General features: G+C 42.6%; 18 protein-coding genes, 1 long non-coding RNA gene, 2 other non-coding genes and 1 pseudogene across 35 annotated transcripts in view; 15 read left to right on the top strand and 7 right to left on the bottom strand.

The window, feature by feature from the left end:
* The window catches only part of LOC112227111 (septin-2), a 16936-nt gene extending 4669 nt beyond the window's left edge, over positions 1-12267 (bottom strand). For 2 of the 3 annotated variants that reach the window (XM_024391952.2, XM_024391954.2), the window contains exons 1-7: positions 12123-12267; positions 9867-9909; positions 7140-7254; positions 5681-5767; positions 5366-5489; positions 4844-4978; positions 249-366 (exon numbers count right to left, since the gene is read on the bottom strand). In XM_024391952.2, the coding sequence (XP_024247720.1) occupies positions 249-366; positions 4844-4978; positions 5366-5489; positions 5681-5767; positions 7140-7254; positions 9867-9890 (603 nt within the window). In that variant the 5' untranslated portion in view covers positions 9891-9909; positions 12123-12267. Of the gene's footprint in view, positions 1-248; positions 367-4843; positions 4979-5365; positions 5490-5680; positions 5768-7139; positions 7255-8809; positions 8901-9866; positions 9910-12122 lie in introns of those variants that run through there. The other variant, XM_024391955.2, reaches the window with a different exon arrangement.
* Positions 12268-15093: 2826 nt separating this feature from the next.
* trnap-ugg lies at positions 15094-15165 on the top strand. Its single transcript has one exon. It is a non-coding gene; the product is annotated as a tRNA-Pro (tRNA).
* An 11542-nt stretch (positions 15166-26707) lies between these two features.
* LOC112226494 (transcription factor Sox-14-like) lies at positions 26708-28984 on the top strand. Its single transcript, XM_024390851.2, has one exon. It carries the CDS (start codon positions 27000-27002, stop codon positions 27732-27734), a length of 735 nt encoding a protein of 244 aa, XP_024246619.1. The 5' UTR covers positions 26708-26999; the 3' UTR covers positions 27735-28984.
* A 1031-nt stretch (positions 28985-30015) lies between these two features.
* On the top strand, positions 30016-32527 carry cldn18 (claudin 18). Its single transcript, XM_024391951.2, has 5 exons — positions 30016-30325; positions 31203-31367; positions 31673-31805; positions 31904-32014; positions 32159-32527. The coding sequence occupies exons 1-5, from the start codon at positions 30109-30111 to the stop codon at positions 32259-32261; spliced, it is 729 nt and encodes a 242-aa protein (XP_024247719.1). The 5' UTR covers positions 30016-30108; the 3' UTR covers positions 32262-32527.
* Positions 32528-33221: 694 nt separating this feature from the next.
* LOC112227110 lies at positions 33222-44954 on the bottom strand (annotated as a pseudogene).
* A 377-nt stretch (positions 44955-45331) lies between these two features.
* Positions 45332-68291, top strand: LOC112227107 (heparan sulfate 2-O-sulfotransferase 1). The gene is made up of 7 exons (XM_024391950.2): positions 45332-45772; positions 62475-62719; positions 63106-63191; positions 64765-64903; positions 65115-65212; positions 65552-65709; positions 66162-68291. The coding sequence occupies exons 1-7, from the start codon at positions 45649-45651 to the stop codon at positions 66386-66388; spliced, it is 1077 nt and encodes a 358-aa protein (XP_024247718.1). The 5' UTR covers positions 45332-45648; the 3' UTR covers positions 66389-68291.
* Positions 68292-72185: 3894 nt separating this feature from the next.
* Positions 72186-111225, top strand: LOC112227106 (serine/threonine-protein kinase N2). Of its 2 annotated transcripts, none has more exons than XM_024391949.2 (22): positions 72186-72567; positions 87022-87322; positions 91842-91996; positions 93353-93482; positions 93735-93880; positions 94324-94537; positions 94833-95018; positions 95455-95564; positions 95841-95984; positions 96211-96286; positions 96640-96781; positions 96981-97107; positions 97400-97533; positions 98061-98136; positions 99191-99282; positions 100252-100428; positions 101299-101361; positions 101453-101529; positions 103249-103391; positions 108500-108607; positions 108762-108842; positions 109062-111225. In XM_024391949.2, the coding sequence occupies exons 1-22, from the start codon at positions 72547-72549 to the stop codon at positions 109263-109265; spliced, it is 2907 nt and encodes a 968-aa protein (XP_024247717.1). In that variant the 5' UTR covers positions 72186-72546; the 3' UTR covers positions 109266-111225. The 2 variants fall into 2 exon arrangements, with proteins under 2 accessions (XP_024247717.1, XP_042163776.1); XM_042307842.1 differs by lacking the exon at positions 72186-72567 and adding an exon at positions 75036-75148.
* Positions 111226-113149: 1924 nt separating this feature from the next.
* Positions 113150-123010, bottom strand: gtf2b (general transcription factor IIB). The gene is made up of 7 exons (XM_024391948.2): positions 122883-123010; positions 121438-121550; positions 119978-120111; positions 119361-119507; positions 118742-118871; positions 116235-116516; positions 113150-113717 (listed from the first exon to the last, which is right to left on the bottom strand). The coding sequence occupies exons 1-7, from the start codon at positions 122897-122899 to the stop codon at positions 113584-113586; spliced, it is 957 nt and encodes a 318-aa protein (XP_024247716.1). The 5' UTR covers positions 122900-123010; the 3' UTR covers positions 113150-113583.
* Positions 123011-125474: 2464 nt separating this feature from the next.
* LOC112227104 (volume-regulated anion channel subunit LRRC8D) lies at positions 125475-132744 on the top strand. Its single transcript, XM_024391947.2, has 2 exons — positions 125475-126089; positions 129051-132744. The coding sequence occupies exon 2, from the start codon at positions 129053-129055 to the stop codon at positions 131597-131599; it is 2547 nt and encodes an 848-aa protein (XP_024247715.1). The 5' UTR covers positions 125475-126089; positions 129051-129052; the 3' UTR covers positions 131600-132744.
* A 920-nt stretch (positions 132745-133664) lies between these two features.
* znf326 (zinc finger protein 326) lies at positions 133665-137726 on the top strand. Its single transcript, XM_024391946.2, has 11 exons — positions 133665-133876; positions 134174-134199; positions 134323-134398; positions 134819-135056; positions 135170-135248; positions 135505-135577; positions 135880-136027; positions 136126-136189; positions 136503-136633; positions 136899-136988; positions 137151-137726. Exons 1-11 carry the CDS (start codon positions 133809-133811, stop codon positions 137178-137180), a joined length of 1023 nt encoding a protein of 340 aa, XP_024247714.1. The 5' UTR covers positions 133665-133808; the 3' UTR covers positions 137181-137726.
* A 520-nt stretch (positions 137727-138246) lies between these two features.
* LOC112227102 (zinc finger protein 644) lies at positions 138247-145733 on the bottom strand. The gene is made up of 6 exons (XM_024391945.2): positions 145680-145733; positions 141607-144148; positions 140205-140774; positions 139914-140039; positions 139595-139700; positions 138247-139329 (listed from the first exon to the last, which is right to left on the bottom strand). The coding sequence occupies exons 2-6, from the start codon at positions 144131-144133 to the stop codon at positions 139134-139136; spliced, it is 3525 nt and encodes a 1174-aa protein (XP_024247713.1). The 5' UTR covers positions 144134-144148; positions 145680-145733; the 3' UTR covers positions 138247-139133.
* A 1023-nt stretch (positions 145734-146756) lies between these two features.
* On the top strand, positions 146757-169356 carry LOC112226381 (probable ATP-dependent DNA helicase HFM1). Its single transcript, XM_042307868.1, has 40 exons — positions 146757-147072; positions 147553-147647; positions 147774-147886; positions 148101-148389; positions 148697-148965; positions 150699-150740; positions 150856-150926; positions 151017-151149; positions 151388-151539; positions 151880-151957; positions 152185-152340; positions 153332-153532; positions 153641-153729; positions 153837-153880; positions 154019-154120; positions 156175-156320; positions 157791-157885; positions 158946-159079; positions 159410-159457; positions 159579-159659; positions 159885-159976; positions 160135-160241; positions 160333-160380; positions 160526-160623; positions 160749-160883; positions 161277-161362; positions 161592-161675; positions 161886-162043; positions 164464-164567; positions 164750-164956; positions 165087-165164; positions 165285-165409; positions 165663-165745; positions 165861-165967; positions 166096-166185; positions 166390-167076; positions 167191-167263; positions 167485-167590; positions 168664-168803; positions 168926-169356. The coding sequence occupies exons 2-40, from the start codon at positions 147577-147579 to the stop codon at positions 168990-168992; spliced, it is 4989 nt and encodes a 1662-aa protein (XP_042163802.1). The 5' UTR covers positions 146757-147072; positions 147553-147576; the 3' UTR covers positions 168993-169356.
* Positions 169357-169488: 132 nt separating this feature from the next.
* On the top strand, positions 169489-180650 carry cdc7 (cell division cycle 7 homolog (S. cerevisiae)). Of its 4 annotated transcripts, none has more exons than XM_024391943.2 (11): positions 169489-169627; positions 173673-173776; positions 173878-173964; positions 174109-174244; positions 174662-174755; positions 174853-174995; positions 175267-175561; positions 175828-175929; positions 176231-176504; positions 176666-176815; positions 180128-180650. In XM_024391943.2, exons 2-11 carry the CDS (start codon positions 173686-173688, stop codon positions 180490-180492), a joined length of 1737 nt encoding a protein of 578 aa, XP_024247711.1. In that variant the 5' UTR covers positions 169489-169627; positions 173673-173685; the 3' UTR covers positions 180493-180650. The 4 variants fall into 4 exon arrangements, with proteins under 4 accessions (XP_024247711.1, XP_024247710.1, XP_024247712.1 ...); XM_024391942.1 differs by lacking the exon at positions 169489-169627 and adding an exon at positions 172090-172270; XM_024391944.1 differs by lacking the exon at positions 169489-169627 and adding an exon at positions 173082-173104 and having other exon boundaries at positions 175267-175330.
* Positions 180651-180681: 31 nt separating this feature from the next.
* glmna (glomulin, FKBP associated protein a) lies at positions 180682-190237 on the bottom strand. 2 transcript variants are annotated; one of them, XM_024391939.2, is made up of 19 exons: positions 190118-190237; positions 189525-189615; positions 188595-188720; positions 188068-188184; positions 187644-187752; positions 187168-187402; positions 186759-186858; positions 186098-186279; positions 185866-185919; positions 185686-185716; positions 185491-185580; positions 185308-185349; positions 183894-183967; positions 183731-183815; positions 183467-183576; positions 183241-183304; positions 182938-183076; positions 181284-181366; positions 180682-181150 (listed from the first exon to the last, which is right to left on the bottom strand). In XM_024391939.2, exons 2-19 carry the CDS (start codon positions 189561-189563, stop codon positions 181061-181063), a joined length of 1770 nt encoding a protein of 589 aa, XP_024247707.1. In that variant the 5' UTR covers positions 189564-189615; positions 190118-190237; the 3' UTR covers positions 180682-181060. The 2 variants fall into 2 exon arrangements, with proteins under 2 accessions (XP_024247707.1, XP_024247708.1); XM_024391940.2 differs by having other exon boundaries at positions 186759-186855.
* LOC112227100 lies at positions 190204-196060 on the top strand. Of its 3 annotated transcripts, none has more exons than XR_002949819.2 (7): positions 190204-190271; positions 190533-190666; positions 190929-191025; positions 191126-191191; positions 191294-191381; positions 191543-191570; positions 191819-196060. It is a non-coding gene; the product is annotated as an uncharacterized LOC112227100 (long non-coding RNA). The 3 variants fall into 3 exon arrangements; XR_002949818.2 differs by having other exon boundaries at positions 190216-190301; XR_002949820.2 differs by having other exon boundaries at positions 190253-190351.
* Positions 196061-199539: 3479 nt separating this feature from the next.
* Positions 199540-206951, bottom strand: LOC112227097 (zinc finger protein Gfi-1). 2 transcript variants are annotated; one of them, XM_024391938.2, is made up of 8 exons: positions 206866-206951; positions 206062-206215; positions 203879-204072; positions 203447-203638; positions 202819-203225; positions 202562-202699; positions 202218-202383; positions 199540-201886 (listed from the first exon to the last, which is right to left on the bottom strand). In XM_024391938.2, the coding sequence occupies exons 3-8, from the start codon at positions 203988-203990 to the stop codon at positions 201708-201710; spliced, it is 1194 nt and encodes a 397-aa protein (XP_024247706.1). In that variant the 5' UTR covers positions 203991-204072; positions 206062-206215; positions 206866-206951; the 3' UTR covers positions 199540-201707. The 2 variants fall into 2 exon arrangements, with proteins under 2 accessions (XP_024247706.1, XP_024247705.1); XM_024391937.2 differs by lacking the exons at positions 206062-206215; positions 206866-206951 and adding an exon at positions 205453-205980.
* Positions 206952-219248: 12297 nt separating this feature from the next.
* On the top strand, positions 219249-223390 carry LOC112227096 (60S ribosomal protein L5). Its single transcript, XM_024391935.2, has 8 exons — positions 219249-219392; positions 219897-219966; positions 220288-220403; positions 220515-220649; positions 221321-221523; positions 222348-222525; positions 222870-222958; positions 223218-223390. The coding sequence occupies exons 1-8, from the start codon at positions 219390-219392 to the stop codon at positions 223318-223320; spliced, it is 897 nt and encodes a 298-aa protein (XP_024247703.1). The 5' UTR covers positions 219249-219389; the 3' UTR covers positions 223321-223390.
* LOC112227397 lies at positions 222031-222154 on the top strand. Its single transcript, XR_002949862.1, has one exon. It is a non-coding gene; the product is annotated as a small nucleolar RNA SNORA26 (small nucleolar RNA).
* Positions 223391-223590: 200 nt separating the features above from the next.
* LOC112227095 (divergent protein kinase domain 1A) lies at positions 223591-235859 on the bottom strand. The gene is made up of 6 exons (XM_024391934.2): positions 235570-235859; positions 235377-235460; positions 229766-229900; positions 228455-228562; positions 225663-225839; positions 223591-225448 (listed from the first exon to the last, which is right to left on the bottom strand). Exons 2-6 carry the CDS (start codon positions 235428-235430, stop codon positions 224636-224638), a joined length of 1287 nt encoding a protein of 428 aa, XP_024247702.1. The 5' UTR covers positions 235431-235460; positions 235570-235859; the 3' UTR covers positions 223591-224635.
* Positions 235860-237010: 1151 nt separating this feature from the next.
* On the top strand, positions 237011-250476 carry LOC112227094 (metal-response element-binding transcription factor 2). The gene is given in 16 exon segments (XM_024391932.2): positions 237011-237292; positions 237570-237786; positions 237899-237980; positions 240420-240515; positions 241089-241186; positions 242235-242359; positions 242455-242550; positions 242659-242727; positions 243014-243137; positions 246565-246632; positions 246710-246883; positions 247397-247505; positions 247628-247671; positions 247758-247865; positions 248958-249048; positions 249051-250476. Coding segments are annotated over 16 exon segments (1785 nt in total). The 5' UTR covers positions 237011-237284; the 3' UTR covers positions 249327-250476.
* Positions 250477-251920: 1444 nt separating this feature from the next.
* On the top strand, positions 251921-258792 carry LOC112227093. 3 transcript variants are annotated; one of them, XM_024391931.2, is made up of 10 exons: positions 251921-252521; positions 253440-253527; positions 253663-253732; positions 253899-253997; positions 254219-254279; positions 254386-254713; positions 255716-257507; positions 257657-257729; positions 257825-258558; positions 258683-258792. In XM_024391931.2, exons 2-9 carry the CDS (start codon positions 253457-253459, stop codon positions 257968-257970), a joined length of 2640 nt encoding a protein of 879 aa, XP_024247699.1. In that variant the 5' UTR covers positions 251921-252521; positions 253440-253456; the 3' UTR covers positions 257971-258558; positions 258683-258792. The 3 variants fall into 3 exon arrangements, with proteins under 3 accessions (XP_024247699.1, XP_042163754.1, XP_042163755.1); XM_042307820.1 differs by having other exon boundaries at positions 253663-253741; XM_042307821.1 differs by having other exon boundaries at positions 253663-253741; positions 257825-258792.
* A 20084-nt stretch (positions 258793-278876) lies between these two features.
* LOC112227092 (coiled-coil domain-containing protein 18-like) overlaps positions 278877-285516 on the top strand; it is a 13622-nt gene continuing 6982 nt past the window's right edge. The window contains exons 1-5 of one of the 3 annotated variants that reach the window (XR_006080175.1): positions 278877-279168; positions 279258-279421; positions 280182-280395; positions 280654-282399; positions 284936-285311. Coding sequence is in view for 2 of the 3 variants with exons in the window: in XM_024391930.2 (XP_024247698.1) it covers positions 279110-279168; positions 279258-279421; positions 280182-280395; positions 280651-280717 (504 nt within the window). In the remaining variant the exon portion in view is untranslated. Of the gene's footprint in view, positions 279169-279257; positions 279422-280181; positions 280396-280650; positions 283473-284935; positions 285312-285516 lie in introns of those variants that run through there. The other 2 variants (XM_042307822.1, XM_024391930.2) reach the window with 2 other exon arrangements.

Raw genomic sequence — 285516 nt, 5'->3', positions numbered from 1 at the left:
ATCAAAAGTAAATGGCCAAAATACATATATACACACACACACACCTTTGTTTCAGAGGGATTACTTAATAAAATACAGGCACATGGTGCAGTTGTGTCTTAAGTACGATAGCAACATCCACAGTACGATAGCTACATCCACATACCTTGTTTGACAACACTTAACCTGTTCTCCTATCGTATACTTTTGAGAGTCAAGAGCTATAATATGTGTCCTACCCTGACATTGAGCTATACTGTGTTTCCTACCCTGCGCTTGAGCCGCTCCCTCTCTCGCAGGGTGAGTGTGTCAGCCTTAGCGATGACAGGGACCACGTTGACTTTGTTGTGGATGGCCTTCATGAACTGTACATCCAGAGGCTTCAGCCTGAGAGAGAAAGGGAGAGCAGGAGGGTGTAAGAACAGGAAATTCCACAGGGGGGTGCTCATGTAAAGTCAAGGTAAACTAAAATGTTGAAAATGTGATGGTTAGTATTACAAGGTCAAGACTGGCATTGATATGGAACTACTATTGGTGTGTGTGTCTTAGGGTTGGGCGACATCAACCTTTGTCCTATTGTGATAAAGCATTGGCACCCATAAAATCTTGGTATACGATATTATCGCCCCCTATTGGCCAACCCCCAAAAAAAAAATGTAAAGAGCTAAAAGAAACAAGAGGACTCATGACAAAATATATTTAAGCCAAATATTTCTTCTGTAGCCTATTCCTCTATTAGAGCGGTGGCACGAAAGAGGTGTGTGTGCCAACGAGCAAGTGACAGTTAATGAGCCTCGGTGGCTGTGCGCCGTGTGATGGGTTGTGAATCATCAAGGGCCCGGCTACAGCCACGCAACTCTGCTGTCCCCAGAACTGAGTAATTATTCAATGATTCGTGTTTTTGCCTAATCTTCCTCTTATTATTAGGCTTTTATACATTGTAGGTAGGCTTACATACAGTGCATTCGCAAAGTATTCAGATCCCTTGACTTTCCACATTGTTACATTACAGTCTTGTTATAAAATGGTTTCAATTAAATGTTTTCCCTCATCAAGCTACACAAAATTACCCAATAACGACAAAGCAAAAACAGGTTCAGAATTGTTTTGCTATTTTATAAAAAAATAAACAGAAATACCTTACTTAAGTATTTAGACCCTTTGCTAGGCGACTCGAAATTGAGCTCAGGTGCATTCGGTTTCCATTGGTGATCCTTGAGCTCTTTCTATAATTTGATTTGGAGTCCGAGGTAAATTCAATTGATTGGACCTGATTTGGAAAGGCACACACCTGTCGAGATAAGGTCCCACAGTTGACAGTGTATGTCAGAGCATAAACCAAGCCATGAGGTCAAAGGAATTGTCCCTAGAGCTCCGAGACACAATTGTGTCGCACCGATCTGGGGAAGGGTACCAAAACATTTCTGCAGCAAGAGCACAGTGGCCTCCATTATTCTTAAATGGAAGATGTTTGGAACCACCAAGACTCTTCCTAGAGCTGGCTGCCTGGCCAAACAGCAATCGGGGGAAGAAAGGCCTTGGTCAGGGAGGTGACCAAGAACCAAATGTTCATCTCACAGAGCTCCAGAGTTCCTCTGTGGAGAACCTTCCAGAAGGACAACCATCTCTGCAGCACTCCCCCAATCAGGTCTTTATGGTCGAGTGGCCTGACAGAAGCCACTCCTCAGTAATAAGCCCACTTGGGCACCTAAAGGACTCAGACCATGACAATTCTCTGGTCTGATGAAACCAAGATTGACCTCTTTGGTCTGAATGACAAGCGTCATGTCTGGAGGAAACCTGGCACCATCCCTACGGTGAAGCATGGTGGTGGCAGAATCATGCTGTTCAGATGGTTTTCAGCAGCAGGGATTGAGAGACTAATCCGGATCGAGGGAAAGATGAACGGAGCAAAGTACAGAGAGATGCTTGATTTAAACCTGCTCAGGATCTCAGACTGGGGCGATGGTTCACCTTCCAACAGGACAACAACCCTAAGCACACAGCTAAGACAACGCAGGAGTGGCTTTGGAACAAGTCAATGTCCTCGATTGACCCAGCCAGAGCCCGGATTTGAACCCCATCTAACATCTCTGGAGGGACCTTAAAATATCTGTGCAGCGACACTCCCCATCAAACCTGACAAAGCTTGAGAAGATCTGCAGCGAAAAATGGGAGAAACTCCCCAAATAAAGGTGTGCCAAGCTTATAGAATCATACCCAAGAAGACTAGGCTGTAACTGCACTTCAACAAAGTACTGTGTAAAGGGTCTGAATACTTATGTAAACTGTGAGAGTTCTTTACTTTTAATACATTTGAAAAAATGAATAAAAACCTGTTTTTACCATGTCATTATGGGGTATTGTGTGTGGATTGATTAGGAAAAAACATTTTTTTTAGAACAAGGCTGTAACGTAACAAAATGTGGAAAAAGTCATGTGGTCTGAACACTTTCCAAATGCACTGTATATGCCAGTTAGGCTATACACCCCTTTTAAAGCGGATTAACGTGGTTAAAATTAAGAATCGACTTGGCCACTTTAGTTGTGAGACAAAACCTTAAAGCATATATGCCTATAGGCTAGGCTACATTTAAAAAATGCTTTGTTTCTTATGCTGGGCATCATTCACAAGTGATAATATATCATCCACAAGTGATAAGTTAATATTGTCACCCATCAGACTACTCTTGATTTAATCTGGTCTTTACCTGTATACTAAATAGTGTGTGTGATATTTGTTTTGCTTTAGACTGGACCATTGTCATGCACCTGTATGGAAACATGGGCAGTGGGAAACAATGTCATCCATGCACTTAAACGGCGAATGGAGGAGGCTTTTCCCTGTGATTTATTTTCATGCCAGGTAGGCTGTCCTCCTGCTGTACAGAGAAGCAATGTGCTTAAATATTAGGAAAGTTGATCAATAAAAGTAGGCCTAGCCTATAGAAAGCTGATGGGATCCTCGTTTTCAGAGGCCATCACTCGGTTTTCTCACACAATTGCAGTCTATAGAAATGTTGCGCAACATGAGCTCTCATGAATTGTTTGATTAGATTTTCTAATAAATTTGCATTGATGTCAGAGTGATTAGAGGGAGAATAGAGTGCTGAGTACCAGGCAGTTAGCAAGTTTGGTAAGCTATTAATGACCAGCAGAAACATCAGAGCTTGGACAAGCCTAATTACAGTGACTAAACAGTCATGTGGAACTTAACAGCCGTCATAATTCGTGACCGGTGGTGTGGGGGTAATATGGTCACCGCAACAACCCTAGACGGAGCTAAGCTTTTCACCAAAGCAGCGCAAAATGTCCAGTCTCAATATCAGAAGATCTAGGACATATAGCCAAAGCCTATATTGTTTTTTATAGCGGTGTCAAATTATTTTAACTTCTCTAGGATAAGTGGCAGCATTTTGAATTTTGGATGAAAAGCATGCCCAAATTCAACTGCCTGCTACTCATCCCCAGAAGATATGCATATTATTAGTAGATGTGGATAGAAAACTCTGAAGTTTCAAAAACTGTTTGAATCATGTCTGTGAGTATAACAGAAGTTATGTAAGCAGGCGAAACCCAGAGGACAAACCATTCACATTTTTTTTATTTTAGGTCACCCTCTTTTCAATGCGTTTTCATTGGGAATCCAGATTTCTGCTTCAGTTTGTTTTCTTCCTGTATTGAACACAGATCATCCAGTCTTCAATTTTATTGATTATTTACTTAAAATACCTAAAGGTGTATTACAAAAGTAGTTTGAAATGTTTTGGCAAATTTTACAGGTAACTTTTGAGATATTTTGTAGGTCACGTTGCGCAAGTTGGAACCGGTGTTTTTCTGGATCAAACGCACCAAATGAAATGGACATTTTGGATATAGGGACAGAATTAATCAAACAAAAGGACCATTGATGTTTATGGGACATATTGGAGTGCCAACAGAAGAAGCTCGTCAAAGGTAAAGCATGATTTATATTTTTATTTCTGCGTTTTGTGTCACGCCTGCAGGGTTGAAATGTTCTCCCTTTTGTTTATGGAGGTGCCATCCTCAGATAATAGCATTGTTTACTTTCGCCGAAAAGCCTTTTTGAAATCTGACATGTTGGCTGGATTCACAACACATGTAGCTTTAATTTGGTATCTTACATGTGTGATTTCATGAAAGTTTGATTTTATAGGAATTTATTTGAATTTGGCGCTCTGCATTTTCTCTGGCTTTTGGCCAAGTGGGACGCTACAGTCCCACATATCCCAGAGAGCTTAAAAGCACAATTTGGTATTTTCTCTCCATTTTGATGTGAATATTATTTCAGATTTTGTGCATACTTGCTTTTCTCCTGCCACGCTACTTCATATTAAAACAATACATTTTTGCTATTATTTTCTTCTGAAATAGACATTTTCTCCATATCATGCTTCTTTAGACCTGTCTAAAATAAATAATTGATTTTGAAGGTGTAGGTTAGATTACATAGATTTATTAGACTTTTTAAAATGGCTTTTAGGCTGTGTGGAAGTCAGGAGATGCTAAATGTGTTTATGTTAATTAACAGTCAATTACTGAGACCGACAGTTATTTGCGTGACAATCATCAGCTGATGAAACTTCGTGACCGCCACAGCCCTGTCTACAGTGTTCTTACATTCTATGACTTGTTTAAAATAAATGTACTGAAAAAGGTTACGCAGGCTATAGCATGGCCCTGCTATGGGTTGCCCGGTCAGCTCTATACTGTCTGGTGCCAGTCAAGTTGAAATAGGCTATGCATTGTCGGTTACATCACCATCGACGATGGCTGTCAATCAGCTTCAAAATCCAATACTATCACCCAACCCTAGTGTGTGTGTGTGTGTGTGTGTGTGTACCCATGGCCCAGCGGGGAGATGAAATAGAAGCAGCAGTGAACACGGTTGTCCACGATGTGCCGGCGGTTCAGACCGCTCTCGTCGTGGAGGTATCTCTCAAACTGGTCGTCAATGTAGGCGATGATGGTGCTGAAACTGCGGGAGAACAAAGGAAGCAGCACGGTGGTGGGACCATGTAGTTACACACCTTGTGTGACATCGTCGTCGCTTGTTACCACAGCAACAAAGTCTAAATATATCATACAACTTTATGAAAACAAACCTTTGATTTTTCTTTAATTTAAAGATATGGTTAGGTATAAGGTCAGAAGTGTGTTTACGGTTAAAATCAATTCTATAGATAGGAGCGGTTGAGCCATAATTAGGACTTTGTGGCAACCATATGACATGGTTACAAAATACATCAACGGTACTCCAGCAATAACATATTTGTCCATGCACAAACAGATCATGGAGAAATAAAGTTATTACATTTGAATGGACAGGATCAGGTCCCCTGTCTATACAACCATAGCGGCGTACCAGTCCTGGCTGTTGATGGCGTCACCGTATCCGGGCGTGTCCACCACGGTGAGGCGGAGCTTCACCCCTCGCTCCTCGATCTCAACCGTAGATGCTTCGATCTGAACCGTGCGCTCAATCTTCTCTGTGGATTACAATTAAGAGATAAAAAAAGGTTAGGCTTTTACTTTCCAGACACTCTTGAGGCCACTGAATAAATGAGGGGTGATTTGGCATAATTGGTTTTAAAATGTATTCCCATTAGGTTATGCAGGAACAAATTACATTTTGGAGTAATAGCTGGGAGTGTGGCCGTGGTGTGTGTGTACGTCATACCTGCTGCTCCAGGGATGATTCTCTCTGGGTAGAGATCAGTGAGGAACAAGCTGTTGATGAGTGTGGACTTCCCCAGACCAGACTCACCTAAACACAACACACAGAATCAATAGATAAACTATCATTCTGTTCCAAAAAAAAAGGAACCAAATTAAAAACAGAATAGATTATATTGTGCCTGCATGGCAAAACAGCCAATAAAGGTAAAGGCAATATACCTGATTACCTTTAGTCTACAAACCACAAATACTACAAGAATCTACAAAATGTGTGCAGTTTTTTTATTATTTATACACAAAATAGCCAATATAGCCCGCTAGTTGGCAGACATCCAGCCTGGACTCTGTATATTAGCCAAGCACTAACCAATGATACACATTAGGCCTCTCATAGCCTGGGAAATGCATTAAGCTGGCAGTAAAACCAGATTTATCTAAAACACACAGTCACACACAGACACTTTCCAGCAGCAGAGGCCTGTCCAGCACACAGGGCCACATTCCAGTCTGGTTTATTTTAAGGCAGAGGGGATAAGTGTACAATAGGGCTCTCCTCCTCCCCTACACCACACAGACAAATAGGGAGATGAGAGAAAGGAAAACCATTTCACACAGCTAAACTAGAGGACCCAGAGAAACCCTGCCTCCATCCGTTTACATAGTTGAGTCCGCAGCTGGACTCCAACTTTGACCTAAACCAGGACCTCTGACATCATCCCTGACACATCCCACTCTCAGACACACACACACTCTCAGACACACACACAAAAACACTAAAGGAAGCCATGAGATTTGGAACAGTGGTTACTGACAGATGTGGGGAGGGTGGGAAATGTGAAAATGGTGAGGCGAGGCTATGAGAAGAGGAAATGAATGCGTTTGTCAACTAGCTAACAACTGTCTGGGCTTACAGTCAAAGAAGTCACATTCCATTCTGTCAACAGCATGAACTGACACCTAACTGCTTAGCACAAACTAGGCCTAATCCCAGATGTATTTTTTACAGAAAAATAAATCTAATAAATAAAAAACCACTTAAAAAAGCCTGTACACAGTTCATATGTTTCGTAAGGGAGAGATGCTATCCACCCACTCCAAATGGAGAGGAAAAAGGAAAAGTATATCCAAAATGTTAATTGATTTCTGTTGCAATCCCATTCCTAAAACACTTATGATATGCCAAAACTGTGTGAACATGATCATTTAGGCACACATTCCCCATTCGAAGGCCAAGGCTCCTAATCTCTACTGAACTGAGGAAAGAACTAAAGCAAGAAAATGTCTGACTCACCAACAACCAAAGACCAGTTGTTTTGAGCTTTGCACAAAACCACTGAGTATCCATTCTGTCTAAGGCCAAACTAAGGCAACTATAGCTAGCGACTTCATACAAACAATTACAACCCTCTCCATACAAAAATACCAGACATTATTTAGGTTACAAATATTGTGACACTCACCAACTACCATGAGGGTGAACTCGAAGCCCTTTTTGACCGACTTGCGGTGCACCTGGTTGGGAAGGTTGGCAAAGCCCACATACCCCGGGGTCTCTGGATTGGTAAACTGACCCTGCTGTAAAACATGAGACCACCACATGTTCATTAGAACCCAAGTCATTCAACCCAGGAATACCATCATTTTTACTGACATTTCCAGAGACATGGGTTGTCGTTGCTAGGGTTGGGCGTTATGCAGATTTTCATATCATACGTCCTGCCCTCAATTCGGTTTAGTACACAAGGGGGCGCTAAAACACGCTAGGAATTTAATTGGGCGTCTACCAGAATGCTAACAAAATTAGCGCAAGTAATAGCGAATTTCCATGGAGGCTGCTAGCTAAACTAGGCTAACGAGCACAAACAAAAATAAGCTAATTACAATGACAGGGAATCCGGCTCATAAAGTTATACATATATAGGTAGGCGCTACCGAATGTTTTTTTGTTGGAGAGTTTGTACATTTACAAGCGAATGTGAACGAGAGACATTGAACAAAGTTGACGCATGCAGTACTGGCTCTCCAGAAGCGTTCACACACTGTCTGTGTAGTAGTCTGGAGCCACTACCGCAACCGGCCTGCCTGCTAGAAGAAGAGTGGGAGGTTCAGAAAGCCGAGAACAGGGGGGAAAAAACGTAAGGAAATCAAGATCGCAGTGGCAGCTGTACAAATACCTAATCAAAAAGACCGTTGCATTCTTAAACAGGCAGAAAGCTAACACAAAATGACGCCCCCGTCACCTAATTAATTGAGCCATTTTACTTAGATAGCAAGTTAAACGAAGAATTGTGTTAACAGACCCCTAGTTTTTCACACAGGATCTTTTTTTTTTAAATAAAAAGCATCATAAATATCGTGCTACGTTTTGTAAACGGATCTAAAATGCTTCTTATTGTAATTTCTGCTCGGCATCAGAAACATTTTGTGCTTCAGTTGCACTTCTAAACTCGGATGAGAACTCAGGAACGGGTATCAGCAGACAGCGCTCTGATGTGCAGCTACTTTTCTCCAATACTTTTCTCAGTGTAGCAAGCCTATTTTTCTCCAGTAAAATACAAGATTAACTTTAAGCAAAACATAAGGAAAAGTAGCTGGCTACATTATTCCTATGATAGGCCTAGACGTTAGAAATATGATGGCCATGCATCATTTTTGCTTTTTTATTATAAGCACATTTACTTGTGCGGCTGCCAGCAGCTTCGCACTTTTTCATCAAATGACAGCAATTAAGCTACTTTATGCCGAATGTGTTGCGCTAATGGATGTATTTTCTGTGAAGGAAAACTATAGCTGCACGTCCCTGATCACTCTACTGAAGAAAAAAAAACACGATTTCAATGTTAAACACATTTGACGGCGGTTATTTAGTTCAATTGCTACAAAAATTCAAATGTATTGAAAAACATCGTCACTATTTCTAAATACCCCGGTATACCGCCCATGCCTAGGTTGCCTAACAGACTGATACCTCCGATTCGCAGTCCGAAATTAATGCCATACATTTGTTTGGAACATTTCCTCAAACTCTACAAGCCAGAATGTTGACTAAAAGTATATTTTGACTTTACCTGTTGTCCATGCAGTTGGTCGTTTCGGAGACAATATATCCATAGGAAAGTAAGTAACTCACCTTTTCAATGAGATGGTATTGCGTTCAGACTTCGATCACCTGAAGCATGCGGAGAACCATGTAAACACGTGCACGAGCTCAGCAAGTGTGCACGCGTCCCGTTTCATCAGGTGATTAGAAATCTGAACGCACTACCAGCGCTTTAAAAAGTTGATTTAATTGCACTTTCCTATGGACAGGTTCTCACATTCCTTCCAGCAAAAGGACCAACCGGTAGAGTAAGTAAACATTACATTTTATTCAACATTCTGCCTTGTAAATTAGAGCTTTTGAGATTAAACCTTCCTTATCCAGACGCTCATTGATGCCCGACATATAATTCAATGCAATTCAACTTCGGGTTTTCAGGCTAGGATGGACCTACAGTATATTATAGTAATCATATCTGTGGGTTGTGCAAATCACAGCAAACATTACAACCAGCAATTAGGCAGCTACTCAAGAATCAGCTGTACACAAATTAACTGTCTTGTCTCTGGAATGCATTATTGCATTCCAGTGTTTATGGCCTTAACATAACCAGGGAGAATGTGCAGTCTAGCTAAAGGGTTTAAAGTTAGACCTAGGCCGATCTTTACATCTTATGAACAGATGTAAGGAAGGGATTATTACACTAGCTTTCTATAATATAGCTAGACTAAGCTCATACATTGGAAATGCAATACAGCCATTACTGTTCACGGCTTTGTATAACTATAACCCTCTGAACAAGGGGCAGCGTTCTCATGGAGCCTTGACACAAGTCAAGGCACAACTGTGAGTCACGAGGAAGGAAGTAGCTGCCTGGACGTTGGCAGCATCTGCTTGAGTGGCCATGCATTCTGCAATTAAGACCCCAAATTGCTTTAGGCCCGATGGTTTAATTCTAATAAATCCTAATTTGCCAAAGCATATCCCATCGCGTTAGTGTAGGCCAATTACAAATAGGCAGAGGTAATTATTGGACGATTATGAGGGAACTTGTTTTTTTGTTTTTATTTAACTGCCTGACAGTATTACATTAAAATGAGCTGTGGGGATGCAAGTATCCTCTAATTGTACTCGGTTGGGAACTTACTTTCATTTTTTCCGCCTGAGACATGTTGCGCTCTTTCAACCTGCTAGAGAACAGAAAACATAAAAACAAATGTCAAATGTCAGGTACATTACATGATCAAAAGTATATGGACACCCGCTCGTCAAACATCTCATTCCAAAATCATGGTCATTAATATGGAGTTGGTCCCCCCTTTGCTGCTATAACAGCCTCCACTCATCTGGGAAGGCTTTGCACTAGATGTTGGAACATTGCTGCAGAGACTTGCTTCCATTCATCCACAAGAGCATTAAGTGAGGTCGGACACTGATGTTGGACACTGATGTTGGGCGATTAGGCCTCGCTCACAGTGGACGTTCCAATTCAACCCAAAGGTGTTTGATGGGGTTGAGGTCAGTGCTCTGTGCAGGCCAGTCAAGTTCTCGACTGGCCTGCAGTCGGCAAAACATGTCTGTATGGACCTCGCTTTGTACACAGCATGGTCATGCTGAAATAGGAAAAGGCCTTCCCAAACTGTTGAAAGCATAGAATCGTCTAGAATGTCATTGTATGCTTCACTGGAACTAAGAGGCCTAGCCCAAACCATGAAAAACAGCCCTAGAGCATTATTCCTCCACCAAACTTCACAATTGGAACTATGCATTGGGGTAGGTAGCGTTCTCCGGGCAACCGCCAAACCCAGATTCATCTGGTGGACTGCCAGATAGTGAAGTCACTACAAAGAACGCATTTCCACTGCTCCAGAGCACAATGGCAGCGAGCTTTACACCATACCAGCCGACACTTGGAATTGCGCATGGTGAACTTAGGGCTGTGTGCAGCTGCTCAGCCATGGAAATCCATTTCATGAAGCTCCCAGTGAACAGTTATTGTGCTGATGTAGCTTCCAGAGGTAGTATGGAACCTGGTAGTGAGTGAGGACAGACAACTTATTTAACTAGGCAAGCCAGTTAAGAACAAATTCTTATTTACAATGAAGGCCTTTTGCGGGGACAGGGGCCTGGGATTAAACTTTTACACACTTCAGCGGTCCCGTTCTGGGAGCTGTTGCGCCTAGAGATTTCACTTCACAATAACAGCACTTAGTTGACCAGGGCAGAAATTGTACAAACTGACTTGTTAGGAAGGTGGCATCCTATGAAAGTGCCACATTGAAAGTCACTGAGCTATTCAGTAAGCTGCCAATATTTGTCTATGGAGAATGCATGGACGTGTGCTCGATTTTATACACCTGTCAGCAACCGTGTGTCTGAAACAGCCAAAACCACTAGTTTGAACGGGTGTCCACATACTTTTGTATATAAAGTGTACTTCTGTTTTCAGTAGAAGATTCAGTACTATATCAATAGGCCTATTTATTACTTCAAGAGAATGACAACTGTGTACACTAACAAAATGGAGGATGGCATAGCCTACATGATTTAGGGGACTGTGAGAGACAGGAAGTCTGCTCTCTGCTCAGAATGACTTTTCAAAAGAATGTCTCACCACAAAAACAGCAGCCATCCCGTACAACTGACACTCACGTCACAAATACATTTGTTTGCTCAAGCTGGTTTTGCCTCCAATTCAACGCTGTACTTTTATTTATCTAGCTAGTGACTTTTCTATAACTAAGTAACATGTTCAAACTGGAAGTGAAATTAAAACACTAAGCCATTTCGTCCTACAGTTAGCGGAAAGTGTGACTTAACCACAAGTCAGATGACAGACTGAAGAGGCCAGAGAAATTGACTCGAAATAGTGCCGGGCATCTTTCTTTCAAAACTACTGAGACTGGGTTATGAAAGCGCTGTCTCAATGAATGAAATTACAACTAAATTAAATTGTAGTTACGTCAAAGAATGGCTATAAATAAAACAAAACACGAGTCTACCCAGACATTGAATCGTGCTTGAGATGCCTTGAACGTTTAAATTAGTTAGCTAGCTTCTTAGCGAGCTAGCAATACACAGAGCCATGTATTTATTAAATATGGCTCTGACAATACCTAGCCAGCGAACACGCATTTCAAGTCGGGCTGTGTAGATATAATTTATGTCATTTGTGATACATTATGATATCCAATGGTGGCTAGCTCACAATGACTCTCCGGCAAGGTGTCTAAAAGCAAGCGTTGAAAGCTAGCTAACGTTAACTTAGCTAGCCAACCACTTTGCTAAAGTAAAGGCTAGCTAACAAGCTACTTGGGATGCGACAGGAAGTTAAAGCGACGTACCTAATTCGACGAGGCAGTGAAATATTACAACTTGCTAATAAATACAATGCAATATTTACCTTTTCGATTGTCAGTGAATGAAAACCGAGTGATTCTGGAGGCTGGATGGACACCTCAAATTCCTGTAGACACCGAACCGTTTCTTCTGCACAGGGACCAGAATGCATTGGGCGTTGACTGTCCTCTAATAATGCAGTGCCTTTCCAAAGATACTGATACCTAATCGGTGTCCTTTTTATAAATAAAATATATGACACAAATGTAATACTACTAGCTACCAAACTTTACAATTCGTACTAATATTCCTCTTTATCACCATCTTCGTCGTTGTCATACTTCAAATCACAAGTGTAATAACATATTAACAAACACAAGTTACAACGTATTGGTCAGTCTGATCCAAAGTCCTTCAACTTTAATCATATAGAAAGCAATTTACCTAAAGTTTGCATAAATATGTAGAGTACGCTACGATGATTATTAATATTATTGATTATATTAAGCCTATTTATAATAACAATCATATTTAAAAAATAATATACTATTTTAAATAGGGTAACAAAGCATTTTATAAAACAGCCCAGTGCAAAATATGACAATGTAAAACTCAATCATCTGCCTCACCATAATCTGTAAAGGTCTGCAGCAGACACCCAACCATGACATCCAACCACTGGGTTGGCTCGAGTAACCTGGATGACTGCACTGGAGGGGCATTTTCAAGGCTGTGAATGTAAAGAATGAGGTAGTCTACGATTGAGCCAGAAATATTGTGTGGGACTGCGTTTATTGTCCCATATGGACAAAATTAGCCAACAGACTAGGTCTAGCTGTTATAAACACTATCTTCACCACCCATGCCACCACTTGAAGTGCCACATCCTCATACAGTATGCCTAAATTCATTTGATAATGATGAACAGTATAGTCTCAAAGCCTCAGACATGGTATGCTCAGGCTAGTCTGGCAGGAGGGCCGGTCATGGCTAGAAAGTTGTTTTTTTGTGCATTTTAGCTAACCCGCCAAACCCCTTTCCTAACCTACTAGTTAATTCTCATAACCTGCTGCGTAAATCTTCCAAACCGGCTCCGATTTTTTTTTACAAAAGCAGTAGCATTTCTAGTCAAAACCAGATGGGCCTTGGGCTCATGGCATAGCCAGAATTTCGTTGGTGGGTGGGCCTGCAGAAACGTGGTTTTAATGATTTTGTTGGGGGGTAGCAGCTAACTTCCTGGAATGTTACACATTCATGCGGCAAAGAGAAAGTTGAACCAAACAACACAACAGCATTGTATTTATTTCTGCACAGGCCTACTACTAGATATATATTTTAAACAACATTGTGATAATGTATTTCATCTTCAACCATCCTTATAATATAGCACTCTTGCTCCCGGTAGAATTTGTGCAAGACCAAACATTTTTTAACAAGAATATTAGCTAAATTAAGGCAAGTTGGATGAAATGGTAGCCCGTAAAGCGTTTTCTTCAAAATGAAAAGGTACATTTTGTATTTTCAAGTTATGAGTTTGCCGCCAACAACCAGATAACTGTTTAAAAGAAAACGACAGCTACAAATTCATCCTGGACAGCAACGATTTTGTGTCTTCATGATTGGTATGTAGTTATTTATACGTCGACATCTGCGGCTTTATCAAGCGTCTTGTTGGTCGAGACAAGGGATCATCAACTAAATTCTGTTGCGGGCCTATTTTTTTCTTGAGTGGGTGGTCAGGGGACCGGAACATAATTACAAATCATTTGTGGACTTCAAATTGACCTCAAGAAGTCCAAACAGATATGTTATTTGACTAAAACATAATCATTTCAAACCTTGCTTACATTTGTATATGATCACATCGTATTATGCGTGGGAATAGTTGGGAAGAGATTTCCAAAATTAAAATCATTTGAAGCTTATTTCCTGGTGTTTTTACAGCGTTTTTGTCCCACAATGAAAATGTCTTGCTCAGAAAACTCAAAACCACCCGTGGGCCAAATTCGTCCAAGTCGACCCACAGGCTGCCAGTTGAGGAACCCTGGTCACGAGACTGGGGTATGATTCTCATCTTTTTTTTATTTTGTATTTTTAGGGGCTAGATAAGCTTTAATATTGCAAACATATTTTGGGTTCTAACAATGTAATTGTCTGCATAATTTTCAATCCCCCATTTATAAATATTTGTATATGTTTTCCTTCTGTATTATTTTCCCTTAACCCTACCACCCCTCCCACAATAGGAGTAATCTAATGGACAACACTAGTTAGGCTTCTACTTCCAGTTTATACACACTATATACATTTTACGGAAACGCAATATTTTACATTAGTTATATATTTGTATTTGTTTTTAGTCCCACCTTTCAGCTACCCTCAACCCCTCCCATCTATCTCTGAATACCACCCAGTTTTGATTTCTAATTGCCATATATTTTTCAACTGTGCTTAATGTTTCACAAATGTTCTGAACCTTTCTATTCTCATAGTTTCTACAGATTGGAAATTAAAGATGACATTTTTTTACTGAGAGTATTTATTATTGCTAGATTGACTATGGCTAGATTGACTCAAGTCACCCAGCAGTGCTATTTGGAGAGTTAGCTCCAGATAAAAGTTGCAATTCTTCAGCCATTCCTGAACCAGCGACCAAAAACAAGCTACTGTACATGGCAGTACCAAAACAAGCTACTGTACATGGCAGTACCAAAACAAGTGATCTAGCTAATGATTCGGGTCTCTTGGCAGCAAAGTCTGCAGAGCTGGAATGGTTGTATCCCCCATATACATAACATTATTTTGGTTGCAATCATTTTTTATAATAATTTTAATTGAAAAACTCAACGTATTTAATTCGTCATTATTTTGTGTATCAGTTCATAAACCATGTGCAAGTTATGAATTTCTCGCCAACAACCAGATAACTGTTTTCACAAAAATTACGACTATAAATTAATTCTGGAATACGAAGATTTCGTATCGTTATGGCTAGTTTTATTACATATACTTTCATATCTCTAGTTTTTGCAAGCGGCTCGTTGGTCTAGGGGTATGATTCTCGCTTTGGGTGCGAGAGGTCCCGGGTTCAAATCCCGGACGAGCCCGTATTTTTGTCACCATAGTTCCAGAGTTTCATCACAGACAGAAGGAGATTAGTTACAAATGTCTTTTGTTTAATCTTTGATAGTTTTCACATTTAATTCAACACTTCCGGTACGTTGTAGCAAATCCATTTAAACTTTTCGACCGTCTAACATACAGTACCAGTCAAAAGTTTGGACACACCTACTCACACCAGGGGTTTTCTTTATTTTTACTATTTTCTACATTGTAGAATAATAGTGAAGACATCAAAACTATGAAATAACACATGGAATCATGTAGTAACCAAAAAAGTTGGAACTGAAAAAGGGGTAATACAAGATAAAGCAAAGCAGTGCGACACAAACAGTAACACAGAGTTACACATGGAATGAACAAATGTACAGTCAATAACACAATAGAAAAAAATCTATATACAGTGTGTTCAAATGAGGTAAGATTAGGGAGGTAAGGCAATAAATAGGCCGTAGTGGTGAAGTAATTACAATTGAGCAGTTAAACACTGGAGTGATAGATGTGCAGAAGATGAATGTGCAAGTAGAGGTACTGGGGTGCAAAGGAGAAAATAAATATATGGGGATGAGGTAGTTGGATGGGCTATTTACAGATGGGCTATGTACAGGTGCAATGATCTGTGAGCTGCTCTGACAGCTGATGCTTAAATTTAGTGAGGGAGATATGAGTCTCCAGCTTCAGTGATATTTGCCATTCGTTCCAGTCATTGACAGCAGAGAACTGGAAGGAAAGGTGGCCAAAGGAGGAATTGGCTTTGGGGGTGACCAGTGAAATATACCTGCTGGAGAGCGTGCCGCGGGTGGGTGCTGCTATGGTGACCAGTGAGCTGAGATAATTTCTGTTTGAAAAAGCTAGCCTTTGCTTTCCTAACTGCCTGTGTATATTGGTTCCAAACTTCCCTGAAAAGTTGCATAACGCGGGGGCTATTTGATGCTAATGCAGTACGCCACAGGATGTTTTTGTGCTGGTCAAGGGCAGTAAGGTCTGGAGTGAACCAAGGGCTATATCTGTTCCTGGTTCTACATTTTTTGAATGGGGCATGCTTATTTAAGATGGTGAGGAAAGCACTTTTAAAGAATAACCAGGCATCCTATACTGAAGGAATGAGGTCAATATACTTCAGGATACCCGGGCCAGGTCGATTAGAAAAGCTTGCTCACTGAAGTGTTTTAGGGAGCGTGTGAAAGTGATGAGGGGTGGTCGTTTGAGTGCAGACCCATTACGGACGCAGGCAATGAGGCAGTGATCGCTGAGATCCTGGTTGATGACAGCAGAGGTGTATTTAGAGGGCAGGTTGGTCAGGATGATATCTATGAGGGTGCCCGTGTTTACGGATTTGGGGTTATACCTGGTAGGTTCATTGATAATTTGTGTGAGATTGAGGGCATCTAGTTTAGATTGTAGGACGGTCGGGGTGTTCAGCATGTCCCAGTTTAGGTCACCTAACAGTACGAGCTTTGAAGATAGATGGGGGGCAGTCAATTCACATATGGTGTCCAGGGCACAGCTGGGGGCAGAAGGTGGTCTATAACAAGCTGCAACGGTAAGAGACTTGTTTCTGGAAAGGTGGATTTTTAGAAGAAGAACCTCTAATTGTTTGGGCACAGACCTGGATAGTATGACAGAACTCTGCAGGCTATCTCTGCAGTAGATTTCAACTCCACCCCCTTTGGCAGTTCTATCTTGTCGGAAAATGTTATATTTAGGGATGGAAATTTCAGTTTTTTTTTGGCCTTCCTAAGCCAGGATTCAGACACGGCTAGGACATCCGGGTTGACAGAGTGTGCTAAAGCAGTGGATAAAACAAACTTAGGGAGGAGGCTTCTAATGTTATCATGCATGAAACCAAGGCTTTTACGGTTACAGAAGTCAACAAATGAGAGCACCTGGGGAATAGGAGTGGAGCATGGCGCTGCAAGGCCTGTATTAACCTCTACATCACCAGAGGAACAGAGAAGGAGTAGGATAAGGGTACGGCTAAAGGCTATAAGAACTGGTTGTCTAGTGCATTCGGAACAGAGAGTAAAAGGAGCAGGTTTCTGGACACGGAAGATTAGATTCAAGGCATAATGTACAGACAAGGGTATGGTAGGATGTGAATACAGTGGAGGTAAACTTAGGCATTGAGTGATGATGAGAGAGGCATTGTCTCTAGAGACATCATTTAGACCAGGTGAGGTCCCCGTGTAACAGGTTAAAGGAAATATTCATAGCCTGTTATACATTAAAAAGTATTAGTAAGTTCATAGTATGTGAGGATCTTAAAACATCTAAGGTTAAGAAGATGCATTCAGTATTAGTTGATAGAGATTGATAACATTCATATAATTGTGTTAAAGTTAAAATCTGTCAAAGGGTATGAACGTTATATTGATTACTTTATTTTGTGGTGCCTAAAAGTGTTCATCTGTCATCTACGAAATGCTCTTAATCTATGAGCCGGAGATCGATTGCTCTGGTCTCCACCCATATTCCTGGGGAAAATCTAGGTCTTTTCTCATTACACTAAACGTTGAATTGAGAATACAACACCGTATCACTCTCGTGATTATTTCTCCCCTGTTTTCAGGTACTTTATTGATGATAAAAATAGTAATTTAAATGTTATAACTCGCTAACATGTCAAGAGTGTTTAATTAAGGTGTGTCTTAGTAACGTCTTGAGGAAGTTAGAGTTAAGTTTGAAGAGAGTAATATTAGCCCTGCTCGGTTAAAGTGAAGAATAGCATCATACTGAGAGTAGCTGCCATTTTATGTCGATTGTGAATGAACATGTACGTTGTTAATAAGATATTTTGCTGTGTTAGTTGTATAATGGGTTTTCTGTTGTTTTGTAATGTGTTACTTTTGTGAAATGTTTACACTAAACGTTGAATTGAGAATACAACACCGTATCACTCTCGTGATTATTTCTCCCCTGTTCTCAGGGGCGTAACATTTTTGGAGGCACCGCTGAGATAGCTGCTCAGATGTCCAGTTTCCACACCCTGGTCGCTGAATTCCGAGCCAGCTAAATCTCCACATAACTCAGGCAGGCTGCAGTGAGGAAAGTGTTGCTGTTCGAGGGAAGTTGGAAGTTAGTGGTTAAGTACGTGTCAACTGAGACCATTGATCGACCATCAGAGACAGTAAGGACCATCTAATTCAGAGTCAACTCCTGCACAGTAAAAGTTCCTCCTGTTCTGTCAACATGACAAGCGCCTTGGAAGAACTACAGGAGGAGGTAGTAGGAGAATTGCACACCCTGACTAAAGACAAATTACTAGAGATATGTGATTTCCTTGAAATATTAGGCGAACAGAGAAGAGATGTTAAAGACAAATCCCGCATAGCATTAATGACTCGCATTATGATGTTCCTTGAAAGAGAGGAAGTCGCAGAGTTAGAAGATGGCAGCATGTGGGGGGTGTAACAAAAGGGTTAGCTACGGCATATTGAGCAGAGCTGGAGGCTCTACAGTGAAATAAGACAATAATCACTAACCAAAACAGAAATGGACAAGGCATATTGACATTAGGGAGAGGCATGCGTAGCCGAGTGATTATAGGGACCCGTGGGTAGCTAGGCGAGATGGAGACACGGTGATTCAGACAGCTAGCGGGCCAGGGCTAGCAGGTTAGCAGAAGGGCATTAAGGGGAACGTCGCGACTGAAGAATCTGCTGGTAGCCCCCTCGGACGGTTACTTAGGATTCTTCAAAGTAGCCACCCTTTGCCTTGAGGAGAGCTTTGCACACTCTTGGCATGTTAGGTCTCAGAAATAACACAGGGATGGGTCTAAACTCACTTTTTCCAATTTGATTTTAACAAATTACAAGCTCCTTGCTGGAGCATAGGCCAATTATTGATTGTTGTTATACTGATCTCTTGTGGCCTTCTTCAGTACTACCATTGTGTGCAGTTAAACCAATACACTGTCATGCCTGGTGCTGCTGGTCCTTAACACCTTGCATGTCATTGTATTGTCAGTACTAACCTCAGTGTGTGCATTGCAGGGTAGCCTAGTGGTTAGAGCATTGGACTAGTAACCGAAAGGTTGCAAGTTCAAATATCTGAGCTGACAAGGTTCAAATCTGTCGTTCTGCCCCTGAACAGGCAGTTAACCCACTGTTCCTAGGCCGTCATTGAAAATAAGAATTTGTTCTTAACTGACTTGCCTAGTAAAATAAAATAAACTGATTTGACTTGGTGTGCTTCTCCAACTTGCATTTGTTTTCAGATTGACTTTCAGTCGTGTCTTAGCATTTTTGATCATGTCTCCTGTCTTGTTGTTTAACATTGCTCAGTGTTTACAAGGGAATCAGTGGGAAATGCAACCGAGTAAGACAAGAACGATGAGACAGAGGGAGGTTTGATGAAGAGGATTATCAAGATTCTCCAGTCCCATATATTTTGCCTGTGTTGTGCTATGCTCTACCCAGCCCACCTCAGAAACAAGCGCAATTAATCTGTCATGTCCTGATTCCCAAGAGCTCTGAGGTGCCCACAGATAATCAGTCCTTGTAACCAAATCCACCTACCTACAGTACACTCACTGCCATCCCATTGGTTGAGCAGGAACATTCCGAAAAGACTTAAAAACCTCCACTTTCATGCCTGTCTATCTGCCTGTCCTCTCCCGGTAGGGGTTTATCTAAGCATACTGTTGTCATGGGGTCTCCCTACTCCCTCTCTTCTGGCTCAGTATGGTGCTTAACACGAGTACAGGCAATCTCAGTAAATACAAATCTCTCCTTACTGTCACAGCTAGCATATCATAGCTGGGGGGAACACTGTTTTCATTATATCATAAGCCTCTTAGAAGCACCACACTGTCATTTTAGGGGGTCATATTATGAATATCCGTATGGATATTGCCTCATTCGCCTGTATTTGAAGTGGCTCTCCTCATACAGTACATGGCAACACAAATTCCTGTTCCACTCAGAATATATAAGCGCTACTATTTCCAGTGATTTTAACTGGCCACTTATATAATCCCATTCCTTAAAGAGGAGTCTCACCTCTAAAGGGGGTAACCAGGCTGCTTAGAGGAGAGGGGTAGAGAGGAGAGGTAAAGCTGCCAGGCTCAGGCTGGTACCTGGAGGGCAGATTGTTTCTGTTCCCCCCTGTGTGTCCTAAAGGAAGAGGAAGATGGTAGATAAATGTCTGCCTAGAAGTAACAGACAAACAAGGTCAGTTGGGGGTCCTCCTATCTCCCCACACCCTCAACCTTGATCTTCCTCTTCATTCCCTTTTCTTCTTCAGAGGGAATGGTGCTCTCTTTCTCTCTCTAACTCTCTCACACATGAACACACTGATTAAAGGAATTGCTTGTATATTGCTTTCAATACCTTCTTCCAATACTGTGGAATTCTGTCTTAAACAAACATTGTCTTCTCTTGCATCTTTTCCCCTCACTCTTCTCCTCTGGAAATAAATCCTGTAACTTTAAGCAGAGTTTAATCAGCTGAAAACACACTGCTCCCCTGCTAAGCTCTCCTGGCTGCTGATAACGTTTTACCAGCTCATTTGCATACAGTAAAAGCTTGTCTTTATTCGTAGCGTCTAATAACTGTAGGTATTAATGATTTTCTTCAGTGAGCATCCTAACAGTTGATCCCTTAGTGATCATCTTGCATGTTGGAGTCCCTTTTCGTGTTACTGGCATTATTCTAAACCTCTGTCATCTCGATTCAGCATGTAATTAATCCAACCAAAGTGGGCAAATCACTCTGTATGTAAAACACTTGTCTAGTAAGAGATTATTTTCCTTATTGGCTATCCCTCGGTACGTCCCTGTTTCAAATACAGTAGGTCATAAATGATGGAGTTGGTCAAGGATGCCCTATTACAAAACTGATAGCCATTCATGAGAAAGATTGATATCACTTTCACTCCTTACTTTTCTTCAAAAAATTTGAGGGTTAAATTAAGTTGAGGTAAATATAAAAGCAACTACAGGTAAATTTAACATTGATCCCACTGGGCACACACTAGTAGAATCAACGTTGTTTCCACGTAATTTCAATTCAATTACATTGAACCAACGTGGAATAGATGTTGAATTGACGTCTGTGCCCAGTGAGATATCAGTTGTGCTAGTTTGAAGGTCATGAAACATGCTAAAGAGTTGTGACTCTTTCGTTCGCTCAGATCTACGGTTCCGCGACTGAATGTTCACCAAGAAGGATACAAAATGAACTGGACTCCAACTGAGGAGCACTTTCACCCCCTAAACCACTCTGCCATGTAAAGTAAAGCATCATCCTGCTTAGCTGGCCCCTTTCACTTTCAAGCAGCACTTAATTTACTGCAGGACATTTTAAAATCTTTAGCCTGCATGACGCTGAGTCGCTGACAAATGCCTGGTTGTCTCTCATTGACTGCTGACTAAGTGCTATTTCAAGCTTGCAGATAGGCCCCACTGTAATATGGCCTTCAGGTTTATCCTGAGATGGTGGAAGTGTATTAATTTAGTCGGGCGGACTGCGAGAGCATGCAGGAGTAGATCTCTCAACCCCCTGCGGGATTGGAGCTGTCGACCACAGACCCCAAGCATATTCCGCCATCAATGTGTCAGGGGGAAGCTATTAAAACCGCTTTACTTTTCCTAAGTATCATGAGAATAAGCACAAGATTTAGTGAAATCCCCTCCAGGGTCTGGAAAATCTGAGGGATTTTCCCCCTGAAATGTTCCCTAATGTACTCCTCGGAAGTGTCAGAAACTGTTGTTGGATTTAAAACGCCCCCCCCTCAAGATACCCAGAAGTCTTGCATTGTTGGGAATTTCTGTGTATTTACTGTACGAGTAGCTGAAATGACACAATTTAAAGTGAGGTTGATGCTGAACTTTCTTCACACTCAGCTAGTGCCAAATGTCCTCTGCATACATGGTCACAATATAGGTTTGGGATTTTGAAAAAAAAATCCTTGGGTTTTTCAAAATCCAATCCAATTTTAATTGTCACATGCTTCGAAAACAACAGGTGTAGACTAACAGTGAAATGTTTACTGAAGGGCCCCTCCAAACAATGCAGAGAGAAAAAAAATAGAAATTGAAAAACTGAAAAATAATAACACAAGGAATATTAATTTGTGATGTGGAAGTATTCAAAAGTAAGTATTCAGGAACTTTAAAGAACAAACTATTTATGCTTACATCACATGCCTCAAGCAGAACTCTCCCAAAGTCCATGTCATTAAGGTCTACATACATTTCTACTAACATAACCACATTTGATGTATGCTTTTGATAGATCAACTACATTAAATGTATTTTATAAGGTTATTCAATTAATTGAAAATATTGTGTAGGTTGGCATTGGGTCCCACATCAGGAGGGCACTCAGTTTTTCCCAAACACATGACCAGACTTGGAAAACCTCTGCGTGGTCAGAAAAAACAATGGCCTCCCTATCTTCAGGTCTTTTCTTCTGTCGCCATTACATAAATGATTCGGGGAGACAGGCGCAGGAATGCGTAATGTTTTTTTTTATTAAGCCCAAATTACGGCATGCCATGTAAAGGCACGGGGACAAAGACCATACAAACACATAACAAAACACAGGGTAGAAACCCAAAACAAAAGAGCGAGGAGTACTTTGAATAAATAACACACGCGCACAATGATTAACACATGGGACAAGACCCGTAATCATTTGCTCAATCCACAATGACACGAAAGCCAAAACACACAGCACAGGTACTCACACGCACCAACGGACATTGTAACAATAATTGACAGGAAAATGTTAAACCAAGGACACACTTATACAAGTACTGATCACTGGGAATAGGGGCCAGGTGTGCGTAATGAAAGTTCCGGAGGGATCCGTGACATCTTCCTGTTCTCAAGGTTTTATCGATCTCTTAGGTATAGCTCTTTTGTGTTTGATTCCCTGCCTGACCCTGGCTAATCCAGCACTACAGACTTGATGTAGAGAGAGAAGGATGCCTGCTGCCGATGTTAGAAAAATGGCAACTCTAAAATGCAGGGGGATAGAGACACACTGAACTAATGGATTGAGTCAGACAGGAATGGCCACATGGCATCAATCATTTCACTCTCGATAAGCAAAAGGGATCATACCGCGCAGGTTTGTTAAAGCCTGGGCTCATAGCTCAAGCACTGTTAGGGTAGGTAACCTGCTTCCATACGTGTGTCAAGAAAGGAGATCCAAATGAGTCACAGGAGCTGGACAAGAAAGTAGCAATGAGAAGTAAATGTCCGCACACTGATTGCATTGCAGCTCAGGTACACCTACTGTACCTTCACAACTCCTTATCATTCGTCAATGTGCTTGACAGTACATTGACGAACAGTGTGGCGAAGATATACAAGTCGGTTGATTGTTTTTCTAATGTCAACAGAATTGAGCTGCAGGTATTCAACACAAACATTAGCAGGACTTATTTACCTTTTGCACTCTGTGGAGTTACCAACAGAAAGTTAGTGCCCTGAGGTACAACTATTCCTCCTTCCTTCTCCTCTTTCATTTCCTTTCTTCCCCCAGGTCTTCTGTACCTGTCAATCTCTCTCTCCAGCGTGACTTCTTCTTAATCCACCTGAGTGCATGGAGGACAGTTTTGACATAAGAAGAAAAAGATAGACTCCTGAGGACCAGTATCTTTAGAGCTCGGAGGATAACCGGATTATGACGGGCATTTTGTGCTGCAGGCAGTTTTTCTTATTACCCAGGGTTTTGTCGAACTGTAGAGAGGAAACGCCGTCCTCACAGAACATAGTCACACCCAACACTGATTTACACAAACAGACTGTACAGAAAACTACGTATAAATTGCCATCATGTAGTTAAACTTCTCAGCGCTTTTCTCAAACAGAGGAAATATTTCGGAGGACAGCATTATTGGAAAGAATGACAGGAGTGTTGTCATTATCTACACACTCTCACCAGAGAAATACCAGAATTTTTGTTTACACACTTTGCTATATTAATCCATTAGCTGATTCCTTCAAACTGGCATCTTCTTAGAGCAAACAAACAGGATGTTTACCCTGTACTGTAGAAGCAATCAGCCTCGCTGCATGGTCAACGCCTCCTGTGTCTGAATCTCTGAACTAAACCCCCATAGTAGATAGAGAACATGTCTGTTGGGTTACTGTTGATCCACTGAGCCCTGCTGCCAGGCAGTTTATCCACACAGCCCTCGGCGAGGCCCAGTTTGGACCCCAATGGTGGTTTAACATCTTTATAATCTCTGCCGCTGTATCGACGTGCACCGTTGGATTCCCTTCTGTCCATTTGTCTGCCTTTGAAATGGCTTTGGCCTGCAGTGCCTCTGATGTACAGAGTTGAGGTAATCCTGTTTACCTCTGGCAGCACCTATTCCGGGTAGGCTATGTGTACATGTACTTGGTGGAAATAGTGCTTCTGATTCTGATTAGTTGGCGCTGGGTTGAAATAAAGAAGGCCTCCACTCTGGTCATCTGTGCTTATACCCACCACTCCCAACTCTGAACCACTGGTACCAAGTCTATCAACTCTGAACCACTGGTACCAAGCCTATCAACTCTGAACCACTGGTACCAAGCCTATCAGTGTAAAAAACACATAATCTGCCTGTCATGGTGATAATCTGTTTGGTTCAAGCCCCTTTGCACATTTCAGGGTTTGTAGGATGGCCCAGGGGCTTCCACTTCTTTTGAGGCCTCCCCAAGAGGGGTGTATTTTCCTTATCCCCCTCAAAAATGGTGTCCTTCATGGTACAAGATTTTCAGAATGTTTAATCCTAATCAAAATGATGTGTTACGTACAAATCTTCTCCCCACTTCAGATGAGGTCCCTTCCCTGCTTCAGATGAGGTCCCTTCCCTGCTTCAGATGAGGTCCCTTCCCTCCTTCAGATGAGGTCCCTTCCCTGCTTCAGATGAGGTCCCTTCCCTGCTTCAGATGAGGTCCCTTCCCTGCTTCAGATGAGGTCCCTTCCCTGCTTCAGATGAGGTCCCTTCCCTGCTTCAGATGAGGTCCCTTCCCTGCTTCAGATGAGGTCCCTTCCCTGCTTCAGATGAGGTCCCTTCCCTGCTTCAGATGAGGTCCCTTCCCTGCTTCAGATGAGGTCCCTTCCCTGCTTCAGATGAGGTCCCTTCCCTGCTTCAGATGAGGTCCCTTCCCTGCTTCAGATGAGGTCCCTTCCCTGCTTCAGATGAGGTCCCTTCCCTGCTTCAGATGAGGTCCCTTCACTGCTTCAGATGAGGTCCTTTCCCTGCTTCAGATGAGGTCCCTTCACTGCTTCAGATGAGGTCCCTTCACTGCTTCAGATGAGGTCCCTTCCCTGCTTCAGATGAGGTCCCTTCGCCGGCTTTTTGAGGAAACTTCAAGACAAAACTATATGATCTCATGACACTTGTTTGTAAAAATATTGCTTTTTGTTTCTTTAAAGATTGAATGGGGAACACAATCTAAAGAGGGAACAAATTTAAGAAAACACTTTGTACAGTTTGTTGTCATATAAGTGTTCTGGCAAGGACATTCAGACATTTGGCCCTGTCTTATCAATGTCATTTCAATATCAAGGAAAATAGCTTAAATATATATTTGATCAGATAAGGGATAGTAATTACCAGCACCTCACAATCAATGGAATCATCCAGGACTATTGAATTATTTCTGTGATTATTATTGATTACACTGGGGTGTGAAAGATGGCTGGGTCAGGTGAGACACACTGACGCATATTAAGTCATTGAGGGTGCAGTTGAGCATTTCTATGAACCTGTCAACTTTTAAGGGCAGTTTGAGAACTGTAGAAAGTGTGGGCTTAAGTAATGATTAGGTTTGATAGGCCATGCCAAGTCTTTTCAGGTAGCCTATCAGTCACCTAAGGACAGCAAGTATCCTAGCAGTTAAGCATGCTGGGCCAGTAACAGAAAGGTCACTGGTTTGAATACCTGAGCTGACAAGGTGAAAAATGTGTTGATATGGCCACGTACTACTGTAAAACAACATATTTCACTGCATCTATCCGGTGTGTGTGACAATAAAAATATATATTTTTGACAACACGTATTTTATTTTATTAAATGTTTTACTAATGTGGCCCTACTGTTATTTAAAAAATATATATAAACAAGGTTACACTTTCTTTAACAGTGTTTCCTGTTTCTTTTCAGAGTCTCTGTTTGAGGGAAGAAGTCCATGGTAATTGCTACACATTTTAGTTGGAGATGTCATAACGCCTCTCGCTTCAAATTGGCATTTCAGGACCATGGACAAGTAGGTAATACTTGTCCACTCCAGTAAAATGGCCACGAGAGATTAACTCCAGATACGTTTCCAAATTCAGAATACATTATCTGCTGGTGGTGAAAAACTCTAAACAAAAGGAACGCAAAAAAGGATACAAAAAAAGAGAGTGCTTTCCTCCCCCCCACATTGCCGGTTGCATAGGTTACATTTTTAGGAAAGGGATTACAATGCTTTCTATCCTCCGATTGGCTTGCCTGAGTATGACACTTCTATGATGTTGTCAGGTTGCGCACAGACCTACACAGCTCGATCCATACCTTTGAACTTGGCTACGTTTGGCTCCCATTCACGCGCCTCTTCACATTCTTGAGTTTGCATTGCTGGCAGCTTTCTTTTCTGGAGAAACACACAAGTGATTCAACTCGCATTGGAGCACCAGTTGCCACCGGGTTTAGTCGTGTTTTTTTAACAGAGGCATTTGTATGAACTTTTATCTTTAAACTCTGTTAATTATCCTACCCAATTTGGATAGGCTACGTTTTCTCTCCTGTGCCACATCTCCACACTAAAGGAGCATGAGCAGTTGGTGAGCTGAATACCAACAACTAAATCTATAGATCTTTATAACTTTGGTTGATGTTGATGCGCATTTCACCGTGCGCTATTGAGATGGCAAAACCTTTGGATCACATAAAGAGGCCCATGAACGCTTTCATGGTGTGGTCTCGCGGTCAGAGACGAAAGATGTCACTGGAGAATCCCAAAATGCACAACTCTGAAATCAGCAAAAGACTTGGCGCGGAATGGAAGTTGCTTTCCGAATCAGAGAAGCGACCATACATTGATGAAGCCAAGAGATTGCGCGCGCAACACATGAAAGATCACCCCAACTACAAGTACAGACCTCGGCGCAAACCCAAGAGCTTGCTAAAGAAGGAGCGGTTCCTTTTCCCCTTTCCCTTCCTCGGGGACGCAGAACATTTGAAAGGATTTTCCACGGAGTCCATTTTGGCTTCCGCTGAGAAAGCTAGAGCCCTTTTGCCGCCGACATCATCACCATACTCGCTCCTTGACTCAGGTCAATTCAGCACCGGTGCTGTCCAGAGGATCTCAGAAATTCCCCACGCTCTGGCTGCCAACGGCTTGTCCTATGCGCCCTCTTTGGGATACCAGACTGGCGCGTTTGGAAGTTTGGGATGCCCCAGCCAGCACACTCATACTCACCCGTCCTCCACGAACCCGGGGTACGCCTTGCCCTGTAACTGTGGCACCTGGTCGGCGACGGGTTTACAGCCTCAGGTTGCATACATCCTTTTTCCAGGTATGGCCGGCATAGACCCGTACTCCTGTTCACCACATTCAAGTGTGTGACCACATAAAGAAAAAACGCATGTGAATAAAATACATGAATGTTCACATCATAACTGTCAAAATAGTTTTGCTGTTGTCTCACATCAAGGTGAGCAATGGGCTATATCTACCACGCACGCGCAACGAGGACCGATTCTGATCATGGTAAAACTGAATATATCTATTTATTTACTGTAGATAGGTCTAAATGAATTTACATTTTTATTCTTGATTGGTTTTCCTTATTAAGATGGATTTTTCGTTCTGTATTTATGTTGTGTTTACTTCATTAACTTTATGATGATATGGCAATATCTGGGGAAATATGATTTAGGTTATTTTGGCATTTCAAAAAAGGCTGTTACCAAACTTTAAATCTCAATTGTCAATATGCCTTCAAAAATCAAAGTTTGTTTTTAACAGATCAGACCATATTCCTTGGCAGCTGTTCCTAGCCAGCTACTAATAAGTCAGTTTATCAGAAGATGCATAGTAAACGTACCAAGTCAGATAGACCCCAATGAGTCACCTTTGTCTTATGAAATTACCTCATAAATAAGACTGCATCAAAGTATAATTTTGCAAATGTCATCTCACATGTTCAACCAGTGGCCAGAGGAGGGCAGGATAAACCTGTGAATCAGTGATGATTTCTAACAGAAACAGACTCTTAGTGATGTAAAATGGATGCTTTATGTTAAACTCTAATACAAAAGAATAAAGCAGTCAATCGATGTCTCTATGATTACTCATTAAACAAGGATCTGCAACATAATTGAGCAGTTTATTACAATATAATCAATGAATACCATGATGACCACTGCTACTGTGTTTTGTTGACATGGACATGATCATCTGCATTCAAATTCATCTAGTTGATGTTTGTTTATATTCAGTTTCACATTTTACCTCCATAATGGTTAAGGAGGATTGGGGTTGAGTTAACTGATCTTAGAACAGTGTTTGAGGTCAACCTCTACCTAGCTTTTAGTTTGTTGATGATTTTCATTGGACCACATTTACATTCAAATTCAAATTCTGAAGCAAGTGAAGTTATTTGTTAAACCACTTATAAAATTTTAATTCCCTGCCCACCAAAGACGATTAGCAAAAGCTCTCAAGATTGTGTTACCATGGTATTTTTATCAATAATGTTATTGGTCCATAATGGTCTACCAGTATTGCTTGATGGAATCCAGACTGTTTGGTTTCACTGTATAAAAACTTTCAGTGTGTATATGTCTGTGTGTGTGTATGTATGTATGTGTGTGTGTGTGTGTGTGTGTGTGTGTATGTGTGTGTGTGTGTGTATGTGTGTGTGTGTGTGTGTGTGTGTGTGTGTGTGTGTGTGTGTGTATGTATGTGTGTGTGTCTGTGTGTGTGTGTGTGTGTGTATGTGTGTGTGTGTGTGTGTGTGTGTGTGTGTGTGTGTGTGTGTGTGTGTGTGTGTGTGTGTGTGTTTATGTGTGTGTGTGTGTGTGTGTGTGTGTGTATGTGTGTGTGTGTGTGTGTGTGTGTGTGTGTGTGTGTGTGTGTGTGTGTGTGTGTGTGTGCTCTCACTGCTTGAGAGAGGCTTGCGATAAGAGAAGAATGGAAAGCCTCTCCTGCCCAGTTGGATTGTTGACAAAATGATCATGTGATTAAAATGAGTTTCTGCTTGTTCTGAGTGTGAAAAGGAATGAGTCTTACTAAGCATCATATTAAAAGAATTGATGCGGTTACATCAACAAATCATCAACACTAACGTCTGGGTGCCTATACACTCTGGGACTTACTTACCTGATGTCATTACAGGTTGCTGTTCACTCTGAATCATTCGAGTCTCACCTAAAATCACGTCTATAAATCATCTCCATCACCTGTCTGTGAAGTGGGTGCCTCTTAATATGCCATTCTGTCTATCTATCCACCTACCTACCTACCTGCCTACCTGTCTGTCTGTCTGTCTGTCTGTCTGTCTATCTGGTCTGTCTGCCTGCCTGCCCGTGTTCTCTTAATCTATCTCTGTCTCACTAGCTTTATTTGTCAGGGTATATAGACATTACACATGCTCGCCATGCCGTGCTGTTATTGGGTTGTCTTAGCTAAAGTGATTCAGACCTCTTTATTTACTCCTGCCCAACAACGGTTGGCTCAGATGAAAGGTACCTGGTGCACCTATCTCCACTGTGCTCACATCTCTGATGAGAAACCAAGCAGGAGCGTGCACGTGAGCGTGAACGTGCACATGGTCAACCGCCCACGCCACATCACACGCGGGGCGAAACCTCAGCAACCCAACCCTACTCCACATTAGTTCGACCACCGCCCTTCCGCCTTCCCCCTCTCTCAGCCTTCTACATCCCTTTCCTACACACACACACACATTTCACTCACACTTCACACTCAGTAAAGTATGGCCACTGCACTCCAGACGGGTGGATTCGTCCTGGGCTTGCTCGGCGGGGCTGCCATCATCGCCGCCACGGGGATGAACAACTGGAGTGTCAAGGATCGTCAGGGGGACGTGGTGACCTCGGTGTACACCTATAAGGGCCTGTGGCAGAACTGTGAGGTGGGCACCTCAGGCTTCACTGAGTGCCGGCCCCTCTACGGCCTCCTGGGCTTCTCAGGTAAATAATGTGGAATTTATGAAACTCTTTTCCAAGTGCTTTACATTGAAGGTTTCGGAGATATTGGTTCAGGGTTCAAATTACAGATTGACTTGTATGGGGGAGTTGGAGAAGAATTGGTGTGGCCATTAGTTCCTCAAAAGGTTGATGAACAATGTGTTTTCTCTGAAAGTAATTACCTAATTACCACCAAATTGTGTCAAGGTTCTTAAATGTACCACTAAACTAGAGCAAGAGTTGTAGTTCTATTTCAACTCTGTAGTAGCCTAGTGGTCTTTTGTGTCCAAACTCACACTGACACCTGGGTTGGACTTGAAACGGGGCATCACTTGAACATTTCTGACCTTGATATTGTCAAAATAATCAAGTAGATTCCTCTCATTTCAATTCTTAAGGAATGGAACATGGAACATTTGACCTGTATAACAACAATGGATCATGGTTTACGAAAAAATATATACTTATTTACTTGCAGAATCGGCTCAATCATTAGTGACATTTGAAGAAAAAGAAAACGGAAGCCCAAAGTTTTTTAAACTTATTTGACAGGACATTTTGGAGTCTTTCTGCTTCTAAGTTTCAGTCCTCTCCTCTCCCCAAATGAACTCCCGCCCGTTTCCCTGGCCTGCTCCTATCAGTATTGACTTTAGCCCCAGTGCATTATGGTTCCATAGCCAGACTCATGTTAGGTCAACACCATTATCACAGGCAAAAAAAATGACAAAGAATCCCGATTCAAATTTCAAATACCAACAGAATACATTGAAGCTTGTTATTCACATTGGAGCCTCTATCCCTGGCAATATGACTTGTAAACTCATGGGTACTAAAACAATGTGTGGCTTGAATATACATAATGATTTGTGTTGTCTTCCAGGTACCTTTCAGGCAGTGAGAGCACTGATGATTGTGGGCATTGTTCTGGGTGTAATAGGGGCCATGATAGCCCTGTTCTCCCTCAAGTGCCTTAAAATGGGCAGCATGGAAGATTCCTCCAAAGCCAAGATGACCCTTACAGCGGGGGTCATGTTCATCATTGCAGGTATAGGGACGAAAAGGTTTATATTAACACATTTTAAAATGTTGCCTTTATTTAACTAAGCAAGTCAGTTAAACAAATTCTTATTTACAATGGCGGCTTATTTGCATGTTGCTTGGAGAACAGCAATTCAATCACTTATTTCTACATGTCACTCTCTGAACGTATGTCTTTGGTGATAATGTGTAACCACCCAAGTCCTCAATCAATGAATTGTTAAAATAAACGTACAATTCCAGTTTCAGCGGCTTGCTTTTGTTACAATCTCTTATTGCCACTGAGCAATGAATTTCCTTCCTCTCTGTCAGGCATTTGTGCTATTGCTGGAGCTTCAATCTATGCTAACCAAATTGTGGCTAGTTTCATGATGACCACCTACAACCCCAATTATGGAGGAGGGATGGGACAGGGCATAGAGAATGGAGGAAATATGATGCCGAGGTAAGAGTGAACCTCATGCATCTCTATTTCCATATTTGGTCATGGTATCGCTATAGACAGGTGAGTCAGTTACTGACTGTGCTTTTTCTCTGTGACAGGTACACGTTTGGCCCCGCCCTCTTTGTTGCCTGGATAGGTGCAGCTTTGCTCTTATTGGGCGGGATTCTGAAGTGTGTTGCCTTCAGGGGACTACAGCCAGACAAGTCAACGTAGGTTATCAATTTTACATCATTTTCTAGCTATATTCAGGTAGGCCCAAAAATGAACAATGTGATGAAGGCAATTTTTTTTTACACATATGTAAATGTAAGTGAATATGCAAAATTGTAATTTTCTTGCATTTTTCCCCCCAGCTACACAGGAGTTGCTTACAAAGCCTCCCAAGCCCAGAACAGGCCCGTCTATGATGACCACCATGCAGAGGATGGGAAGAGAGACAACCAAAAATATGTATAATTTCTGTTATATTCTGCATTAAGAAGCATGTATTTAAATGTTGCTTCGGAATATAGTGCTTCATTTTCATATACGCTTCCTAGAGTTTCAATACATTTTACTGCATGTTATTTAAAAATTTGTATTCTGTTGCGGTTGATAGTGGGCTCCATTTTATACTGCCAGTAACTGTTTTAGTTTCATGTGGTCTTGGGTAATGTGTTATTGCTATTTTGTCAATAAACCATTAATGTAAAGCTTTCATTTGTACAATGAAATGCACCAAATACATTGTCAAAATGCTCTCCATTTCTCAAATGTCCTACCATAACATTCAGTCAGAGTACACAATACACAGAGCCTATATTTGAAAACTCTTGTGGTACATACCTGGAAACTGACATTTTATTCCACTAGATGGCAAGAACACTACAACTTTTGGCAAATCAAAGCTCCTCTCCATGTTGGACCTACACTGTGTACAAAACATTTAACACCTGCTCCTGCCATGACAGACTGACCAGGTGAATCCCTTATTGATGTCACTTGATAAATCCACTTCAATCAGTGTAGATGAAGGGGCAACGGGTTAAAGAAGGATTGTCAATTCTTTGAGCATGTCAATAACTGCACCGCTGCTGGGGTTTTTCACACAAGTGTTCCGTGTGTATCAACAATGGTCCACCACCCAAATGGCATCCGGCCAACTTGAGGAAAGCATTGGCGTCAACATGGGCCAGCATCCCTGTGGAACGCTTTCAACACCTTGTAGAGTCCATGCCCCGACAAAATTGAGGCTGTTCTGAGGGCAGAAAAGGGTGCAACTTAATATTAGGAAGGTGTTTCTAATGTTTTGTACACTCAGTGTAGACCGGCCCCTTTTTGCTTTTAGTGAAAGTGGTACTCAGAAGTATGCACCACAGCACAGTTGATTAAATTAAGGGTACGCACAAAGAGAAGACAGATACCATTAGAAATAAATACCGTGAAAGACATTTTATTAATTGCGGCGTTTTTCCTCCTCCCCATACTCATTCACACACTGGGGAATCCAGTCCCTCTCCACAGCAAGACGCCCAGAGAAACACACAGGACCATCAGGTCTCACATCCCAAACTGTGGTTTACTGTGAGGCCTTCATTAATGTGTGCCTCCCCAGAACATTCTCATGAGGTGAGACACTTAGATCCCCCACCCTAAGATCCTCCTGCTGACACCATTAGCAACATTTAAAAAACTACACAGGGACAACTGACAAGACTGGAGGAGGAAAAAAAACATTCAAAAATAAAATGTAACAAGCACTGAAAATCTTTACACTCTCTTTGGATAATTCATTCCAATCATTTAAAAGTTAACAGCAGGTATTTTGATATGTTCACAAATCTACAAAACAGCCGTTTTACATCCTGGCACAAAATGTAATTAGGAAAAACTACAGATTGATTTTCAGGTAAAAAAAAAAAAAAATTTTAACAGTGCAGTACTTCAACATACAATTAGAAAATCAAATCCAAATGGTGTACAGATTTGTAGCAGGGAAAAAGGTTATGATGCACTATGAATCAGTATTATATACTTCCAACTTCTCGCTCAGGAATTCCTCCACGCTATCCGTGTTCCACTTGAGGATGCTGAGTTCTTCAGCGATGTTCCCGTTATCGTCCAGCAGCTTTAGTATAGGGTCTGCGCCTCTCACATACTGAAACCAAACACACAGGCAAGAGGACTATCAGGACTACGGGCAAGCCAGTAAACCCTTTCAATTCAACAGCCATTGAAATGCCAATAAGATTATAAAAACTCTATATACTGTGAAACTTTATGTTGGTGCGTGGGCTTCATGATTTTCCATACCGACAGAAGATTATGTTCCAAGACAATTTGGTTATTTTAATTCCAAAGTTGTGAAAAAGCTGAGAGAATCAACTACTTTACAGCATTTGACACTTAACTAATCGCAATAGGCAAGATTATCTCCAATTCATTTGTACCTTAATTTGAAGACCCTTGAACATCTTCGGCTTGTCAGACCTGACAAAAGCTGTGGACAGAAAACAAGGTTAACTCATTATCGCAGGTCTAATGAATCTGTCGAATGAATCGATGGACAGTTCATATTTTTACACAAAGGTTGTAAACAGAAACCATTGGAAAACATTCTTCGGTAATCAAGTTAACGGGACCACAGTTGTGAACGAAACAGTACAGCTGTCCTAAACACAAACAGTGCCACAGAGCTCCAAGGCCAAACCCCAGGGTTTCCTAACTGGATTTATTTGCCCCCCACCCAAGTTTTCTGAGCAAAATTATATATATATATATATATTTTTTTAAATTTATTGTTGGATATAATTGTTTGTTTTTTTATACCCGGAAAATCAGCTCCATGTGATTTCAATTGGGAAAATCTGTTCAAGTATTCCCACGCATAACAATAGAGATACACATGTTAGCAAGATTTGAACTGCTTATGTTGTAGTCAAATGTTATGCGTTTGGGCTACTTGTGGTAAATTTGCACGCTACAAATTATTGTAATTATCTTCCGGCCCCCCATCCATCCTCAAAAGAAAAAAAATTAGCCCATGGCTGAATCTCGTTGATGATCCCTGTTCAACCCCAACAAGCTGGCAACAGTAACAGCCCCCTCAGAACAAACTGACACCAATTAGCTTTGCAAGATTGGTGATTACAAAACATTACCACACAACTCACCTTGGACTTGAGGGAACCTCCCCAACTTTCATCCACACACTTCCAGGATGGCCCCAGGGTAGAGCTGTGGAGGGGAAAGTACTGCATTAAGTCCTGTAGTGTGTACAAGCAGACGGTCAGGGTGCGGCGCAGGATGACCACGTTGTTCTACTGGAGGTCACCTAACTGACTAACACACAGCTCCTAACATCCGCTCATTACTAAAACTAGCAAAACAAATACAGGTCTCAAGGGCCACAAGCTATGCTGGTTCTCCTTACATTTTTACCAGACTTGACTATGGCGTGGAGGCCAGCAATCGCTGGCCAGTCAATGACCTTAACTGATTAATTAATTGCCAGGTAAAAAGGAAAACCAGCAGGACTACGGCCATCGAGAGTTGTACACCACTGCTCTACACCAATGCAGAGGTTTATCTTGACAATCTTTTGGCCCAAAAAAATATGCAGTCTTAGAAAAATCCAACTTCCTTCCTGACGACACATTTTTACACACTGACACCCACACAAAGGGAAGCTCCTGGCGGTGAATTGATGTGATTCTGGACAGTCTGGTTCATGAATGTGGTAGACAGGCTGTTCCTCAGGGTCATTAAACTGTGAACCTGCATATGCTCTGATGGAAGGCAGCTTTGTGACTCACAGGTAATCAAAGCTCCACACCTCTACGCGATAACTAACAGGAAATTGGAGTGTCACAGCAGTATTTCCCAGGCACGCTGTTACTGGGAACACAAATACAATTACAAAAGCCAGCTTCCTTTACCCTTTTTTCACATACTGCATGGGAGGAAGTCACAGTTTTGTTGATTACAGGGGCACGTCGACAAAGGCTTGAACACAGGGGTGGCGATGATTCCTACCATGATGGCCTTTTTACAAGTGTTAATCAATCCCTCACACTTACAGCAAACTTTAGTTTTACACACAATAATTTGTCCATTTCTATTATTTTCGTCCTCTGAACTAACCAAGATGTCGTTGCCAGTTTCAGTGCTTTTCTAAAACGCTTAGAGTAAAAACTCATTAGAATGGGCCAAAACCCTAAAGGCCATCGCTGGCTTGCTCCACTGAGCGACAGTAATATTAGCCTGCAGAGAGGCAGCAGGGCCAGAGGTGCAGCTGAAGGAGCATTTCTGGACACACACACACAGATGTCCTCCATGCTCATCGAGCCTCACATTAAACTATAAAAAGTCTTTTTTACAAATGTTTCATTTTGCAGCAGAATGTAAATCGTGAATAGAACATTCTACAGTCAGACGAATGACTGCGCTTAGCGAGCGCCCTCTCCCAGGTCTCCTAAGGGTTAAGAAGAGGGGCAGCAGCCGCCGCCTTGTAGTACACGTGGTCCTTTGTGACACAGTTGGTAAGAGTGGGGCACTCTTGAGAGATCACAAAGGCAATTCCACAGGAACGGAATTGCACCGACTCTCAGATATTTCACTTAACATATATGCCAAACAAAAACAATTGGATTTCAAAGTTTAATAAACCATAGAACTTTATGCACAAGGACTACATAACAATGTACACTGAACATTTTACAAAAACACATTTACTGGAAGAAATGTACAGTTTGGTAACAGAATTTTGATATAACATGACACATCGACCAAATCTATTTTGGTTATTGAACTATAGAAAGTGAAGTGGATTTACACCCAGTAACAGAATTTCATCATGTGTCTGATCTGTACAACACAGAAATGCATGGATATGATATCCACGACTGGCGACTTGCCGGCGCTGAGGTCCAGTGTGACGATTCAATCTCAATTTATGGCATTGTTTGGATGGCTGACCATCTGCGGGCTATCAAGGTCAAACACACCTTAACTGTGGCTTTCTCCGGGGAGGGGCGTTCCCACAGAAACCTGGGAGCACGGACACCGTAGGAGGTGTGAAGACAGATGAAAACGTGAAATCGACTAAATGAATGTTACTGTGTGAATGAAATTGTCATGTTTCAAGAGTTCACAAAAGAGCTATGAATTTTAGATACGTTCTATTGTACTGTAAGTAGGGTTGAGTGGTATCGAGATTTTTATATCATACTGTCCTTCACACCATTACCGGCATAGTACAAAAAACACAAGAAAGCCCATTCAGCGTCTATTACCAGAATGCTAACAAAATGAGCACAAGTAATAGCGAATTTCCACGAGGCTGCTAGCTAAATATGCTAATGAGCAGCAAACAAAAATAAACAAATTGAAAAGAAAGGCAATCCCACTCATTAAGTTATAGCCTACATGTATAGGTAGGAGCTACGGAACGTCATTTTTGGTCAGTTTGGACATTTACAAGCGAATGTGAACGAGAGACGTGCAAATAAACAAAGTTGACTCATGCTTGTCTGAAGGAAGAACAGTACTGGTTCTCCAGCAGCATGTCTACATGCTGTGTCTGTGTGGAATCTGGAGTCACTAGGGCAACTGGTGTGCCTGCTCTGCTTGGAGAAGAGGGGGGAGGAGCAGACAGGCCAAGACCGGAGAGGAGAAAGCAACACAAGGAAATGAAGAGGAAATGAACGCCCTTACTTTATTAACTGAGCCACTTACTTAGATAACAGACCCCTAGTTTAACTTGCTAACACATAATTCAGAGTTTTTCACGCAGGAAAAATATATATAAAATGGCATAAATATCTTGCTGCGTTTTGTAAACGGATCTAAAATGCTTCTTATTGTAATTTCTGCTCGGCATCAGAAACATTTTACGCTTCAGTTGCACTTCTAAACTCGAATGAGAACTCAGGAACGGGTATTCATTCAGCAAACAGCGCTCTGACTGATATGTAGCTATTTTTCTCAGGTAAAATGCAAGATTAACTTTAAGCTACACATTAGGAAATAAATCTGGCTACATTCTTTCTATGATGGGCCTAAACATTAGAAATATTTTTTGCTGCCAGCCAAATAGCGTTGCACTTTTGTCATCTGATGAAAATTGAGCTATTTTATGTTGAACGTGTTGCACTAATGTATGTATTTTCTGTGAAGGAAAACTATAGTTGCACGTCCCTGATCCCTCTATTGAAGCAAAAAATGCTTGACTTTCAATATAAAATAAAAACCCTGTCCATACACTGCTGGACTCACCTGTTCCCATTTTCTCCCTTTGTGCCATTTACAAACAAGCACGTGACTGGCTCAACTGTTCTGGAGAACTCCATGAGCTTCATAATGTAAAATAATGTGATGGGTGAAATGAAGAACGCAAGCGCTTTTCTCTCTTAACGCATTGCACAAGTTAACTGCAGTTATTTACCCCAAAAATTACCACATACATTTTTTTCCCCCTCTTCATTTGAGTCATTTATCAGACGCTCTTATCCAGAGTGACTTACAGGAGCAATTAGGGTTAAGTGCCTTGCTCAACGGCACAACAGATTTTTCACCTAGTTGGCTTGGGGAGTTGAACCAGCGACCTTTCGGTTACTGGCCCAACTCTCTTAAACGCTACGCTACCTGCCTACACCCTACAAATATGTATGGAAAACTTAATTTGTTCGTTGGATGGCATCTAGTTCAAAGAGGGAGAGACACAGGAGTGCACACCTCTCATTTAAAATGGAGTTGATTAGAATCTGAGTGTTTTCCTGTCTACTGTTTTAACGAGCAAAGTGTAAAACCGCGGTAAGTCTTAGCCTATTGGTGATAGTCATTTACTCTGTTAGTCTAATGTATCATGTATATCATGCATCACTGGAATGGTTTGAGTGTTAATTCTTTGACTAATCCATTAGTTTAATTCATGAAATGCATTCCTCGTTTTACAGAGTAATTCTTTGGACTATAGACTTATACTTGAGTAGACCTATTGGTAGTTATTAACACTATACACAGCACATTCTTGGGTACCACCTTGATATCGCTGATCTGCTTGCCTCAAATCAATTCTAGAACATTGGTTGCCAGGATTAGCCATTTGTATTTAGTCTCAAAAACTGCATAACGGTACAAGTTAGACATGTTCATTATAGTTATACTGAGAGGTGATGCGAGGCTCGCTGCCTGCACTAGACTCCTCCAGAGACGTACAGGGCCTGTTGCATTTATTTACATAATATTGAAGTCAGATTGAGAAATTACATTTATATGTGTGTGTAATTTCCATCCACTAATGGATATTGCATACATATGCAATATCCTGCCTTGCATATTTGGGTATTATTCTACATACTGGTTATTATTTTAATGAGCGCTGCCCCCAAACGAGACCTAATTTGGTTGGTCCAGACCGGACCAAATCTGAACCAATCATAGAAGTGTCTTTCACAAGTTTGGATATCAAAGCACAGCACAGTAGAGTACAGTGGGTGTCATTTGTCACGATCCTATGAACTTGTTACGTTGGTGCTCATGGGTCCTATTACATGTAAGCACTCACTGTAAGTCACTTTGGTCAAAGAGTATGCTAAGTGGCATATTACGATATATTACAGGACGGAGGTAATAATCAAGATGTGAAATGAGCTGCTGCTTACACCTCTCTGTAGGCTTACTCTCCTAGGTAGTGTTGCTAGGATACCACAGCGCTCGGGTGGCATGGGGGGGTGGCATGGGGGGGCTGCTTAGTTTAATCAAGCAGAAATGACAGTTCTGTACTCCACCACTTGAGCCAACTTTGCATCTATTTGAGTAGTTGAACACATGTTAAGTAGGGCTGGGACGATACAAGTATCGCAGTATGTTTTTGATGGATTTAAATCTCTATATATATTTTTTTACACAAAGCAGACTTTAAAAACCTACTGTATGTAAAATATTGTGTGCTATACAGTAGCTTGGAAAATAAATAAATGTGACTACGCAATTCAGTTAAGAACACATTCTTATTTTACAATGACAGCCTACCCCAGCCAAACCCTTCCATAACACAGACAACGCTGGGCCAATTGTGCCAATCCCGCCCTACGGGACTCCCGATCCCGGACGCTGGTGATACAGCCCGGGATCAAACCAGGGTCTGTAGTGACGCCTCTAGCAATGAGATGCAGTGCCTTAGACTGCTAATAACACTAATAACATCTACACCTAATAACATCACACCTAATAACATCTACACCTAATAACACTAATAACATCACACCTAATAACACTAACATCTACACCTAATAACATCTACACCTAATAACATCTAATAACATCTACACCTAATAACATCTACACCTAATAACACTAGTAACATCTACACCTAATAACACTAGTAACATCTACACCTAATAACATCTACACCTAATAACATCTACACCTAATAACATCTACACCTAATAACATCTAATAACACACTAATATCTAACAACTAATAATATCTATAGCGCTAACACTCAATATCGAATAACCCATATCTAACAACTAATAACATCTATTCCACTAACCCAATATCTAATAACTAATATCTAATAACAACGAATATTTAACTAATAACATCTATAGCACTAACACCAAATATCTAACAACTAATATCTAATAACTAATAATATCTATAGCACTAACACCCAATATCTAATAACTCATATCTAATAACTCATATCTAACAACTAATATCTAATAACATCTATAGCACTAACACCCAATATCTAATAACTCACATCTAATAACTCACATCTAATAACTCATATCTAATAACTCATATCTAATAACTCATATCTAATAACTCATATCTAATAACTCATATCTAATAACTCATATCTAATAACTCATCTCTAATAACTAATAATATCTATAGCGCTAACACTCAATATCGAATAACCCATATCTAACAACTAATAACATCTATTCCACTAACCCAATATCTAATAACTAATATCTAATAACAACGAATATTTAACTAATAACATCTATAGCACTAACACCAAATATCTAACAACTAATAATATCTATAGCACTAACACCCAATATCTAATAACTCATATCTAATAACTCATATCTAACAACTAATATCTAATAACATCTATAACACCCAATATCTAATAACTCATATCTAATAACTCATATCTAATTACTCATATCTAATAACTCATATCTAATAACTCATATCTAATAACTCATATCTAATAACTCATATCTAATAACTCATATCTAATAACTCATATCTAATAACTCATATCTAATAACTCATATCTAATAACATCTATAGTACTAACACCCAATATCTAATAACTCATATCTAATAACTAATATCGAACAACTAATATCTAATAACTAATAACATCTATAGCACTAACACCCAATATCTAATAACTCATATCTAATTACTCATATCTAACAACTAATATCTAATAACATCTATAGCACTAACACCCAATATCTAATAACTCATATCTAACACCTAATATCTAATAACATCTATAGCACTAACACCCAATATCTAATAACTAATATCTAATAACATCTATAGCACTAACACCTAATATCTAATAACATCTATAGCACTAACACCTAATATCTAATAACATCTATAGCACTAACACCTAATAACATCTATAGCACTAACACCTAATATCTAATAACATCTATAGCACTAACACCTAATATCTAATAACATCTATAGCACTAACACCTAATATCTAATAACATCTATAGCACTAACATGCATCGAGGTACGTTTTCCGACCCGTATTTCACGCTGGACCCATGATTGCGTTCCGCGTAACGGTGGGGTCAGCATCTTCAGCTCACTACATCCTCTCCTCGCCTCTCATCTGGACTGGTCTGAGAAGAACTGACCGGCTGAAAGTCAGCCTATTGATGAGCTTCCTGCACATTATTTTCACCAGGCAAGTCCTTCTAATCAGTGCAGATGGATGGACTGAGACAACGAGGATAATTGATTCGATTAAATTAGGGCAGATTTCAAGTTTTCATAACAAATCTGTAATCAGCATTTTTTTGGGATGCCGATTATGGTCGACTACACTGCACTCCACGAGGAGACTGCGTGGCAGGCTGACCACCTGTTACACGAGTGCAGCAAGGAGCCAAGGTAAGTTGCTAGCTAGGATTAAACTTATCTTATAAAAACAACTATGAATCTTAACATAATCACTACTTAAACTAGTAATATCATCAACCATGTGTAGTTAACTAGCTTGTCCTGCATTGCAAATAATCAATGCGGTGCCTGTTCATTTATCATTGAATCACAGCCATCTTCGCCAAACGGGTGATGATTTAACAAGCGAATTCGCGGAAAAAAAAGTACTGTCGTTGCGCCAAACAATGCCTTTCTTAAAAACAATACACAAGTATATATTTTGAAACCTGCATATTTAATTCAAAGAAATTCATGTTAACAAGCAATATTAACTAGGGAAATTGTTCACTTCTCTTGCGTTCTGCGCAAGCAGAGTCAGGGTATATGTAGCAGTTTGGGTCGCCTGGCTGCTTGCGAACTGTGTGAAGACCAATTCTTCCTAACAAAGACAGTAATTAATTATGCAGAATTTTACATAATGATGACATAACATTGAAGGCTGTGCAATGTAACAGCAATATTTAGACTTATGGATGCCACCTGTTCGATAAAATAGGGAACGGTTCCGTATTTCACTGAAAGAATAAACGTTTTGTTTTTGAAATGATAGTTTCCGGATTTGACCATATTAATGACCTAAGGCTCGTATTTCTGTGTGTTTATATTATAATTAAGACTATGAATTGATATTTGGTAGAACAGTCTGAGCGGTGGTAGGCAGCAGCAGACTCATAAGCATTCATTCAAACAGCACTTTCCTCCATTTGCCAGCAGCTTTTCGCAATGCTTGAAGCACAGCGCTGTTTATGACTTCAAGCCCATCAACTCCCGAGATTAGGCTGGCAATACTATAGTGCCTATAAGAACATCCAATAGTCAAAAGGTATATGAAATACAAATGGTATAGAGAGAAATAGTCCTACAATAACGACAACCTAACAGTTCTTAACTGGGAACATTGAAGGCTCATGTTAAAAGGAACCACCAGCTTTCATATGTTCTCATGTTCTGAGCAAGGAACTTAAACATTAGCTTTTTTACATGGCACTTTTACATTCTTCTCCAACACTTTGTTTTTGCATTAATAAAACCAAATTGAACACGTTTCATTATTTATTTGAGACCAAATGGATTTTTATGTATTATATTAATTTAAAATAAAAGTGTTCATTCAGTATTGTTGTAATTGTCATTAATACAAATATATATATAAAAAAAAATTGGCCGATTAATCAGAAACAGCTTTTTTTGGTCCTCCAATAATAGGTATCGGCGTTAAAATCATAATTGGTCAACCTCTAATTGATACACCCGTTATAGTTATTTAGATACTCTAAATGCGGTCAGACGTCTTACCTTCCTGGACTCCATCTGGGCCTCCTGCTGGCAGCACTGTCTACAGACAGGCTGGATCTGGCCCAGGCTGAACTCTCCCAGCAGGTCACAGGAGCTGCACAGGAGGTTGCTGGAGAAGCCCAGCTCCCTGCATGCCTCTGAGGACAGGTCGGCTCCATAGGCAGAAAGCTGAGCAGGAAAGAATGCAGAGACATTAGATTGGTTGTCACTTAATGTTTTCAGGGGCCACCCGAGTGGCGCAGCAGTCTAAGGCTCTGCATCGCAGTACAAGAGGCGTAACTATAGACCCGGGTTCGATCCCGGGCTGTATCACAACCGGCCGTGATTGGGAGTCCCATAGGGCAGTGCAATATTGGCCAAGCGTTGTCCGGGTTAGGAGAGGGGTTGGCCGGGGGGGCTTAACATGGCTCATCGTGCTCTAGCGACTCCTTGTGGTGGGCTGGGCGCCTGCAGGCTGACCTCAGTCGTACGGTGTCTCCTACACATTTGTGCGGCTGGCTTCCGGGTTAAGGGGGCGGGTGTTAAGAAGCGCGGTTTGGGGGGGGTGAAATTCATCCACTGGTACACCTCCAATTGACTCAAATGATGTCAATTAGCCTATCAGAAGCTTCTAAAGCCATGCCATCATTTTCTGGAATGTTCCAAGCTGTTTAAAGGCACAGTCAACATAGTGTATTTAAACTTCTGACCCACTGGAATTGTGATAGTGAATTATAAGTGAAATAATCTGTAAACAATCGGTTAGGACATGTAATTTTCCAACAACTTGCCAAAACTATAATTGGTTAACAAGAAATTTGTGGAGTGGTTGAAAAACGAGATTTAATAACGCCAACCTAAGTATATAAACTTCCGACTTCAACTTTATATATTATGCTTACTTAGTGTTCCTCACATTTTAATTTATCGCGTTTTTTTCTAGTATAACATTGTTATTGATTATTGCATTGTTGGTTTTTAAATTAGCGAGAACGTGATTTCACTGTAGCTGTGCATTGACTAGAAAGAAAGTTGCAAGTTGAAACAATTAAATAAGTACTAAATAAAACACAAGATGTGATTATATATCATTGGGTGGTGGATATGTAACCATTTTTAATACTTAATTTATCGTCATACACTCAAATACTCAAACAATCGGGCTAGGTAACATGTTCTCCCCATGACTTGAACGTTTTGAAGAATCGCAGCCGCTGTCTCGTCGTGATTGGCTCTTTACTTTGTCACCTGCCACTTCAGTGAACGCGAGCAGTTTCCGTTTGTTTGAAGTACAGTATGAGTGGTAAAGTTTAAGATTTATTACAATGTAATTAAATATCAGTTTTACCAAAGTTGGATAGCTGGCTAACTTAACGTTAAACTTTGTAAACCGGTGCAATTGTTTTAAGCCACGTCATTCGGTTTAATACCGGTTGCGAATGTCGCAGCAAAGAAGTGGTTATAAATCGAGTGTAGCAAAATAAAACCTGCAATCCGATACAAGCTGAGCCATAGGCAACAAAGCAACAAACGCATACGTGTGGCTTAGTTTATTTTTGTTAATAAACCTACCGTTTGTATGAGAGAAAGAAGCCACAGAATATACACCTCCCCCGACATTTTGGCGATTGCTTTGTTACGGAAGAAAACTGAGGACCCCTTAAAAAGTAGGAAGTAGTAGCTACTGGCAAGTGCCTAATGTCCTGTAAATTGTAACATACACCGTTGTTTAGTAATTATCTTTATATTTAAAAAAAAAACGAGATCATAAATTCGCAAAAATGATATCTGGTTGTTTATGTTATTTGTCTAATACAAATTTGTAATTTGTATTCCTATTTTCAGATGGCAAACAGAAGGGCACCTTTAACTTCTCTTCTGTTATCGGTCACTCACAGTTACATTCCATTCGGATGTGGACAGTGCCCCCCGTGGCCAAATTCAAGAACTGTTTAAAATGTGTCCAATCGTATTTTAACAGACTTGACTGTTGACGAATGAAAAGCCTATTCCGTTTCGTGGATTGTTGGTTTCACCAATAGGGGGTTTGTAGTAATAAGTCCTCCGATGAAGGTAGGCGTGTTAAGTGAACTGAACGGGACAGCTCTACAGAGAAAGACTCGCCGAGACCGAGAAACACAAACCCGCTTCTGTTGACACCCTTGGGGGGGGACATCTCAACATCAAGAATACGGCATTGAGGTTGCATGCAGAGTATATTATAGTATGAAACATCATTTGGATCTGAGTGTGTTTCCTACTGCACAACCAGGGTTTTAACAGACACTCGTTCGCTCTGTAATTGACAATTCCATTACCTTTTTATGTAGTATTTTCTAAACCTGGAATGACCTGTTCTTACTGGATTGTTTGATGGGGCTTCTAAGAATCATGATACCGCCCAAGTTTCAGCTTCTGGCGCTGTTGGCATTCGCAGTGGCCATGTTCTTCTTGGAGAACCAAATCCAGAAGCTGGAGGAGTCTCGGGGAAAGCTAGGTAAGACTGCGGTCAAGCTGTCCTTATTCATCATGCAGTAGGTAAATGTGTCCGTGAGATGCAGTAGGGGTTGAACCATTGCTGAACATCTTGTCAGCTTGGTTGCCAATTTGCGGTTGACTTGTGACGACATCATTCGCGCTCCCCTTGGGAAGTGACAAACTGGCATTTTGAGGACAACGTGCAACTCGGGAACATCAACTACATTTTCAGTCAGGTTTAGTAAACGATTTGACAAACCTATTGTATAATGAGTTTACCCTCTTTTACCATATGGTTGACCAGATCATGTGTGAACAGCAGGTAGAACCTGTGGCACCATTATCCCTCCAGTGGGTTAATGATTGATAGTGTAGTGATTGGGGGGGAACAACTAGGCTTGAACCATCAACCCAGCAGTTTTAGAGCTGGCGCAGTACAGCTTTTTGCCATGGAGAAGGTCCAGACCTCTTGGTAAACAGAGGTCATTACACTTTAAAATAAAAAGCAAACCTTGCATAATGCCTTTCAGGGCTGCATGGTTATCCCACCGCTGCCACCAAGATAGCAATTGAGAGTAAACTGGAGCCAGGCTTGGACCAAAGACCATGTGGTTACGGCAGAAGGGCTCTACCTCCTATTTCATTAAGCTTCAGATACCTCTTTACAGAACATGCAAGGATACAACAATAGCTGTGTGGAGAGAGACTTAAAATTTGAATGATGGCCATTCCAAGGTGATTTCATGTAAACATGCACTACGTGGGAATTAGAAAATTTCACTATTTCAGCCCATTCAATGTGCATTCTATGTATGCATTATTATTTTCAACAACCATTTGCATGGTGGAATTGATCGTTCCGAGAAATGTCCTTGCTGTAGTGTGCTGTGCCACAGAAACCTTTATTAATGTAAACATGAGTTCCAATTATATCCCGCATAGTCAAATAGCCTAGGTTTGAGGCAGGGCAACATGATGGACACCACTTGCTGTCCGACCAGGTGCTGATGCATTTCTCCCGTTTATATTGAGAAAACAAGCTGTATATTTATTACACGCTCCAATATTGCCCATTTCCAACTTATTTTCTTATCTGCTTGTTACTTCACTCAGACGCTGAATCACTTTTCCTACTAGAAGTCTTCAGCACAGAAGCCACTGTGATTTGCTTCCAGGCTAATTGTGAGTGGTTTGGTAGTCTCGGCATGGATTGAAATCACCCCATAACGATCCATGTGTCTTGTAGCTAGCTTCATCTGTGTTATCTGGTGACATACAGTGCATTCGGAAAGTATTCAGACCCCTTGACTTTTTCCACACGTTGTTACGTTACAGCCTTATTCCTTCTGGAAGGCTCATCCCATCTCCACAGAGGAATTCTGGAGCTCTGTCAGAGTGACCATCGCGTTCTTGGTCACCTCCCTGACCAAGGCCCTTCTCCCCGATTGCTCAGGTTGGCCGGGCAGCCAGCTCTTGAAGGAGTCTTGGTGGTTCCAAACTTCTTCCATTTAAGAATGATGGAGGCCACTGTGTTCTTGGGGAACTTCAATGCTGCAGACATGTTTTGGTACCCTTCCCCAAATCTGTTCCTCGACACAATACTGGCTCTGAGCTCTAGGGACAATTCCTTCGACCTCATGACTTGGTTTATACTCTGACATGCACTGTCAACTGTGGGATCTTATGTGGACAGGTGTGTGTTGAGTCTCATAGCAAAGGGTCTGAATACTTATGTAAATTAGGTATCCATTTAAAAAACAATTTTTTATTTATTTTTATACATTTGCAAAAAAGATGTATACCTCTTTTTGCTTTGTCACTATGGGGTATTGTGTGAGTATATTGTTGAGGGACATTTTTTATTTAATCAATTTTAGAATAAGGTAATAATGTAACCTGTGGAAAAGGGGAAGGGGTCTCAATACTTTCTGAATGCACTGTATTTCCTGTAGCGTACTCTTATGCTAGGTACATTTTGTAGAAACGTCAAGTTTAACATTAGCACGTGGAGGTGGGGCTGACGGTGTGCTTTCCTCATTGGCCGTAACTCTAGATGGGAGTATATGCTATACTTGCTAAGAGCAGTGTAAATTGAAGCGTTGTTTATAAACCTGTCACCTCATGGCCCATGTAACTAACTATGTATCTACATTTAACCGCCACACCAGTCTCTACAACATTTACATTTTTAGTCATTTAGCAGACATTCTTATCCAGAGCGACTTACAGGAGCAATTAGGGTTAAGTGCCTTGCTCAACGGCACAACAGATTTTTCACCTAGTCTGCCCAGGGATTCCACCCAGCGACTTTTTGAGTTACTGGCCCAACACGCTTAACCGCCAGGCTACCTGCCGCTCCATGAGGAGCAATCAGCTAAGTAAGTTCCCACTCGCCGCGATGTTACCGCAAGCGTTGTACCGGAGTGAAACATCCTAAGTGAGGTTTTGTCTTTTATTTCTTACACTGCTTTAATAATTCATGAAAGAGAGGCCTTTTAATGCAAATGAGAAAGGGTACTGTCCATGCATTGTGAATGTGTTTGGAGGGAGTGACACAATGATGTAGGAATGCCTTCTGCTCAACATTCATTCATTGCCTGCGCTGCGACTTCATAAAGAGTCAGACCTGAATTATCTTCCATTTCCATACTGGGCACCAACCTCCTTACTGCTCAGTGCCCTGGACAGGAATTAGCTCATGAAAAGATCTTGCCATCCACAGACTGGCATCAAGTACTTTGAAAAGAGTTATACTATTTGATGTGATTGACAGTAGCTTTGAGCATGGCTTTGAAAAGTCCATATCAATGCAGCGCTAGGGGGACCAGTATATCTTCGCTGATGTGGTCAAGTTCCTAGTTCACATCTTGGACGTTTGAATGCTTTCAATTATAATAATGAATCTGAACATTATAAAAAGTCAAAATCCTGATACACTAATCAGATCAAACTTTGTCACATGTGCCGAATACAACAAGTGTAGACTTCACTGTGAAATGCTTACTTACAAGCCCTTAACCAACAGTGCAGTTCAAGAAGAGTTAAGAAAATATTTACCAAGTAGACTAAAATAAAAAGTAATAATAAAAAGTAACACAATAAGAATAACAATAATGAGGTTGTATACAGGGGCCACCGGTACCGAGTCAGTGTGCGGGGGTACCGGTTAGTTGAGGTAATTTGTACATGTAGGTGGGGGTGAAGTAACTATGCATACATAATTAACAGCGAGTAGCAGCAGTGTACAAAAGGGAGGGGGGTCAATGTAAATTGTCCCGTGGCGATTTTATTAATTGTTCAGCAGTCTTATGGCTTGGGGGTAGAAACTGTTGAGGAGCCTCGTGGTCCTAGACTTGGCCCTCCGGTACTGCTTGCCGTGCGGTAGCAGAGAGAACAGTCTATAACTGGAGTCTGGAGTCTCTGACAATTTTATGGGCTTTCCTCTGACCACCTATTATATAGGTCCTGGATGGCAGTGATGTACTGGGCCGTTCGCACTTCCTTCTGTAGCGCCGTACGGTCAGATGCCGAGCAGTTGCCATAGCGGTGATGACCAGGCGGTGATGAAACCGGTCAGGATGCTCTCCATGGTACAGCTGTAGAACCTTTTGAGGATTTAGGGACCCATGTCAAATCTTTTCAGTCTCCTTAGGGGGAAAGATTTTGTCATGCTCTCTTTATGACTGTCTTGGTATGTTTGGACTGGAGGTCGACCGATTTAATTGGAATGGCCGATTTGAATTAGGGACGATTTTCAAGTTTTCATAATCGGGATTTTTGGACACCGATCATGGCCGATTACATTGCACTCCACGAGGAGACTGCGTGGCAGGCTGACCACCTGATACGCGAGTGTAGCAAGGAGCCATGGTAAGTTGCTAGCTAGCATTAAACTTATCTTATTAAAAAAAATCAATCTTAACATAATCACTAGTTAATTACACATGGTTGATGATATTACTAGTTTATATGCAAAGCAGGACAAGCTAGTTAATCAAAATCAAATCAAATTTATTTATATAGCCCTTCGTACATCAGCTGATATCTCAAAGTGCTGTACAGAAACCCAGCCTAAAGCCCCAAACAGCAAGCAATGCAGGTGTTGAAGCACGTTGGCTAGGAAAAACTCCCTAGAAAGGCCAAAACCTAGGAAGAAACCTAGAGAGGAACCAGGCTATAAGGGGTGGCCAGTCCTCTTCTGTCTGTGCCGGGTGGAGATAATAACAGAACATGGCCAAGATGTTCAAATGTTCATAAATGACCACCATGGTCAAATAATAGTTGTGGGACAGGTAGCACGTCCGGTGAACAGGTCAGGATTCCATAGCCGCAGGCAGAACAGTTGAAACTGGAGCAGCAGCACGGCCAGGTGGACTGGGGACAGCAAGGAGTCATCATGCCAGGTAGTCCTGAGGCATGGTCCTAGGGCTCAGGTCCTCCAAGAGAGAGAAAGAAAGAGAGAATTAGAGAGAGCATACGTAAATTCACACAGGACACCGGATAAGACAGGAGAAGTACTCCAGATATAACAAACTGACCCTAGCCCCCCGACACACAAACTACTGCAGCATAAATACTGGAGGCTGAGACAGGAGGGGTAAGGAGACACTGTGGCCCCATCCGATGATACCCCCGGACAGGGCCAAACAGGAAGGATATAACCCCACCCACTTTACCAAAGCACAGCCCCCACACCACTAGAGGGATATCTTCAACCACCAACTTACCATCCTGAGACAAGGCCGAGTATTGCCCACAAAGATCTCCGCCACGGCACAACCCAAGGGGGGGGCGCCAACCCAGACAGGAAGATCACATCAGTGATCACACCAACTTGACTCCCTCTGATCAAACTCTTGCATCACCAAGTTCACACCTCAGCCACCTCCTCACTTTCAACTCCTCTTTCTTTCTCTCGCTCTCTCTTTTTCACCATTATCCGGAGCACTCCTTTTGACACCATGGAGCTGTTTTTAGCCTCCCCAGGGTTATTAAATGGAGTCATACACTGGCAGTCTGCTGGTATTCACTAAATAGTGGTTACTGTACATCTCTATGTGTCTCAGCACTCTGAAACATGCCATTTGAGTGCCTAATGGATTGGATACCACTGTGGAAACACAGGTGTCAGGAATGGATTTGGTGTGGGCAGAGTACTAATGGCCCTAAGCTCGAGCAGTTAGGGCCCTGATTGGTGTATTTATGGGCATTGGCTTGCACTTTAAAGAAGAATGTTTTCCCTTGAAGTTCTGTGCTACATTTCCGTGCACAGTTGCGGATGACTGACAGGCTAATCACGGTGCTATGAACTGTTTCGCACCCCGGAGTGTAATTGAGACCGCTCTTCTCGCGCCGCAGTGTTCCCTTGTCGGGTTTCCAAGGGGTTTGACGAACGATGCGGTCGGTGTGGTTAAGCATGCGTGAAAGCAGGTGGATGACTTATCGCTTTTATAACACTGATCAACATCCCTCTGAGAGACCCAGCTGGAACAGAGCTTCTGTAGACGTATTGTAAGAATACCAAGCGTCATTATAACTGATAATCATGTTACTTTTCATCAGAGTCCTTCCTTTGCTAATCAATAATCATAAACAGCCTCTTTATCTGGAGCCTGGGATGCTACTGTAGTGCAAGATGATAATCCCCTGTGGCCAAACAGGCCTTTCCCAATTTCCAAGTTACATCCAAAAGCTATCTTCCTCTTCAAAGCTATGGGGGGAGGGGTGGGGTTTGGTGAGATTTAATTTTCATCTCAACACAGGAATATTTAAAACCCCTGGCTGCTCACATCATAAGCCTTAACAAAAGGAGGGGAGAGAAACATGCCTGCAGCATTTTAAAACCAATTTCATCAGAGAATAGAGGGATAAGGCAGTCTGGCTGAACTGTTCCGCTCCTCTTGCCTTGCATATAACTTCCATCTTGTTTACAGCAGCTGAATAGAGCCTCACAGTGGAGGTGTCATAACCAGTAAATATACAGCAGCTGTATAGAGCCTCACAGTGGAGGTGTCATAACCAGTAAATATACAGCAGCTGAATAGAGCCTCACAGTGGAGGTGTCATAACCAGTAAATATACAGCAGCTGAATAGAGCCTCACAGTGGAGGTGTCATAACCAGTAAATATACAGCAGCTGAATAGAGCCTCACAGTGGAGGTGTCATAACCAGTAAATATACAGCAGCTGAATAGAGCCTCACAGTGGAGGTGTCATAACCAGTAAATATACAGCAGCTGAATAGAGCCTCACAGTGGAGGTGTCATAACCAGTAAATATACAGCAGCTGAATAGAGCCTCACAGTGGAGGTGTCATAACCAGTAAATATACAGCAGCTGAATAGAGCCTCACAGTGGAGGTGTCATAACCAGTAAATATACAGCAGCTGAATAGAGCCTCACAGTGGAGGTGTCATAACCAGTAAATATACAGCAGCTGAATAGAGCCTCACAGTGGAGGTGTCATAACCAGTAAAGGTGACTTTTATCAATATATTCGTCTCTATTTACTTTGATTCGAAAATGCTAATTTGCGTCAAAGTAGACATCATGCAAAGCTACAAATCCCTGCAAGTTCCTGCACGTCATCTCGAGCTGACAGTTTTGCTAATAGGTATTGTGTCCATTTAAAACTTACACGACTGTTCACATAATTGTAATTTTAAAGAAATGTAGCCAATTTATTAATTTAGCTAACATTAGATAGTTAAATCAAGAGATTCTTACCTTTGCCTCGATTCGGCAGTCTCGTTGTCACGTTCTGACCTTAGTTCTTTTGTTATGTCTTTGTTTGAGTATGGTCAGGGCGTGAATTGGGTGGGTTGTCTATGTTAGTTTGTCTATGATTTTCTATTTCTGTGTTTGGCCTGGTATGGTTCTCAATCAGAGGCAGCTGTCAATCGTTGTCCCTGATTGAGAATCATACTTAGGTAGCCTGGTTTCACCTTTGAGTTGTGGGTGATTATTTTCTGTTATGTGTCTGTCACCTTTCAGAACTGTTTTGTTTTGTTTCTCCTTTGTTATTTTGTTTAGTGTTCTCGGTTTAATAAATATATGATGAACACTTACCACGCTGCGTCCTCACCTCATTCCAACGACGATCGTGACAGAATCACCCACCACAACCGGACCAAGCAGCGTGCTACCCAGGAGCAGCGGGTTCAAGACTCCTGGACCTGGGAGGAGATCTTGGATGGCAAGGGACCCTGGGTACAGCCGGGAGAATATCGCCGCCCAAAGGCAGAGCTGGAGGCAGCGAAAGCCGAGAGGCGGTGGTATGAGGAGGCAGCACGGCAGCGTGGCTGGGACGAGAGGCATCCCCAAAAATGTTTTGGGGGGGGGCACACGGGGAGTGTGGCTAAGTCAGGTAGGAGACCTGAGCTAACTCCCCGTGCTTACCGTGGAGAGCGGTGGACCGGGCAGGCACCGTGTTATGCCGTGACGCGCACGGTGTCCCCGGTGCGCAGGCATAGCCCGGTGCGCTACATAGCAGCGCCTCGTATCGGCCGGGGCTAGAGTGGGCATCGAGCCAGGTGCCATGAAGCCGGCTCAGTGCATCTGGTCTCCAGTGCGTCTCCTCGGGGCGGGGTACATGGCACCAGCCCTGCGCATGGTGTCCCCGGTTCGCCAGCACAGCCCAGTGCGGTCTATTCCACCTCGCCGCACTGGCCTGGCTACGGGGAGTATCCAACCAGGTAGGGTTGTACAGGCTCGATGCTCAAGACCTCCAGTGCGCCTCCTGTCTATCCGGTGCCTCCTCCACGCACCAGGCCTCCGGTGGCAGCCCCCCGCACCAGGCTGTCTTCGTCTCCTCCCTACAGGTGCTCCCGACTGCTCAGCGCTGCCAGAGTCTCCCGTCTGTCCTGAGCTGCCAGGAGACTCCCGTCTGTCCTGAGCTGCCAGGAGACTCCCGTCTGTCCTGAGCTGCCAGGAGTCTCCCGTCTGTCCTGAGCTGCCAGGAGTCTCCCGTCTGTCCTGAGCTGCCAGGAGTCTCCCGTCTGTCCTGAGCTGCCAGGAGTCTCCCGTCTGTCCTGAGCTGCCAGGAGTCTCCCGTCCATTCGGGACCCGTGGCTAGGGTCCCCAGTCCGAGGTTGGCGGTGAGGGTCGCCGCTCTAAAGAGGCCACAGAGGCAGGTTAAGAGGCGGACAAAGACTATGGTGGAGTGGGGTCCACGTCCCGCGCCAGAGCCGCCACCGCGGACATACGCCCACCCAGACCCTCCCCTATAGGTTCAGGTTTTGCGCCCGGAGTCCGCACCTTTTGGGGGGGGGTGGGGGTACTGTCACGTTCTGACCTTAGTTCCTTTGTTTTGTCTTTGTTTTAGTATGGTCAGGGCGTGAGTTGGGGTGGGCAGTCTGTTCTTTTTTCTATTATTTCTATTTCTGTGTTTGGCCTGGTATGGTTCTCAATCAGAGGCAGCTGTCAATCGTTGTCCCTGATTGAGAACCATGCTTAGGTAGCCTGGTTTCACCTTTGAGTTGTGGGTGATTATTTTTCCGTTTCAGTGTTTGTACCATTCGGGACTGTTTCGGTTTTCATTTTGATTCTCTTGTTCTTTTGAATTTTGTATTCATTTTCCATTAAATTACATTATGGATACATACCACGCTGCATTTTGGTCCTCCGATCCTTGCGACTACTCCTCCTCAGAGGAGGAAGAAGAAACCTGTTACCCTCATCAAGATCATCATGGCATTTGTAGTTCTTTATGATAGCCACATTAGCAGATAATTAGCATTTCATTTTTGGGGGATAAATACAGACGAATATATTGATAAAAGTCACCTTGTCAAAACGTCACGCCAGGGTAAGACTACATGAAACACAGCCCTTATTTTAAGTGTTTCTAAAATCCCCTTTGGGAAAAATGTACAGTGGGGAAAAGATTGGAAACATTTCCTGTTTGATCGCTATGTTTTATGGGTATTATGACTCATACTGTGGTACTCTATCCTGGCTTGGCTTTCATCTGCTGTGGTACAGTGCATCTTGTACTATCAGCTGTGGGGGGGAACTGAAAGTTTCTCTGCTGCTGTGGCCCACTCTCCTTGTCAGACTTTCTCTTCCGCATTGCATTGCACTGTGAGTGCTGGCAGTCTCGCACACAGTGTGCCGAGACTCTGGGGAGTGGGGACAGCCTCTCACCACAGAGGTGGTATGTCACAGAAAGGCCAGTTGGAACACTTGAGATGTTCTTGTTCATGAATGATCTTAATCAATTAATTAACTGCTGCCATAGTTCATGTAGCCTGGTTAAACCAGACTGAACGCTGCGCTGGTTTAACCAGGCTATAGTACTTGAGGAGTAGTATTGAGAACCGCTTGTGACCATAGAGGAACATTTTTGGTGTCCGTTTCCTTCCTCCTACTTGGTTGCTATGACAGCCGATGATGGATCTGATCTCACAATTGACACCGGAGTTCTCTGTTGGGCTTCCTCTGTGGAGCTTTGGGTCCTATTAACCTATTAGCCACTCCTCATCTGTCCTATAAATAGCTGCCCTCAGAATTGCCCGAACATTTGTGGAGTTTTCCCTGGACTCCTGCCTATGCATTATTAACACTTATGGGGGAGAGAATCACATTTCTGTGTTGTACAATAACTAGCCTACACCTGCATTGTTATGTAAGCTGTTTATTTCTGTGATGTTATTTTTAAAACATTTGGACAGTAATACAGTTTCTCACGTGAACAGTTTGCCGTACCATTTCTTAAGTGGTGGTGGACATGGAGAAATGGCTGCAGTCTCTCTTCCTGTGATTCTGGAGAGATGGTGTTATTGACAGAACCTGATATTTCCCCCCTATTTCAAGCAGTAGACTAATTACCCTGCTTAGTCAATGACAAGTCCTGCCAAGAGATCCAGACAAATCAATTGTCCACTCCACAGAGCAGCCCTTGCCAAGGCATAGAATTATTAGGCTGTAAAGCCTGCCATCTGTGTAAATTATCATCTCAAATAACTGCCAGTTTTTGATGGGCGGAACTGAAGCTCTTTTTTCCCCCGATTATCATATAAACTCACCTTGTCAGATAGAATGAGCTTTGATTGCAGGAAATTGCAGGGTTAATTTAACTATGATTATTACCTTATGTTAGCGGTAAGGTATCAGTGTCTGTGCTAAGCTTGCAGTGATACAGTAGCTTGGTACCATACATAATGTATCCTACTATTGACACTAACTACACCAGCATTTCTCATCCTTTTCTGTACCAGGGACTGGCAGTGTTTCCCCCATATTCATGCACACTGAAAAAAATATATAAATGCATCATGTAAAGTGTTGGTCCCATGTTTCATGAGCTTAAATAAAAAGATCCCAGAAATGTTCAATACGCACAATAAGCTTATGTCTGAAATGTTGTGCGCAAATGTGTTTACATCCCTGTTAGTGATCATTTCTCCTTTGTCAAGATAATCCATCCACCTGACAGGTGTAGCATATCAAGAAGCTGATTAAACTGCATGATCATTACACCGGTGCACCAATAAAAGGCCACTCTAAAATGTGCAGTTCTGTCACACAACACAATGCCACAGGTGTCTCAAGTTGAGGGAGGGTGCAATTGGCATGCTGCCTGCAGGAATGTCCACCAGAGCTGTTGCCAGAGAATACAATGTTATTTTCTCCAGCATAAGCTGCCTCCAATGTTATTTTAGTGAATTTGGCCGTACGTCCAACCGGCCTCACAACTACAGACAATGTGTAACCACCCCAGCCCAGGACCTCCACATCCTGCTTCTTCACCTGCGGGATCATCTGAGACCAGCCCCCCTGACAGCTGATGAAACTGTGGGTTTGCACAACCGAAGAATTTCTGCACAAACTATCAGAAACCGTCTCAGGGAAGCTCATCTAAATCCTGGTTTCAACTGTACCGGTCAGATGGCAGACAGTGTTTATGGTGTCGTGTGGGCGAGCGGGTTGCTAATTTCAATTGTTGTGAACAGAGTGCCCCATGGTAGCGGTGGGGTTATGGAATGGACAACAAACACATGTGCTTTTTATCAATGACAATTTGAATGCAAAGAGATACCGTAACAAGATCCTGAGGCCCATTGTCGGGCCATTTATCCGCCGCCATCACCTCATGTTTCAGCATGATAATGTCCCAAGGATCTGTACAGAAAATGTCCCAGTTCTTCCATGGCCTGCATGCTCACTAGACCCGTTGACCATGTTTGGGATGCAATGGATCGACGTGTATGACAGCGTGCTCCAGTTCCCGTCAATATCCAGCAACTTCACACAGCCATTGAAGAGGAGTCCGACAACATTCCACAGGCCACAATCAACAGCCTGATCAACTCTATGTGAAGGAGATGTGTCGCGCTGCATGAGGCAAATGGTGGTCACACCAGATACTGACTGGTGTTCTGATCCACGCCCCTACATTTTGTTTACTAAGGTTTCTGTGACCAACAGACTCATATCTGTATTCCCAGTCATGTGAAATCCATAGACTAGGGACTAATGAATTTAATTTAATTGACTGATTTTCTTATATGAACTGTAACTCTTTTAAAAATGGTTGCATGTTGTGTTTTATATTTTTGTTCAGTGTAGCATAAACTAACGCTAATAATTTTTGGGATGGTAAAAACTAAAAACCAGATGTAAAGTATGTAGAAAATAAAATGGAACAATATATATTTTTTATTAAGATCATCTTTGAGAACTAACAATCACCACCAGACGGGAGAATCTACAATTCCAAAAATGCCACGGCATGGGGCCCCCATGGATGTTTGTTATGTTTGAGTCACTCAGATAGCATACGCCCGTGGTCGGCAACCTTTTCTGAGTGAAGATCACTTTCGCAGTCAAAAAGCAAGCAGAGATTTACCACTCAGATTTAAAAAAATACTAATAACAATTAAAAACCTGACTTAAAAAATGTAAGCCTATGCAACATGAATAAACTTAGTTGTCACAGCATATTGGCTTTGTGCTTGGCCTGCTAATATTGTTCTGCTAAGACCATATTATATTTCACAACGAGCTTTGATAACAGAATATATCAGTTGGTGTATCACTTGCGATGCACAGCTTTGCATAAATTGAAATTAATGAGCTTTTTTATTTGACTGGAATGATGGTACCTGCAGCTGATGGTCAGTCTCAGCGAAGGGAGGGAGAGGGCAGTAGAGGGTCTGCCTCTCCCTGTCCCCGTTCACTCCTTTCCTCCGGTGAGACTGACCAGAGAGGGGACACCTTCCTTCCCCTGAAGGCAACTGGAATTGCACCACATTACTTCTACCTCAGGCACAAATTCATGTTGTTCCTTTGACTAAAGAAAGTGAAATATTCCTCGATATTAAAATACACATGACGAGCTGCTAATAATAAAAACACAAGCCTATCGATACACTTGGCTACTAATTATTTGCAGCTGCGGTGCAAGAAGAGGTAGTGAGAGGCGAGTGTTATGCTTTGTGAAAGTGTTGGAGAAAAGAAAGTGTTGACAGTGCTGAATAAAAACAAATAACTCACTCATAAAAACAGCAGCTCTAATGCTTTTTTTCTTTGGCAGTTTCTCTCTGGTCATGGTTTAAAAGTTGTGAAGTCTCATGCAGGCTAGTATCCAACTGTGGGTTCTTGGAAGCTATAGGTATGGTGATTGGAGCCATCCGATTGGCCAGCGCAGTAGGCGCACTTGATTTAACTACAGCTCTCCTGGTCCGCCGGGTAGGTGGAGCTTGTCCCTTCAGACAAATGAAATGGTTAAAAATGGGAGCACTTTGCCTACCCGGCGCAGGGCTTCTGAATCAAGTGCACCTTCTGGCAAAAGTGCAAAGTCAAATAAAAAATCAAGGAGCCTTTATCGTTTGCTTTTCTACAGACATTTTGGTGATCGACTAGGAGTGCCTAGAAGATGGACCAGTCGATCTCGACCAGTTGGTGACCACTGGCATAAGCCATGGCAAAATGTGTAGAATTGCAGGAAATTTGTTTTTAAAACCCCAACATTTTGCCAAGAGGGCTTCTAAAACCGTGCCATTGGTCAGGTCCACTACCATGGGGCGTGACCAATGGCACTCTATTGTGATACTCGTATTGATGCTGTAATAAGGTTCTAGTCAGTCCCAAGCAAGAACCTCCCTAAAAACTGACTGCAGAGGGCATGTTTTGTCTGCTGACAAGATTTTTGGTCTGGTTTCACTGACCATATAGGCTTGTGTTTTCTCCCATGAGGAAAATAGGCTACTTAACAAGATACCTTGCCTGTTAGAAATGGGCTGCTTCCACACACAGATTTATATTGGCATGTGGAAATAGAGCATGTGAGTGCTTAGTTATTCAGTTTCCACTGCACCTCTGTTGATGCCAGCGAAATAGCTCCACTTGCTTGGGCTAAACTGTACTAACCAGCCGAGTGTCGTTTCTCATTTTCTGCCTTGTGTCTTCACCGGGCTCGGCCCAGCCGCCTCTCTCCCAGCTGTCTACACCTTAGCCGCCAGGCTAGACGTGAATGAGAGCTTTCATGGGCCATGAATGCAGCAGTTGTCTCCAAGCCAGGAACCCCCCCCCCAGCTACGGTAATCTGTCCTAAAAAGAGCACTTAAGGAATTAAATTGTAACTCATGGTGCCTCCGTCATTTATTTGCAAACACTGCAAGATTGTGATGAGGTGTCTGTGTCATACATTAGTTTGAACCAGTAGTTCTGTACAGTCGTTGATTTAAGCATTTAGTTGAACAGGCTTCTTTTGAATCCCCTGTTCCTGCAGCTGTGAACGGCTAGCCCAAGGGTCTCTTGTACAATATGCTTGAAATTACTAATCACACACTCCTATTACCACCTGGCTGTGTTTGCACTCTGGTAAACAAATATTGCAGGTGCCACAGGCCACATCAAAGCTTACTGTATTTAAATAAATAAAAAATACCACTTCATATTTATTTTTTTCCAGCAGCAACCTAGATCTCCTCCCTGTCGTACTCCATTGATTTGGCAATCCAGCGCTACTGAAGCAGAACCATACAAGGCTTCTAACTCTCAGGCTCTCTATTACCCCTCAGCCTAGGCTTGTGCGCGAGAGGCTAACCCGCTCAGGGATGAAGAGCTGCGGAGTATGATGGATGTATGAGCTGCCTGGAGAAGGGATCATCTTCTCCCCTGTTTTTATTATCCCATAAGATCGTATGAGACACCATAACACACGACAAACTGTCATATTCACGGATTTCCCGCCGAAGACGAATGATGATTGGAAATGGGCAATTCTAATCTAGCGTGAAATTGTTTTAGTAAATATTGCTATCTCGGGTGGCGTTCTAGAATATGTATTCAGAACAATGAGCATCGGCTTAGTTGTTGTAGTGTTTAAGACTGTTGCCAGTTCCACCATAGGTCATAATTAGCTGGAAATGGCGAGGGGGGAACCAACGGAAATGGTGACTGAATGGAAGCACACTGTGTGGCCAGAGTGATTCATCAATACAGAGCGGGTCTTTGTCCACTAATTAAATGACCTCAGACTCGACCATTAGCTTAAGTGTGTGTGTGTGTGGCGCCCTCTGCTTGGACACAGTGGGGTTTTAACTAAGCTTGTTCAACACATTGGACTACAATAAACTGTACCTCCCTGTTAATTGTTGGCACTGAACACAATACCCTGAACTAGTGGCTTGGGGCCTGTTTAAGTTCAGCTCATTTTGTTTTAGGGCTAGGGAGTGCTGATTCTGATTCAGTTGTTACAGACCTTGACTACTGTCTCCAATGTTAGGACGCTGTGTGGGAATACGCTAAGGTCTAGGCCTAGAGATCTGGGCTTCACATAAGGCTGCGTTCAGACTGGCAGCCCAATTTTTTGGGATCATTTTCGGAGCTGATCTGATTGATCAAAATACCAATTGTTTAAAAAAAATCTGAATTTGGCTGGCTGTCTAAACGCAGCCTTAGCATCTGAGTGGGACTGCTGATCTAGGAACAGGTCTCCAACTGTCCATAAAATCTAATTCATTATGATCTAAAAGGTGAAACCGATCCTAGATCAACACTCGTACTGATATGAAAATGACAACTGCTCTTTTATGTCTTTGTGCTTTAGGTGACGTGTGGATAGAAGTCTCTCCTAGCTATACATTCTGGGTGTTACTTATGACCATATTTATCTATGTTCATCATGACGACAGACGACCATAGACTGCCACCTGTCACAGCCCAGTATCGTGGCTAGCACCGGTTGCTAGCACGGTTGGTTAGCGCTAGCTTTGATCAGTGGGACATTAGCAGCTGCCTGGGAGGGTGTAAAAAGGGAGGGGGGGGTGGTGTGTGGTGTATGTGGGGATGGCAAAGGAGGTTTGGGGGTTGGGAGTGCAGTGTGATCACAGATGACACCTTATTCTCTGTACCAGCTGCCAGCACGGCTAGGTATGGCCTGGCATGGCTTGGCATGGCCTGGCATGGCCTGGCATGGCCTGGCATTCCCATAAGTATTAGATGCTGGAGTGTTCAGATCTGAGCCAATGTCACCACTAGTCAATCTGAGACTGATTTAGACCTGGGATAGGAAAGCCAAACGGAAATGGCTCAGGCCTACAGCGTTCTCTGTTTATTCACAGTTAGTCACATACATTTCTATCTGATACAGCTACTGTAAGGTCAGCATGTAGCCTAGTGTTTAAGAGCTTTGGGCCAGTAACCTAAAGGTCGCTGGTTCGAATCCCCAAGTCGTTTAGGTGAAAAATCTGTCAATGTGACCTTGAGCAAGGCACTTAACCCAAATTGCCCCTGTAATTTGCTAAATGACTCAAATCTAAATGATATATAGAGAGGACATGGTTCTCTATTCCCATTCCCAGAAAGAGGAGAGTATTTAGGCCATGCATACTCAGACACATCTGTTAAGTTACACAGAGGTGAGATATAACAGGGACAGACTCCAGGCTGTGGTGTGATACAAAGGACTCCACCTCCAAAAACTACAAGAAAGTGGAGTCCGACACCCACCATCTCCGATTTGTTCTGAAATATTCTCTGTAGTTAGAAACATAAGATTAGCATTCCTGAAATTGTATTTTCTTGAAAGATTATTTGAACACTGAGGAACTAAGCTAGTTGATTGCAACCAAATTGACCATTCCCCCCCGAGCAATTTGAGTTCTAGACAATGGGCTTCAGCCCCTACCCATTTGAGTGACTGCTAGCAAGATGCAGACACTTTAGCAAGAGAGGGAACAATGATGTGGTTGGGGACCGCTTTTGGCTCGTGAGCTCTACTTTTAAAACTACTGGCTAAAAAGTATTCAAAAGTACAGGCAAATCTGTTTAACAGTGAGTAAGACATGAGGGATCTAAATGAATGGTCAAACCCCACACTGAGCGCACCCCAAAGGCCAGTACACAGTGTCACTTCACTCTGTTTGACAGGTATAAAGAAGCTTTGGAGTATTATTTATACAATGTAATGTATTCTCAGTCAATTTGGTGATCGTTCATTTTTTTCTGTTCTTTATATTATGTTCAGAAGGCTGGTAAAAGGATAGTTTGCCTAAGTTACAAGTACACCCCATTTTATAGATATAAAGTGGCCTATTTACAGTATATACCCAAGATATGTCGGGTTTATTTGCCACTGTGCGGTATTGGCGTAGTTGAGCCTGAGACAATGGAAGCGGTAAGACCACTGTTAGCACACTGTTGCTAACAGAATATAGGTCCTCATGTGGGTGAACTATCCCTTTAGCTCATCTTCCTCCTCTTCCTCTGTACAGAGCGGGCCATCGCGAGGCACGAGGTGCGTGAGATCGAGCAGCGGCACACACAGGATGGCCTACGGGAGCGGGAGGCCCCCTCGGTGGCCGACAGCGAGGACGTGGTGGTTATCTACAACCGCGTACCCAAGACGGCCAGTACCTCCTTCACCAACATCGCCTACGACCTGTGTGGCAAGAACCACTACCACGTGCTGCACATCAACACCACCAAGAACAACCCGGTCATGTCCATGCAGGATCAGGTGAGAGGGTGAGGCCAGAGGCAAATCTCAACGGTCAATGGCACTCGTAGCTGATTTAGAGAAAATGTTGCACACAGTGGAGGCTGGTGGGTGGAGAAATTGTAGGACAGGCTCATTGAAATGACTGGAATGGAATGAATATAAAGATATCAAACAATGGGGTTCTTCCATTCCAGCCATTAAAATGAGCCAGTCCTCTGTTTTAGTGTCACACCAGCCGTCACTGATCGCACACTAATGTGGCAATGTTTGACCTCTGTGGAAGAGGGCGAGACGGAGAGACAGGGAGAGATAGCGAGTGGGAGGGGGGAAAGTGGGAGGGTGATATTGAAGAAGGGATTGCATTGGCCCATATCATGTATCAATTGTCTTGTCTATCTGCTCAGGTGCGGTTTGTGAAAAACGTGACAGAGTGGAGGGAGATGAAGCCGGCGTTCTACCACGGTCACGTTTCTTTCCTGGACTTTACAAAGTGAGTGCCCCCTCTCCACTGCAGAACACATCTTACCAGATAGACTTTTGCTGCTGTCTCCCCCTTGTGGTCTTATAGAGTACTACATTAATACAACATTAGAGTGCAACATTCAGAACAGATAGAATGCAACTCTCTATAGAAGGGATATGTCTTTAAATCATGTGAAAATGAACCTGTCATGGCAGGTCGAAGCTTTACATCTGCAACACTGTCCTATTGAACAGGGCTCAGATTCACATCTTGATATAATGTCATTAAAGGATCTCTCTAGGTTAAATCAAATGTACTGTATTCTTATCTCTCTCTTTTGATCCAGGTCCTATTGAATAGGCCCCAGATTAACATCTTGTCTATTCATAGATCATCTTCGATTTAATGACACATGATCTTTGTGATATGCATAACGTGCTGGTGGCGCATCGTAACGTGCGGGTGGGGCATCGTAACGTGTGGGTGGGGCATCGTAACGTGCTGGTGGGATATCGTAACGTGCTGGTGGGACATCGTAACGTACTGGTGGGACATCGTAACGTGCTGGTGGGACATCATAACGTACTGGTGGGGCATCGTAACGTACTGGTGGGACATCGTAACGTGCTGGTGGGACATCATAACGTACTGGTGGGGCATCGTAACGTGCTGGTGGGACATCGTAACGTGCCGGTGGGACATCGTAACGTGCTGGTGGGACATCGTAACGTGCCGGTGGGGCATCGTAACGTGTGGGTGGGGCATGTAACGTGCTGGTGGGGCATCGTAACGTGTGGGTGGGGCATGTAACGTGTGGGTGGGGCATCGTAACGTGCTGGTGGGGCATCGTAACGTGCTGGTTGCGCATCGTAACGTGCTGGTGGTGTAACGTGCTGGTTGCGCATCGTAACGTGCTGGTGGGGCATCGTAACGTGCTGGTGGTGCTGTGCTGGGGCATCGTAACGTGCTGGTGGGGCATGCTGGTGGGGCAACGTGCGTGTGGGTGGGGCATCGTAACGTGCGTGCTGGTGGGGCATCGTAACGTGCTGGTGGGGGCGTGCTGGGGTGGGGGCATCGTAACGTGCTGGTGGGGCATCGTAACGTGCTCGTAACGTGCTGGTGGGGCATCGTAACGTGCTGGTGGGGCATCGTAACGTGCTGGTGGCGCATCGTAACGTGCTGGTGGGGCATCGTAACGTGCTGGTGGGGCATCGTAACGTGCGGGGGCATCGTAACGTGCTGGTGGGGCATCGTAACGTGCTGGTGGGGCGTAACGTGCTGGTGGGGCATCGTAACGTGCTGCTGGTGGGGTGGGGCAACGTAACGTGCTGGTGGGGCATCGTAACGTGCTGGTGGGGCATCGTAACGTGCTGGTGGTGGGGCATCGTAACGTGCTGGTGGGGCATCGTAACGTGCTGGTGGGGCATCGTAACGTGCTGGTGGGTGCTGGTCGTAACGTGCTGGTGGGGCATCGTAACGTGCTGGTGGGGCATCGTAACGTGCTGGTGGGGCATCGTAACGTGCTGGTTGCGTATCGTAACGTGCTGGTGGCATTTCATTATACCATCTATTCTTACACTCGCTCTCTGTTTTGACACAGGTTTGGAGTAAAGAAGAAGCCCGTCTACATCAATGTGATCCGCGACCCCATCGAGCGCCTGGTGTCCTACTACTACTTCCTGCGTTTTGGGGACGACTACCGGCCCGGCCTGCGGCGCCGGAAACAGGGGGATAAGAAGGTCAGTCTGCAATCCTCCTGATTATTTTGTACCAACTAGTGTATTAGTGATTAAAACTGTAAAATGTTGTTAAAATTATGCCTACGCTAAAGCTACAATCTGGGAGAGAGAAAAAAATCCCGCAAACTATTATTATATATACAATGTATTTGAACAGTAGAACACGCTTCCATAGGCAATTCTGTCTTTGATTGTCATGGATGTGTTTCAGACCTTTGATGAGTGTGTGTCGGCGGGAGGCTCAGACTGCGCCCCGGAAAAGCTGTGGCTGCAGATCCCCTTCTTCTGTGGTCACTACTCTGAGTGCTGGTATGTACCCCTCCTTACGTTTCATCCACAACATGCATTCTTAACCTATAACCCCATTACACACTTCTTAATGGGCTGATATATGAACAGTAGAACACCAAACATGAACCCCTTTAAAATATAACTTACATGCTATATTGCATGTCTTTCTTTTCTAGAGGCGTTTATTTGCTTTTTCTCTCTTGTGATATGTATCATTCTCTTCTCTCTAGCTCATCTGTTGAGAATGCGAGACTAGCCTATTTTGCTCGATCTAAACAACATCTGTTGTACAGGTGATGAAAAATAACTTTATAAATGCATTTAATTGACAACATGATTGATTGACATCTCTTGTAGGAACGTGGGCAGTCACTGGGCCCTGGAGCAGGCCAAGTATAACCTGGTCAATGAGTACCTGCTGGTGGGGGTGACAGAGGAACTGGAGGACTTTGTTATGATGCTGGAGGCGGCGCTGCCACGCTTCTTCAGGGGCGCCACAGAGCTCTACAGAACAGGTACTGTACCAGAGACGCCACCATGCCTCTTGAGATGACCTTTGACATTGACTTTATTCATTACTTTGTCAACTAAGCAGAAATTGATTTCTTTGTTTTCTGTCTTTTTAAAGCTTTTTAAAGAAAAGTTATAGTGTCAGCATACCCAAATAGATTCATATGTATTTTGAGTCTTTGTAAATCGTATGTGGAATGATTACGTACCTATTTCTGAAAGTGCACTTAGCTGTAGCTTTGCACATGAGAGGTGATTTGCTGTGCAAACAAAACAACATTTTCACTTGTTATTCCCCTGAGCAATTCTCACCTTTTTAACAGCTCTAAAAATAAATATGCAAGTGCCTCTACATTTATTACATTAGATCTTTTTTTTTAATATACCATTTTTAACTAAACAAAAATCCAAGGGCCACCTGGATTGGTAGTGATGCCATATGCCCCTTCCCCCACAGGGAAGAAATCCCATCTGAGGAAGACAAGTGAGAAGAAGCCGCCGACCAAGGAGTCCATCGCCAAGCTGCAGCAGTCGGCCATCTGGAAGATGGAGAACGAGTTCTACGAGTTTGCCCTGGAGCAGTTCCAATTTGTCCGGGCTCACGCCGTCCGGGAGAAGGACGGGGAACTCTACCTGCTGGCCCAGAACTTCTTCTACGAGAAGATCTACCCCAAAACGAACTAACTAATGCACATGGAAGATGGACCATTCATCTAGGCTTCATCCCGTAGTCACATACACTGGACAGAGGAGAAGAGGAAGACTAATATAATCAGTGGGTCTGTGGAACTGTCTGTGTTGGACGTTAGTCAGCAGTCTCTGAATGTCGCCCACTTAACTAACTGACTCCTCCTCGTCTCCATAGTAGCCGACAGAACTAGGAAGTGGCCTCTTCCTGGTGCGAGATCATGCCAATAGGTCATGTTCCCACCAGCATCCCAGGTCCAGGACTCCCTTTATTCTTCCAGGTGAAAGGTCACAGGAGTGGTATGCTCGACGGACACATGACAGGAGACGAGTCTACTTGGCAGCTGCCCATGTTCTCTTTCTTCTGATCACATGATTTATATTTTCCGTCCAGGGGGAGGGGTTTTATTGGCTGTGTTCCGTTTGGTTTCGTTTTTGTGGTTTATTCTACTTTACTATCATCGTCTATGGGAACATTGTCGACCCTGTTTTATACGTTAAGAGGGTGTAATTTTTTATGTTGTAACCCTCCCACTAATAAGATAAAAGTTGACTACTATGTTATCTTGGAGTTTACCTATATGAACTGCAGACATTTTTCCAAAATCTAAATCATGTGACCTCCATAGACTTGAGTGACAGATGCACCCTGTTCACTACTGTGGTACTACTATTCAGTGTTTGATACTATACTATACTTATTTAGTTGTTTTCTGACTCTTTCACCCGGTTGGAATATTGCTAGGAGGAATGTGAAGTGTTTGCACATGATTTAATTAAACTATGGAAGAAGACAGACAACTGACCATTTAGCTGCTGTACATAATACTAATTTCAATCTGGATCAAACAGTTAATCTATATCAAGAGGACTTACTATTAATACCTTATTTCAGCTCTGGTATAACACATTTAGTTAATGAGCCATTTATAGATTTTTCTCTCAACTTTTGTTATTTTCTCTATATTGGCAAGACACCATTTAATTTTTGTGCTTTTACTGTCATAACCCAAAGATCTCCCAAATCTGTTGTTTTACTGCTTTAAACTCATGAACTTGCTGAATTTCTTGACACGATATTTGATGACTGAATTTAGATGTTATTTTGCTATTCCCCTTAGGATCATAACTTGCAACCCATTTTCATTCAATGTGTATGGTTATTATGTAAGACTATAACCTAACCTAACCCATGCGTGCACTGCTAACTGCTGACACTGCTAATGACAATTTCGGTTCATCTATTGATGGCCTGCTAATACAGACACTGATCAGATCATCTCTGTGACTCAGCCCAGCAACAGTGACTGCAGTGCTGGAGCACTAGAACAGCCTACAACAGTGTTGTGAAGAAGTGACTTTCCCAACTAATCAGGCCCCATCCCAGACGTTGAGGCAGCAGAAGTACTAAAAGCAAAGGGATTTTGTTCACAGGGACTATAAAAGAGAGGTCGACTCCCCGAGGGGAGTTGTAATGTTGGCATGGTAGGCAGGCAGTAAAAACCAAACATTGAGATCATGTCAGACACATTGCTTGTGTTCTCATGTCATTAAAGAGGCACTTCACCATGTGACATCAGGAGTCATTTTCTTAGTCATCTTCTTTTTTTACTACAGAACGCTGTTACTGTACTGTGCTAGAGGTAATGAATATTTGAGGTTCAAAAGTAGTGAAGCGTCCCTTTTTAAGGTCTGTTAAACAGAAAGTATTGTAGTTTTTGTTACATGGCATATTGTGTATTCCTCCCTAGACACCCCAAAACATTCTCTCCCTCTCTCTGTTGCAGATTTATCTGCTGGAATGTCAACCTCACAATGTTTTTGTTATTCTATCGTTCTCATGTTTTTATTGTTTATATATATCACACACACATTTAAAAACTGAAATGCCCATGACTGAGTGCTTTTAATGTCATTCTTCATTAGTAAATTGATCGATGAAAATGTTAAAGGCTGCTGTTCTTGCTGCATACTGTAGAGGGAGCTCATTCGCTATCGTGTCTTCACTCTGCCTGGAGTGAAGACATCTACGGGAGACATTATCCAGTCCATGGTGATGTGGTATGTGTGATGGAAACAGCAAATTAACACTTGGATACTGTAAGTTTAAAGAGATGAATCAGGCTCGGTGCTCCCCCCACCCCCCCAGCTATTCAAAATAGCTTTAGCCTCATCAAATCTTTGTTCCATAGGTTGAAGTCATGACTGCACCACTGCAACACTTGTATTGTTAGTGTAGACCAGATCCAACCCTCCCTATACCATCACTGGCAACTGCCAATAGTGTTATGAGGTATGCATGCAATTGTGTATGTACAGTGCTGTGAAAAAAGTATGTCTTTGATATATTTGGACACATGGATAGTTCATGTTAATTTCAAACCATTGACAAATAGAGTTAACCTAATTGAACATTTTAACAGTGACAAATAACACTTTGCAATTCAAATAAACAGAAATCCAATTTTCCTTGTGTGGAAAAAGTTAGTACACCCCTTCATGTATCATCCCATCAAATGGCTCAAATTAGAACCCGGTGCACCAAAACAGGTGCAAATGATTAGAACCCCATCAGAGTAACTTGGAGGGTACATAAAGATCAGAAACGTGGTCTGGTTTGGTCTTAACCATACAGGTATGTGATAGACTTGCCTAATTAAATACATAAATAAATAGGCCAAGATCAAAAGAGCTCTCTCCTAGGCCCTCCGAAGAAAGATTGTTGATGACTAGAGTCTGGGAGGAGTTACAAAGCTTGTTCCAAGCAATTTGAAGTCAATCATTCCACAGTCCGACAGATCATCTACAAATGGAGAAAATTCCAGACCACTGGCAATCTATCTAGGACAGGCCGTCCCACCAAATTCAGCGCAAGAGCCGACCGAAAGATGCTCAAAGAAGTCTCTAAGAACCCCAGGGCAACATCAAGGGATCTACAGGCATCTTGCAACAATCAATGTCGAAGTGCATGAGTCAACTGTCAGAAAGAGACTGCACAAACTTGGCCTACATGGGAGGTCAGGAAGGAAGAAGCCTCGGCTTTCAAAGAAATGATAGAAATGGACGACTGAAGTTTACCAGGCAGCACCTGGGTGAAGAACAAGACTACTGGAACAATGTGCTCTGGACAGACAAGTCAATGGTGGAGTTGTTTGGGCGCAATGCCAGGCGTCATGTTTGGCGAAAACAAAACACTGCCTTTGAACAGAAGAACCGTATACCAACCATAAAGCATGGTGGAGGGGGCATTATGGTTTAGGGCTGCTTTGCTGCTTCAGTGCCTGGCAAACTTGCCATCATTGGCAGCTGGGTAGAGTTTAGTGCCACGCTGGGCCAGGCTGGGTAGAGTTTAGTGGAACCCTGGCCCAGCGTGGCACTAAACTCTACCCAGCCTGACATCAGCGTGCCACTAAACTCTACCCAGCCTGGCCCAGCGTGGCACTAAACTCTACCCAGCCTGGCCCAGGGTTCCACTAAACTCTACCCAGCCTGGCCCAGGGTTCCACTAAACTCTACCCAGGCAGGCCCAGGTAATCTTATGCTAGTCATCAGTTACTGAACCAATCTCCCATTAATCCCATCGTTAGGTCGCCTACAACAGATTCCTGGATTTGCCAATGTGACACAATAAAAATGGTTGCCCTACCCTCTGTCCAAGCCACAATTAGGCCGGATGGAATTCTTGTAGAACCCCCTTTTCTTTCGTAAAAGGTTCTTTGATGGTTCTTCGTAGGGTGGAAAGGTTCTGCCTGGAACCTTTTACGTTTCTAGTTAACATCTTTTATTTCTAAGAGTTACTTGCCTGTTTTTCCCATAACTGTCTCAACAGGTAATGCCCTGGGGTGTATTCATTCCAACAATTCTGTTTCACAATGGAACATTTTGAAACTGTTTGGAGTTTCTCTTGGACAAATTCAGGTAAACCCCTCCCCGTCTTGTTCTGCTTGCTTCAGTTTAAGAAATGTTTTGCAACAGAATCAGCAGAATGGAAACACCCCTGTTGAGTGCCATTATGCTTTCTCCCTTTGTGCTACTTCCCAGACTGATCTGGGCCCTGCTTCATGAGATTAAATAGTGTGCTCTCTCTTGTCATTTGTGAAATGACCAAATTGATCCAGGACCTGTAATGAAGGCTCTAGTCTACAGTGTCATCTATGAGACTGAGAGAAGTCTGATGTAACTTCAACTTTTCAATGTTCAGGTTAGTTCAGGTTATTTGTACATGTAGGTAGGGGTGACGTGACTATGCTAAGATAATAAACAGCGAGTAGCAGCAGTTTACTAAATAAATGGAGGGGGGTCAATGTAATAGTCCCCATGGCCATTTGATTAATTGTTCAGCAGTCTTGTGGCTTGGGGGTAGAAGCTGTTAAGGAGCCTTTTGGTCCTATTCTTGGTGCTCTGGCACCGCTTGCCATGCGGTAGCAGAGAAAACAGTCTATGACTTGGTTGACTGGAGTCTCTGACAATTTTATGGGCTTTCCTCTGACACCACCTATTATATAGGTCCTGGATGGCAGGAATCTTGGCCGCAGTGATGTACTGGGCTGTACGCACTACCCTCTGTAAGCGCCTTACGGTCAGATGCTGAGCAGTTGCCATAGCGGGGATGACCAGGCGGTGATGCAACCGGTCAGGATGCTCTCGATGGTGCAGCTGAAGAACTTTTTGAGGATCTGGGGACCCATGCCAAATCTTTTCAGCCTCCTGCGGGGGTAAAGGTTTTGTCATGCCCTCTTCACGACTCTTCGTGCCCTCTTAGTTCCCTCTTCTTGAGCTTACACATGGACTTGCTTCTTTCTGTCTTGTTGCAGCTATTTCTGTAGAAGGCCTGCCTGCTCACGGTGCCATTGGTAAGTAGTGCAGTCGGTTGACAGCTATTTTATTTTTGTAACCGATTCTGCCCAGTTTCTGAAGACAATGGAGAGAGTCATTCTCTGTAACTGCTACTACTGTACTACTACAGTGTATTAGGCTACCCCTATATACTATACTACAGCCTCTTTAAAAATTAAAAAAATTTAATTTGTTTAGGCATCCTATTATGATGGATGATGATGATGATGATGATGAAGATGTCAATCAGAGGTGAAACCTCTATGACCCAATTGTCATACTTGATTAAAGTAAAATACTACTCGAGTAAAAGTCTAAAAGTATTTGGTTTTAAATATACTTAAGTTTCAAAAGTAAATATAATAGCTAAAATATAAATGTAAAAGTATAAATCAACTCAGATTCCTTATATTAAGCAACCAAGGCAGAACGATTTTCTTGTATTTTTTAATTTACTTATAGCCAGGGGCACACTTCAACAGGCAGACATAATTTAGAAAAAAAGAATCTCTGTTTAGTGAGTGCCAGGTCAGAGGCAGTAGGGATGACCAGGGATGTTCTCTTGATAAGTGCGTGAATTAGACAACTTCCCTGACCTGCTAAGCATTCAAAATATAACGAGTAATTTTGGGTGTCAGGGAAAATGTAAGGAGTAAAAAGTACATAATTTTCTTTAGGAATGTAGTGGAGTAAAAGTAGTTAAAAATATAAATAGTAAAATACAGATACACCAAAAAACTACTTAAGGAAGTACTTTAAAGTATTTCTACTTAAATAATTTACACCACTAAGTTTCAACTATAGAATAACCTGGAACAAGTAGTATCCAGCTCATAATCTTCATCATTTTAGTGCACTTCTAGAATTGTCACACGCTAATATATTGTGTAAACATGATTTCTTACAGGAGAGTGCGATGCTCGTGCGTGTGAGAAGTTTATGATCACGTGAGAGAGTGTGAATAGAATCTGGCTGAGAGAATGGGCTCTGGGTTGAGTTGGTGCATAGCTCCTATGGGCGGACGCTGATGTGTTTCCACACAAACCACAGCCTTTCGCTCCCAAAGTGAAAGCAGTGGGACATTTATTTATGTTGCTGCTTCATATATGTGGACTACAGAACAACTTTTCTTCCCTCAGCGAAAAAAGACGAAAGGACTCAAGGAAAGCCATGGAAAGTCAAGTATTTCCAATATGACCTATGGTTTGGTCACTGAGTAGGTTATTTTTGACGCACGAGAGGGAAACTTAAAACAAGGCTGTTTTTGGAGTTCCACCTCCCCTGTCTCCGTACAGTTTGATTCAAAGTCAAAAGCCAAGATGGCCGCCGATTCCGTGCAGGTATGAAAAGTTGACAACTGTTGCAATAAATGCGTAAAGTTGATGTAAAGTGCGCTTTCCAAGTTGGTATAAAGTTATTTACCATTTGCAGTGGATTCAAATATTTTGAGGTTAATACATTTCTTAGGGATTTTGTCCCCCTCTTCAGAAGGATTGGGAATTATAGATTGAGGCCTGGAAAACAATTATCAAAATATCAAAAGTTTTGTGTAATTTTGCACTTGAGCGCCCACCAGCTGAACTACTGAATTAATCGGTTGTATATTTTAATGACAAAAAAGCAATTGAATATCGACTGATAGTAAAATGTTCAGCGTTTTGGAAGAAAAATAGCGTAGTTTCGAACGCATGGAAAAACATTTTCCATTTTAAGGTCCTTTGTAAACAGTGACCCAGTCAAGTGGGCGCGTGTTAAAGCCCAAAGCTGTTTATTAAAAGAAAAACATGTGTTACTAGGCTACAATACTAAGTTAGTTGAAAATAATGTTCCAAGACATGCAAGTATAATCATTTTCAATTCCAAAAGGTTGAGCATTCCCTGATACATGATTCAGTTTGAAAATGGTAACTGTAATGATATTACATTTTGAAACTTCACATCCTGTGAAGTTTTTTCCTTAATCTCAACCGCAACATAACTCCGAAAAAAAGTTTGGTCACTGCTGACTCTGGGGTGACGTCAGCTGTCAAATCTGGTAATTTTTATATTGGGGAGAGAAAAAAAGGCTATCGAACAACAATGTAGCGTGGACGCATAATGATGTGATCTGACCATAACTTTGTATCCTGCGGAACATGTATCTACATTTTTTTTCTCTCTCAAACTTCTGTATTCGAGGACACTAACCTGTGAACATATTGCCTTTGTTTGCAGTTTCAGTGATTAGATTAGAGGTAGGTCACTCTTTGGAACCTTATTTGTACACACTCAGCCTCACTCATGAATTCAGACTTGTCTTTTTGCAGACATGGTTTCACAAGACTCGTGTGTTTTGTTGGGTGATCGCTGAGATTGTTTGGACAGTGAGTGGAAGACTATATCTGGTATTTGTCAAATTGATTATGTTGCTGTTGACGACTAGACAAAGGATGTATAGGAGTGACGAAGTGGTGTTATTGCCCATAACCTTTTGGTCATCAGTAGTTTGTGTCTTGTGTTGTAATTCTGCAAAGAAAAATATCACTGCCCTTGGCCTGTGATGTAAGAGTGACACGTCCAGTTGAACTGACCAGGGCTGTAATTATACTGAACAAAAATATAAATGCAACAATTTCAAAGAATTGAATGAGTTACAGTTCATAAAAGGAAATCAGTCAATTTAAATAAATTCATTAGGCTCTAATCTATGGATTTGACAACTGGGCAGGGGTGCAGCAATGGATGTGCCTGGGAGGGCATAGGCCCACCCACTTGGGAGCCAGGTTCAGCCAATCAGAATTAGTTTTTCTAACAGACAGAATACTGCTTACCACCTACCCCCGCCACCTCAGACAATCCCGCAGGTGAAGAAGCCGGATGTTGAGTTCCTGGGCTTGCATGGTTACTTGTGGCCTGCTGTTGTAAGGCCAGGTGGATGTACTGCCAAATTCTCTAAAATGCTTATGGTAGAGAAATAATGGTAACTGTAATGATATTACATTTTGAAACTTCACATCCTGGCAACAGCTCTGGTGGTCCATGGCTTTGAATCGTATTCACACTGGTAGTCAAACACAGCTACAGAACCAATTGGGTTGAACTGTCTTTTTACTTCTTCCAGCAGTTGTGACGTCCATTTTACCTGTGAGTCATACAGGGAGGCGGAGCCTCTCTCCCTCTGGACTGAGACGCAGGCCTAATTGGCCAACACATACTTCCTCTGTAAAGGTTTAGCCACTAGTCACCCAGAACAGGGAACCACCGTGCAGTCTAATCTCAAATACACACTAAGCATAGGTGTCAATAAGAGTATAGCAGTTAGGGAGAAATAAACGTAGGCAACTTTGACTCAAATGCAACAGCTCCAAAGCGCCGTATATATTATTCCGTTGGTTGAAATGTGGCGCTTGCTTGCTTCACCGAAGTAGTGGATTAGATTATTTCATTGGCCAAATACTGATTCATTAACTGTACTAAAATATGTATACAGTGTTGGGAAACCAACAAGGCAAAAAATGTTTTTACGTTAAACTCTTTCCGAGGCTCCCAATCTCAACCTTAGAAGTATTAATTTACATGTAGCTGTACACAACTGATCCTCCTCTTACTCCCATACACGTCACTCCACAGGGGAGGCCATTGGAACTCTGGCGTTTTTTACATGTTTTTTTTTAACCAAAGTTTATTTTTAAGACTCCACTCGCTCCCCGGAGTGAGATTAGGTCCCTTTCTCGTCTCATGTGACCTCACTGAGCGAGAGGCTAACAGGATTTGGCTGCCCCTTCCTCAGACGGTTTAGACCAAACTCTGTTTTTAGAAAAAGGGAGAACTTTTTGTTTTTGTTGTGAGAGGAAGAACAAAGCAGAACTTAAAAACATACATGGGCGGGCATCTGAAGCAGATGCAATGGAGACGAGGTTGATGGAAATTGATGATGTGATGGTAAGGAACATAGATTTGTGTAGCCAGTAGCCACTGTAGCAATTGTAAAACATCCATGTTTGGATTACGGTACAGTGTTTGCTGAATGCAACAAGGGCTGAATGCAACATGGGGTGTAGATAGGCGTAACATGTTGTGGGCTCATTGTGCCTTGTCTATGAATGGAGCAGTAGGCTAAGCTCAGTTCAAGTGCCTTAAGCTTTTAATGGTTTCATTATGTCGGGGAGCTTACTTTTATTTTCGGCTACAATTTGAAATAAATATTATACACAAGTTCTAGCAATGGGGTCATCCCGAGTGGAATGGAATGAAATTGTCAATTGTATGCCCATTCTATTTTCCCTAAAGTTTTTGAATGGAGAAGTGTGACATAAGCCAGTATTTGTATCAAGTTATAATTTAAAGTATCGTTTAGAGATATTTGTAGGCCTGACAGGCTTTGGTGTTTACCTGCTGTTACCTGCTATTTGTACGCTTGAAAAGCTTTGGTGTTTACCTGCTGTTACCTGCTATTTGTACGCCTGACATACTTTGGTGTGTTTACCTGCTGTTACCTGCTATTTGTAGGCCTGACAGGCTTTGGTGTTTTTACCTGCTGTTACCTGCTATTTGTAGGCCTGACAGGCTTTGGTGTTTTTACCTGCTGTTACCTGCTATTTGTAGGCCTGACAGGCTTTGGTGTTTTTACCTGCTGTTACCTGCTATTTGTAGGCCTGACATGCTTTGGTGTTTTTACCTGCTGTTACCTGCTATTTGTAGGCCTGACATACTTAGGTGTTTTTACCTGCTGTTACCTGCTATTTGTAGGCCTGACATACTTTGGTGTTTTTACCTGCTGTTACCTGCTATTTGTACGCCTGGCAGGCTTTGGTGTTTACCTACTCGGCATTTCTTCCTGTTGCGCCTCAAATGGTGCTACAGGCTGACACAATTAAATGTCTCACTGTATACAAACTACAACTTTTTAATAAAAACGTTATAAAGCATTAACCTCTACAGGATGGATGGGTCCCCCACAGGTCGGTTGAGCTAACATAGCCTTATGCGATTAGCATGAGGTTGTAAGTAACAAGAACATTTCCCAGGACATAGACATATCTGATATTGGCAGAAAGCTTAAATTCTTGTTAATTTAACTGCACTGTCCAATTTACAGTAGATATTACAGTGGAAGAATACTATGCTGCTGTTTGAGGAGAGTGCACAGTTTTGAACTTAAAGTTATTAATAAACCATTTGGGCAGTCTTGATATAACATTTTGAACAGAAATATGACGATTCATTGGATGAGTCTAAAACTTTGCACATACACTGCCATCTAGTGGACATAATCTAAATTGCGCCTGTGCAGGAATAATACATTATGGCCTTTCTCTTGCAATTCAAAGATGGTACAAAAACAAATACAAAAAATATTTTATTTTCTTTGCATTATTTTTTACCAGATCTAATGTGTTATATACTCCTACATTCATTTCACATTTCCACAAATTTCAAATTGTTTCCTTTCAAATGGTATCAAGAATATGCATATCCTTGCTTCAGGTCCTGAGCTACAGGCAGTTAGATTTGGGTATGTCATTTTAGGAGAAAATTGAAAAAAAAGGGCAGATCCTTTTAATGTATTCCGGAATTCTTTATCGATGCTTCAATCATTTGTTAGCAACGTCTTGCTAACTAGCCTGCATAAAGGCTGATCATGATACAAAGGGTCCTTATCTGGTGCTTTGCCAAATGTGGTATAACCTTTTGTCCTCCAGATCCTTTTATATAGCAATCTCCATGACATTTCTTTAGGCCTGACTCCATTTAGTCGACTGGTTAACGAGATTTCTTTAGTCGAGCTGTAGTCAAAAACAAATATATATATATATATTTTGCCCCAAAAAATAAAGGGAACACTAAAGTAACACATCCTAGATCTGAATGAATGAAATATTATTATTAAATACTTTTTTCTTTACATAGTTGAATGTGCTGACAACAAAATCACACACATTGTCAATGGAAATCAAATTGATCAACCCATGGAGGTCTGGACTACAGGCTGATCCAACTTTGATGTAATGTCCTTAAAACAAGTAAATATGAGGTTCAGTAGTGTGCGTGGCCTCCGTGCCTGTATTACCTCCCTACAACGCCTGTGCATGCTCCTGATGAGGTGGCGGATGGTCTCCTGAGGGATCTCCTCCCAGATCTGGACTAAAGCATCCACCAACTCCTGGACAGTCTGTGGTGCAACATGGCGTTGGTGGATGGAGCGAGACATTATGTCCCAGATGTGCTCAATTGGATTCAGGTCTGGGGAACGAGCGGGCCAGTCCATAGCATCAATGCCTTCCTCTTGCAGGAACTGCTGACACACTCCAGCCACATGAGGTCTAGCATTGTCTTGCATTAGGAGGAACCCAGGGCCAACCGCACCAGCATATGGTCTCACAAGGGGTCTGAGGATCTCATCTCGGTACCTAATGGCAGTCAGGCTACCTCTGGCGAGCACATGGAGGGCTGTGCGGCCCCCCAAAGAAAAGCCACCCCACACCATGACTGAACCACCGCCAAACCGGTCATGCTGGAGGATGTTGCAGGCAGCAGAACGTTCTCCACGGCGTCTCCAGACTCTGTCACATGTGCTCAGTGTGAACCTGCTTTCATCTGTGAAGAGCACAGGGCGTCAGTGGCGAATTTACCAATCTTGGTGTTCTCTGGCAAATGCCAAACGTCCTGCACGGTGTTGGGCTGTAAGCACAACCCCCACCTGTGGATGTCGGGCCCTCATACCACCCTCATGGAGTCTGTTTCTGACCGTTTGAACAGACACATGCACATTTGTGGCCTGCTGGAGGTAATTTTGCAGGGCTCTGGCAGTGCTTCTCCCGCTCCTCTTTGCACAAAGGCGGAGGTAGCGGTCCTGCTGCTGGGTTGTTGCCCTCCTACGGCCTCCTCCACGTCTCCTGATGTACTGGCCTGTCTCCTGGTAGCGCCTCCATGCTCTGGACACTACGCTGACAGACACAGCAAACCTTCTTGCCACAGCTCGCATTGATGTGCCATCCTGGATGAGCTGCACTACCTGAGCCACTTGTGTGGGTTGTAGACTCTGTCTCATGCTACCACTTGAGTGAAAGCACCGCCAGCATTCAAAAGTGACCAAAACATCAGCCAGGAAGCATAGGAACTGAGAAGTGGTCTGTGGTCACCACCTGCAGAACCACTCCTTTATTGGGGGTGTCTTGCTAATTGCCTATAATTTCCACCTGTTGTCTATACCATTTGCACAACAGCATGTGAAATTTATTGTCAATCAGTGTTGCTTCCTAAGTGGACAGTTTGATTTCACAGTAGAGTGAATGACTTGGAGTTACATTGTGTTGTTCAAATGTTCCCTTTTATTTTTTTTGAGCAGTGTGTACCAGTCAAGTTTTTTTTTTACTGTTTTCTACATTGTAGAATAATAAAGACATCAACTATGAAGTAACACATGGAATCATGTAGCAACCAAAAAAGTTTTAAACAAATCAAAATCTTTTATTTTTGAGATTCTTCAAAGTAGCCCCCCTTTGCCTTGATGACAGCTTTGCACACTTGACAGTCTCTCAAGCAACTTCATGAGGTAGTCACCTGGAATGCATTTAACCCACTGTTCCTAGGCCATCATTGAAAATAAGAATTTGTTCTTAACTGACTTGCCTAGTTAAATAAAGGTAAAAAGAAATAGCCCTATTTGGTGAAAGACCAGTAAGGCTAAAACGATCATCAAAGACAACAACCACCCGAGCCACTGCCTGTTCACACCGCTACCATCCAGAAGGTGAGGTCAGTACAGGTGCATCAAAGCTGGGACCGAGAGCCTGAAAAACAGCTTTTATCTCAAGGCCATCGGACTGCTAAACAGCAATCACTAACTCAGAGAGGCTGCTGCCTACATTGAGACCCAATCACTGGCTAATTTAATAAATGGATCACTAGTCACTTTAAACAATGTCACTTCAAACAATGCTACTTAATAATGTTTACATATCTTACATTACTCATACCATATGTATAGACGGTATAAAATACAATCTATTGCACCTTGCCTATGCCGCTCGGCCATCGCTCATCCATCTATTTATATGTACATATTCTCATTCACCCTTTTAGATTTGTGTGTATTAGGTAGTTGTTGGGGAATTGTTAGATATTACTGCACAAGCATTTCGCTGCACTCGCATTAACAGCTTCTAACCATGTGTATGTGACCAATAAAATTGGATTTGATTTTGATTTGACCAAGTCCATATTAGGGCAAGAAGAACTCAAATAAGCAAAGAGAAATGACAGGTCATTACTTTAAGACATGAAGATCAGTCAATCTGGAAAAAGTTCAGTCAAGTGTAGTTGCAAAAACCATGAAGTGCTATGATGAAACTGGCTCTCACAAGGACTGCCACAGGAAAGGAAGACCCAGAGTTACTTCTGCTGCAGAGGATAAGTTCATCAGAGTTAACTGCACCTCAGATTTTAGCCCAAATAAATGCTTTACAGAGTTTAAGTAATAGACCCATCTCAACATCAACTGTTCAGAGGAAACTGTGTGAATCAGGCCATCATGGTCGAATTGTTGTGAAGAAACCACTCCTAGTGGACACCAATAATAAGATGAGACATTCTTGGGCCAAGAAACACGAGCAGTTGACATTCGACTGGTGGAAATCTGTCCTTTGGTCTGAGGAGTCCAAAGTTTAGATTTTTGGTTCCAACCGCCGTGTCTTTGTGAGACACAGAGTAGGTGAATGGATGATATCCGCATGTGTGGTTCCCACCGTGAAGCATCGAGGAGGAGATGTGGGGGCGTTTTGCTGGTGACACTGTCAGTGATTTATTTAGAATTAAAGGCGCACTTAACCAGCATGGCTACCACATCATTCTGCAGCGATACGTCATCCCATCTGGTTTGTGCTTTGTGGGACATGTTTTTCAACAGGACAATGACCCGACACACCTCCAGGCTGTGTAAGGGCTATTTGACCAAAAAGGAGAGTGATGGAGTGCTGCATCAGATGACATGGCCTCCACAATCACTCTACCTCAACCCAATTGAGATGTTTGGGATGAGTTGGAGCGCAGAGTGAAGGAAAAGCAGCCAACAAGTGCTCAGCATATGTGGGAACTCCTTCAAGACTGTTGGAAAAGCATTCCTCATGAAGCTGGTTCAGAGAATGCCAAGAGTGTGCAAAGCTGTCATCAAGGCTTTTAGGGTGGTTACTTTGAAAAATAAACTAATCAAAATATATTTTAGAACACCTTTTTGGTTACTACATGATTTCATATGTGTTATTTCATTAGTTTTGATGTCTTCACTATTATTCTACAATATAGTAAAAATAAAGAAAAACCCTTGAATGAGTAGGTGTGTCCAAACTTTTGACTGGTACTGTATATGTGTACAAGACACCTGTCAGATTTTCACATGTCTGAGTGGGTTAATCGAGTGTGGAGGCCGTAGGGATGGATGGCACAGTCCATCACTCTAAGAAGTTCTTCTGAACTTGTATATGGTTATATTACATAAGAACAATGGTGCAACACTAATAAAATAAAGTATTTTATAACAAATGCACTTTCTCCCGCATAGGATAGGAGTCGCTGGTTTCAGAACCGTCGACAATCTGGGCTCCTTTTCCTAGACCATGTTATGTGCATAATAGCAAAGTTAACCAGCATATTGGTGTTGAGAACAATGTATTGGAGGCAGCAGTAGAATGAGGAGATCTTGCCTTAATGTCTAAGAAAGGTGAGGAGAGAGGAAATCCCAACGTAATTGTCTAATCAATAGCCTAACTGTTAAAAATGCCTGTCTTTGTAAGTCATCCATGTATAGTGGGTAGAACAAGTATTTGATACACTGCCGATTTTGCAGGTTTTCCTACTTACAAAGCATGTAGAGGTCTGTAATTATTATCATAGGTACACTTCAACTGTGAGAGACGGAATCTAAAACAAAAATCCAGAAAATCACATTGTATGATTTTTAAGTAATTAATTAGCATTTTATTGCATGACATAAGTATTTGATCACCTACCAACCAGTAAGAATTCCGTCTCTCACAGAGCTGTTAGTTTTTCTTTAAGAAACCCTCCTGTTCTCCACTCATTACCTGTATTAACTGCACCTGTTTGAACTCGTTACCTGTATAAAAGACACCTGTCCACACACTCAATCAAACAGACTCCAACCTCTCCACAATGGCTAAGACCAGAGAGCTGTGTAAGGACATCAGGAATAAAATTGTAGACCTGCACGAGGCTGGGATGGGCTACAGGACAATAGGCAAGCAGCTTGGTGAGAAGGCAACAACTGTTGGTGCAATTATTAGAAAATGGAAGAAGTTCAAGATGACGGTCAAACACCCTCGGTCTGGGGCTCCATGCAAGATCTCACCTCGTGGGGCATCAATGATCATGAGGAAGGTGAGGGATCAGCCCAGAACTACACAGCAGGACCTGGTCAATGACCTGAAGAGAGCTGGGACCACAGTCTCAAAGAAAACCATTAGTAGCACACTACGCCGTCATGGATTAAAATCCTGCAGCGCACGCAAGGTCCCCCTGCTCAAGCCAGTGCATGTCCAGGCCCGTCTGAAGTTTGCCAATGACCATCTGGATGATCCAGAGGAGGAATGGGAGAAGGTCATGTGGTCTGAGACAAAAAGCAAGCTTTTTGGTTTAAACTTCACTCGCTGTGTTTGGAGGAAGAAGAAGAAGGATGAGTACAACCCCAAGAACACCATCCCAACCATGAAGCATGGAGGTGGAAACATCATTCTTTGGGGATGCTTTTCTGCAAAGGGGACAGGATGACTGCACCGTATTGAGGGGAGGATGGATGGGGCCATGTATCGCAAGATCTTTGCCAACAACCTCCTTCCCTCAGTAAGAGCATTGAAGATGGGTCGTGGCTGGGTCTTCCAGCATGACCGCGACCAGAAACACACAGCCAGGGCAACTAAGGAGTGACTCCGTAAGAAGCATCTCAAGGTCCTGGAGTGGCCTAGCCAGTCTCTAGACCTAAACCCAATAGAACATCTTTGGAGGGAGCTGAAAGTCTGTATTGCCCAGCGACAGCCCCGAAACCTGAAGGATCTGGAGAAGGTCTGTATGGAGGAGTGGGCCAAAATCCCTGCTGCAGTGTGCAAATCTGGTCAAGAACTACAGGAAACGTATGATCTCTGTAATTGCAAACAGGTTTCTGTACCAAATATTAAGTTATGTTTTTCTGATGTATCAAATACTTATGTCATGCAATAAAATGTATTTAATTACTTAAAAATCATACAATGTGATTTTCTGGATTTTTGTTTTAGATTCCGTCTCTCACAGTTGAAGTGTACCTATGATAAAAATGACAGACCTCTACATGCTTTGTAAGTAGGAAACAAAAATGGTTAAAGAAAATTGTGAAAAATAAAAATGTATATACCAATTTCATTTAAGGATAAGAAAATTGACAGCTGTGCCAGATAGATTGCAAAATAGTTGGGAAGAGATTTTCGATGTACCAATTCCACGGCACATGGTTAATGAATTGACACGCAAAATGACGCCGGATTCAAAACTTTACATTTTTCAATTTAAATTATTATACAAAATTCTTGCAACCAATAGAATGATATAGGGGATACAATCTTCTCAGCTCTGCAGATTTTACTGCGAGATCATTTATTTTGGTACTGCCCATACGTTTTTGGACACAGGTCCAGGTATGGCTGAAGAATTGCAACATTTACCTAGAACTAATGCTGCCGATAGCAATACTGGGTGATGTGAAAAGTCAGTCAATTGATCAATAATATAATTATTTGAGGAAAAATGTTTATTTTTAATTTACAATCTGCATCATAGCACAGTTGGAAAATATGGCAAATAGAAATCCAAAATGGATGGTGTTAAGAGATAGATGGGAGGGGAGCTGAAGGGTGGGACTTATAACACATCTAAAACATACAGGGTCTGTAAAATGTGTATAGGATCAGCAATGTTGTGAAATAGCACAGTTACAAATAGAAATCAAACTGGATGGACATCAGAAATAGAGGAAAGACTAAAAACAAAATATACCTATTGTAAAATAGATTGTCTGTAAAATGTGTACAATATGTATAAACTGAAGGTAGAAGCCTAAGTGTTATTGTTTATTAGTTTACTCCAATTGGGGGAAGAGTGGTAGGGTTTGCAGGGAATAATAAAAGTGTGTGTGTGTGTATATATATATATATATTATATTTTATATTTTTTATATATATTTTTATATAGCCTGACTGCCATTAGGTACTGAGATGAGATCCTCCGACCCCTTGTGAGACCATATGCTGGTGCGGTTGGCCCTGGGTTCCTCCTAATGCAAGACAATGCTAGACCTCATGTGGCTGGAGTGTGTCAGCAGTTCCTGCAAGAGGAAGGCATTGCTGCTATAGACTGGCCTGCCCATACCCCAGACCTGAATCCAATTGAGCACATCTGGGACATCATGTATCGCTCCATCCACCAACGCCACGTTGCACCACAGACTGTCCAGGAGTTGGCGGATGCTTTAGTCCAGGTCTGGGAGGAGATCCCTCAGGAGACCATCCGCCACCTCATCAGGAACATGCCCAGGCGTTGTAGGGAGGTCATACAGGCACGTGGAGGCCACACACACTACTGAGCCTCATTTTGACTTGTTTTAAGGACATTACATCAAAGTTGGACCAGCCTGTAGTGTGACTCCAAATCCAGACCTCCATGGGTTGATCAATTTGATTTCCATTGATAATTTTTGCGTGATTTTTGTTGTCAGCACATTCAACTATGTACAGAAAAAAGTATTTAATGAGAATATTTCATTCATTCAGATCTAGGATGTGTTATTTTAGTGTTCCCTTTATTTTTTGAGCAGTGTATGTGTGTATGTATGTATATATAATTTCTATATTATATTTATTTATTTGACCCAAAAATATATTTATTTACCTGAAAAATATGGTGAGTTGGAAATGATGCAGACAATTACATTGATGGAAGCAACAATCTATCCTCAATATTAAAGCTGATCCACCCCCTGGAAAAAAAATATATTTGAAAGAATTCACATTTGGCTGTTTTTAATCTTTACTTTGTTAGAACAGCCTTTCTGGTAATATTTATTTAGTGTTTACACTGTTCAAAATTGTCCAATTTATTTCAATTTTTTTTTTTAAAGTAATTTAAAAAAATATATTATTACCGCTCCTTTTTCTTGATCTCTTTCATATTGTTACTACTACTACTACTAATAATAATAATAATAATAATAAGTGATGTCATTATCATTAGTAGTGTTAGTATAGCAGCCTTGTATAACCACCATCCAGCTGTAGACCTAAGAGCGCATCATGTTTAGTCTTAATACCGTAACTTCCTGATGCCTATATTTCAATACTTATATAGGCTACTGTATCAATCATATGAGTCATTCATGATATGAAATGCAGTCAAGCATTTTAGTTTTAAAAGAAAGTGACTCTTAAATAATTAGCTTAAACAATAAATAAACCGTTCCATTTCGGAAATTGCATTAACGAATGAATGCGACTGTTTTTAGTCTTCGCTGTTATAAAGGCTTTAAAAAAAACGTTACCACAAAAAACATTACCACTGGTATGCGTATAATTCATTTAGTGTTTACATTGTTCCAAACGGTCAGAATTTTTTTATTGTAATCTAACAGCACCTGTTAGGCACACACAATATGCACTCAGTGCTTGCTCCTTTTATTTTTCTTCATATCCAGTATTTTCCAAAACTAGTCAAATGTATTCCATAAATCTGACTTCCCCTTTACCTCATGAGCAACCAGTAAACATTTCCCCGTTTCGAGTTTATTTGTCACGTCCTCTACATCCATTTTGCTGTTACGGTGTTTGGAGTTTATAACCATTTTATTGATGCGATTATAGGTCAGGCCCTATTGGTCACGTGCATGCCATGCATACATGTCACGTAAAGAGAGCAAGGGTTTAGGAAATCGGGAATGTTTTTCCAAAAGGAAATGAGGGATTATGGTAACGGAGCTTTTCAGTCAGAAGTGAATTATGTTGCAGCTTCAGCAACGCGTACAGCGTGATAACTGCTGGTCGCTGCGGCAGGGAGGAGAAAGCGGGACAACAGGTGTTTGTCAGTCACTCGCCATCTTTTTTTTTTTTCTTCTTTTTTTTTTACACAGCGCTGCAAGTTTGAGCCCAGCACAATCAAATCCATTGCTGGTCGGACACCCTCTAGTCATTTGTGTGTCTTAATTATTTAATCAAACAGTGTGCTTAAAGAATGAGACATGCTCAGTGAATATAAACTCAGCAAAAAAAGAAACGTCCCCTTTTCAGGTCCCTGTCTTTCAAAGATAATTCGTAAAATTCCAAATATCTTCATAGATCTTCTCTGTAAAGGGTTTAAACACTATTTCCCATGCTTGTTCGATGAACCATAAACAATTGATGAACATGCACCTGTGGAACAGTCGTTAAGACACTTACAGCTTACAGACAGTAGGCAATTAAGGTCACAGTTCTGATAACTTAGGACACTAAAGAGGCCTTTCTATGGACTCTGAAAAACACCAAAAGAAAGATGCCCTGCTCATCTGCGTGAATGTGCCTTATGCTACAGGAGGCATGAGAACTGCAGATGTGGCCAGGGCAATAAATTGCAATGTCTGTACTGTGAGACGCCTAAGACGGCGCTACAGGGGGATAGGACAGACAGCTGATCGTCCTCACAGTGGCAGACCACGTGTAGAACACCTGCACAGGATCGGTACATCTGAACATAGCACCCGCGGGACAGGTACAGGCATGGCAACAACAACTGCCCGAGCTACACCAGGAATGCACAATCCCTCCATCAGTGCTCAGACTGTCTGCAATGGGCTGAGAGAGGCTAGACTGAGGTCTTGTAGGTCTGTTGTAAGGCAGGTCCTCACATCACCGGCAACAATGTCGCCTATGGGCACAAACCCACTGTCGCTGGACCAGACAGGACTGGCAAAAAGTGCTCTTCATTGACGAGTCGCAGTTTTGTCTCATCAGGGGAGATGGTCAGATTCGTGTTTATCGTCGAAGGAATGAGCGTTACACCGAGGCATGTACTCTGGAGTGGGATTGATTTGGAGGTGGAGGGTCTGTCATGGTCTGGGGCGGTGTGTCACAACCTCATCAGACTGAGCTTGTTGTCATTGCAGGCAATCTCAACGCTGTGCGTTACAGGGAAGACATCCTCCTCCCTCATGTGGTACCCTTCCTGCAGGCTCATCCTGACATGACCCTCCAGCATGACAATGCCACCACGCACAGAACGAGCAATATGGCTGATTTCCTGCAAGACAGGAATGTCAGTGTTCTGCCATGGCCAGTGAAGAGCCCAGATCTCAATCCCATTGAGCACGTCTGGGACCTGTTGGATCGGAGTGTGAGGGCTAGGGCCATTCCCTCCAGAAATGTCCGGGAACTTGCAGGTGCCTTGGTGGAAGAGTGGGGTAACATCTCACAGCAAGAACTGTCAAATCTGGTGCAGTTCATGAGGAGGAGATGCACTGCAGTACTTAATGCAGCTGGTGGCCACACCAGATACTTACTGTTACTTTTGATTTGGACCCCCCCCCCTTTGTTCAGGGACACATTTTTTTTCCTGAGTTTAATTGATTTGATTAAAATACATATCATATGTCTATATGGAAAAATACACATTTTAACATTTCAACCAATCGATTGGTCGAAAGAACAGATTACTCTTGGTCTTCCAAGATTTTGTTTTTAGTTGGGGACAGCCCTACATTTCCTTATGAATCTTAACCCCAATCTATTCTCTCTGTTGTCCACCAGGGCGACGCCAGGGGCCAGCTGGTGTCGGAGCGGCTGGGCCTGGGCCACAACCTGGACCTGTCGGACACCATGGTGCAGCAGAAGCTGGATGAGATCAAGGAGCAAATCCGCCGCGAGATCCGCAAAGAGCTGAAGATCAAGGAGGGTGCGGAGAACCTGCGCAAGGTCACCACGGACAAGAAGAGCCTGGCCTATGTGGACAACATGCTGAAGAAGTCCAACAAGAAGGTGGAGGAGCTCCACCAGGAGCTCCAGGAGCTCAACGCCCACATTGTGGTCAAGGACCCCGATGACCTGCTGGGTATGGCTATTTTTCATGGGGCGTGGGAGTAACTAGGGTTGCCAAACTCTTTAAACTTTCCACAGGTTTTTCAGAAATCCCTAGTTGGAGGATTCACTCGCTGCTTATTCCCTCCAGATTTCAGGAATCCTTCAACAGGGATTTTTGAAAAGCCTGGAAACTTCAGGGGATGTAGCCTTTCTTTTGATATGAGGTGTATGTACTGAATGCTTTCTCTCCTCTATCCTGTTTCACATAGGCTAAACGGAATTTAGTGGAATACAATACTATGCTCTCTTCAGGTGTGGTATTTCTTGGTATAAGGACACACAATACATGATACAGCACATAATACACAAATAGGACCCACACATAACGAATGCCCTCTGTTGTGGTGCCTCATCTTCTAGGAGCTGACACGGGCATATTCCTTATTGTTTTACAATAGGGCTCCGTTTAGTTATTTTCGAGGCTGTTGAAACCTGTTACCGTGAATTTGTGAACAAAAATGGGTTTTTAGCACGTTACCTAAACATGGGTAAATGTTTCAGTGGATGTGCAGGGAATAGTTGATCTTATTAATAATGGGTGGAGAGAGAGAAGGACTGAGTTTGTCTGTCTGCTGCTATGCCATTTCTTACTCCCTAGTTGTAGACATTGGAAATGAGGACTGCCTTTCTGTATGTAAAGGTAGTCCTAAAGCTATTGAATGGCATCTAAAGCACTTACAAATTTGTAACATATTGCACGAATTAGAGCATTTTTCAGGACAAAACATAGCATGCGAAATGGATTACATTGTGCATAATTTTCACGCTACCTTCAAAACTACTGGCTGAAATTATACAAAACCTTTTTTATAATGCATCTTTAAGTGGGAACAAATTTATCCTGACTCTTTGGTATCTGACGAGATCTGTGTTTTGTTCAATGATGCATGGCCAGTGGTATGTAGCGGAACTGGGAACTGACCTCAGGCCAAGTTCTAGAGCAACGGGGGGGATTCTGTCCTCCACAACTGATGTCATATCACCTCCCCCTTTTTTCACACCCAACCTTAACCAGCAATATGACAAAACACTAAAGTCTTAGGTCAGTTGTTAAATGACGATGTAACTATGTGTCGCGTTCTACCCTGTCGGTGGCTGACCTGGGATCAGACGTTGGGCTGGTTCCCCTGTCAGCGCTCCAGGAGTGATATCACCCTGCTTGATATTAATTTACTTTTTGTTGTTGTAATTTTAGCAGATGCTCTTATCCAGAGGGAGTTACAATAGGGAGTGCATACATGTTGGTTCTTTTTCGTACTGGTCGCCGTGGGAAACATGAACCCACAACCCTGCCCGTTGTAAGCACCATGCTCTACCAGCTGAGCCACACGGGACCATGTTCAATGGCCCAGCATGGGCTGTGTAGAGGAGGGGGTCCTTGACTGGTCCTGACCCCGACCAAACCCCTCTCTTCTGGAGGGAAGCCCTGGGACACAGGCACACACACACACGGATAGACACACGCGGATACATACGCACACACACACACGGATAGACACACGCGGATACATACGCACACACACACACGGATAGACACACGCGGATACATACGCACACACACACACGGATAGACACACGCGGATACATACGCACACACACACACGGATAGACACACGCGGATACATACGCACACACACACACACGGATAGACACACGCGGATACATACGCACACACACACACACGGATAGACACACGCGGATACATACGCGCACACACACACACGGATAGACACACGCGGATACATACGCACACACACACACACGGATAGACACACGCGGATACATACGCACACACACACACGGATAGACACACGCGGATACATACGCACACACACACACGGATAGACACACGCGGATACATACGCACACACACACACGGATAGACACACGCGGATACATACGCACACACACACACGGATAGACACACGCGGATACATACGACACACACACACACACACGGATAGACACACGCGGATACATACGCACACACACACACACGGATAGACACACGCGGATACATACGCACACACACACACGGATAGACACACGCGGATACATACGCACGCACACACACACACGGATAGACACACGCGGATACATACGCACACACACACACGGATAGACACACGCGGATACATACGCACACACACACACGGATAGACACACGCGGATACATACGCACACACACACACGGATAGACACACGCGGATACATACGCACACACACACACGGATAGACACACGCGGATACATACGCACACACACACACGGATAGACACACGCGGATACATACGCACACACACACACGGATAGACACACGCGGGATACATACGCACACACACACACGGATAGACACACGCGGATACATACGCACACACACACACGGATAGACACACGCGGATACATACGCACACACACACACGGATAGACACACGCGGATACATACGCACACACACACACGGATAGACACACGCACACACACACACGGATACGGATACATACGCACACACACACACGGATAGACACACGCGGATACATACACACACACACGGATAGACACACGGATAGACACACGCGGATACATACGATACATACACACACACACACGGATAGACACACGCGGATACATACACACACACGGATAGACACACGGATAGACACACGCGGATACATACGCACACACACACACGGATAGACACACGCGGATACATACGCACACACACACACGGATAGACACACGCGGATACATACGCACACACACACAGATAATAGAATGCCAGTTAGGACTGCAATACAGTCTGCACACACACAACATAGCTGAGTAGCCAACGTTTATATTTGAATCTGCTTTACACTCAGTCTGAGCTTGAACACAGATCAAACATATTGTCGGAGGAATCTTGCGAACCCATAATCATTCTCGTTAGTGCTAATTTAGTGGACAACTTTATGACTCTGGTGCTGCCTAGCAACCTGACGTTCTCCTTCATATGCATTGCCAGGTTATTGGCTGATTAAATGACTTATTACTCTGTTAGAATGAATTGGCGACCTCCTGAGGTGTCTCCAGAGACGCCAATGTTTAACAGGATGTGCTTCTCATACTAAAGCGGTGTGTGTGATATTTGAATACTAACTGTGGTTAGCGCTGTTGACTGGGTATAGGCCTAGAGCTAGTTAGCGGTAGGGATATGTTGGTCGGCTGTGAAGCCATTTGAGCACAGGAGGTTGGTAGCACCTTTTAATTGGGGAAGACAGACTCGTGGTAATGGCTGGAGCGGAATATTTATTTCTGTTCCTGTGTAACTGTAAATTGAAATTAAATCTAACCATCAAACACCGTACAGTTTACCTCACTGTCACCAAGATGATGGTAAGAGAGAGTAGAAGTCAGTCAGGCAGGTTTTTGCCCACCTGTGTGTGAAGAAGCGAGCATTTGCTCAGCACTCGTCTCGGGGTGCCGTGGAGAGGAGGGGTGCCGTGGAGAGGAGGGGTGCCGTGGAGAGGAGGGGTGCCGTGGAGAGGAGGGGTGCCGTGGAGAGGAGGGGTTCTGCCCAGGCATGAAAACCAGTGAGCTCATCCCTCAGCACCGCAGCTTGACTGAAATGATAGAGGACACTTTTGTTTTTGGAGGGAAGGAAGGAGAGTACTTGAGGTGTGCACAGCACCAGACCCAACAGCCCCTGGGGCAGGACAAGAGCACGGAGTACCTGGGTGGCAAAACTCTAGTGAATCGCTTTGCAACAGAAGATGAACTTGAGCGTTTCTTATTGGTCACCTTCAGGTAGCCCCTCCGTGTTTGTCCATTCTTCTGTTTTGTTCCTAATGAACACAACCCCGGCTTTTAGCAACAAGGGCCTGTCAGTCATACCATATATTTGCATGTACAGTAACGTCACATCTTGTCTTGAGCAAGTTTGTGCTTGTTTTTCTCCAGAGACCGCTACAGGGTTCCCCTAACTTCTGTGCTGTTTGGAACAGAAATCCCAACTCTTCAGGGAATTTTAGTAAAGAATCTAAGTGTACATACAAGAATTCCCCGTCATCAGTAGTTTTCATACCAGCAGACAGGGATGGAAATGACTTTTCAGACCGGGCTGGTAGAAAATGTGCCCAACTAGCCCGCGGGATAGTGACATTTAGTATTTTGAAATATTGCATGGAACAGATATTCGACCCGGGCTACTAAAGATTTCAGTCTGATTCCCCGGCTGGCCAGTGTCCAAAATCCTTCAATTCCATCCCTGCCAAAAGGCTTTCTGTTTTTACACAAATTGCTTTGTTGTAGATGGTAAACAACAACCTGGTGAATATGGCTGCGTTGAACAAGATAAGAAATGCATTATGGCCAACTCTAAGACCTTCCATACAAGCCTTTGAATGTTGTAGCTAATGAACATGCAAACGTTATTGTTATATTGTAAGCGCTTTAATGGATTTTAATATACAAGCTTCATATCTTCCCTTCCGATCTTCCACCTTGGTTTTTAGAGTGCCCTTTGACCCCGGACACCCCAGCTAGCGAGGCGAGGATGTGCACCAGCAACAGCCGCTTGGCCGCCCTGAAGAAGCAGAACGACATTGAGCTGAAGGTCAAACAGGGGGCAGAGAACATGATCCAGATGTACTCCAACGGCTCTTCCAAGGTATGCCCTCTGACCTCTTGCCCTTCAGAAACAGTCATTTTTAGTTTGTGACCTCTGGATCATGTTCATTAGGGCACTTAACTCTACAGAAAACGAAAATGAGCGTGTCCTATTGGTTAATTCCAGGTAGTCCCTCCTTGCAGTCTCTTGTTCACTTGGCCCTTCTTGGAAATAGGTAGGGTTTTTCCAAAGTGTCACAGTATGATGCAACACATATCTGTATTTTGAAAGTTCTATATTTTTGAAAACTTGATTGCTGACATGCAAAACATTTTTGGACTGTATCAACAGTGGAATAATGGAGCAAATACCAAATGATAGTTTTTTTAAGTGGTATTTTCTTTTTAAGAGACCACAAAATCCATTATTCAAAATGGTGAGCTCAGTTAGCATCATTATAAATATGGTGTATAGTAGGACTAACCTACAAGATGGTGTCCCTGGAAGTGACACCAGACATGGTTTTAACAGACCTAGCTAGTACTCCCTGTGCAGAATCATGTTAAGTATCCCCAGCCATATTAACAGAGCATTATCAGGCCTTATTTAGCTCTGCACTGGTTGCTACGGTGTAGAATGCTGATGAATTCAGCTAAAATCATACGGCACTAATACAGTAGGGATATTAACGCTAAAATGTGGAACGATAGCGACCTCCGTGCTAACTACTAACCACAGCATTTTATGCAAGATGTGGCGTATTAGCTTCGTTCTATTTGCGAAGGTGCCCTTTGCTAAAAATCAGCCATAGCTGACTCTGTGAGCACGGTATAATATCAAGGTGTGGAATGTTGGCAATCCCCGGTCAGCGCTCCCCTGCTGGAGCGCCTGGAGAAAGTGGCACCATCCTGTGGGAAATGGCATGGCCTGATGATGTCAGCCAGGAAATGCCTGTCAGACTGGAAGCCTTTCCTGCCCTCTACGCCGGCACGGCATAGCATAGTGCGCTCTTCCACCAAAGGAATTCTGGGTGGAGCCGACTAGTTTACTCCACGGGCCAGTGTGTGCGTCAACTCGAGGGTCACCGATAACACAACAACACAATGACATTCTACTTTCGCCTGCGGTGAACAACTTTTTCCATGCGTTCATTGAAAACTTTTGCTCCACTTAAGGTCATGATTTGACGAGACCGTGTTCCGATTGGGTAACCCACGCACGCACGCACACACACATTCTGTCTGAAGTATGATGTGGAATTTGTGTCAGGTGTTTTGGGTTATTTTACTTATGAAGAAATGCTGTTTAGATCAGATGTTGATCAATATCACACAGTTCAGTGAGTTACTTTCTGTTATAGATGCCTCAGTGTACCTGTTGGTGATGGTGTGAGTGTTGTATTTATTTTCTGCCCAGGACCGGAAATTGCTAGCGACTGCTCAACAGATGCTCCAGGACAGCAAGACAAAGATTGAGTTCATCAGGATGCAGATCCTCAAAGGCAGCCAGGCCAGCGAGTTGAGCTTCGATAACAACGACGTGATGGGTGAGACACACACACCTGCTTGTGACTCATTCTGGCCGTGGCTTCCTGTCCTGTGTTATCCCCTTTGACACATATGGATACACAAGCACACACAGTGGATTCACTACATGGAATCACTGATCTAGAGATTACCTTCCATCCTAAATATTTACTCATCGTGTGATCCAGATGAGTGATTCTGCGCCTCCTCTTGCTCAGACTGATCCCCTCAAACGCCCTGATAGTCTCTCTAACAAGGTCCTCTTCCTCCAGCCAAGCCCATCATCAGCCCGCTGGATCTGCGGGTAGAGGAGCTGTGTCACCATGCCAGGATAGAGTCAGCCGTGGCCGAGGGCGCCAAGAACGTAATGAAGCTCCTGGGCTCTGGCAAAGTCACAGAGAAGAGGGCACACTCAGAGGTACAGACGACAGCCATAGTTGAGTAGGAGTGCTGATTTAGGATCGGGTCCCATAGTCTATATAATTATGATCTAAAAGGCTAAACTGATCCTAGGTCAGCACTCATACCATGGCCCCAAAAACAACTAGACAAAAAAAAAATGTTTTTGAAAGCTATTCCTAAACCCTTAGTCAACTCACTGCTCAACAAACTTGTGCCGAAAATGGGAGCACTGGGAACACTTTCAAAAATGTTTGGGCATGCCTGTTGGACAAACTCTATACAAAATACCCATTCTGTTTGTGAACTTGTTTTTCCTGGACCACATTCTATAGAACCCGTATGAGAGCAAACACATTTTGAAATGAAAAACAAACAAAATTGTACATTCTGAGTTTTCCCCCATTTAGTGCCAACTGAAGATGCCCCTGTTTTGACCCTTGACCTTGCTGTTCTCCCCAGGCCCAGGCCCGATTCAACGAGTCCAGTCAAAAGCTGGACCTGCTCAAGTACTCCCTGGAGCAGAGGCTGAGTGAGCTGCCCAAGAACCACCCTCGCAGCACCAACATCGTGGAGGAGCTGTCCCTCATGTCCTCGCCCGCCCTCAGCCCGCGCTCCAGCATCATCTCCACCCAGAACCAATACAGCACCGTGGCCAAGCCTGCTGCACTCACAGGTAAAAGGGCTTATATCCCACAGCAGTGGTCATCAGTTGCATGCGGTTAACCTCTGAATGTAGAGCTGAATCTTAACTTGAGATATGCGCCTGTTAATCTTGTCAAGGGAAGATTTGTGCGAAAACTCGGTTTATAAAGATCTGAAGTTCTAGCCTTTTATGTACTGGCATTTTGGGATTTCGGTCTTTAAAGTCTGTAGTTACCAATATATCATAACAATAGTGCTGTAGCGCTGTGCTTAGCCTGGCCTCATAAAATCTATCACTTTATGATAAAACATCTGGTCTCCCACAGGCACGTTAGATGTCAGGCTCATGGGCTGCCAGGACCTGCTGGAGAACGTTCCGGGTCGTTCCAAAGTCGGTGCTGTGCTGCTGCCTGGCTGGAGCCCCAGCGAGACGCGCTCCTCCTTCATGAGCCGGGGGAATCGCAACCGAGGTGCCAGCGCACGGAACCTCTCCAAGAGTGAAGACCTCTCAAGTGAGTCTCCAAACACCAACAGTCTCTCCTACTAGCCCTCCATCGATAACTTAATCCATTGATAGCTTTTTTGTCACCATCAGAAATCCAGGAATTTACAATGTACAATATTTATACATAGTTGTCTGAAATGGCACCCTGTTCCCTATATAGGGCCCATTTCAGACACCGCCATATACACACTTTACAAAAGCACATTGGAGAAACCTGAAACCTGTCGAGTGACTGATTACGGCTGCCATCATCCCCTCCGCTTGAGAGCATGAGTTGTAGCAGAAGTATAAATATACAGAAACCATAGCACTCTATATGAGGTGTATCCTAAAGGAAGATCATCGTGTTCATTTAAATGTCATGTCATTTGAACAACACATGTATGAACTATAATATGTACATTTTTGGCAGGAAATGGTATTAAATCTTTGTTACTCTCCAGATGAAATCAGTGCTGTGCTGAAGCTGGACAATACAGTGGTGGGACAGACCAACTGGAGACCTGTCAGTAACCAGTCCTGGGATCAGAAGTTTACATTGGAGCTGGACAGGGTATGACACACACACAGTTAACTTATAAGCATATTGCAAACCTCATTATCTGACAGCCAGTTTAATTTTGGTATTTTCTACAACAGTATTTGTTATGAGGAGAAGACTAGTGGATTCCTCAGTTCACTAGACGCTAGTTAAATAATCTCCTCCTTGTATGGAAGAAAGGTTGCAAATGAAATCACAGTGCACCACGTTAATGTTGCCCTATGAATACTTGACTTTGCCTTGTGTGTGTGTGTGCGCTTGACCTTGTGTGCATTGTTTAACCTGCAGTCTCGTGAGCTAGAGATATCGGTGTACTGGAGAGACTGGCGCTCGCTGTGTGCTGTCAAGTTCCTGCGACTGGAGGACTTCCTGGACAACCAGCGTCACGGCATGTGTCTCTACCTGGAGCCTCAGGGAACCCTGTTTGCAGAGGTATCCCACAGTGACACTACACCAGGGTTGTGGTAAATTAACTGAAAGGGACTACCTGGAACTGTCCAATAAGAAACGCTCATTTTAGTTTTCGGGTGCTAGCGTTTTTAAATATTTTCCGTGTTTGCCCTAATGAACACCACCCAGTTATCAATACCTTCCTATGATGAAGCCTGTTTGCTTGGGTGTCCTGTATGTCTCCTCCAAACTATGAATTTTTGTTCAGGTCACATTTTTCACCCCTGTCATTGAGCGGCGACCCAAACTGCAGAGACAAAAAAAGATCTTCTCAAAGCAGCAAGGTAACTCGTCATTTTCTGAGAAGCAGAATACAAGTTACTTCATACTCAACAAGAGGTCCACAGAAAAAAACTATGTTTTTAATGGAAAATATTAATTACATCTAAATTTGTCTGAGAAATTACACAGTTGCTTTGGTTTTCAGGACACTATTTATTGTCCTCTTTTGGACGGCTTAATTCAGTCTCTTACACTAAATATTGGTAATCAAATAATGGTGAGGTGATGATTTCCACAGTCACCCCCGGTCATAGGTTCTGTAGGGGTGTTGTGAGGACTAGTGTTCCCTGTCCGGCTTTGTGACCGCTGTTAAGGAAGTTAGTGTGTCACTGACCTATCCTGTGACCCTCCTCAGGGAAGACGTTCCTGCGTGCTCCTCAGATGAACATAAACATTGCCACCTGGGGCCGCCTGGTCAGAAGGGCCTTACCCACAGTCAGCCCACAGGTGGCTGAGACCGGGACCAGCAGTCTGCCAGGATCTCCAACACCCACCAGGTGTGTGTGTGTGTGTGTGTGTGTGTGTGTGTATATATATATATATATATATATATATAACAGGCATGAATTCACACGGGCGTTTGTGTGCTCATGCACACACACACACACACTGTCACAAATGCCAGAGACCTTCATAACATCTTCACACATACAGTCTGTAGACTCTCTCATTAAGATGTGGCACCTTTCCTTCCAGTCCCATCAGTGAACCGTTGGTGACCAAGCTGGACTTTGACAAAGAGCCCAAGCACTACCCTGTACCCGCTGGCATCAGAGAACCACTGGCACAGGACAACAAACTGCCCGACAAGGAGGAAGTACAGGTACGGATATGGGGTTACCATGGAGATGCCTGATAGAGGAAGTAGTGCACCTGTAGTCACATATGATAATGGTTATGATAGTGGGAATGGTCATCCCAGCTCAAGCAAATTAAAACATTAAAAAACTGTCAATGGAAACCTGGGTCTTGCTCAATGAAAACGTTTTGAAACTGGGCTGTACTACCTGAATCCGAACAAACTTTTTCTGTTGCAAAACATTTTGTTACAGTGTGTCACACTGAACACAACCACGCTGCCCCATCCTCCTAAAAAGTGTGTTATGCTGTTGCAGGACGCCCTGGCATCGTTTGATTTCCTGAACAAGAGGAACAGCATAGCTGTGAAGTCGTCAGACCTAGACAAGGTAGCAGAGCAGGAGATCCAGCCTCCAGGCCTTGAGCTCACAGCCATACAGAAGGAGATAAGGTAGAGCTCACTGACGACTACATTGCAGTTGAACTGCGCAGAGTCACTGATTTTACAAATCCTAAATAATTACTCATTATGTGTTCAAGAGCAGCGATTCTTTGACTCTCAAATAGGGTGAATATCTGTGACTCAACTGTTGTTTTAACTGTTTGAGGACATTTTTGTAAGAAACTGATTCATTCATGACGTACTTTTTAATAGGTGTTTGTTTTTGTTTGATTGGTTATAATTAATTTATTGGGGGCAGTGTATTGCTCCCAACTTCCATGAGGAAGTGCATGTTTTTACCTCTTAATTGATTGGTTATTTATTTTCTTATTGAAAGCAATAAATAAAAAAGTTTTGCATTTTAGTCATTTAGCAGATGCTCTTATCCAGAACGACTTACAGTAGATGTCCTCTGTGGGAATCAAACCCACAACCCTAGTATGCAAGCACCATGCTCTACCAACTGAGCCACACAGGACACCATTAGTTTGTCTGTATTTTTCCATTGAATATATGATATCTACCTCCATTTCCAGGGAAGAAGAACAATTTCGGTTTAGTCTCAGAGACTTTAAATGTGTTGCAGTCCTTGGTCGTGGTCATTTCGGAAAGGTACGTGGCACACACTCAACCCACACTCAACCCATTTCACGATCCCAGGGCACTCCAACCCTGTTCCAGGAGAGCTACCCTTCTGTAGGTTTTCACACCAACCCTGTTCCAGGAGAGCTACCCTTCTGTAGGTTTTCACACCAACCCTGTTCCAGGAGAGCTACCCTTCTGTAGGTTTTCACACCAACCCTGTTCCAGGAGAGCTACCCTTCTGTAGGTTTTCACACCAACCCTGTTCCAGGAGAGCTACCCTTCTGTAGGTTTTCACACCAACCCTGTTCCAGGAGAGCTACCCTTCTGTAGGTTTTCACACCAACCCCAGTTGTAACTTCTGACTCATCTTATCAACCAGCTTATTAGAATCAGGTGTGCAAGATTATGGTTGGAGTGAACCTACAGGTGGGTAGCTATCCAGGAGCAGGTTTGGAGTGAACCTACAGGAGGGTAGCTCTCCAGGAACAGGGTTGGAGTGAACCTACAGGAGGGTAGCTCTCCAGGAACAGGGTTGGAGTGAACCTACAGGAGGGTAGCTCTCCAGGAACAGGGTTGGAGTGAACCTACAGGAGGGTAGCTCTCCAGGAACAGGGTTGGAGAGCCCTGCTCTTCCCTTTTTCTCAACCCTTCTGCTCCAGTCCTCGGGGGCCAGGGGGGTCTCTCACTTTTTTCTCCATCCCTAGCAAACACAGCTGATTTAAACTAATTGCGTTCTAAACTGAAGATCATGATTAGTTGATTATTGGAGTCAATCGAAACCCGGAGGACTGAAGTTACTTGTCCCTGTTCTAGAGGTCCTAGGACCCTCCCTAGGTGCATGTTTAGTTTTCCCCTAGTACTACACAGCTGATTTTAAAATAACCAACTCATCATCAATCTGATTTAGTTTTATCAGCTGTGTAGTGCTAGGTCAAAAAAACAAAACGTGCACTCGGATGTGTGCATGTGCACATGCCTAGGACTGAGTTTAGGAAACCCTGCTCTAGAGAGAGGTGCTCTTACTGAAAATCTCAACCCAGCCTTCCTAAAATGCCTCCTCCTCTCTTCCCTCCTCTCACAGGTATTGTTAGCCGAGTATAAAAGCACAGGAGAGATGTTCGCCATCAAAGCCCTGAAGAAAGGAGACATTGTGGCTCGTGACGAGGTGGACAGGTAAGGGGCTCAACCAAGGGGCTCAACCTGTGCACTTCAACCAAGATACTGATGTCTTTTGAATTGTTTGTTTGATGAGCTGAACAGTTTACCTTTGTTTAGCCACGTAAATCAATTCAGAGTTGACTACGAGCAAAAAGAAAGTCCATTGATATGGGCGCAATATGTAGCTTTGTACGCAAACTGACCAAATTCACAAAGAAAGGTGAGCTATAGACCTGTCATTCTCATGGAAAGCAAGCCTGGTAAGTGGTAGGTCCGTTTTATGTCCTTTTAGTGTCATATTTTTTGTGTCTTTTTATTTTTGTTTTGTATACCAGATATTTTTGGTTATTGAAGACATTTCAAGGGGGTTTAGATGGTACAAGGATTCTCTAAAACAGGTCTCTCCGGCCCTGTACCCAGGGTGCTACCCTCCTGTAGGTTTTCAATTCAGCCCTGTACCCAGAGAGCTACCCTCCTGTAGGTTTTCAATCCAACCTAGTTAAAACTAAACTGATGTGGTTTATCAACCAGCTAACTATTATAAATCAGCTGCACTAGATTAGGGTTGGAGTGAAAACCTACAGGATGGTAGCTCTCCAGGAACAGGGTTGGAGTGAAAACCTATAGGATGGTAGCTCTCAAGGAACAGGGTTGGAGTGTGAACCTACAGGAGGGTAGCTCTCCAGGAACCGGGTTGGTAAATGCTCTACGCTATATATTGGTTGTTTTGTCAAATAAACTGAAATTAAGTGAATATTTTTTTTTAAATGCTTTTCAATCAGACACTGGCAGAACGATTTCTACATATTAATCCTTTAACAGTTGTTGCTGGGAAAAATATTAGCTCAGCTCAGACAAGTTTGGTCTGATTTCCTTTCATTTCAGGAATTAATTTACACATGGATTTTAAGTAGCATTAAATAGATTTTCTTGCCCAGGCATCAGTGGCCTACATCTTTGTCTCTCGGTCTCTCTCCCCCCCAGTCTGATGTGTGAGAAGCGTATATTTGAGGCGGTGAACAGCGTGCGCCACCCGTTCCTGGTCAACCTCTTTGCCTGCTTCCAAACTTTGGAGCACGTGTGCTTCGTCATGGAGTATGCTGCCGGGGGAGACCTGATGATGCACATCCACGCTGACGTCTTCTCTGAGCCCAGGGCCATGTGAGTGACATTTTTTATATTTATATGCTTTAAAGCTGAAATCAATAACAAAGCCCCTCCTGCCCCTGTTTTGCTAAAAAGCTATGGGATGGGGCTTGAGAAATGTAATCACTCTCAAATTCATAGACCTACCTATACAAGGACTGACCATCCATTATATCAAAATGATAGTTTTAACCATGTTGAGGTTTTATAATGTTTGTTTTACATTTACTTTGTTTTACAAACATTGGGGTAAAACAATCTTATATTTTGGGTTCTGATGGGATATTACAGTTTAACTAAGTTCATGAGGCATTTATATGTTATATTCTGGAAGAATCAATCAGTACATATAATTCAATTATAAGTCCAAAAATGGATGGAGCAACTGCAGATTTCCCCTTTAAAAAAAAAGAATGAAACTGCCACGTCTGTTTGTGATATTACAACAACAGAAGTTACTGCAAGCCACAGTTGTTTTTTCCCCCTCTGACATCATTGCACACGTGATAGAACAGCAGCATATGTACTGCCATTTTTTTTCTTCTACTGCGATGCTCCCCAGCTCTGCTTTGTCAACAAAACAAAAACCTTAATGGCCATGGGGCAGATAGTGGGGCGATTTCCCCTACTGTGAATTTAATCTTTAACGTATTTTTGTCTAGTAGTAATATGAAGGTTCACTTCCTTTGTGAGCACCAAAGCGTTTGTTTCTGTGTCAAGATTATTTTCTGGTGCAATTTGCTTTGAAATAGTATCTTAAGTGCTCACCTCCTATATCCACAGTCTTGTTTTAAGTGAAATGCTAAATCATGAAGTGAAAAAAGTCGTTGAATTTTTCTCTGATTTCTTGCTGCAATCCACTCTTCTTCTTTTTCTCTCTTGTAGATTTTATGCAGCTTGTGTCGTATTGGGATTACAGTTTTTACACGAACATAAGATTGTGTACAGGTACGAATAATTCCATTCACTGGGTGAATATATACTCTTATATATATTGATACGGATTCTCATGATTTATTTATTTTTGTTTTACTTTCAGAGATCTGAAGCTTGACAATCTGCTCTTGGACACTGAGGGCTATGTAAAAATAGCTGACTTTGGCCTTTGCAAAGAGGGTAAATAGGACAAAAACCACTCAACCTCAACTTAATGCCATCTCTCACTGTTCCAACACCATTCAATGTCAAATAAATGTATAATATCCTTACCCTGACTCTATATAAGGTCTACAGTGCATTTGGAAAGTATTCAGACCCCTTGACTTTATCCACATTTTGTTACGTTACAGGCATATTTTTAAATGGATTAAATAAACAAAGGTCCTCATCAATATAAGCACAATACCCCATAATGACAAAGCAAAAGCAGGTATTTAGAAGATTTAACAAATGTATTAAAAATTAAAAATATTTTATTTACATAATTATACAGACCCTTTGCTATGAGACTCGAAATTGAGTTCAGGTGCATTCTGTTTCCATTGGTCATCCTGAGCTCTTTCTACAATTTGATTTGGAGTCTGAGGGTAAATTCAATTGATTGGACATGATTTGGGAAGGCGCACACCAGTCTATATAAGGTCCCACAGTTGGCAGTGCATGTCAGAGCATAAACTAAGCCATGAGGTCAAATGAATTGTCCCTAGAGCTCCGAGACAGAATTGTGTCGCACCGATCTGGGGAAGGGTACCAAAACATTTCTGCAGCAAGAACACAGTGACCTCCATCATTCTTAAATGGAAGATGTTTGGAACCACCAAGACTCTTTCTAGAGCTGGCTGCCTGGCCAAACAGCAATCGGGGGAAGAAAGGCCTTGGTCAGGGAGGTGACCAAGAACCAAATGTTCATCTCACAGAGCTCCAGAGTTCCTCTGTGGAGATGGGAGAACCTTCCAGAAGGACAACCATCTCTGCAGCACTCCCCCAATCAGGTCTTTATGGCAGAGTGGCCACTCCTCAGTAAACGGCACATGACAGCCCTCTTGGATTTTGCCAAAAGGCACCTAAAGGACTCTGACCTGATGAAACCAAGGTTAAACTCTTTGACATGAATGCCAAGTGTCGTGTCTTGAGGAAACCTGGCACCATCCCTACGGTGAATCATGGTGGTGGCAGCATCATGCTGTGGGTATGTTTTTCAGTGGCAGGGAGACTAGTCAGGAAAGATGATCGGAGCAAAGTACAGAGAGATACTTGATGAAAACCTGCTCCAGAGCACTCAGGACCTCTGACTAAGGCTCACCTTCCAACAGGACAACGACCCTAAGCACACAGCCAAGACAACGCAGTAGTGGCTTTGGGACACGTTTTTGAATGTCCTTGAGTGGCCCAGCCTGAGCATGGACTTACACCTGATCTAATATCTCTGGAGAGACCTGAAAATAGCTACGCAGCAATGCTCCCCATCCAACCTGACAGAGTTTGAGAGGATCTGCAGAGAAGAATTGGAGAAACTCCCCAAGTACAGGTGTGCCAACATGAATCATCATACCCAAGAAGACTCGAGGCTGTAATCGCTGCCAAAGAAGCTTCAACAATGTACCTATTTAAAGGGTCTGAATACTTAAAGAAATGTGATATTTCTGGGTTTTTCGTTACCAATTTTTTGTTGCTTTGTCATTATGGGGTACTATGTGTAGGTTGAGGGGGGGAAACTATTTAATCCATTTCAGAAAAGGGCTGTAAACATAACAAAATGTGGAAAAAGTCAAGGGGTCTAAATACCTTCTGAATGCACAATATGCTGATCTGAAACGTATGTGGGTGTCAGATTTCCATGTCTGGCTGGACGGTAAAGTCTCCATACATGTATCATGGTTATGTGTATTCTGGCAGGAATGGGGTTCAGGGACCGCACCAGCACGTTTTGTGGTACTCCTGAGTTCCTGGCCCCAGAGGTTCTGACGGAGACATCATACACGCGTGCTGTGGACTGGTGGGGTCTGGGGGTCCTCGTCTTTGAGATGCTGGTTGGAGAGGTTAGTGGTTCTCACTTGTCATATGGATGCATACCTACTCAATACTACGGCTCTTAAAGCTGGCCAATATTTGGTCAACTCCAATATATATATATATACAGTACCAGTCAAAAGTTTTAGAACACCTACTCAATCCAGAGTTTTTTTTAATTTTTACTATTTTCTACATTGTAGAATAATAGTGAAGACATCAAAACTATGAAATAACACATGGAATATTTTAGATTCTTCAAAGTAGCCACCCTTTGCCTTGATGACAGCTTTGCACACTCTTGGCATTCTCTCAACCAGCTTCATGAGGTAGTCACCTGGAATGCATTTCAATTAACAGGTGTGCTTTGTCAAAGTTAATTTGTGGAATTTCTTTCTTTCTTAATGCGTTTGAGCCAGTCAGTTGTGTTGTGACAAGGTAGGGGTGGTATACCGATTATAGCCCTATTTGGTAAAATACCAAGTCCATGTTATGGCAAGAACAGCTCAAATAAACAAAGCGAAAAGATAGTCAGCCCATCATTACTTTAAGACATGAAGGTCAGTCAATCGCAAAAACTATCAGGCGCTATGATGAAACTGGCTCTCATAAGGACTGCCACAGGAAAGGAATACTCAGTTACCTCTGCTGCAGAGGATACGTTCATTAGAGTTAACTGCACATCAGATTGCAGCCCAAATAAAGGCTTCACAGAGTTCAAGGAACAGATACATCTCAACATGAAGTGTTCAGAGGAGACTATGTTAATTTAGTTTTTTATTTAACTAGGCAAGTCAGTTAAGAACAAATTCTTATTTACAATGACTGCCTAACCCGGACGCAGGGCCAATTAATGCGCTGCCCTATGGGACTCCTGATCACGGTCGGTTGTGATACAGCCCTGGATCGAACTAGCGTCTGTAGTGACGCCTCTTGCACTGAGATGCAGTGCCTTAGACCGCTGCACCAATCGGGAGCCCCATCAGGCCTTCATGGTTGAATTGCTGCAAAGAAATCACTACTAAAGGACACTAATAATAAGAAGACTTGCTTGGGCCAAGAATCATGAGCAATGGACATTAGACTGGTGGAAATATGTCCTTTGGTCTGATGAGTCCAAATTTGAGATTTTTGGTTCTGACTGTCGTGTCTTTGTGAGAACCAGAGTAGGTGAAAGGATGAACTCTGCATGTGTGGTTCCCACCGTGAAGCATGGAGGAGGAGGCGTGTTGGTGCTTTGCTGGTGACACGTCAGTGATTTATTTAGAATTCAAGGCACTCTTAACCAGCATGGCTACCACAGCATTCTGCAGTGATATCCCATCTGGTTTATGCTTAGGGGGACTATCATTTGTTTTTCAACAGGACAATGACCCAACACACCTCCAGGCTGTGTAAGGGCTATTTGACCAAGAAGGAGAGTAATGGAGTGCTGCATCAGATGACCTGGCCTCCACAATCACCCTGACCTCAACCCAATTGAGTGTTGGGATGAGTTGGACTGCAGAGTGAAGGAAAAGCAGCCAACAAGTGCTCAGCATATGTGGGAACTCCTTCAAGACTGTTGGAAAAGCATTCCTCATTAAGCTGATTGAGAGAATGCCAAGAGTGTGCAAAGCTGTCATCAAGGCAAAGGGTGGCTACTTTGAAGAATATAAAATAGTGTTTTTGGTTACTACATGATTCCATATGTGTTATTTCATAGTTTATTATTCCACAATGTAGAAAATGAAGAAGCCCTTGAAATGAGTAGGTGTCTAAACATTTGACTGATAATGTGTATTATACTGTTTTTACATTTTTAGAATTGAATTGACAAGATGATAATGGCAAAAAAAACTATCACAAAACTACAATTGTCATGACTATTCTAACATTAAATACAGTTGAAGTCGGAAGTTTACATACACCTTAGCCAAATACATTTAAACTCACTTTTTCACAATTCCTGACATTGAAACCTAGTAAAAATTCCCTGTCTTAGGTCAGTTAGGATCGCCACTTTATTTTCAGAATGTGAAATGTCAGAATAATAGTAGAGTGATTTATTTCAGCTTTTATTTCTTTCATCACATTCCCAGTGGGTCAGAAGTTTACATACACTCAATTAGTATTTGGTAGCGTTGCCTTTAAATTATTTAGCTTGGGTCAAACGTTTCAGGTAGCCTTCCACAAGCTTCCCACAATAAGTTGGGTGAATTTTGGCCCATTCCTCCTGACACAGCTGGTGTAACCAAGTCAGGTTTGTAGGCCTCCTTGCTCGCACAGACTAATTCAGTTCTTCCCACAAATGTTCTATAGGATTGAGGTCAGGTCTGTGTGATGGCCACTCCAATATCTTGACTTTGTTGTCCTTAAGCCATTTTGCCACCACTTTGGAAGTATGCTTGGGGTCATTGTCCATTTAGAAGACCCATTTGTGACCAAGCTTTAACTTCCTGACTGATGTCTTGAGATGTTGCTTTAATTTATCGACAGAATTTCCCTTCCTCATGATGCCATCTATTTTGTGAAGTACACCAGTTCCTCCTACAGCAAAGCATCCCCACAACATGTTGCTGCCACCCCCGTGTTTCACGGTTGGGATAGTGTTCTTCGGCTTGCAAGCGTTCCCCTTTTTCCTCCAAACATAACGATGGTCATTATGGCCAAACAGTTCTATTTTTGTTTCATCAGACCAGAGGACATTTCTCCAAAAAGTACAATCTTTGTCACCATGTGCAGTTGCAAACTGTAGTCTGGCTTTTTTATGGTGGTTTTGGAGCAGTGGCTTCTTCCTTGCTAAGCGGCCTTTCAGGTTAAGTTGATATAGAACTCGTTTTACTGTGGATATAGATACTTTTGTACCTGTTTCCTCCATCTTCACAAGGTCCTTTGCTGTTGTTCTGGGATTGATTTGCACTTTTCGCACCAAAGTACGTTAATCTCTTGGAGACAGAATGCGTCTCCTTTCTGAGCGGTATGATGGCTGCGTGGTCCTGTGGTGTTTATACTTGCATACTATTGTTTATACAGATGAATGTGGTACCTTCAGGCATTTGGAAATTGTTCCCAAGGATGAACCAGACTTGCGGAGGTCTACAATTGTTTTTGTCTTGTTTGATTTTTTTCCCATGATGTCAAGCAAGGAGGCACTGAGTTTGAAGGTAGGCCTTGAAATACATGGACTCAAATGATGTCAATTAGCCAATCAGAAGCTTCTAAAGCATTAACATAATTTTCTGGAATTTTCCAGGCTGTTTAAAGGCACAGTAAACTTGGTGTATGTAAACCTCTGACCCACTGGAATTGTGATACAGTGAAATAATCTGTCTGTAAACAATTGTTAGAGAAATTACTTGTGTCATGCATAAAGTAGATGTCCTAACCGACTTGCCCAAACTATAGTTTGTTAACAAGGAATTTGTGGAGTGATTGGAGTGGAAAAACAAGTTTTAATGACTCCAACCTAAGTGTATGTAAACTTCTGACTTGAACTGTACATACAGTGGGGCAAAAAAGTATTTAGTCAGCCACCAATTGTGCATGTTATCCCACTTAAAAAGATGAGAAGCCTGTAATTTTCATCATAGGTACACTTCAACTATGACAGACAAAATTAGAAAAAAAATCCAGAAAATCACATTGTAGAATTTTTTAATGAATTTATTAGCAAATTATGTTGGAAAATAAGTATTTGGTCAATAACAAAAGTTTATTTCAATACTCTTTTTTTGGCAATGACAGAGGTCAAATGTTTTCTGTAAGTCTTCACAAGTTTTTCACACACTGTTGCTGGTATTTTGGCCCATTCCTCCATGCAGATCTCCTCTAGAGCAGTGACGTTTTGGGGCTGTTGCTGGGCAACACAGACTTTCAACTCCCTCCAAAGATTTTCTATGGGGTTGAGATCTGGAGACTGGCTAGGCCACTCCAGGACCTTGAAATGCTTCTTACGAAGCCACTCCTTCGTTGCCCGGGTGGTGTGTTTGGGATCATTGTCATGCTGAAAGACCCAGCCACGTTTCATCTTCAATGCCCTTGCTGATGGAAGGTTTTCACTCAAAATCTCACGATACATGGCCCCATTCATTCTTTCCTTTACACGGATCAGTCGCCCTGGTCCCTTTGCAGAAAAACAGCCCCAAAGCATGATGTTTCCACCCCCATGCTTCACAGTAGGTATGGTGTTCTTTGGATGCAACTCAGCATTCTTTGTCCTCCAAACATGACGAGTTGAGTTTTTACCAAAAAGTTATATTTTGGTTTCATCTGATCATATGACATTCTCCCAATCTTCTCCTGGATCATCCAAATGCTCTCTAGAAAACTTCAGACGGGCCTGGACATGTACTGGCTTAAGCAGGGGGACACGTCTGGCACTGCAGGATTTGAGTCCCTGGCGGCGTAGTGTGTTACTGATGGTAGGCTTTGTTACTTTGGTCCCAGCTCTCTGCAGGTCATTCACTAGGTCCCCCCGTGTGGTTCTGGGATTTTTGCTCACCGCTCTTGTGAGATCTTGCGTGGAGCCCCAGATCGAGGGAGATTATCAGTGGTCTTGTATGTCTTCCATTTCCTAATAATTGCTCCCACAGTTGATTTCTTCAAACCAAGCTGCATAACTATTGCAGATTCAGTCTTCCCAGCCTGGTGCAGGTCTACAATTTTGTTTCTGGTGTCCTTTGACAGCTCTTTGGTCTTGGCCATAGTAGAGTTTGGAGTGTGACTGTTTGAGGTTGTGGACAGGTGTCTTTTATACTGATAACAAGTTCAAACAGGTGCCATTAATACAGATAATGAGTGGAGGACAGAGGCGCCTCTTAAAGAAGAAGTTACAGGTCTGTGAGAGCCAGAAATCTTGCTTGTTTGTAGGTGACCAAATACTTATTTTCCACCATAATTTGCAAATAAATTCACACAATGTGATTTTCTGGATTTTTTTTCTCATTTTTTTGTCTGTCATAGTTGAAGTGTACCTATGATGAACATTACAGGCCTCTCATCTTTTTAAGTGGGAGAACTTGCACAATTGGTGGCTGACTAAATACTTTTTTGTCCCATTGTAGCTGACCTGGTCAGTACTTGTCCATATAAAAGAAAATAGCATTTTCAATCATTGACTGTATGTGCAAAAATCTGTGTTTTTCCCCCGTCCCAGTCTCCATTCCCTGGGGACGATGAGGAGGAGGTGTTTGACAGCATCGTCAACGATGAAGTCCGCTACCCAAGGTTCCTCTCAACAGAGGCCATCTCCATCATGAGAAGGGTGGGTTCTGGTGAAGTTCTACTACTAACTTCAAATGGTGCAGTCACTTCAGATTGACCTTTACACAACACCTCAAATGACTGCTATCAGCTGTCAAAAGTGTGAACACAGCTTTAATGTTTACTCTGCTTTGTTATGGTCTTTTTGTTTGTAGCTTTTGAGGAGGAGTCCAGAAAGACGTCTTGGGGCAGGAGAACGAGACGCAGAAGAAGTAAAGAAACATCTGTTCTTCAGAGTAAGTTGAAAGTGGTTTTTATTTAAATTGTATATATTTGATCTGTTTTGATATTGTAAACCAAAACAGCCTTGATTACAGGTAATGTGGACTGTGTCTACTTATCTTGGTTGTCATTAGCTTTTTTTCCCTCAAGGTAGACGATTCAATACATGTCTGTCATGATAGTTGACCTAAGTTCCCTCTTTCATAAATTTTCTCCTTCCTTTCTCCCCCCAGAATATGGATTGGAACGGACTACTGTCCAAGAAGGTGAAGCCTCCGTTTGTGCCGACCATCCAGAACTCCAACGACGTCAGCAACTTCGACAACGAATTTACCTCAGAAGCACCCATCCTGACCCCGCCCAGAGAACCCAGGGCGCTCAGCAAGAATGAGCAGGACATGTTCTCAGACTTTGACTACATCGCAGACTGGTGTTAGCCCCCCTTCTCCCTCCTCCTAACACGTTGAACAAACACACACAGTGAACCAAACAACACAGCGCTGACTGACTGTAGCTCACATTTGAAAAAAAGGCTTTTTTCCAAACAAATGTTGAGGGAGGCGAAACATCGCTCTTCCAGCCTTCGGGCGCACTCTGTGTCATTGAAAGACCCCCCCGACTCCACAACCCAGCACCCTTGTTTATTTTTTAACAAAATGAAGAACTTTTTTTTTAACAAGAAGAGATTATATTTTGCTTTTCTTCTGAGAATTTTGAGAGAAGAGGGAGGAGGAGGCCTCCAGCGCATGTTGTCTATTGTCTGACCACTGAGGTTTTCATATGAACTATGTCAAAGGAAACACCGGCAACATCATGTTATTCATAGTCAGTCTTTTATTTTTTATCATGTACAGAATATTATTCATCCGTATTAACGAGTCATTTCTCAAGCCATAACTAAATGACTTCTCTCTGTAAGGTCTGCCATATTGTATTATAAGTGTTTTAAGCATTTATCACTGAACTCTCACGTGAGGTTAAAGACGACACATCTTGACTACTACTGCCTTTTGACTTGAAAGCCAAAGTAAGGGCTCCCTTCTAACTGATCCTTGTCATCTCCCCCACCCACACTTATTTGTCACATGCTTCGTAAACAACCGGTGTGGACTAACAGTGAAATGCTTAGTTACGGGCCTAGTTACGGGCCCTTTGCAACAATGCAGGGAGAACCCTCCCACCGTTTTTAAAGAATGCCTTCCTGTTTCTGCTAGCAAAGCTAAGAGCTGGCTCACTCTCAAAGAATAGAGTGCAGAAATGTTTTATTTTAAAACAGATGATCATTAGACAAAGTAGTGCACCCAGTGTTAGCCCTCAAGGTACTGCAACTATCCCTCATTTACTAGCATACAGGGCCGTGTTTCACTATGTAATGCTATAAGGATGTTGGAGGGAAAATAATTAAGCAGTAGAGCAAAGTTCTAGAGACAAAGGCGACTGCCGCTTTAAACGTTGTCATTTGTAAGGTGCACACAATATGGAGACTTGTCCGACATGGCTCCCTCTGGCGGGTTCCTAGCACCATTAAGCATATGAATCAAGTGTCTGACTTAGGATCAGTTATGCCTTTTAGATCACAATGAAAAGGATTACATGAACAGGGGAACCTGATCCTGGATCAGCACTCGTACTCAGCGCTATACAGCCCCAGATTTAGTTATTGGGGGATAACAATGCATTCAGCTAGCAATATTGTGCTCTTGTGGATAGAATCAATTATTCTAGCATTTCTAACAGAGTGGGTCAGTTCCATTATAATTCAATTCGATGTATAAAATCTGTTGAACTTCCATTCGCTACCTGAATTAACTGATTTGAAATGGAATTGATTCCAACCTCGATACCTCAATTCTTTTAACTGAATATACCAGAGCCTGCAATGATTAGAGTTGGACAAATGGTGGATCTGAAGTGACTGATACAGCTGATTACCAAAACTCATCCATTCAGTCCTGACAGTGGGACTATGGAAACAGTAATGGATGTATGATCAAACTAATGTGTAGGATGAAGTTGCCTCCAGGTTAGGAGGATTGGGGAAGCTGGCCCTAGATCTTTACCCAGGAGCTTAAACTTAGTGCCAGTTTGTGCAGACTATGTAAATGAATCACTACAGGAGAGGGCATATGTATATACACACAATTAAGCTGATAGCACTATCAATAGGTATTTTTTTATGATCTATGTTTAGTGTAATTATGAAAATAGGTTGTACAAAGTTATTTGTCCCAGTGTTTGAATGGCCGCTCGTCTGTTTTTGCAACACGCTCAAGCTTTTTTGAATGGTACACCACATTGAAGTTACACGACTGTTGGTCCTGGTGTAAAGAAGCATTTTGCTTGTTGGGGTTTGTCGCCTATCATGAATGCACAAATTAAATGTTTTTAATAGTTGTGCTACCTTTTGCATATTGTATTCTATTGGCGTGAGCACATCACTTTCAAGCCCATGTTATGTCCTGGTCTCTTTGCTTTGAGAATCTCTTCCATGGTGTGAAGAGCAACATGCCCAATAGAACTGTCCATGAACATACTACAGCAGTCCACTGTTCATCCATGACCCAGAGTGCATCTTACTGAAGTCAGCAAGGAGTGATCTGGCTTTGAGGTAAGTGGATAACTAAAACCTCAGAAGTATAGTAAAGAGACTAAGTTACCTTTAATGAAGGTGAAGCATTGAGCACAAGTTCCCCTTGTTAAGCTACAGCATAACATTGCAAATAAACAGCAACAAAAAAAACGTCCCTTTTTCAGGACCCTGTCTTTCAAAGATAATTTGTAAAAATCCAAATAACTTCAGATCTTCATTGTAAAGGGTTTAAACACTGTTTTCCCATGCTTGTTCAATGTACCTGTGGAACGGTCATTAAGACGCTTACAGACGGTAGACAATTAAGGTCACAGTTATGCCTCTAGTGTCTTAAAATGTTATTTTCTACGGACTCTGGAAAACACCAAAAGAAAGATGCCCAGGGTCCCTTCTCATCTGCGTGAACGTGCCTTAGGCATGCTGCAAGGAGGCATGAGGACTGTAGATGCGGCCAGGGCAATAAATTGCAATGTCCGTAGCGGTGGCACGCCTAAGACAGCGCTACAGGGAGACAGGACGGACAGCTGATCGTCCTCGCAGTGGCAGACCACGTAACCACCTGCAAAGGATTGGTACATCTGAACATCATACCTGCGGGACAGGTACAGGATGGCAACAACTGCCCGAGTTACACCAGGAACGCACAACCCCTCCATCAGTGCTCAGACTGTCCGCAATAGGCTGAGAGCGGCCTACAAGCCCTCAGTCCAGCCTGTTGTAAGGCTGGTCCTCACCAGACATCACCGGCAACAACGTCGCCTACGGGCACAAACCCACCGTCGCTGGACCAGACAGGACTGGCAAAATGCTCTTCACTGACGAGTCGCGGTTTTGGTCGGATTAGCGTTTATCGAAGGAATGAGCGTTACACCAAGGCCTGTAGTCTGGAGCGGGATCGATTTGGAGGTGGAGAATCCATCATGGTCTGGGGCGGTGCGTCAACATCGGACTGAGCTAGTTATTGCAGCCAATCTCAACGCTGTGCGTTACAGGGAAGACATCCTCCTCCCTCATGTGGTACCCTTCCTGCAGGCTCATCCTGACATGACCCTCGAGCATGACAATGCCACCAGCCATACTGCTCGCTCTGCGTGATTTCCTGCAAGACAGGAATGTCAGTGTTCTGCCATGGCCAGCGAAGAGCCTGGATCTCAATCCAACTGAGCATTTGGATCGGAGTGTGGGGGCTAGGGCCATTCCCCCAGAAATGTCTGGGAAGTTGCAGGTGCATTGGTGAAGAGTGGGGTAACATCTCACAGCAAGAACTGGCTAATCTGGTGCAGTCCAGGAGGAGATGTACTGCAGTACTTAGTATCTGGTGTGGCCCCCAGCTGCATTGTTACTTTTGATTTTGACCCCCCTTTGTTCAAGGACACATTATTTCATTTCTGTTAGTCACATGTCTGTGGAACTTGTTCAGTTGTTGAATATTATGTTCATACAAATATTTAGACGTTAAGTTTGCTGAAAATAAACAGTTGACAGTGAAATTATTTTTTGCTGAGTTTACTTCTTGTATTGACTTTTGACCCTTAAATGGCATATTTTCAAAACGAAAGCAATTGTTGAACTTATGCTTCTATTGCTACACTAGGCCCACAACTGTACACCCGGCAGGAGGGATGAGACAAGCTATAACTTGTCTGACTGTCCGTAAAGGGCAAAGACTTACTGATCAATGTAGTAACACAAAAAAATGAACACTTCAAATGATAATTTAAAAAAGCAGTATTAGTCACACACATTCCATACAAAGTTTAATGTTATTCAATGCATGTGTTCAACGTGCTTTTCAGAAAAGCATTTAAATTTACTTTAATACATTGCCAATAAGCTAACAAAATGTAACCTGCTAATTTCCTACAAAAGTAGGTGTATACAGTATAAAACCAGCCTAATATTGCAAGCACCAATTACATTCTCACTTGGACATATATACAGTATATATACACACAAATGAAATACTGTATGTACAGTTTGCAATCTAATTCTTATAGCAATGGAATGTGTGTCCTGTACTTGTCTGTATTCCTGCAAAGAAGTGCCTTGACAAGGTGCCCGAAGGCTTAATTAACAAGGGAACGGAGGAAAGAAAAAAAATAATAGAAATTCAATTTAAAAAAAGAACCCAGTAGAGCAGAATGTGTTGTTGGGGCGGCAGGTCATCACAGCTGGGGCAGTTTGTCCACGGGGGTGTCAAATTTGAAGTCTGGGGGAAAGAGGTCGGCAGCGCGGGGGTAGATGAGTCTGTACGACTGTCTGATTGTGACGTCCGCCACACCAGCGATGTCTCCAATCTCTGTCGAAGGATTTGAACAATTGACTACTGGTGTTTTAAGAGTCTTCAGAACATTTGGTGCTGCACTTGTTCTCAGAACTATCAGAAATAAGAGTTCCTGAACCTTTGTCAGTTATTCATGCCTGAAATGTACTGAAGCAGGTTGTAAAGCTTGCAGACAAACACATACTACATATATAGTGCAATGAAAAAGTATTTGCCCCTTAATGATACTGATTGTTAACAGATTTTCACCCAAAACCTATTATAAAAAGGGAACCTGAATTTTATTTATTTCTTTAAAGCCAACATCCAATGCCCTTGTGTGAAAGTATTTTCCCCCTTACACTACTTGGTTGTGCCACCTTTAGCTGGAATGACTCAACCAAACACTTCCTGTAGTTGTTGATCAGTCTTTCACGTCACTGTGGAGGAATATTGGTCCCCTCTTCCATGCAGAACGGCTTTAACTCACTGCATGACCCAGCTGCGCTTCAGCTCAGACAGATGGCCTGACATTCTCCTGTAGGATTCTCTGATGCAGAATTCATGGTTCCTTCTATTAAGGCAAGTCGTCCAGGTCCTGAGGCAGCAAAGCATCACACTATCACCATGCTGACCTTTGGTCTGCGGTTGTTACTGTGGAATGCAGTATTTGGTTTTTGACAGACATAAATGGGACCCATCTCATCCAAAGTGGACTATAGTTTGCCAAAAAAAGCACCTGGATGATCATCCAGACTCCTGGAAGAATGTTCTATGGAAAAATGATTCAAAGGTATAACATGGGTCCCACTGCATTCCACAGTAAGAAACTCCTACCAACGGTCAAGCATGGTGGTGGTAGTCTGATGCTTTGCTGCCTCAGGACCTGGACGACTTGCCCTAATAGAAGGAACCATGTATACTGCCCTGTATCAGAGAATTCTACAGGAGAATGTCAGGCCATCGGTCTGAGCTGAAGCGCAGCTGGGTCATGCAACAAGACAATGAACACTTTTTAGTTTTAGAATGGCCTAGCCAAATGTCCTAATCCCAATAGAGTTGTGGTAGGACTTGAAACCCACAAATGTCACAGAGCTGCTTTAACTCTGCATGGAAGAGTGGGCCAACATTCCTCCACAGCGATGAGAGACTGATCTTATTTATGAATAATTAAATATGTAATTGTGTTATTTGTTCACTCAGGTTCCCTTTATCTAATATTTGGTTTTGTTTGAAAATGGATAATTCCATATCAAAAATATGCATAAGTGATTACAATTTGAAAGGGGGCAAATGCTTTTGTATATAAAGTGCTGTGAAAAAGTATGTGGACACCCCTTCAAACTAGTGGATTTGGCCATTTCAGCCACACCCGTTGCTGACTGGTGTATAAAAATTGAGCATACCGCCATGCAATCTCCATAGACAAACATTGGCAGTAGAAAGGCCTAACTGAAGAGCTCAGTGACTTTCAACGTGGCACCGTCATAAGAAGCCACCTTTCCAATAAGTCAGGTCGTCACATTTCTGCCCCGGGTCAACTGTAAGTGCTGTTATTGTGAAGTGGAAAAGTCTAGGAGCAACAATGGCTCAGCCACAAAGTGGTAGGTCACACAGGCTCACAAAACTGGACCACTAAGTGCTGAAGCGTGTAAAAATCGTCTGTCCTCAGTTGCAACACTCACTACCGAGATCCAAAACGCCTCTGGAAGCCAAGTCAGCACAATAACTGTTCCTCACGATCTTCATGAAATGGGTTTCCATGGCCAAGCAGCCACACACAAGCCTAAGATCAACATGCGTAATACCAAGCGTTTGCTGGAGTGGTGTAAAGCTCGCCGCCATTGGACTCTGGAGCAGTGGAAACGTCTTCCCTGGATTGATGAATCATGCATCTCCATCTGGCAGTCAGAGGGACAAATCTGGATTTGGCAGTTGCCATGACAACACTACCTACCCAAAATGCATAGTACCAACTATAAAGCTTGGTGGAGAAATAATGGTCTGGGGCTGTTTTCCATGGTTCGTGCTAGGCCCCTTAGTTCCAGTGAAGCATATAATGACATTCTAGACAATTCTGTGCTTCCAACTTTGTGGCAACAGTTTGGGGAAGGCCCTTTCCTGTTGCAGCATGACAACGCCCCCATGCACAAAGCGAGGTCCATACAGAAATAATTTGTCAAGATTGGTGTGGAAGAACTTGACTGGCCTGCAGAGCCCTGACCTCGACCCCATCGAACACCTTTGGGATGAATTGGAACTCTGACTGCGAGCCAGGCCTAATCGCCCAACATCAGTGCCCAACCTCACGAATTCACTTGTGCTGAATGTTAGCAACTACCCACAGCAATGTCTCAACATTTAATGGAAAGCCTTCCCAGAAGAGTTATAACAGCAAAGAGGAGACCAACTGCATATTAATGCCCATGATTTTGGAATGAGATGTTCGACAAGCAGGTGTCCACATACTTCTGGTTGTGTAGTGTAGTTCAGATTCAGCCAATAAAGAACTAAGTGATGACCACCTGAAAAAGCCTATCCCCCCCACCTCACCTTTCTGGGTCTTCTTCTCGGCAGAGGCCTGGGAGGCCATGTAGATGGCGGCGGCAGCCACAGAAATGGGGCTCCTGCCGGGCACCAGGTCCAGCTCCACGGCCTTCCGGGCAATGTAGGTGGCTGCCATCTGCACCTGCTTCGGCAGGCCTAGGTTGGAGCAGAAGCGGGACATGAAGTCTCCGGTGGTGATGAGGTCCACGCTGGTCTCCAGGGCCTTGAGGATCAGCTTGAAGCAGCGGCCGATCTCCTTCTTGGAGATACGGGACACGGCGCAGATCTCTGCAAGGGATAGGTGACAAGGGAGTCATTAGTGATACACCATCAGGATCGTTCTAATAAGTTATGCAACAGAGGACATTTTAAAATGTAGGATGAAAATAAGCTTTTCTTATTGGACCATTCCAGGTGGCAGCTACCTCAGTTTGTCCATTTTCTTCCCTTTTGTGCCTAACGAACAACCCAGGAATATAAACTCGGCAGAAAAAGAAATGTCCTCTCACTGTCAACTGCGTTTATTTTCAGCAAACTTAACATGTGTAAATATTTGTAACATAAGATTCAACAACTGAGACAAACTGAACAAGTTCCACAGACATGTGACTAACAGAAATTGAATGTGTCCCTGAACAAAGGGGGGTCAAAATCAAAAGAAAATGCAGCTGGTGGCCACACCAGATACTAAGTACTGCAGTGAATCTCCTCCTCATGGACTGAACCAGATTTGTCAGTTCTTGCTGTGAGATGTTACCCTACTCTTCCACCAAGGCACCTGCAAGTTCCCAGACATTTCTGTGGGGAATGGCCTTAACCCTCACCCTCCGATCCAACAGGTCCCAGACATGCTCAATGGGATTGAGATCCAGGCTCTTCGCTGGCCATGGCAGGACACTGACATTCTTGTCTTGCAGGAAATCACGCACAGAACGAGCTGATGGCATTGTCATGCTGGAGGGTCATGTCAGGGTGAGCCTGCGGGAAGGGTACCACATGAGGGAAGAGGATGTGTTCCCTGTAACGCACAGCATTGAGATTGCCTGCAATGACAACAAGCTCAGTCCGATGTTGTGACATACCGCCCCAGACAATGATGGACCCTCCACCTCCAAATCGATCCCACTCCAGAGTACAGGACTCGGTGTAATGCTCATTCCTTTGACGATAAACGCAAATCCGACCATCACCCATGGTGAGACAAAACCGCGACTCATCAGTGAAGAGCACTTTTTGCCAGTCCTGTCTGGTCCAGCGACAGTGGGTTTGTGCCTATAGGCGACGTTGTTGCCGGTGATGTCTGGTGAGGACCTGCCTTACAACAGGCCTACAAGCCCTCAGTCCAGCCTCTCTCAGCCTATTGCAGACAGTCTGAGCACTGATGGAGGGATTGTGCGTTCCTGGTGTAAACCGGGCAGTTGTTGCCATCCTGTACCTGTCCCGCAGGTGTGATGTTCGTATGTACCGATCCTGTGCAGGTGTTGTTACAGGTGGTCTGCCACTGCGAGGACGATCAGCTGTCCATCCTGTCTCCCTGTAACGCTGTCTTAGGCGTCTCACAGTACAGACATCGCAATTTATTTCCCTGGCCACATCTGCAGTCCTCATGCCTCCTTGCAGCATGCCTAAGGCACGTTCACGCAGATGAGCAGGGACCCTGGGCATCTTTCTTTTGGTGTTTTTCAGAGTCAGTAGAAAGGCCTCTTTAGTGTCTTAAGTTATCAGAACTGTGACCTTATTTGCCTACCGTCTAAGCTGGTACTGTCTTAACGACCATTCCACAGGTGCATGTTCATTAATTGTTTATGGTTCATTGAACAAGCATGGGAAACAATGTTTAAACCCTTTACAATGAAGAACTGTGATCTTTTTACGAATTATCTTTGAAAGACAGGGTTCTAAAAAAGGACGTTTCTTTTTTTTGTTTATTGTAACCATGTAGTCTTGGTTTTCATTTGTAGCATCCACACACTCATTCCAAGGTGTTGCATTAAATATTTGTTCATCCTAATATGAGCTCTAAACATTCTCTTCAGGTTTTTTGTTGTTTTGTACTTTTTTACTCCTTTGTCTCTCCAGTTGCAGTCTTGTCCCATCACTGCAACTCCCATACGGACTCGGAAGAGGCGAAAGTCGAGAGCCATGCGTCCTCCGAAACACAACCCTGCCAGGCCGCACTGCTTCTTGACATACTGCCTGCTTAACCCGGAAGCCAGCCGCAACAATGTGCTGGAGGAAACACTGTACAGCGGTCGACCGAAGTCAGTGTGCATGTGACCTGCCGTCACAAGTCGTCGCTAGAGCGCGATGGGACAAGGACATCCCATGAGGCTAAACCCTCCCCTAATCCGGACGACACTGGGCCAATTGTGCGCTGACTCATGGGTCTCCTGGTCGTGGCCGGCTGCGACACAGCCCGGGATCGAACCCGGATCTGTAGTGACGCCTCCAGCGCTGCCTTAAACCACTGCTCCACTCGGGAGGCCCTAAACATCCTCTTTATAAGAACTCACCTTTAAATGTCCGAGGCACACCTTCTTGTCTGCAGGCGATGTAGAGGCAGGCTGATGCGATGGCGTCGTTGGCCCGCCCCTTCAGGCTCTTCTGTTCGTACACTTGCTTAAATAAGTTATTTGTTCGGTCCTGCAGGTCAAATACAACATTTAGGTCAGTGCAAAATATCTTAAAATGCTTTAGACATTTATAATTTGGTTAAAGCTGCAATATGTACCTTTTTGGGCAACCTGACAAATTCACCTAAATGGGAGTTATAGATCTAATTATCATTGAACGCAAGTATCAGAAGCAGTAGTAGATCTGTTCTTTGTGCGCTGTCTATGCTTCCTGTTCTCAAGTTTTGTTCTTTTACTTTCGGGTTTGTTCTCTACACTATGCATTGCTTGTTTTGTCTCAAACTGAAATTAGGCGACCTGTTAGAATTTTAGCAACCAGGAAATGACAGAATGATTACTGCATATTGCACCTTTATTCAGAGAGAACCCTATATTTAAAGTAACCTGCTAAATAACTTCAGTTTTGGAAATATATTAATCCTATGTAGGTAGAAATGAGCAGCTAGCTAGCTACTAGGTTCCACAACGCTAAACAATTGGAAGAGAGTACAGGACTCACTATGATGTTCCTTGGTAGGTTGATCCGGTCAGCCATGGTGGTAATCTCTTTGAAGGCGTTTAGCATGGCGCGGTCTGAACTGCTCATGGTCCGCCGGTTCTGGTACTTGGAGTTGCCAAACTCATCAAAACTTGCCGCGCCTGTTCCCTATGGTGACAGAATGGTTGGCACCAACAGATGCGATAAATACTTTTTATTTAACCTTTGTTTTTCACAGGGAGCCCTGCAGCAGAAAATACAAGCTACATAACAAGGAATGAATGATACAACAAGACGGTATCATGAGAAATAAAACCATACAGAAAAGCTATTATAAAAAAATAAACAATTAGACACATTTGCAATGCCTGATCCCTTAACTAGCATAATCCATTTACTACCAGTAAATCTTATGACAATGAAGTCTATTTTATGGAGAACAGAGGAACCTGATAAAGACCATGTCACACAAAAAGGGGTGCAGAGATTTTCTTGTCATCGCATTTCTTTGTCTGGCTCCCCGGGCCACATTTAGATGTTATCCTTCTCTTGCCAGGCATTAACATCTAGCCACTGACCACAAACATAAAAATAGTTTTAGAGCATCTTTCCCTGTAAGTGGTAACTTGTGTACTTACCTTGCTGATCATGGTGCTCAAGTCTCCCCCGTTGAGGAGTGGATTCTGGGCGTCGCCCACTCTGGACGGGTCTTGGGTGGCTTTCTCATTGGTGAAGGTCCTCCACTCTGAACCCACATCAATCACTCTGTCACCTGAGGAACCAGATACATTACCACATGGGGCCATGTTCCAATATGTTAAATCTCTTCCTTTCCTTTTGTCATTTACTCTATTTTGTCTCCTTGAGCAGTGAGCACTGACAGTGACATGAATGGATAAAGGAGGTAAAAGTGATTATCAAGCACCCATTGTATTGATTTTACCATCATAGTATAATGCTTTCACCAAGTGAGTCCTTCCTTTTGTGATAAAAGGAGACGAGGGAAATCGTTATTAAGAAAGTAAGCCGTATTGAGGGTCAGTGGGACCCAGGCCACCATTTTTAACATGTTTATGTAAATGAGAACAGTAACTAGGTCTAATGATACAACCAGGACACATTCAACCAAATGTGTCTCATCTCTCCATTGTTCCGGTCACAGATTTGATTACACCCTGCACTTCCCAGACCAGGCCACAAGATGGCATTCTCACTCAGGAACTAGACACTTTCCTTTGTCCAATATTTTCTCTCATTTATCGCCACTTCCTGGAAACTAGCAGGGTCAGGGATTAGATTTTTCACCTTAATCCCATAAGCCCTTCCCATAGATAAATCACACTAATATTGAGTACTAATATGACGTTAATCTGCTTATGGAAAAGCTATGGGATGCAATCTAGCTTTGCATCACTGAATCCACCCACTTACCCACTATACCCCCATATGATTAGCTAAGTGTTTCCTTTGGGACTCATTATGGGAGACCTGCTATGTTACGTTCAGATAGAGCCCTGTAATTTAATCTGTTGCTGTAACTAGGGTGGCTTTCCAAGGCTGTCTAAGGAAGGCGTGGACAGATTTGATTCTATTGCATCTTTGCGAGGATGTTGTCATTTCTAGAATTTCATGGTTTCATGTTACATATTATTATGCACTCTAGCCATGTGGCAGGTCTGACATGATATCTCACTGCTCGAGTCCCATAATACCAGCACAAACACTGTCACATCACTCCCTCCCTCCCTCCCTCTGAACTAAGGGTTGGTATTTTGAGTATGTGTCTATAGAAGTGTCGGTTTATGTTAAGTTCTGCTATTTACCTAATGGAAAGCCTTCTCATCCCTACACAAGGCTTTATGTCAGTCTGTTGACAGGTAATGTGTGCGCGCTTGTTTTACTATACTGAACCAGAAGTGCTCACAACTATGTTAAACCAAGGCCAATTCAGAGAAGTGAGGACATTTGGCCGGTCCTAACTTCTAAAAAGGCTATTTTAGGCTTAAGGGTTAGGTTGAGTTAGAATTAGGTTTAGGGTAAAAAGTTAAAGTATAGTAATACAAAGAGTAACACAAAGCTGTGCGTGGCCTGTCCTCACCCACTACAAGGCCACACTCGGGGCAGATCATGTCCCCTGCTCTGTAGTCTTCCACCAGCATGGCATCTGGGTGGTTGGGGCACTGCACCTTGGGAAGGGCCAGGACATCTCCGCTGCAAGGAGAGAAGAAATCCCATAGGTCAGCTGACTGTGACCTCGAAGCTCTGACCCCGGAATTGGGTGTGACTGTACTTATAACCATAAAGCTAGTTTACTGTCAAGTTTGTGGTATTAGTTCACTTATTCTATACACCAGTTAACTTCAGTTAAAGCCGATTGTTTACTGTGACATTTGAATTGGCAAATTATGATAATGACAAATCTAAAAGGCCTTTGTTCAAATTCTGCTCAAATTGTTTAACATGTCAGTCTTCCCCTGGATCAGGGAAATATTAGGAAAATAGCTAGCTACCTTTAATATTGTTAAAACAAAAGGCACTTATGAAAATTACAAGTTACAATGTTTTACATTTTCACAAGCAAATGCATATACACATGATATATCTATCTATCAACAAGAACTGGACTGGGAAGTACTGCAAACCTAGCTAGTACAGAAGACACCAAAGATTGTGTTAACTTGTACCCAGATTAATTTCCAACTGAAATTATGCTGATGTGGCCAAAAGCGCTTCGAAACTGTCCTACGTGGGACCACCGGACCCATTAAATGGGCATCCAGCGGTTTGGAAATTATCCTCGACACCAATTCGATTCTATAACGTTAATACCAAAACCGATACATACCCCATATAGCCATCTATCCGAGATTCTGGCACAAACTATTCTTCCAATCCCCTGTCTTTCTGTCCTTTGACAAAGGCGTTATGCCTACTGATACTTGGGTACGTCAACATTCGGTTTCTCTTCGTTTAGGCAAGCGAAAACAAGCCATTTATTTTGAGCTAGTTAGTTAACAGCTGACGGTAGAATAAATCGGTGGTAAAATCACCAAATAAACTTGTAGTGTCCTCATAGTTATCATCAATGGCTTAATAACTTGTCATGATTAGATCACTGTCAATGTGTCATGCGTTGACACTGCTACTGTAAAAATATATTAGATAACGTTAGCTAGAGTAATTTGAGTTAGCCAGCTGTGATGGCCTGACAACATCAGCCATCCCTTTAAAAAACATTACATCGCTCATCGACAATCGCATGTGCGAGGACGACGTCCTACACGAGCAATATGATCAAGTTAACATGATATACGATCGATACAATGTGTCAAACTGATTTGAGAGTTTTCTGATAGGCTAACGTTAGTTAAGGTTATTAAGTAGTATGGACATTCCGGCGGCTATAATGAAAAACACGGAGAGTCGCGTTAGAAACAAACGTCTCTATGTATTGATGGCCACCCCCACCCTTTGATCAATAATCGTACCCCACATGAAAACATAATAATCCCAAACACAGTTTAGAAAAGATGGTTTACACACCGGCTCGTCGACGCCATGTTAATTACTTCTTTATACTTCTGCCAGTGGTGAACAGTTTCGAACAATGGCGTCTTCTACCTCTATATATGGCTTTTTTAGCCCACGTGTTTACATGACAACGGAACGGCAAAAGGCTCAAACTAGATCTTCAAAAAGCGATTGACATATGAGGACAGAGGACGTAGGCTACTTGTAAAAGAGTAATGTACTTACAAGTCACAGAACAATGCTTTTGACATTTATTACTCATTATATATTATATTATCATACGTATCTAATTAAATCAGATGACTTCCTGACCGTGTCACCTTTAGACACATAATTACATGTAAGTGAATACAATTACGCAAATGATCAAGTGTTAAACCAAAACTAGTGAAAAGGGAGAACAAAATGTGTGGATTTCGTTTTATTTGTGTCACTCAAACTTTTTTTTTACATGCTTATTGCTGCAATGGATCCTAGCCAACACCCCTGCAAGCAGAGCAGCTGGAACATCACATGGTTGGTAATATTTCCACCTGCCAGCTACTAAAGAAAAATAGCATGTTTGGTTATGTGTAGCCTACATAAGAAAACATGTTAAATGGCAAGTGGAAGCATAATCCTACTTAACCCCATTCAAAAAACTGGCTCAACTCTGAGTAGCCAATATAGCAGTCTCACTGTAAGAGCCAGAGCAGACAGGCCTGTTTATGAAACTGTCAGGGATGGCATTGTCTCTGTGTGCCAGTCTGTGCCCTATCCTTGTGCCAATCTCGGACTGTATTGCCTTGATTGCCCCTCGCCCACACACACACTGTACCACTGACCTCAACAGCTCTGGTTCGACAACCACCAAACAATGAGTCATTTCACTTGGCCAGACATCCTTTGATAGAGAATTTCAAGAGAAATCCAATATTTAACAAATAATTTATGGCTGAATTACATCGACTGTGGCAAGCACCTAGAGCTGTTTGGATTTCACTGATTACAATTAATGAACACGCCTTGTCAGCAGCACATATTTTATTAAATTGCACAATGACATTGAACACTAGTAGGTAAATAGAATGCCATGTCCATGTACAACAGCAGGTAGAGCTAAATCCCAATATGTCAGATAAGGCCATCATCTATCATGCTTTCAAATGCTAAATAATCATTCATATTATAATTGTACTAAAGTCTCATGATGAATCAACCTACGTAATTTATTTATATCAATAATATAAAGATGAATTCCCTCTGAATGCTTGAGATTTTCAAAGGAATTTTAATCAAACTAATCAGTTTCAACAAAATCTTCAGCTAGGCCAAAGTCATAGCTAGTCACACACTAATGACAATGTCATGATTTGACCTTGTTTTTTCCCCCGAGTTCCCAATTGTCTTGAAAGCACCATATTCTGCCAGCACTGTGTGGTGTGAGTCTCCGAGCCCCAGCTGAGGGACCTGTATTTGATCCACTGCCTGCAGTAGCAGCACCACAGGGGTTATTATCTCATCTGCACTGATAAACACAAACAACACTCTCAATGAGTCACACAGAACACCATAAACACAATGTGTAGCCTACGGGTAGGCAGTATGTCTTCCTACATTAGCCTATATATCACCTGTCTGTTCCTCACCCGAGCCCCCTAAGGCGCTAGACAAGATTACTGATTCAGACCGTCTCAGGCAGCCTCATTCGAAAAACATGAAAATGCATAGACATACAGTATCAGTGACTGTGAATATAAGGCTGTAGCTGTAGTCAGTTGGTGTTATTATTACTCATATTACAATCTGGTATACTGGGATTGGGGACACGTGATGCTTACTAGTCATTAATTGTCATGGAAACAGGTGTGTCTGTCTGGGATTGGATTTGCATTTACTGTGTTCAGACCTTCTTCAATACAATGACCTGGTTGCTAAGTACATGTGGGGGTTACCTCTGTATGTCTGCTTCAGCCCCCGTAGACAGGCCCTAATTACACAACGGATCCACCTATTCCCCATTGCTGTGACCACGACCACAACCCTGTACACCGCTCTTGCCCTCACACCCAACCATATGACCCATTGTCAGATTTCTCTTCTGTGTGTCTGCCGCCATCTACAGGTCTGTAATCAGATCTCTACTGTTACACAATCACAATCCGTATCAGGTCACCATATTCTCCCTTTAGGAAGTGTATAATATGTATATGTTATAACAGTGTACTGTGTAATAAACAATAATTTCATTGATTATAATGAATCGTTTTTAAAGAATCACTGACTAAAGTGGTTTGGCCTCATGAACCTGGCCTGGCTGTTATTTTGATTCAGTTCTCTGGTTACATTGAGCAGAGTGTGGCCAACTATTTTTATATTATCTAGCCTGGACCAGTTGGAACCTGTACCAAACTCAAGAGACACTTCCTCAAGAGTGTACTGTGTGCAACCAAATCCAGACATCTGAGGTAGCGAGCCCTCACCAAGGGCTCTACATATATTCCTATGTCTTCATTTTCACAATTAGGCTATATAGCGTAGCTACAGACAAACAGGAAGAGAGATTGCGAGAATGTACATTACATTGTGTAGCCTACAATCTACAGGTGCAGCAGATATGATGTGCCGGATACAATGTATTAATTTATAACCTTAATATTAGGAGTTACTTATTATATAGTTACTGAATAGATGGTTACAGTTGAAAGCTTCCGAATGAGTTATATTAATATGTAACAGAATGCGCACATTCGATCAAGTCGTAGTACAGTATGCGGAAGACACATTCGATCAAGTCGTAGTACAGTATGCGGTCGGTGGTGCCCCAGTTATCATCATTATTTCCAATTTGGTGGCATCTGAGTGAGACCTAGCTGGAAAGAACTGGGAAGCTGTTTGAGATAGATAAGAATGATGTGTCTTTAGTACGTTGATCTGTGGCGTCCACCAATAAGAAACTCCGGTAATAGCGGAGTCATGTTCAAATTGGACCACCCTTTTCTTCAAATTACATGCGTACAGTGGTCGACGTTATGCGCATATTCTCCACGACGCTCAGGTATGCAGAACCGCTGCTATTGAGGATGGTGCCGACATTCGCATTGTCACGAACAAATGTTCTTGGTCACAAGCTTTGTTCCATAGTTTAATGGATTGAGCTGAATCGTCAGAAGGAATTGTCTGGAGCGCAAAAGTGGAAATGGAGTACAGAACATCTAATTAGATAAGGTCACCAAGATAGTAAGTATGCTCGTTTTCCTCGGACTTACCACGCTTTAAAAACTGTAAAATCATAATTTACATTTATTTGATGTTGATTTTCATAATGTGCGGTAATCCCAGGGCAGTTTATTTAACGCAAGTAGCCAGATAATACATTGTTACTGCACTGTAAATGTTCAACTCCGGGCACATGTTGTAGTTGAGTTACAGACAATAAAAAAAAGTTACAGTTACAGCAAGTCACCTGACCTCAGAGTCAGACAACAACAGAGTAATACGCAAGAAATAACATGTATCTAATATTTCCTATAAATTAAATGACTGTAAATGTGTTTAATCAGTAGCCTAGGTTTATTCCACAACTGGTCTCTTTGTTAGAACCAGTGTTGTCTACAAGCTGCATCTGCAGATTCTCGTCCCACTTCGATTTGGCCTATATGCAAAGCGTCATTGATGATGGCTTGTTGGGATGTTATCTTAAAGCGTGTTTTAATAATATCATACCTATAAATATAGCCAATAGGCTAGAGCCTATAATATCAAAAGTATATTACTGTAATTATTTACTTCAACTATGAACGGAAATTATTGATGAAAGCAAATATCATCTAAAGTTTTATTGGTGATAAATCAAGTGTCCATATCTGTGGCAAGGAAAAAGAGTATGGAATAAAAGCACTCTTAAGGCCAGGCACCACACCCTAATAGGTATTTTTTTTCTCTTAATCATATCACAATCAACTTTTAAATATAATGCCTTTTTATATTAAAATGTTTCTGAAATATTGTATACGTTATGCAAATGAGGTGGTCTCATTTACATATTTTCATAGAACGCAAATACATTTTTCTGGACACTGGATGCAGTCAGCCTAAATATATATTTTTTCATTTTGTTAAGACACTCCAGAACCGAACTTTCTTTGACCATATTATGAATAAATACTTTAAAAAAAAACTTTATCAGTTAAATAAAGACATGTACATAAAATTAATTTTTAGCAAATTTAACCAAGAAAATTTGATCAATACTGAACAAAAATATAAACGCAACATGCAACAATTTAAAAGATTTTACTGAGTTACAGTTTATAGAAGGAAATCAGTCAATTGAAATAAATAAATTCGGCCCTAATTGATGGATTTCACATGACTGGAAGGGGCATACTTGAGACATCTGTGGCATTGTGTGGTGTGACAAAACTGCACATTTTAGAGTGGCCTTTTATTGTTCCCAGCACAATGATCATGCTGTTTAATCAGATTCTTGATATGCCACACCTGTCAGGTGGATGGATTATCGTTGGCAAATGAGAAATGGTCATTAACAGGGATGTCATCACATTTCTGCACAACATTTGAGAGAAATAAGCTTTTTGTGCATATGGAACATTTCTGGAATCTTTTATTTCAGCTCATGAAACATGGGACCCACACTTTACATGTTGAATTTATATTTTATTTCAGTATAGAATACAATTTTGACAACACATCAACAATTCCCTCTGAGTATGTCTGGAGAATATATCTAAGGATAACTACACAAACTTTGGGGAATGTAGATTCTTCTGAAGCTGAGAAAAATTAGTTGGCTGGTGGGAAGAGTCTTACTTTCAGGATTATTATTTAACTAGGCAAGTCAGTTAAGAACAAATTCGTATTTTCAATGACGGCCTAGGAACAGTAGGTTAACTGCCTGTTCAGGGGCAGAACGACAGATTTGTACCTTGTCAGCTCGGGTGTTTGAACTTGCAACCTTCCGGTTACTAGTCGAACGCTCTAACCACTAGGCTACCTACCCTGCCGCCCCTCTATATTGACCCAATCACCATCTCTTCAAAGTAAATTACTACATACAGTCCAGTTTGTAACATTCACTATGAAATGGGCTTTACAATTATGTGTGATTCAATGTAGTGAGCTTTGAAATTATGGATGTCCATTTAAAAGTGGTTAAAAATTCATAAAATGTTGATGATGGTAGTATGATAAATTTCTATCACGTTTCTTTACATTTCAGCCTGTGGGGCCTGGCCTTAAGAGTGTAGTAACAGTAATAATCATATTATTAACAGTAGTGTTCATTATGTACCTAGTTTGGGCAATGTGACACACGTGTATTTTCATTGTTGTTTTAAATAACTCTCATAAAAACATTTCAAACTATTATTTATTGCCCTGGAGGAAAAGGAACAGAGAGGAGAACAGAGTTAGTTAGTTACAACACTGGCAAATAGAGGAAGTGAGCCCACATGTTGAAACTGGGCATACTTACCATTCATTGCTTCACAAAATGGCACACCAACATGCTAAACTTCTCAAATCAAATCTTAGTTGTCACATGCTTCTTAAACAACAGGTGTAGACTAACAGTCAGATGCTTACTTATGGGTCCTTTTTCTACAAGGCAATTAAAGATTTTTATGTATATAAATAGTGACACGAAGAATAAATACACAGTGAATAATTAACAATAACGAGTAAAAATAACAAGCCTGAAGATGGCAATATTGTGCCTCAATCACTCACAATAGGTAGAGACTAACATCAAAGGGAACCTTTGCCATTCCAGTATCCACATGTCTTAACTAGTCTTGATGTGAGGGAAAACCAATTAACCCCCAGTGGGGAATTCTTTGCACTAGATCAGACATAGACTTTTGGCTTTGTCATCAGATGTTTTCAAAATCTAAAGAGAGGTGCAATATGAAACAAATATAATAAGCCTACATTACTAATGCTGCATTGTCTTTCATGAGACACTTTGACATGGAGAGCCATTCAAATTATTTATCAAAATAAATGGATCAATCTTTATTACCTTTTTAACCATACCAAGTACAAACATCTACCAACAAAAATATATTTACTGAACAAAAAAACATTTAAAAAGTGCCTTTTTAAAATCATTTGATTTGAAAATCATTTGAAATAAGTGCTCTCATTATTAGCTAAATTCCCTGTCTCCTTCCATTGCAGGAATGTTTACCATCACAGAGTTAGCGTCGCTGAACGACATCCAGCCGACCTACCGCATCCTAAAACCATGGTGGGACGTCTTCATGGACTACCTGGGGGTGGTCATGCTCATGTTGTCCATCTTCGCCATGACGATGCAGATCACAAAGGACCAGGTGGCGTGCCTTCCATGCCTGGAGGAAGCGGTGGCAGGGCCAAACTCTTGGACATCCCAAAGTCCACAAGAAACCGCCTCATCAGCAGTTGGCATAACGACAGTGCTTGCTACACCAATGGCCACTGAAGATCTACCAGACAGTGCAGTACACGAGGTCCACAACACCCAGCCCATCGTTGTGAAGCGAGAGAGCAAAATGCAGCAACCCAGGCCCACAGGGATCCAAACCAACTTAGATTATCAGCAGTATGTCTTTGTCAACCAAATGTGTTACCATATTGCCTTGCCCTGGTACTCAAAGTACTTCCCGTACCTCTCCCTCATCCACACCCTTGTGCTTATGGTCAGTAGTAACTTCTGGTTCAAATACCCCAAGACAAGCTCAAAGATTGAACACTTTGTGTCCATTCTCGGACGGTGCTTTGAGTCTCCGTGGACTACAAAGGCTTTGTCCGAGACAGCCTGTGAGGATTCTGAGGAGAACAAGCAGAGACTGACTGGCACCACTTCAGCACAGAGAGAGTTATCACAGGAAACTAAAGATGAAAATGCTGCAAACTCATCTACCCCTATGCTTGGGAATACAGGAGTCAAGTTCTCAGCAGATAAGCCTGTTGCTGAAGCCCCAAGTATGACTATCCTGGACAAGAAAGATGGGGAGCAGGCCAAGGCTCTATTTGAGAAGGTGCGGAAATTCCGCGCCCATGTGGAGGACAGCGATTTCATCTACAAGCTCTATGTAGCTCAGACTGTGGTCAAAACGGTCAAGTTTATTTTGATTCTGTCCTATACGTCAACATTTATTGCTGCCATCGAGTTTCATCACATATGTGAACCCAAAATCAAACACTTAACCGGATATGAGCAGTTCTTTTGTACCCACAACATGGCTTTCATGTTGAGAAAGCTCCTCCTCAGCTACATGGCCCTCATATTGATCTATGGGATGGTCTGCTTGTATTCCCTCCACTGGCTGTTCAGGCGCCCCCTTAAAGAGTACTCATTTGAGAAAGTCAGAGAGGAGAGTAGCTTCAGTGACATTCCTGATGTGAAGAACGACTTTGCGTTCCTTCTGCACATGGTCGATCAGTACGACCAGCTGTATTCCAAACGGTTTGGTGTCTTCCTCTCGGAGGTCAGCGAGAACAAGCTGAGGGAGATCAGTCTAAACCACGAGTGGACATTTGAGAAGCTCAGACAGCTTGTGACCCGAAATCCCCAAGACCAGCAGGAGCTCCACCTCTTCATGCTTTCTGGTCTCCCTAATGCAGTGTTTGACCTCACCGACCTGGAAATACTTAAACTAGAGCTAATTCCTGAGGTCAGGTTTTCGGCAAAGGTTTCCCAAATGACCAGTCTGCAGGAGCTGCACCTTTGCCACTGCCCTGCCAAAGTTGAGCAGACTGCCTTTGTCTTTCTCCGTGACCACCTCCGCTGCCTTCATGTCAAGTTCACAGACGTCGCTGAGATCCCAGCATGGGTTTATTTGTTGAGGAGTTTGAGGGAGCTAAACTTAGTAGGGAATTTAAGCTCAGAAAACAACAAAATGATAGGACTAGAGTGCATGCGTGATTTGAAACATCTTAAGACATTATATCTGAAGAGCAACCTCACCAAGATCCCCTCAAACCTCACTGAGCTGTCCCCACACCTGATCAAACTGGTGGTGCATAACGATGGTACTAAACTACTTGTACTGAACAGCCTCAAGAAGATGACAAACCTCGCCGATCTGGAGCTGCACAACTGTGAGCTGGAGAGGATCCCCCATGCTATTTTCAGCTTAACCAACCTTCAAGAGCTGGACCTCAAATCCAACAACATTCGCACCATCGAAGAGGTCATCAGCTTTCAGCACCTCAAGAGGTTGACCTGCCTCAAATTGTGGCACAACAAAATCATCACCATTCCAGCCTCAATAGGCCAGGTCAAGTCTTTGGAGTCACTTCACCTTTCACACAACAAACTGGAGACGCTCCCGCCGGCACTGTTCCACCTCCCCAAGCTGAGGCACTTGGATGTCAGTCACAACTCCATCACAGTGATCCCGCCGGACTTGGGTCTCCTGCAGAACCTCCAGCACTTCGCAATCAATGCAAACAAGGTGGAGGTGCTGCCCAAGCAGCTGTTCAGGTGCACCAAGCTAAAGTTCCTGTGTCTGAGCAATAATGTCCTCACCAACCTGCCTGAGACTGTGGGTCAGTTGGTGCATCTTGCTCAGCTGGAGCTGAGGGGGAACTGTCTGGACCGCCTTCCCTCACTGCTGGGGAACTGTCGCCTTCTACGTAAAAACAGCCTCATTGTAGAGGACCACCTTTTTGACACTTTGCCTGTAGAGGTAAAGGAGAGCATTAGTCGGGAGACCAATGTGTCCTTTGCGAGTGGCTTATAGTTGATCATTTCTGATACCTTAAACCCTTATGGTACATTGATTAACTGAAATGTATATTACTCACTGAAGCAATACGCTATGAAAGTAACACGTTATTTACCAGGAACTAGCCTTGTAGTTTTTTATAACTTTTGTAGGCTTTTTGAATCCTCTTCAATGGGCAAAAACGTAGCGCAATGGTCTTGAAGCCAAATACTTTGTAAAGGCACATGGCAGAAGTACATTCAAACACAAATATAATTTTATATACAGGTATATCTTAAACGATCACGTTTTCAAGAATTTGATGATGTAACTTCAAGCACATTCAAAAGATTAGGGGAAATGACCCGGAAGTAAAACAGGCGGTTGCTTTCACAGGATACTGAACCACGTTTCATTGATTATCAATGCCCTATATGGGTAGTTCCTATACATTTTTTTGCTTAATAAAGTGTGAGAGAATGCTTCTCCTCAACAAAGACTGTATAGCTCTATAAATAATGTAATATCATTTCAAAGTATAATTTCATTAAGTATTTAAGAATGTTCAAGATAAAAAAAAGCTTTTAGTTACTTCATAGGGTATTATGACATAATATTGTTAGCAGTAATAGATTTTTAGACTTAATAACAAATATTGTTTTAGCTACTCAGGTATAATGTTAACCCTGGGGACCATCATTTTGCCTTAACTGCTGCTATTTCTCAGTGAGGGCGTTCATAAGAAAAGACTAAACAGCTCTCAAGTTTGTTGATACACTACCTGTCATTATTCACAACACCATTCAGTAAAATAACAAATGCTATTTTCAGTAGTAATTCACTTTTGGGGATTACGATTGAAATTGGAAGTACTTTGCCCAACCAATATTTGCTTTGCTTTTTGTTATATTGTTGAATGTTTACTATTGTTTTACACTTCTCTATCACAGACCATGCTAAGCATTTGTGTGTGATTGAAAATAAAGGTGGGTTGACAAAAGGGAGGCGATGTTTTACACCAAAACAAGTTTTTAAATTAAGCAACAATAGCATCAATTAAGTGTACACATGGGACAAGATTGTTATATTGCCTTTTTCCAATGTATTTCTGTACTGTACATGAACTGTTCACATTTACAAGCATACCATTTCTGGCACAATAAAACTAGATCTTAGATACACTTTTCTTATTGTTTTTATTCTCTCTGTTTCCATGCCTTTCTCAATGGTCATTGGTCATTACCGTACATTGCTGCATTTATATGTGTATAAAGAATAACATAATTGGTAAGCTGCTGTACAAAAGTATTTATTTGTTGAGGGTTTGTTATATGTAAAATGTATGCTAGCATGATTAAGTTGCTTTGGATAAAAGCATCTGCTAATTTTTTATTTATTCCACCATTATTTAACCAGGCAGGCCAGTTGAGAACAAGTTCTCATTTACAACTGTGACCTATATTATATTGTTATAACCTGTGCATTACATTAACTGAGGGGAAGGATCAAGCAAGGTACAACTTACACTACATCTTTAGGGAGGATGTCATGCCACAACAATAGGGCAATTGAAGACAACTTTTGAAATACAATCTGGAAGTCAATGCCTGTAACTGACACACAGACAGATGAGATACATTTGTCACAGACATTTCAGGCTTTGCAGAGAACATTATCTTGCCAGTACTTTAGTAATTCTATAACATATAGTCAAGTTGAGATATGTGTGTGACTTTCTGTATTTCTCTTCAAAGATGATGGTATAAATTCCAGCACGTGGGGCATGTTGGCACTTGCTTTCTGCTCCTAGTTACACATTACAAGAAAGTCAGGAAAGCCACAAATATCTGCTTGGCATGTGGAGATCTCTGTCATTTTAAACCATATAGCTATAATTCATAGTGTACATACATTTTATTCAACATTGCAACTTGCAAGTTGAATCATCAATAAAAAGCTGTTGTTTAGAAATTCATTACAGAGTAGTCTTCATACTCCAGTACGATAGGTGGCAGTTATCATACATTTTGAGACCCTAGAAGCAGCTTCTTCGTTGACTACTGTCACAGTAGGAAAATGCTGCCCCCTGCAGGTAAAAATAGAAACTTGTGTTCTGTAGCCTATTTGTAGTATGATGACCGCTTGCTAGCCTTATAGGTAGCCGCAGTCACGTAAACGAGACAGTAATTTAACAAAACATATGAACGTTCGTTAGGTATTAATAGTGAATTACCCGAGGAAGAGAATGAGTCGACGAAATAATCACTCTTTTTCTGATTATGGACCGCCGAATACATACACTGCTCATGGAAGGTAGGCTAGCCACTAACTTCATAGCCACTGTAGCCAGCAAGCTAGCTAGTTGCTAAGTTACATGATTAAGCTGTTTACTAGCTAGTCGTTGAGAGTTGTTAGTTAGCTAATCAAATAATGTATTGTGGTTGATTATAAACATACAGATCGTTTGCTGTTTTTTTTTTTTTTTTGTTGAAAAGAGAAAGCATGTCAGAAAAATAATGAATGCGATAAATTAACGTTAGCTATACTCAGTTAGCAATTATGTGTTGTGTTGAGTGGATCGGTCCTAATCTCTTCTTTATTCGAGTGCAGCGTCACACCAACCCAGGGAAGTGCAGGTAGGTCTGCTTCCCTTTGGCCTAATATTTGCAATACCTGTCTGATAGGGATAGGAAACCCATTTCTTACATTCTGTTTATGTTTTTCATTTCAATGAACAAAGTTTATTTTATTCCACACAGGAACAACCCACCACACAAGACACTCGACCGTAAACCCAGGATCCTACAACTCTCAGCAAACAAGCAACTCAGAAAAGTAAGACATACAGTTTTGCTTTTGATTTATCCATTCTAAATGTATCAAGCAGAGGATTTCCCGCAAAATGTGATTTAGACTTGTTTGGAACATCGCTTAGCACGTTATGTGGCTATTTAAGACATGGCCTAGTCCTAGTGCAAGGTTTCCCCTAGCTTATATAGCCACAAAGTCAGATTCCACAGCCACAAAGTCAAAATGAGCTTTTTGGTCTAAATGTAAGGTTAGAGTTAGGCATAAGTTTAGCATTGTGGTTGGGTTAGGTTTAAAATCACATTTTAACAAGAGAAATTGTAGAACTGGGCAGGGTTTATGAATTTGTGGCTATAGAAGCTAGCGATGACCCAAGTGTAAGGCCTGTTTAAAAATGATACTATAGAAATGTGGACCTGGCTGAAATGCTCTTGTTTTTTTCTCCAGAGCCGAGCTCTACGACCCATATGATCCTAATCCTGGCTCATCATCTGACTCTGAAGTGGAGCCTTCCAAAGGCAGGGAAGACCATCACAGACACAGAGTTAGTGGAGGGAGCAGCCGCCTGAGTAGTGGATATCAAGGCTCTGCTTCAGTAGCTGGGCATCGTGATGGCTTCAACTGGGATTTGTTATCCTCTCGGCCCAGTACCAGACATGAGCAGTCCAGCCATGATCACTCAGAAGTAAGAGGTTCACCGCAGTCAGGTTACTATTTTGGTGGAAAAAGGTAGATAGATGTTGCTGAGGCTTTCATTAGTGCAGCGTTGTAATGGTGATGTTTCTCTGTTGTCTGCAGAGAAGGAATCCACCAGGGTTTACCCGGTCCCACTGGGATACCAACCCCATTCATGGCCAATCAGAATCTAGTGGAAGAGGTAGGATTGTAACTGTGTTGTTTTGCTAATGGCCTGGCAGAGTTGTAAAGGGATAGAGAAAGTGTGTGATTTGTTAAGTCCTGTTCCAGTCTCCTGGGGGGGGGGCGGGTTCTCTATTGTTACTCAAGCAAGGGGGAGGCCAATGACATCACGAAGTCATCATCAGACCAACTCATTGAATGTCCTACTTGAAGTATTCAGTGTGTCAAAAAAATCCACAAATCACCATAGGATGTCTTTAAATGTCAATTTTTAGGTGGGGACCTAACCAAGTCACGCTCAGAGGTCACAAAGAAGAGAAGCAGAAGCCCAAATGAGGACATATCGAGGTAAAGAAATGATTGGAGGGACTTATCATGTTTTTTTGGAAGGACCTTACTAAAATGCACAATAATATTGACACCATTATATGTATATATATTTATATTCTGGTCTCTGACAGCCTTTTCTGATATGTAAAAATTTTCTGGATTATGTGTATAATGTTTTAATACAATTTTTATTACTAGGTATTACTGCGCTGCTGGAGCTAGAAACATAAGCATTTCGCTGCACCTGCGATAACATCTGCAAACGCGACCAATAAACTTTGATATGAGTTGACACAAATCCCCTTCTATTGTCTTTTCAGTGATTTTTTCACCTGTGACTTGTGTAACTTGGATCTCCATAAAGCGAGCACCCTTGAGGTGCATCTGAAGTGCAATAGTCACTGGGAGACCCTGGAGCACATCCAAAATCAAAACAACTACGACGACACGGCAATCGCCTTTTTGCATGTACGTCAAGCAAATACATTCTCTCTCAGATGGAATTAAATGAAGGATTATCAATCTGTATGACAATTAAGGGAAATGTAATTCTCTTTACGTTTCAGGAGGCCATGTTAACCAAAGTCCGGCACGGTGATAGACTGCAGATGAACAGACAAAGCCTTAGAGGTAGCTTAACGCGCAAAGCCTGGGGTCTCTCGCTAATGCTCCTGGCTAGTCACACATACTGTTCCCGACCAGATTCATTCCCGCGTCCATCCCTCCTACTATTCTCCCACTTGTCCGACTCCCCCTCTGTGTCCAACTGTAAAGGTGGCTAAATTTAAACTCACCAATGTTGAGGTATTGTTTCTTTCCTCAATAGAAACGGAACGTATTGATTCTAAATGTACTTGTATGCTTTGGACAACGTATCACTACCTGGTGTCATTAAGCCTACACTTGTGATTTGACCTCTGTATCTCACCCCTATCATTTTCAGCATTGCAGGACAAGGATTACATGACAAAGTTAGATATTTTCCACTGTGCTCCTTGCCAAGTCTACGTCTCCGTACATCCATCGTCACTGCAGGATCACCTGAGCTCCAAAGACCACCTGAGGAACAAAATGGTGAGGCAGTCGTTGTGCTGCTTACAGCAGATCTCACACCTCATATCATGTGTTCCATTATTCACTGATTAGATATCTTACAAAAAGCAATGGTCATTGTAGTGTTAGCTGAGATGCAACATGAAATTGGCCTATTGTGTTTGATTTAGAATTGTCAATTCAATTGTTTAAAGAAACCAACATCAAATCTGTTCTTTCACTGCAACAGACAAGTGGGTGTACTTATTATTTCATGTTTATGACTTCACTGTGTTTACCACTGAAGGAATTTAGAGCCAAACAGTTGTGGGAAAGTGTGAACTTTGCAAAGGCCACCATGAAACGAATGAATACCGAGTATGCAAGCTTCTGTGAGGTAAATCATCTGAACAGGCATTTGCTATACATTACACTAATGCTATTTATCTACAGAATACCAAAGTTTCGTATTACTTTTTAAAGTGTGATAATTCTATACATTGTAGACAAAAACTAATTTCATTTGAATGGAAATGACAAATAATTGGTTGTATTTCAGGGCAAGGATCCTTTTGAACAGTCATCATGAGGGCCATGAAGAATAGACCAACAGTTGATGTGAACTGCTAGCTACTGGCTGTGGACAGCCAACAACCACCAATCAAAATCAACTAGACAAAGACCAAATGGACATAGTCTGTGCCCTTAGTGTTGATGTTCAGTCGTATGTATCTCTAAACTAATACAGGATCATCTTAACTAATACAGAATCCCGGTTTTCCTTGAGTGTGGAGCATACATTAGCTAGATATCACGTAGTTGAGAACTTGTAGTCATTTTGTGTTTGATGTAGACATTTTTCACATAAGAACATCCATTTGTAATTTTGGACCTTTTTTATTTTTCAGTTGGTAATTGATTTAATTTCAATAGATATTGAAGCACATTTTGCAATGTTTTTCCCACAATTATCTTTTTCCATTAGAACACCTGCTTTGATTCATTGAGATTTAAGGATAGAAATACTGTAATGTTTGGTTTCCTTGAAGAAATATGGTCTTTACAGGCTATCCAACTTTAATTTCTTACAATCATTTAAAAATAATACCCAAACAATAAATGTTTTAAAGAATAATGAATTGTTGATGTGTGACTGATATTCACAGGAATATAAAACAGCCTTTTATAAACAGTAACAGAGAGTTGACCCATTTTCAAATATTGTCAAGGTTACCATTGTGATATTAATCTGGTACAACAGTTAATCTACAGTATATGCAAACCAGCCATTTGAGATACCAACTATCACTTAAGGTTAAAATTGTGCAGTCTTGAAAAGGAACTATTTTCTGTTTCTTTAGAATATCAGTGCCCTTTATCCTGTGAATATAGATTCCTTTTATTGAGTTGGAACTTCATGAAGGAGTCTGTGGTCCAGATCAAGTAGCTGAGGGGTTCATCATATTAAGGCATTAGTCTCCCACACATGTACACTCCTGCGGTATCTCACTGTAGAATGTATTCACCAGATGACGTATCGTAAAATTACTGAACAAGTGTAGTTTCAGGTATGATATGAATTAGTGGATGAAAGCAAATCGGTCCATCCTTAAAACTAATGGTGGGACACTGCTAAAGAAAACACCACAGGTCAATCCAGTTGACTAAACTGTTTTTATTTTTTAGAACATCACAAAAATGGTTTCAGCATCATATCTGTATGATATACATTTAAACATAAATTATTTAAAAAGACAAACAGCAATTTTTTTTAAACAGTTAAAAAACATTAAATATAGGCAACAGTTATTCATGAAAGGCAGCAACAATAAGCGCTGTGACTGCATCATTGAGAACAAAAACTGACTGATAAACCCTATTCATTTAGGAGTTTGAGTTAATATGCAGATAACCGCAGTATGAAACCCCACCACACCACCACCAAACTGGCATCCATGTTTTTAACCTTTTTGTTCTGTGATTAACTTGCAAGCCACACTTACCCATATTGATAGGAAATCTACCTAAAGATTAGTTGACTATCAATTTATTTTCTTACCCAGAACCCCCTCCCTACAAACACAAATCGTAGCAATATGATCATGATTTCAATACATGTTAAAAATACAGAATTGTATTTGTCCCATTTTTGTTTTCATGTGTAGCATAAATGTAAATATCAACATACAGAGAAAAGGTGCTCCAAACTTGACCAAATGGACAGAGAATTTTAGGAATCTGAGGTAAGAGTTGTCTCTATTGGAAATGGGTTCCACACTAATCACTGCATAAACACAAGAAAACAGTCAGCCCACATGGAATCATATTCGTAACATGGGACATTTAAAATGTAACAATATCCAAAATGTTTAATGTGTTTTAAGAGATTAGGTAGTCATACTCCTCTGAAATTGTGTGTTGTAATAGTGGCAAGCATTTTTCAATTATGACTGTATAAAATTGTGAAGGAACATCTAATGTACAAACACATACACGCACAGGACCAAAATAGTGATTTTTTTTTTAACTAGGTCCCCTTGGCTTAGGAGGCAGTGTGAGTTGCCAGTGATGGGGTCTGTCTTTCAGTGGTGGTGAAGGAGGGGTCCTTGGGCAATGAGGTGACCTCCCTCATGCCTGCCCCTGTGTGGGGGACACTGGTATTCATAATGTGCCTTTGTAGATGCTTTATCCAGTCCTCCTGGACTGACAAGGGGCCCTGGAAAACTAGGTCACAGAATCTGCAAAGAGGATCCAAGCACAGTAAGACCCCCAATCAGAAGTGGCCCTCAAAGACAATATAAACTAAAACCCATGTCTTAAATCTCTTTGAATGCAAATATTGTTGGTCAACTTAACATTCATTTGAAAGCGTCACTACAAATACATTGATTAGATCTTTGCCACAACTTAAATCTTAGTGTTTATTATCATCAGAAAAATGTAAATGAATAATACAATAATTTACACCAACAGCATAGACAGTGTGGTATGTGGTCAGAGTACCTGCAGGTTAGTCTATACATCTCCTCGGGTGCGTGTGGAGTAGTAGGGGATGTCTTCTTCTTGGAACCAGGCCTCGATCTCTGCCTCCTTTGTTTACAGTCATACGCTGAAACATTAAGAACAGGGCAAGCCAGAACAATAGGCTCAGGTAAGTTTGGTATTGACTGGTGACCATGTGTATACTGAAGCAGTGGGTCTGTGTGAGGCAGTGACACTGAGGAAATCATTGTGTTCACTTTACAGTAGTGAGGCTGTAAGCAGTGTGAAGTATTGATATTACTTTGTGAACATGTGCCATTGATGATGGGAAGGCACTTACTTGTTCCCTCCAACAAGGCAGTCCTCTTTCGTTTTGCGTATGCCCGCAAGTGATTGGACAGACTAACACCGCTGTGGAAGGTTGCATTGCAATGGACACACACCTTCCTGTTGAATTCACCTTTCTCTGTGAAACAATATTGACAAAAATCAATCACACTTTTGACCACATCAGCCACGGTTTTGCATGCATACAGGCACCCTCCATTTGTGATTCATAACCTTCATGCTAACATTTTGTCTTTGGTTAAATTCCCATCATAGCATACTTTAAATTGACCCTTGGTCTTACCTGATGTAGAGTTTGAGAGTGTTGAGTTTACTTGTGCTCCTCTACTGTGCTCTGTACTGGGGGGAACTGCCAGGGCGTTTCTTGCCGTTAGAGAGGAAGTCCTCAACTTTGAGTCCACCTGACACTTCCTCTTCTTCAGAATTCCTATCAAGGCACTCGAGAGTGAACCTTTCACCTCCAACTTAGTCTCTGCCTGTTTCTTATCCAATGTTTCCCCTGGTAGAGAATACATGGGCACCAGTGATTTGGCATTGTTGTAGAGGTTCTGGATGGGATTCCATTTAGGAGGTGTCAGATGATTAGATATGGCCTGCTTTGAGGGGATTCTGGAATGGGAGGGGATCCGTTTTTTGCCCAGAATCTGCAGAGCTCTCTGGAACTCTCTCTTGTCACGCATCAGCTCCCGGAGCAACAACATTGGGGATTTGGACTTAGTGGCGATGGTTTTGCCGAGCCGTTTCAGATGGCCCCGAACATGGTTGGACAGCCCAGTCTTATTATCAAAAGAGTCCCCACATAATGGACAGGAGTGCCCTCGGACCGGAGAGTCCTCGGACCCCAACTTGGGCGCTGAAATAATAGCAACACAGCAGAAATAATTAGTCAAAGCATTCTTTGTATGCCAAAGAAATTAGTTCCCCATCCCCACTCAAAATTAAAAACAAATGTTTGAGAACTTAGTGTACCCAATCCCGCCGACTACGCCAAAATGTGTCATGGCGAGGCTAGTACTACAGTAATAACTTCAAGGTGTGGTATTTCACACATGAGTGTGATACATTAACACATCATGAACACATTAGCAACCTACAAATTATTTCAAATGTTGAATAATGTAAACTTCTCCAATCAAACCAGGTGTGTCATTTTTTTTCTTACAATACTATATTTAGTTTCCTTCATTTACACCCCAACCGAGCACTACCTTCTACCACTTCTGGTCTTTTGGCCCTCTCACCCAAGCTCTTCTCTTTCCTGGCACACCAATGGTGGAACAGGCTTTTCCCTGAAGCTAGGACAGCAGAGTCTCTGCCCATCTTCTGAAAACTTCTGAAACCCTACCTCTTCAAAGTTAATAATCCCACAGCACCCCCCCAAAAAAAAAGCCTTTTGTGAAGTAAACACTTGCACATTACCTTTTCCCCCCTTACTAGCTCTGACTTTGCTATAGCTAATTTGAGCGTCTGCTAAATTACTAATATGTAAATGTAGCTAATAAAAACCATATGCATCTCTATTTAGAGGAGGTTTCTGTGAAGCCATATGGTTGACCACTGGCTCATCTGTATAACAACATGAACATGCACTGTTGAACATTATATTGAAGGATCAGAATATAGCCATCCATGCAACACATGCACAACAAAATATAATATAAGATAGAAAAAAAGGAAATGAGTACCTTTTTTCAGTCGTTGCATTGCTACCATCTTTCGACGGATGCGGGGCTTCCGATCTTGAGAAGCCACTTGCTCCCTTGATACCACATGGCGTGCATTGTAACTCAGTCCAACCCGATGAAGATGCCCTCTGACGTGATTGGATAATCCCACACCTGACTCAAACACTGCAGGACAGTAAGGGCAGGTCTTCCGCTCCCCACCACCTTCCGAATCAGGATCTAAAAAGGATTCACTTAGAGGTACTGAGTTAGGCGCAATGGTCTCTCCAAAAATATGTGTTTCGATGCACTCTTCCTTGACAACAAGCTTCTGCTGAGACTGCCCGTCTTGACCTTTATCAATCATGTCTTCAGAGGTTTCAAGGACTCCCCTCATAGACATTCTTCTGCTAAAGGAATTAACAATGTACGCTTTATCTTGCTTGATTTCACTTTTATCAAGAAGTTTAGTGTTTGCATCTGTGGCATAGTCACTATACTGGAACATATCCTTATCATCATGGTCTTCCTCTTCCATCATATTTAGCATCTTTGGACTTTGCAAATTTTTGGGTAAAATGAAGCAAGAGTCCTGGTCAACAGTATTGCGATAAGGGGTGGACATTTTTCTTTTGGAGGGGTACTTTTTCAGAACGGGCTTTTCACAGACAGAATTTAATGTATTATTCTCCAACTTAGATGCCAATAAATATTTGTGGGTATTAGAGGAAGAATTTGGATTTTCTGAAATTCCTGACAATGTTCTTCCAAAATCATGATCATTTGTGTCCCCGTTTCTGTCCTCGATAAAAGAAAAACCTGTGGTGACATCAACTTTTTCATTCCTCTGCTTGTCACTTCTTTGTCGAGACAGCAGATTATTTATTGACTTGTCAAGTTTTGACTCTGTGGGTTGAGACTTGAATCCCCTTTGTGCTCTGTGAACCATTTTATCCTTTTTGAAAAGATCGGAAATGTCATTTGAATCACAAGGGGAATCTGTTCTTTTTCTGAAAGCCTGTTTTTTTACAGAGAATTTGGATGTCAGCTCTGAAGTAAAAGAATCTACTACTGGGGATTTCCTAATGGGGAGGTGCTTCTCAGAGGGTGGTTGTGCATACTCCTTTCTTTCTCTACACTGCAAAGCTTCATATTCTTCGTATGTCTGATTATGACGAATCGCAAGATGATTTTTGAATACGTTTTTGCTTGAGGTGCCATAAGAACAACAGTTACAGGAGTAAGAATGATGTGTTTTATCCTCTTCCTTTGACTTTAAAACGCTGGGTTTCTCCGGCGGCTCTTCCTGGTTTTTACAGAGGCCGTGCTCTTTGTTCACGTGTCTCTCAAGTTCAAACACTGTCACAGCCATGTAGTTACACTTCTTACAGTCGTAGTACCGCTTGTCCTTCTCATGAGTCTTAGCATGTTGAATAAAAGTATTTGGACAATTTGTTCCAAAAGCGCACTGGGGGCACTGTAGCCTTGCATCTGTGCCCTCATCCTTCAATTCATTCATGCCCTTGATCTCCTCCATGAGTCTCTCTCTTCTCTCCTGGTGTATGGTCATATGCCGAAGAAGGGCGTTGCGAAAGCGGAACGACTGTCCACACTCCCTGCATATAAAAGGCTTTGGCATGTTGATAGGACTGGGCGGATCTGTGTGAGTCCTCATGTGCCGGTGCAAATGGTTCTTCTCCTTGAAATTGATGTTGCATTTTGTGCAAGGAAAAAACAATGGCTCTTCCTCTGAACAAGGGTCTGTCTGCGGTTTCCCATTCAATGGCGTAAGCTTGTGAGCCACGCTTTGCTCATGTGGATTTCTTTCTGGCGCACTGAAAATCAGTTGCTTGATGGCATCTACAGTTCCATTGGGATACTGTGCTTTCTTCGCTGTCGGTGATTGAGGTTTGGAGCTTTTTCTTAATAATTGGACCTTGTTGATGGGAACAGGGTCTTCTTGATCCTCCTCATCAAATATGTCTTTTGTTGACTTGAGGCTCAAATCAGAGTAAAGTTCCTCTGAGGGATCCACCATGACCACCATGTCCATTTTGCGTTTCCTCCTCCTTTGGCTATTTGGGGGAGGATCTGCCTTTGGTGGCTCCTCCACAGGAGAATCATCATGGTTGTCCCATAGAAACTGCATGAATTCTCTCTGAGGGTCCCAGCTTAGGGGACCCTCATAATTATCCATTGAGTTTTCAGAAGATTCCACATCGAAACCCCATATCCCTGTAGTGTCAATGTCCTGCACATTCTTCAACTGAGTAATACTCTTTTCCTCCTCCTTTTCTGTTGACAAGCTGTTGAACTCATCTGATTCGAAGATCTGGTGTGAAGAAGGTCCATTCACAGACAACACATTTGTGTTTGAGAGAACATCAAGGACACTGCTATTTTCTCTCATTGGAGAAGTCTGAGGTCTGTCCAACATTTCCATAAACAATGGCATCTGATTTCTCATTGGATCCTGAAGGAGATCTAAGGGGTCCATCATAGGATCTGCATCTTTTTCCTCTTCATCAATACCAGTCAGATCAGACATTTCAGTAGCTGAACCCTAGGAAAGAAAAGAAAACATCAGAAAGATGTTGTCTTTGCCCATCTATCATCTGAGTTGGCTACTCTTGCCAGATATGGTACCACTCCTTTAAAAACTCTCTACTACCACAAGTGGTGTCTGCTAATAGTTCACAACAATAACCAAAAAAGCAGTCCAACATTACTTCTGAGAGCTACTGCAAAATATGATCTCAACTGTATTTATGTAATGAGTAGAATTTGTGTAGTTAAAGATCACTTTGTCATTTGTTAACACTTACAACAGGGAAGAAATCTGATGTTATTTAGCCTAGGTGTAAAAAAAAAACTTGAAAAAACTTTGCAGTAATTTCTTTACACTAACACTTTTAGATGAAATTTTTAAAATATTAAAAAAATAAAACAAGGATGTTGATGGGGCCCTTGCTGGTTAATTCTGTTTAATTCCATTTGCTTTGAACCAAACAGAACAAAACAAGTGGGGGATTTGTCCAATAGAAACCTGGTTTTGCTTTGTATGGTTCTTAAATGGTAAACGGTTTCCGTAATGATTTTCCCCCAGGTGAGCACCCATCAGAATGTCTGTTTTCACATGTGTACAGAGAAAATATGGACATGAAGCTACTATACTACTGAGATTCACCCCTCGGGCTCACTTCAATTTAGTATTTAAAATAACATACATAGGTAAAAACCCATGAGGATTTGAATCCCCACAACACTATATGAAGAAAAAAAATTTTAATAGAAAAGATGAGAATTTTCATCAACGTGACCAATGAGTGGGCTATGGGTATAACAATTTAAAGACAACTGTCAAGCATGCCATAAATGCATGCATGTCTGATCAGAATATGCTTTACAATAAAATGTTAGTCGATCACCGATGGGTAACGTTATGACTATTGATGAGCAGTAGACAGACGGTCGTCACTAGCTGGCACAGCCACAAAGTCATAAACCCCGCCTATTTTTAAAATGTATCTTCTTAAAATCTGATTTTAAACCTAAAGTTAACCACACACTGCTAACCTTATGCCTAACCTGAAATTAAACTTGTGCCTAATCCTAACATTACATTTTGACCAAAAGCTAATTGTTGAATTTTTACGATATAGTCAATTTTGAGTTTGTGGCTGTGCCAGCTAGTGGAAACCGCAGTAGACAGTTCTGTATTCGATGGTAGCTACAAACTTTCTAGCTATGTGATGCAGCACTGCCCACCTATGCAAAAACAAATCGAAACGCAATCTTTGATTTCAAAAGCACAAACATAGCGAGCTAATTGTGGTCTTCCTCGAGCCCCCAAAAGCTCCAAAGGTGCTTTTACTTCTCGTTAAATCATCCTGTTGTTGGATGCTTTGCAATAGCCTACTACAGTGCATACTGTTCCATACCAAAACCCCCACCAAGACCACACAAAAAAAACGGATATGTTTCAACAATACCGAAAGATGACAATGTCGTAAGATAAGATGTTAAACGTTACCGAAGAACGACGCAAATGCAAACGATATGCACTTTAATCGTTGCATTGAATTATTGCTCACTTTCGTCTTCCAGCCATTCCACAGTCGCCATTTTCCTTGATGGTCTACGTAAGTTGAACCATTTTTGTGAGAGGGAACACAATAACAAAACAACTGCATTAATGCAAATGCACATTTTAATTGCTCAACATTTTTCCAGTTTAGGACAACTAACATATTACATAATTCACAGTGTAATTAATGATTTCAATATACGTCCGTGAGCTTTCCTTGACTTTGTGTCACCGTGATAAGCTTCCCCTACAAGAAAAAGTGGTTTGTCCCAGATAGACGGCATAAAAAATCCCGAGTTGATGATCATCTACCTAGTTATCTGCGGAAGATTGGGTGAATGATACTGATAGTCGGCTTTAAATTGAATTATATATAATAAATTGACATGTTAGATGGTAATTTCCATTCGATGTAGATATGTCTTTCTTTCTTTCTTTTTTCCTCTGTCTGGATCACCTTGGTGTTTGGGAACACCTTGGGGGTCATACAGTTAGTTACTCCTCAATATAATAGCACAAGATTACTAGCAATACCGACGAGTCTATTTTCTCGTTTTATTTTTTAGATGTAGCAACTTCATAATGCGTACAAGCAGACTGTCATATTTGCCATTTAAGTCATTAAAACTACAGCCTGCGTTTTGTACATCCATTTATGGACATGATATAAAGGCCTATAACAATGCCTTATGAGCTTAGTTCAACTGTTGAACACAACCAGAACCCAAAATAAAAGCTTGTTTTACTCCATTGTCTGTAAACAAATGCTGTATACCTCAAAACAGGATAATGTTGATCATGATGGATGGCCCTGGCAGCCTATGAATTTGAAAGTGGTTACAATTCTTCACCCCATTCCTCCGCTGTTTAACAAGACAAGTGGCGGGGCGTAGATTTAATTGTTTTTCCGAATCCCAGACTGTGGCTTTAATGTTACAGTCAGTTGTGTCTGAGTGTACTCTTTCTTACCTGTTCAACATTTTGCCCCCCCACACACACACACAGATGTTTCAATCATAATCTTATAGGATATTGAAATACCATACACATGTTAATGTACCTCATGTGTAGGTTATATCTGACAGCAGGTTGTTTTGAAACCTGTCCGTCGTTTTGGCGTCAAGAGGCAGCCGCAGCACATCAATCAAGCTGACAATCACCAGCTGGCTAGCTCAAAGCCTAGCTTAAGTTTAGCTAGTTGTCAGATACATAAACGAACTGTCTAGCTAGCTATCGTACATTATTGAGCGGCTTGATTATAATTCAATCCTTACGATATATGAATTATAATGACTAGTTAGGCATCGTTTGAATCCTCTGAGCGGTCCTAACTCCCGGACGGAGAGAAGAGCATTGGGAGTCAAGGCTCAAGACTAGTTAGCTAGCCCACATCGAAATTGGTAGGCTAAAATGTACTTTACTTAGCTAGCAACCGGAATTATATATTTCCACACCACTAGTCAGTTTGAAATGGAATACGAATGAACATATTGTCATCCGTATGGTCATAATAAACTGTTATTTTGTCAAATAAGTCGCTTACATGAAAGCGAGCGAACTAGCCTGCCTAGTTGGCTACCGTTAGCTTGCTAGCTAGTGAACTGTTAGGTCCATTACAAGACTGCCATCTTGCGTTGATCTGATGTAGTGTCTTCAACACCTTTTGAAAACAACCTGAGGCCTTAGCACAAAAACGATTTATGGTTTAAAGTATGACGATATTTTACGAGGTCTAGTCAGGCTACTGATTCAATCCCTCCCAGTTACTGCAAACCTAGGCAGAACCTACAAAGACTCATGTTGTGGCAACATCTCCCTGAAATGGCTGTCAGGTGTCAGCTGCATATACCATGATTACATCTAACTTTGTAATTCTATAGATGACTGTTACATGAACTGGCAAGATGTTGGACTCAGAAGAGTGTACTTTGTCCCTGGATAACTTGTTCTTTGAGAGGCCAGTTGTCCACAAAGTGTGAGTTGTCAGAAACAACCTGCATCCCACAGTCATGCCCTCCAAAATGCATATTTAGCTAGGACCGGTGCTCTTGTTATGGAGGACGCTTGCTCAACCCTTTTCCTGCTTTGGTCCTGTCTCCAGAAAGCCACTTTGTCAAGAGCAGAGTTCTTGGCAGTTGGAACCCCCTCCATCCCTCTCCCAGATTCCAGCCACTCAGGACATCCAAAAAGAGGCAGAGGATCTTTCATCATTCAGTAAGTTACATTTGAGGTGATTCAATCTGGGCCAGATTCCCGGAGCCAGATTAAGCATAGTCCTAGACTAAAATCCATTTACCATAATTTTTTTTCTTTAAGACTAGGCTTAATCTGGGTCTGACACCGGCCCTAGGAGTCAGGATTTTGCTTCAAGTCATGTCAGTCCCTGTCAGTCATTACATCATCATGTCTTCTATCACCTCCAATGCAGATTTCTCTCAGAGGTCCAAGAAATTCATTCCCCCTTTGAAAAGAACAGTCGGCAGTGATGGTTTCATACAAAAGAACACAGATTTTAATCAAATTACCAGTGATGGAGGAAAAGAACCTGAGGGCCAGGGCGGGTGTGCTCTCTGGTCTCAGGAAGACTTCATGAACAAGTCCCAGTGTTCCACAATGGTCAGCAGAGGTCGAACTGAAACCCCACAGGAGTCTGGTCATGCGCTAGAGCAGAAACATTTTCCTCTGGACTTCAGCCAAAGCCCACCTGTACGGAGAAGGTAAACCATTCAAATTAAGCTAATGAGTGTGTATACTTTGCATTCAGAATACATAGTAAATGTCAGTTGCTGTCTTTTTTTTTCTCCAATCATGTGTCTTATTCAGATACTATTGTTTTGCAATGTAATGAGTGTAAAAAAATAATTAATAATAATCCTTTATCGAACATTTGGCAAAGCCCGTCTGAAATGTAATCTTCTTTATCAAAGATATGGCTGTACGAGTTACATCATGATATGTGGGATATTACTGCAAGCACTTATGATCTATCTGCCCGTTAATGAAATCATCTCGTTCTCGTTACAGTTTGTTCAAACCTCTCATTGGTCAGGTGTTGAACAGTGGCGCAGACTTGAACACCCGCCACAGCCAGACAAGACCCAGAGAGCAGCAAACCTTCAACCAGGTTTCCATGGCGACAGAGCCTCGACTGGCAAGACAGTCAGCAGCAGGCCCCAGCCCCCTCAGCGGGCTGGGTCCGGCTGCAGCACGGGGACCCCCACCGCATACACCGGACAAGGGCACCAAGAGGGCTAACGTCCTCCCCATGACACCCCAGCCCCTTCAGATACAAGGTAGTACAGCACAGACAGAAATATATATATATATTATATTATATTTATATATATATATATATATATATATATATATATTATATATATATATATTATATATTTATTTATTTATTTATTTATTTATTTTGGGGTCACTTAGAAATGTCCTTGTTTTTGAAAGAAAAGCAAGTTTTTTTGTCCATTAAAATAACATCAAATTGATCAGAAATACATTGTTAATGTTGTAAATGACTATTGTAGCTGGAAACGGCTGATTTTTAATGGAATATCTACATAGGCGTACAGAGGCCCATTATCAGCAACCATCACTCCTGTGTTCCAATGGCATGTTGTGTTAGCTAATCCAAGTTTATCATTTTAAAAGGCTAATTGATCATTAGAAAACCCTTTTGCAATTATGTTAACACGGCTGAAAACTGTTGTTCTGATTTAAAGAAGCAATTAAACTGGCCTTCTTTAGACTAGTTGAGTATCTGGAGCATCAGCGTTTGTGGGTTTGATTACAGGGTCAAAATGGCCAGAAACAAAGAACTTGTCAGTCTACTCTTGTTCTGAGAAATGAAGGCTATTCCATATGAGAAATTGCCAAGAACCTGAAGATCTCGTACAACGCTGTGTAAAAACTCCCTTCACAGAACAATGCAAACTGGCTCTAACCAGACAGAAAGAGGAGTGGGAGGCCCCGGTGCACAACTGAGCAAGAGGACAAGAACATTAGTGTCTAGTTTGAGAAACAGACGCCTCACAAGTCCTCAACCTGCAAAACACCAGTCTCAACGTCAACAGTGAAGAGGCAACTCCGGGATGCTGGCCTTCTAAGCAGAGTTGCAAAGAAAAAGCCATATCTCAGACTGGCCAATAAAAAGATTAAGATGGGCAAGAGAACACAGACACCAGACAGAGGAACTCTGCCTAGAAGACCAGCATCCCGGAGTCGCCTCTTCACTGTTGACGTTGAGACTGGTGTTTTGCAGGTACTATTTAATGAAGCTGCCAGTTGAGAACTTGTGAGGTATCTTTTTCTCAAACTAGACACGCTAATGTTCTTGCTCAGTTGTGCACCAGGGCCTCCCCCTCCTCCATTTCTTAGAACAAGAATAAATGAGTTTCAGAAGAAAGGTATTTGTTTCTGGCCAGTTTGAGCTTGTAATTGAACCCACAAATGCCCAGATACTCAACTAGTCTAAAGAAGGCCAGTTTTATTGCTTCTTTAATCAGAACAACAGTTTTCATCCATGCTAAAATAATTGCAAAAGGGTTTTCTAATGATCAATTGGAACACAGGAGTGATGGTTGCTGATAATGGGCCTCTGTACGCCTATGTAGTCGGCCGTTTTCAGCTACAATAGTCATTTACAACATTAACAATGTCTACACTATTCCTGATCAAATTGATGTTATTTTAATGGGCAAAAAGATTGCTTTTCTTTCAAGGACATTTCTAAGTGACCCCAAACTTTCGAACAGTAGTTATATATATATTTATTTATATTATATTGCCATGATGTGTTGTAGCTGAAGAATGTACTCAGGTTTAATGGTCATGGCAGCAGCTGTCACTGTTCTTTAGGGCTTGATGAGGTGAAACGAGGTGAGCCCTACCCAATGCCCTCTTGGCTGTAATAGCACACAATTACCACTAGGGGTGGCCAATAATCTCCCACTTTGACTGGAATTTGGTTTGGATATTGAAATATAAATTCATTTATACAGATTTATTGTTTTCATATCAGGTACTTCTGGGCCTGGGATACTCCGACCAGTCTCTGAAATCCGTATCCTTTCTCACCCTTAGCCCAAGTAATTGCTGCTGAAATACATTAATCTTAACGAAATCTACAAATCTATTTTAGTTGGAATATGTTTGTATACTTAATCAAAGTAACACAGATGCAAAATTCAGATCTGTCTTCAAAGAGTTCCCTTACTTCAACTACGTCCAATCCAAAGCCCTGGATGATGTAAGTGCAACTACACTTTATTCCATCTTCAACCTTAATCATCAAAACGATATCTGTGATTGATTTCTTGGAACAAAATGCTTTTTGCAGGTTCTTTACACAGGAAAGAACGTTGTGGCTTGTGCTCCTACTGGTTCTGGTAAGACAGTGCTCTTTGAGTTGGCCATCATCCGCCTACTGATGGAAACCACAGAGCCCTGGAGAAACGTCAAAGCTGTTTATAGTAAGTAATGTCACATCAGGACCACCCGTTTCTTAGTATCTTTTTAAAAAGCAATAAATTACATGTACTAAGACATCAACAGCCAATCTAAAACACCAAGAGCCAGTTAAAGCTACTGTATGGGTTAAGCTAGCTAACCTATGTCATTTTTGACCTGATTACATTCACACTTTCAAAGTGTTCAAAATGTATATGTTGTATTTTAAGTATTTATTAAATGTAGTGTTATTCTCATCAGTGGCCCCCATCAAAGCTCTATGCAGCCAGCGCTTTGAGGACTGGAAGAAGAAATTCGAGCCTCTGGGCCTGAGCTGCAAGGAGCTGACCGGAGACACAGAGATCGATGACTTCTTTGAGATTCAGGACGCCCATATCATCATGACCACACCTGTAAGTGACAATGTATCCCAGTGTACATGTCGCATTAAAGCACGTCACTAGCAGCCATTTTGTTTCTGTGTGATATGTAGCAGAATGATGTGGCTGATCCTGTGACCATAGCAACCATCCATTGAAGAATAAGCAGACAGGATTCCCATGTTTGTCATGCAAACAGTGCTTGGGTATACGAGAATAGATACATTTTTGTTTTGTGGATGCATTGTGTTATATCAAGATAATTAATTAGAATATTCATTTTTTTTTAAACAATAACTGACCAACTGTTAATTTAACACTTCATTTAACAAGTTCTCGATAAAGCTCAGACGCATTTCTCTGTTCCTCCCAGGAAAAATGGGACAGCATGACCAGGAAGTGGAGGGATAACTGCCTGCTGCAGTTGGTCCGGCTTTTCCTTATTGACGAGGTCAGTGTTTATGTCTAAGTAGCTACTTCATGTTCTGTTAAAAATTCCCTCAGGTATCACTGCAACCGTAGACCTGGTCAAATAACACTCCGAAACAGCTTGGACAGACTGATTGTGTTCTATTGTTTTTTAAATTTGTCATTGAACTTAGTGGTACATATCTGTCTAGTATTATGTTATGTGTTTAATTGACAACTAAATACACTCAAATTTGGCTGTGTTTCTAGGTGCACGTGGTGAAAGACACTACGCGTGGAGCGACACTAGAGGTGGTGGTGAGCAGGATGAAGGCGGTCCATGCCTTCCGTGCAGCAGAGAACCCCCAGGAGGATGTCTCCATGAGATTTGTGGCTGTCTCTGCCACCATCCCCAATATCAAGGATGTAAGTGGATGAGGGGCCAAGAGGGGTCATGGCACACTTTGGTGATATTCTAATACTCTAAAGAGGTTTCCTTCACTATAGTCCTTCTTTCCCTTTCTGATAAATGCATCTCTATCAGTGGTGGAAAAAGTACCCAACTCTCATACTTGAGTAAAAGTAAAGATACCTTAATAGAAAATGGCTCAAGTAAAAGACACCCAGTAAAATACTATTTGAGTAAAAGTCTAAAAGTATTTGGTTTAAAATATATTTAAGTGTCAAAAGTAAATGTATAAATAATTTCAAATTCCTTATTTTAAGCAAACCAGGTGGCACCATTTTATTTTTTAAATATTTTTTTATGGAAATCCAGGGGCACACCAACCTTCAGCCCTAATTTACAAACGAAGCATGTGTGTTTAGTGAGTCCACAAGATCAGAGGCAGTAGGGATAACCAGCGATGTTTGGTTGATAAGTGAGTGAATTTGACTATTTTCCTGTCCTGCTAAGCATTCAAAATGTAACGAGTACTTTTGGGTGTCAAGGAAAATGTATGAAGTAGAATATTTTCTTAAGGAATGTAGTGAAGTAAAAGAGTCAAAATATAAATAGTAAAGTACAGATAGTAGTGCTTTAAAGTATTTTTACTTAAGTACTTTACACCACTGATTTCCATCAGTGGAGGCTGCTGAGGGGAGGACGGCTCATAGCAACGGCTGGAATGGAGTCAATGGAATGGTATCAACCACATGGAAACCATATTTGATACCATTCCATTGACTCCATTTCAGCCATTATTATGAGCTGTCCTTTCCTCAGCCTCCACTGATCTCCATATGTTGTTCTTATCTGTCCTGTCCTGTCTCCTTCAGAAAGAGTAAGGGAATAGTAAATAGCGAAGGAGAGGAGGAGGCGTCTTGGAAGTATTGCTATTTACCAATTATCATTAAACAGAGCATTTATTTTAAGAAATTCCCTCTCTTCACTGTGTTCAATGGTTTGACATGGCAGATTGCAGACTGGCTGTGTGACAACAGAGGCCCTGCTACTTGTCTGGAGATGGATGAGAGTCACAGACCTGTGAAACTGAGGAAGGTAGTGCTGGGTTTCCCCTGCAGCAGCAACCAGACTGAGTTCAAGTTCGACCTGTCACTCAACTACAAGATGGCCAACATCATCCAGACCTACTCGGACCAGAAACCAACCCTTGTTGTGAGGAACTCTCTTTGTGTGTCTGAAATGTAGACATGACCAGCACCATATTTGTAAGTATTGCCATTGTTAATAGCTCACACATGGGATTTTCTTTTTTTTAAACAGTTTTGCTCAACAAGGAAAGGAGTCCAGCAGTCAGCTGCTGTTCTGGCCAAGGATGCCAGGTTCATCATGAGGATTGAGCACAAACAACGGTTTGAGCTACTTACTTTTTTATTCTCTACAGATGTACAGGTACTCAATACAAATGTCTTACTGTTTAGTTAGATCTGATTGAATTGTTGGAATCTTCTGTTTGCAGGTTGATGAAGTATGCAAACTCTCTCCTGGACTCAAAACTCAGAGGTTGGTGGATAATTTAGGGTTAATAATTTATATTCCTTCTCTTCTGTATCATGTAGGCAAACATTTCTCATTGATTTGAATATAACTATTATTGCATTAGAATGTGAAATCACTAGCCCGGCGTTTTCTCTATTCCAGACCTGGTGACGTTTGGGGTTGGTTTCCACCACGCCGGGGTAGACGTGTCAGACAGGAAGGTGATTGAAGAGGCCTTCACCATGGGAGACCTGCCTGTACTGTGTAAGCATTAGGACCGTCACCATGGGAGACCTGCCTGTACTGTGTAAAGGCACTCGCACATTGCAACGTTATGTGGATCTAGCGTTCGTCTGCCCGTCGTTCAGCGCGATGCGTTTTACAATATAAGCGTTTTGCAAAATAAAGGTACACATACATGTTATTCAATCATTGCACACACACTGCTCGAGCGTCATCGGGCGTCTGCTTAGCCAGGAGCTAAAATAGAACTTGGTTCTATTTTTGACGCTTGATGCGCTGCAAGTCCTGCCTCTCCCATCTCATTGGTTTTTAGGAGCATCTAAACCAACGTGGGTGATTGAAAGATGAACTGAGGTCCACACTCCAGTCCAGTCGGTAGTGCACCTTAAAGTTGGTTGCCGAACGCCATATAAAGTCCAAAGAAGAAGCCTGAAGGAGGAGAGATTACTAGAAACAAACTTTTACCCTTTTATCTGTGGATTCATTGTCAGAGTAGAGGATCTTGTGGTAAAATAACAACCCAATGTTTCAGGTAAAATAACAACCCAATGTTTATATCCCAGGACAAATTAGCTAGCGACAGCAAGCTAGCTAGCTAAATTGCCATAAAAGTTTAATGCTTTTCGACCTGTCCCCAAATTAATATAGTTTGTTCAGAGTTTGTTTTGATATTTCAACCTGCGTGTCATGACCGCGTCTGGTTTGGGTGGACAAAATCAACATGCGCACGAGCGGTCTGGTCAGCATGTTGGACCACACACTGTAGACGTCTGACTGCTGACATTTCTCACAGTTCGCAAATCAAGTTTAGAGGGGCTAAGTACGCTCGTCCAGCAAATGCTGTTGGTGTATCTGAGCCCTAACATGCTGACCAAACCATCATCATGCACAAGTAGATTTTGTTCACCCACACCAGATGCGATCAGGACACACGCAGGTTGAAATGCATAAGGTCCTTTACTCTGTCAATTAATCTACAGATAAAACGGTAAATCAAATTTGTTTCTCGCCATCTCTCCTCCTTCCTTCAGGCTTCTTTTTCTTCTTTGGACTTTATATGGCAACTATCTTTAAGGTGCATTACAACTACCGATGGGACTGGAGTGTGGACCTCAGTTCAGCTTTCAATCACCCACGTGGGTATATGCTCCTAAAAACCAATGAGGAGATGGGAGAGGCAGGACTTGCAGCGCATTGAGCTTCTCAAATAAAACCAAGTTCTATTTTAGCGCCTGGCTATGCAGTCGCTCGAGCAGTGTGTGTGCAATGATTTAATAACATGTATGTATACATTTATTTTGCAATGCACGCGACGCAAGCGGTGTGTTCAGCATGTAAAGGCGTCTGCATGCTTCCCAGCCAAAACAGTTTGTGCATAAATTGTGATGACATTTTGTGGCGATTTGTTCGTTTTGGACTTCAGCTAGGGTTTTTTCAGCTATTCGAACAAACATTTTTTTCTTGAGGCAAGCCGAGGTCGGTAGCTGAAGTCTACGACCCCTCGTCGGCAATTGGTCAACAGTAGGGCTTCTTCAATTAAATGCCTGTTGTCATTCAATGAGAGACGACTCGTCCTCATGCCCATTTTTTCACTTGAGAAATACTGCACCAAACATCCTAGACAGTTGCAAAAAGTCCAAATTAATGACAGATTTCTTGAGTTATCTAAGGTCTTACTTGCCTATTTTTAGTAAATACAAATTAAAATTATTAATTTCAACTGCATCAATCAACCCTTCATCGATTCCCGCTATCTAAATCTACTCATTGATCTTTGTGTCCACGAGCATTAGTGAGGTCGGGCACTGATGTTGGGCGATTAGGCCTGGCTCGCAGTTGGTGTTCCAATTCATCACAAAGGTGTTCGTTGAGGTCAGGGCTCTGTGCAGGCCAGTCAAGTTCTTCCACACCGATCTCGACAAACCATTTCTGTATGGACCTCGCTTTGTGCAGGAGGGCATTGCCATTGTGTGTAGATGGGTGAGAGGGGATTTAAAAAATAAAACAAATCATTTTGAATTCAGGCTGTCAAGAGATATGAATACTTTCTGAAGGCAGTGTATGTGGTTTCTTAGTTACAACCAGTACTCTGGCGATGGGGGTGAACCTGCCAGCCCACCTGGTGGTGATCAAGTCCACCATGCACTACATCGGTGGAGCCTGCAAGGAGTACAGCGACGCCGACATGCTGCAGATGATTGGCCGAGCAGGCCGGCCACAGGTACAGATTGCAGACACGCACTCTAGTCCCAGCATCCTTAGCACCACAGGTTACAAATCATAGTCCAAAACCAGCTCCTATTTTTATATTTTACCTTTATTTAACTAGGCAAGTCAGTTAAGAACAAATTCTTATTTACAATGATGGCCTAGTGGGTTAACTGTCTTGTTCAGGGGTAGAACAACACATTTGTCGATCTAGCAACCTTTCGGTTACTGGCCAATACTCTAACCACTAGGCTACCTGCCGCCCCAGCAAAACTAGTTGCCCGCTATGCAGTGGGAAAAACTATTTGAAATTAGGTAATTACAAAGTGTTCTATTCATTATGACGTTTCAACTACCTTTGCCTGATTTGTAGCCAGTGCCCATTCTGTATTTTCAAATCTGAATGCGGTGTAAAGCAAAACACCATTCTCAACGTCAACAGTGGAGAGGCGACTGTGGGACGCAGGCCTTCTAGGCAGAGTTGCAAAGAAAAAGCCATATCTCAGACTGGCCAATAAAAATAAAAGATGAAGATGGGCAAAAGAACACAGCCACTGGACAGAGGAACTCTTCACTGTTGACATTGTTTTGCGGGTACTATTTAATGAAGCTGCCAGTTGAGAACTTGTGAAGCGTCTGTTTCTCAAACTAGACACTCTAATTAATGTGCTTGTCCTCTTGCTCAGTTGTGCACCGGGGCCTCCCACTCCTCTTTCTATTATGGTTAGGGCCAGTTTGAGTTCTGTGAAGGAACTAGTACACAGCGTTGTGTGAGATCTTCAGTTTCTTGGCAATTTCTCACATGGAATAGTCTTCATTAATCAGAACAAGAATAGACTGACGAGTTTCAGAAGAAAGGTCTTTGTTTCTGGTCATTTTGAGCCTGTAATCGAACCCACAAATGCTGATGTCCAGATACTCAACTAGTCTAAAGAAGGCCAATTTTATTGCTTCTTTAATCAGAACAACAGCTAAAATAATTGCAAAAGGGTTTTCTAATGATCAATTAGTCTTTTAAAATAATCAACTTGGATTAGCTAACACAACGTGCCATTGGAACACAGGAGTGATGGTTGCTGATAATGGGCCTCTGTACGCCTATGTAGATATTCCATTAAAAATCAGTCGTTTCCAGCTACAATAGTCATTTACATCATTAACAACGTCTGCGCTGTATTTCTGATCAATTTGATGTTATTTTAATGGACAATAAAAATGGCTTTTCTTTCAAAAACAAAGACATTTCTAAGTGACCCAAACATTTTGAACAGTAGTGTAAATGTTTTCTTCCACTTTTACATTACAGAGTATTTTGTGTAGATTTTTGACAAAAATGACAATTAAATCGATTTTAATCCCACTTTGTAACCAAGGGATCTGAATACTTTTGCAAGGCACTGTATCCATGGCAGCAGTGTCACTGAAAGTGGACGGTCCATTGATTTGATGTAAGGCTTTGACTCTGAATTATTTTCCTCTCCAGTTTGATACGTCAGCAACCGCAGTGATCATGACCAAGACTCACACCAAAGACAAGTACATGCAGTTCATGAATGGGGCAGAAATTATTGAGAGCAGGTATAGTGATGGATTACTTCTACAGTCAAATGTACATTTTCACAAATCATCAGGGACAGACTGATATTCTGCAAAAGGTACAGGGATTGAACTGCTGAGGACTGGGGTAAAGTCATTTTCTCTGATGAATCCCCTTTCCCATCGTTTGGGGCATCCGGAAAAAAGCTTGTCCGGAGAAGACAAGGTGAGCGCTACCATCAGTCCTGTGTCATGCCAACAGTAAAGCATCCTGAGACCATTCATGTGTGGGGTTGCTTCTCAGCCAAGGGAGTAGGATCACTCACAATTTTGCCTAAGAACATAGCCATGAATAAAGAATGGTACCAACACATCCTCCGAGAGAAACTTCTCCCAACCATCCAGGAACAGTTTGGTGATGAACAATGCCTTTTCATGCATAATGGAGTACCTTGCCATAGGGCAAAAGTGATAACTAAGTGGCTCGGGGAACAAAACATAGATATTTTGGGTCCATGGACAGGAAACTCCCCAGACCTTAATCCCATTGAGAACTTGTGGTCAATCCTCAAGAGGCGGGTGAACAAACAAAAACCCACAAATTCTGACAAACTCCAAGCATTGATTATGCAAGACTGGGCTGCCATCCGTCAGAATGTGGCCCAGAGGTTAATTGACAGCATGACAGCATTGCAGAGGTCTTGAAAAAGAAGGGTCAACACTGCAAATATTGTCTCTTTGCATCAACTTCATGTAATTGTCAATAAAAGCCTTTGGCACTTATGAAATGCTTGTAATTATACTTCAGTATACCATAGTAACATCTGACAAAAATATCTAAAGACACTGAAGCAGCAAACTTTGTGGAAATTAATATTTGTCATTCTCAAAACTTTTCACCACGACTGTAGTGTCAAAGTTCCTCAACACTTGTTTCAGAGTGTAGCTTATGATTTGGTTTTACATTAATTTGTATGATACAGTACATTGTGGTGATGATTGTTCGACTACATAGACCGGTACCTTTCTTTAAATCTCTGTTTGATATCATACACTTTTGTGGTTCACATTGAGGTTGAAGTATTTTTGTCCTCCTCCTCAGTCTGCACACCCACCTTGTGGAGCACCTGAACGCTGAGATCGTCCTCCACACCATCTCAGACGTCAACATGGCCCTGGACTGGATCCGCTCCACCTTCCTCTACATCAGAGCACTGAAGAACCCCAAACACTACGGTAAGTACACATCACCCTGTCATTATTAGCGATAGCCAGCATCATTAGCATGGATGCTAGTCTATTTCTGCACCCGTCAGTCAGCTACATCGTTAGCATGGATGCTCGGCTATTTCAGTATGAACGAGTTAGCCTAGCACCCATGCTAACAATCTATTTCAGCAGTAGTCAACAGTTAGATTGTTAACATGGATGCTAACTTATTATAGTTCAGTTAATAGCATGTACTTAGAATATCTCACTACATCCTTACAACAGTTTCTCAAATGTCACAGACATACATTGGCAGATCATACGTGAGAAAACACCTGTCTATACTTTTTGTTGCAGGTTTTTCCACCGACTTGGACCGATGTGGGATCGAAGCCAAATTGCAAGGTGTGGCATTCCTGTGTTTTCTTTGTTAATATGGACTTCGTATCTGAAAACACAGAATATCTCTATCATGTGTTTGTGTAGTAACTAACTGTATTATGTCTCTCTATACTCTCTGCTCCAGAGCTCTGTCTGAAGAACCTGAACTCCCTGGCCTCCATTGGTCTGGTCTCCATGGATGAGGATGTCAACATCAAAGCTACAGGTTGAGAGCAGCAACCCATTTTGTTTTTTGCGTGGCTTCTATGGCCTTTTACTGTTTGTTTCATTAATTATAATCAGTGTGAGGTGTACAACAACTAACAAACCCTGTACATGTTTGGTTTTATTCAATACAGATATCTCCTACATTTGCTTTCCAGCATCGAAAAGTCGTTGTACTCAAGTCTGTTCTCTTCTTGACATGTGTAATTGTGCTCATCCCCTACAGAGGCAGGCAGGTTGATGGCCAGGTACTGTGTGGCATTTGACACCATGAAGCAGTTCAGCAAGGTGACTGGCACTGAGACCTTACCTGAGCTGGTAGGTATACAGTAATAATGTAACACTGTAGCATGTCTCATATGCACATACACTGTTTTTATTGAGTTTCTGTATTGTGTTGTTTGTTACATAGGAAATGATAAAAGATGCATTGAGTAGAATCCCACTGAAATGGAAGCTGGCTCTTCTTCACACAGATAGAATTGATGGCGAAGGGCAGAGAGTTCACTGACGTGCAGCTGAGAGTGAACGAGAAGAGAACCCTGAACACGTTGAACAAGGACAAGAACAGGATCACCATCAGGTTAGAGTACAATTCAATGATACATTGGAAGAAGAGGTGAAGTGACATATACAACAAATGTAAATGCTCTTATCTGGGCTTTTTTCTCCAGGTATCCCATGGAGGGAAAGATCAAAAACAATGAGATGAAGGTGAACTGGTAAGTCGAGCAGTGGCCCGTACAGTGTACCAACATGAGAAGATGGAGGATGACATTGACGCCACCATGTATTCTCTTTGGGTGAATCTCAAAAGAATTTTCTTGAACTTCGTCTCTTTCCCACAATACCCGTCTTCCACCTCAGCTTGATTCAGGCCCAGTTTGGCTCCATTCCAATTCAAGAGTTTGGACTCACACAAGACACCGGTAGAATCTTCCGGAATGGAGTCCGAATCAGCAGATGTAAGTCATCAATCACTTAACATTTTGATAGTAGAAGATGATTTGCATTGAGCCTTGTCTGATAAGCAAGCTTTCTTTGAAAAAAAACACTCTTTGATCCAAGATGTGTTTTGATTACGAACCAGGTTTGGCAGAGTTTCTAAACCAGCGCTCCAAGACAGGCTTCTCTGCTCTGCTCAACTCCCTGATACTGGCCAAGTGCTTCAGTGCCAAGCTGTGGGAGAACTCTCCTTACGTCTCAAAGCAGCTGGAGAAAATAGGTAGGAAGACATTGAAACATGTCAAAAAATACTGTCAATGCTTGTTGAAAATGTGTAGTTAATAGTTACTATGCTGTTACTTTGTTCAGAGACCCTTTTTAAGAAATCCATTGACCAAATGATTTATTCCTAGACAAATTAAAGTAGTATAGTTGCTGTGAGCATAGAAATATAGTGGTCCTGTGTAGCTCAGTTGGTAGAGCCCGGTGCTTGTAACGCCAAGGTTGTGGGTTCAATTCCCGCAGGGGACCAGTATGAAAGTGTATGCACCCACTGTAAGTCTGCTAAATTAGAAATGTAATAATGAGGCTGATTTTAAAATGATAAATGAGATTGTATTTATAGTATAACTATATATATGTCTGTAAAGGCACAGATGACTATCTGTTCCAGGGTTGACTCTTTCAGCCGCCATGGTGAACGCTGGGCTCACCACCTTCAGTAAGATAGAGAAGACCAACGCCAGGGAACTGGAGCTGGTGAGCATGCAGCCTCTATAGATGACTATAACAAACAAAGTAATTAATTTAAACACCCTGTTGTTTCAATTTCTCCATGGTTTATTGACATACCCACTGAAACAAAAATGCCGTTTCATGGCTTTCAATTAAATCAGTCTTTCAAATGTTGTTCATAAAGCCCCTTTCTACGTCAAGAGTCGTCACAAAGTGCTTTCACATACAATAAATGCAAATATTTGCTGTCTAGATCGTCAACAGACATCCTCCATTCGGAAACCAAATCAGAGAGGCTATCATCAATCTACCCAAGTATGAAGCTTGTTTGGAGCAGGTAAAAACCTTTGCTTTGGTTGACTTTTTGTTAGAACGGAAAAGGTGATCAAGATTAATCACTGTAGCAATATTTGGTGTCGGGACAAAACCAATTTTTTTTTCCACACATATCATTTAATATTACAGCTGAGTATTTTTTTCAATTACTGATCAATTAATACATCTCCCCAACAACCTGTGATTAAATTTTTTATTTCTCGTGTTTTAGCTTCCAAGATACAACGTCGCCACCGCAGAGATTGTCGTGACTGTGAACGTGAAGAACCACGAACAGCTGCTGTCAAAGAGAACTGCTCCTGACCACCACTATGTCACCATGATCCTCGGGGACTGTGACAACAACGTGGTCTTCCTGCAAAAACTCACGTAAGATAAGGAGGATGCACATTTCGAGTCACACGGAGACACACACACACAGACTGATACATGTATAGAGACACACTTTATCTAAAGCTTGCCTGTAGAGACAACTTGTTAAAAGCGTATTGTAAGTTGTTTTAAAGGTTCATACATGATAACAAGTTATAAAGCATTATACCTGCAGGCAGGGTTCTCCAACGGGCTGAAATTGGCCCATGGGGTTTTATTTGGCCCCCAAGTTTGAGCAAAAAATAAATACTAATATTCATTCAAGGGTTTTTCTTTATTTTTACTATTTTCTACATTGTAGAATAATAGTGAAGACATCAAAACTATGAAATAACACATGTAATATTTTAGATTCTTCAAAGTAGCCACCCTTTGCCTTGGTGACAGCTTTGCACACTCTTGGTATTCTCTCAACCAGCTTCATGAGGTAGTCACCTGAAATGCATTTCAATTAACAGGTGTGCCTTGTTAAAAGTTAAATAGTGGAATTTATTTCCTTCTTAATGCGTTTGAGCCAATCAGTTGTGTTGTGACAAGGTAGGGGGGTATACAGAAGATGGCCCTATTTGGTAAAAGACCAAGTCCATATTATGGCAAGAACAACTCAAATAAGCAAAGAGAAACGACAGTCCATCGTTACTTTAAGACATGAAGGTCAGTCAATGCGGAAAATGTTAAGAACTTTGAAAGTGCCGTCTCAAAAACCATCAAGAGCTATGATGAAACTGGCTCTCATGAGGACCGCCACAGGAAAGGAAGACCCAGAGTTACCTCTGTTGCAGAGGATAAGTTCATTAGAGTTACCAGCCTCAGAAATTGCTGCCCAAATAAATGCTTCAGAGTTCAAGTAACAGACACATCAACGTCAACTGTTCTGAGGAGACTGCGTGAATCAGGCCTTCATGGTCGAATTGCTGAAAAGAAACCACTACTGAAGGACACCAAAATTAAGAAGAGACTTGCTTAGGCCAAGAAACACGAGAAATGGACATTAGACCGGTGGAAATCTGTCCTTTGGTCTGATGAGTCCAAATGTTAGATTTTTGATTCCAACCGCCGTGTCTTTGTGAGACGCAGAGTAGGTAAACAGATGATCTCTGCATGTGTGGTTCCCACTTTGAAGCATGGAAGAGATGGTGTGATGGTGTGGGGGTGCTTTGCTGGTGACACTGTCTATGGTTTATTTAGAATTCAAGGCACCCTTAACCAGCATGGCTACTACAGCATTCTGCAGCGATACGCCATCACATCTGGTTTGTGCTTAGTGGGACTATCATTTGTTTTTCAACAGGACAATGACCCAACACACCTCCAGGCTGTGTAAGGGCTATTTGACCAAGAAGCAGAGTGAGGGAGTGCTGCATCAGATGACATGGCCTTCACAATCACCTGACCTCAACCCAATTGATATGGTTTGGGATGAGTTGGACCACAGTGAAGGAAAAGCAGCCAACAAGTGCTCAGCGTATATAGAAACTCCTTCAAGACTGTTGGAAAAGCATTCCAGGTGAAGCTGGTTGAGCGAAAGTGTGCAAAGCTGTCATCAAGGCAAAGGTTGGTTACTTTGAAGAATCTCAAATATAAAATAAAAATGTTTGGTTACTACATGATTTCATATGTGTTATTTCATAGTTGATGTCTTCACCATTATTCTACAATGTAGAAAATAGTAAAAAATTATGAAAAACCCTTGAATGAGTAGGTGTGTCCAAACTTTTGACTGGTACTATTTATTAATATCTGTTAATTTTGCTGTGAGTTTTCACAGTAAAAACACCAAGAAATAGCTGCAAGTGGTTTTAATTTAAGGAATCCTTTCCAGGTATTCCCACCCATAAAAGGGAGACACGTGATCTTATACAAATGTAAACAGGGTTTGAAATGATTATGTTTTAATCAAACATTATATTTGTTTGGGATTCTTGCAGTCAATATGTGGTCTAAAAATGATTTGTAATTATAAAGTGGGTGGTTCGAGGCCTGCCTGAATGCTGATTGGCTAACAGCCGCGGTATATCAGACCGTATACCACGGGTATGACAAAAGCTATTTTTATTGCTAATTTTGTTGGTGACCAGGTTAGAATAGCAACAAGGCACCTCAGAGGTTTGTGGTATATGGTCAATATACCACGGCAAAGGGCTGTATCCAGGCACTCTGCGTTGCCACGGTATATTGGCCATATGCCACACCCCCTTTGGGCCTTATTGCTTAATTATGTTCTGGACCCCTGGCCATCCGCTCAAGAAAGAAAATCGTCCCGCGGCTGAATCTAGTTGATGATTCCTGCCTGCAGGCTTTAGGTAAAGTGTTATCGTCATACACTCAGACAGGGAAAACAGTGAAAGAAAGAGAGCAAGACCAAGAAAGGGAAAGAGTGATGAAATGGAGAGTGACTGTGTTGTGTGTTCGTCCAGAGACTTGATGCTGTTGAAGTCGGGAAGCTGGTCAAAAAAGATCGAAGTGGCGAAAGCCTCCAAAGGAGAGGAGATCAATGTGAATCTGGTCAGCTCAGAATACGGTCAGGCAGCTAACTATCAGGACATTTTTCTCTCACTTTTATTATAGATTTGTGATCAAATACATTTCTACAAACTGCTTCAAACTTGTAAAAGGCAGTTTAAGTAGAGTGGAATTGTTTAATTGAGATTTATGAAAAGTAAGAATATATTCTATTAACTACATTGATCTTCCTCTCTTCAGTGGGGTTGGACATTCAACAGAAGTTTAGTCCCTTCTTCTCTGGACCGAAGAGGTACGGAGCTGAATCACTCGCACCTGAGCAACATAACACCGTGCAGCAAGCACAGGCTAATGCTCAGAGATCACAGGGTGCAACACAGAGAACACAGCCAACAGCTCAGCAAACACAGAAGAGAAACTCCACATCCACATGTGCCACAGAAAAGGGTAGACTTATTCAATACCTTACATTTGTATACTTTGAGCTATTGCTAAGTTGTATTGCGGACTCACAAGGACTGTTGTTGTTTTTTTAACCCAACTTCCGATATCTTTTTTTTCCCTCACTGAAATACAGATTCCTCACAATCAGATCCAGGCAAAAGACAATGTAACCACTTATGCAAAAACAAGGATCAATGTGGCCACGACTGCTGTGAGTCAAGTTTTTTGTCCTCAAACTCTCCATTGCTCAATTGACACTTAGAATCATTCAAATTGTTTATTCACAAATGATTACATTTGTTTTTTCAATTTCCTCCTATCTGTTTCCCAGGTAAAAATGGAGGGTCGGGGGTCCTGAAAAGGCAGATGAATCAGCATTCGAGTTTCACCTCCTACCTCCAAGACCTGAAGACCAGGAGTGACACACTGACGGAGACACCAGTCAAACGCCTCAAGGTGGGAGAACAACTGACAACAGCTGCAGCGGTTGTTTAAAATATAACCCCTTTGGGCTAAAATTCTAATTTGAGAGAGAGAGTGTGAGAGGCTCAGAACAAAATACTTATTCATACCGTCACATAAATCATGCATTGAAGTTAGTGACGAGTGACACGTGTTTCATGATCATTTGCTGATTTGTCATCGACTAACTGAACGAGGAACTTTTACCTGAATTAATGTTTCATCTCCCTGTTGCTGGTTCCTTTAGATGAGAATGAATGGCGGGATGGGAGCTGCGAACATGCAACAGTTCTCTTATTCACCTAAGCCAATCCTACCTGCTTCTTCTAGGTACGTACCCTCCTTTACCCAAAACATAGATGCAGTTAATTAGCTTGGAGTTAATTGATTACTAATCCAAACTGTATCTGACACATTCCAAATCTTTTCTTAACTTGTTTTGAAGGTATGAAGGTAACCAGTATGGCGCTTTAGCAAGACCACAGAGTGTAGATTCAGCTGAGGACTTTGCAACACCCAAAGAGATGGCTTATGTTGTGACCTATGGCCATGGTATGTTTAGTATCGAAATGCTTCTAGAGGCTTCTAACTCCATTCACCTTCAATACAGCAGTGTGGTAGTGAAAGGGTGCTAAATGGACACTTGAGAGGAGTAACTGAACATATGTGTGTGTCTACAGAGTATAATGACTACCTGGAAGACATATCTCAGACAACGGGAGATTTGAAACCACCACCTGTTCAACTTCCGACCCTTACGGAGTCACAAAGTAGGACGTCTCAGTTACAAAAAAAAACTGTCATACTGTTGTTTTTGAACTGTTATATCCCACGATTCCATGAAATAGACCTATTGTAGATTCAATAAAATGTACACACAGATTATTTTCGAGTAGACTACTTCCTTCAAATTTACTGCAAACAGACAATAACGTGTTCTCATAATCATAACCAATCCATATTTTTGTTTTAAGGCACTTTAATATGGAGGAAGCCCAATGCCTACGATGGAAGATCCGTCTGCCACAGCACCCCCCAGAGCCAGAGCAGCCACAGCACCCCCAGAGCCAGAGCAGGGGTTACCCTCAGAGCCACAGCACCCCCAGAGCCAGAGCAGGAGTTACCCTCAGAGCCACAGCACCCCCAGAGCCAGTGCAGGAGTTACCCTCAGAGCCACAGCACCCCCAGAGCCAGAGCAGGAGTTACCCTCAGAGCCACAGCACCCCCAGAGCCAGAGCAGGGTTACCCTCAGAGTCACAGCACACCCCAAAGCAGGGGTTACTCCCAAAGTATCTCTCAGAACCAGAGCAGATGTTACCCACAGAGTCACTGCACCCCCCAAAGCAGGAGTTACCCTCAGAGCCACAGCACCCCCCAGAGCCAGTGCAGGAGTTACCCTCTGAGTCAAAGCACCGCCCAAACCCAGAGCAGGGGTAACAGTACCCCCCAAAACCAGAGCAGGTCTTTTTCTCAGAGTTCCATTGTAGACTTGACCGACGACAGTGGTTTCTTCTCATCGTCAATCACCCCCAGCGTGACCTTTGACCTGGGAGACGAGTGGGATGATTTTGACGATGACAACTTGGTGCATGCCAACGAGAAGCCATGCACCACTGTTGCTAAAACTAAAGGGGTGGACCTGGACTGTGATAGGCCAAAAGGTATTCTAACAGGGAGCCATTTTTGAACATATCAATGTTAAAAATGTAATTTCTTTGTTCATGCTTTTTCAGTGGGGCAAATGATTTAATAGTTCAATGTATTGATGTTTTCAGGAAACTCCACACCACTACCATCCATTTCCTTACTGCCCAAACCCCGCTTCACTACATCCAATTCCCCACTCAGGTGAGCTCAGCTCGTAACAAACTAGGACTTCACAGTTCCACAAGCTGTCAAACCCCTGTCATTTCACTGAATTAAACATCTATCGTCTATCCCAGCGGGCAAAACTGGTTTCTGGTTGAAGAGACGTCAGTAGGAAGGAACTTGGTACTGTTGCAAATACTTGATAAATGTGACCCTGATCAATTGATTAGCAATGTTATGTAATGATTTGTGTGTCTCAGGTCAACCTCCCCAGTTGTTTCTCAGATACCAGTTACTACTCTCCCAGTCAGACCACACAACTCCCAGGCTACTGCTAGCTGGAGCCACTCTGACAACAAGGCCACAGTGAGTTACTATCTACCCATAGTGTCAGTTAACTTTATTTCAATGCTGGATCTGAGGTCAACATGAAATTGACAGCAGACAAAGCCAAGGCTTCTGTTCTTATATACAGTCAGTGTCCAGTTTATTAGGTACACCACCCTGTTCACAAAAATGGTTTGCTCCTACAGACTGTGAGTCACGTGGCCGTGGCTTGCTATATAAAGCAGAAAGACCGGCATCAAGGCATTCAGTTACTGTTTGACTGAACGTTAGTGTCCAAAACAAGTGACCTAAGCGACTTTGAGAGTGGTAGGATCGTCGGTGCCAGGCTCGCCGGTTCCAGTATTAGAAACAGTCGGCCTCCTTGGCTTTTCACACACGACAGTGTCTAGGGTTTACCGAGAATGGTGAAACCAACATAAAACATCCAGTCAGCGGCAGTCCTGTGGGTGAAAACAGCTTGTTTATGAGAGGTCGAAGGAGAATGGCAAGAATCAGCAAATAACGGCATCTCGGAACACACAACTCGGCTGTACTTGTCACGGATGGGCTATTGCAGCAGACAACCACACCGGGTTACACTCCTATCAGCTAAAAATAAGAGGAAGCGGCTCAAGTTGATGTGTGATCACCAACACTGGACAATTGACGAGTGGAAAAATATTGTCTGGTTCGACAAATCCTGGTTCTTGTTGCGTCGTACTGATGGCAGAGTCAGGATTTGGCGTAAGCAGCATGAGTCCATGGACCCATCCTCCCCAATTGTGAAATAGTGTGGGGAATGTTTTCCTGGCACACCTTCGGTCCCTTGATACCAATTGAGCAAAGATTGAATGCAATACCTTGTAGAATCCATGCCCCAAAGAATTCCGTCTGTTCTGGAGTAAAAGAGTGGTCCTGCCCATTGAGATGGTTGTACCTAATAAACTGGCCACTGAGTGTAGAAGGAAAAGTTACCTTTCATCACACAATTCACATGCTTTGAAATCAAAGATAGCAGGGCATAGCAATGTTATGTTTTTAGGTTTAGCAGCCCATTTGTTTCAGTACACATTTGAAAAGTAGTCTAAAACACACATCTTTGCCCTCTGCAGAGGACATTCAGTGAACCCCCCATGAAAGCACCACCCTCCTTCCCAAAACAGACTGACACTAGCTTGCCCCCCCTGGGACAACGGTTTGATTTCTTCTCAAAGACGACTACCCCAAACAATGACACTGTGACTGGCAAAAGGTAAGGAGGGACTATAGAGAAATAATATTTAATTTTCTTAACTTTTTTAATACATACTAATTTAAATCATGATTATGAATGAACTTTATATCATTGACAGACAGCATTCATCTTCATTGCAGGCTCCAGGGAGAGGATTACAGCAAGGAAGTGGAGGCATTCATGGGGATATTTGATGGACTATTTTAGTAGTGTTTGTAGTTGTATGCACTATTTCCATGATAATGTTTCATGGTGATTTGTCATGTTATTGTGTATGTAATTTTGTTATACTGTTATTTATACTGTTTGTTGTTTGGGATTCACTGTTAGATTTACTGTTGGTCCTATTTGAAAATGTTTATCTAGGAGTATGAACTTTCAATCTTCTTTAGCAGGATTCCAAAAATGTAATATTTTGTGTACTTTATTAAATGAACACAATATTTATTCAGAGGAAGTCTGAGGGTGTAGAGAGCAATAGTAATGGTGTCATGGACCATATAATGGTGTTTTATTCCCTTTAGTGGACTGTCTTTAAATTGCAGCTTGTAGCTGCACTTCCTGTGCTCACAAGGGGAGAAGACAGTAGGGGATGTAACTCTGAGCTGGATGTAACATGCAGTATAGCATCCAGCTCAGAGTTACATCCAGTATCCATATCAGTTACATCAAGCTCACAGTTACATCCAGGATCTGACTCATAGTTTCATCCAGCATCCTGCTGCACTTCCTGTGCTTGCGATGGGAGAAGATGAAGAATCCAGAAAGCAGTTGGTTGTTGTTACCTAAAAGTTCCCACCTTCTTCATCCTGTATTTGATAGCCCTTATGCTGGCACCATCTGTAAGTATTTACATTTCTGTATGTTTTTATATGCTTACATGTTATCAAGTAATTTCCTACTTTTCGCCTCATCAAATATTGCTAGCCAAACAGTCCTAACCGTTAGCGGTCAACCATTAGCCATTGCCATAGAGATGTATTGTTTAGCCCAGCTGTTCACTAGCCCCATTCAAATGTGCAGTGCATTCGGAAAGTATTTAGACCCCTTGACTTTTTCCACATTTTGTTACATTTTGTTACATTCTTATTCTAAAATTGATTAAATTGCTTTTTTTCCTTCATCAATCTACACACAATACCCCATAATGACAAAGCAAAAACAGGTTTTTAGATAAAAACTTTTTGAAATGTCACATTTGCACACAGGCACAAGTTCTAACTGTAGACAAAAAAGATCCCACACCAGAAAGTGGGAAACAGGGCTCTGGAGCAGGTTTTCATCTAAATATGATCCCCAATCAGAGACAACGATAAACAGCTGTCTCTGATTGGGAACCATATCAGGCCAACATAGAAATACAAAAACCCCTAGACCCACAACAATCCTAGACCTACAAAACCCTAGAAATTCAACACTAGAGTACACACCCCGACCTAACCAAAATATATAGAAAACAGAGATATCTAAGGTCAGGGCGTGACATATGGTTTCTCCACAGAAAGTTGAAAGCATCTGGTCTATCTCCTTGCTTATTTTACTGTCAAGATATAAAGATAGAGCGCCATGTGTTAGTCTAGAGATACCTTCAGCCTTGGTTATTAGGACTCTACCTTTTAAAGATAAGTCCCTCTGTAGCCATTGATTTAGCTTCTTCTGGGGGTTTTTAATAAGAGGGTTAAAATTTAGTAAGCCTCTAGACTCCTGATCCTTTGAAATGGTTATGCTTAAATATGTAAGTTCTTCTTTTACTGGAATAACATAATATGAAGGTGTCACACAATCTTTGACAGCCATGAGTTCACATTTATTAATGTTAAGATATAGACCAGATGTTTTGGAAAAGGATTGTATCACATTGATCGATATGGGAACTTGGTTAGCAGCTTTCAGTAGTATCGTCAGCCAGCTGGCTTATAATAATTTCTTTACCAGTTATGGAAATACCTTGTACAGGACTATTATTTAAAACATTTGTAAGAAGTTGGGTGATTAATAAAAACAAGTATGGAGAGATAGGACAACCTTCCCTAATTCCTCTCTTTTAACTCCAATCTAGGTGAGGTGCCATATTTCAGTTTGATAGAGCTGTTACCATTTGTATAGAGAGTCTTAATAGCCTTAAAGAAAAAATCCCTCAAAGCCAAGTCTCTCAAGGGAGTGGAAGAGGAACTGATGCTCTTCTGTGTCAAATGCTTTTTAAAAATCTGAAAATAATATGAATCTATCCTCAGTTATTAGGTCTGAGTAGTCAAGTATGTCTTATACTAGTCTGATATTGTTAGAAATATGTCTGTTCCTCATGAAGCCAGACTGTGTTTCATCAATGACTGCATCCAAGACTTCTTTGATTATTTTTGCAAATAGTAAGGCTATTATCTTATAGTCATTATTAAGAAGACAAATTGGACGCCAGTTATCGATGAGCAGCACTTCTTTTTTAGGCTTAGGTATCAGTGTTATTAACCCCGGACTCGTTGTAGGAGGGAGAACATTGTTTTAATACCCTCTAAAAAGACTTCACATTGGAAGGGAGCTACTTGTTCAGAAAATAATATGTAAAATGCTGAGGTAATTCCATCAACACCTGGTGATTTATTGTTCTTTAGATGTTTGCTTTGATGGGTTTATCACACTGTTTACATTCTATATCACTGATAGAGTGAACATTATTCAGTGAGTCAAAAAACATATCTGTGGATTCCTGACAGTGTGTAGAGCTATACAATGTTTTGTTATGTTCAGTGTTCCCGGGAGCCGAAGACGTGGATTTCGATTAAGGCAGCCCCCTGTACCTCGCTGATTGAGGTGTTGGGTTAAATGCGGAAGACACATTTCAGTTGAATTCATACAGTTGTACAACTGACTAGGTGTCCCCATTTTCTTTCAACCATTTCTATGGGCAAAATGAATGGGGAAAGAATAGGGTTTTGGAATAAATGCCGAAAATAAGGTCTGAGGTTAACACAGGTTTATGAGATCGAATAAGTGTTGTTCTATAGAACAGTCAGTTAGCCTGACCATTATGAATTATGAAGCCTTTATGTGCGTTTGTTTTATTTATTACATAATTCACAAAAAGTGACGTTAGCTGATTGAGATCTCCTAAGCCTGTGTTTACCACAGACCTTATTTTCGGCGTTTATCAAAAAACGTTACAAGAACTCCATACATTTCCATGGGCTTTGTTCAAAGAACCATGGAGCAGTTCGTGCATACAAAAAAGACGCCATTACTAGGAAAATATATAAAACCTGAAAAACGTGTGTGCGTATCACGTCAAACGTCATTTGACGTACATTTTTAGCGCGGAGTTTGTTGTTTGCGGAAAAGGACAGGGGGAAGAGCACTTCTGGATTTGTTTGTCTTTTATAAAGTTCTGCTTTGTAATATTCCAGGATATCTTTATTTTTTTTTGAAGTAGTCTCAGAGAGTATTCAATTAGTATCATCGGCTATCCTTTACAAGCGATTTGTACAATAAAGGTAAAATAAAGTTTTGTAACGTCAAATCGATTTGAAAAGAACTTTGCTTGCTAGCTCAGCTCGTTAGCCTAGGTTGATGATGGGATATATTTTGAACCTAGACATTAACTAAGTTAGCTAAACAGCAAGTAGCTTGGTAGTTCAAAGCAGTCTTCTAATATATACTGAACAAAAATATACAAATATATGAGTTACTGTTCGTATAAGGAAATCGGTCAATTGAAATAAATTCATCAGGCCCTAATCTATGGATTTCACATGACTGGGCAGTGGCGCGTCCATAGTAGGGCCAGGGAGGGCATCGGCCCACTCATTTGGGAGCCAGGCCCAGCCAATGAGTCCCCCCAAAAAAGGCTTTATTACAGACTGAAATACTCCCCAGCACCCCACCTCCCCCTCTGACCATCCTGCAGGTGAAGGGCCTTGGCTGGCGTGGTTATACATGGTCTGCGGTTGTGAGGCCAGTTGGACCTACTGCCAAATTCTCTAAAATAATATTGGAGCCAGTTTATGGTAGAGAAATTATCCTAAAATTCTCAGGAAACAGCTCTGGTGGACATTCCTGCACTCAGCATGCCAATTGCACGCTCCCTCAAAACTTTAGACATTTGTGGCGTTGTGTTGCGTGACAGAAATGTACATTTTAGTGGCCTTTTATTGTCCACAGCACAAGGTGCACCTGTGTAATGATCATGCTGTTTAATCAGCTTCTTGATTAGCCACACCTGTCAGGTGGATGGATTATCTTGACAAAGGATAAAATGCTCATTAAGGGATGTAAACAAATTTGTTTAAAACATTTGCGAGAAATACGCTTTTTGTGCATATGGAAAAGTTCTGTAATCTTTTATTTTAGCTCATGCAACATGGGACCAGCACTTTACATGTTGTGTTTATATTTTTGTTCAGTGTACATTCTCCAAACTAGAAGCTAGCTAGTTGAGCTTGTAGCTAGTTGTTCAGGTCTATGTTGTTTGAAGTGTGTACAATTGAGTAATATCAGCATAAAGTACTTTTTTTTTTTGTATCTGCTTGTTTCCTTATTAAACACCTTGTTTCAACATAGTTATCTAGTCAAACCGGAGTTAGCAGATTGCTAAAAGTCAGCTAACTTGTCAGCTATCCCATCCACAGTAACTTGGTTAGCTGACCGTTGCTCTGCAGAATAATCCGTGTGTACTCGGTCATTGTGCCTCTAGTCAACCCACATCTTGACTGTCACAAACAAGGAACACAGGAAGATGTGTATTACAGAAACTGGACATATGCTAAACATGATGTTGATCACTCTAAACTAAATATTAACTTTAGTCAACTTACATTTCCCAATTACATGTTAACATTTCATCACATTCATCATTTCAGAATTGTCACTGGTTTAAATGCTCATCTGTATTTCTAGATCCACAGAACAAATGGAGGTCATTCCCTCTGTCTGCGATGACAGTAACCGCACAGAAAGTCACGTCAAAGCCGACAAGCACATTGGAAGGAGAAAACTATCACGTGAGTTTGATCGTGCAACAGGAAGTAGAGCCATTGTTTCGGTGATATTGTCTTTACCAATTATGTTATGCCTTCTGTATGGTAACTCTATTTTTCTCCAGTGGATGTGGAGAATGACATTGAGTACCTCTACGAAGCTGTTCCTCAGCTGTCCACAGTTTTCCACATTTTAGACAAAATTGGGGAAGGTATGTAGTAGTACTCTGTATGTCTTCATATGCAGACGACTGCGGGTTAGCCACAGTTTGGCAATTAACAAATATCAGTTTAAAAAAGGGTTATCCTATATCAGTTGTTTTTGGCAAAACAAAAACATACTTTGTTTTATGTAGGTACTTTCAGTTCAGTGTACCTGGGTGAGGCTCTGATGGCCAATGGGACGAAAGAGAAATTTGCCCTGAAGCACCTCATCCCCACCAGTCACCCTGTGAGGATCGCTGCAGAGCTCCAGTGCCTCACTGTGGCTGGGTAAGTCTCACACTTTACCTGCTCTGGGTGTAGGAGCAATATTACCACAAGCACTAATATTTTCATGGACTGATCCACTTGTAGAGGAACATTCTCTCAAGAGATGCATGAATAGGATTGCACTGCATTAGTTTACAGTGATCTCCAACAAGTCAATCACACAGATTTTATAGGGCCCCCCTTAGTAGTTTATTAACCATTATTTTACCAGGTATATTGGCAGTAAAAACAGTGCACTACTTTCTCTTGTACACTGATGTTCCCGGGGGAGAGGAGGAGAATGGGACTATTTGAAAGCTAGAAAATGGAGCTTGTGACATGTTTGAGTTTTTAAAAGTATCTCTCATGCTAGAAAAAGTTGGGAGACCCCAGGTTTAGACAACACAATGTTCTCAATGTTTTTCTTCCCTCTTTAAGTGGAAAAGAAAACGTCATGGGTGTGACCTACTGCTTCAGAAAGGATGATCACTGTGTGATTGTTATGCCTTATATGGAGCATCAAACCTTTGTGGTGAGTCAATACTGTGTAGTTGGTTACCTGGTTTGTGTGTTTATACCTTGTTTGTGGCATAACACTAGCAAAGTGACGGAAATCTTTCTCCTATCAGGATATCATTGGCCTGCTGAGTTTCGAGGAGGTGCGTCAGTATATCTACCACCTGCTGAAAGCTCTCCGACATGTCCACCAGTTTGGCATCATCCACCGTGACATCAAGCCCACCAACTTCCTTTACAACCGGCAGGAGAAGATGTGAGTACTGAATACCTCTGTATCACTGGAGCTAACCTTCAGCTCTATATGACACTCTGGAATACTTGACTCAGTTAGTCAGGTCCAGAGATCATGTCTTCTGGTCTGACGTCCACATTTTGGACTGAGATCATTAATCTCCTGTCTTGAATGGTCTCTAGTCCAAAATTCAAGCATTTATAAACCCATTAAATGTTTGCTACCTGCAACTCCCCCACATTTTGTTGGGGTGCGTATTCCTACCATATATTGTTTTCGTGGTGGTTTGCAGGTTTGCCCTGGTGGACTTTGGGCTGGCACAGGGCACGACCGACACCCAGATCGAGCTGTTGAAGGTGGTGAAGCAGAAGACCCAAAAGGGCGGGGGCTCCACGGGGAAACCGGAGACATCACAGGGGAAACGGGCACCAACCTCCCTAGCCCCACCTCTACAATCACTTTCACACCCCAGGACCTCAGCACCTCACTCTTCCTCCTCCACCTCTTCTTCCACTTCCTCAAAACCACCAGATAAGAGGGTCTCGGTCTCCACATTTTCCTCCACCACCCGCTCTAAACACACCAAGGTTGTCTGCACTGGATCTATCTCTTGCTCTTCATTTGGTTACAGTGGTGTTATGGTATTTGTCTATAGGCTTAGTTTTTATTAACTCATTGACCTTGTAGTTATTGGACCATAAAGTGTTGTGATACTCTGAAGATGTTTTGAGCTGAAAACACACTTCAGGGATGTTGTAATGTATACGGTGACATGTAGTTATCTTGCTTTATGTACTTTGACTGCGGTGTTCATTAGTGACATGATGTGACTTAGTTTGCTTTTTTTAACCAGGAGTTCTCAGGTCTGTGTAAAGCACCGCGGGCTGTATTTGGAGAGAGGAACCTGAATAGCTTTACCTCCATCCCCACCAAAACCACTGACCCCAAGTTAGAGGTAGGAAATGCTTGCCTTCTCTCCTGTTACATTCAATCCATAGCTACTCTGTTGTCCAGTGTGTATTTAACACATTTGATTGACAGACATATTGCCGCACAAGTTTGGTATACTTTTCAGTTCTATCTTAGCTAGCTGTAACTCTGTTTTAGTCTTTTGGAGTTGTCACCAACAAATACATGTTTCTGGATACTCAGTCAGACTGCCCTCCAGCAGTAACAAACCAGACGATGAACTGTAGATTTTTTTTGGAAAGACTTTCCTTGGATCATAACAATCCTTTGTCTCTATGTTGGGCCAGCTGGTGAAGCCCACTAAAACAGAGGACCCTGCCACACGCAAGTTTATCTCTGCCCACCGGCGCCCAGTACCTGTCAGGACCCCTGTCAGCAACCAGAGACCCAACCAGAGGATGACCCCTGCTGCGGTCAACCTGGGCTTCACCTGCAGCTGCTACTCCACCGACAGAGTCTGTAACATCTGTATGTCCAGGAAACAGCAGGTGGCTCCCAGGGCCGGAACCCCTGGCTTCAGAGCACCAGAGGTCCTGACCAAGTGTCCCAACCAGGGAACAGGTAAGGCTAACAGATACCATCCTCAGCAGTACTACACCTCACATCTCTACTAATACTCCTCTCCACTGCAATGTCGCTCTCTGCATTGTAAATTAGAATGCGTTCTCAATCATATTTCACAGATGTCAACTTGTTTATTTTTCACTCCTGTCTCCCTGCAGCCATAGACATTTGGTCAGCTGGTGTGATCCTGCTTTCCCTGCTGAGTGGCAGGTACCCCTTCTTCAAAGCCAGTGACGACCTCATTGCCCTCACACAGATCATGACCATCCGAGGCTCCAGAGAAACCATCCAGGCTGCCATGACTTTCGGTGTGTATTTCGTCTTATCGACCATGTTTGACAGCCATTGTCGGTGGTGACGACGTCTTGATGTCACAAACGATGGTTTAGCATATTTGAACTTGACTTTAATGCTGGAATCTGGCAACGCACAAAGTGGGGCAACATGCCAAATGGCCTATTCCCCATAGCCTAAATGTTTAATATGTATGTGGTAGTTTGACTATTAACATAATGCAAGTGAACAATGTGCATTGTAGAAAGAGAGGAGAGCATCAAAGCAGCTGAATGTCACATGGTGTCCAAGGTGTTTTCCTCCGTCTGATTGGCCTTTTGCAGCGGACACGTCGTTGTCTGGCTTGTTGTTTTAAAATCTTCGGTTTTTAAAATATATTTTCTCTTTTTTTTTCCCAATTCCCTTTCGATTTGAATTACTTTTTGACCTAGGCATATCCTATTCTTTCATGATCAAACATTGAACTCTGTTAGGCCTATAGATTAATACAATCTCAGAATAGCCTGAATAAAAACATAGTATAGTAATAATGAGAGAGAGAGAGAACAAACAATTGCAAGATAGACTAATCGAATAGGAAGTCGACTAACCGAACAGGAAGTCCTGAACAGGAAGTCCACATTTAGTTTTTGCTTTACTTTATCAAAGTGCTGGCAAAATAAATTGTGCCGTCGGAAAATCCCTCCTCGCAAACCAAACAGCCAGTAATATAGGCTTACACTAGGGTACAGTCAATAAAAGTTGCATTAAGTGTTACTTTGACAAGTTAAACTTATAAACTAACATTTTATAATATTGTCAGTGTTTATTCATGTCCTTGAATTGTGCAACGGGCAATCGGGCATAAGCTCCAGCAGTAGCATTTTCAATAAATGGGAACAAAAATATTTAACCAGGTAGGCTAGTTGAGAACAAGCTCTCATTTGCAACTGCGACCTGGCCAAGATAAAGCATAGCAGTGTGACACAGACAACAACACAGAGTTACACATGGAGTAGACAATAAACAAGCCAATAACACAAACAAATTAATGACACAGTAGAAAAAATAGTCTATATACAGTGTGTGCAAAAGGAATGATGAGTTAGGCAATAAATAGGCCATAGGAGCGAATAGTTACAATTTAGCAGATTAACACTGGAGTGATAAATGAGCAGATGATGATGTGCAAGTAGAGATACTGGTGTGCAAAAGAGCAGAAAAGTAAATCAAATAAAAACAGTATGGGGTTGAGTTAGGTAGATTGGGTGGGCTATTTACAGATGGACTATGTACAGCTGCAGCGATCGGTTAGCTGCTCAGATAGTTGATGTTTAAAGTTGGTGAGGGAAATAAAAGTCTCCAACTTCAGCGATTTTTGCAATTCGTTCCAGTCACTGGCAACAGAGAACTGGAAGGAAATGCGGCCAAATGAGGTGTTGGCTTTGGGGATGATCAGTGAGATATACCTGCTGGAACGTGTGCTACGGGTGGGTGTTATCGTGACCAGCGACCTGAGAAGGCGGAGCTTTACCGCGGAGCTTTAATGATGAGTCGGTCGGAATTGTCTTGCAAACAACTTTATTTTGAATAGCTTACAAATTGTACATATAAAAGTCAACAACAATCAGATAAAAGAAATGTATTATTTAGCCTATAATTAAGCAACGAGGCCTGAGGGGGCGTGGTATATGGCCAACATACCTCGCTAAGGGTTGTTCTTCGGCATGACGCAATGAGGTGCCTTATTGCTATTATAAACTGGTTACCAATGTATTTGGAGTAGTAAAAATACATGTTTTGTCATACCCGTGGTATACTGTCTAATATACCACGGCTGTCAGCCAATTAGCATTCAGGGCTCGACCCATCCAGTTTATAACATTCTTTAATGAGCCTTGGCTTAGGCGAAGCCTTTTGCCTATCGAACTGTAAAAATCCTAAATATACAATCAGATAACCATTGTATTATTTAACACTTAAAAATGAATAAACATTGGCTTAGGCTAAAAACAAATAGGAAAAAGGGCTATGTAAACTGTACAAAATCTAAATGTAACCTAAACAAAATAAGTACGGAAATATTTTAGCCTGTGTCTTTCAAATAAGATGCAATTGGAAACTTAGCTTAGCGAACTTGTAAATGTTGAGAGGTTTGTAGTCTGTCCATCCTTTGCCCTGATTATCGTTTTGCATATTCTGCAAGTGACTTCGATCAGGTCTTCTGGCTCACCTTGATAATTCCTCCTGAAACCGAATAACTGCCAAACAGGCGAAGACGTTTCTTTCCCAACCCAGTCAGCCATTTTATTTTATTTCTAATTTAGTGCCAGGCAGACTATACTGACCACCACTACTACAAATGGTTATCTGTACCGGTGTACAAGTAAAGTAACCAAGGTGAAACATAGCAACGTCAGAACGTTGCTAGGGAAATTACCCAAGTTGCGCTGTGATTGATGCTAAATATCATATACATTTTTTTTTTAAATGCTGCCATGTGGACAGCCAATAGGGTCTTCCCCGGCAGTAAGGAGACACTGCATCTGACCAGCCAGAGAAAGTGTCAGCTCCTGCTGGATGAAGGAGGGCAGGTAGCCCCAGGGCTGGGAAGCCTCCCATCCATCTAGGAGAAGTGGTCTCAGTCGGATTATTGATTTTCTTTTTCATGTCCTCCCTGGAGGGGAAGAGGGTGTGGTCAACTCTACCACTCTGCCCCCTTTTCTGCAGGGCCACACCCCAGGTGCCCCCAACCAACTCAGACAAGCGGTCTCTCACATCTCCTTGGACCCTCAACTACTCCTCAATCTTCATACAGACCTTTTTGTCTGTCATTTCCTCTCCTTCCTCCATGGTATTTTTGTTGTTGCTCTTCAGACTCTTCTGTGCCCTAGGATGCTTGAAGAGGCCACAGAAATATATCTTGGTTGTATCTCTGTTGCTTGATGAAGCAACACTGAGCACCAGATTGAGTCACAAGCCATTGTAATTTGCAAAGTTGTCACTGACATCACTTCACCTATGTCATGGAAAGAAAGTCCTGTATCTTGATGTCGTAATGGGCCTACCAAAGACCTGTTACTGTTATCAATGTAATTGTTTGGATAATCTCATTTCCTCTTAGTCATGTCACTTAAAAAAACAGCAATAAGAGGCTCCAATTAATGATGTAGCTTAGTTCATAACTTCATAAAAAGCCATTTACAAAAAAGGCTAAACTTTTTTAAATGCTTTAATTGAGTTGAATTACAAGAGTAAGGGCAGGATGCCACTGGTAATATTAAAAACGGTAAACCCATAGTAAAGTACAGCAGTCTGACCATAACATGACCATTATTCAACCACAGGTAAATCAGTGGTGTGCAGCCGTGAGCTCCCCCGGCAGGACCTGAGGACCCTGTGTGAAACCCTCAGAGGAAGGAGACCATCCCCGGACGATGAGGCAACACCACATCCCCACAGAGACACTACCACACGCCACCACCGTACCCATGACTCCCCCATTTCCACTCATCCCCCTGGGGAGCCCTCTAGACAGCACCACCCAGAGGAGGACCAGACCCTAGCAGAGCCTGAGGCCCAGGATGAGAGGGGATGGGACAGCGTGCCTGACGAGGCCTACGACCTGCTGGATAAACTGCTGGACCTGAATCCAGCCAAACGCATCACAGCTGCACAGGCACTGCAGCATCCACTTTTTACTGACCTCTGAGATTACTGTTTTCACTCATCTTTGCCAAGGAAGTGTATGAATTTCAAATGTGAAAATGTGCTATTGACTTGAATTGTTCTTTGTTACCATATAATTTATGATTGCCTTGTTAAATATAAAATTGTACTTACATTCTCAGAATAAAATGTATTAAAGCACTCTTGGGAACTGATAAAGACATTTGCAAAGCATGATTAGAAAGCATAGTTTATTAACTATCTAACAAAAATCCAGCAACATGATTTAACTTAGTGGCATTTGAGTAACTAAATAAATGGCCACGGCAGACATTTAAAAGGATAAACTGCCATTGAGCATTTAGTCTGGTCGAGTTGAAGACTGAACATGCTTTATTACAAGTATTCAAGAAGCTGGTCTTGGTGTCATTATGCCTGAACCTGACATATTTAGGTAACGATGTCAGAATCCAAAGAAAGTTCACCAGAAACAAGTGATCCAAAGTGCTTTGCTTAATGACCCAAATCGCTTATCTAGGCAACAGGGAGGGAGTTTCAATTATGAGGCCTCAATACAACATGGTGAAATTGTAACCCAGATCCACTGCTGCTCAGGGTTCCTCTTTCACTTCCATGATTTCCTCTATTCTCGCCAGGACGCTCTCCATCATGTCAAACGTGTGCAGTGCTGAGTGCAGAACCTACAATGACAAGCATGAGATTAAAAATACATTTACATACAAAGTAGGCAGAGATGTATAAATCATGCTAATTCTCAAATGACCCAAAGACAGAAACAATATTTTTTTATACAGATGTATCTAAATGTTTTACCTGAAGCTGCATCTCTGGCGTCATGTTTGGCATCTTCTCGTTCCCGACTGTCAGAGAGCACACTGACTCCTGGGTCTGGGACTCTGCTCAGACAAACAGAAGTTACTATCACATGAAGAAAACATGGATCGAAAGCCAATTCGTTCCCTAAGACGCCAGGGAGCCAAAATAGACACCACAGAAGTAAACTCGGCAAAAAAAGAAATGTCCTCGCATTGTCAACTACGTTTATTTTCAGCAAACTTAACGTGTAAATATTTGTATGAACATAAGTTTTAACTGAACAAGTTTCACAGACGTGGCTATGAGAAATTGAATGTGTCCCTGAATAAAAGGGGGGGGGGGTCAACATCAAAAGTAATAGTATCTGGTGAGGCCACCAGCTGCATTAAGTACTGCAGTGCATCTCCACATGAGCTGCACCAGATTTGCTGTGAAATGTTACCCTACTTTTCCACCAAGGCACCTGCAAGTTCCCGGACATTTCTGGGGGGGGAAATGGCCCTAGCCCTCACCTTCCAATCCAACAGGTCCCAGACGTGCTCAATGGGATTGAGATCCGGGCTCTTTGCTGGCCATGGCCGAACACTGACATTCCTGTCTTACAGGAAATCACGCACAGAATGAGCAATATGGCTGGTGGCATTGTCATTGTCATGCTGGAGTGTCATGTCAGAATGAGCCTGCAGGAAGGGTACCACATGAGGGAAGAGGATGTCTTCCCTGTAACGCACAGCTTTGAGATTGCCTGCGATGATGCTGTGACAAACCGCCCCAGGCCATGACGGACCCTCCACCTCCAAATTGATCCCGCTCCAAGGTACAGGCCTCGGAGTAACGCTCATTCTTTCAACGATAAATGCGAATCCGACCATCACCCCTGGTGAGACAAAACCACAACTTGTCAGTGAAGAGCACTTTTTGGCAGTCCTGTCTGGTCCAGCGACGGTGGGTTTGTGCCCGTAGGCGAGGTTGTTGCCGGTGATGTCTGGTGAGGACCTGCCTTACAACAGGCCTACAAGCCCTCAGTCCAGCCTCTCTCAGCCTATTGCGGACAGTCTGAGCACTGATGGGATTGTGCATTCCTGGTGTAACCCGGGCAGTTGTTGCCATCCTGTACCTGTCCCGCATGTGTGATGTCCGAATGTACCGATCCTGTACAGGTGTTGTTACACGTGGTCTGCCACTGCGAGGACGATCAGCTGTCTGTCCGGTCTTCCTGTAGCGCTGTCTTAGGCGTCTCACAGTAAGGACATTGCAATTTATTGCCCTGTCCACTTCTGCAGTCCTTATGCCTCCTTGCAGCATGCCTAAGGCACATTCACGCAGATGAGCAGGGATCCTGGGCATCTTTCTTTTGGTGTTTTTCAGAGTCAGTAGAAAGGCCTCTTTAGTGTCCTAGTTTTCATAACTGTGACCTTAATTGCCTACCGTCTGTAAGCTGTTAGTGTTTTAAAGACCGTTCCACAGGTACATTGAACAAGCATGGGAAACAGTGTTTAAACCCTTTACAATGAAGGTCTGTGCAGTTATTTGGATTTTTACAAATTATCTTTGAAAGACAGGGTCCTGAAAAAGGGACGTTTCTTTTTTTGCTGAGTTTAGGAAGGTATACCAGCTGGCACCTAGACGAGACTAAGTGGTTGTGTCTCACCTTTAGCATTGGTCTTCTTGCTGTTGTCTTTGGTGTTCTGGAGCTCAGCCTCATAGTGGGCTTTGGACATGTTCAACCCTGTGCGTAGTGGCTTCATGTAGTAGTCCTCAATCTTATACAGCTCAGTCCAGATCCCCGTCTGGACACCAGAGAATGATTAGTGTGTGCATTCAATTAACCCAAAGAAGACCAGGCAATAGTGTAAACATCCTCAGTCATCCTCACTATATCAAAATGTCACTTTTTGTGTTCATAAACATCCCTTCTGCAATACGGATGTGTTGTGGTTGAGGCAGTAGCTACCTGGTTCCTCCACGCTTTGTCTCTGATGAGTAAATAGCGCAGCAGGTTCAGAGACTCCATCACCCTGTCAGAAAGACCAAGGCGTTAAGTCTCACTACACCCTACTACTGCTCACTGGGCTAAACTTGTTTGAATCGATCAATTATTGTAGTGAATATTGCCTGGATGGTGGGTGGAAAACATTGCATCAATCAACTACTGGTAGTTGGGTGTGGAGTGGACTGACCTGTCCAGGTTCTGTAGGAGGTCGGTCTCAGGACCCTGGGGGAGACACAGCACCTGACGCAGGAGAGGGAACAGGTGTGCCCCCATGAACCACTCGTTACCCTTGTCCGGCTGACGAGGAAAGATATGTACATTTACATAGGTAATATAGCACCATTGGTAAAGGTATAGTTCATTTTTTTGAAGTTTTAGCCCAAAAATTTAAAATCATTTACATTTGCAATCCGTGTAAATCTGAAAAGGCGCAAAACCATGAGCGCCGTACCTTAAAGGCAAAGTCGATCTGGTTTTTGATGTTCTTGATGATGTAGCCCTCTACTCCTGCATGGTGACTTGTCTTCAGCATGCACCTAAAACGACGTGAAAAGTTATCAGAAAGGTGTCGGAACAAAAGAGCGGCCATATTGTTCTACAGGGGTGAACTTAACTGGAAGAATTTGTATTTGGCTTCCGTGTCAAATTTATCGATGCTCAACTGCAGCACTTTTAGTCCTTTAATTCTCTGTGAACAGAAAATAACATTTGACCGCTAATGTTAGTAATACAGTGGGGCAAAAAAGTATTTAGTCAGCCACCAATTGTGCAAGTTCTCCCACTTAAAAAGATGAGAGAGGCCTGTAATTTTCATCATAGGTACACTTCAACTATGACAGACAAAATGAGAAGAAAAATCCAGAAAATCACATTGTAGGATTTTTTATGAATTTATTTGCAAATTATAGTGGAAAATAAGTATTTGGTCAATAACAAAGGTTTCTCTCAATACTTTGTTATATACCCTTTGTTGGCAATGACAGAGGTCAAACGTTTTCTGTAAGTCTTCACAAGGTTTTCACACACTGTTGCTGGTATTTTGGCCCATTCCTCCATGCAGATCTCCTCTAGAGCAGTGATGTTTTGGGGCTGTTGCTGGGCAACATGGACTTTCAACTCCCTCCAAAGATTTTCTATGGGGTTGAGATCTGGAGACTGGCTAGGCCACTCCAGGACCTTGAAATGCTTCTTACGAAGCCACTCCTTCGTTGCCCGGGCGGTGTGTTTGGGATCATTGTCATGCTCAAAGATCCAGCCACGTTTCATCTTCAATGCCCTTGCTGATGGTAGGCTTTGTTACTTTGGTCCCAGCTCTCTGCAGGTCATTCACTAGGTCCCCCAGTGTGGTTCTAGGATTTTTGCTCACCGTTCTTGTGATCATTTTGACCACACGGGGTGAGATCTTGCGTGGAGCCCCAGATTGAGGGATATTATCAGTGGCCTTGTATGTCTTCCATTTCCTAATAATTGCTCCCACAGCTGATTTCTTCAAACCAAGCTGCTTAACTATTGCAGATTCAGTCTTCCCAGCCTGGTGCAGGTCTACAATTTTGTTTCTGGTGTCCTTTGACAGCTCTTTGGTCTTGGCCATAGTGGAGTTTGGAGTGTGACTGTTTGAGGTTGTGGACAGGTGTCTTTTATACTGATAACAAGTTCAAACAGGTGCCATTAATACAGGTAATGAGTGGAGGACAGAGGAGCCTCTTAAAGAAGAAGTTACAGGTCTGTGAGAGCCAGAAATCTTGCTTGTTTGTAGGTGACCAAATACTTATTTTCCACCATAATTTGCAAATAAATTCATTTAAAAAATCCTACAATGTGATTTTCTGGATGTTTTTTTCTCATTTTGTCTGTCATAGTTGAAGTGTACCTACGATGAAAATTACAGGGCTCTCATCTTTTTAAGTGGGAGAACTTGCACAATTGGTGGCTGACTAAATACTTTTTTGCCCCACTGTATATATATGTGTTATAAATCCAACCTCCAGAGGACAAAGTAGTCATAGTATATGTATACAGGTTACTTACCAAATGCTGAATTGGACACAATGTCATGACTTTCACCAAGTTCTAAAATGTAAAGGAAGGATAAAATGTCATTGTGATTCACACAGTGAGATGGGATGAAGCAATTCCTCTCTACTGATTGATAAAACACAAACTATCGCAAGTATTTGCGGCATTACATCAATATTGGATGTTTTGTTTTACCTGAGGGACACTGAAGAAAGATTTGAGCTCCATTAGCTGGACTGGGAGACTGTTGTCCTCAACCCTAACCAGGCTCTTTTCATACAGGTCCTTAGGAAAGGACAAACAAGCAATTAAGAGTTGTAGAAAGTCAATGAGAAAGTTTTACTTGTACAGAATTGCTAGTCTTCCGACTTTTAAACAGAGGGTCCTTACCAGTCCTTTCTGCAGTCTGGATTCTTCCGTTCTGGGTAGGGGGGGGGGCACCAAATATATTGTTTGGATTTAGACACACAATCAAAACCAATTTTCAATACTTTACAGAAGTCTATAAAATGCTATACTTTGTCATTTACATAAATTGGAAAAGAAAGTCAAAAGTAAATGAATATGTACCTGCTCAAGAAGAGGTTGATATATTCCATATTACACTGAAGAATAAACACTGAGCTGAAAGAAGAAAAGAGTGTTAGGACAATCAACACTGTTTTAGCACTTACATTAAGAGCCAACCAACCCCAATACCACCGAGGCATACAATACAAATTGAATAAAAAACTTCTTAGCCAGGTGCAAACAGTACTTTCAGAGTAATATGAACTGAAAACACACAGTCTTTATTCCCTACCTGAAGACTGTGGGGAAAGTATCCATGGCAATGTGCTGTACGAACAGCAGGTAGGCCAGGCAGGCCAGAGACTCTTTGGGGTAGCACACCTCTTCCTCCAGGAACCCAGGCACCTCTCTCCTCCTCAGCAGGCTGTGAGACAGTAGGTCAGGGAGGGACTCCCCGATGTCTGACAGGATGCCCTGCAAAACACACACACACACAGGAGGAGCAGGGTTAACCTAAGTATAGAGAGGGTTAGCCCTTTATTAGTTAGTTACCCCTATACAGGATGAAGTTTCACCTAGCTGTATGAGAACTCAGGTAGCCTAGCGGTTAAGAGCATTGAGTCAGTAACCGAAAGGTCACTGGATCGAATCCCCAAGCCGACTAGGTAAAAATAAATCTGTTGATGTGACCTTGAGCAAGGCACTTAACTCTGATTGCTCCTGTAAGTCCAGAGCGTCTGCAAAATGACTAATGTAAACACTTAAATGGAAGTGAAATATAATCTTCATGAATAGTATAAAAAGAGCTAGCCTGTTGCCAGAGCTGCTTGTGCTGTATTAACAGTCTCCTATAGTCGTTGTCAATGCCCATAGGATTTAGATATACAACACAAACAGATCTGGAACCAGGCTAGCTCTAGGAGCAATGGTCACAATCTGAGCAGGCATCTTACCAGAATCTCTGTGGCAAAGTTCCTGAGGGGAGATTCTGCTAGGGTTTCAGGATCCTTCAGCTGCACCTCCAGAAGAGGCTCACAAAGACTCTTCATACTGCTAGGGTGACAACACACACACACACACACACACTCTATACACACGTTATAGACACACTCTATTCATGCACCTAGACACTTAATGCACCGTACTTTAACGTTGGAGCTCGGAGCCAAAGATTTCACTGTACCCTGCAATCACACCTGCAACCCTGTACATGTGACTATTAAACAATCAGAATCCAATTCTCATCTGCTAAGCTACAGTATGATGGTGTATTGTATCTGTCCCTATGTAAAAAAAAAAAATACAAATTAAAAAAATACACATGCTAACTCAATAACTCCCCAATAAAACATGTAGACCTACAACTTGAGCAGCTCAGTCCTCAGCTCATCCTCTTTGGGCGTCCTGCTCTGCTTGGCCTCCTCCACGAAGGGCCTGACAAAGACCAGCAGGGCCGAGCAGCAGCGGCACAGGCTGAACACGTCGTCCTCCTCCTGCTCCTTGGTCTGGGGCACGGGCAGCCTGGCCACCTGGTCCAGCAGAGTGGAGAGAGCCATGCCCACCGAGGAGGCCTTCCGGCTGCCCAGCCGCAACAATACTGAGGGGGAGGGTGGAGACAGTAAGGGAGAGGTTCAGTGTGGGGGAAAGGGTGGGAGTAGAGGAAGTGGGTGGGAAGGTGGTAAGAGAGTGGATAGGTGATAAGGGGTGTGTAGATTGAGAGAGTGGTAGCAGAGAGTAGGCATTAAGGCATGGGAAAGGGATACAGAAACTTCTTAATGGTCAAGAATGTCAAACAATATTGAGGGTTTTCCATTCAGCGGTGGAAAGGTGTTCCTCACCTTTCTGTAGTGGCTGCAGCAGGAGGATGACGGTCTCTGCGATGGAGTCAGGGTGAGCCTCCTCAACCTGCTCCAGCAAGCCAACCAGTAGCTCCTTGGGACTGCAAACCTGACCAATCACACACAAGAATATAGGGTTCCTTTTTCTGTGTCAATGCACTTCCGTGTCTGGACATGCAAACATGTAGCCTAATCTCAGATCTGTTTGTAATATCTTGCCAACTCCTATGGCGATCTGGGGCCAGACTAGCAAACATTTACATTTTATAACCAAAACAACAATATGGCTGCGTTTAGACAGGCAGCCCATTTCAATCAGATCAGCTCGGAAAAAGAGCTTATGTGAAAAGTTCTGATATGATTGGTCAAAACGCAGAGTATTAGACCTGTAATAACGTATAATAATTAGAACATGTCAACAGACCTCCAGCAGGTGTGTGAGGATGACGAGGCAGTGAGGAGGAAGATTATTTTCCTCCTTCTTCAGCAGAATCTGAACCAGAGGACCCAGCAGGTTCCAGCCCATACATTTCACTATGTTCTACAGAAAAACAGGGGGAGAAGTAGTATTACTTCACTATGTAATAACTAACATATACCATCATTATGACCCAGAGGTTTTCCTGGTCAGATCATGTGGTTAGGAAAACCTCAGGTTCCAACCATACATCCCTATAAAAGTACATATATAGGCTACTTTAAGAGAGAGAGCCTTTCAGCTGAGAAGCAGCACACCACATCCAAATGACCATCTGTTGATGTGCAAGGCACTTCACCCTAATTTGCTCCCTGGGCGCCGTACTACTATGACTGACCCTGTAAAACAACACAGCGAGCGACTCTTTTTCAACACATTTCACTGCACCTATCCAGTGTATATGTGATAATACAACTTGTATTTATTTTTTACTATACACTTGGTATAGATGTCTGGTACAATCTTTAGTTCACCTTATTTTCCTCATCTAGGACGATACTCAGAACCTGAGCACTCTCTCCATCCTCTAGACAGGTACGTCCAGCTATCTGGAACACGGAATAATCCTCAGTCGTATAGTTGTCATCCTGGATGGCTTGCTGCATGAGAAAGGGGTAGAGAAAAAGAGAGAGAGGGAAAGGGGGGTTGGTAGGTCTGTCCTTTACTAACCTTGTCCCCAAGCTACTGCGCACATGCTATACTAAGCATCTGAGCTTTGGGAGGACGCCTGGGTGAGCGAGACCAGCTTGGGGAGGACGCCTGGGTGAGCGAGACCAGCTTGGGGAGGACGCCTGGGTGAGCGAGACCAGCTTGGGGAGGACGCCTGGGTGAGCGAGACCAGCTTGGGGAGGACGCCTGGGTGAGCGAGACCAGCTTGGGGAGGACGCCTGGGTGAGCGAGACCAGATTGGGGAGGACGCCTGGGTGAGCGAGACCAGATTGGGGAGGACGCCTGGTGAGCGAGACCAGCTTGGGGAGGACGCCTGGTGAGCGAGACCAGCTTGGGGAGGACGCCTGGTGAGCGAGACCAGCTTGGGGAGGACGTCTGGTGAGCGAGACCAGCTTGGGGAGGACGTCTGGTGAGCGAGACCAGCTTGGGGAGGACGTCTGGTGAGCGAGACCAGCTTGGGGAGGACGTCTGGTGAGCGAGACCAGCTTGGGGAGGACGTCTGGTGAACTCAGTTGTCATAGGGACACGTGTCAAACTCATTCCATGCAGGGCTGAGTGTCTGTGTGTTGCTCCTCCCTTGTACTTGATTGATACATTAAAGGTCACTAATTAATTTGGTACTCTCCTCGCCTGGTTGTCTAGGTCTTAATTGAAAGGAAAAAACAAAAACCAGCAGACACTAAGCCCGAAATGGAATTTCACACCCCTGTCTTATGTGTACTCTTATAACTTACACATCTCTGGACGACATCACTCAGTTGTTCTAGAGCCATCCTCGTTGTCTCGGCTGTTCTCCAACAGAGGGTATCTCTTCACTAAACACTCCTGTGAGGGGGAAAAAATGTGTGTTCAGTAGTACGGGTTATTAAATAACACGCTTCGAATGCAGTCATCACAGTTTTGTTTTATGTATGAAACCGTGGCACACAAAACAGAGAGTCAAGGCAAAGTAGGACTATTTAGCATGCACCAGCTGATTTGCTGTGAGTGAGTGGCACACATAATGGATGTAACGTCAGAAATGTATCTTGGTTTAACTCCATCATTAGTGATTTGATAAAACTGTATTTTGTTTGTTTATACTAGTGGCGTAGCTAGCCTTGTCTAAAACGCACATGATTAGGAAATAAGCAAGAACGGAATAGTCAAATCACTTCATTATTGTGGCTGCTTTGCCTTGAGGCGAGAAATCGAGGTAACAATAGACTCTAAGTGTAATCGTTTCATAAAGCTACATAGGATCTACAGCTTAATTTCCAAGATAAAGAATATAAGGCCATAGTTAAAGTATTAATCGGTTTAATTTATTAGAGGAATTGCTACTTACATGTCAATTATCGGAGACACTGTCAGTCGCGTGGATTCGGAAGTGTTTCGGCAGCGTTGACCCTGATGCATTGCCGTAGATGTAATACGTCACAGGTCAAAGTTGAAATTAGTACAAAACATTGGACCAGCATGAAGAAGGAGCAATGTAAAAGGTTTCGTTTTTATAAGGCATCATCAGACCGGTATTAACATTGTGTTTGGATATTGTTGGGTCTCTGTAGGTCCTCAAAAAGTAATGAAAATGGAGATATCAATCTTGCAGCTACAGTTGTGTTTACATATAGTTAGCTAACATGTTTCATAGCTAACCATACAACGTTAGCCTTTAATACTTAATTACAGTATAAGTTACAGCTAACTGTCTTATTACGTTCTGTCATGAGCACGGACACCTAATGTCACTTATTCGACAGATGGGAAGAGCGACAAAGCACAGACCTCTGCAGAGGAAGCAAGAATGTATTTTCACCCCCTGGAGAAGAGACCTCTGCAGTTGGTAGAGAGTCTCTTGGAGGATAGCGTACTGGAGGACTTCCTGGTTGACTGTGTGAGTACCATAAAGATTGAGGTCTAGAAATACACTGATCCAAATACAAGATTGCTCTTTTTATCTGTGGTTGGTGGCTAAGATGGTGACATGCGGATTTGGAACGGTTCCACTTTTGAGTATTAGAAGAGGATCTATGACCTCATGGAAAGATTTTACAGTTTCTGTCAATAGATATCAGTTGATCGAGGAGCACCACATCGCTATTTCAGGTAGTGTGGGGTATCTGTCATGTATTCATGATGTTGTCCTTGATTTGCAGGAAAGCTTGATCACTTCTGCCAATTACAAAGACAGTTGAGGAGAGATCTATTGTGAAGCTGTGTGGCTATCCTGTCTGTTCAAATAAACTGGGCTAGGTAACGTTTCATTTATTTATAAAAGGCCTCCCTTTTTTACTTGCCTTTGAGTAAATAGTGTTTTGTCAAAACCAACTCATTCTGATATGTATTTTCATAGGTCCCCACTCAACAGTTAAACATTTCCACCAACACCAATAAAGTCAATGACATTACAGAACGCAAGGTCAGTGTACAGAATCAGATATTCTGTTGTGTTATGACCAGCACCATTTAAGAACGTGACTGATGTAAGACTGAAACAATGCCCTTTTCGTCTCTGACCTAGTCCTTCTGCAGTAATTCTGCTACAAAGCCTCCAAGTCATTTGAGCTGCAGATTTCAAAGAGCCATCTATGATTGAGGCAGCACGAGAGGTAATTATGTTCCGTTTCACGTTACATTGAGTCATGGTTAACCGCAGATATAGCCGTGCTCAGGTAGGCCACCATTTTCCTTTAGGTCCAGATATGACCTAAATGTTGACTCTCCTCCTCTTATGACCATGTTTTTCCTCTTTTTGTTTGCAACCCCCCAGATGTAAACTTAATGAATAAAGGAGATTGGTATGTACATTCGTTTTTTTTTATTTTTACAATTTCATATAGTCTCGATTAATTGATAAGATGTGTAGCTATCATTCAACTGATTTATAAGGGTTGGAGGGATGGATCCATTTATCAATCATTATGGCATAATAACTAAATAATTCACAGACTGTATACATCAAATTAAATTATAGATCCATTGATTTATTGATTGATTGGTGGCTTGACTGACTGACTTCCCCCTGATTCCCTCTGTCTGTCTGTAGCGGTAGCACTGGAGAGGAGGAGAGGCTGACTGAGGTGTTTCAGAGAGGAGGATGTGAGGAACCTTCCCCTGTACTCTGTGGCCCCAGAGAACCCCAGATGATCCCGTACAGCCGGTCACAGCGACACAGAACAGCACTTTGTTTCCAGCGTAGTCTCCCAGCAACAGTTACCCAGGGTGCACTGGGGCAGTCTGCCCAAGCACACCAACGAAGGTGAGGGGGGGAGGGGAGGGAACGAGAAGAGGGAGAGAAGGTCGGGAGGGAAGGACACAAAGATGCCAAAACAAACAAACAAGGCTGAAGACAAGAAAGAGGAGAATACAGAAGAATCACAGAAAGAACCAACAAAGACAATCAATGACATAGGTGGACCCCAACAACACACAACAGGTACAAACCACCCCAGTGAGCAGTAGCCTTTCCTGGAAGAGAGAGGCTCACCAGAGGGCCGGTCTATGGAGGATGCCGCAGCACTACTGAGCCAAGTCACAATGCAGGATAGAGATCCAGTCACGGTTACATCTTCTGTACTAACAACCGTCAACACAGTGCGTGTACAGAATCAAGATCCAGCTCCAACTCCCAACCCTCAGTGGGACTCAACCCCAGCACAGCCCACCCAGCCGGGCCTCAGGATCACCCAGGTGGGCATGAGCAGGAGGGGGGCCCAGGGGCTCCTCAAGGGCCACGAAACTACTCCAAAACCTGGCTCGGTCTGACTGAACCTTCTAGAAGTCCTATGGAGTTCCTTCGACGAATGGTGGACTGAGGAGACTATGAAGTTCCTATATGGCCCAGACCACTTTAATAAAACAACAGTAGAAACGAAGAAGAAAAAGGAGGAGGAGGAAGAAGAACTGGATGAAGATAAGCTGGAGGATGTTGTAGAAGGGGTTGGGGATGGAGGGGACGGCGGGTCCCCAGAGGGTCAGGGAGTTCTACAAAGGGGAGCCCACTGGGTGTCAGGGAAATGGGCCCTGAGACTCAGAGGTGAGTGGGGGATAAGTGTAGTGTAGTAACCGTCAGTGTCCAGATGGGGGCACTATGTATAAGCATTGGAGATGTTAAGTGTGATGATGATGATGGTCTTGTTTTTGAGGTTGGCTTTTACCATGAATATGTTTTTTTGTCTCACTTCACTTCTTTCCCTCACTCTGTGTCTCCTCTCCTTTCCCATCTATGCTCTCTCTCCTTTCACACTCTTTCTCCTGTTTCACGCTCTTTCTCTCATGCTCTCTCTCCACCCCACCCCCCCACCCAGGACCAGGGTGGTTGGTTGATTCCCATGCCTAGCACCTCATACAGAAACACATAATGGTTGAGAAGCTCACTAGAGGGTGTGTGTGTCTGTATGAAAATGCTGCTACGGTTTTCAAAGTTCAAAAAACTGTTTTATGCAATGGAAATGTGGTCACTGATGTGCTGATAGTTGACAACCAGCAATATTACAGAAGCATTGGTAAGTACTAGCTCGGTCTTGTTGAACTTCGCATCTCAGCAACTTAAGAAATTAAATCAAGTTCTGTGTATATGTGTGTGTATTTATATGTCCGGTTTTCCTCATCTGGGGAAACGTCTCACCATGACTGACATCTCCAGTGACCACATCAGCCTGGTCAGGACCTTCAGGTCAGTGCCAATGTCAACTCTGAGAGTTAAAGGGCCAATCCTTAATTGAAACAATAAAAAATGCCTCCCCACCTCTGTTTTGGTAAAAAGCTGAAGGATGGGCCTGGAGAAATGTAACTCTTCTCAAATTCATAGACAGAGCTATGGATGCAAGGCCTGAGCGTCCTAGATTAGAGTTTCAAGCATGTTTTGAGGCAATACAGTGTTTGTTTATATTTGAAATCTAATTGTATTGGTCGCATACACATATTTAGCAGATGCTACTGAAGATGTAGCTAAATGCTTGTTTACTAACATTGGAGTGAAACAAGCTTATATTTTGGGTTCTGATGGGGTATGACATTTGAACTTAGCTAATAAAGCAATTTCTAAGTTATATTCTTCAAGAATCAATGGGTATGTATCATTAATTTATAAGTACAAAAATGGATGTATTACACCGCAGACTGCTGTTTTAACACACCATTTCCTACTACAGTGTCCAATACTGTCTGGGAGAGAAACTGGACATTTTACACTCTTATTTCAGTCAATATTTACCTGGTCCCGTAGTCATAAACCATCTTATCTGAAGTGCTGATCTAGAATCAGTATTGGCTTTTTGATCATAGTGAATAAGATTACATGGACGGGAGACGAGGACACACATGATCCTAGATCAGAACTACTACTCTGAGATACTATGAATACATGCTCTGGTATTTATGGAGAAGTTATGTGGCGACAAGGCTTCCACGAACTGAGTGAACTTTTCAGGGTAGCCCCAAACTGCCAGAGGTGAACTCTGTTCCTGTCATGGGCACTAACTGGGCTGTGATTGGCTGATAGAGGTGCAGTCAACAGGAAGTAGTGATTGGCAGAGTGCTATTGACTTCCTGTAGCTCTGATTTAAAAGTGAGGCACTTGAGTCACACCTTCAGCAAGAGGCCTGTTTCCAGGAATTATCTGCTAGCTACTAAGGCCTGCTGGAACAGCAGCCAGACATTACACTGCAAACTGTCAAATAAAAACCTATAATTGTTCAATCTATATGATGAGGTGTCTCTGATATGGTTGGACATTAGGCTAATATGATTTAGAGATTTTCAGTGCCAAGTTGAAGCAAAGGACAGAGACTGTTGTGTTTTCTCTTTCATGGAAAATCAGCAATGTCTGGCCTGGTGGCAGTGCAATGTCTGGCCTGGTGGCAGTGCAATGTCTGGCCTGGTGGCAGTGCAATGTCAGGCCTGGTGGCAGTGCAATGTCTGGCCTGGTGGCAGTGCAATGTCTGGCCTGGTGGCAGTGCAATGTCTGGCCTGGTGGCAGTGCAATGTCTGGCCTGGTGGCAGTGCATAGTCTGGCCTGGTGGCAGTGCAATGTCTGGCCTGGTGGCAGTGCAATGTCTGGCCTGGTGGCAGTGCAATGTCTGGCCTGGTGGCAGTGCAATGTCTGGCCTGGTGGCAGTGCAATGTCTGGCCTGGTGGCAGTGCAATGTCTGGCCTGGTGGCAGTGCGATGTCAGGCCTGGTGGCAGTGCGATGTCAGGCCTGGTGGCAGTGCGATGTCAGGCCTGGTGGCAGTGCGATGTCCAGCCTGGTGGCAGTGCGATATCAGACCTGTGCCATTTTTTTACTATACAGTGTCTTTTTTTCCATGGCAGGTTCACAAACACCAACATTATCCACAAAGGCCCAGAGGGGACCATGATCGTTATGGTGCTCCTCAATCTGTAAGTGTGTGTGTGTGTGTGTGTGTGTGTGTGTTTGTGTGTGTGTGTCATGTGCTGTTGCAGGAACAGCTGGAGAGCCTGTGCTTCAGTAGGATCCGTCAGGGATCAGCAGAGGAAATCAGAGAACATTGTTTTACCTGGGGGAACACCCTCTCAACAAACTTAACCTCGTGATTTATCTCTACTTGTGTGTATCCAGGGTGCACTGCAGTGTGTGTGTGTGCACACGTGTGTGTGTGTGTGTGTGTGTGTGTGTGTGTGTGTGTGTGTGTGTGTGTGTTCTTTTGGATGCTCTCTTTGGTACATTTTAAACATCAAAAAAGTGAATGCCAACCTGTTAAAATTCATGATTTCATTAAGATATGCATAGAATTAGAAATTGTATATTCATTGTTATGAAAAATGCATATACATAACCACAGGCACAGCAACTCAAAGGTTTCCTTATGTTTTATGTTGCCCTGTGAAATATCCAGTGGTGTGTGTGTGTGTGTGTGGCATCTCCAATCTGCATTGTGTGCTTGCCCTTGCATTGTTTGACCTGTGCCAGATGGCGTGTGTGTGGTGTGTGTGTGCACTACTTCCCCAGGCAGGTCGGTGGCAGGGCGTGAGCCTAGCAGGCGCTGTGTGGGACAGTTCCGTGCTGCTCCCGTCTGTGTACACACAGACGCCTCTCGGGCCTTATCTCCTCCACCTGATTACCCCCCCAACCCTCTCTAGATCCGTGATGCAGCAGCCCGGGGCGACACACACGCCCTGGGAAACATTCCATTTGGTCCCTAACTGATCCACTGTGTACACCACCCCAGAGAGGAAACCAGAGACATAACTTCAGCTCTGATTTATAGCTGTCTAAATAAATGGGAGATGACGCTTTCTTGAGCTGATATCACCTTATCAAGGCTACAGATGTTGTCTTCATCCAATCTGATAAGTAGATGGTAAAGAACATGCCTTATTGAGTGAGGTGCTCAACAAATAATTGAACGTTGTACCTGGCTGTTGGCTGCAGTATGGTTTCAACTAACTCAAAATGTCTCGTATTTAGTCCTGCTCATAATGTTTATTATAAGAAATGATAAATTAGTCTTATGACAAGTCTTACATTGCATTATAAGCACATCATAAAGCATACATACTTATCTGAAGTGTTATCTTTTTTTTTTTTTTTTTTAACTTACTAACAATATATCTGCAGGACCACAGAACAGCACCAAGCCATTAGCATTTGAGTCAACTATCCAACTATCCATCTCATGAATAATTTGCAGTTGAGGCCTACCTACTGCATGGCAGCTGTGTAATTAGTCAGGCCTCTGTTGTTGTTGTTAGGTGAATCATGTGAATAATGGATGGGCCTCATGCAACACTAGACCCAGGTAGCAGCATTGCTCCAGGAGACATACTCACTGTGCTCCTGTATTCCTAAAACGTATTTACCAGCCCTCTGGTTAGCCTATTTCCGAGATACTTTTCCCATCACCAAAGGCAAATATATAATCTGGAATGCCTTACCCATCCCTACTGACTATACAAAATAAAGTGTTCCCTTAAACACACAGCTTTGTAAACTTTACAAACATGTGCATTGTGCTGCTGAGGAGATTAGTCATATTGCCACCCAGAAATCATATACATATTTACAATAGATGCCTGCGGAGATCTGCATGTCACGTGGGGGGCGATGAAACAACAGAAGCACGTTTATTTTCAATGACAGAGCGAAATGGGCGGTACCGTTGGGCAATAAGAACGTGGGCTAGTGACTTGAAAAGGGCGGGACCAAAGTTGGGGAATGTGGAACTTTATGCAAATACTCAGCGACATCTCGTTACTGTTGGCCAATCGAAGCTCATTAGTTTCCAGCCCCTTCTGGATTGTCTGTTGATACCTAGTCTGCTTGCTACCACCAAAGGTAATTTACTATTGAGCCGACAGATGTATCATTTATGGAATGCGGTCTCAGCAAACGTGGGAACATTGCCTTTAATGTTTTTATTATTTAACCTTTGTTTAACTAGGCAAGTCAGTTAAGAACAAATTATTATTTACAATAACGGCCTACCCCGGCCAAACCCTAACCCGGACGAGGCTGGGCCAATTGTGTGCCGCCCTATGGGACTCCCAATCACGGCCAGTTGTGATACAGCCTGGAATCGAACCGCGGTCTGTAGTGACGCCTCTAGACCGCTGCGCCACTCGAGAGCTTAAGAGAGATCACTTTAAAGTCATTTGCCTTGTTGCAAAAGTTGACCCATCACTTTAGAGTGGATTGCAGTCAAGAAGATTCAGTTGAAATTTAGACCGCTGTGCCACTCGGGAGCCCAAAGGGTGCATAGCCGACAAGGTGCGATCTGCTAGAATCCAGGGGGGAATCCTATGAAGCAAGCTAGATCTACTCAGGGTTTTCTAAAGCTAATCAGCTTCAATTTAGCTTCGCATTTCATAGGCTTCGCCCGTACTATGACGGTGGATATTGCTCCTCCGTCTGCTGCTAACTCTAGCAGGCTTGTAACTACGCGTGCATGTATAGCACATGGTTAGTCGGACGATAAAACTCTTCAGTGACTTAATACTGAAACGTCAATATATGGGCGAGTAAGTGCCACATTTTCATTTGTGCTGAAATCAAAATTAAATCATATTTTTCTTGCAAATTCAGCAAGCTATGGCGTGAAATAGGATTTTCGAAGTGCCTTCTGTATTTTATGATTGTTAATGCCGACTTTGGTTTGCTTTGGTGTGCTTATCAATGCACAAACACATTTCCCACCACTCTGGTCGATAAAATAATTGTATTAAGTCATACAAAAGTGTTACTGTGCGTGAAGTTTAAAATGCTTTGTGTCATTACTAAATGGGTAATGTGATATATTTTAACATTTTTATTTTTTAACACAGACATTTTAATAAAATATTTAATCAGTTGTCTTCCTCAAATGAAGGAGGGAATCTGATTTCATTGGTCCTCAACTCGTGGCTCAGTCATTTCATTCAGGGTAAGTGGCATTGGCCGTGAGTTGCTCTTCCCTGGAGCAGGTTATAGTTCTGATGGATTCGTTGCATATAAATTTACCAGGCTTAAAAGGTGAGCCACTTTTGAATGACGGTTATCCCGAGTTGAACTCAAGAGTTGACCAAAGTTACCTCGCTAACTCCTCAAACCTGCTTTGTAGGATAACCCTTGGTTTTTCCTGACCATGTTGTGTTTGTGTGTGGCAGGTTATCAGTGGTGTACGGGAGGCCCTGAAGAGCCCGACCTCAGTCGAATACCTCTCTATTCTGATGTAGCAGCTGTCACTTCAGGACCTACAGAGCCTAGTCTAGCTACTCACAACCATAGCCATCCAGTATCCTCTACTATATACTACTTTCTTTACTGTTACAGCCAAATCTTTACATGTTTCCTATCAGAACGGCAAGGGCTGGAGGTAATCGCGCTTCTGATATCGTTGATTTACTTTTATTTGAAATCACTATTGGAGAACCTTGCCTTGCCTTTTTTGTATTACTATGGTTTGGTTGATTTTTCAGTTTTATTGATACAACTATTGAGAATTGAGAGAAATTACTTTTCATCTTCTCTCAGGATATGGACAGTGCTTGTTGAGGCTTTAGTGCTCTGAAATGAAGACGGTAATTTCCAAGAAGATTGTGCAGATGTACTGTATCATCGAATAGGCTTGTTATTACACAGGTGCATAGTGTACAGCTTCATGGCGGAAATGTATAGTCGTATTATGTCTCTCCTAATTTTCAAACAAACACTGATATACTGAATCTGATGATACTGTAAATGTCTAAATCAAATCTTCAAAGTTACAAGCCTCCCAATGTTTAACCCCATGCTTCTATAAAACCAAATAAATCACACTCAGGTTTTCCACTGTGTATAAAAATGTCATGTGATCGACTATATTGCCATGCTGGAAGAGGATGGTGCAATAAATGTGTCGCTGTTTATCCCGGGTTCCTTCACGGGAAGTTTATGGTGTTGTAATCTCGTTTGTTCCAAGTGTGACAAGAAAGTTGTGTCTGAAAATATTTGTTTTGGACCAGGTGGCTCGCGCGAATTGAAACATTATCTGAGGAGCATTTTGGAGGGGATAAAAATATTTTATCGTGATTCTTTATGGATATTTTGTGTATTTTATTATTCAAACATTTTAGGACGATACGGTTACAGATATAACCATAGTATATTATTTCTAAAGCTTTTCGCTTGAAGCCAATAACATGTTAATTTTGTTGGTGCGAGTTTTCATTTTTTCCTTGTTCATTTAAACATTTGTGTAATTAAAATATTGTGCAATGGAATTGTGTCTAAATTGTAAAAGCCTATAGGGTGAATTCAGAAAGTGGAACATCATATAAACTGGGACAGCTTAATCCTGAAGCATATATTTATTGGTCTGACAAGAGAAAATCTCAATTATTGTTATGCCACGTTCAAAACAACTTGGAACTCCGAAATCTCCGACATCAGTGCGTTCAAGACAACTGGGAACTTGGAGGGGGGGAAACGTTTTGAAGGGTCATCCAACTCGGAATTCCAAGTCAGAAACTCTGGCATCTTTCTCGAGCTCTGACTTTCCGACCTGAAGATCACTGATGCCTCGTTTTTTTCTGAGTTCCCAGTTGTCTTGAAAGCACCAACACTAATGCAACGTTCATATATTACTAGAAAACTCGTAAATGCCACACTTGCAAACAGGTTGTAGTTATGCACGAGCCATGTTTAACTAGTTAGTAAAGCGGACATTTCTGAGATTCCTAGTTCCGATTAATTTAGTTGCACAACACAAATAGAAAGACAGTTTGTAACAGTAAACAAATGCCCTTGCAGAGAAACCAACCACATGATAAAAATCACATCACTTCGTTGGTTTGACATCATAGAGGGGGCAGATGCCACGTTCAAAACAACTGGGTACTAGACCGAAATCTCCGACGTCAGTGAGTTCACATCAACTGGGAACTCCCGAAAGAAACTTGCTCTGAGTTGGGAAAATCGTTTTGAACAGTGATTCAACTCGGAATTCCAAGTCAGCAACTCTAACCTCTTTCTAGATATCCGATCTGGACGTCGTGATTAGACCTCGTTTTTTCTCTGAGTTCCCAGTTGTCTTGAAAGCACCAAGAGCAAACTTCAAACAGGAAGTTCACCTTACAATGCACAGTGACATATAGCTTTTTTTTCTGTTGGTCATACAACTCATAATGAACAGTGCCAAGTTGTGATGTAAATGTGCATACTACTGGTGCATCAAATACATTTTTTTTTTATGTTGCCAATATTATGTTTACATTTTGTAATTCAGCACTTTTTTGTTGTCCCGCTTTACTAAACATAGCTAGCTAAAGTAGGATAGTCTTCTAGGCTTTTCCAATGGAGGAAAGATCCGGTTTACATTAGGGAACACCTGTACTTAGGTTAGGCAAGGTTCTGGTTCTTGTAGTACAGTTTCTTGTAGAATTGTTATTAGTACTGTTATTTGAAGGAATTCAGAAAAAATGTGACACTTTATCTATCCAACATATACAACACATGATACATTTCTGAAATTCTCAGATGTTTCCTAATCACACAACATTGAATTGTTTTTGGGGTACAATTGGGACTGTAATAATGGTGTCCCAGTTTATCTAACCTGCTGTCTACCAAGTGAGAACTGAAAATAGGGTTTTGACTCAGTGTACACAAATGGGTGTGCCGCCTTCTGTGATAAAAATGTGTGTTTGTGCGTGATTATGAAACATTTTGAGGATTTCAGAAATGTATCATGTAATATGTTGGAGAGATGTCTGAAAAGGTTACAGGAGACTGAAGTTTGCCCGATTACTCTTCCCATTCAGAATTCAACCTAGTGTATCAATTCACTCACTTCACTGACAACAATTCAATTCACTGACAACAATGTTGGATGAAGGCCTATTATATATATATAGGCCTTCATCCATATATATATATATGAACATGTTAGGTTTAGATGTCTTCACTTATAAGCCTATCATTGTTTTTTTTTCTACAAAAGACAAGGGAACATTTCAAATGTATATTCAGACAAAAGAGCATCAATTCATAAACTCATGGATTCGGTATACACAGCAGATTATAAAGCGACTGTGTTGGATAATTAAAGGCGTTAATTAATTAAACAGGCATTAATATTAAAATGTTCCGATAAATAGCCTACTAAGCTATAGCATTTAACCAGCCGGTTTCTTCTCGAGAAGAAAACAAACAGGCTAGGCTAAAACGAATTATGCGCAAATACAATCCTTGTGGATCACAACCAAAACTTTTAAATCCTGTATTTTTGTGTTGTGTGAAATGATATTCAGAATTTGGCCTGTAGCTAATGAAAATCTATAGGCCTATTTAATAAATACATGTTTAATTTTCAAAACAAGAATTCAAGAATGAAAACAATTAGGCATATAGCCAAGCAATGATAGAATAACATAAACGTATTTTGAAAGGGACATATTTACGCTACATGTATTAAAATAATACAATTCTCCAGCACAGTTTTTCGGTGTTGACAGTTTTTCATTTCAATCCATGTTGTGTTTCCTTGTGCCTCCTCATATCCACTTTCCTTTGGAATCCTTTGCCGCAGAGGCCGCAGCCGAAAGGTTTGAAGCCTGTGTGCTTGCGGCTGTGCGTGATGAGGTTGGAGCTCTGACTGAAGGCCTTCCCGCATACCTGGCACTTGTGCGGCTTCTCACCTGATAATGTATACAAGTTGCATTATGAAAGTGTCAATTTGAGCTCTCCATATCTGCTGTGATTGTTCTCGTGCCTAATTGTCTGACTTTTAGAAGCATAATATGCATACCCACTGGGCACCGAGGTCAATTCAAGGTCTATTCCACGTTGGTTTAACGTAATTTAATTGAACTGACGTGGAAACAACATTAATTCAACCAGTGTGTGCCCAGAGGGAAAAGTTACTTTTTGTTTGGTTGACACTTTTAAATGACAGGCGTTTGTAAAATATTTTATATAATCTTTTAAAATCAGTAACTTATCTTTTGTGGTTGGTGCGGGATCTCTCACCTGTATGGATAAAGGTGTGTTTCTTCATGTCGGACTTCTGATGGAATCTCTTCCCGCAGTACTGACAAGGGTAGGGCCGCGTGTCCGAGTGGATAAGCAAGTGCGTGGACAGCGTGGACGAGCGCTTGAAGCTTTTGTCACATATTTTACAGTTGAAGCTCCTCTCCTGTGAACCAGGTACGATGTGAGTTTATGCGACATGTGGCCGTCTGCTCCTTTTAATTTCATCCATTGCGTTTTTGTCGTTTACGCATGCATTACACGTGGTATTGATTCCCAATAGGCATAGGAGAAAGTAGGCCTAAAGGTCCAAATATTAAGTGACATAGGCATTTGGGCCTTACCTGTGAGTGAACGCCCTTGTGTTGTTCGAGGCTCACTGCATGCCCAAACGTTTTCCCACACAATCCACAGGCAAAGGGGCGAGTACCGCTATGCGACCGACGAACGTGAACCTCTAACCCGTGCGGCGTCGAGAATACCTTTAGGAAAGGATGAAAGAGATGGTATTATGTGTTAATAAGTGACAATCACCCAATTGAAACCGAACAATTGTTTATCGTTGCCATACGTTTTGATAGATGAGTGTGGCTAGGCCCACCTTGCAACACTTGATGCATTTGTACGATCCACTTGGTTCTATACGGGAACAGATGAGATCGGATTCAGACTTGATTTCAGAGGCCTTGGTCTTCAGCTTGAGGTCCGAATATAACTGGTCGGCGTCCCGCATTCTATAGGTAGGGAACACCGTCGACCCAAAGTCCCTATAAAATCCAGTGTGTGGGCCCCTCTGTGCGTAAATGAGGGAGTTGGTGGCACCATCCTCGGATCCATAGAGGCCCATCTGTATATCGGGCTCCAGGGTTGTGGGGAGATTGTGTTGATATGTTCGCTGCACAAGGTGCCGGAGCTCGGAGCCAGAGTAGGCAATCCATGGGTAAGGGCGAAATGGAATGGCGAAAGGGTGAGCGTCGTCTGCTGACGGAGTGAAGCATTGTTCCGAATCTGGAAAACATTTGTACTATGAGTCGTCACGTTTCCAAATACTATTGACAAAAATAGGTCATAGTTATTAGATAATACATCCTTTAATATTCTGGTAGCCCATATTGAAGGATAAAAGTGCTAAAATATGAAAAGGAGAGGGACAGCCTCAAATAACCATGTTTGGAGATGCAGTGCGCATATGCGTAATGATGACATCACAACAAACTATAAACACAAACCTGGTGATGCAGATGGAGATGGAGGGCGCCAGTAGTCGTCATAGTCCGAGAAGCGGTCGCACACGCTGCCCTCGCAGCTCAGCGGGTAGATGGGCGAGTGGTCAGCCGTGTGCACCAGACGGGATTCGGGGGAGAGGTTAGGTGCAACCTGCGCGTCACAGTTCCCCTCAAACTCAACCTGCAATTTGCTTTCTATAGCCACAGAGAAAGAGAGCAAGGACTGGCACTTAACTCAAGCTCACAATATTCGTCATAGTTTTATATTTTATTTGTGAATTCTAAAAAGTAAACATAAATATTCGACGCGAATTTAGAGACATTTGAATCGTATCCATATCCAAACAGAGTTGTGTGTGACGTGCATAATGTATTATAATTAAGTCCAGGCCTAGGCATGACATACGTTGAGAGCAGCATCACAGATAGACATACCTGCGCATATATGGGCTAAAATAGTATCCATTCTAATGTAGTCATCATCCAGGTATCGTGGTTGGTGGTAGCTATGTGCTCGTTTACTCTTCACCAAAAATGACCTCGGCATGGTTACTCTCTGCTGTGTGACTGTCAAGATCCCTGGTCACTTGTGATGAAATCCTCTTCGTCCACACGGACCTATTTTATCTCTGGAAAGATTTGAATACCATTGGTTGACAGGTTCATCCAGCATAGGGATTTTTTGGCAGGAGATGAAGCATGCGCATTGCCCAAAGGCACCTGCGCGTTCACCAGGTGTTGTTAGACAGGTGGCCAGAGGAACTTACTGCCCTCCACGGTCTGCGGAGTGTGTGATTGAATACCACAACTTATCATATTTCAAAAAGGTCATTAAGAGGCCATAGTAGTTGTTTCCTTTCATGACAGGTAATATTTGAGTTTCTTCAGAATCAGATGACAGAATATCATTTGATACAATGATTGGTTTAAACGTGTGTGCATTGGGTTAAAATTGACATAATCTTATTGGAATTTCTTTGATTATGATGTGGAGTCTTTAGAATATTTTTTTCGATTTATTGGTTTAAACGTGTGTGCATTGGGTTAAAATTGACATAATCTTATTGGAATTTCTTTGATTATGATGTGGAGTCTTTAGAATATTTTTTTCGATTTAAAGCCCTAACCCTCCCTTCATTAATGGCCTATGCAGCTAGGCCCATGTCAATGTAAACGGATCCTGCGGTACCTTCTCAGAGCTCACCCACCGGCAATGATATCCCATTAATGACGCATGCACGGCAAGGTGACGAGCCCTCTCCATGCAACCGTCTGCATGTGCGGACCTGAGGTATCCCTTACTAAACCGCCGTCAGTTAACATGCTGGCTAATTCACCCGTATAGACCCAATAACTTCTTCCGAATGTATCTTATCCAAATGCGTAATGCAAAAGCATGTCAAGGCTCTATTGTTATATCAGTACCCACTGGGCACACTGGTTTAATCAACGTTTTCACGTCATTTCAATGAAATGAGACGCTCGGCTCGCCATTGATTAAAAAAAGTTGGAGTGAATTGAGATGTTGTCATTTATCCTATTCCAGAAATCACTAAGCTTCAAATTAAATCATTGCGAGGATTTTCGTGTTCAAAGTTGGTGTTCGACGTTGTCTGAAAGCAAAGTGATATCGATTTCTGGACGGTGTGGGAAAGAAAGTTGTTAGTTGAACCTGCAAGTACAACTTGAGATAAGCAAAGTTGGAACACATGCTCGATACTCATAGCCAAAGTAGTTTACCCGTGCTTATTATTATTTATTTACAGAGCCTTTTGAGTAACAACTAACACCTCCAACACATTGCAACTGCAAGTAATTGATAAATCACTTGACATCAGAAGTATTGCCCCCCCCCCCAAAAGTATTTAATTCATTACCTTAAAACATTTGACACTCAATCAACCACACATAGAAGCATTAACATTTAGTCTACATTGTTAAAATTGTCAAGAAACAAAACAGTTTCAGTTACAATTTTTGTTATTTAAGTCTAATGCATTGAGACCTACCCGTACACGGTGTCCACATGCGTAATAGACGCCACTTGCAGCGTTCCTTCTCTCTCATCTGAACACAGCAGCTGTGCGGCTGTCATGACCTTTAAACAGCTGACAACTTCCTGAACTTCAGATTTTTTTGCACAACTTTCAGTAAATAGACAGTGATTAGGCCTGATCACTAATGACATAAAGGGCTATTCTAAATAATTTGTACTCTTACTTCAATTGTTCTACCTTGTTTGACAATCAAGTCATATGAAATGACTTCAACCAATTTGATTTGATGTTATAACAAAGTTATACCTCCTCATGAATTAATAACACAACACCCAATGAATCATCATTTAAAAATTCCCACAGACAACTCATGTTCCAAAGCAGCTTTTCCATATCCCAATTTTACTCTGTTTGTCTATTTACAGCTCAAGGTAGGGCTGTGCGTTTGTAATGATGTTTCCAATATTAGACCTATGGGTTATGGGCTGGCTAGACGTATCCTTAGCTGTGACAGTGCCAATGCCCACACAGAAGCTGTGTAATTTCAGACAGATCCTAAACATTCCTTTAAATGGATCTCACAACTATTCATTATCTGAACTATTTGTGTACTGAACTGACCAGGCATCTTGACTGACATGAATAGCTCATTGTTGTCTTCTCTCCTGGTTTTCACTTTCCTGCAGGTGGAAGTTCACTTGATTAGAGGGCCTCCACCCTTAAAACCAGACGGACTGTCACTGGATGGAGTTCACTGGAATAGAAGGCCTCCAACCTGAAAGCCAGACGGACTGTCACTTGATGCACCAATGCCTACTCTTACACACAGGGCAGGGCATAGTGGCCTTCATTGTTTCTCTTTATGGATTTGATATCACATCTGGGTTCAAATAATTGAGTTGGCTTGATTGAGCATGCCTGGTAAAATTGAACCAATGCAATAGACCCAAGTGCAAACCTCTCCCATCTGGCACTCCATCAGACAGACTCAATCAAACACTCAGAGGATTTGAAAGATAACAAATCAAATACTATTTGAACCCAGGTCTGTGAAATCTGTATAATCTTTTGAGTTTTTGTTCCCTGAAGTTTTGATCTGCATCAAGATATCTGGAGGGAAAAATCCCATTTGCATGGGACCTCAGTGGAGGATGCACCTTTATGTGCCTTTTAGGGTCTTGAGAATGAGACTGATTAGACATAGCTTGACATGCACAATACTGTACAGACTTAATATGGTGTCTGAGGCATTAAGAGCATCAAGCAAACTAAGAGCATCAAGTGCATCAAGCCCAACACTCTGTCTTGTCTAATAATGACCATATAAGCCATTACAAAAATTTAAAGGAGTGCAAATATCTTTGCATCCTTTTGAGCAGTCAATCACAATCACACTGCATTGAGGTAAAGGCAAAGCAGACTGACCTTGTGCAGTGTTGCAGAGTGATATCTATCTGAGCAGAGCTGAAGGAATTGGAGAGTATAAACTCAGAGCCAGAACAGGAAATCAAACACAGTGCAGAGCAGGCGCTATCAACGCTGCGGCAGGTCATCATCTCGTCAGCCGGGCTTTTTTTCTCTCTCTCCTTTTCTCACCATCCAGAGACCCTGGTGGTAAACGCTACAGTCTCTCAGCCAAATATGTGATTGAAATAGCTGCAAAGAGTCGCTGTGATAACAGCTTGTGGTTTTTTTCTTTCAACTTTCTCAAACATGCTATAGAAATAAACGTGGGCTTTGACTTGCTGTCTCTGAACCACCAGTCTATATCTGCAGCTCAAGCTAATGTTCTTGAAACCATATCTGCGCAGAGAGAAAGTATGTGACTGCTGTTCCTGGAAAGTATATATAGTATTTTACCTGTGCAATGCTGTCGCTTCAACACCACATAGTCCCTGTGAATCTCTCAGAAGACAACTCAGTTCAAAACACTTGATTGTGCAATATGTTAGTTATTTGAGGGTTGCTTTCCAGACCCAGATTAAGTCTGCTACTCCTGGACTTAAAACATTGTGCTAAATGGAGATTCTCCATTGAAAGTGCTATTAAATCCAGGACTAGGCTTAAACTTGGTCTGGGAAACCAGCCCTGAAAGTTTCAACTGAATCTTCTTGACTGCAATCCACTCTAAAAGTGATGCAACAAGGAAAATGACTTTAAAGTCAGGTCTGTTAAGCTCTCGGGTGGTGCAGTGGTCTAGAGGCGTCACTACAGACCGCGGTTCGATTCCAGGCTGTATCACAACCGACCGTGATTAGGAGTCCTATAGGGCTGCGTCTCGTCCAGGTTAGGGAAGGCCGTCGTTGTAAATAAGAATTTGTTCTTAACGGACTTGCCTCGTTAAATAAAGGTACAAAAATAAGCCTACCACTGATAGACTAATCTTATGTATCTGTGGGTTTTATAAAGCCGAGCAGGTATTCTCAGACATTATCAACAGCTCAGTGGACTGTGAGCCTCCACAGTCCATTTTGTAGCTCATGTGACTCAAGCATGTTTGGATTCTTGTCCAATTTACCATAGAATATTAAGCTACACAGTGTATCAAAATAGTCTCCCCAATGTACGTCAAGCAGTCAGAGGCAGATCATGGGGGTTGGAATCCAGTAAGAGTGGAGTCTGTTGTGGAGCCTCCATCAGTGTTGAGACATCTCTATAAAAACCACACCGCTATCTAATCACCTCACAAGTTCCTCTGGCCCACTCACACAAACCACACAAACGTGAAGCGCTAAGGAGAAACACACACACACACACACACACACACACACACACACACACACACACACACACACACACACACACACACACACACACACACACACACACACACACACACACACACACACACACACACACACACACAGCACACACACACAAAAAAACACATGGACACGCACACACAAACCTTTAACTTCACCCACTGCCTCCCCTCATTCAACCACAGCCCAATGGGAACAACAAGCCAAAACTGACTGAACCCCCAGCTGCCAACTGCTCCCTCCAGATAGGGCTGCAATCGAGAACACAATGCATGATTTACTGTGTCGCAGTCGAAACAAAACCACAAGACAGTTCTTCTCTCAGAGGGATAGCATCTTGTTCTCCCTTCAAATCTTGTCATCTGAACTAGTAAATCAGTGGTTGTGAGGAAGAAAACCCTATAGTCCCCTTCTGTCCACACTATGTCTCATTTCTTTTCCAACTGTCCTACGCTCTTAGAAAAAAGGGTTCCTAAAGGGTTCTTCGGCTGTACCCATAGGAGAACCCCTTTTGGTTTCCACGTTGAACCCTCTGTGGACCGCGTTCTACCTGGAACCAAAAATGGTTCCTCAAAGGTTTCTCCTATGGGGACAGCCAAATAGCCTTTTTATGTTCCAGGTAGCACCTTTTTTTCTAAGAGTGTATGATCATAAGATTTCTTCTTCAAATCAGTGTGTATCTTTACAGTTTCTCCATCAATGAGTCATGCATGCTTCTTCTTTTGTTTGGGTTCCCCTGTATTGTATGTTATATAAGATTATGAATTACGAAGGTCAAGAAAGTGGACCAAACAGCAACTTCAATGTGCATTTTCCTTAAACTGCACAGAAAGCTAAACAATATACAGCTACAGACTGTAGGCCTATTTGGCTATATATTGGCATGATTTTGTCAATAATTAAGTTTTTGAAAACACTCTCTCCTGGACTTGCTGGATGCTATAAACAGGTTACAAATCACCTCCTCAGAAAAGGAGTACCTCATCAATCTGATCAACAAGACCCCTTGTTAGCAAGCCGCCAGGCCAATTTCTGGTTGTAAATCATCCAAAGTGGGCAAATACTAGGAATCTCATGGAAACAGACGTGTGGAAATCTACTCAGAGCTTCCTGGTTATTGTGCCCCTCTTTAGGAGCATGTTGGAGTTTGTTGCTGAGAGGTCAGGGTTCACAACCATGCTCTCCGTGTCGTGTGATTTTCTGATACACTTGACTGCGTTCAGTGCAAAGAGCTTATTGATTATTGGTTATTGATTTACAGCTCTGTGTTGAAGAGCTATGATTCATAGTAACATTGAAGTCTTCCTGGTAGCCACTGGTTACTGTCTTCTCAGTACATTGGTAGTTTTAATCTCCCTTGTTAAATATTCCTAACAGGACTGCTTCAGAGCTCATTGTTGATATTGATAAGATGTTTGACTTGTTTGGACAAAATAGACCCCATTTTCTACCTCATGCACGCACGCACGCGCACGCACACACACACACACACACACACACACACACACACACACACACACACACACACACACACACACACACACACACACACACACACACACACACATAGTAATGACTCCACGGATGTACTTTAATCTGTGTTTTGACTAGGATTGCAAAAGGAGGGTATAATATTGGAAAATGTCTCAGTTTACCAGTAAACCACCAGATTTTGGTATCTTTCAAAGTTGTTTTGGAATTTTATGAAATAATATCTAGTGGCCTTTTTGGCTACTTTGGATTATCACATCTGTAACTCTCTAAATAAAATGACAAAGCTGGAAAACGTTCTCCTAAATACAGGGCCTTCAGAAAGTATTCATATCCCTTGACTTATTCCACATTTGGTTTTGTTACAACCTGAATTAAAAAGGGATTGTATTTAATACACACAGACCCCATAATGACAAAGTTTTTTAGAAATGTTTGCAAATTTATTGAAAATGAAATACAGAAATATGTCATTTACATAAGTATTCACACCCCTGAGTCAATACTTTGTAGAATCACCTTTGGCAGCGATTACTGCTGTGAGTATTTCTGGGTAAGTCTCTAAGGGTTTTGCACACCTGAATTGTACAATATTTGTACATTATTCTTTTTAAAATTCTTCAAGATCTGTTAAGTTGGTTGTTGATAATTGCTAGACAGCGATCTTCAAGTCTTTTCATAGACTTTCACGCCGATTTAAGACAAAACTGTAACTAGGCCACTATGGAACATTCAATGTAGTCTTGGAAAGTAACTCAAGTATATATTTGGCCTTGTGTTTTAGCTTATTGTCCTTCTGAAAGGTGAATTTGTTTCCCAGTGTCTGTTGGAAAGCAGACTGAACCAGGTTTTCCTCTTGGATTTTGCCTGTGCTTAGCTCTATTCTGTTTATTTTATCCTAAAAAACTCCCTAATCCTTGCCGATGACAAGCATACCTATAACATGATGCAGAAAATATGAAGAGCGGTACTCACTGATGTGTTGTGTTGGATTTGCCCCAACATAACGCTTTCTATTCAGGATATTAAGTTGATTTATTTGCCACATGTTTTGTAGTTTTACTTTAGTGCCTTATTGCAAACAGGATGCATGTTTTGGAATATTTGTATTGTGTACAGGCTTCCTTATTTTCACCTTTTTCACTGTAATTTAAGTTAGTATTGTGGAGTAACTCCAATGTTGTTGATCCATCCTCAAAGCCATTAAGGTCTTTATCTGTTTTAGTCACCATTGGCTTCATTGTGAAACCCCTGAGCGGTTTCCTTCCTGAGTTAGGAAGGACGCCTGTATCTTTGTAGTGACTGGGTGTATTGATACACCATCCAAAGTGTAATTAATAACTTCACCATGCTCAAAGGGATATTCAATGTCTGTTTTTTTACCCATCTACCAATAGGTGCCCTTCTTTGTGAGGCATTGGAAAACCGCCCTGGTCTTTGTGGTTGAATCTGTGTTTGGAATTCACTGCTTGACTGAGGGACCTTATGTGTGGGGTACAGAGATGAGGTAGTCATTGAAAAATCATGTTAAACACTTATTATGTGACTCATTAAGCAAATATTGACTTCTGAACTTTTACATTTTTTAAATGTAACCTTTATTTAACTAGGCAAGACAATTAAAAACAAATTCTTATTTACGATGACTTATTTAGTCTTGCCATAACGAAAGGGCTGAATTTCAGCTTTTAATTTTTAATGAATTTGTAAAAATTTCTACAAACATAATTCCACTTTGACATTATGGGGTATTGTTTGTAGGCCAGTGACACAAAATCTACATTTAAATTCAGGCTGTAAGACAACAAAATGTGGAAAAAGTCAAGGGGTGTGAATACTTTCTTAAGGCCCTGCATAAACCATCAACTTAGTGAATACCACTAATGTTTAATAGAAGTGTTTCAGCATGACATAACCTTAAAAGATGTTTTACACACTTGTATTTATTTTAGTTTGTTGAAATGTCTTTAAGGTAAATGTTTTGGTGTCAAACTGGTGGCAGCTGTGAAAAAAAGTTAATAGTTGGAAGAGTTTCAGAGTTAATGGAAAATAATGCCATTGTTGATTAGATATTTTTTTTATTGATTAGGCCAAATAGTCTAACCTGTCTAACCTGTCCACGAAGACGTGGATGTCGATTAAGGCAGCCCCCCGCACCTCCCTGATTCAGAGTGGTTGGGTTAAATGCAGAAGACACATTTCAGTTGAATACATTCAGTTGGACAACTGACTAGGTATCCCACGTTCCCTTTCCCTATCCACTAGAAAGTAGACACAGATATTTAACAAGATAATACTCTACATTAATATATTTAAAGGTTATTCAAGTATAAATTACCAAAGTTACCATATATTGCTATAGATTACCTGCTAATTACCAAAATTACAGAAGGTTATCTTTGGTAGATCAGTTATCTTTGGTAAATTACCAGTAGCTTTGCAGACCTAGTTTTGGCAGAGAAATTTTCTTCTGAAAATAAACTCTGTCTGCTTCTCTGAATAAGGTGTGAGAAGTCTGGTCAAAGTGTCACATAGCTGACTGAGCACAACACACTTTTTCAAACAGGAGTTGCTAGATCTCAGCACCATCTTTCACTATTTCCGCTATATATTTGGCATGTAATTTACTTATTCCTTGTAGGGTAATCTATCGTAATGAGTAAGCTTTGGACAAATTTGCCTTTTCCGAGCCAGACAGCCCATAGTAGGTACTGACACAAATGTGGTTTTATGTAGGCCTTTATTGTAATTAGGGCTTAAAACCACTTTTGTGTTGAATGAAAAAAACTAGGACTTCACTGAATTGACGTTCTGCATCCACAGTCATCCTATGTAAGATATGTCTGTTCTGCTGCAGCACCAGTCAACCATGGGTGGCTTCTCACTCAACCACCTAGGCCTATTACAGGCACTACAAGATGACTGGACTGTACTGGATGGGCACTCAGGGCACGTGCCTCAGGGCCCTCGACCTTCAAGGGGGCTACCAACCGAAATATTTTTGAGGTTGGGGACCCCCAGATACCATAGGATAGCAAAATCTTTAGAATTACAAGAAAATTAGCTTTAAAACTATTAAATTATCACTCAGTCTCATGGAAAAATGTGTAGACTAGCAGGAAATGTGAACAATATCAAGAGATAAGCTATAAAACAGCACATTCTTTCTCTCTAACCCATTGCAAAAAGTATAGAATTGCAGGAAATTAGCTTTAAAACTGTACATTTTCTCATAGCCTCTTGACAAAATGTGTAGAATAGCATTCTAAAAAAAATTTCAACACACAATTTGTTGAAATGCATGAAGTTATCTGTTTTCACCCCCCAAAAAAGGTTGGTCCCCTGGGGCCCCAAATGGGGTAGTCCGGCTCTCCTTTCACAGTTGCTCTCTCTTGCGAAACCAGTTCTGCAGAACAGAGCTTGAGAATGGCAGTGACCTGTTCACTAGGACCCAATGTGACTGAATGACAGCAGTGATGTTCTCACTAAGAGTGAGAGAGAAAGATCTTATTAGTCATTTTATCCAGAAAAGGAGAAGACATTGGTTCCTTTTTAAGGGTTGAGTGATCTACAGATAGGGCTAAATTTGAACAAACTCATAGTGCGATGAAGAAATCTAAATGTTTTATCTTTCTATATCCTGAGACCGGGGTTTGAGTCGACCGGCTAGGCAGTTGTTTGTTATGTACTTGAACGGACATATCAAACTCTGGGAAACGTTATTTAATAGTTTATCCGTCATTGATGTGCTACTGTACTGTTATCTCTCTCTATATATATAATTATAAATGAGAAACACTGTAAAGTTTGCAATATAGTGCGAAGAGAACATAATTTGGCGAATCAGAATGCCGTACTGTTCTAAAACATTTGAATGTTCTTCAAATGAACTGTCGACCTTTTGGATCTTATCTCAAAGTCCGTTTCACAAACAAAGACAAGGAGGTGGGAAAAGTTTACATTTTAGGAGGACGGGAAATGTGATTTTAACATCATTTAATAAACAATGAATGATAGACAACTTCAATATGTATGGTAATAACATTTGTTTGGAATTTTCAAAGAGTCATCAATATTTCACCTTGTGAGTGAGGTACACACACAATAGTGATGTTTAACGTAAACATTTCAAGCACCCTGTCCTATAGTTGACCCCTGTGAGTCAGGACCTTCCCAAGGCTTAACTGCTGCATGAACTAGGTTGAATAATCAAAGCAGAGTGCTCATTGGGTGAGGTTACCACATATAGGTCAATGGTCTCTACTCATCACCACCGGCCCTACCAGGGAAGAGCTGGATCAGCAGACTGGTCATGGCTGCTTCAATGTCAAGGGAGACTCTGTCCCAATATATTCACACTAGCATACCATTTAGTATGAAGCAATGTATTGAACATGCATTCTAAGTGGTATACTTAGTATGGGTATTGCAATGTGGCCATTTTTTAAACTGCATTCCAATAGGTAACCAATTTTGGCAAACCTTAACTAATTTCTTATAGAGTTAGAATTTACCCTTGCTTACTTAACTGGGTGTGGCTGTCCCTGCCATCGGTCTCTAGGACAGCAGAGCAGATACCATGGCTGTCCCTGCCATCGCTCTCCAGGACAGCAGAGCAGATACCGTGGCTGTCCCTGCCATCGCTCTCCAGGACAGCAGAGCAGATACCGTGGCTGTCCCTGCCATCGCTCTCCAGGACAGCAGAGCAGATACCGTGGCTGTCCCTGCCATCGCTCTCCAGGACAGCAGAGCAGATACCGTGGCTGTCCCTGCCATCGCTCTTTAGGACAGCAGAGCAGATACTGTGGCTGTCCCTGGCTCCAGGACAGCAGAGCAGTACCGTGGCTGTCCATGCCTCTCCAGGACAGCAGAGCAGATACTGTGGCTGTCCCTGCCATCGCTCTCTAGGACAGCAGAGCAGATACCGTGGCTGTCCCTGCCATCGCTCTCTAGGACAGCAGAGCAGATACAGTGGCTGTCCCTGCCATCGGTCTCTAGGACAGCAGAGCAGATACCGTGGCTGTCCCTGCCATCGCTCTCCAGGACAGCAGAGCAGATACCGTGGCTGTCCCTACCATCGCTCTCTAGGACAGCAGAGCAGATACCGTGGCTGTCCCTGCCATCGGTCTCTAGGACAGCAGAGCAGATACCATGGCTGTCCCTACCATCGCTCTCCAGGACAGCAGAGCAGATACCGTGGCTGTCCCTACCATCGCTCTCTAGGACAGCAGAGCAGATACCGTGGCTGTCCCTGCCATCGCTCTTTAGGACAGCAGAGCAGATACTGTGGCTGTCCCTGCCATTGCTCTCCAGGACAGCAGAGCAGATACCGTGGCTGTCCCTACCATCGCTCTCTAGGACAGCAGAGCAGATACTGTGGCTGTCCCTGCCATCGCTCTCCAGGACAGCAGAGCAGACACTGTGACTCCACTGAATTGACGTTCTGCATCCACAGTCATCCTATGCAAGATATGTCTGTTCTGCTGCAGCACCAGTCAACCATGGGTGGCTTCTCACTCAACCACCTAGGCCTATTACAGGCACTACAAGATGACTGGACTGTACTGGATGGGCACTCAGGGCACATGCCTCAGGGCCCTCGACCTTCAAGGGGGCTACCAACCGAAATATTTTTGAGGTTGGGGACCCCCGGATACCATAGGATAGCAAAATCTTTAGAATTACAAGAAAATTAGCTTTAAAACTACTAAATTATCACTCAGTCTCATGAAAAAATGTGTAGAATAGCAGAAAATGTGAACAATATCATGAGATAAGCTATAAAACAGCACATTCTTTCTCTCTGACCCATTGCAAAAAAGTATAGAATTGCAGGAAATTAGCTTTAAAACTGTACATTTCCTCATAGCCTCATGACAAAAATGTGTAGAATAGCATTCTAAAACATTTTTTCAACACACAATTTGTTGAAATGCATGAAATTATCTGTTTTCACCCCCCAAAAAAGGTTGGTCCCCTGGGGCCCCAAATGGGGTAGTCCAGCTCTCCTTTCACAGTTGCTCTCTCTTGCGAAACCAATTCTACAGAACAGAGCTTGAGAATGGCAGTGACCTGTTCACTAGGACCCAATGTGACTGAATGACAGCAGTGATGTTCTCACTAAGAGTGAGAGAGAAAGATCTTATCAGTCATTTTATCCAGAAAAGGAGAAGACATTGGTTCCTTTTTAAGGGTTGAGTGATCTACAGATAGGGCTAAATTTGAACAAACTCATAGTGCGATGAAGAAATCGAAATGTTTTATATTTTATCTTATCTATCTTTCTGTCCCTGCCATCGATCTCCAGGACAGCAGAGCAGATACCGTGGCTGTCCCTGCCATCGATCTCCAGGACAGCAGAGCAGATACCGTGGCTGTCCCTGCCATCGATCTCCAGGACAGCAGAGCAGATACCGTGGCTGTCCCTGCCATCGCTCTCTAGGACAGCAGAGCAGATACTGATGGGCAACCAAATGGAGCAGTGGTTCAGTGTTCAGTTGCCAGACTACAAACTGGCGGGCTCTATGAGGATGAAATCTAGCATAATTCAGCTAGCCAGCTAGTTCAGTCACAGATAGAACGATGAAGCAGATTTTTCACTGAATGATTAAATGTGAAGGATCCGGTTGGAGTTTTCACTCACCACCAAATATGGCCATGAGAGGAAGCCCAGTGGCCGGCAGTGGGCGAAGATGGGGCGAGATTTATTTTTACGGCATTCTGCTAATTTTCTCATCGATGAAACATTTGATCTCAGTACAGTTTTCTGTTTCCAAAACTAGAATATGTTGCAAACAGAGTGGACTAAGTTTGTAGACTTTACCCTTTGCCAAAGTTTCTAAAAATTGTGTTTTTTAGAAGGAGTGCAAGGGTGAATTGAGTTATTGCACACTCACACTTCACAGAGTTGGCGTTCCCTCATGAAATACAATTACATCAAATGTTATTGGTCACATACACATGGTTAGCAGATGTTATTGGTCACATACACATGGTTAGCAGATGTTATTGGTCACATACACATGGTTAGCAGATGTTATTGGTCACATACACATGGTTAGCAGATGTTATTGGTCACATACACATGGTTAGCAGATGTTATTGGTCACATACACATGGTTAGCAAATGTTATTGGTCACATACACATGGTTAGCAGATGTTATTGGTCACATACACATGGTTAGCAGATGTTATTGGTCACATACACATGGTTAGCAGATGTTATTGGTCACATACACATGGTTAGCAGATGTTATTGGTCACATACACATGGTTAGCAAATGTTATTGGTCACATACACATGGTTAGCAGATGTTATTGGTCACATACACATGGTTAGCAAATGTTATTGGTCACATACACATGGTTAGCAGATGTTATTGGTCACATACACATGGTTAGCAGATGTTATTGGTCACATACACATGGTTAGCAGATGTTATTGGTCACATACACATGGTTAGCAGATGTTATTGGTCACATACACATGGTTAGCAGATGTTATTGGTCACATACACATGGTTAGCAGATGTTATTGGTCACATACACATGGTTAGCAGATGTTATTGGTCACATACACATGGTTAGCAGATGTTATTGGTCACATACACATGGTTAGCAGATGTTATTGGTCACATACACATGGTTAGCAGATGTTATTGGTCACATACACATGGTTAGCAGATGTTATTGGTCACATACACATGGTTAGCAGATGTTATTGGTCACATACACATGGTTAGCAGATGTTATTGGTCACATACACATGGTTAGCAGATGTTATTGGTCACATACACATGGTTAGCAGATGTTATTGGTCACATACACATGGTTAGCAGATGTTATTGGTCACATACACATGGTTAGCAGATGTTATTGGTCACATACACATGGTTAGCAGATGTTATTGGTCACATACACATGGTTAGCAGATGTTATTGGTCACATACACATGGTTAGCAGATGTTATTGGTCACATACACATGGTTAGCAGATGTTATTGGTCACATACACATGGTTAGCAGATGTTATTGGTCACATACACATGGTTAGCAGATGTTATTGGTCACATACACATGGTTAGCAGATGTTATTGGTCACATACACATGGTTAGCAGATGTTATTGGTCACATACACATGGTTAGCAGATGTTATTGCGAGTGTAGTGAAATGCTTGTAACCAATATGCAAATATGGAAATATGCTAATACTGTACACGCTAGAATGTGCCAATAGGCTCTCGCTAACTCATGCTTGGCTTTGTCCACCTCCTTGGTTGTTCTGCCCACTACAGGTTGGGGTCTATCTTGGGTTAGTTCTAAAACAATCCCACTTTTCATGAGTCATGATGTTTCACAATGCAGTTTACAAAGGAGCATGAGGTTGTGATTAATATCACAACATCCTATTCAATTCAGATGGCTTATAGTCAGTCTATTTAAAAATGCCATTAACAACAGATTACTTTTGAATTTTTTTAAAAATATGAATGAATTCATTTCAGAAGGCAGCATAAAAACAATTAAAATAAAGCAGTGGCAGTCTGGTCTGGTGGTAGTGCTGCCAAGTTGGGTCTACACATAGCCCCTTTGGGCATGGGTTTGAAACCTGCTCTATGACCAGTAACTCTGTCTCCCCATCTTGATCTAATCTATACCTATCGAAAAAGGAAGAAGTACTCTCCTTTGAAACAGTACAAAGTATATAGGCTATTGGCCTCTCAAATTCAACTCATGACCTTTGAAGCACTTCCACTGCTTTTTTTCATTGTTCCCCTCTAATAAGGGGGAACCTGGTTCACCAGTGGGTGCAATTACTTGTCAGGTACATTAGAAAACCAGCAGGCTTCGGACCTCGTAGGTTAAGAGTTGAATACCACTGTGTAGTAGAGGAGGCTGGTGGGAAGAGCTATAGGAGGACAGGCTCATTGTAATGGCTGGAGTGGAATCAATGGAATGGAGTCAAACATGTGGTTTCCATATGTTCAATGTGTTTGATACCATTTTATGGATTCCATTCCAGTCATTACAATGAGACCATCCTCCTATTGCTCCTCTCACCAGTCCTCTCTGATGCACAGCTACATCCTTTTTAAACACTGATATTGGACTTTAAGGAATGCCATGCCTAGCATTAGTGAGCAGTGGAGGCTGCTGAGGAGAGGACGGCTCATAATAATGGCTGGAAATTAGCGAATGCCCTCTGCATGTTTGATGTATTTGATACCATTCCACCAACTCCGCTCCAGTCATTACCACTAGCCTGTCCTCCCCAATTAAGGCGCCACGAACCCAAATGCCTCATTCCGAGATCACATACTGCAGGGCTGGGCTACTGTCCACTGGAATGGGTTGCTTGCTGCCCTCTGCTGGTGTTTTGGTAAATGTCAGCCAGGACAATGACCCTTTGTTTCTTATTTCTATTTCTGGTGTGTTTTAATACTACCTGTAATACTACCATGGTAAGAACATCCATGGGTGATGACTAATATTGTAGCCTCTGCCCAGTCATTCACCTGCTAGCGATTTGAGATTATTATTATTTTTTTTGGTTAATATTCATACAATTTGTCCTCCAATCCACTAGGTGGCGTTACAGTTTATATTCACAAGAACACATCCTGTCTTCAACGTCAGCATATTTGACCAGCTCTCTGGAAAAGGCTGTCAACTGAGAAGTTGGAAAAACTGCAAAAATGGTAAATATACTGTCGTCATATACTGTCAACATTAAACATGTTATGCTATTACTTGTCTTGTGCATTTCTATGTCTGGTGTTTGTTTCTTTTGAAATGGATGACGTTGGATTTGTGATATAAACTTTCACCGGTCAGCTGAATGCTAGGTTCCAGCGTGGTGATACGGCGCTCAAAGGCCTTACTTTGACATTTCCTAGTAATAAATAATGTCATGCCAATTGCATAACGTGTTTGTTGTTAATATATCGGCCTGCTTATCTTCCATGCGAATGAAACTGGTCATTGTGTGAAGAAGTCGTCAGTCGATACTCTTGCTTGAAAGTCCTAACGTTACCTAGCAAGTTAAGTTTGCAAATTGGCGACCAGTCTGAAGAAAAGTGTTTCAACAGCTAGCTGGTCCATGGAGAACGTACACTGCAGTAATATGTATTGCTCGTTAGGTGAGTGACACCCATGTCACCGGAAATATGCAATGGCAGCTGTCTCACCTCTCCTCTCCACAGGGCTTCGTGAAAGTAGTGAAAAGTAAGGCGTACTTCAAGAGATACCAGGTGAAATTCAGGAGAAGGCGAGGTGAATAATCATACCATTTTGTTTATGTAATGCACATTTACGAACCACGGACTCAATAGACTTTAAAACAGTGTTTAATTGGCATATTTTAATGGTGAATACTAACCAGTCAACTTGTGCGTTAAATTCGCTGCTTCTTAATGATGATTCCAAGATCTCTGAGCAATATGTAGTTGGTCCTTCATTTGCGACGGCTGATGTTTTTTTGTTCTTTCAAGACGGGGCTGAGAGAAGCAAGTTAGTCTTGTAATTGTCAATGTCCTCTTGGTTAATGCTGGCATACTAACCAGTTGTGTGTTTGGTGTGATTTGTCTCTGACAGAGGGTAAGACTGACTACTTTGCCCGTAAGCGCCTGGTCATCCAAGACAAGAACAAGTACAACACACCCAAATACAGGATGATTGTGAGGTTCTCCAACAGAGATATCTGTTGCCAGGTGATTGCTGGTGGGCTGTTGCGTGCAGACTTGGTGTGATTTCAACAACTATTTAGATTTGTTAAAAAACCAAAACATCCTGGCCCTCACCGCTTTCGTCAATTGCTTCAGATTGCCTACGCCAAGATCGAGGGAGACCAGATTGTTGCTGCTGCCTATTCCCATGAGCTGCTCAAATATGGTATCACCGTGGGACTGACAAATTACGCTGCAGCCTACTGCACGGGCCTTCTGCTGGCCCGCAGGGTAAGGGTAGCACACACACCCTATGACATGCTTACACATACTGAAGTCTCAAACAGAGAAGCATGCATAGCTACATGTCCTTGTACAATCCCATAGAGATGGCCACATATGCGCAAGCGTGCACACTCGTGCTAAGATTTTCCTGTTTTTCTCAGTTCATTTTTCTGTTTTCATGAGGTAGATTGTTGACATCACTGATTCAACAGGCATGACTTCCCCTTGAGTGAAGTTGTATGCCAGGGTGTTGATGGCACCTGTGTAGCCATTCATCTGCAGTTCTGCACTGGCAAAGGATACTTTTTTTAAATGAAGGGAGAGGAATTGTTGCTGATGTTGAGTTTGGGGCCTTTTTACTAAACCCTTCCACCAGAGCCAGAACCAGTATCATTGTGCTGACAAAGCAAGACAGACCTGGGCTTTGTGGACTTTGTGTATAGATTTGATGCTAGCAAATGCTTATTTTTTTCTAATACACTGAACTCTTTGATTTTGTGGGGGTGTGTAAGCTGGTGTGGGGATATTCCTTAACGGAGTCTGATATCCAGCAGCACAGTTAATGCAATGACTTTTCAGTTTATCAAGATTCTATTCATTAGACTATGAATTGTCAACAGGGGTTGCTGCTAAATTTTAGACTATATTTCTCTAATGAAACATCTTTGTCTCCTCAGCTGCTGAACAAGTTCGGCCTGGATCAGGTGTACGAGGGCCAGGTGGAGGTGACTGGAGACGAGTTCAACGTGGAGAGTATAGACGGCCAGCCGGGGGCCTTCACGTGTTTCCTAGACGCCGGGCTCGCCAGGACGTCCACAGGAAACAAGGTGTTCGGAGCCCTAAAGGGTGCTGTCGACGGTGGCCTCTCAATTCCTCACAGGTTAGTTTGAGATTTGGGCATTTAAGTTCTTTATCTACCCCACCAGTCAGATGAACTCGTGGATATCATTTGTCTTTTTGTCTGAGATATTAAAACTAGAATCCTTAATTTTTCTAGGCGCACTGGTGCTCCTAAATTAAAATTCCAAGTCACAAAGCAAAAATATTTAGGCGGTTGTGCAAATTAGAGGCGGCAGGTAGCCTAGTGGTTAGAGCATTGGGCCAGTTGGATCTATGTATGTATGGAGGAAGTTTTTAACTAGCGTTAGCGCAATGACGGAGTCTATGGGAACAGCTGTTCCTGAGACCGCCAGTCATTGTGCTAACTAACACTGGTTAGCATTAGTCTGCGAAACTATCTATGAACTTCCTTGATACTGGATGCAGAGATGTCAAAATGGTATCATGAGTTCATTGGACTCTGGTGGGAGTAGATTAATGACTTCATGATCAAAATCACTAACTATCCCTTTAAGTGCAGCATAAAGCTGAATATGTATCCCCTTTTTTGCCCATCTAAGACTTGAAGTGTCCTATATGATCAACACAGAGGGGTAGAGGATGATAGTTCTCTCATAAACCTGTAGTGAAGGCTGAACACCTCACTGCGGATCCTGTCTGGAGATACAATGTGTCCATGTCTCTTCGCCGTGGATTTGTTTGTGTGATGAATGATCAAGACCAGACCATTGGCCCTGTAATAAGACATGGCCTTTGTCATTATACAATGTGATTCTGGAAAAACTTGTTTTATGACGATTCAAAGTCATTAAATCAACCCAAGTAATCCAGTGTTGTACCACATCACCATCCTCTTCTCCTCAGCACAAAACGATTCCCTGGATACGACGTGGAGAGCAAAGAGTTCAACACAGAGATGCATCGCAAACACATAATGGGCATGAACGTGTCGGACTACATGAGCTACCTGATGGAGGAGGACGAAGACACCTACAAGAAACAGTTCTCGCGCTTCATAAAGAACGGAGTCACGCCAGACACAGTAAGTCCGTTTGCACATCCCACTGAATTAGATATTAGAAGTGTAATGCTGCCAGACTGATGGTAGTTACTCCTGGTGTGTGAGGATATCAGTTGTTTTGGCAACTCCTTTCTCACACAGTTTGCTGTGTAAATTTGCTGCTTCTTGAGGATGATTCCAAGATCTCTGAGCAATATGTAGTTGGTCCTTCAATTGCAACAGCTGATGTTTTTTTGTTCTTTCAAGACGGGGCTGAGAGAAGCGAGATCAATTACCAGTGCTGAAAGGTTATTTGTCTGTGTTTTGTGACTCTCGTCCCGAAACCGCTACCCTAACTCTGTCTAAACCATGTGTCATTCTTTCAGGTAGAGGAGATGTACAGGAAAGCACACACCGCCATCAGAGAGAACCCAGTCCACAAAAAGAAACCCAAAAAAGATGTCAAAAAGAAGAGGTGGGTTTGTCACTGTTGCTGGATTTCTGCTTGGGAACACTTTGGAGTAGTGCTTCTTTATGATGATACAAAGTACGCTGAGCAAAATGTAGTTGGTCCTTCATTTGCAACGGCTGATGTCCATTGTCCTTTCAAGACGGGGCTGAGAGAAGCAACCTGTATACTGTATATCCACTTGTAGTATTAAAAACATTTGAGCGGTCTGCCATTTGTTGTTTACTGTGCTGGTGGTTAATGGGGGCATTGTTTTCTGTCGCAGGTGGAACCGCGCCAAACTTTCGCTGGCACAGAGAAAGGACCGCGTCGCCCAGAAAAAGGCCAGCTTTCTACGAGCACAGGAAGCAGAGGCAGCGGACGGTTAGAGGGACAGGGACCACTGCCCGTTCCAAAGACAACCACTGCACATTGGCTTAATAAATTTATTACAAATGACTTCACTTTGCTCTTTATGGAAATACTGCCAGTGTGTTAGACATTTTGGGGAAATTCTGGTGGGATTGAATGATAGACCTGATGGAAAACTTTATTTTTTGACAAGTAATTGGGTATGACATTTCCTCAGACTGTCACTGCATACTACAGTCAGGATAATCCACAACTCGGCTGACAAAGAAATTAAGATGAGACCACAGTGAGTGGTAAGTGGTTTTATTGTGCAAAATCATGCTGGTTCAAACCTCAAGAAAACATACATCGTTCCCTCAAAATCAGCTGTGTGCTTCAGTTCCTTCAGAAACCGGACAGGGCTTCCTGTTTAAAAGATAGTGACCTTCTCGTTTAAAAGTTGCGCTTGAAAGAATATAGAAACAGGAAGTTGAATAAAGCGAGCAGTTCATGTACAGTACCTCCTTCATACGTGGTTGACTAATTCCAAGTTTTATAGTTCTCTTGTATATGACAAGTACTCATGGTACGCTACACAGTTAGTGGAAAACTACAAGTGAAAATGTACATGGTACACAAACCAAGAATAATGGCTCGTCATAGGCCGATTCAGCAATGCCATTAAACAAGTGAGGGTGGAAATGTCCAGCGATGTGGACGACACCTGGGTACATTCCAATATCTCCAGAGGTTTACACTATCTGCTATTTCCCATAAATCTAAAAGCATTGGATTGGTTGAGGTATGGACTACAGGGAGTTTCCACCACATGTTATACCAGTCATTTTCTTTCAAATCAGAAGGGAACAAGTGCACACTGGAAAGGAGATAATTGGAACAATACCATAGACCTCTATAATACTGTTTCTTCGGATAGATTCCTTGGTCACATTGAAGAAACCGAAATGTGCAAGTGTACTTCCAATGTGTAGTTCATAACTTACCACAAATGTTCCATCTGTTTTTCCCAAGAGGGGAAAACAAGACTACATGAGCCCCGTCGTAAACAGCAGCTCTACAGTTATTTTCCAGCATCCTGAACAGGAATTATAATTATTCTTCCAATGAGTCAGGAAAACATAAAACAATGTAGTACGTCTTGAATGAAAGATCCACCCATTTTGAATGTTATAGTATTTCTTGCCTGCTTGAACAGCTATAGCTCAGACACATGACCACATGAAATAACCCCTGGAATCGATAGAACATCACTCAGATGCACAAACACAATAACGTTCAAAATGGGTGAATCTTGCCTTTTAAGTATTTGAGGACTGTTGTGTTGTCCCCTCATCATGAGTCTTTAGTATGGGATATCTGTCTCCACAGCAGGGCCTTGAGGTTGTTCAGAATCAGGGAGTGCTCCATGTCCATCTGTCCTGCCGAGCCTCTGAGGGCCATGCAGGCGTACAGCTGCCTCTCTAACTCCTCCCTTAGCTCTGACGGTGCCCCTCTCAGAAGGTAGTCCCTCAGCGCCCCGCATGCCTTGGCCAGGTTGGGCTGGGTTACCTCCTCCCTGCATCGTTTCTGAGCCATGTCACACGATGTCCGGCAGTCCGGCCCCAGTACACAGTCGTCGTCCTTCTCGCAGTGCAGCGCGCGCATGGTTCGCTGGAACGCGTCCTCAGAGACGATGGCCCTGGTGTCAGTGAGGCGGAGGTCGTGGCGGTCCGTGTAGCCGAAATGGTTGGCGCTCAGGTCGCACATGAGGAAGCTGCCGTAGTTGCCGTGGAAAATGTCCTCCACCAGCTCCAGGAGACCCATGGAGATCTTGGCTTTGCGGGGCCAAGAGGGTGTGAACCACTGGTCCATGCTGCGTCGGGCCTCACTGGGGACCCAGGCCTCAAGTGGCCAGGGGAGGCCGAGACCGTACAGGGGGCCGTAGGGGACCCTCTCGGTCACGTACAGGTCCCCACAGAAGCCCAGCAGCCGAGGGGTGTGGCCCCGGTCCTGGAGGAGCAGGCCCAGCAGCACCTCATCCAACTGGAGAAGAGCCCAGGCTGAACGGGCCTCAGGGAGGGAGACGTGCCCGTCCTTGTTGCCGTCGGCGACGGTGAGGATCTTGGTCACCAGGCTGCCCAGGTTGGCCTGCTCGCCCAACTTTGCCTTTAGACGGAAGGAGTTAGGGAAGCGGCGGTAGGAAGAAAAGAGAAAGAAGTTAAGGTGATGTTCTCATGCTCAATCTGGAGGTTTTGGTAAGACTGATGGTGAAATAAAAAAATCACTTTCAACAAAAGACTAATTCTAGTTGTAATGCTATGCTGTTGTTGCCATTGTGACACAGCATATACTAAAGTCAAAGCAGCAGGAGTTCCAGAACCTTGAAGTGATTGAAGACCATCTCTCTGAACTTCTTCACAGACGTGCCGCGGGTGGGTTTGTCGAAGACTGCAGCCTCCCTCCGGGGCTCCGGCTCTTCTCCTAGCTCATAGTGCAGCACCTCCCCCACCCGGCAGCGGATCACCCCGTCCACGTCACCCCAACCACCTGTATAAACCTGAGGGCCCAGGCAAGGGGAACGAGAAGGACAACCACACCCAAGTTAGTAGAATTACATTATTATAGAATTACATTATTATACACCTACAGTCGATAAGAGGAACCAATGGTTCTGACTTATTCTTCTGGACTGACTGCGTGGGAAATACTATAGTGAACTTCTACTGAAGACACCACACCCTTCAATAAAACCATTGGCTACATACTGGAACTTGCTGTAGTGCCTTCTTGAGTCGACATTAGGGCTGTAGGTCCCGGTTGTAGTAGGTTGTACCAAGATGCACTGATCTAAGGTTGGTTTTACAAAACCTGGATCTGTACTTAGAACAAACCAAGACTACTTGTACAGTACAGGGCTCTACAGTGCTACCAACAGCTTGTACAGGGCTCAATAAAAAAACAACACTTATTTAACAAGGCAAGTCAGTTAAGAACAAATTCTTATTTATAATGACGGTCTACCAGGGAACAGTGGGTTAACTGCCATGTTCAGGGGTAGCATGACTGATTTTTACCTTGTCAGCTTGGGGATTCGATCCAACTGGCCCAATGCTCTAACCACTAGGCTACCTGTCGCCTCTAAAGTCCATATCCGCCTAAATATTTTGCTTTAATTTAGGAGCACCAGTGCACCTAGAAAAATTAAGGATTCTAGTTTTAATATCTCATATGTTTCATTGTGCTCATACATTTCTTTGTGAGCGCCTACATTTTTCAACAACCTGGTCAGCGTAGAGCCCTGCAGTACAGACGACGCAATCTGAATCGCTCTCCACTCTGTCCTTTCTCACCTGGACAAAAGGAACACCTATGTGAGAATGCTGTTCATTGACTACAGCTCAGCGTTCAACACCATAGTGCCCATGATGCTCATCACTTAGCTAAGGACCCTTGACGGGCCCCCAGGTGGTAAGAGTAGGCAACAACATGTCTGCCACGCTGATCCTTAACACTGGGGCCCCTCAGGGGGGTGTACTTAGTCCCCTCCTGTATTCCCTGTTCACCCATGACTGCATGGCCAAGCACGACTCCAACACCATCATTAAGTTTGCTGACAACACAACAGACGGCCTATAGGGAGGTCAGAGAACTGGCAGTGTGGTGCCCGGACAACAACTTCTCCCTTTACGTGAGCAAGACTAAGGAGCTGATCGTGGACTACAGGAAAAGGCTGAACAGGCCCCCGTTAACATCAACGGGGCTGTAGTGGAGCGGGTTGAGAGTTAAGTTCCTTGGTGTCCACATCACCAACGAACTATCATGGTCCAAACATACCAAGACAGGTGTGAAGAGAGCACAACAAAAACCTTTTCCCCTCAGGAGACTGAAAAGATTTGGCATGGGCTCTCAGATCCTCAAAAGGTTCTACAGCTGCACCATCGAGAGCATCCTGACCGGTTGCATCACTGCCTGGTATGGCAACTGCTCAGCATCCGACCGTAAGGCGCTACAGAGGGTAATGCAAACTGCCCTGTACATCACAGGCCAAGCTTCCTGCCATCCAGGAAGTGTCGGAGAAAAGCCCATAAAAATTTCAGAGACTCCAGTCACCCAAATTATAGACTGTTTTTTCTGCTACCACACGGTAAGCGGTACCGGAGCGCCAAGTCTAGGACCAAAAGGCTCCTCAACAGCTTCTATCCCCAAGCCATTAGACTGCTGAACAATTCATAAAAATCGCCACTGGACAATTTAGATTGACCCCCCTCTTGTACACTGCTGCTACTCGCTGTTTGTTTGTTACCTATGCATAGTCACTTCGCCCCCACCTACATGTACAGATTACCTCAACTAGCCTGTACCCCTGCACACTGATTCGGTACAGGTGCCCCGCTGTATATAGCCTCCACACTGACTCGGTACCGGTGCCCCCTGTATATAGCCTCCACACTGACTCGGTACCGGTGCCCCCTGTATATAACCTCCACACTGACTCGGTACCGGTGCCCCCTGTATATAACCTCCACACTGACTCGGTACCGGTGCCCCCTGTATATAACCTCCACACTGACTCGGTACCGGTGCCCCCTGTATATAACCTCCACACTGACTCGGTACCGGTGCCCCCTGTATATAACCTCCACACTGACTCGGTACCGGTGCCCCCTGTATATAACCTCCACACTGACTCGGTACCGGTGCCCCCTGTATATAACCTCCACACTGACTCGGTACCGGTGCCCCCTGTATATAACCTCCACACTGACTCGGTACCGGTGCCCCCTGTATATAACCTCCACACTGACTCGGTACCGGTGCCCCCTGTATATAACCTCCACACTGACTCGGTACCGGTGCCCCCTGTATATAACCTCCACACTGACTCGGTACCGGTGCCCCCTGTATATAACCTCCACACTGACTCGGTACCGGTGTCCCCTGTATTTCGTCTCGTTATTCTTATTGTGTTATTTTTTATTATTACTTTTTATTTTAGTCTACTTGGTAAATATTTTCTTCTTCTTGAACTGCACTGTTGGTTAAGGGCTTGTAAGTAAGCATTTCACGGTAAAGTCTACACTTGTTGTATTCGGTGCATGTGGCAAATAAAGTTTGATTTGATTTACAGTAACCCCTGCAGGTCAAAGGTAGGGGCGTGGTCTGTTACCTCACCTGGTGGTTGGGGCTGGTAGAGAGACATCTTCCCAGGTAGAGGGTGTCTTTGTCACACAGACTGCTGCAGGCCGAGCCGTCAATGATGCCCCTCCTGTATTTGTCACACTGACAAGTGGAGGGTTGGTGTTAGTCTCTTCCTCTCCATTTATTTACTCAATACAACAATATGCTAGGTATTACAAAGGCAGAACCATAGCGCTTAAACCACTTGTGACAGATTTTAATCTTAGTGACCTCGCTATTGTTTTATTTATAGGGTCAGAACCAACAACACTTCACTCAAGATGAAAGTTAACTGCCACAGACTGCCCCAAAGACCTTTCACTAACTTCTTTCTCTGTTTGACGCTCGCATGTTACATGAACACTGGGTGGCAGTGTTTAGCCAAGTACGAATGAAATCAGTCTCGTGGTAGCAGTTCTGGTAACAGCAAGGATCCGAATGCCAAATAGCTTGTCTTTGAGCCTTTGTGTCTGTAAGCTTCATAAGTCTCAGTGCTCTAACCCTCAACGGTTGAATGAGATGGATGATGTCAAAACGGTGGAGTATAAAAATGGGTGATGCTCTTTACAAGGGTCCCCCAACCGGCGGCCCGCGAGCCGAATTTGGCCCGCGTATGATTATTATTATATATTTTTTTACATTTTTGGACATAAAAGACCATAAAAACACCAGCAAATCAGCTGCAAGTTATTTACATTTTGGAAATCTGTTCTAAAGTATTCCCATAAAAGAGAAATGTGATTGTATACAAATGTAAGCAAGGTTTGAAATGCTGTTTCAGTTCAACATTATGGGCCTCTTGAGGTCAATTTGCTCTGGCCCCCTGACCATCCACTCAGGAAAACATAATCGTCCCGCCACTGAATCTAGTTAATGATTCCTGCTCTGCACTACAGCAGTGCTAGTACAACTACTAAAAATCTAATCACATTTGATTAGTTACATAACACATATTTAGCAGATGTTATTGCGTGTGTAGCGAAACGCTTGTGTTCCCAGCTCCAACAGTCCAGTAGTATCTAACAATTCACAACAATACACACAAATTTAAAAGTAAAAGAATGGATTAAGAAACCGACACATGTTCCAGTATCACAGTAGAACTGGGTCGTGACCTGGCTGGTCCAGCAGTTAGTATCGCAGATCGGCCACCCCCATATTATGTAGTCATTCCAATCTGTCCCATAGCCTGTTTGACACACTCCTCCTGTCATTCCTGTTCCCCCTAACGACTGTCTATCAATTCAAACATAACAATATGAAAGTTGGTCATGAATATGATATGTCTGATGTGTCTGTACTCACTATGGAGTTCTTGCACTCATGTCCTCGGCACAGCTCGGTGTAGTTGGAATACTGGACGTAGATCACCCAGCCTCCCACGAACACTGTCAGCCAGGTGAGGAACAGGTATTTCACCCGCACAAAGGAGATACGAGCCTGTAAGGATCAAACAGAGAAAGTCGGTTGGTTGATTGCTTCATTCCCTTTAAATGCATGAGCATGCGTCAACGAGTTCTACCATGTAATGTTGTGAAATTATAGTGTGCTGAGCACCTACCCTACATAGTAAACATCACACCATGTGATATAACTATTTGTATATTAAGTTCAGTTGGTTGATGTTATTTGATTGTCAATGCATCAGAAACAATGGATTTTTCACTAATTTCATGATCTGGTTAAGGTGAGCTATTCTGTTATGATTTATAACAGTGATTCCCAACCAGGGGTACTAGGACTCCAGGGATACTTGGCCTATCAGGGGTAATTGGCCTATCCACAGGGGCACTTGGCCTATCCACAGGGGTACTTGGCCTATCCACAGGGGTACTTGACCTATCCACAGGGGTACTTGACCTATCAGGGGTACTTGGCCTATCAGGGGTACTTGGCCTATCAGGGGTACTTGGCCTATCAGGGGTACTTGGCCTATCAGGGGTACTCCGGGCAGAGCACAATTCAGTTGGTGGAACAGTAACTGGAAAAGGTTGGGAACCACTGACTTTAAATATGACACACTCAACTTACAGTACAAAAAATGGAGCGAGAACATAAAAAACATGCCCCATTTAGCCATGAGACGGAAAAATGAGGCCGGCCTGGTCAATGGCAGTATACTAATTAATACTTCCTAATCAACACCGTCATGTGACCAACAACTGACAGCCCAGCAGTTTTTTTATTACACTATTTAACCTTTTATTTAACAAGTCCGTTAAGAACAAATTCTTATTTACAATGACGGCCTACAGGGAACAGTGGGTTAACTGCCTTGTTCAGGGGTAGAACGACAGATTTTCACCTTGTCAGCTCGGGGATTCGATCTAGAAACCTTTCGGTTACTGGTCCAACGCTCTAATCACTAGGCTACCTGCCGTATTGTAGTTTCCACAGTGATGGTGGGGTCACACATATTCAAGCTATTGATCTCATAACCACAGTGGCCCAACAATGTCCCTTTGAGACTAAACAACAGAGTTCGGGAGTTAAGCGTTGGATTGGTCCTAATGTAATAGAAGACTCGAGACATAGTTGTAAACCAATTGAGTTATGACTTCAGCTGTGGCATGTATGCAGACATAGGCTACGTTCAAATGTCCATACTAGCATACTAATGTTGCATACCCAATCAGGGATGGACGTTAAGGGCTGCCCCATTGCCATGACAATATATTGCTTCACACTAATTGGTATGCTATTGTGTGGATTTTGGAATCAGAGCATGTCTGAAAGGCAACTGCGACCAATAAGATCCTTATGAGGCGACAGGGACCAATCGCCTTCGACTTTCTCTGACTTGGTATTTCTAAATCAGGACTATGACCAGGGCTGGAGCTTAAAGAGGTGTTGTTTTGGGATGAGAAGAATAAGCTTGAACAGTGACAGAGTTATGGCTTAAGGGGTGTGAGAGAGAGAGTGAGAGTCCTGAGTTGTGTTCACCAGACACGAAATGGAAGAAAGCTGTCGGACCTCTGAAACGGTGTGAAATGGAACTTGTATGAGAAACGCTCGTTTCCATTTTGTTTTGCCACTTTATGCCCCAATGAACCCGACCCACATCTTTCAGTGTTGTCCTCACAGAAAGGTGGTAACAGATAGGGATCAGATATTCTCCTCCCAAAAGCCTCACTAGCGGAAGGCACCAGGGGAGCACACGCTGCTACACTATCTGATCTGACCCCTGTAGTGTGTCTGTGTGTGTGTGTGTGGGCTAACACACACTTTAAAGATACAGGGCTCTGGCAGTCACTTAGGTATGAGGCTCCATGATGAGTCTGTGTTTGAAGACTCGAGACATCGGCCTAGTTGTAAAATCAATTGAGTTACAACCAATAGGCTAAAGCAGTGCTTGAATTGGACTGAAATAGGTGCCGGTACTGTTTCTATTCATGTGAAGTAACTCCTCAATTCATTTGAGCCGATATTCTATAGGAGGTGCAGGAACTCCTTAATACTTTTGTGGTAATAATCTATAGGAGGTGCAGGAACTCAAGCAGAATAACATTTGAGGTGCCAGTACTCAGCTCCGGTGATCTCCTGCTCAAGTCAAGCCCTGGGTTAAAGGCTATGTCACAGGTCACATATCATCTGACAAGATAACTTTTAAAAATGTTATTTAACCTTTAACTAGGCAAGTCAGTTAAGAACAAATTCTTATTTACAATGACGGCCTACCAAATGGCAAAAGGCCTCCTGCGGGGACGGAGGCTGGGATTAAAAATATAAATAAATGTAATAAGAATATAGGACAAAACACATCACGACAAGAGACAACACAACACTACATAAAGAGAGACCCAAGACAACAACATAGCATGGCATCAACACATGACAACACAGCATGGTAGCAACACAACATGGTAGCAGCACAAAACAGGGTACACACATTATTGGGCACAGACAATAGCACTAAGTGCAAGAAGGTAGAGACAACAATACATCACGCGACGCAGCCACAACTGTCAGTAAGAGTGTCCATGATTGAGTCTTTGAATGAAGAGATTGAGATCAAACTGTCTAGTTTGAGTGTTTGTTGCAGCTCATTCCAGTCGCTAGATGCAGCGAACTGAAAAGGAGCAACCCAGGGATCTGTGTGCTTTGGGGACCTTTAACAAAATGTGACTGGCAGAACATGTGTTGTATGTGGAGGGCGAGGGCTGCAGTAGATATCTCAGATAGGGGTGAGTGAGGTAAAGAGAGTTTTATAACTGCTTGTAGGCAGACAGAGGATGTCTGAAAAGTAATTGTGTGAGTGTCAGAGAGTAACTACCTCTACCTGTGCTTGTGTTTCGATGAGGAGCTGTGTGTGGGTTGATCGATGTGTTTGGTTTGCATGCAGTAATAATACTCCAGTCTCACAAGTTGAAACAGGTGAGATCAAAATTGCACATCTACTAGCTTCCGTCTGATAAGTAAAACAGTTGCAGTCAATGAGGTGCCAAAATGCTAATTGTGTTCGTGTTATGCAACAATAATAGGTTTAAAAGACTTCACGCCATTGGGTTACACTTTGACTCATAGACAGTTAGTGGCTGTCATGTGTGAGTAACATTTATCCTACAGCCCATTGCTCTTTGCTTCTAAGGGTCTACAGTATGCCATTTTCACGTTCCCTGACACTATTATGCAATAAAGGCTGTCATGATACCCTGCACCCCCCTACTCCAGGCCAGGGCTAGCTCTACAGTAAACGCATCACTGCATAAGCCAGGCCTGCCACTTAAGTCACCACGGGTCACATCCATTTAACGCATGTTACATAATGCAGTGTCAGTAAAAATAGTAATATCACCTTTTATTGTTTCAAACACCTCCTTTGCCGAGGGTTAGTCTGTGCAGCTTGCACATAGCACAGACTGTCTTTACACTGAAGGAAATAATAGCACTTGCTATTGGCCTTGCTCACTCCCACACTGCTCCTTGCTATCTATTTCTCTGTTGCTCTCTCTCATAACTGCTTAAGGGCAACTCTTAACTACTGAGTAAACACAGTATTTCCTTGCTGTGTTAGTGTGTTGTCAATAAACTTTTTTATAACCTTGCGTTGCTCAAAATAACTAGCCAGATGCTAGCAAGTGGGGTTAACCTCAGGAAAACATGGGGGGGGCTCAGGAATTCACACAGGGTGAAACATCATTTGATGTGGCTGAGAACATAGGTTGTTAGATGTCATAAAGACCCTATGCCAGACAGTATTTCACTTCACAATCAAATAGTACTGTGCCTATGGCAGCCACACATTTGCATTGTCAAGAACTTACATGGCCTGCCAACAAATAGCGTTGTTGCTATGACAGCCTGGCAACACAGAAAAGGGGTTTGGTGCCAGATAGGTGGTGGACCGAGTACTCTGTAAACCTCTCAACCCACTTGTATTAATAAGTAGTCAAGGATCCTTTTATATCTAAACTAGCAAAAACAACAGCTATACTCCAATCTCTCTGGCTATACTACATTTAAAGTGTCTGCAATCCTATGAAAGTACAGACAAAAGGTTGAAACTGCTCAACTAAAGTGCCTCTATGGGAAGAAATATATATAAATAAATGGATTTGCTGAGCCACGTTTACATTTCCGGTGTCTGGTCCGATCAAGTCTGTTTGGATTTATGGTCACCTCATTAATCACTGTAGCAGGCGTATTCTGTTGACCGTCCTGCCAAGAGGCCACATTCTACAGAGAGTAGTAATCTTGTTCTAACAAGGGTCTGTTCAGGAGGATGTAGTGTTACAGAACATTCAGATAGAAATGTGTTTTGTAGAACAGATATGATTGTCTGTCAGATTGAACAGGGAATCGTGTGTGCTCTATTCGTTCTGATTATATCTGCAATGGTCAGAACATTTCCCCTCTCTGAATAGACCACATGCTGTGTTTCAGCAGATGGTGGAACAACTGTTAAGTACAGCTAAACATGTAAATATAATATTATCATGTGCTATTGATTGCCCTCAACACACCCCTACAGCCAGTATTCAGAAATGTATTCAGAAGCTTGAATAAGTTACATATTAGCTAAGTCTCCATGATATATGTAACAAAAGCAAAGCAAGCCTATCAGACATTGAGAGCAATGTCAACATTACCACAGTGATGGCTTGGGAACCATCGTGATAGGGCAGTGATGCAAAGCCTGAGTACACAAGCAAATCTATCACATCCAAGTGAGATAAACTTTTATACGATCCAACCCAAAACAAACTAACAGATAGACAGAAACACATATACACACACTGGGTGGCCCCTCTCTCCCTCTTCCCACTAAGCGTTTTAATGGTGTAGTGGAATTGCAGGCCCCGAGTGCCCAAAACCCTTAGTTCAGCCATATTATCCAGCACAGCGGATTATTCTTGCTTGTCGCACTGGATACACGTATCTCAAATATGCCGCTGGTGGCCTCAGGCAGGGACAAAGGTGACCCACATCCACCCCTTACTGTTGGACGTGACCTGTTATTACGCCATCACCAATTTGTAATGAAATATAAAACAATATTATGAAAATAGGATCGCAGGACTACATTGGGCCAATGAATTAGCCTACATTCAATAAGAGTGTATAAAGCTATAGTGTAGCCTATAGCCATAGTCTAAAACATCATATTACAGAGTCTGGCATAATTTATTTCTGCCAGTTCTTTGGGGTAGCCTATTTTTCCAAACCAAATTGACGCACTTCATGGCAGCATGCAAGAATATGCATTACAGCAAAACAGTATTTTCAATCTCTAAATGTCTAGCTCGTGGCTGTCCTCGCATACATGGCCTTACTGTATAGGCTACTACAAAACCAACATTTAAATCCCTTCAGAATTTTAAGAGGGTGCACTGTGTCCCGCGTGCGTAATATTGCTCGACAAATTGTAGACTGAGCCCAGTCAATATAAAATTGTAAAACGGTTTAGAACTGTTACCTGGAAATAGAACGATTTATTTATCCAGGCACGTGGAAACAGACGCCTCGCCATCACAAAAATAGTTCATCTCCATACGCGGAGCTGCGAAAGAGAATCCAGATAAATGGAGAATGCATTTCAGTGCATTCCTATGCGTTCGAGGCAGATTCTATTAACACTGAATATATCCGTTGCAGTTATTCTTAGTTACCCTTTCGTGTAGTTACAGCCAAAGCCTGTCTCTGAACGCATCGCTGCTGTCTTGTCCGTGCAGCTGCTGATCACCACCTCACAAGACCACAGAAAATAAAGGCGCTGGGACGATTTTTTGGCGACGCAAAAGCGTTGATCTCCTCCGTGCAAGCAATGCATAACCATCACATTTCCTATGAAATTTTCCCTATGAAATCATTTGAATTTCTATGAAGTCATTATATATTTATACATTATAACTCCTCTCTCTCACTAATTCGGAATTTCATGAATGCTTGGATTTGCCATCACATGTAACAGAGGTGAATATTGTGTATGGTTCACTATAGCGCCGACAAGTGGACGGTTGATTAATTCATATATTTGATTGGAATTAAAATAATATTACAAATATGAATAACTATAGGCTAGTCTACTACAGCTATACTTCAAAAGTATCCCAGAATAGTAGGTTGCCATGTCCACTATGCACACTAGAATTTAGTTGTGGGCTCACAAGCTGGATATGCAGTCTAGGTGGGACTAAACAATAAGTGTAGATCATAATACTTGGACAGGTTCTGACAGTAAAACATATATATTTTTAAGTGGGTCGTGGGTGGAAAAGTGTCCTGTCTTCATTTTCAAATGTATCTAGTGGGTCAAAGATGATTGATATAGTGCCAAGATACATGTCTCTGCCTTCACAATGGGAGTCGTTGTCCACAAAGCGGCGTTGCTGACTGTCTCGCTCCCGCCTTATCCTTTCTTTGGATTGGTGGAAACATCTCATCTCCTGTAATGGATACATCTCATTATTGTTGTCCTTTTTTAAATATTCGATGAGGGTTGTCGACATCAACTGCCTGTATTCAGTGGAGAGTGAAGCTATGCTACAAGCCTCATTTAATGAACATGCATAGCCATCTCGAGACGTCTCCGATAATAAAGTGTTTTTTCTTTAAGTTTCCGGGATGTCACCTTCCCTACTTATATCAGCATTATGAAACTTCTAATGGATCAAATAAATATCACGTAGCAAATAAGACATACATTTTTTTGTTGTTAACCAAATTCGACACTCTCATTGACCTCCATACAAAAACTCCTTGCTTGGTGGGCGAAACAACACTAACTGCTGGAGGGAAACAAATTTCCCGCCGAGTAGGGCCTCCCTATCTGCCATGGTTGACCGAGCGCTTCCCACAATGCACTCCTATATCAGCGGGAAATAAAAATGGCGAATGTATTAGGGGAGAATGACCCGTTTGTTATTTTCTAAACCAAATTTATATTGTGTCATATTTTGAGAGGAGCATTTCAAAGAGATTTACCGATATTTGGACAAGACCCCAATCACCGGTTACGACCGAGTATTTCAATATATATGGCATTTTGACCCTCCTAACTGACCGAATGAGGTAGCTCGCAAACTTATCAAAATAACATGCTATTCGCTGAGGGTGCGCTCCAGAATAATTCCGTCTGTTATAGCTCGAAACCTGTGCCTGTAGACAACTGCTAAGACACATTTCATACATGATGTATCCAGCTAGCCATTGAACTGAAAACGTATAAGTTAATAGTATCAATTCATTATTTCAGCCCGGATGCAAATGTCCAGACAGCTAGCTAGCAAACTAGCCCACGAACAAAAGGAAAAAAGTGACGGTGCAGAGAGTGGGATAGGGCTCTAACACCCCAAGACTATTCATTTTCTCACAGATATCTAGTATGTTGAGGTACATGACAGCTGAGTTGACGCAACCTGTCAAATTCTAGACAATTGTATATTGAGAAGCGTGCATGACTTGCTACTGTTACTTAAAAAATGTGATTTGGCTTTCCAGTGTTCCCATTGAAATAATCCCCTTTTAATATGTGTCTCAGATCTGCTGCTTTGGTGAGACTCAATTGGCCTGTAGCTTCAATACAATGAACGCTTGACAGTGACCCCTATTTTTTTTTGGGGGGGGGACGATGTAGGAATTAATTCACCTCTCTCTTCCAATATGACAGAGACTCAACGGCATTAGAGCGCTTGCCAGTCCACCAGCAGAAAGCACCTTCCCTTCGGCAGCAGTGCAAGATGCCAGTGTCCCTGACCAGCGTCCACTCTACCGAGGATAGACATGGAGGGGACACGGACACCAAGCTCGGCAACAGGTTTGACGAGGGACAAGAGGTCCTAGCCCGATGGTCGGATGGGCTGTTTTATTTGGGGACTATCACAAAGGTAAGCACCTGTAGTTACTAGGTGGAAAGTTTCAATTTGGTGTAAATGCAATTTCAGACACATCTTATGTCATTTTGCATTAAAGGATCTTGATATTTTTTCTCTCCCTCAGATAAATAAGGACAAGCACCGCTGCTTTGTTGTCTTTGAAGATCGGTCCAAGTCCTGGGTTCTGTGGAAGGACATTCAGACAGGCAAGTAGTTCTTCTGCACAAGACATGCTGCCATGTCAAGTTCCAGTCATATTTTGATAGTCAATGCGATGGACTGTTTTATGCTTACTTGATAGTATGTTGAACTTTCATCTTGTTGTGGATATCTGTGTAATATGTGTGTATTACACTCTAAAGAAAAAAGCCATCTGCTAGTAAAAATACACGCCTTTCTATATTCTCCATAGATACTGCCAATAGACCTTGGGCAGAATCCTTAATTTTGCTTTCAGAAAGTATAATTTCTTCTCCAGGATGTACAGTTTCAGTTAAATGTGTGTATTCATTCCGTTAGGCTTGCCCTCAGTCATTCTATCTCTGCTTGTCTTGATATCCTTGGTTGAGATTTCTTCAATCTCCTCCTGGTTTATCTTTTGTAATTTGTCCCTGACAGTTAACAGACCACAGAATCTCCTACACCAACTGTAAATTCCCCACAGACAAGCATAGGGAAGGCACTCCTCAGCCTGTGTTACTACTGTGTTCATACAATGTTAATTTTATACATGTTAATGAGTCCCACTTCAGGGAGGGGCCTAGAAATTAATTGTCATCTATTAGCACCTATTTTTAGTTAGATGACTCATGACTGATGTTTGACATATTGGAATTGGACAATCATATTTATTCTAAGTGGCAGAAAATGTGATTGTGTTATGTTGAACCTCAAATGGCACCCCTAGTTGTATTTGAGTGGGAATTAATTTAAGTTGGGCCTCTCAACTAAAGTCACCTAAAGTTATAAAGTTCATATTCTATGGCCTTTGCACTGATTCCCCCCCCCCTTTTTTTCCCTCACCTTTATTTAACCAGGTAAGCTAGTTGAGAACACCTTTATTTAACCAGGTAGGCTAGTTGAGAACACCTTTATTTAACCAGGTAGGCTAGTTGAGAACAAGTTCTCATTTGCCACTGTGACCTGACCAAGATAAAGCATAGCAGTTCGACACATACAACAGCATAGAGTTACACATGGAATAAACAAAACATAGTCAATGATAGATACAGTAGAAAAAAAGAAAACAAAGTCTATATACAGTGAGTGCAAATTAGGTCAAATAAGGGAGTTAAGGCAATAAATAGGCTATGGTGGCGAAGTAATATGGCAATTAAACACTGGAATGGTAGATGTGCAAAAGATGGATGTGCAAGTAGAGATACTGTGGTGCAAAAGGAGCTAAATAAATAAATACAGTATGGGGATGAGGTAGATAGATGGGCTGTATACAGATGGGCTACCTACACTGATGCTTACACTCTGACCAGACCGTGCGTCCGCCATCGCCATTTTGTCCACCTACACCAGACCCGATCAGGACACGCAGGTTGAAATATCAAAACGAACTCTGAACCAACTATATTAATTTGGGGACAGGTCGAAAAGCATGAGACATTTATGGCAATTTAGCTAGCTAGCTTGCTGTTGCTAGAAAATTTGTCCTGGGATATAAACATTGGGTTGTTATTTTACCTGAAATGCACTAGGTCTTCTCCGACAATTAATCCATAGATAAAAGGGTAAAAGTTAGTTTCTAGTAATCTCTCCTCCTTCAGGCTTCTTCTTTGGACTTTATATGGCGGTTGGCAACCAACTTTAAGGTGCACCACCGACTGGACTGGAGAGTGGACCTCAGTTCATCTTTCAATCACCCACGTGGGTATATGCTCCTGAAAACCAATGAGGAGGTGGGACTTGCAGTGCGTCAAGCGTCACAAATAGAACCACGTTATATTTTAGCACCTTGCTACGCAGACACGCGTGAGCAGTGTGGGTGCAATGATTGAATAACATGCATTATTTTGCAGCGCACGAGACAGGAGTGGTGTGGTCAGCATGCTAGACTACGCCATTTTATTTTGTGAGGTTGCAGGTGTTGCAAAAAATAAATAAAAGTGTTTAACTTCTATATTAAATGACATCCACTTCAAAAAAGGGTCCCTCTCTCTTTGGACTGGATATGAATGACAGATTACTTTTTCAGTCAACTTTGGGTGAAAGTAGCATATCTTGTTTGATTATGTTGGATTGGTAGCACATGGGGATAGGTTTGTGGAGATAGGACTGCATATAGCACTTTGCACACATCACATTGGTGAAATGGAGACTTCCCATCATGGTCTCGCACCTTTGTTTGTCAGTTATAAAGTACAAAAGTTAACTGTTATGCGTTGTTGATCTTTCTCTGTCGTTTAGAGCAGAGTTCCCCAAACTTGGTCCCCCCCCACGTGTGCACGTTTAGTTTTTTTCCCTAGTACTACACCCTGACTCAAATAACCAATTCATCATCAAGCTTTGATTATTTGAATCAGCTGTGTAGTGCTATGTCAAAAAACTAAATATGCACCCAGGAGGGGCCCCAGGACCGAGTTTAGGAAAACCTGATCTAGAGGAATGACCCATCCCACCTGTGTTTTTTTTAGGGGACGAGGGAGGAGAGGACATGGTCTGCACAATATGCCAGGATGAGTGCTCAGAGGATCCCAACGAGATTGTCATCTGCGACAAGTGTGGACAAGGTAGGGCTTAATCACCATCATAACAATGTGGACAAGGTAGGGCTTTAATCACCATCCTAACAATGTGGACAAGGTAGGGCTTTAATCACCATCCTAACAATGTGGACAAGGTAGGGCTTAATCACCATCCTAACAATGTGGACAAGGTAGGGCTTAATCACCATCATAACAATGTGGACAAGGTAGGGCTTTAATCACCATCCCAAGAGTGGATTTTCACCAACAACGAATTCGGCAAGAGATGTTCCACCCCCGTTAATATTCAATGAGGACATGCAGAGAAATTGTGGGAGGGTGAAGCCCTGCTAACAGAGGGGTGGAAAAACTTTATGCAAATTTCAAGTGGAGCGACACATTTTGACCAGAGGCGGAACCCTCTTGACAACGCAACTTCTTCGTCCTGTAGCGCAAAGACAAGTTTGGGAAATTATGCTTTGGGCCAGATGTTTGTAGGTTCATATCCCATTTAAGGATTCCTTGTTTGCTATCTAGTTATTAGAGGTCCCACCTCTGGAAAAATGTATTGATACAATAGTAATTCTCTCTTAACTGTGACACGTCTTTACCTTTCAGGATACCACCAGCTCTGCCACTCACCCATCATCGACTCCAGCCTGATCGACACCGATGAGAAGTGGCTCTGTAGGGAGTGTGTGTTCGCCACAACAGAGGTACTTACGATACTATATTATTACTAACACTGAGTGTACAAAACATTAGGAACACCTGCTCTTTCCATGACAGACTGACCAGGTGAAAGCTTTGATCCCTTATTGATGTCACTTGTTAAATCCACTTTAATCAGTGTAGATGAAGGGGTGGAGACAGGTTAAAGAAGGATTTTTAAGCCTTGAGACAATTGAGACATGGATTGTGTATGTGTGCCATTCAAAGGGTGAATGGGTAAGACAAAATATTTAAGTTCCTTTGAATGGGGTGTGGTTGTAGGTGCCAGGTGCACCGGTTTGTCAAGAACTGCAACGCTGCTGGGTTTTTCACTCAACAGTTTCCCATGTGTATCAAGAATGGTCCGCCACCCAAAGGACATCCAGCCAACTTGACACAACTGTGGAATGCATTGGAGTCAACGTGGGCCAGCATCCCTGTGGAATGATTTCGACACCTTGTAGAGTCCATTCCCCGACGAATTGAGGCTGTTCTTAGGGCAAAAGAGGGGGGTGCAACGCAATATTAGGACGGTGTTCCTAATGTTTTGTCTGTGTATATTGTCCATTTACTCTTTAGTGAGTTCAGCATGCAAGGTACACAAAAAGAAATGCACTAATTAAGCAATAATGTCCGAGGGGGTGTGGTATATGGCCAATATACCACGGCTAAGGGCTGTTCTCTGCACGACTCGACGCTGAGTGCCTGGATAAAGCACTTAGCCGTGGTATATTAGCCATATACCACAAATACCTGAGGTGCCTTATTGCTATTATAAACTGTTTACCAATGTAATTAGAGCGGTAAAAATACATGTTTTGTCATACCCGTGGTATACAGTCTGATGTACTACTGTTTTCAGACAACAGCATTCAGGGCTCGAACCACCCAGTTTGTAATACAATACAACATAATGCAATATGAAAACACTGGAAAGTGAACACACACATAATATTCATATTACAGAACCACTGTGTGAAAAGGTTGTAGTAATAGTAAGGGAACGATCCAACCAAATTGAGCTTACAGTCCGGTGTATGTGTTCTCTGACAGAAGGGTCCCAAAGCCCTGCAGGAGCTGAAGCAGTCTCTACCTTATTCCCTAGAGGACCTGGCGTGGGACCAGGGCCACAAGACCAACATCCAGCAATGTTACTGCTACTGTGGAGGGCCTGGAGAGTGAGTCTCTCTCTCTCACACACACACACACACACACACACACACACACACACACACACACACACACTCACTGTTTTAACCCCTCTCTCCTTTAGCTGGTACCTGAAGATGCTGCAGTGCAACAGGTGTAAGCAGTGGTTCCACGAGGCATGTATCCAGTGTTTTAAGACGCCCATGCTCTATGGAGACAGGTACTAAACAAGCCTCGTATGATAAGTCATCTCTCAGGAAACATGTGCCGAGTGACTACCTATGGCATGTAAGAAAATAAATCTACTCTTGTGCTTCTTTCTCACCAGGTTCTATCTATTTATTTGCTCAGTTTGCAGTAGTGAACCAGAGTACCTCAAACGACTGCCTCTTAGATGGTGAGAGAAACTTGTGTCGAATTGATTGGTGTACGAGACGGATTGATGTTATTCACTCGAGCTGTTGATCTATTGTTTCCACCTGTTGAAGCAAACAAGATACCCCAATGACACTGAATCAGTTTAACAGTTGTGTGTGTGTGTTTATTTATTTGATGAAACTGGAGTAGCAGTCTATCATAGTTCCCTCTAGGCAAAATGAAGCTATTCTATTCCACGTCAATCCCCATACTGAATCATTGACATGTGGCTGTTCTGTGCTTCCTTCCTTGTTTCTGTCCAATAGGGTGGACGTTGCACACCTGAGCCTCTACAACATGAGTGTGATTCACAAGAAGAAGTACTTTGATTCTGAGCTGGAGCTGATGACTTACATCAACGACAACTGGGAGCAAATGCAGCTCGGGGAGGTAGGACGAAGCTTGACACAGTTGGGAATAGGGGTGTGAATGTTTAAACGGTAAAACGTTTAAACAAAATTGTGATCCTTGACGGCAAGAAAAAAATAGTTTCCCCCCCTAAAAAATTATCACAGTGCCGTTATCACAAACATATTATTTTCTGTGTTATAGCATAACTAGATGATAGACTTTAAAGACCTTTTGTTTTATTTATTTCACCTTTATTTAACAAGGTAGGCCAGTTGAGAACAAGTTCTCATTTACAACTGCGACCTGGCCAAGATAAAGCAAAGCAGTGTGACAAAAATAACAACACAGAGTTACACACAAACAAACGTACAGTCAATAACACAGTAGAAAAATCTATGTACAGTGTGTGCAAATGTAGAAGAATAGGTAGGTAAGGCAATAAATAGGCCATAGAGGCAAAACAATTACAATTTACCATGAACACTGGAGATGTATACAGAATGGTGTCGTCTGCGTAGAGGTGGATCAGAGAATCACCAGCAGCAAGAGCGACATCATTGATATATACAGAGAAAAGAGTCAGCCCGAGAATTGAACCCTGTGGTACCCCCATAGACACTGCCAGAGGTCCGGATAACAGGCCCTCCGATTTGACACACTGAACTCTATCAGAGAAGTAGTTAGTGAACCAGGCGAGGCAGTCATTTGAGAAGCCAAGGCTACAAATTACTATAAAAATCTAACTTTCATAATCACACATGCAAGATAGCAAATTAAAGCTACACTTGTTGTGAATCGAGCCAACATGTCAGATTTCAAAAAGGCTTTTCGGCGAAAGCAAGAATGCTTGTGATTGACAGAGTCGAAAGCCTTGGCCAGGTCGATGAAGACGGCTGCACAGTAATGTCTTTTATCGATGGCGGTTATGATATTGTTTAGGACCTTGAGCGTGGCTGAGGTGCACCCATGACCAGCTCGGAAACCAGGTTGCATAGTGGAGAAGGTACGGTGGGATTCGAAATGGTCGGTGATCTGTTTAACTTGGCTTTCGAAGACTTTAGGAAGGCAGGGTAGGATAGATTTTGGTCTATAACAGTTTGAGGCTAGAGTGTTTCCCCCTTTTAAGGAGGGCGATGACCGCGGCAGCTTTCCGATCTTTGGGGATCTCAGACGTCACGAAAGAGGTTGAATAGGCTAGTAATAGGGGTTGCAACCATTTCGGCTGACCATTTTAAAAAGAGGGTCCAGATTTAGCCCAGCTGATTTTTATAGAGATCCAGATTTTGCAGCTCTTTCAGAACATCAGCTGTCTGGATTTGGGTGAAGCGGGGGGAGGCTTGGGCAAGTTGCTGCAGGGGGTGCTGAGCCAGGTGGAAAGCATGGCCAGCTGTTGAGAAATGCTTACTGAAACCTCGCCAAAAGCCAGTGAAAATGCTGAGCGCCAAGTTCAAATAAATGACTATAAATATCAAACTTTCATGAAATCACACATGCAAGATAGCAAATTAAAGCTACTCTTATTTGTGAATTGAGCCAACATGTCAGATTTCAAAAAGGCTTTTCGGCGAAAGCAAACGATGCTATTATCTGAGGATAGCACCATAGTAAACAAAGTGAGAGAAGCATATTTAAACCCTGCAGGCTAGACACAACACACAGAAATAAAAATGTAAATCATGCCTTTGACGAGCTTCTTCTGTTGGCACTCCAATATGTCCCATAAACACCACAAATGGTCCTTTTTGTTCGATTAATTCCGTCCATATATATCCAAAATGTCCATTTATTTGGCGCGTTTGATACAGAAAAAAAAAAATGCTTCCAAATTGCGCAACGTCACTACAAAATATTTCAAAAGTTGCCTGTAAACTTTGCCAAAACATTTCAAACTACTTTTGTAATACAACTTTAGGTATTGTTAAACGTTAATAATCAATCAAATTGAAGACAGGTCTATCTGTGTTCAATACAGGAAGACAACAAACCAAGCTACTTTTCAAGTCTTGCGCAACTCTCAACAGTGTTACGCAGTTCCTAGATGGCCGTACTTCTTCATTGCACAAATGAATAACCTCAGCCAAATTCCAAAGACTGGTGACATCCAGTGGAAGCGGTAGGAACTGAAAACAAGTTCCTAAGAAATACCGTTTCCCAGTGAGAATTCACTGAACAGACAGAGACCTAAAAAAAACACAATTCTGAACGGTTAGTCCTCTGGGTTTTGCGGGGTTTTGCCTGCTAAGTTCTGTTATACTCACAGACATGATTCAAACAGTTTTAGAAACTTCAAGTGTTTTCTATCCAAATCTACTAATAATATGCATATCTTATATTCTTGGCATGAGTAGCAGGAAGTTTAAATCGGGCACGCTATTTATCCAAAAGTGAAAATGCTAACCCCTAAACCTTAAGAAGTTAATCGACACCCACGTCTTCGGCACCTGGGGAACAGTGGGTTAACTGCCTTGCTCAGGGGCAGAACGACAGATTTTTACCTTGTCAGTTCGAGGATTTGATCCAGCAACCTTCCAGTTACTGGCCCAACGCTCTGACCAAAGGCAAGCGACAGCAGCAAAGTCCTGTATGGAAGTACAGTACTTTGACAAGTTAAATGGAAAAAATGTGCAAGCTGGAATTGAGGTACAAAAATTGTAGTACAGGTGCATTGCTTAACCATCTGAAAGACACACCGTGAGACCCAAAATATTGCTCAGCCTCTTTACACTTTTCTTATCGTTTTAATGGAAAAACAAAATAAATAAATGGGGAGCCAGGCCCAGGCAGCCAGGCCCAGGCAATCAGAATCAGTTCTTTTTTTCCCACAAAAGGGATTTATTGCAAACAGAAATACTACTCAGTTTCATCAGCTGTCCGGGTGGCTTGTCTCAGACGATGTGGAGGTCATGGGCTGGCGGAGTTACACATGGTCTGCGATTGTAAGGCCAGTTGGACAATCTGCCAAGTTCTCTAAAATGACGTTGGAGGCAGCTTATGGTAGAGAAATTAACATTTAGTTCTCTGGCAACAGCTCTAGTGGACATTCCTGCAGTCGGCATGCCAATTGCACCCTCCCTCAACTTGAGACATCTGTGGCATTGTGTTGTGTGACAAAACTGAACATTTGAGTGGCATTTTATTGTCCCCAGCACAAGGTGCACCTGTGTAATGATCATGCCGTTTAATCATCTTCTTGATATACCACACCTGTCAGGTTGATGGATATCTTGGCAAAGGAGAAATGGTCATTAACAGGGATGTAATCACATTTCTGCACAACATTTTAGAGAAATAAGCTTTTTTTTGCATCTGGAACATTTCTGGTATTTTATTTCACCTCATGAAACATGGGACCAACACTTTACATGTTGCGTTTTTATATTTTTGTTGAGTTTATTTTATTTGATATAGCAGTATATGACATTTTAACACTAAATTAAATCTGACTTTTTAATTTTTCCAAATCCAGCTTTCAGCCACTCCTCAGTCGGACCGATATGAAAGTATTTTGGAAGCACTGAATAGCAACCACAGCATGTGAGTAACTCTCTCTGACCTTATGATTTCTGTAATGTTAGCATACAAATCCACCCTCATTTGTCCATCTCTCTTAGGTTCATGTCAGGGAAGGAGATCAAGAAGAAGAAGCACCTCTTTGGGCTGAGGATCCGTTTTCCTCCGGGTCCCCAGAGCTCTGACCTGCTGGCCAACAGAGGGGAGCCAGAGAGGGCCTCCAACGAGATCAAGATCAAAGGCAGGAAGGCTATCAAGCCTCTTACCAACACAAGGTGGAACTCAAGTTTCTACTAAATTATGTTATGAGAAACTCATTAAAAAACATACTAATTTAAAAACTTTTTTTTTTGCATGCTAAAAACAGTGGGGCAAAAAAGTATTTAGTCAGCTACCAATTGTGCAAGTTCTCCCACTTAAAAAGATGAGAGAGGCCTGTCATTTTCATCATAGGTACACTTCAACTATGACAGACAAAATTAGGGGGAAAAATCCAGAAAATCACATTGTAGGATTTTTAATTAATTTATTTGCAAATGGTGGAAAATAAGAAAATTACAGGCCTCTCTCATCTTTTTAAGTGGGAGAACTTGCACAATTGGTGGCTGACTAAATACTTTTTTGCCCCACTGTATCCTGGTAAGACTGTTTTGGTTTTTATCTCTGTACTTTTGGTTGGGTTTGGTTAGCCTGAAGTTGACTGGTAAGATAAGAGACCAGAAAAGAGAATGATCCTTTTCAGTAAACTATGATGACTCAATTTGACGGTGTAAATCTGGGGTTTCCAGTGAAGTAACCAATGGCGTGGTGAAGAAGGCCAAGAAGATGAAGAAACAGGGAGGTCACTCCCTAGCGACTCTGGCCAAGCGAAGTTGCTCCAGTGAACTCTTGGCCCAGGTGTGTGTGTTTAATACTACTTCTATTGATCAACGTTAACACCTTTACCCAAAGTTAAAACATTTTTAGAGGTATGTTGTTCATCCATTGAGATGTGTAATACCTCTTTATCCTCCCTGAAGGATATGAAGCCACCACCACCTCTGGATATCCAGTCCTTAAGAAGGTCAGCTATCCCCCAAAAATGTAATTTGTGAAAATTTTGCTCAGTTTGTGAAACTGTTGAATGGTGGTGTTCTTCTTTACTCCCAGCAGCAGGAGTGACAGATCTCTTCCCTCCTCCAGTACCTCCGAGATGGAATCCATCAGTGCCGTCCGCACCACTGAAACTACCTCAACTAGCCTCTCCAGACAGTACAGGTACATTCTACAATAGCATTATGGTACACCAAGTATGTGGACATCCCTTCAAATTAGTTGATTTGGCTATTTCAGCCATGCCAGCTGCTGACAGGTGTATAAAATTGAGCATGCAGCCATGCAATCTCCATAGACAAACATTGGCAGTAGAATGGCCTGTACTGAAGAGCTCAGTGACTTTCAACGTGGCACCGGCATAGCATGCCACCTGTCCAACAAGTCAGTTTGTCATATTTCTATCCTGCTAGAGATGCCCCGGTCAACTGTAAGTGCTGTTATTGTGAAGTGGAAATGTCTTGGAGCAGCAACGTCTTAGCTGCGAAGTAGTAGGCCATACAAGCTCACAGAACGGGACCGCCATGTGATGAAGCGCGTAAAAATGTTCTGTCCTCAGTTGCAACACTCACTTCCGAGTTCTGTACTGCCTCTTGAAGCAACACCAGCACAATAACTGTTTGTTGGGAGCTTCATGAAATGGATTTCCATGGCCGAGCAGCCTCACACAAGCCTAAGATCCCCATGTGCGTTGCCAAGCGTCGGTTGGAGTGGGGTAAGCTCGCCACCATTGGAATCTGGAGCAGTGGAAACGCCTTCTCAGGAGTGATGAATCAAGCTTCACCATCTGGCAGTTTGACAGACGAATCTGGTTTTGGTGGATGCCAGGATAACGCTACCTGCCCCAGTGCATTTTGCCAACTATGAAGTTTGGTGGAGGAGGAATAATGGTCTGGGCCTATTTTTTTCATAGTTCGGGCTAGGCTCCTTAGTTACAGTGAAGGGAAATCCTACCGCATAGTGACATTCTAGACTATTCTGTACTTCCAACTTTGACAACAGTTTTTGGGAAGGCCCTTTCATGTTTCAGCATGTCGGTGCCCCTGTGCACAAAGCGAGGTCCACACAAATGATTTGTCTATCAGTGTGGAAGAACTTGACTGCCCTGCACAGAGCCCTGACCTCAACCACATCGAACACCTTTGGGATGAATTGGAACGCTGACTGCGAGCCAGACCTAATAGCCCAACATCAGTGCACAACCTCACTAATTCTCTCTCTCGCCTCTCGCTCTTTCTCTTCCCTATTCCTCCCCAGCTTGTGTAGCTCCAGTAAGACGTTCACGGGTCGCCACTGGCCCATCGCCCAGCCCCCCCTGAAGAGGAGACGGGGCCGGCCACGTCGGGCCCCCTCCAGCCCCCCAACCCTGAGATCCCCCTCCTCACCAGCCAGACCCCCACCACCTCCCAGAGCCCCCAACCCCTGCCGGGGCTCCACTCCACGGACATAGTGCACGGGCTGGGCCAAGGTGGTCAGCTGTCCCACCTGAAGAGCTCAATCAGTAGCTACTTTGGGGTGGCAGGCCGCCTGGAGTGCGGGGAGAAGTACCGCATCCTAGCTCGCCGGGTCACCCTGGACGGCAAGGTTCAATACCTGGTGGAGTGGGAGGGCGTCACTGCCTCCTAAACTTGTCATAGCGCTTACGTAGTTTATTACACATACGTAGCGCTTAACATGTTTATACAGCGTTTATAAAGCATTGTAAACTGGGTGGTTCTGAATGCTGATTGGCTGAAAGCTGTGGTATATCAGGCCGTATACCACGGGTATGACACACTTATTTTTACTGCTCTAACTACATTGGTAACCAGTTTATAATAGCAATAAGGCACCTCGGGGGTTTGTGGTATATGAACAGCCTAATGACCGCCCTTAGCCGTGGTATATTGGCCATACACCACCCCCCTCTGCTTAATTGCACTCTCCTTCTGAGATCGGGCTTCCCCGTGTTGCCCAGTCTGGAACGGCGCTTGCGTTTCCAGTGATATGCTCCAGTGATATGGTCTTTCTGTGACTTGTCTTTTGTGTTTGAGATCTGTTTCGGTTTTGTAAACTGAAGAGGTTAAGAGATCAGCTTTGACAGAATGTAAAATGAATGGTGTTTAGAGTGGCTAGGTAGGGGGTGTGAATGGTGTTTGAGTGTCTTTGCGCCTGACCTGATATGTTGAAAGTGTTTGCAAGTAGTTGATGTTCGAGAGGGACTCAAACAACAGAGATGATGTTGTGCTGCTGCAAACCGTTTATTATGAATTATTATATATCTTTACTTTTCTAAGTTTTTATTGATATGCCTCGAGTGTCTAATGAGACAGTTCATTTTTTTACGATTTCGATTTGATTGCACATACTGTATCAAGTTCAGCCTGTTCTCAGCAATTCTCCTGAACCCGTTGTACCCAGGCTCATAAAATCACTTTCTGTCTTTGGCAGCTGAAAGCGTGTAACCTCTAGCTCTAATCTCTGCTTAATGTTCTGCAAATCATCTCACTATGAATAGTATTAATTTCACTGTGTTCTAGTCCAAATCTACACTATGTCAAGGTTTTACTCAGACTTTTCTAATGCATTATTAATTACTGGTAGAATTTGCTTTGAGGGCTGAGCTTGTGTAAAAGAACGTTAGTGACTGAATTCATGTGTATGTGGTAACTGGTACCGTTAGGCCGTGTTACATTTGAAAGGTTGAGTAATGTACCCACGTTTTTACTTGTGTTCTACAATATACAGTGGGGCAAACAAGTATTTAGTCAGCCACCAATTGTGCAAGTTCTCCCACTTAAAAGATGAGAGAGGCCTGTAGTTTTCATCACAGGTACACTTCAACTATGACAGACAAAATGAGAAAAAAAATCCAGAAAATCACATTGTAGGATTTTTAATGAGTTTATTTGCAAATTATGGTGGAAAATAAGTTGCACAATTGGTGGCTGACTAAATACTTTTTTTGCCCCACTGTATGTTCTGAAGATCTGCATTTAAAAAAATATGCAATCATTGTACTTTAAGATATCTACAGTTACATTTATGAACCTCTTAAAAAGGACTTTGTTCCTTAATTTTCTTCCTTCTGTGCGGTTATATTTTATGACTTTGATCAGTGCGAACATTGAATGCAAAAATCTCGTGGACCTTTTTACTTAAACAAATAAAACTGATATCAGTTCTTAAAGCCGCCTATGCAACTTAAGTCTCGAAAGACAATTGTTTTTGTATTTCAATCACTTGACCGCAAGATTGGCATCAGCAACAAACCGCAACAATATTTTGGTTTCATCTGACTCGGGCCTTTTTGATTTTTAATTTCAGGTGCTATTTATTTCACCTTTTACTCAGAACTGTGCACTTAGCCAGACGTCTGCTGGTACAGCCAAGCTCACCTAGAACCCACTCAGGATATGCTCAGCAACTTTACTCTATGTATGATGTACTCAAAGATTTGGAATATTATTGTTATTGATGGAACATTGGAACATTTTCTGTGGTGTCAGTATTTCATTGAAGTTCATTTAAAAAAAAAAAATGTAGCGTTCATTTAGTCATTCCTCTGTGACTGGTTGTTTTCAAAAAGCTGCAGTTCAGTCCATTATGCTACAGGGTCACAAATGTCTTAGTTCATCTGAAAACATGATCTTCCACTTATCTCATGAAGTGTTTTTTTATTTTTTATATTTAGTTCCCATCACCTCTGAGGGGTTAGGTTCACCCCCCTGCTTCATTGTAAGAGTTCAAGCAGTTAATTCCTCTTGCTGTTGGATGTGTTTTGTAATTCTCAGATAATGCCATTTTCCCCTTGAGGCAGTGGAGTTGGGTCTTGACGTTGATACCTCTTTATTTAAAAAAAGTTTTAAGCTTTTCTTCTGTATCAAACTTTATTGGTCACATACACATTTAGCAAATGTTATTGTGGGTGTAGTGAAATGCTTGTGTGTGTGTGTATGTTGTTCCAGTGTTAGACCCCTGGATCTTTATGTTTTCTACTGGCTTTGGGCAGGCTTCTTCAGCCGAATAATAAATATCTAAAAGCCTACTGATATCATTATTTATTTATTTCACATTGGCACTTTTGTTTTGATTCCAGTATGTCATCTTGCTGTTTTTTGAAGTAAATATATGGCATGTTACATTTCCATGAAGTAAGACAGTGTAGAGAATTAATTCAGGTCACACATTGTCACCAGCTAGTTAACATTAACCCCAAAATAATCATTCTTAGTGTTTATTTCACTCCAGTAGTTGGCTTACATCTCAGCTGTGTCATTATGGTCACGTGGTCATCTCTGGCGATCATCATTGACATGATACAAGGGTAGTGTATATGTATACGTTTTATTCCAAAGATGAATGTGTCCACCCTGAAGTGGCAGTTTCGAGACAACTGGGAATGAGGTCAAATGACGACGGTGATCTTCAGGTTGGAGATCTAGAAAGATGCCAGAGTTTCCGACTTGGAATTCCGATTGTTCCCAGTGTGGAGCTCGTTATGTTCAAGTTCCCATTGGTCTTGAACGGGCTGAAGTCTGAGATTTTCGCGTTCAGAGTTGTTTTGAACGCGGCATAGGTCCGAAGACACAAGGCAAGATGGTATACTATATAATAAGTGTAGCCTATTGTCGGGTGTTTTGTTTTCTTCTTTCGCCTATGACGTAATCTGGTCTAGAAATTACGTCACTTGAATTTGAGCGTGACAGGACTTCTTGGGTCAGTTCTTCATCAAGGAGTCAGTCAGTTTCAGGCCTAACTACCATCAGCTAGGAAAGGACACCCGCTCAGACTTCGTGAGGTCAAGTCTGTCACAGATGCTAATGTAGACTAATCCACGAGGTACATGTATGTTGATTGTAGACCACTGCGACTTGTCTAGCAGGTGACCCGTCAATGCGTTGCCAGCCTCGGCTCCAGGCTTCACTCAGGAGACGGAAGCCTGTGGCTGAGGCTAGGAAAAGGAAATGCTGCCGTAGGTTTCTATGTAATGTTAAACGGACACGAGTCACACGCAGGGAAATGTTTCTCAGCCCCTTCAGTAAGGAATTTTAACCTTGTTTACGCCTGAGTTTTCTAGATGTTTGATAAACGTGTTGCTAACAGGGCACTGAGGATTAACACCCATAAGGATGTCAAAGAAAAATAATGCTTATTAGTTTACGTGGTGGTGGGACTAGGCTGCAGGGTGGTTTGGGGTTAAACGCCCCCTCCTGTAATTCTCTCATAAACCACTATATGTCACCAACATGTATTTCATCACTTTCACTGGATGCCAATCTGTCTCATCTCAACTTTGTAAATCACACCGACATAACGGTTTTGAGGTACATTGATTTTTTATTTTGTTATTTACAAGTTATATTGCTAAACGAATTAACAAAGTTAGAGGAGTTGCTAGGCCCTACATCCATTTCCGGACTTATTAATATGTACCCATTTGATTCTTGGAAAAAAACTTTTAAATGCCTCATGAACTTAGTTCAATTGTCATATCCCATTAGACTCCAAAATATAAGCTTGTTTAACTCCAATGTGTGTAAACAAAGTAAATGTAAACAGACACTATATACCCTCAAAACATGGTTCCAACTATAAGTGTGATATAATGGACGGTAAGTCCTTGCATCCATATCTCTGTCTATGAATTTGAGAGTGGTTACATGTCTCCAGCCCCATCCCTCAGCTTTCCCTCAACCCAAACCTAAAAACACATTCATTTAATTGAGTTGTGGGAATAAGGTATATGTTTATCTTCAGACAACTTCATCCTAAAAATGTCTGACTACATTGTGAAGATCGAGGGAACTGGTCCCGAGGAGTCCGAGGCATCCCCTGAGAAGTCCAGGTAGCTATTTTTAAAGCAGACAGACTGACAGATCTAAAAATGGATCTATATAGGTGCTCAACAACCACTTACGACCACTAAATAGACTCAACAACCAAATCTCAATGGTTAACTCAGACGTGCTGTGGCCTACAGGGACCAGTCACCTGAGCCTGCTGTCCTGCCCATGACAGATGTGTCCTTCCCTGGAGCAATGGAACACACGGTGAAAAATGTATATTGAAATTGTTGAAGAAATCTTGAGCATAAATGTCTTCTAATCTGCTGGGTCTAGTTAAAAGCATAAAACATAATAGCAATCTAATCTACAATAGGTTATCTAGTACCTTTAGCCTAGCAAGCTATTAATCAATAGATTTTTATGCTCACAGAATGAGATGCTTAGCTCCTTGGATCAAGTGATGGACAGTCAAACACAAGAAAATGGTGAACAAGTGGAAGCAACTGAAAGTCAGAGAAAGAGACTAAAGGTAGCAATCATCTATTGTTACTGTCGGTCCATTTCTCACAAATAACCTGCCAGCATGCCTTCAAAAGCCAAGGGCACTCTCGTCAAACGTTATTAGCTCTTGCTCTTTTACTCAGTGTAATGGCCGCATTTCATCGTCTACTTCATGAACTATCAAATGTTATGAATGCTGCATTGCCTATATTAGTATATTTGACACGGTTTACAATTGTCTCGAAACAGGGAAACCTAGGTTCGTCCTCTGTTGGGTGTTCACTTGGATGTATTCCAAGCTTTGACTCAGGTCAGTGTTTAATCTTTACTTGATTACTTTATTGTATCACTATGATAACACCAGCAATGTCCAATGTGTAAGATAAGTGTCAGACATTTGATCTCCTTTCCTCTAGTGTCCCTTACATCTACAGTCAACACGGATAACAACTCAGGGGAGAGCCTAGAGCAGCTGCAGTACCAAGGGGCCCTGAGGGTGGATACATGTGATGAGGTGGAGGTCAAGGTGCTAGATATCGACTTATCTTCATTCACCCTGAACCGGATTTCCTTCTCCAGTATTCTTCAGGAGGAGAACGACAGAGTGCTGGACAAGGACACTATGGATTGTCGCTCTCTGTCGAGAACAGTTCCCTTTGAAAGCAGCCCAATTCCGGAGAGGAGTGGAAGCTTGAAGACGTATTGCAGTAGTGTACGGTCGCCCACCCCGTACCAGTCAAGATTGTATGTTCATTTCGTTTGACTATGTTATTCATTCCATTCTCATTCTTGTAAGAGTTGAAAAAATGTCCTAAACAGGTGGTCTATGACATCACTTATCTGATAGAGTTCGCCTTTGTGTGCAAATTATTACTTTTTTAATATTAATCGTACTATTCTCAGAATTTGAATTAATATACTTTAGCTTTAAGATGAGTTTCTTTGCTAAACGCTATATATCCATTGTTTAACCCTTTACACTCATGGGAATTGGCCTATATGGATAGGGCTAAATGAAAAGGTTTCTAACAGAAGAAATATGGAAAGTATATGCATAACAATGGTAGCAATTTGGAGATTATGGGGAAATTATTAGACTAAAGGTGAGGACACAACAGTTCACCTGACAAGACTGAATCCAAACATTACACTGTTGATATTATGCACATTCGAAATTTACTGTCAGCAACTTTTTGCTGCATTTGTTGATAAAGAAATCTGAAAACACTCTGGATACATTCAGTAACATAATACGAATATTCTTGAAACATTTGGGCTTGGTGCAACATAAGACAACATTTTTTACAAAGTTTCGAGTGAGAGGTCTAACTGGTGTTTCCAAGTGGCCACACACCTCTCCAAAGTGTGCACAGTTCCTTAGTAATTTCCATGCACTTTTATGACTCAAGAGTCTTCAACTATAAGGTGCCTTTTTAAAATCTCCTAGCTGTGCCTTTGAAGAATTAGACCAAGCACACTTGTAGTTGTTTTGTTTGGAACACAATTACTGTTGTTGTTTACGCAATCCTAAGAACGGTTCATTGTAAATCACAATCTGGGTCAGGTGGGCATAATTTCAAAGCTTTTTCTATTGCCAACAAATTATAAAATACAATCTTACAGTCTTAGGCTTTCACAAGGCAATTCAGAGAAACAGATCGTAATTTTTGTGTGCATAGAATGGAGTCATGAGTGGAATGAAACTCTTTGTATGTTCCAAACGGTGTCCTTCATTCTCTATTACAGATCCCTTACCTCCACTGAGGCACATGATCAGGTTGCACACAGCTCAGGCACACAAGTGAGCCTCCAAATCCCAATGGACCCTCTGGAGGAGCTTTTTGGTATCACTCAGGATATGATATACACAGACGTCCATGATAGAGTGATTGAAGTGCTGCAGGACATCTACTTGGCGGCTAACCAGCCAGAGCAACAGCTATTCCAGAGTGTCTCTGACAGGCAAGCTAGAGCCATTGTAAAGGCGGTAGTGCAGCAGATCAATGCCGCCCTCTCCAGGGCTCTCCAACAAACCTGCTCGGGATCACAATTACTTACTATAGTGGGATCTGCCAAGCTCTATAGCAAAGATGGGTTGGCAGCGGTGGAGGGCCAAGGAGTTCCTTTGATAACCTCGTCAGCAGAGGGAGACAGGGATGGCAACAAGGAAGGAAGTAGACCATTGAAACGTTGTTTTAACAGCTTTGTTCGTGTTTTGTCAGCAAAAATGAGGAGTATCTCCAAGGGGATCAAACAGAGCAGCGAGAGTGCACAACAAGAGCACAGGCTAGTTGTTGAGCTGCCAGCATCATTTGACGAGGGTACAGAGCAAGAGGCAGCAGAGAAAGCTGGATCTAGTACAGTTTCTGAACCCGCTAGGGAGGAGATCACAGAGGTCAGTGAAGTTCTTCAGTCGGAATCTGATGATTCTCTACTTCCCTCCATCGGGGGAATGCTCTTCCACGTTGGATCCGTGCCTCATACAGAGGATTCAGTGGAACTATACGGCAAGGTCCCATCAAAGTTAACACCAGAAAGTATGGTGCAGGAAGAACGTGTTGATGAAGGCTTGTCTAAGGTTTGTTCCAGGACAACTTCTTCAACCAGCACCACTTTCAGCATGGACGATGTCCAGAAGACTGTTGCTACTTTGACCACTTCTGGAAGTGACAGGGGTAGAAGCATCATCACTACCCCAGAAACTCCAGAGCAGAGTCTGCACCACCAGGGAGGTGGACTGGACACCCCTGTCTCCTCAGAGAGAAGATTGGCTGAAAGTGGCAGAAAGAGCCCTTCAACTTGGTCAGACGCAGAGGGATTAAGTTATGCAAAAAAGTCTGTGTCGGAGTTAATGGAGAGGATGGTGCTCAGCCGTGAGGATGCAGCGTCAGCAGAGAAGAGCCTGGACATCCTCCTCTCCTCTGGTATTCTTCGTCCTCACACTGACAAGTTAGTCGACCAGCTGCGAAAACTTTTGATGGTGAACAGCACACTTACAGCACAATCTGTGTCTGGCAGGTCAAAATCAGAATCTGCTCTGCCGAAGTCCAGCATGACAGGGGAACTCCAAAGGGAGATCTCAAGGAACGGTTTGCTGGAGATAGCATATACTATCACCGAGAGATCTATAAAGACCCTTTTGGAGCAGCTGCTCACTGCCCTCCTCCCTCCATCTGTAGTGGTTGAGGTTGCCAGGTCATGTCAGAACATCCGACCAGCCACTCCCTCTCAGGTGATGAGTTCTGAAGTTAGCCCAGGGTGCTGCAACCCTCTGTCAATGATTTGCCGTGTGATCATAGATGTCTTTACGATCACAAGACAGGTGGTTGAGACAGCCAGTGAAATGGATATGTCTTCCCCCGGAGAGAACATTGATGGAAGGCTTTGTAGCAACACAGCACCACTGCCCACTGATTCAACCCCATCTGTCCACCCGATCAACCGTGAGTGCAACAGATCTTTGGTGACCAAACCAACAAACAAAGTCAAGAGCTTGACATTCTCATTTCCTAAGCTCCCAAAGATCAGTCTCATAAAGGTAAAAACCCAGTCTTCATTATTTTGGGCAAGGCATTGAGATCAACTTGGACAGTAAATGTATTGGTATTTTGACTGCAATCAAAAAATAAATGTTAAGCTTGTTTGACATTCTTTGAAATTCTTCTTTCCTCACGTTTAAACCATCAGAGCAAGAAAGTCAACCAAGGGGATATCGCTCCCCTTGAGACCACCAAGGATCCTGCTGATGTCGACTATAGTAGTATGTATCTTTGCTTTCAAAAGCATACAGGTAGTACTGTGCATGATCAGTGTTTTCTGTTATCCATTTTCTAACGCCACATTCTTTGTTCACAGTATTCTGCACTACTCCAACACCAGAGAATGCACAACGACAAGAGGAAGATCTGGCCTCCTGCTCCTCACAGAGGAAGGAAAGGCCAAATAACCCATTCTTTTTAATCCGGGTATACTCTGCCAAGTCTAGGCTTGAAAACAGCTAGCGTCAGTAGAAATGTCCTTTTGGTTGTTTGGCAACACAACCAGAGGACCATCTCGCCACCTACTCCACAACGAGGAAGGAGAGGCTCTAGAAGTGTTCATTTTCACTGCCATAGCCAATCATTTCAACTCAGTCCTACTGACATCCCACTGCGCAACATCGCTTCCACATCATCTCAACACCCTAAAAAATCTACACGATGAACTGACAGGATTTACAACAAGTCATGAACCAGGGCATTTCGTCTTTTTTTCACCCAACTTTTAATCTGAATCCAATGACATGGTGATTTTTTTTTTTTACGTTGAAGTGACATTAGTTGACAACTCAACCAAATGTAAATCAAAACTAGATGTTGAACTGACATCTGTGCCCAGTGGGATTTGCTGTTGTCAGTCTTCTACATGGGTTTTGCAACTACATCAGAGGAACATCTTGCCTCCTACTCCCCAACAAGGAAGAAGAGGCCCAATAATTGTTACTTTTTTGTCAACCAGTACTTTCAACTCTTTCAAAACTCATTTCAAAACTCTCCTTTCACCTATTAATCTCATTCACGAAGCTTCCAAAGAAATATCTCAACAAAAATGTAAGTGGATCTCACTCCCCTTCCGACCATCCAGAGGGAGACATAAAGCATGCAGTTAGTGTTGTCCATGATCGGTATTTGCTATAATCTGTTTTTTTTTAAAGCCACTTCCTCTTGTTCATAGTGTCTACACCACCACCAGAGGAGGAACTTGCCTCCTGCTCGCCAATGAGGAAGGAGATGCCCATGAAGAGTATATTCGCTTCCTTCAATAATAAACTGCCACTTCATGCATTCACGAGTCCTTTAGTGAAATGTATATATTTTTAAAGTAAAGTAGAGTAGAGAGATCGACAAAGAAGAGAATTAATGGGCATTCAAAGCTCAAAGAAAACCCTCATGACATTCTATGAGTCTTAATCCAGTGGTCGAGTTCAAAACGGACTGTATAGGTCTGGCTGCCAAGTCTGTAAATCCTGTTCTAATCTATTCTCCCCTTTGGACTCAAATATTGATAAAGTCCCTGGCAGTCAGGTTCATGTTTGACATGAATGGTCTGACAATTTTTTTTGCTATGAGAAATACACCATTGCAAACCATGAGGCAATCTGACCATAAATAAATAGGCTTTCCATTATATACTGTGATCCTGGCTTTAATCACACATTCATTAAGTTGGTTGTAACAGATGATAAAACAGTACTGATTACTCAAATGTTGCACAGACGCCCAAAGGTCACTGTTACTGATGGTGCAGTCTTCTATCCACCCATTGGCTAATATACAGTAGCTACATCTATCATATAAACACACTCTAAAGCCTGCTTCCCATCAGAATGTGCCTTGTTGATCAGAGTCCAGTGGGAGTCATGAGGCTGGAGCACAAAGTGTCAATGGGTGTTAAGGTAAATCAGGAGATGTGTGTTAGCTCTTAGCAGAGTGTAACACGCCTATCTATCATGTTTAATGCACTTGATCCATATTCAAGAGTTGATCGAATAGTCCAAGTAGTCGGTTCCACGGAATCTGTATATTAAATGTCTAACAGATGAAGCCACTTGTGATATAAATATAAGTATGTTGAATCTGGCACTCAAATGGTGGCATGTTGGGACACAATTGAATGTCTCACCTGTAGATACTATCCCCTTATGGCGTTTCTTCTCTCTTAAATTACCATCAAAGTAATTGTATTTCTTTATGAAAATGCTGCTGTATGAAGTTTGTTCTCTCATCAAATGTCTGAGATCAATCTCATTTTGAAGGGAATTTATTTGGCTGTATGACTCATGATATGTTGTCAACTACATGAATCAAAAGGTATGACCCAGTGACTTCATCTCCATGCATTATATTATTTGGTCCTTCTGCATATTTAAGAACAAGTGATACATTAGAAATTTCTGGCAATGTTTTCAATTGGGAGGTCTAATCGTGACACCATTCGTGGCATTTGCAGTTCACGACCTCTTTGTACAACCAATCACTTTTTAGACAGTTCCCTCTCGTCCAATCGGATGAGGTGATGTTGGAGCGTGTAGTTATGTTGTTTTTAATTTGGAAGTGAGCGAATCAGGGAACTGTCAAGCCGTAAAAAAGAGCACCACATATTTTCCAGAGTATCACAGTTGCTATAGCTTCAGTTAGCTAACTAACATAAACCCTAGCAACCTGTTGATTGATGTAAGCAGGGTAACGTTAGCTAGCTAGTTAGCGTGTGTAAAATAACAGCCACCAATGTTTAACAACGATGAGGATCTTGTAGATGTGGCCACTTTAAGGAATCAATTGTGATTGACGGAGATAAGTTTGAAAAGTTTGGGAGAACAATTATGGTAAGCAACGCTAACTTAGCTTATAATTGTCAATCGACATGGTTACTGGTGCAGGTCAGGTTGGCCAAAGCCATACAAATGCCATTTCATCACCCACATAGCTATCCTAATTGACTAACATTAACAGACGGTTCGGTCCTCTGAATGTCCGAAATGTGTGGCCCTCACTTTGACAACTCTCTTCCCCATCCTCCTAGTCAATCAGGACATAAGTCACAGTGAGTGATCTGAGCAGAGTACAACATGTGGGTTGCCAGGTCGTCTGACCCTAGAGCAGGGGTTCACAAACTTTCCAGCATTGGGGAACAACCCCACCTGGCAACCCAATTCTGGAGAGATCCCTAAGCCTACCTAGTACTGAGTCCAGGGTGAGAGAGATCACCAAAGGTTATATTGTATAAGTCAGTGGAGAGAACCATCCCGTTTTTGTGGTGGACAGTGTCTAACTGTTTATCTTTGTGAATGTGTGTGGTTATTTGTGCAATAGTGTGTATCTTGTCCATGACTTTGTCTGTTTGTATAACATCAATTCAAATTTTATTAGTCACATGTGCCGAATACAACAGTGAAATGCTTACTTATGAGCCCCTAACCGACAGTGCAGTTTCAAAAAATACGGATAAGAGTAAGAGATACTGGGGGGGGGGAGAATGTGAATAGTCTGGGTAGCCATTTGACTAGCTGTTCAGGAGTCATATGACTTGGGGGTATAAGCTGTTTAGAAGCCTCTTGAACCTAGACTTGGCATTCTGGTACCACTTGCCGTGTGGTAGCAGTGAAACAGTCTATGACTAGAGTGGCTGGAGTCTGACCATTTTCAGGGCCTTCCTCTGACACCGCCTGGTATAGCGGTCCTGGATGGTAGGATGCTTGGCCCCAGTGATGTACTGAACCGTTCGCACTACCCTCTGTAGTGCCTTGTGGTCAGAGGTCGAGCAATTGCCATACCAGGCAGTGATGCAACCAGTCAGAATGCTCTCGATGGTGCAGCTGAAGAACATTTGGAGGATCTGAGGACCCATGCCAAATCTTTTCAGTTTCCTGAGAGGGAATAGGTTTTGTTGTGCCCGCTTCACGACTGTCTTGGTGTGCTTGGACCATGTTTGTTTGTTGGTGATGTGGACACCAAGGAACTTGAAGCTCTCAACCTGCTCCACTGCAGCCCCGGTCGATGAGAATGGGGGCGTGCTCGGTCCTCTTTTTCCTCTAGTCCGCAATCATCTCCTTGTCTTGATCACTTTGAGGGAGAGGTTGTTGTCCTAGCACCACACGGCCAGGTCTCTGACCTCCTCCCTATAGGCTGTTTCATTGTTGTCGGTGATCAGGCCTACCACTGTTGTCATCTGCAAATTTTATGATAGTGTTGGAGTCGTGCCTGGCCGTGCAGTCATGAGTGAATAGGGAGTACAGGAGGGGGCTGAGCAGACACCCCTGAGGGGCCCCTGTGTTGAGGATCAGCGTGGCAGATGTGTTGTTACCTACCCTTACCACCTGGGGGCGGCCCATCAGGAAGTCCAGGATCCAGTTGCGGAGGGAGGTGTTTAGTCCCAGGGTCCTTAGCTTATTGATGAGCTTTGAGGGCACTATGGTTGAACGCTGAGCTGTAGTCAATAAATAGCATTCTCACATAGGTGCAATAGAGACTGCACCATCTGTGAATCTGTTAGGGCATTATGCAAATTAACTGCGTCTAGGGTTTCTGGGATGATGGTGTTGATGTGAGCCATAACCAGCCTTTCAAAACACTTCATGGCTACAGACGTGAGTGCTACGGGTCTAGGCAGGTTACCTTAGTGTTCTTGGGCGCAGGCACTAAGGTGGTCTGCTTAAAACATGTTGGCATTACAGACACGGACAGGGAGAGGTTGAAAATGTCAGTGAAGACACTTGCTAGTTGGTCAGTGCATGCTGGCAGTACACATTCTGGTCATCCGTTTGGCCCTGCGATCTTGTGAGTGTTGACCTGTCTAAAGGTCTTATTCACATCGGCTGCGGAGAGCATGATCACACAGTCTTCCGGTACAGCTGGTGCTCTCATGCATGTTTCAGTGTTATTTTTCTCAAAGCGAGCATAGAACTGGTTTAGCTCGTCCGGTCGGCTTGTGTCACTGGGCAGCTCTCGGCTGTGCTTCCCTTTGTAGTCCGTAATGGTTTGCAGGCTCTGCCACATCCAAAGAGAGTCAGAGCCGGTGTAGTACGACTCGATCTTAGTCCTGCATTGACGCTTTGCCTGTTTGATGGTTCGTGGGAGGGCATAGCAGGATTTCTTATAAGCTTCTGGGTTGAAGGCCCGCTCCTTGAAAGCGGCAGCTTTGTATGCATCTCTGTGTTGAATATAGGTGGTCCAGAGTTATTTTCTCACAGGTTGCACATTTAACATGTTGATAGAAATTAGGTAAAACTGATTTAAGTTTCCCTGAATTAAAGTCCCCGACTAGGAGCGCCGCCTCTGGGTGAGAGTTTTCTTGTTTGCTTCTGGCGGAATACAGCTCATTCAATGCCATCTTAGTGCCAGCCTCTGACTCAGGTGGTATGTAAACGGCAACAAAGAACATGGGTGAGAACTCTCTCGGTAGGTAATGTGGTCTGCAGCTTATCATGAGAAACTCAACCTCAGGCGAGCAATGGCTCGAGACTTCCTTAGATATTTAGCCCCAGCTGTTGTTTACAAAAATACATAGACCGCCGCCTCTTGTCTTTCCAGACGCCGCTGTTCTGTCCTGCCGGTGCATTGTATAACCAGCCATTATGTGTGAGATGAGAGTGTTTCTTAGATTTGTGTGTGTGTTGGGTTTGTGTGTGATTTATTTAGGTGTTCATTGCTTCTGTGTGTTTGTATATGTGTCTTATATATGCATTGACATTTTGTCGCTGATGGCATCTCTTAAATGTATGCCAGTTTTTCACCTGTCTACCTCATCCAGGGCTGTGGAGATGGAGGTTGCCCCCTCCTCAGGGAGAAGCTGGGTTGGCTGCGTCAAGAGAACGACTCCCTGGAGAACAGACAGCTCATTAGGGACCTGGAGGTGGCCCAGATTGAACTGGGCAGCTCCAAGACCAAGGTACTTAGTGAGAACAACCATGAATGTGAAGATCGTTGACGTTCACTAGGTGGGGATGCTAAATGGTTTCTCTGCTCAGATCCTGGGCTTGGAGGCCGAGGTTGAGGCCTGAACTTCTACACATACCGATGCCCTGAAATTCTGAAAATGTTGTATTGTTCTATTTAGTTTTGTCACGATACCAACATTTCCCAACTTTAAAAACATTAGGCACCAAACAGAATTTAAGGAGCACCAGAAAGATATATTTTTTATATACACTGCTCAAAAAAATAACGGGAACACTAAAATAACACATCCTAGATCTGAATGAATGAAATATTCTTATTAAATACTTTTTTCTTTACTTAGTTGAATGTGCTGACAACAAAATCACACAAAAATGATCAATGGAAATCAAATTTATCAACCCATGGAGGTCTGATTTTGGAGTCACACTCAAAGCTAAAGTGGAAAACCACACTACATGCTGATCCAACTTTGATGGAATGTCCTTAAAACAAGTCAAAATGAGGCTCAGTAGTGTGTATGGCCTCCACGTGCCTGTATGACCTCCCTACAACGCCTGGGCATGCTCCTGATGAGGTGGCGGATGGTCTCCTGAGGGATCTCCTCCCAGACCTGGACTAAAGCATCCGCCATCTCGTGGACAGTCTGTGGTGCAACGTGGCGTTGGTGGATGGAGCAAGACATGATGTCCCAGATGTGCTCAATTGGATTCAGGTCTGGGGTATGGGCAGGCCAGTCTATAGCAGCAATGCCTTCCTCTTGCAGGAACTGCTGACACACTCCAGCCACATGAGGTCTAGCATTGTCTTGCATTAGGAGGAACCCAGGGCCAACCGCACCAGCATATGGTCTCACAAGGGGTCTGAGTATCTCATCTCGGTACCTAATGGCAGTTAGGCTACCTCTGGCGAGCACATGGAGGGCTGTGCGGCCCCCCAAAGAAATGCCACCCCACACCATGACTGACCCACCGCCAAACCGGTCATGCTGGAGGATGTTGCAGGCAGCAGAACTTTCTCCACGGCGTCTCCATACTGTCACATCTGATGACTAACTCAAATCAAATCAAATTTTATTTGTCACATACACATGGTTAGCAGATGTTAATGCGAGTGTAGCGAAATGCTTGTGCTTCTAGTTCCGACAATGCAGTAATAACCAACAAGTAATCTAACTAACAATTCCAAAACTACTGTCTTATACACAGTGTAAGGGGATAAAGAATATGTACATAAGGATATATGAATGAGTGATGGTACAGAGCAGCATAGGCAAGATACAGTAGATGGTATCGAGTACAGTATATACATATGAGATGAGAATGTAAACAAAGTGGCATAGTTAAAGTGGCTAGTGATACATGTATTACATAAGGATACAGTCGATGATAGAGTACAGTATATGCATATGAGATGAATAATGTAGGGTAAGTAACATTATATAAGGTAGCATTGTTTAAAGTGGCTAGTGATATATTTACATTTCCCATCAATTCCCATTATTAAAGTGGCTGGAGTTGAATCAGTGTCAGTGTGTTGGCAGCAGCCACTCAATGTTAGTGGTGGCTGTTTAACAGTCTGATGGCCTTGAGATAGAAGCTGTTTTTCAGTCTCTCGGTCCCAGCTTTGATGCACCTGTACTGACCTCGCCTTCTGGATGATAGCGGGGTGAACAGGCAGTGGCTCGGGTGGTTGATGTCCTTGATGATCTTTATGGCCTTCCTGTAACATCGGGTGGTGTAGGTGTCCTGGAGGGCAGGTAGTTTGCCCCCGGTGATGCGTTGTGCAGACCTCACTACCCTCTGGAGAGCCTTACGGTTGAGGGTGGAGCAGTTGCCGTACCAGGCGGTGATACAGCCTGCCAGGATGCTCTCGATTGTGCATCTGTAGAAGTTTGTGAGTGCTTTTGGTGACAAGCCGAATTTCTTCAGCCTCCTGAGGTTGAAGAGGCGCTGCTGCGCCTTCTTCACGATGCTGTCTGTGTGAGTGGACCAATTCAGTTTGTCTGTGATGTGTATGCCGAGGAACTTAAAACTTGCTACCCTCTCCACTACTGTTCCATTGATGTGGATAGGGGGGTGTTCCCTCTGCTGTTTCTTGAAGTCCACAATCATCTCCTTAGTTTTGTTGACGTTGAGTGTGAGGTTATTTTCCTGACACCACACTCCGAGGGCCCTCACCTCCTCCCTGTAGGCCGTCTCGTTGTTGTTGGTAATCAAGCCTACCACTGTTGTGTCGCCCGCAAACTTGATGATTGAGTTGGAGGCGTGCGTGGCCACGCAGTCGTGGGTGAACAGGGAGTACAGGAGAGGGCTCAGAACGCACCCTTGTGGGGCCCCAGTGTTGAGGATCAGCGGGGAGGAGATGTTGTTGCCTACCCTCACCACCTGGGGGCGGCCCGTCAGGAAGTCCAGTACCCAGTTGCACAGGGCGGGGTCGAGACCCAGGGTCTCGAGCTTGATGACGAGCTTGGAGGGTACTATGGTGTTGAATGCCGAGCTGTAGTCGATGAACAGCATTCTCACATAGGTATTCCTCTTGTCCAGATGGGTTAGGGCAGTGTGCAGTGTGGTTGAGATTGCATCGTCTGTGGACCTATTTGGGCGGTAAGCAAATTGGAGTGGGTCTAGGGTGTCAGGTAGGGTGGAGGTGATATGGTCCTTGACTAGTCTCTCAAAGCACTTCATGATGATGGAAGTGAGTGCTACGGGGCGGTAGTCGTTTAGCTCAGTTACCTTAGCTTTCTTGGGAACAGGAACAATGGTGGCCCTCTTGAAGCATGTGGGAACAGCAGACTGGTATAGGGATTGATTGAATATGTCCGTAAACACACCGGCCAGCTGGTCTGCGCATGCTCTGAGGGCGCGACTGGGGATGCCGTCTGGGCCTGCAGCCTTGCGAGGGTTAACACGTTTAAATATCTTACTCACCTCGGCTGCAGTGAAGGAGAGACCGCATGTTTTCGTTGCAGGCCGTGTCAGTGGCACTGTATTGTCCTCAAAGCGGGCCAAAAAGTTATTTAGTCTGCCTGGGAGCAAGACATCCTGGTCCGTGACTGGGCTGGATTTCTTCCTGTAGTCCGTGATTGACTGTAGACCCTGCCACATGCCTCTTGTGTCTGAGCCGTTGAATTGAGATTCTACTTTGTCTCTGTACTGACGCTTAGCTTGTTTGATAGCCTTGCGGAGGGAATAGCGGAACTGTTTGTATTCGGTCATGTTACCAGACACCTTGCCCTGATTAAAAGCAGTGGTTCGCGCTTTCAGTTTCACGCGAATGCTGCCATCAATCCACGGTTTCTGGTTAGGGAATGTTTTAATCGTTGCTATGGGAATGACATCTTCAACGCACGTTCTAATGAACTCGCACACCGAATCAGCGTATTCGTCAATATTGTTATCTGACGCAATACGAAACATATCCCAGTCCACGTGATGGAAGCAGTCTTGGAGTGTGGAGTCAGCTTGGTCGGACCAGCGTTGGACAGACCTCAGCGTGGGAGCCTCTTGTTTTAGTTTCTGTCTGTAGGCAGGGATCAACAAAATGGAGTCGTGGTCAGCTTTTCCGAAAGGGGGGCGGGGCAGGGCCTTATATGCATCGCGGAAGTTAGAGTAACAATGATCCAAGGTCTTTCCACCCCTGGTTGCGCAATCGATATGCTGATAAAATTTCAGATTAGTCTTGTTTTCAGATTAGCCTTGTTAAAATCCCCAGCTACAATGAATGCAGCCTCCGGATAAATGGTTTCCAGTTTGCAAAGAGTTAAATAAAGTTCGTTCAGAGCCATCGATGTGTCTGCTTGGGGGGGGATATATACGGCTGTGATTATAATCGAAGAGAATTCTCTTGGCAGATAATGCGGTCTACACTCGAACTGGTTGGACCAATAACCCCGGGGCGCAAGTTCCTAACCACCCTTTTTGTAGTGTCTATCGTATGCATCCTTTGCTGGTACAAGCCTACCATACATCAGTTATAGGTGCTGTACTTCCAAACCTTTGGCAGTCACATTAACGATTACCTTTTAGCCATTAAAATCATCTAAGTTCTCTGTGCCATTCTTGTATTTATAACACTGGTACTCATCAGGAGTTAAAGTGAACCGAGGTGGGTTGGCCGAGTACTTCAATCTGGCCAACCCAATCCCTGTAAGTTATTTGCTTTCCTAGGGAATTGTTTAATGTTTACCTTAAATCCTACATCTTGATCTTCTTTGACTCCTTATTCTGTAAGTGACTCATCAGTGTATTATATAGTTTATCTTTTACTTCTTATCACTGACAATGGTGTCATATAATTAGTACCAGCAGGTGGTAGATCTGGATGTATCAGAAAGGTTACCAAGATTATGATGCAGCTCAGAGCCCCTACTCTTCCCAAAAACCGCCAACCCTTTCCTGCCCTTAGTTGGTCTACTAGGTACCACCCCACACTCACACTTCTAGGAGCACAAACAGTTTTTCTCCTAACTCTGTGTGTGATCAGCCGTGCTCATATGTGTACATACCTTCTTGCAGTGGGTAACCTAGACCCAAGTGACTCTCTCAGCTAGGCCTTCCGGGTGGCGCAGTGGTTAAGGGCGCTGTACTGCATTGCCAGCTGTGCCATCAGAGTCCCTGGGTTCGCGCCCAGGCTCTGTTGTAACTGGCCGCGACCGGGAGGTCCGTGGGGCGACGCACAATTGGCCTAGCGTCGTCCGGGTTAGGGAGGGCTTGGTCGGTAGGGATGTCCTTGTCTCATCGCGCACCAGCGACTCCTGTGGCGGGCCGGGCGCAGTGAGCGCTAACCAAGGTTGCCAGGTGCACGGTGTACCCTCCGACACATTGGTGCGGCTGGCTTCCGGGTTGGATGCGCGCTGTGTTAAGAAGCAGTACGGCTGGTTGGGTTGTGTATCTGAGGACGCATGACTTTCAACCTTCGTCTCTCCCGAGCCCGTACGGGAGTTGTAGCGATGAGACAAGATAGTAGCTACTACAACAATTGGATACCACGAAATTGGGGAGAAAAAAGGGGTAAAACTTTAAAAAAAAAAAAAAAACTCTCTCAGCTATTCTAATGGCAAAGGCGGTGGTTTAACAGAACCTGGTATGGCCCTTCCCAACAGGGCTGCTTCCAGTCTATTCTACTCAGGGACTGGATCCACACCCAGTGCGACTGGATCCACACTACCTGGGACTGGATCCACACCCAGTCTCCTGGTTGGATTGAGTGAATCACCTTCTCCTGTAATTCACCTGTTGGACACAATCTTGTTAACTGTTAACAAACAGTCTTCTCATGTGTTCTGCTAGTATATCTTCAACTTCTATATCTACCTGTTCTGGTCCCTAACTCTGGCCTTCTATTTGTTCTACCTGATTAGCTAAACTGTCATCCATTATTTAAAGAAATAGATCCTAGTAACCCAACTCCTACTCTACCATCCTTATTCTACAAAGTGTTGTCTACGTAGTAGTACGACGCCCTGGAGCAAATGAGGTTTAAGTTCCTTGTATTTGGCCTGAGTATTTGAACCAGCAACCATTTCGTTACTGGCCAAATGCTCTATCCACTAGGCCAGTGGTTCCCAAACTTTTTATAGTTCCGTACCCCTTCAAACGTTCAACCTCCAGCTGCGTACCCCCTCTAGCACCAGTGTCAGCGCACTCTCAAATGTTGTTTTTTGACATCATTGTAAGCCTGTCACACACACACTATACACACACTATATGATACATTTATTAAATATAAGAATGAGTGTGTGTTTTTGTCACAACTTGGCTCGTGGGAAGTGGCAAAGAGCTCTTATAGGACCAAATAATAATAATATAATAATCAATAATTTACCTCTTTATTTAGCCATCTTACATATAAAACTTTATTTGTTCATCAAAAATTGTGAATAATTCACCACAGGTTAATGAGAAGGGTGTGCTTGAAAGGATGCACATAACTCTGCAATATTGGGTTGTATTGGAGAGTCTGTCTTAAATCATTTTCCACACATAGTCTGTGCCTATATTTAGTTTTCCTGCTTGTGAGGGCTGAGAATCCACTCTCACATAGGTACGTGGTTGCAAAGGGCATTAGTGTCTTAACAGCGCGATTTGCCAAGGCAGGATACTCTGAGCACAGCCCTATCCAGAAATCTGGCAGCAGCGTCTGATTAAATTCAGTTTTCCCAGAACCGCTTGTTGCAATTTCTATGAGGTACTCTTGTTCAGATATCGGTAAGTTGACTGGAGACAGGGCATGAGAGGGATAACCAATCCAGTTGTTTGTGTCATCAGTTTCAGGAAAGTAACTTTGTAATTGCGCAACCAACTCACTCAGGTGCTTCGCTATATCACATTTGACATTGTCCGTAAGCTTGAGTTCATTTGCACACAAAAAAATCTTACAATGATGTAAAGACCTGTGTGCTGTCCTTGTTAATGCAGACAGAAGAATTACAACTTCTTAATCACAGCCTCAATTTTCGAGCAAATGAAATGAGCAGCAGCTACATTTGGCTACATAAGGACCGTTAGTGGAATTTCTGCGAGAGACTAACGGTTATTGTGATTAGATGTTCATTATTTGACTAGGCTACCTGTATTTGACATTGTGTTGTTATGTCGCTGAACACTAGATGTTTTACTATTATTTTTGGCAGTGAAACGAGGCTACACAAGCAAGAAAAAAACCTCACCCAAGTGTATAGCCCCATTGGAAAATATAAATGGACTGTTTAAAAATGTGAAGAAAAAAACCTCACCCAAGTGTATAGCCCCGTTGGAAAATATAAATGGACTGTTTAAAAATGTGAAGAAAAAAACCTCACCCAAGTGTATAGCCCCATTGGAAAATATAAATGGACTGTTTTAAAAATGTGAAGAAAAAAATTAAAACCATTTAAAAAATGATATATATTATTATTATTTATTTTTTAAAATGTGAATTACATTTTTATTTGGCATACCCCCGACTGCATTGCGCTTACCCCTAGGGGTATACCTGCACTAGGCTACCTGCCGCTCTAATCTTTCTGTCTCCCTTCTCCCCTACATCTTTCCGGCTCCCTTCTCCCCTACATCTTTCCGGCTCCCTTCTCCCCTACATCTTTCCGGCTCCTGTCGTGTCTTTACTATCATTAAACTGAAGACTTCGTTTTTATCAAAGATTCTCTGTAATTAGTTACTCGATTAAATTGAATAATCATGTAACTGTAATTAACTAGGAAGTTGGGGCACAAAGGAAAGTATTCAGATTACAAAGTTATAATTTCCCAATATAACCTTTCAGATATTTTCATATCTGATCAATGATTTATTTATTTGACCTCACGTTAGTCTCATTCCAAACGTCATAAATTGTTGGTTATCTGCACAAATCCAGTCTTTACAATGAGTCATCCATACATCAATTGTCTTAAATCATTTATTTATTACTAAGTAATTCACAGAAATGCATAAACAAACAGTAAATATGGTTACATGAAATGATAGAATGTGCCCTAGTGGGCTGAACCGGCATGGCGGCTTGTTAGACAAAGGGGCAATGGGGGGGTCGACTAAGAAGTCCCTACAGAGTTAATTATAACAATTAAAATGCTAATCCCTTACACATGAACGCTCACTCATTCGGGAACAATTGCAATCAATATATATATATACGCTCAGTGTGTCGTCTTGATCGTTGGTGAAAAGTCTTTATTTTGTAGAATTGTCCGTCTCTCTCCCTCTCTCTCTCTGTCTTGGTTAGAGGGGATAGTTCAAAGTGACATTCGTTATAGAATGGATGTTTCGGCGGTTGTCGTTCTTCGCGTTCAATGATACCGAATTCCTAGCTGCAGACTAGTAATTAATATCAAAGACTTGTTCTTATTCTGTCGGTATCGATAGTCCGAGTTTAACCACGTGATATGGTTAAAATATTCTACAACCTCATAATTGAGATAAGCTTGGTCTACAACCTTTGTCTTCCCCTAATGGAGAAAAACATGGTCTGGTGATAATTTCTCAAAGTTGGGTTTTATTCGGAATGGCAGAAAAGGGCTGTCCCAGGATGTCTGACCCTAACTGGGCTCAGGAGCGGTCGTCTGATTTAGTTCAAATCAAAAGGGAATTGTATTTTTCTTCATTAAACAGTCCAAAATTATATTACACAATTATACAAAGAGTATCATACTCACTCATTCATCGTATACAACAATTAGATGTAAACCCCTTCATCTTTCCGTCTCCCTTCATCTTTCCGTCTCCCTTCTCCCCTTCATCTTTCCGTCTCCCTTCTCCCCTTCATCTTTCCGTCTCCCTTCTCCCCTTCATCGTTCCTTCTCCCCTTCATCTTTCCATCTCCCTTCTCCCCTTCATCGTTCCGTCTCCTTCTCCCCTTCATCTTTCCGTCTCTCCCCTTCATCTTTCCGTCTCCTTCTCCCCTTCATCGTCTCCCTTCTCCCCTTCATTCCGTCTCCCTTCTCCCCTTCATCTTTCCGTCTCCCTTCTCCCTTCATCGTTCCGTCTCCCCTTCATCGTTCCTTCTCCCCTTCATCGTTCCTTCTCCCCTTCATCGTTCGTCTCCCTTCATCGTTTCTCCCCTTCATCGTTCCTTCTCCCCTTCATCGTTCCTTCTCCCCTTCATCGTTCCTTCTCCCCTTCATCGTTCCTTCTCCCCTTCATCGTTCCTTCTCCCCTTCATCGTCTCCTTCTCGTTCCTTCTCCCCTTCATCGTTCCTTCTCCCCTTCATCGTTCCTTCTCCTTCTCCCCTTCATCGTTCCGTCTCCCTTCTCCCCTTCATCGTTCCATCTCCCCTTCATCGTTCCGTCTCCCTTCATCGTTCCTTCTCCCCTTCATCGTTCCTTCTCCCTTCATCGTTCCTTCTCCCCTTCATCGTTCCTTCTCCCCTTCATCGTTCCTTCTCCCCTTCATCGTTCCTTCTCCCCTTCATCGTTCCGTCTCCCCTTCATCGTTCCTTCTCCCCTTCATCGCCCTTCATCGTTCCTTCTCCCCTTCATCGTTCCATCTCCTTTCTCCCCTTCATCGTTCCGTCTCCCCTTCATCGTTCCGTCTCCCCTTCATCGTTCCTTCTCCCCTTCATCGCCCTTCATCGTTCCTTCTCCTTCTCCCCTTCATCGTTCCGTCTCCCTTCTCCCCTTCATCGTTCCTTCTCCCCTTCATCGTTCCTTCTCCCCTTCATCGTTCCTTCTCCCCTTCATCGTTCCTTCTCCCCTTCATCGTTCCTTCTCCCCTTCATCGTTCCGTCTCCCCTTCATCGTTCCGTCTCCCCTTCATCGTTCCGTCTCCCTTCTCCCCTTCATCGTTCTCTCCCTTCTCCCCCTCATCAAATGTCTTACCATTATCATACCATAGGTATCAAGGATTGTATACAATACAAGGATGTGCAATATGGCAAGGAGAAATTACAATAACATGTATGTTTGACATAAATACATAACATATTGCAGATAACAGGAGCGTTTCTGATTACATTAACATGTTTTGTTTCTGTGTGTCAAGTGAGGCAGCTGGAGACAGCGCTGGCCTGTAGAGATGGAGGCCAAGGATCGGTACCAGAGACAGCGCTGGCCTGTAGAGATGGAGGCCAAGGATCGGTACCAGAGACAGCGCTGGCCTGTAGAGATGGAGGCCAAGGATCGGTACCAGAGACAGCGCTGGCCTGTAGAGATGGAGGCCAAGGATCGGTACCAGAGACAGCGCTGGCCTGTAGCGATGGAGGCCAAGGATCGGTACCAGAGACAGTGCTGGCCTGTAGAGATGGAGGCCAAGGATCGGTACCAGAGACAGCTGGACATCAAGAGCCACGAGGTGTGTGTGTTTTGCAGTGCTACATGTAGGTACCTCCCTGTTACTTGTACAGCATTGTGACTGTTTGACAGTCTCCACTACCATGTTTGTGTGTGTGTGTGTGTGTGCTTTTGACTGTTTGTACATGTGTGTTTGTATCACTTTGTGTGTGTGACCACCTGTCCCTCTCCACTCCGTCGCCGGCTGTTGTCTCTGCAGGAGGAGTTGCGTAGTAGCACTCTGGTGTGTAGTCACTTCAGTGTCCAGCTCCAGTACTCCATGCAGCAGAACATGTTACAGGAGAGCAGCATCCGCTGGCCGAGCTGGAGGACAGCCACAGCCAGCTACAGGGACATGTAGAGAAACCTATGGAAGAGACAAGATAAATACTCTACCTAGACGGGAGACGAAGATAAATACTCTACCTAGATGGGAGACGAAGATAAATACTCTACCTAGATGGGAGACGAAGATAAATACTCTACCTAGATGGGAGACGAAGATAAATACTCTACCTAGATGGGAGACGAAGATAAATACTCTACCTAGATGGGAGACGAAGATAAATACTCTACCTAGATGGGAGACGAAGATAAATACTCTACCTAGATGGGACACGAAGATAAACCTACCTAGATGGGAGACGAAGATAAATACTCTACCTAGATGGGAGACGAAGATAAATACTCTACCTAGATGGGTGGTCAGAGGGACATGTAGAGAAACCTATGGAAGAGACAAGATAAATACTCTACCTAGATGGGAGACGAAGATAAATACTCTACCTAGATGGGAGACGAAGATAAATACTCTACCTAGATGGGAGACGAAGATAAATACTCTACCTAGATGGGAGACGAAGATAAATACTCTACCTAGATGGGAGACGAAGATAAATACTCTACCTAGATGGGTGTAAATGTGTCCTATAGAGGGACATCACAAATAACGAGGTGTAGTGCCAACTTGGTAGAACACGGGCCATTGAGCCAGCTACAGGGTGGTAAACCAACTAGAGAGACTAAGACAAATGGTCTACCTAGACACCAGGTATGAATATGTGTTACAGACAGGGAGAACCCTAACATTGCATTGAGACCTAAGGTAAAACACACATCTGTCAAGCAAAAGCTATTGCATAATACTCCATTTATTTGAGTATTTGACATAGCAGGGTTCTGTATGTGGTTATAATCGTCTTAGCTAGTCATTTCAGATGCTCTTGCCATATTTTTGTGTCACTGTTCTTTTTTTTCTTGTTCTTCACCAAGAACACAGTATAAAGGTCTCCATTGACCAAATCTAAATATCTACAGTTGCGGGGATTAACATTTCTGAAAGCGCGACTTGAGAGGAGACATGAGATCTGAACTTCCCAAAGGCAACACTCTTTCTGTGTAAAATGTGAAATCTTAGGGTATCACCAAGTCTTCAGTTGTTTTAAGGTGAATCATGTTAACTGTTATTTTGCGGTAGTGGAAAGGAGTCTTTCGAGCAGCGAGGACATTCCCTATCATGGGGAATTCCAAAGGGACATATCTAGCAGACATCGTGATCTTTGTGAGATGCAGCGCTGTGGGTCAATCCCAACACAATTCAGGAAATTATCAAACTTCCGTTGCTGACTTGACAAATCATTTTAAGACGTGCAATTTCTTATCCACAATGGTCTGCATTTGTTTCAACTTTAATGTTACGCCCACAGATTATCACAAATCAGGGTCGGTCCATAGTGAAAAATCATATGAGTTTTGAATTTAGCTCTGGTGATATGGACTCTGATCTAACTTGCTGATGTGGCCTGGTTTGTGTCTGTCTAATACTAGGCTACAGACAGTGTTATTACTGTTTTCCAATTGGAAGCAGCACTAGAAAAAGAGATTTGAATGCAAGTCTTGTGCTTCTTGAAATCCCTCCCATTGACGCACATACTATCGCCTACAGAAATAAGTATTTATCGTTCATTTATCTGTGTACTGTACTTTGCTTATCTGACATTCAGTTCAAAATGTACAACTGTAAAAAAAAAACAAAAAAAAAAAAAACATTTGTTTCCATGACTACACAGGGATGAAAGCAACTTAATGTGAATTAAACTTTTTCAACATTTTGTTACGTTAGAGGCTTATTATAAAATGTATTTTTTCTTCTCATCAATCTACACACAATACCTCATAACAAAGCAAAAACTGTTTTTTGACATTTTTGCAAATAAAGAAAATGAAATATCACATTTACATAAGTATTCAGACCCTTTACTCAGTACTTTATTGAAGTACCTTTCGAGGCAGCAATTACAGCCTTGAGTCTTCTTGGGTATGACGCTACAAGCTGGGCACACCTGAATTTGGGGTGTTTCTCCCATTCTTCTCTGCAGATCCTCTGAAGCTCTGTCAGGTTGGATGGGGAGCGTCGCTGCACAGCTATTTTCAGGTTTCTCCAGAGATGTTTGATTGGGTTCAAGTCCATGCTCTGGCTGGGCCACTCAAGGACATTCAGAGACTTGTCCCGAAGCCACTCCTGCGTTGTCTTGGCTGTGTGCTTAGGGTCGTTGTCCGGTTGGAGCTGGTTTTCAACAAGGATCTCTCTGTACTTTGCTCCGTTCATCTTTCTCTCGATCCTGACTAGTCTCCCAGTCCCTGCCACTGAAAAACATCCCCACAGCATGATGCTGCCACCACCATGCTTTGCCATAGGGAGGTTGCCAGGTTTCCTCTAGATGTGACACTTGTCATTCAAGTTCAATCTTGGTTTCATCAGACCAGAGAATCTTGTTTCTCATTATCTGAGAGTCTTTAGTGGCCTTTTGGGAAAACTCCAAGTGGGCTGTCATGTGCCTTTTACTGAGGAGTGGTTTCCGTCTGGCCACTCTACCAGGCCTGATTGGTGGAGTGCTGCTGCTAGAAGGTTCTCCCAACTCCACAGAGGAACTCTGGAGCTCTGTCAGAGTGTCCATCAGGTTCTTGGTCACCTCCCTGACCAAGGCCCTTCTCCCCCGCTTGCTCCGTTTGGTTGAGCGGCGAGCTCTAAGAGAGCTTCTTCCATTTAAGAATGATGGAGGCCAATGTGTTCTTGGAGACCTTTAATACTGTAGCCATTTTTTGTTGCCCTTCCCTAGATCTGTGCCTCAACACAATCCTGTCTCGGGGCTCTACGGACAATTCTTTCGACCGCATGGCTTGGTTTTTGCTCTGACCTGCACTGTCAACTGTGGGACCTTTTATATAGACAGGTGTGTGCCTTTCTAAATCATGTCCAATTAATTAAATTTACCACAGGTGGACTCCAATCAATTGGAAACAGGATGCACCTGAGCTCAATTTCGAGTCTCATCATAGCAAAGGGTCTGAATAATTATGTAAATCATTTATCATTTAAAAAAATTTATAAATTTGAAAAAATGTCTTAACCTGTTTTCACTTTGTCATTATGGAGTATTGTGTGTAGATTGATGAGGAACATTTTTTATTATGGCTGTAATGTAACAAAATGTGGAAAAAGTAAAGGTGTCTGAATACTTTCCGAATGCACTGTATGTTTAGGATTGTGCTTAAACTCATTATTAGTAATTTAATATGAATATGTGATATCCCCCGGCTGCACAGCTCCCCCGGCTGCACAGCTCCCCCGGCTGCACAGCTCCCCCTGCTCCACAGCTCCCCCGGCAGCTGCACCATCGAGAGCGTTCTGACGGGTTGTATCACTGCCTGATATGGCAACTGCTCGGCCTCCGACCGCAAGGCACTACAGAGGGTAGTGCGTACGACCCAGTACATCACTGGGGCCAAACTTCCTGCCATCCAGGACCTCTATACCAGGCGGTGTCAGAGGAAGGCCCTAAAAATTGTCAAGGACTCCAGCCACCCTAGTCATAGACTGTTCTCTCTGCTACCACATGGCAAGCGATACTGGAGCCCCAAGTCTAGGTCCAAGAGGCTTCTTAACAGCTTCCACCCCCAAGCCGTAAGACTCCTGAACACCTAATCAAATGGCTACCCAGACTATCTGCATCAATGCTGCTGCTACTCTATTATCTATGCTTAGTCACTTTAAAAACTCTACCTACATGTACATATTACCTCGACTAGCCTGTGCCCCCGCACATTGACTCTGTACTGACACTCCCTGTATAGAGCCCCGCTATTGTTATTTACTGCTGCTCTTTAATTATTTGTTATTCTTATCTCTTACTTTTCTTGTAGGTATTTTCTTAACTGCATTGTTGGTTAAGGGCTTGTAAGCATTTCACTGTTGTATTCGGCACATGTGACAAATAACATTTTGATATGATTTAATGTGAAAGTGGAATTATGTTTTTACAAATTTGTACAAATGAATTACAAATGAAAAGCTGAAATGTCTTGAGTCAATATGTGTTCAATCCCTTTGTTGTCTTGTTGGTGGTGTCTTGTTGCAAACAGGAGGAATATTTTTGAATATTTTTTTATTATGTACAGGCTTCTTTCTTTTCACTCTGTCAATTAGAGTAGTATTGTGGAGTAACTACGACGTTGTTGGTGTTTTAGAGTTTAATGGCTGTGACAGAACACTAAGTGTTTTATAGTCACGACTGGCCTCATGGTGAAATGAGGGCAGTCGTGTGATTTCCTTTCTCTCCGTCAACTGAGTGGGGAAGGACGCCTGTATATTTGCAGTGACTGGATGTATTGATACACCATCCAAAGTGTAATTAAGAACTTCACCATGCTCAAAGGGATGTGCAATGTTTTTATTTATTTATTTATTTTTTTACTCCTCTACCAATAACTTCCCTACTTTGTGAGGCATTGGAAAACCTCCCTGGTCTTTGCGTTGAATTTGTGTTTGGAATTCACTGCTCTACTGAGGGACCTTACAGATAATTGTATGTGTGGTTGTCATTTAAAAACAATGTTAAACACTATTATTGCATACATAGTGAGTCCATGCAACTTATGTGACTTGTTAAAAAAATCTTATTCCTGAACTTATTTAGGCTTGCTATAACAATTGGGTTGAATACATATTTACTCAAGGCATTTCAGCTTTTCATTTTCTTGACATTATGGGGTATTGTGTGTAGGCCAGTGTCAAAACATTCCCAAAAGAATCTATTTTAAATTCAGGATGTGATACAATAAAATGTCTAACAAGTAAAGAGGTGTCAATACTTTTTGAAGGCGTTGTGGAAACCATCAGATAAGACCACAAAATAATTTAAGTTTGTAGACTCCAACTGTTCACTGTTGTATAATGGGAGTCATTTGAGTTCAGTCAGACAGAGCAGCTCCTACCCTATAACAAAGAGAGAGGGAGAGATATTCTTATCCCCTGAGGAGCTGACAGAAAGAGACAGCCCCATGACTCTAGTGCCTCCACAACCAGTGTTCTTATTGTGTCCCATCTCCTCCCACCACCCCCCATCTCCTACCCCCATCTCCTCCCACCACCACCCCCCAACTCCTCCCCTAACCCCCATCTCCTCCCCTAACCTCCCATCTCCCCCTCTAACCTCCCATCTCCTCCCCTAACCCCCATCTCCTCCCCTAACCCCCATCTCCTCCCCAACCCCCATCTCCTCCTCTAACCTCCCATCTCCTCCTCTAACCCCCATCCCCTCCCCCCCATGCCCCCCCCCCCCACACCCTATCTCCTCCCCCCACACTCCACTCTCATAGGGTATATATATATATATACAGCGCTCTGCTCTCTGAAGCATCGTTCCTAGGAAGAGTGAGTTTTCTGTGCTCAGGGTGGAGTTTAACAGCGGAGAATAGAGGAGCACTTTAGGACATTGCTTCGTCTATGTGGTAGTCTATACAGGGGATGGAAGATGCTTCTAACACTTGTCAGTTAGTACTTAAGTTACTCAGTATTCTAGTTTTAAGTTACTCAGTTAGTACTTTAATTTGGTCCCAGGTCCTACAGATCCTGAGTTTTTTGCGGGTAGTGCAGTAGCATTATGGGGGCACGGTTGTGCACTGTTAGGTGGACGCCAGATGGAGGGTGTCTAGAATGTGTGTGAGTTCCCGGTGTGATATCTGCATGTCTGTGACAGTGTATTGGATTTGATCTGTGAGGATATGCCTACTAACGTGTGTGTATTCCAGTCAGCTGTCGTCTGAGATAAATACGTGTCGTGGGGAGCTGTCATCCATGGAGCAGGAGCTGCAGAGGCTGCGGAGAGACACCAGTATGAATTCCTCCCAGCTCAGCTACGTGGAGGAGACCCTGCAGAAGACCCAGGGCCTACTGGAGGAGAAGAACGACACGGGTAGGACACTGGGGGGGCGGGGGTGTTTTAGATCATTCCTTTTTTCTTCATTTCTTCATTCATTAGGGCCCATTTCCTTTAGACTTCTGTGATTCTAGAACTGAACTGAACAAAGAACGTTCATTGTGGAAACCCTCTCTTCCCCTTCTCCCCTTCTCCTCCCCTTCTCTTCCCCTTCTCCTCCCCTTCTCTTCCCCTTCTCCTCCCCTTCTCTTCCCCTTCTCTTCCCCTTCTCCTCCCCTTCTCTTCCCCTTCTCCTCCCCTTCTCTTCCCCTTCTCCTCCCCTTCTCTTCCCCTTCTCTTCCCCTTCTCCTCCCCTTCTCCTCCCCTTCTCTTCCCCCTCTTCCCCTTCTCTTCCCCTTCTCTTCCCCCTCTCTTCCCCCTCTCTTCCCCCTCTCTTCCCCCTCTCTTCCCCCTCTCTTCCCCCTCTCTTCCCCCTCTCTTCCCCCTCTCTTCCCCCTCTTCCCCCTCTCTTCCCCTTCTCTTCCCCTTCTCTTCCCCCTCTCTTCCCCTTCTCTTCCCCCTCTCTTCCCTTCTCTTCCCCCTCTCTTCCCCTTCTCTTCCCCTTCTCTTCCCCTTCTCTTCCCCTTCTCTTCCCCTTCTCTTCCCCTTCTCTTCCCCTTCTCTTCCCCTCTCTTCCCCTTCTCCTCCCCTTCTCTTCCCCCCCTCTCTTCCCCTTCTCCTCCCCTTCTCTTCCCCTTCTCTTCCCCTTCTCTTCCCCTTCTCTTCCCCTTCTCTTCCCTTTCTCCTCCCCCTTCAGTTGTGGACTTGGAGGAGAAGCTCCACTGCTGTGAGGAGGACAGGCGGACCTCTGTGCAGCATGTGAAGGATCTGGAGGGACAGCTACAGGAGGTGCGCGATGAGATGCACGACACCCTAGAGAAACTACAGGAGCTGAGAGACCTGTTACAGGCCACGCAGCTTGGCGCAGATGAACGACAGATTTCATTGGAGAAACTGTCCGCCGAGCTCAGGTGAGCCTCTCTGCCAACCGCCCGACACACACACACACACCATGACCGGTGGTCTCCATTTGTTGCTTCATTGAAGAAGACAGGTTTCCCCTCAAACCTTTAGGAAATGCTTCTTAAACAAAATCATCTCCAAACAGACAAAAGTCCCCCTCCCCAAGTAAGGTCAGGGGAAAATGTAATAAAATGACTGCATGGCAATTTGAAGGTGAAGGTATTTCATTTCTAAAACCTATTTCATTACACATTTCATTGAAGAAGCGCTGCCAGCACACCGGAAGTAACACGTGCTGTCTATGGACAGTGTAACCATGGCAACCGCTGACCTGCCGAGCGCTGTGGATTTGTGTCTGCGACTTCGTTGACAGACCGATTTGGGAAGACTGGATCCAAAGTCCTGCGTTTTGTTTTGGTTTTAACAAAATGAAAACATTCTTTAGTCAGATTTAATAATCATTGATTTTGGATGACCTTGTTTGTCTTTTTACTGTGACTTTTTACTACATAAAAAAGGAAATATGATATGTGTAATATGTATATACTATTTTTTTAAAGTACATATTACGTACTGTGCATAACTTATTTGTTGAGAATTAGGTGCAATGCTGAAAACGTAGCTCCTATTTACACTGAATCCTGACGTGATCATCATCATCATCATCATCATCATCAAGGGAAAGCCTCCGTTTCAAGAGGAGGAGGCTAACTGCACTATACAGTGGCAGGCTGAGTTGGTCTCTGTCATTCATTATATGGATCATTCTATTTGTATTATATATTTCAGAATGTATTGTTTTTAGAATGTATAAATTGTGTTTTCTTATGAGGCTTTGTCGCAGTGCGGAGAACAAAGAGCAGTTGCTTTGGACACACACACACACACACACACGGATATCAAGCACCCGTGATGAGTCATAAATCATTTGATACACATGATCTCTTTGTGTACATAGAGACACAGAACAGGATATTAGATTTTACGTCCTGTTCTCCATTCCAAATACAATATCACTCTTGTCTGTCTGGTATGGAGTTAATGCCCTCTGTTTGATACCAACCAGCCACATCTTTGGCTAACATCTTTGTCAAATACACAGTTGTCCCCCAGCCAGCATGACTTGAAAAGTTGACAGTGTCACCACTGTCAAAGGGCACGCTCTAACCGGGTTTATGTTATGGGGATTATTGTGAAGCTTTGACATGTATACACGTGGATCGTCTCTCATTCAAACATAATGACAACTACAGCAACACCTGATGATCTGTAAAATCCTATTGAACAGCTACTGTGCTGTAACTCCTCCCCTCAGGCATGGATGCAGTAGAATTGAAGTTAAACTAAAGGCATCAAAAAGACTACGTTCTGTGACTGAGTACAGGCTGTCTGAGGGGATCAGAATCACTTATCTGGGTCACACACTGATTCATCTCTCCTGGACAGAACTACCTAAACATGAACATCTGACCAAATTGCGTGAGATTTTTTGTTATGGGTTAACTGAGATTACACACTGACTAGTTATTTAGGATGCAAGGTGATTTGTTGATCAGTGACTCGGACTGCGATGCAGTTCATCTCAAACGCACACAACATCTCTGCATTACAGTCGCAAGTAGTTTTCCTTTGATTCCCTCCTGTGTGTGAAACAAAATGCCCTTTACTCAGAGGTGATCAGATGAGATCTTGAGTGCGTGTGTGTGATTTCACAGTTGTGCCGGTGCTTCTGGGTAGGTTCCCCAGCTCCACATAACATGCCTTCAGATCCACCGTGTGTGTGTGTGTGCGTGTGTGTGAGGCAACATTAACTGTGTGGCATGCCATAGTATATTTAATTTGAATGGCCAAAGTCTTAATGGATGGAATTATAAGAAATAAGGCCTTTCTCTCTCTGTGTGTGTCTCCCTCCTCTTCCTCAGCTGGGCCAGTTGGACGTGGTCATCAGAGACCATACCCTGGAGATAGACAAAAAGGCTCAGTCCCTACAGCAGACTGGACCAGAGAAAGAGGTTAAAGACTGAGACAGACATCATAAAGGCCACATTACACTCATTTGGAGTTGTTGTTGGCCCTGGAAACCACATACTCTCCATTCTGGTATAGTGATAAATGTGAAGAGCTGTTGATGAGTTATGGTATTATTATACTGATGGATGGAGAGATGAGTTATGGTATTATTATACTGATAGATGGAGGGAGAGATGATTTATGGTATTATTATACTGATGGATGGAGAGATGAGTTATGGTATTATTATACTGATGGATGGAGGGAGAAATGAGTTATGGTATTATTATACTGGTGGATGGAGAGGTGAGTTATGGTATTATTATACTGATGAGGGAGAGGTGAGTTATGGTATTATACTGGTGGATGGAGGGAGAGATGAGTTATGGTATTATTATACTGGTGGATGGAGGGAGAGATGAGTTATGGTATTATTATACTGATGAATGGAGAGGTGAGTTATGGTATTATTATACTGATGAGGGAGAGATGAGTTATGGTATTATTATACTGATGGATGGAGGGAGAGGTGAGTTATGGTATTATTATACTGATGGATAGATGGAGGGAGAGGTGAGTTATGGTATTATTATACTGATGGATGGAGGGAGAGGTGAGTTATGGTATTATTATACTGATGGATAGATGGAGGGAGAGGTGAGTTATGGTATTATTATACTGATGGATGGAGGGAGAGGTGAGTTATGGTATTATTATACTGATGGCTGGAGGGAGAGATGAGTTATGGGATTATTATACTGATGGATGGAGGGAGAGATGAGTTATGGGATTATTATACTGATGAATGGAGAGGTGAGTTATGGTATTATTATACTGATGAATGGAGAGGTGAGTTATGGTATTATTATACTGATGAGGGAGAGATGAGTTATGGTATTATTATACTGATGGATGGAGGGAGAGGTGAGTTATGGTATTATTATACTGATAGATGGAGGGAGAGGTGAGTTATGGTATTATTATACTGATGGAGGGAGAGGTGATTTATGGTATTATTATACTGATGGATGGAGGGAGAGATGAGTTATGGTATTATTATACTGATGGATGGAGGGAGAGATGAGTTATGGGATTATTATACTGATGGATGGAGGGAGAGATGAGTTATGGGATTATTATACTGATGGATGGAGGGAGAGATGAGTTATGGGATTATTATACTGATGGATGGAGGGAGAGGTGAGTTATGGTATTATTATACTGATGGATGGAGGGAGAGATGAGTTATGGGATTATTATACTGATGGATGGAGGGAGAGATGAGTTATGGTATTAGTATACTGATGAATGGAGGGAGAGATGATTTATGGTATTATTATACTGATGGATGGAGGGAGAGGTGAGTTATGGTATTATTATACTGATGGGTGGAGGGAGAGGTGAGTTATGGTATTATTATACTGATGGATGGAGAGATGATTTATGGTATTATTATACTGATGGATGGAGGGAGAGGTGAGTTATGGTATTATTATACTGATGGAGGGAGAGGTGAGTTATGGTATTATTATACTGATGGATAGATGGAGGGAGAGGTGAGTTATGGTATTATTATACTGATGGATAGATGGAGAGAGAGGTGAGTTATGGTATTATTATACTGATGGATGGAGAGGTGAGTTAGGTATTATTATACTGATGGAGGGGTGAGTTATGGTATTATTATACTGATGGATAGATGGAGAGAGAGGTGAGTTATGGTATTATTATACTGATGGATGGATGAGAGAGGTGAGTTATGGTATTATTATACTGATGGATGGAGAGGTGAGTTATGGTATTATTATACTGATGGAGGGAGAGGTGAGTTATGGTATTATTATACTGATGGAGGGAGAGGTGAGTTATGGTATTATTATACTGATGGATGGAGGGAGAGGTGAGTTATGGTATTATTATACTGATGGATGGAGGGAGAGGTGAGTTATGGTATTATTATACTGATGGATGGAGGGAGAGATGAGTTATGGTATTATTATACTGATGGATGGAGGGAGAGGTTGATGGTATTATTATTCTGATGGATAGATGGAGGGAGAGGTGAGTTATGGTATTATTATACTGATGGATGGACTGATGGATGGGGGAGAGGTGAGTTATGGTATTATTATACTGATGGATGGGGGGAGAGGTTTATGGTATTATTATACTGATGGATGGAGGGAGAGGTTGATGGTATTATTATACTGATGGATGGAGGGAGAGGTTGATGGTATTATTATACTGATGGATGGAGGGAGAGGTTGATGGTATTATTATACTGATGGATGGAGGGAGAGATGAGTTATGGTATTATTATACTGATGGATGGAGGGAGAGATTGATGGTTGTGTACCTGAAGTATTGTTCTGACAAAACACCACCAGTAACATCATAACATCATTTCATGGAGTTCAGTCTCCAGTTACCTTTCAGAACCATCTGAAACCATAAACTGGTCCCAGATCAGCTTCAGATATCTGATTTGACCATCTAGGAGTAGGCACCCTCTACCTGACCTTTGACTTATTGCTCCAGGACTCTGCAGCAGAGCCAGCACCTGTGTCTTGGGAGAGAACAACACAAGAACTCCAGAGGACGGTTGGGGGAGCTGCAGGATACACTCGCTGGGAGAGCCTGTGCAGAGCGATGGAAAGCATCACGCAACATGCCAGGGGCAAGGCGAAACCTTCATTTTGTTGCTGTTTATGAAAGGACATACCCAAATGAAACCATGCATTCTTTCTGTGTTGTATCCATAACACAACGAAGTGTGGTATTTCTGTCAATTTTACTATGGCTAGAAGATGACCTGTGTGTTGTCTTCTATAGGAGGCACAGGTGTGTGGTTCAGGCAGAGGTCAGACTGCAAGCCACTGTCTCCTCTGTGCAGCTGGAGGAGAGAGAACGGCAGGTACAACAGGGCCCAACAACGGTCTTTGTAGTGTCTGTCAGTCGTTTTCTCTCTCTTTGTTTCAGTCAGTCTCTTTCTCTCTCTGTTGCTGTCTCTGTCTGTCTCTCTGTTGTTGTCTCTCTCTTTCTCTCTCTGTTGCCGTCTCTGTCTGTCTCTCTCTCTGTTGTTGTCTCTCTCTTTCTCTGTTGCTGTCTCTCTCTTTCTC

Source organism: Oncorhynchus tshawytscha, linkage group LG28 (genome assembly GCF_018296145.1).
Source record: "Oncorhynchus tshawytscha isolate Ot180627B linkage group LG28, Otsh_v2.0, whole genome shotgun sequence".
In the NCBI taxonomy this organism is placed as follows: domain Eukaryota; kingdom Metazoa; phylum Chordata; class Actinopteri; order Salmoniformes; family Salmonidae; genus Oncorhynchus; species Oncorhynchus tshawytscha.
This window is presented reverse-complemented; position numbering and strand designations above follow the sequence as displayed.

Excerpts from the sequence above, each read along its gene's own strand:
- LOC112227102 (XM_024391945.2), bottom strand. The coding sequence starts at position 144,133 with ATGTCTGATCTGACTGGTATTGATGAAGAGGAAAAAGATGCAGATCCT. Across the intron at positions 140,775-141,606 it reads AATGCAACGACTGAAAAAAG|CGCCCAAGTTGGGGTCCGAG; the intron begins GTACTCATTTCC and ends CTATTATTTCAG. Across the intron at positions 139,701-139,913 it reads TGCCTTGTTGGAGGGAACAA|CGTATGACTGTAAACAAAGG; the intron begins GTAAGTGCCTTC and ends TTAATGTTTCAG.
- LOC112227093 (XM_042307820.1), top strand. The coding sequence starts at position 253,457 with ATGTCTGACTACATTGTGAAGATCGAGGGAACTGGTCCCGAGGAGTCC. Across the intron at positions 253,528-253,662 it reads GCATCCCCTGAGAAGTCCAG|GGACCAGTCACCTGAGCCTG; the intron begins GTAGCTATTTTT and ends TGTGGCCTACAG. Across the intron at positions 253,742-253,898 it reads TGGAACACACGGTGAAAAAT|AATGAGATGCTTAGCTCCTT; the intron begins GTATATTGAAAT and ends TTATGCTCACAG.
- LOC112227104 (XM_024391947.2), top strand. The coding sequence starts at position 129,053 with ATGTTTACCATCACAGAGTTAGCGTCGCTGAACGACATCCAGCCGACC.
- LOC112227096 (XM_024391935.2), top strand. Across the intron at positions 220,650-221,320 it reads GCCTTCTGCTGGCCCGCAGG|CTGCTGAACAAGTTCGGCCT; the intron begins GTAAGGGTAGCA and ends TTGTCTCCTCAG. Across the intron at positions 222,526-222,869 it reads ACGGAGTCACGCCAGACACA|GTAGAGGAGATGTACAGGAA; the intron begins GTAAGTCCGTTT and ends TCATTCTTTCAG.
- LOC112227097 (XM_024391938.2), bottom strand. The coding sequence starts at position 203,990 with ATGCCGAGGTCATTTTTGGTGAAGAGTAAACGAGCACATAGCTACCAC. Across the intron at positions 203,226-203,446 it reads ATCTCCATCTGCATCACCAG|ATTCGGAACAATGCTTCACT; the intron begins GTTTGTGTTTAT and ends AATGTTTTCCAG. Across the intron at positions 202,384-202,561 it reads ACAAGGGCGTTCACTCACAG|GAGAGGAGCTTCAACTGTAA; the intron begins GTAAGGCCCAAA and ends CCTGGTTCACAG.
- glmna (XM_024391939.2), bottom strand. The coding sequence starts at position 189,563 with ATGGCTCTAGAACAACTGAGTGATGTCGTCCAGAGATGT. Across the intron at positions 185,581-185,685 it reads CCAGACTGCAGAAAGGACTG|GACCTGTATGAAAAGAGCCT; the intron begins GTAAGGACCCTC and ends TCCTTTCCTAAG. Across the intron at positions 183,968-185,307 it reads TGTGTCCAATTCAGCATTTG|AGAATTAAAGGACTAAAAGT; the intron begins GTAAGTAACCTG and ends TTCTGTTCACAG.
- gtf2b (XM_024391948.2), bottom strand. Across the intron at positions 119,508-119,977 it reads TGAGCACCATGATCAGCAAG|GGAACAGGCGCGGCAAGTTT; the intron begins GTAAGTACACAA and ends CTGTCACCATAG. Across the intron at positions 113,718-116,234 it reads CGAGAAGAAGACCCAGAAAG|AGATTGGAGACATCGCTGGT; the intron begins GTGAGGTGGGGG and ends ATCCTTCGACAG.
- LOC112227106 (XM_042307842.1), top strand. The coding sequence starts at position 75,113 with ATGGAGACGAGGTTGATGGAAATTGATGATGTGATG. Across the intron at positions 91,997-93,352 it reads ACTCCAACGGCTCTTCCAAG|GACCGGAAATTGCTAGCGAC; the intron begins GTATGCCCTCTG and ends TTTTCTGCCCAG. Across the intron at positions 99,283-100,251 it reads GCTCGTGACGAGGTGGACAG|TCTGATGTGTGAGAAGCGTA; the intron begins GTAAGGGGCTCA and ends TCTCCCCCCCAG.
- LOC112226494 (XM_024390851.2), top strand. The coding sequence starts at position 27,000 with ATGTTGATGCGCATTTCACCGTGCGCTATTGAGATGGCAAAACCTTTG.
- cldn18 (XM_024391951.2), top strand. The coding sequence starts at position 30,109 with ATGGCCACTGCACTCCAGACGGGTGGATTCGTCCTGGGCTTGCTCGGC. Across the intron at positions 31,806-31,903 it reads GGAGGAAATATGATGCCGAG|GTACACGTTTGGCCCCGCCC; the intron begins GTAAGAGTGAAC and ends TCTCTGTGACAG. Across the intron at positions 32,015-32,158 it reads CTACAGCCAGACAAGTCAAC|CTACACAGGAGTTGCTTACA; the intron begins GTAGGTTATCAA and ends TTTTCCCCCCAG.
- LOC112227095 (XM_024391934.2), bottom strand. The coding sequence starts at position 235,430 with ATGGCGAGGCGTCTGTTTCCACGTGCCTGGATAAATAAATCGTTCTAT. Across the intron at positions 229,901-235,376 it reads ATAAATCGTTCTATTTCCAG|GCTCGTATCTCCTTTGTGCG; the intron begins GTAACAGTTCTA and ends TGATCCTTACAG. Across the intron at positions 228,563-229,765 it reads ATGAGTGCAAGAACTCCATA|TGTGACAAATACAGGAGGGG; the intron begins GTGAGTACAGAC and ends TCCACTTGTCAG.
- cdc7 (XM_024391941.1), top strand. Across the intron at positions 174,756-174,852 it reads TGGAGCATCAAACCTTTGTG|GATATCATTGGCCTGCTGAG; the intron begins GTGAGTCAATAC and ends TTCTCCTATCAG. Across the intron at positions 175,930-176,230 it reads CCACTGACCCCAAGTTAGAG|CTGGTGAAGCCCACTAAAAC; the intron begins GTAGGAAATGCT and ends ATGTTGGGCCAG.
- znf326 (XM_024391946.2), top strand. The coding sequence starts at position 133,809 with ATGAGTCGACGAAATAATCACTCTTTTTCTGATTATGGACCGCCGAAT. Across the intron at positions 133,877-134,173 it reads ACATACACTGCTCATGGAAG|CGTCACACCAACCCAGGGAA; the intron begins GTAGGCTAGCCA and ends ATTCGAGTGCAG. Across the intron at positions 136,634-136,898 it reads ACCACCTGAGGAACAAAATG|GAATTTAGAGCCAAACAGTT; the intron begins GTGAGGCAGTCG and ends TTACCACTGAAG.
- LOC112227107 (XM_024391950.2), top strand. The coding sequence starts at position 45,649 with ATGGGGCTTCTAAGAATCATGATACCGCCCAAGTTTCAGCTTCTGGCG. Across the intron at positions 45,773-62,474 it reads GGAGTCTCGGGGAAAGCTAG|AGCGGGCCATCGCGAGGCAC; the intron begins GTAAGACTGCGG and ends TCCTCTGTACAG. Across the intron at positions 65,710-66,161 it reads CACAGAGCTCTACAGAACAG|GGAAGAAATCCCATCTGAGG; the intron begins GTACTGTACCAG and ends CTTCCCCCACAG.
- LOC112226381 (XM_042307868.1), top strand. The coding sequence starts at position 147,577 with ATGTTGGACTCAGAAGAGTGTACTTTGTCCCTGGATAACTTGTTCTTT. Across the intron at positions 153,881-154,018 it reads CCTGGACTCAAAACTCAGAG|ACCTGGTGACGTTTGGGGTT; the intron begins GTTGGTGGATAA and ends TCTCTATTCCAG. Across the intron at positions 165,968-166,095 it reads TGTTGTGACCTATGGCCATG|AGTATAATGACTACCTGGAA; the intron begins GTATGTTTAGTA and ends GTGTGTCTACAG.